This window comes from Phyllostomus hastatus, unplaced genomic scaffold, assembly GCF_019186645.2.
Source record: "Phyllostomus hastatus isolate PE091 unplaced genomic scaffold, TTU_PhHast_1.1 phas_scaffold_182, whole genome shotgun sequence".
Taxonomy (NCBI): domain Eukaryota; kingdom Metazoa; phylum Chordata; class Mammalia; order Chiroptera; family Phyllostomidae; genus Phyllostomus; species Phyllostomus hastatus.
In genome coordinates this window covers 6,266,632-6,536,578 of record NW_025334013.1, presented here as the reverse complement: position 1 = coordinate 6,536,578, position 269,947 = coordinate 6,266,632, and the positions used below count along the sequence as shown (strand labels likewise).

The 269,947-nt window shown below is 55.2% G+C and overlaps 4 protein-coding genes across 5 annotated transcripts; 2 read left to right on the top strand and 2 right to left on the bottom strand.

Annotated features, from left to right (window-relative positions):
* Nucleotides 1–124,115: 124,115 nt before the first annotated feature.
* On the bottom strand, nt 124,116–132,779 carry UBIAD1 (UbiA prenyltransferase domain containing 1). 2 transcript variants are annotated; one of them, XM_045859840.1, is made up of 4 exons: nt 132,534–132,779; nt 132,247–132,446; nt 131,910–132,111; nt 124,116–125,455 (listed from the first exon to the last, which is right to left on the bottom strand). In XM_045859840.1, exons 2-4 carry the CDS (start codon nt 132,430–132,432, stop codon nt 124,968–124,970), a joined length of 876 nt encoding a protein of 291 aa, XP_045715796.1. In that variant the 5' UTR covers nt 132,433–132,446; nt 132,534–132,779; the 3' UTR covers nt 124,116–124,967. The 2 variants fall into 2 exon arrangements, with proteins under 2 accessions (XP_045715796.1, XP_045715795.1); XM_045859839.1 differs by having other exon boundaries at nt 131,910–132,446.
* Nucleotides 132,780–135,872: 3,093 nt separating this feature from the next.
* Nucleotides 135,873–246,364, top strand: MTOR (mechanistic target of rapamycin kinase). Its single transcript, XM_045858452.1, has 58 exons — nt 135,873–135,982; nt 137,918–138,093; nt 138,713–138,821; nt 139,503–139,735; nt 141,001–141,201; nt 141,924–142,058; nt 145,437–145,709; nt 145,794–145,902; nt 148,753–148,939; nt 149,889–150,017; nt 150,692–150,936; nt 151,974–152,189; nt 152,519–152,724; nt 155,136–155,258; nt 155,889–155,978; nt 156,101–156,193; nt 156,882–157,016; nt 157,256–157,385; nt 159,192–159,442; nt 166,622–166,708; nt 169,129–169,296; nt 169,771–169,883; nt 170,186–170,348; nt 171,419–171,511; nt 172,166–172,312; nt 176,166–176,308; nt 178,874–179,036; nt 179,170–179,315; nt 204,671–204,746; nt 207,777–207,916; nt 214,251–214,351; nt 216,114–216,229; nt 217,356–217,433; nt 217,616–217,723; nt 220,240–220,365; nt 220,467–220,598; nt 224,564–224,679; nt 225,516–225,633; nt 227,311–227,559; nt 228,144–228,244; nt 228,942–229,038; nt 229,285–229,383; nt 229,666–229,788; nt 229,971–230,153; nt 230,486–230,620; nt 230,842–231,016; nt 232,797–232,932; nt 233,454–233,601; nt 234,225–234,347; nt 235,766–235,848; nt 236,942–237,014; nt 237,537–237,611; nt 238,021–238,156; nt 239,303–239,368; nt 241,440–241,520; nt 241,796–241,876; nt 243,814–243,919; nt 245,429–246,364. The coding sequence occupies exons 2-58, from the start codon at nt 137,932–137,934 to the stop codon at nt 245,442–245,444; spliced, it is 7,647 nt and encodes a 2,548-aa protein (XP_045714408.1). The 5' UTR covers nt 135,873–135,982; nt 137,918–137,931; the 3' UTR covers nt 245,445–246,364.
* ANGPTL7 (angiopoietin like 7) lies at nt 183,638–188,789 on the bottom strand. The gene is made up of 5 exons (XM_045858453.1): nt 188,169–188,789; nt 185,707–185,807; nt 184,942–185,136; nt 184,115–184,313; nt 183,638–183,855 (listed from the first exon to the last, which is right to left on the bottom strand). Exons 1-5 carry the CDS (start codon nt 188,536–188,538, stop codon nt 183,686–183,688), a joined length of 1,035 nt encoding a protein of 344 aa, XP_045714409.1. The 5' UTR covers nt 188,539–188,789; the 3' UTR covers nt 183,638–183,685.
* Nucleotides 246,365–248,509: 2,145 nt separating the features above from the next.
* Nucleotides 248,510–269,327, top strand: EXOSC10 (exosome component 10). The gene is made up of 25 exons (XM_045859760.1): nt 248,510–248,644; nt 250,615–250,751; nt 251,419–251,542; nt 252,971–253,075; nt 253,356–253,521; nt 253,665–253,779; nt 254,958–255,033; nt 255,201–255,311; nt 255,544–255,687; nt 256,180–256,370; nt 257,599–257,755; nt 257,904–258,052; nt 258,233–258,283; nt 258,890–259,001; nt 260,301–260,351; nt 260,480–260,558; nt 260,648–260,760; nt 263,738–263,833; nt 264,101–264,175; nt 265,311–265,398; nt 266,316–266,389; nt 266,875–267,046; nt 268,003–268,064; nt 268,481–268,557; nt 269,186–269,327. Exons 1-25 carry the CDS (start codon nt 248,534–248,536, stop codon nt 269,214–269,216), a joined length of 2,667 nt encoding a protein of 888 aa, XP_045715716.1. The 5' UTR covers nt 248,510–248,533; the 3' UTR covers nt 269,217–269,327.
* The last annotated feature ends 620 nt before the right edge of the window (nt 269,328–269,947 follow it).

The following is a 269,947-nucleotide window of genomic DNA, read 5'->3' as shown; positions in this document are numbered from 1 at the left end:
TCTGGGGGTGGGGCCCAGATGCTGAGCTTCTCCAGGTGATTCTGCCGCCCACTCATGCTTGAGGGTCAGGGTCGCTGGTATAATGGAAACAGCCCTGGGCTCTTGAGAGCGGAGCGCTGGCATCTCTCCTCGGCTCTGTGTGTCCTTGGGCTTCAGCTTCCACTTGTGTAAACAGAGGGGACCGGGCCAGATCAGGGCTGCCCCCTCCCACGGTGTTCCCCTGGCAGACGCTGCTAATCCATTGAAGCGCCGCACCTGGGTTCGCCCGAGAGCTTTTCTCAGCACACCTCCCTTGGCAGCCCTCCCAGGTGCCGGATGACCTCTGAGAACCCCTCCAACCCTATGCTAGTGGCAGAGGTAGGCCTCGGACCTTGGAACCACGCTTGCTCTCTCCTCCTCTTCCTCCTGCTCGAAGAAATGGAGACGCTGGTGCACCCACATAGACCAGAAAGACATGGCAAGGGAGCAGGTGACTGAGTCCCCACCTTCATACCTGTTATACCTCCACACTTTGCATAGTCTGTTCCCACTACCTGAAGGACACTTTGCCTCCCATGGACTAATTGCATGCAGCTACCAAGGCCCAACTCAAATGTCACCTTTTCACTGAGGCCTCCCCGCTTCTCCCACCACAATGCCTCCAGGTAGGGACAACCGAGCTTCCTGGGAGACAGGAGTACTTCCTGTCTGTGTCGTGCATCTCCATGATAATTGGCCTCCCCCTGGGGACTGTGACTCCTGGAGATCAGGGACCATCAGGACCCCTGGCACTGAGCCCTGGGCTTGGCAGGGACCAATGCTCAGGACAGTGTGACTGAATGAGGCACCCGGATCCCCAGTGTCGGGGCATGGTGTCGTGGGCCCCAGGGCCCTCCTGGTCCTGGCTCCTTCTGTGCCTCCTCCTAACGGCACAGCGACCGACTTCCCACTTGCCAGTCTTCTGTCACTCAGAGTCCAGCACTGGCCCTGGCATGGTGCTGAGAGGTGCCCTGCACAGTTGGCGTGGTCTGGCTCCTTCCCAGAAGAGTGGGAGGAAGGGAAAGAGGGAGGCAGACCAGCGGTAGCAGCCCGTCCACCGTCCCCAGCAAGGAGTCAGCGGGCAGGTTAGCGAGACAGCAGCTGCAGTCACGTTACTGACCCCAGAGAGCTGGGCGAGTGGGCACCGGCACGGTCATCACGCTGGCACACCAAGTCGAGTTCCAAGGACCCGGAGGAGCTGCCCTCTCTCAGCTCGCCCGCCTGCCCCCTCGCCATGCCCTGCCTGCTGGGAGGGAGGCGGGCGAGAGCCGCTCCGTCCCCATTTGCGGAGGACTCACTGTGCATGCAGGCCCGGGCGAGAGGTGGTGTGGCGACAAGAAGACACAGCCCCTGCTGCTGCAGAGGGTGCCAGGGAGAGAGAGAGACACTGGCAGCGTGGGACATGGCTGCATGCCACGTCTCGTGTGAGGGCAGCGTGCACTGAGGCAGTGAGCACCCACCACGAACCAAGCCCGTGGGAGGAAGCCCACACACGTGTAAGCCGCACGCAGTCCTTGCGGGGGCCTCCGGGACCTGCGCTTTCTCACCTGGGCCTCCCTCGCCTCCTCATCCAGACCCTGCTCCCGTCTCCCGGGGGAAGCGAAGGGCATGCAGCTCCCATGGGGAGACTCCCCTGACCTGTCGGACAGGGCTCGTGGCTCTTCTCTGTCTGCCCTCAGCCGCGTGTCATGCCCGTGGTTACTGAGCACCAGGCTGCCGGGCGTGCGCTTGGCCCTTCCCGTGTGCCAGGCGTGGAGCTGAGTGCCGCCGTGTGGTCTCTCTTAGGCCTTGCCACCCGGCTGCTAGGTCAGTACTCCTGTCATGCATTTCACAGCTGAGCAGACCGAGGTCCTGAGAGGCCAAGGGACTTGCTGTAGCCACGTGGCCAGCAAGTGACAGAGGCATATGGCCGTCCCCAGAAGACATCCCCTGGCCATTTTAACAGCAGCAAACTGAGGCCTTGACCCTATTTTGGCCGCCCCTCCGCCCACTCCGCATTAGCACCTGCACACAGAGAACCCCTCCCCCACCCCTCCCCCCCCCCGAGGTCACCGAGACTCGGGATGTTGTAGTCCCAGACTGGGACGCGTGCTGACATTTCTGGGGAGAAGAGACCAATCTGGAGGGGCTGGGCTTTCACCCCCACCCCGGGGGGGGGGGTTTGCATGCCCGCCCTCCCTCCCACTTCGCAAACAATTGCTGAACAGATTGAGGCGCAAAGAGAATTCCTGGCTTATGGAGTCATGATTCTAAATGGCTGTTTATCTGTGTTTTGCTTCATTTCTTGAAAAGAATTGTTAAAATTTAAGTCAGTCAGTTAAATGCAAATGAAACAGGAGCGGCATCCATCACCCCTCGGAGAGTAGCGTTGAGCTCGTGGGAGGGAGGCCCCGGGGAGGCATCATGGCCGCCATCAAAGGCCTGCTGGCTTTCCGGAACTGCTCCCTGCTTGTCTGTCACCGCTTTCTCCTCGTTGTCTCCCCCCGTCCAGGTGTGGAAACGAGAGCCCAGACACCTCAGGGGCTCGGGCCAGGGTCACCCTGCTGATAAGCGGCAGGGCTGAGATTGAAGGAGCAGTCCCCATCTGACCCTGAAGCCAAGCTTTCCTCTTCCCGCCGCCGCTCCCCGAGGAGCCCCACTGAACGGCGGCTCTGGAGAGATGGCAAAGGATGCCGAGCGCCCCGCTGGTTAGGACTCACACCCGGAGAGGCCAGGCTCTGCCCTCTGTGGGCGGGGCTCAGCCAGAGCTGGGTGGGGAGGTGCAGGGGGACTCCCAATCCTGTCTGCCCCCAGGTCGCTGGCTCACGGTCTGGTGATAAGAGGAAGGGGCCCCAGCTCCGTGGTCTGCAAGAATAGCACCTCCTCAGACCGGGGACACATCTCTGGGCTTGGCCTCTCACAGCACAGACGCTCTGGGCCTCCCTGGGGACCCTGGAGTCCAGCTCCCTCTGCTGCTCGGCTGCATGGCCCTTCAAGGCAGGGGCAGGGTCCTCGTTCACGCTGCCAGACTCAGATCTCTACCTCTGCAGTTCGATTGTCAGGCCTTGGACCCGTTGCTTGACCATGCCGAGCTCAGTTTGCCCATCTGTGAAAGGGGATAACAGTGCCCACTTGGTGGTGGATTAAATGAGTGAATATAAGCAAAGGGCTTAGGACAGTGCCCGGCATTAGGACCTAGTAAGTGCTCAATAAATGCTGCATTCTTCATTCGATAATTCATTTCCTGGGCACCTTGGGCTAGGGGTGCACAGGTGAGACACAGAGCCTGCCCACTGGGAGCCTATAAGTTCAAGGCCTGAGGGGGGATGGCAAGTGGGTAAAGACCACCCCGTGGGCCAGGAGCGGTGGCACAGGTATGTACCGGGCATCCAGGGAGCCTGGAGGCAGAGGGCCAGGGAGGGCTTCCAGGGGAGGTGACAGCTAACCTTAATCTTGATGGATGAGGAGGAGGCCTCCACGGACTGGACAGTCACGGGGTGTGCGGCCGATGAACGGTCAGACGTGAGTCCGGTGTGGCCCGGGCCGGCGGGACATCAGTGGCATGAGGGACAGTGAGTGACAGGAGACGAATTCAGAGAGGGAAGCAGGGGCCTGACTTCTGGGAGCCCTGGGAGCTGCTCTGCCTTGAATCGCGTCCCTCCAAAACCTGTGCTGAGGCCCAAACTCCCAGCACCGCGGTGACTGTGACCTTGTTGGGAAACACAATCGTTGCAAATGTGATTCATTAAGATGAAGTCATACTGGGGTAGGGTGGCCCCTAATCTAATACCACCGGTGTCCTTGTAAGAAGGGGAGAGGGACACAGGGAGGGGGACCATGTGAAGGCAGACACGTGAGGGGAAGAGGCCGCGTGACGTCAGAGGCCGACGGGAGGGGCGTGGCCTAGGAACGCGGAGGGTTGCTGTCCTCCGCCTGAAGCTGGAAGAGACCGGGCCGGATCCTTCCCTTGAGCCTTCCGAGGGAGTGTGGCCCCGCTCACTTCTTGATACTGAACTTCCTGTGTCCAGAACTGTGACACCATAAACCTCTGCTGTTTTCAGGCCCCCCAGCTCGGGACACATTGCCAGGGCAGCCCTAGGAAGCTAACTCAGGCACGAGACAGTACGGTACTTAGAGCTCTCGGGGTGGAGGGGTTAATCCGAGAGCGCCTGGCCAGCACCCCTTCTTGGAGTCCTTCCTCGGTGCCTTCGGCTCAGCGGCGCCCCCTAGAGACCTGGTGCTCTGCTACCTGCCCGGAGCTCCCGCGTCAGCTGTCAGCTCTGCCTCCGCTCACGGGGGCACCTGCAGCGGGGCCCTGGCTGCCTGTGACCGAGGCCGGCCCCGCAGCCCCGGAGGCTCATCACTGAGATATACGGCCGGCCTTGGGCGGGGTGACAGAGCCCGGCCGGGCTGGCATGAATCACGTTTATCGCAAACAGGAAACAAAGGGAAGAAGGGAACAAAGCCTTGGCAGAAGGGGGAGACGGGCCGGCGGAGTGAGGCAGCCAGCTCGGAGCGGGGGCCGGCGAGAGGCGCTGCCCCCGGAAAGACCCATTAATCTGCTGGTGTTCGCTCCGGGACTGAGCGGCCCAGCGCTCCGCCGAGGTTTATCTGCGCGCCTCAGCTGGGAAGCGTGCTGTGTGCCAGCTTTTTGGGCGCTTCAGAGATTTGCTGGGCCCGGGAGGGGGCGGGAGGCACCCATAGTAGCTTCCGGCCCATCCATTACCCCAGCAAAGGCCCGGCTTTCAGCGCTGTCCATGGGTGAAATTGCACCGCGTTCTGCCCGGTAATGAGGTGTCACAGGCCTTTGCATGGGGCCGGGAATTGCTCTGGTCACCTGCCTGCGCAGTGAGGGCGGGGGCTGGGGTGGCCTGAGTCACCTCCGCCCAGGCTGGCCTGGCCCGAGGAGCCAGGGAGGAGGTGCCGGAGGCCGAGGCTCAGCACCAGGCACGGCAGAGACAGCCGGAGCTGACTGAGCCCCGCTGTGTTCAGAGGGCCTGTGTTTAGAGCGTTGGCAGCATCCTAATAACAGTGCGTTGGTTTCCTGTGGCTACGGCACCGGATTAACACAAACTGGGTGGCTCGAGACAAGAGAAATCGATTCTCCTACAGTGTTGGAGACCAGAAGTCCAAGATCAAACCGTGGGTTCCTTCCTGGGGCTCCGAGGGGGAATCTGGTCTGTGCCCCTCTCCTGGCTTCTGGCGTTGGCCCGGCCGCCCTGGCGTCCCCGGACCTGTGGATGCCTCCCTGCACTCTCTCTCTGCTTCCTTCCCATGTGGCTCTCCTTGTGTGTGTGTCTGTCCAAGTGTCCCTCTTCTTGCAAAGACCCCTGTCACTGGGTCCGGCCCACCGTAATCCAGTATGACTGCGTTTTGACTTGATTATATCTGCAAAGGTCCTAGCTCCCTATGGGTCCCACTCACTTCAACGTATCTTTTGGGGGAAACAGTTCCACCTTCAAGAAACAGTTAACGTATATTGATAGTGTATTTGATGGCCAGCCCTCTGCTGTTCATGAGCCCTCTGGTCCCGTGGTGAATCTTCACCACGGAAAGGGGAGGTAGGTACTGTTAGTATCCCCGCTTAAAAAAAAATGATCACTGATGAGAAAATGGAGGCTCAGAGGCATGCAGCTAAAATGTGACAGGTCCCCACTCCACATCCAGACCCAGGGACATATTGCAAAGAGCAAGGCCACAGGAGGAATGTCACAGCCGTCACGTGGGGAGCTGCGGGAGCCCCGCCATCAACAACCTACCCCCTCCTGGCAGCCTCAGTGGGGTAGGGGGCAGACCTGAAAGTCTGGGGGGCAGGTGCCTGGATGGCCATGGGGAGATGGGGTTCTCCCCAGGGGAAGGGGCAGCAGCATCCTAGCCATTGTCCCCACCCCAAATCACTGCGCCCTCACCCATGGGGCAGGCTCTCCATCTTCTGGGCCCCTGATATTCAAGGAAATTAAAGTCAGCTCTGGCTGCTAAATATTTGTCTAAGCTGGGTAGAAAATGGTGCCAGAGGAGAAGGCCTTCAATTTTATGAGCAAATAAATCATATAAGGGAGAGTGGGCCAGAGAGAGGGGGGCGGAGCAGGACATGCAATGATTCAGAGCAGAAAGCGTCTCCCAAAGTCTGGGGTGGTTGTCCACACCCCCCCCCCTTTTTTTTAAAAGGAGTGGCCTCCGTACCTGGCTGTGTGGGTCCGGGCAAGGGCAGGTCTCTTGCAGGGTCTTGCCCACGTGACCTAGATTCACAGCAAGTGATTCCAGGCTACCCACCCCGCCCCGCCCCCAAGGTGACTGCACATCTGAGACCCCCAGTGTGGCAGAGCAGGGGAGAGTTTGGCCTCTGGGCTCAAGTAGACCCGAGTCTGAATTCCAGCTCCACCCACGACCCGCTGTGTGACTTACTGAGTAAGCCCCGATCTCCCGAGACTCGGTTTTCTCATCTGCACAATGGGGCAAACTAGTAGTGCTGACGTCAAGTGTTAAGTATATGAGGGAGGACCCCCAAAGACCTGAAATTTATTTATTAAAAATTGCATACTCATTCTTACATGTTTAAACTTCAAGCACCTTCAAAGCACTCTCCGTTGGATGCAATATGCCTATCAAGACATTTTTTTCCGCTGCTCAAACCAGTTTTTGATCTCATCGATTTGGATGCCTTTTAATGCTTCTGCCATTTTTTTTTTTTTTTGCTTCACCTCTTTCACATCGGCCAAACGTCTCCCTCTGAGGACTTTCTCCATCTGGGAAAACAAAACACGTCGCTCAGGGTGAGATTGGGTGAATAGGGAGGGTGGGGCATGGGGATCATGTTGTTTTGGGTCAAAAACTGCTGAACACGCAGCACGGTGTGGGCAGGTGTGCTCACAAATCACCCATCATGAAACGGGCAAACACATTGCGTCTTCAAAAAAAATTCACTGAAGCCAAGCACAGCCTCTCACAACAACGCCAGCTGGTCCACTGATACAGTGTGTTCCCAGGACACTCACCTAGCAGGGGAAGCCTGCACTACAAGGGGCCTGCCCTGCAGCAGAGAATTCCAGTTTTTTGGGTCCCCCCCCATAAAGTGAGGTACTGCTCTGCTGATCGGCCTGTGGTCAGGAGAACAATGACCTCAAAGATGTCCGGGTTCTAATCCCCAGAACACGCGAATAAGGGGGACCAAGGGTGCCGACGACATTAAGGGGGGCTGACCAGCTGGCTTGGAGGAAGGGGGGATTAACTTGGATTATCCATGCAGGCCCAAGGTGATCACAAGGGACCTTAGAAATGCGAGAGGGAGGCGGCAGAGTCCACATTAAGGGAAGTGACGCGAGAAAGACTCGACCGGCCGGCGGGCCACTGCTGGCTTTGAACACGGAGCGAGACCACAAGCCGAGGGAGGAGTGTGGGCAGGCGGCCTCTGGGAGCTGGGAAGGTGTGGAGTTGGGTTCTCCCCTAACTTGCCAGGACGGAACACACCCCGCTGGCACCTTCATTCCGGCCTAAAGACACCCATTCTGGACATCTGACCTCCGGAACTATAAGCTAATACATTCGTGTTGTTTTGAGTCACTAAGCTCATGGCAATTTGTCACAGCAGTAATAGGCACCCAAACTACGCCCGAGGAGTCATCAATACTATCACCACTTAGCAGTCATGCAAGAAAAATGTGTTGATTAAATGACTAAAAAGACCCCCGGCCTACGCATCAGGAGTCTCTGGTTCTAGCTCCGGCCCTGCCCCTACCTGGCTGTGCTCTGCGGGGAGTTACCCATCAGCTGGAGGGTTTGGATTACAGATGATCCTTAGGTGCCTGCCTCCCAACCCTAAACATTAGTTGTCCGCTGCCTGAAAGGTCCTTGTGCCCCACCCCTCACCCCTCCTGTCCTCCTGTAGTCTGCTCCCTGCTCCCGGGCAGGGCCCACGCTGGGACCCCGGAGGAGATAGTTAATAAGGGCAGGAGGAAGCGAATCGATGTGGGCTGGCATCCCTATGACAGATTGGCAAGAGCGACAGATTTAATATCCTGCCGTTTTCCTTCCCCAGCCTGGGGGCCAGAATTGATTAAATAAATTAAAGCTCCACAGCCTGGGGTGCTCTGGGTAAGGTCGTCTGGTCCTCCCGCTGTCACCGTCCTGCTGCAGAGCTCGCCCCACCTAGGGGTGCGCACAGCCTGAGCGTCTGGCCGAGGTCGGAGTCCAGCAAAGCGTGGACCCCTTGTCCTCTGTTCTGACCACATGGGGAGGTGGGTGGACCCAGGGTCAGGCAGGAAACGGGGATGGGACGGGGAGGTGGGGGAGGAGAGGGAAAAGACAAGAAACAAAGAGAGGCCGGGACCCTAGCAAGAGCAGGCGCAGGGGATGCGGCAGTGAGCTAGCCGGCCGCAGGGCCTGCTGTGGGCAAACTGGAGCCGAGCCCCCACCCCACGCACCCCGTCTGCACGGGCTCACCTCCCCAGCCCTCTCCTTTTCCAGTGTTCCCGTGACCTCTCCGGAAAGGCAGGCTCATCCCAACAGCCTCCGGAGCCTGGAGGGTGGGGGTCACTCAGTAGGTGTTCATGATGACAGAGCAATGCGCCCTAAGGCTCAGCCAGAACGCTGGGCTGTCTGAGTGCTGGCTCCCGTCCCTGGTGTGGGGTAAGTGCTCCCTGAGGGCCACAGAGCGTTGTGCGTGTGTGTGTGTGTGGGGGGGGGTTTCTCCTCCTCGGCCCCCTCCCACACCCCTGCTTTGGGTCTCTCGGCCCTTTACAAGAGGTGGAGGCGTCTTTTGGTCACTCCCAGTGCTCAGTTTTACCCACCCAGCTGAGGGAACGGCACATCCCCACTCCGCGGATGAGCAAGCTAGGGCCTGGAAAAGGACGTGGCTTAACCATAATCATGGCTGCAGCCAGGCCCGGAGCCTGGGAGCCCGGCTGTGCCCTCTGTCAGGGCTCGTCCCGCATTGGCAGACACACGGAAGGGAAGACCGACCAGGGCGGGGTGACGGCGGGGCCAGGCGGTCTGGGGATATGGCAGTGCCTTTGGCTTCGGACTCGAGAGCATGACCTGTGGAATGGGGTACGGGGACCCCGCCCTCCTTCTGTGCTCTGCCAGGGGCCACCAGCGTTTCTCAGCCCCCGTGGACCCAGCAGCATGTCGGCAAACAGAACAGGCCCAGGCCTCCGGTCAGCCGGGGTTCGAGTTCCAGCTTTTGCGCTGACCGTGGGCCTCTAGTTTCCCTGTCGGTAAAATGCTGATGAGGAGGGCACCAACTCTAAGAGAAGGAAACCAAGAGTTCACAGCTTAGCCCTTCCCTTTTTCTGGAGGAATTTGGTCAGCAACCCCCCAAAAACACCGTCCCTGACCACTGAGACCTCGGAGCTTCAGAGAAATGACAGGGGGTGCTCCCGGCTGACAGTTCGGGGCACCCGCCCGGGGCGCGCTTTTGCCTTCCTTCACCCCTGGGTCAGCCGCTTTGCTCCCAGGGTTAGGCTGGCCTCGCTTCCCTCCCTCCACCTGGAGCCAGTCCTCGGTCCTCTCTCTCTCTCTTGCTTATGGAGGTGGGATGCGCAGACGTGCAAGGTGGTCAGACGCTCAGAGAGTCCCAAGAAAATGTCCCCACTTAGCCGTCAGCCTGTCTGCTGGTCCTGGTCCAGCCCATGTGGAAACACTCTCTCTCTCTCTCTCTCTCTCTCTCTCTCTCGGTTCTTGTTTCCATCTACTGGCAAACTCTTCCAGGGGAACAGTGAGCAGGGGCCCTGAGTGAAGGGATCCCGGGACAAGGGGAAACCGGAGCATGGTCCTGGGAGCCCCAGCGCTGCTTTCTCATTGTAATGCAAGCACCTGACTCGAGCTTTGATGATGAGGCACGCGCCAGCCTCACCACTAAAGAGCCAGGCCACCTCCCCGCACGGAGACTCCTTTGGTTTAGAGACCCCCGTTGATTTCAATAACTGATCTTTTGGGCTGCTTGTTTGCTTTCTCATCTCATGCTTCCCCCCCACCCCCCAATTATTCTCATTTGAGGACACTTTTTAGAGAGAGAGGGAAGGAGAGAGGAAGGAAGAGGGAGAAGCTTCTCTGGGTTGCCTCCGCACGCACCCAGCCCAGGAGCCAAACCCGCAACCCCTAGGTTATGGGATGACGCTCCAGCCAATGGAGCCACACGGGCCAGGGCTCCTCTCACGCTTTAAATCTCCAGTCACGTGTTAGAAATTCACCAATAGAGAGTGAGCCTGCGAAACCTCAGGCCCCACCCTCCGCCTCAATACAAGCCGAACCCCAGGCCCGTGCACCCTCCCCCTCTCTCTACCTGCCACCTTCACGTGCCGGCCCAGGTGTGCTGTGTGATTTCCAGGACCTGTGGGCAATAACCCTGTTTCTTTCCCACGTGCCCTGATGGTGATTGCTGAAGGGCTGGTCCAGCCACCACACAGGTTTTTGATAGGCTGAGACCCACACAAAAAACACTTGCGGGGAGCTCGGCAGGAGGCTCGGCGGGAGGCTGGGGAGGCCAGAGGGAACCGGAGGGGGTGTGTCCCGTTTCTCAGATCCTGCTCTCAAATCCCCAGCCAAATTCCTCATCCTCCTGTCTGCTGCCCTTGCCCTGCCATCACCCTGGTCCCCTCCCAGCCCCTACCCGGCTTTTCCCTTCTCTGCTTCCTTTTCCTCTAAATACACCTCCAGAAAATAGACGGTGGGCTGTTACGTCTCCCGTGACAACAGTAGTAACAACAGTAATAATAGCTTCTGCTCCCGAGCCCCCACCACGAGGAGCCGGCCAGGTGCTCCGTGGTCTGCCCCATCATCTGGTGTAACTCTCACAGTCCCCGAAGCAAAGAGGTGGGTGTGAGTTGGCTGCCAGTTTACAGAGGACGAAATGGAGGCTCAGAGAGGAGCAGTGACTTTGATTCGGAGCTGGGGATTCGCACCCCCGGCCCCCCTGGCTCCCAGGCTGGCCCCTCACCACCTTGGTGGGTGCTTCTCCTTCCATCTTCCTTCCCCTGCCGCCCCCTCCCCCTTCTCGCTTCCCACCCCAGCCCGGGCCCTGGGCCTCCCCGCTCTCCCCACCCAGCCACTGCTCTGCAAAAAGTCTTATTCTGCTAGAGGAGGGGCCTCCCTGGGCCCCAGTAGCCCCATCAATGCAGACGGGGAAACTCTCGCCGCAGCAGCACCTGGCCCGAGGAAAGAGTGTGTTTCTGTCTCACTCAGAAATGCCGTGTGTGCCTTTGGTGGCCTTGCCCAGTGCCCAGGAGCCTCTTGTTTAAAACACGGAGGGGATTACAGCAGATGGCTTGTCCCTTCTGTCTCATTGCAGCACCCGCCTGAGGGCCGCCGCCAGCCCCGGCATGGAAGGGCAGCTCTCCAGCCCTTCCCCGGGTGGCTCTGCCCGGCCCGGCTGCCGTCTGTCTGTCCCTGTCCTGCTCAGCCAGGAGGCCGCCAGCCCGGGGTCGCAGCCAGAGAGGGTAGGAGAGATGGAGCCCCTCTCTGCACAGATGGGGACGCCGACTGAAGCCCAGAGAGGCCCAGAGACCGGCCACCCCCGGCCCACACAGCCAGCGTCGCAGGAGCCGGGGTGGCAGCCCCGGGCCAAACCCGCCGCTGGGGCGCTGCGCTCTACCAGTGCGGGCACAAGAGGGACCTCCGTGGCATAGCTGTGTTTTTTTGTAGTAAGATCCTGTGTGACATTTTAAAAATGCGAGCAGTCTGAAAGAACATAGACAGGGGAGAGTAAGCATCCCTTCGACCTACTTCGGCTTCCCTCCCTTGTTTTAAAAACATGTGAAACTATATTAACAGAAAATTGACCACGTCGTCCACGTTTAAGTGTGCATTTCAGTGGCATTACATACACTTGCACTTGGGCAGCATCCGTCTCCAGAACTTCTTCGTCTTCCCAAACTAGACCTCTGTCCCCACGGAACAGGACCTCCTGCCCCCCACCCTGGCCGCCACCACCCTGCTCTGTCTCGGGGGGTTTGATTCCTCCAGGGATGTCAGGAAAGCAGATCATCCGGGACATGTCCTGCTGTGACTCTGTCTCGCTCCTCAGGGCCCCCACTCCCCCCAGCCCCCTGGGTACCTCCCGTCCCTCAGCAGATCTCGGCCATAAGTCCCCAGTCACGTGTGGGAGCTGCCTTGCTCCTTCTTGAACTTCATTTGAATGCTGCATGGCTGAGCTGCTGTTTATCTAACCACCCCCCACCCCCCCACCCCCACTCGTGGGTGCGGTGTGGTTTCCAGTCCCTCTGGCACGCAGGGTGGGTCTCTGTGGAGAGTGGATTTCTTACCATGGGACTGCGGGGTCAAAGGGTTCGTGCTTTTTAACCCTGGAGATGCCTCTAATTCCCCCCCGAAGAGGGGGCTTTGCTCACGGCGGTGGATGCTCAGAGGGCACCCTTCACGGAGGGGGAGGGGAGTGGGACTAAGGGACTGAGTCAGACTCAGTTTCCCCTAGGTCTCCCGTAGCCTCTCCCTGGCTTTGAGGGGAGCAGGCGGGTGACTTCCCATCTACTGTCCTCCTTCCTGACACGAATATCCCTAGCAGCCCTGACTTTCGTCCCCAAGCCAGAGCAGGGGAGGCTCAGGCCCTCCTCCAGTTAGCGCCCTAGGTTTCTCAGCCTCCACCGCCCCGGGCCTGCAGCCCAGGCCTGCAGCCCAGGCCTCCTCCATCTGCCAGGGGGATCCGGCTGAGTTACAGCCTCGTGCGTTTCTCCAGCGCGTTTGTCCGAGAGAATTTACGCCCGACCTTTCTCTTCCCGAGATAAACTGAGAACGCTCACAGGCTGCCGGTCCGCTGGGCAAGCCGGGAGCGGGAGGCCTGCAGAGACCGCCGGGGCATTGTGGGAGGCAGCCGTGGGGTCAGGTATGGGTGGGGGCTCATGTGCTGTGAGGGGGGCACGGGGGCCGGCAGGGGAAGAGTCCTGATCCACTTGCTCTGTTCCCAGGAAAGCATCCTCAGCTGCTACTGGGCTGGGCGGGGACTCAAGAGTGGGCCAAGTTTAGTTTCAGGCAACAGTTAATGAGCCTAGTAGCTAATGCACGTGGAAGGCTGTTGTTTTGGGAGCTGCACGCACGCACGGCCTCCCTCACTGCAGGAGGCCACGGCGACCCACCCTCTGTGCTCGGGAAGAGCCCCCCCATCAGTCAGGGTGCCATCCGAGCCACTGCGTTCCAGGGAGAGACAGCCCACCGCCTCCCAGGACCCAGATAAAGCAAACTGCCCAGGACACAGGGCATACACAGGACCCGGATAAAGACAACCCCTGGCCAGCGGACGAAAGGATGTGAGAGAAACTTCCCCTGCAGCTGTTATCTGATTAACCCCTTCCCTGAGTTCCAAATCCCTTGCCCACACTCCTTCCCCTTGAATTCCAACCCCCCTAGCTACACTTTTTCTTCTCTTGATAACAAAAGGTCGGGCTAAAATGGAATTTAAGCCTGTCTGTCGGGGTACGAACCCACTGTCTTCTCAGACCACCGTCCGTCCGAGCGAAGCGTCCGTCAAGACTGTCCCCCTGTCTCTGCGTACGGGTTTCGGGGGCAGGACCACGGAAAGCCGGCTTTTTTGGTTTCACTGCTGCTCAAGCCTCTCTATTTATATTTGTGTTTCTTAACTTTGTCAAACACTAAAACACCCTCCCCTCCCCGCAATGATCCCATTTTCCAGAGGCCTCCTGGCTCTCACACTCAGCCCGAAGCCCCACTCACCCAGAGAGAACACCAGCTTTCTCTGGGAGGAAGCCTGGGTCTTGCCCATGGGGCCGTCCAGCTCCGCCTTCTCCCCGCCCAGAGCTCCTTCTCGAGGCCCACCTGGCTGCAGACGGGGGTGGGGAGTCTGTGGCTATTTCTGCACAGGCCTCCTGGCTCATCACAGCCACTCAGCTGTGCCAGTGGGGTGGCCGGCCACCCTCATAGTGACAGTGCAGACACCTCACCGGTCCAGTGTGATCCATGGATCCAGTGATGGAGACTTCTGGAAACCAGTCTCCTCTTTACACCACACGCCTGCCCCAGCCCTGTGCCCCCACACCTCACAGCGCTACACAAACCCATTTCCCTCTCTCCAGACAAGCCCAGAAAGCATAACACCCCAATTTCCCCCTTGAAGTCTCCCCCAAATGATTTAGGGGATCTCCCATGAGGTTGAGCCAAAGGGTCAAAGGTCAGAGATTCTTTGATTTTATTTATTTATTTTGAGAGGGGAAGGGAGGGAGAAAGAAACATCAATGTGTGGTTGCCTTTCGTGTGGCCCCCACCGGGGACCCAGCCTGCAACCCAGGCACGTGCCCTGACTGGGAATCGAACCTGAGGCCTTTTGGTTTGCAGCCCGTGCTCAATCCACTGAGCTACGCCAGCCAGGGCAAAGGTCAGAGATTCTTGTGACCTTCCCCCAGTGTAAGGGGCTTGCCCCAGCCCTGGTGAGGGAATATTAGGGGCAAGGCCCGTGATGATGGGGATGGTTGGGAGGACACGCAAAGCCATTTGCCTCTCAGACGGCCCTCGGGCCACCCACCCCCCGCCGCCCCAGCCTGGAAGCCGCAGGCCCTGGGGATCGGCCTCTCTCCCCCTCCCTGGCCCTAAGCCTGCTGTCCCACAGAATTCACTGCTGACAATAATTGGTCTCACAAGAATAAGACTTAAACAAGTCTGAAGCCTTTGGGGATGGTATTAGCTTACTAACTCTGTTTGTGGTTTAAATATTAATGTCAGAGTGTAATTACTCCCCCTCCTGTCGAAGGCATCCGTGCGGAAACAGTCTCAGCCCAGCAAGTGGGAGGCGTTCGGCCTAGACGGCGGCGGTGTGCACGGGGAGAGTCCGGAGCACTTCAAACAGCGGTTATAAACGGACAGCCGAGGGCCCGGGGCGGCCCGCGCACCTGTTTTACAATGTGCGCCTGAACCACGACTGAACAAAAAGGACAACCCGGATTTTAACTTCTTTCAAAAGGTGGAGAAACGTGGCTGGGCCGGGCCACAGTCCCATGCAGTAGCCACGGGCTGGACTGAGGGCGGGCTGTTCCCTGGAGACAGTCGCTCATCTCCAGTTTGCCGCAGTCCCCACCACTCCCTGCAGTGCCACGCCCGGCCCACTTTGCCCATTTGCTTCACCTGCCCGAGCCCTTCGGCCATCTGAGTTTAGGCTTCTGGCTGAGAATTTGGGGAGCTTGGAGATGAAGAGGGTGAGAATCGCACAGCCAAGAACTAGGAGCCGGAAGTGCAGAAGGGGACTGGCTCTGGGTATGGGAGAAGGGGCACAGCTGGGTACGGGGCAGCTCCAACCCGCTCCTGTCCTGCCCACCTGGAGACCTCTGTGGTGGGCCAGACCCAGCCCTCTGTGCACTAGGTGACGCCACAAGCACGCATTCCAGAAATTACGCCTCTTGGCCAGAGGCCTCCATGAGAGGGCCAGGGCAGGATTTGGGGTTTGCTGGGCATTTTATGGGTGACTTGGTTCCTGACTCCATCAGACCCTCCTCCCCCGCAGCCTGGAGTGGGGAGCCAGGAGCTGTGGCCCCAGGATGGGGCTGCTGCTGGGTGACTCTGGTCCCGTGTCCTGAACGTCTGCCCGTCTGGACAAATGCACCAGCTCGACTCTGCACCCCCCCAGCTGCGGTGGCTGCTGAACGGTCACTCAGATGGGGTGGTCACCCAATGCTCTCCTAAGAAGGGGACCCTGTGGTGTCCCACACGGTGCATGCCTACAGCAGAGGCCGAATTTGAGTGCAACAGAAAAAAGCTCTGGCGTCAGGGTGAGAAAACACAACAAATCTCGCTTCCCCTCCTACCAGCCTCACGAGCACTGGCAAGTTACTTAACCCCTCGGAACAAGTTTTCCTCTTCCGTAAACGAGAGAAAGGGGCCGACCTCACGGGGTGTGGCCGGGCTCAATTAAGCCCCAGGCCCAGGACTCTGCCCTGCCCAGGCGCTCAGTAAATGCCGAGCAGGATCTGTTGAAATGAATTTAGAGTAATTAAGGTGTTGCCTGAACCGGAGAGCCCCCGTGTAGTAGGGCACAGGCTGCTGTAGGGGGTTAGAGGGGGGAGGGGTAAGAGGAGGGACAGTAGAGGGGGCAGCAGGACAGAAGGACAGCACCTGAGGGGCCTGGCTGGGGGTGGGGGGGCTGTGCTGTGTTCACTGTACAGACCCAAAGGAGTCAAGCTCACATCCAGACGCCTACTCATGCTGGCCTGTGGAGAAAGGGGATTTATTATTCAGTCTTAAAGGCACCTCATGGCCCCGAAGGCCAGGAAGAATGGGGTGGGGGTGGGGGGCTGAGCAGCAAAATGGTCGGATTCCAGGGGCTGCTCCTGTGTCTCTCCCTGCGGACGGATCCACCTGTCTCTTTGTCCCTCTCACTGTCCCTCATCGCTGTCTTTCTGTCTCTGTGTGTGTCTCTGTTCCTCTTCCCCTCTGTGTCTCACTTTCTGTGCTTTCTTTCCCTGCCTCTCTCCCCTGGTGTCACTGTGTCTGTTTCTGTCTCTCTGCCCTTCTGTCCCTGTCTCTCTCTGCCTCTCGCTCCCCTGGCCGGCTCTCACCAGCAGTCCACTCGGCTCGTCTCCCTGCCCACCCGCTCTCCCTGTGTTCCGTGCGGAGGGCCAGGCGTGGCCACTAAAACCTCAGCTTCCCCCACATTCAGTTCAAGCGCCCGGCCGTTGGAGCCAGCAGAGTCACAGAGCCTGACTCCAAACCTCCGCAAGGTCGCTGCCCGAGGCCCGGATTGGCCAGGCACCCACACCCTGGTCTGGCTCACCCAGGTGGCTGGGCGGAGCACGACACGGCACTTAGCTCCGAGAAGACAGCTGGCATTTCTCAGAGAAGAGGGGCTGGGCTGGGCCAACCCTGGGACAATATCTATTGCAAACCTTGTTGAGGGTATTGGGGGTCAGAATCAGTCCCCAAGGAAAGGTTAGCACTGTGAGACCCTGACATTTCAGGGGTTCCCTAGGGCTGGTTGTTCAGCCATAACCCCTGAGCTGAAGTAGGGATGCGGTACTCAGAGATGCAGAGTGTACCCCTTCTGCAGGTGACTTTAGCAGAGTAAGTGGGGCTTCGGGGCTAGGGTTCCTGGAGACATCAACACCGCCACTGGCCAGGTACCTCACTGCGCAGGCAGGATGGCAGAGAGGAGAGGAGGCTGGGAGCCAGGCGAAGACACGGGGCAGTGTCTGGTATGCAGCCGGTGCTCAATGCATGCGTGCTGCATGGGTGCACGGAGGAGTGGGTGAGAGCAGGACAGAGCCGCAGGTTGTATGTAAGAGCAGGGAGAGAGGGAGCACGGAGCAGGAGGCAGCGCCTAAGACGGCGTGAGTGAGCGGACGGCAAAAACAGGGCAGGGAGATGCGGGGAGGCCAGGGGCTTGCTGGGGAATACCAAGGAGGCAGGGGGAGGCAAGGAGGGAGGGGCCTGCGGGGGAGGGCAGACACTTTAATTCATTTCACTTCATCTCTGTTCATTTTGGACAAATAGAGCAGAAACTGCAGACCAAGAAGGAGGAAACAGGGCATGAAATTGCACTGTGCTTTGTAATGGCTGTCAGAGGTGGCCAGAGCCTGGTAACCCACGGGGTCAGCCGGACCGCCTGGGGGGTTGCGGGCTGGGCCCCCCACCCCCCCCCCGCCCCGAGCCGCCCCCTGGTGTGAGCCAGAGGTGCCCCACGCCAGCCAGTGCCGCAGCTCTGCCTCCTGCCTGGGAAGCTTCTCTCAAGCGAGTGCACCCGCCTCCCATGCCCCGAGTGGTCACAGGGCGCTTCAAGGAGCCAGGGAAGGGACCTCCATTAGACTTCAGAGAGAATCCTGCAAGTTAAAGGGATTTGGTGAATTAATACAACCTGGATTTAGATGATCAAAAGCATTTCCGGAGGCGGCCACATGGAAGCAGCTGGAAGTTCCTGGCTGGATGTGGGCTTTGGGGAGCCCTTTTTCCCTCCGCAGGACCTTGGTGGGCTGGAGCGGGGAAGAGGGATTGGACCGACTGGGGCCTCCAGGGGGCAAGGAGATCTACAGATATCCAGCCCGTTCCTGCCCCCCCTGCCCCGCCCTGCCCAGGCCAGCTTGCTGTTCCCATCAGCAAGAGGTTCCCATACAAGGGTTGAGAACAGGAAGGAGCTCCCTGCTAAGACACTCTGTTCCTGTCCAGGTTCCTGAGAGGGTCCTCCTCTGAGGCAGGGTGGGTGAGTAGGGGGAGGGGGGGGCGCCCAAGCTTCTATCTTCTCCCCACAAGTCTTGCTTCTGGACAAAGGGCCTCCTAGGCACCCAGCTCCACGTCTGACCCCGATCCCACCTGTGTCTCCCTGCAGGTTAACCTTTCTCCGGGTCCTCCCAGCCCCAGTGCCCTCCCGCATACCGGCTTTGGCATAGATCATATCAACGTAAATACCAAGCGTCATCATATACTGAGCACTTACTGCATCCCAGAAACCGGACCACGCCCTTGTCCTTGACGTGCGTTAGCCCAGGTGCCATTGACTCCTCACAACAGCCCCCACTCCCCCCGTGATCATCACCCTCATTAAAGGACCTGGCCGTCTGCTCCGGGGTTAATGACCCTCACCTGGGCTGGCGCGTCAGTCCATGGCTGTGAGGCGGACGGCTGGGTTGAACAATGAGTTGGGGGGCTGGGTGATGAGTTGACGGATTTGGGGTTAGAAAGGTTGGTAGCATGCATGGGTGCGTTGGTTTGGTGGGGTGGGTGGTGTGGGGAAAGGTGGTCGGTGACGGGCTGGGTGTAGGTTTGGTGGGCTGGATGGGTGGGCGAGGGCTGGACTCTCTTGCCCAGCGGGAGAGGATGGATGGCGGATATGCCGACCCTAGAGCACAGGGTGCGTTTTCCAGTCTCTGAATCCTGACTCTGCCACCCTTTCCACTGACAACGCCCCTCTCCCTTCGTCTTACCCCTCCTTCAACGCTCAGCCGGAACTCTGCGCCGGCTCATGCCGCTGCCGCAAAAAGCAAGTTCGTGTCTGCAAACAGCTGACGATGCTCCTGCGGGCAGCACTCACCTTGGACCTCACCGTGTGCTCTCTGCCGCAGTTACTGCTACCTGACCACGGGGACTGGAAGCTCTCTGAGGGCAGGGGCAGTGCCACGTCCAGTCCCCCCGTGAGTGACGGTGCCTCTGGCCACCAGACGCAGGACGTAAATATCTCTCCAGGAAACTCTGGGGGCTCCCCTCCAGTGACTCCGAGCCTTCTGTCCTGGACTCTTCAGAAGTCAATCCCCTAGTGTCGCAGGTTCGATTCCCAGTCAGGGCACATGCCTGGGTTGCAGGCCATGACCCCCAGCAACCGCACATTGATGTTTCTCTCTCTTTCTCCCTCCCTTCCCTCTCTAAAAATAAATAAATAAAATATTTTTAAAAAGTCACTCCCCAAAACACAGCAGCACTGGCACCTGGGGCCACCTGTCCCGTTGCAGATCCCTCCTCTGTGAGGTAGCCTCAGCTCCACAGCTCCTAGTCGAAGAAAATGAAATGTGACAGCGTGAGGATGCCCAGGCTGCAAAGGAGGCACAGGGCAGCCCATGGCCGGCACATACCTGGGTCTGGTCCCAAGGAGCTTCTAGCAGCCTCAGGGGCAGCAGAGAGGGCAGAGCCCGCGGCAGGGGAGGTGTAGGCCAGAGCTTCTGGCAGCCCTTCACAAGCTCAGCGGTGACCCCTGTGTGTTCCACGCTCCTCTGCCTGTGACTGTCAAGCACAGTCCCCCCCTTGATGCCACTGTGCCTCAGGCCCCTCACACCTGTGTACCCACTTTCAGAGACAGTGGGGAGGCACTGGCAGGAGAGCCAGACTCCCCCTATCTAGGCAAATACTTTCCCTGCTAATTGATATTTGCATGGCTAATCCTGGGTAAAGAAGGGATCATTTGCATTTTCTAGGGGTAATGATATTTGATGCTGTCAACTTAGTACAACCTTAATCACCACTCAATTTCCTGCTTTCCAAGTTCCCAATCACACTGCCACCTAAAATAACTACCTCCTTGAGATTTCTGGCAGAGCCCTTTTGGGAGGGAGCCACGTGGGGATTCCCCAGCGGAGGGGGCTGCGTGACTTTTGGAAGCTCCGCCTCCCTCCTCCTGCCTCTGCCCTCCTCCCCTTCCCTGTGCCCTTCCCCCTCCCCCTCCTCCTCCCCCTCCTCGTCTTCCTTCTGCGCTTCCACCCTCTTTGTCCTTTTCTTCTTCTTCTTCTTCCTTCTTTCCGCCCCGCCCTGCCCCAGTGCTGTCCGGGCAGGGAGCCCTCGCTGTACCGAATCCACAGCTCTCTGTAGGAAGCAAAGGGCAAAGGAGCAGACCTTCCATGGCAAGGACAGGAAAAGAAGCTCTCGGGGCCAGCATCTCACTGGAATGTGACTTTCCAGAGCGAGAGAGGAGCTTTTCTCCAAGGCTGCAGCAGGACCTCACTTGACCCCATTACAAAAAGAAAAGATAGTCACTTAAAAGGAATAATAAAAAATAACTAATTTTTAGCAGGTGCTACCTGTGTCAGGCACTGCACCAGCCTCACCTGGATTTCTCCCCGCCCCCATTTACGGGGTAAGTACTGTCACTGTCTTTACAGACAAGGAAACTGAGGCAGAAGGGGCTTCAGTGTCTTGCCCAGGGCCACACAGGCATGAGGCAGCAGGCCCAGGGCCTGAACCCAATCTTCCTGACCGGAGCCGGGCTCTTACACAGCCCAGCGCTGCCCGAGAACAACGGTCCCGACCTGTTTGGCTGGAGCTGACCCAAAGTGGCCCCACCAGTCCTAATGTAGCCGTCCTGTTAGCGGTGTGGGCATGGGGACAGACGGACCTCCTGCAAATCCCAACTTTCTATCCAATGCTGAGGGCCTCTGAGCAGTTACATACTCTCAGCCTGCCTCAGTTTACTCATCCACGAAATGACACCCACTCCTGAGCTACGTGAGAATTCAGCGAGTGAATGTTCCCACGGTGCCAAAATGTTCAGTGAGTGGTGTTTCCTCTGAGTGCCATTTCTAAGATGTCAGTGAACATTTCCCAGTGTTTCCAGGGCGGTGGGCCCCCTGCTGGGCTGTCTGCGGGGGGGGAGATTGCTCAGCAAGGGGCTGGGTCCAATGCAGGCAGCCGAGAGGCCTGGCTGCGGACCACAGGCCAGCCTGGCCAATTCAGAGGGTGCCTACCCCGGGGTTGAGAGGCCCCGGTGTGCCCCTGTCCTTGGTGGGGGTGCGCCCAGGCAGGCCGCCCCGGACACTCGCAAGTTTCCAAGTTGGCGCAGCATTTGCTTTCGTGACAAATTTGGTTGACATGATGTCACCACGTTCTGTTGGGTGTCCCCGGGTGGGAAAGAAAGGAATTGGGCGTGACCTTGAGGTACACCCAGGGCGCTCAAGTTGGGGACAAAGGAGAGAAGGGCTGCATCAAGCCACACACATCTCTCGCCTCTGCAAAGCCAACAGGCAGGAGGTAAAGGGGCTCGCTGCCCCCAGTCTTGAGATGGTTTGCATATACATCCAACCACCACATTCAACCTGGATCTTCCCTGAAAATCGGGGTGGTGGCCCATCTTTGGGGAATGGGGACAGCAGGCAGGCTGGAAGCTCCCGCCTAAGTTGGTCCCCTGAGGCCTGTAGGAGAGGAGCCTGCAGTCACACCGTAGGTGACATGGACCTTCTAATTTTATTTATTTTTAATTTTTTTTATAGAGAGGGGAAGGGAAGGAGAGAGGGAGAGAAACATCAATGTGTGGCTGTGTCTCACACGCCCCCTACTGGGGACCTGGCCCATAACCCCGGCATGTGCCCTGACTGGGAATCGAACCAGCAACCTTTTGATTTGCAGGCCTGCACTCAATCCACTGAGCTACAGCCAGGGCTGGCATGGACCTTCTGTTCTCACTGACCACAGCTGCTAAGAGGATGGGGGCGTGTCCCCCGGGGGCTGCCTCCCCAGGTTCCCTCCTAGACACAGCCTCCTGCCCGCAGCGCCCCGCCCCACCCCCAGGCAAGCAAGGCCTCCGATCAGCCCCACTGGGTCATCAGTGCCCTCGTTTTTTTGCCTCTAAATGGCCTCGGAAGACGATCATTAAACAGTCATGTAGTAATTCGACAAATTGTGGCCTTTTATACCGTCTCCAGTTGGAGGACCTGGGCTTGCACCCAGCCTCACTCCTTCCTAATAGATTTCTCGAGCTGAATAACGAATCGCCTTCACCCAGCGGAGGGAGAAGTGCGTGGCGGGCAAGGCGGCTGGGGCTGGGCCGTGGCAGCCCGGGGAGAGGCAGGGAAGCAGGCGCCGCCGAGTTGGGAGGGTTTTCCGGGAAAGCACTTTGAAGGACGGACTTCCTGAGGGGAACTGGGGGACCGGCTCTGAACCGATGAATTAAACATCCACGGAGCTCTTTCAAAGCAGCTGCTACCAGAGAGGGGAAATGCTTTAATTAATCAAGCACAGCCAGGGAGAAGGAGCAGCCTTCTGATGCCGTCCCCAGGGACCCCGAGAGCAAGAGAAAGCAGAAGCCTGTGCCGGGGAGATGGCTCGGGTGTCCATGTGGCCCCTAGGGAGGGAGGAAGAGCCTTTTCTGGCCTTGAGGCCCCACCCAGAGCTGAGGCCACCTGACCCAGGGGAGACTCCGGAGATGTGGCAGAAACAGCACGAACGTGGGGGGTCCCAGATGGTCCTCCCCCCGGCTTTTAGTTTTAAGTTGCTGTGTGACCTTGGGTGAGTCACTTCCCCTCTCCCAGCCTTGGTTTCCTCGCCCATGGTCTCAGACTCTGGGTTCTGGGGAGCCACTAGGTTCCTCCAAGGTGTCTCAGGGCTGCCTCTGGAGGTGGGGGTGCAGGCAGGTGGGGCTCTGGGCCCCAATGCAGCTTCAGCCAGAGCAGCTTTGCTTTTGTCGGCTGATATATGCCAGCATCTAAGAGGTCCTTTGAAGAAGGAACTCTGCAGGGTGAGAGAAGATGGAAAACCGGTGGCTTAGATGTTTCTTCCTGTCTCGTCGGCAGCCTGAGCCTCAAAGCTGAACAATGCACAGCTGGATGGACAGCTGGCATTAGTCATAACCCAGCACCTCGCCGGTGCCAAAGCTGAGGGCTGCCGAGGAGAATAGGAAGTCCCTGTTCAAGGGGCTTCTAGTCTAACCCAGGTTGGTCCCACCTTTATGCCCATGGCAGACATGACTAATCAATCACAGTCCTCTCTACGACAGAGGCCAAATGTGACCTCAACTCCTTTCTCAACCCAGGCAGCCACTGCCGATCCACTGACCCTGATACATGACACAAAACCTCTCCCTGCCGCTGCTGGTCAGTTCTCAGCAGAAGCTTCCCATGATGCAATGGGCTGCTTCACTGGGGAGTGAGAATCCTACCCCTGTGTGGTCATTCGATCAACAGCAACAGGTACTTACTGAGCACCTACTATACGCCAGGCACTGTTCTAGGGAGATAGCTGTTCTAGCGGCTCTTCCAGTAGGAAGTGAGCTGGGTGTTGAAAATGTGAGCAAACTGAAAAGCGAGATTATGGCAAGCAGTGAGACGTGAGGCAGCTGTTGAAAGCAGAGTGATACTGTAGAACGGGACTGGCTGAGACGCCAGTCATGGGAAGGGGGCGGTCGCGTGCGCGTTTAGGGGCGGGGAACACACACCTCGGAGAAAGGAGCCCGTGCAAAGGCCTGGAGGCAGGACAGGGACTGGCGTGCTGGAGGAGCAGCAAGGAAGCCCCCCTGGGCCTGGGGTCTGCGGGGGGAGAAAGAGGAAAGGAATGAGGGGAAGAGGATCTCGTGGGTTCCTATGGGCATCGTGTGGAATTTGAGCCTGAGTGTGATCACAGCCATCGCAGGCAGGGCGGTGACAGTGTCTGATTTGTGTTTTAGGAAGATCCTTCCGTGGCAGCCGGACAGCTCCCTGCTGGGCTGCGATAGAGGGGATTTATTTGGGAAAGTGTTGACACTGGCGAGCCCCGCATCACAACTCTGTGTTCTTGCTGGTCCCTGGCCAAATATCAAAGAAGGCTGGATGTCGGTGTCTTTTCACCTCTGTTTCTGGCAGTTTCCACCCGGGAAGCCTCCTCCTTGCACTTAGGAGCTCTCCCCCACCCCCCTCTCTGATCCCACTGTAGTCCCCCGCCCCAGCCCACCCTCCCAGGTGCTCTGGGCCCTGCACCCTGTCTGGCTCTCTCACCCATCACAACTTTCCCGAGTTCCATCTCCTCGCTCTCCAGCCAACTAATTTAAGCATCTCGTCTAAGTGGGTGGATTTCAAGGGATTCATGGGTAACCGCCCCAGGTCATTCCTAGGGTAGGGAGGGTGGGGGGCTGGGGGAGGAGTCCCGAGACCCACCCTCACCTAAGGAAGTGACTGTAAACCTGGAAGCACATACAACACATCCCAAAGCACATTTCCAGTGACTCAGTGGACAGACATGTGGGGCCCTCGGCAGGTCCAAACCCAGCCCTCTCTGAACCCCAACACACACCACTGGGCATGCTCGCTGCCCCCCCCCACCCCGCCAAACCCAAGGCAGCCATGGACCCCAAGGGGCCACCAGTCCCTCCAGGGGCCCACACACATCACAGGTCACCTGCAGGTTACTAAGTACTGCTCGCCCATCCACGTGAGACCACTTCCGAGGGCGTGAAGAGGCTGTCGTGCCTTGCAAATTCACGCACGCCTGTTGGGTTCTCGGTCACCTGTCGTCACACTGGGTGTCCTCGATGAGTGGGAAAGCACCGCTAACGCCGGGGGGACCCCACGGACCGGGTGGACGTGGAATGAAGAGGCTTCGCAGAACCCGCTCCTGTCGTCCTATCAGGTGGTGGGAACGGCCGCTCCCGGAGGCGCTGTGAGAGCCGCCGTTGTAAACACTCGAGGAGGGAGGACCGGAAAGCCGCAGCGTCCAACAGAGAGCGAAGGGATTTACGGGCTAATTCCAGTGTTCTCTCCGTGTGCATCTGTTCTCGGTGTTCTACCAGGGCTGCGTGTCGCTTAAACCAAATGATATAAAAGCAGAGGGGCCCTCGACATGGCCAAGAGACCACCGGGCGCCGGCAGAGGGTTCCCTCCTGGCCCTCGTGTCCTGCTGGGGGGGCAGCAGACATGGGGTCCCGGGGCCTGCCTGGCTCGCACCCCTGGGTGGCCACAGCCTGGGCAGCTGAGGGACAGGAGGCTCTGGGCCACAGGGTCACTCTGAGGGGGCTCTCCGAGGCGGCCCAAGGAGGCGGGAAACCCTCGGCCACCACGGGGGGGGGGGACCTTGGGCAGCCCCCGGCCTGCTTCACCGTCCGTCTCTCTCTCTTGCACCCGAACCGGCCTTCTCGGGGCAAACAGGCTCTGGCGCAGATGAATAAAAACCCCCTAACCCTGTGTTCTCACTCCCATCTAGGGAAATGAAAGTCTGCCTGAAACAGCTTCTTATCGGCGGCTCCAACTCTTTATACCTTCAAGGCTCTTTCTTTCCCTCTGCTGGCAAATTCCGCCCGACAATTACTGCCTTTGACGCGCCCGCCAGGCTGCAGTGGGCGTGCGGGCAGCTTGTCCTTCATGTCCTGTCTGTGGGGGACACAGAGCCAGCCCCCCTTGGAGGGCGGGACAGACGATGGGCGACGGGGGTGGGGAGGCTGCGCCCGCTGCCCGGGCCCCTGCGGCCAAGGTGCCAGATGGCGACCGGGACTTTATTCGTGAGACAGACTCCCAGCCTGAGGGGTCTGGGAGGAACGTGTAGCCAGATTGGATCCCCTGCCCAGTGGCTCCCGGGGGCGGGAGCGGCTCCGGCTCTGGGCCTCCGGGAGAACGGGCTGTCTCAGGATGCAGGGGGCCTGGGAGGCGATGGAGGGAGCGGCCTCCATGGGCAGCCGCAGGCCCCAGCCACCTGCTCCCTGCTCCCTGGGGAGAACGAAACAGGCTCCCACACCTGCCTCATGAGCCGCCGGAGAAGGTCTCTGGGGAGCGGCTGCGGCGGCAGCAGGGCCAAGTTGGAAGCGCAGGTGGCAGAGGGGATGACAGATGACACTCGGATGTGCATGTTCCCGGGTAAGAGGCTGGGCCCTTAATGGGTGACGTGCCCTTCATTCAGTCTGCTGCTCCTGGCCCGGGGGGCTGGCAGTCATTACTGGAGCACCGCCCTGCGCGGTGACTTCCAAGGCCACGCTGGGCCTCCTGGCAGGGGCGGGCACACGGCCAGCAGCCAGTGCGATGTGGAGGCCCACCCTCACGGTGGCCCGGGCGGCTGGCCCAGGGCTCAGCGAAGCCTGAAGGTCCGGGACAGTCAGTGGCCAGCCCCGCCCCCCAGTGGGGACTTCAGCTGGTTGTCAGGGGGGGTTGGCTGCTGAGATACATCAACTAAGTCCCTGTACGCATCTCATGCTCCATCCTGTGCCCGCCGTGGGGCACTTGCCCTGGACCCCGGACGCCATGCCCCGGGCACACTGGCTGGTGTTACAGACCAAGAACTTCCATTCTTGGCTAGTACTCACCCCTCCTCTTGATCGGCCATATTGTGTTGTCTCAGGTTCAGGGCAGAAACGAGCCATTCACACATTTGACCAAACCTTGCCAAGTTCCTGTGGTGTGCGGGGCACTAGGGACACAATGTAAGCGTGACAGGCAGGGCAGCCACCGTCCTGGGACGGGTCTCATTGGCCTCTGAAGACCCCGTGCCAGCTGTGGTGCCCGGCGATTGGAGGAACTCGCGACACTCTCGCTGAACAAGATGAACCCAGCTCCGCGCCCTGGGCCGGCGCATCGTCTTGTCCGGGGAAGGGGAGAAGGAGGCAGGCGTGCGTGGAGGGGCCGCCCCGTCCGTCCCAGATGAGCCCCACCCAAGGGCTCATTCTGCCCCCTGATGTCCCCGGCCCAGCACAGCCCCTGCTCATTCATTCATTCATTCATTCATTCCACACGTGGTCTTTGAGCACCTACTGTGTGCTAGGCGGTATTTTACACACTGGGGGTGCCTCGACGAACCAAACAAAGGTGGTTCTCCTGGGAGAAAGAAACAATAAACAAATAAACAAGTAAAATGACGCATGTTAAAGGCAATGAAGCCGTGGAGAAAAGTAAAGCAAGGAAGAGAGGAGGAGTCGCCACAGGGCTGACGTGGGATGGCCAGGAATGGCCAGGAAAGTTCTCAAAGAAAGGGTCACATGCAAGCAAAGACTCCACAGAAATGAGGGTGTGAGCTTGGGGGGGGATGCCCGGAGGCAGAGGGCACCCTGAGGTGGGCAAGTTTAAGGCACAGCACGCAGGCCAGTGTGGCCGGTGAGCAGAGGAGGGGGCGGGGGTGCAGGGGAAGGAGGGAGGAATCTCTGTTTGGCTGCAGTTGGCTCGGTGAGGACCCCCTGAAACACGGGGGCACATCTCTGTCCCCAGAACCTGAGACTGTGAACTCATCCGGGGAGAGGACCTTTGTGTGACCACATGAAGCATCTTGAGATGAGGAGGTCATCCTGGATTATCTGGTGGGCCCTCACTTCAATGACAAATGTCCTTATAAGGGAGACAGACACGACACAGACACACAGGAGAAGCCAGGGGAAGACACAGGGAGGCGTGGCCCTAAGCCGAGAAGCTCGACAGCCACCAGGGCCTGGCAGAGGCAAGGACGGATTTGCCCCAACGGAGACAGCGTGGCCCTGGCTGGATTTCGAACCTCTAACCTGCAGAACTGTGAGAGGGTAAATTCCTACAGTTCACTGCAGCTGTGGGAAGCTGTTCTGGAAGCCCCGGGCAAGGACTGCAGCATTCACTGTGCACTGGGGACCGTGGGGGGTTGGAACGGAGGGCTGGTGGGGGCCGATGTCTGCTCTCCCGAGTGCAGATGCTGAGAGGAAGGCTGGGGAGCAGAGAAGGGCAGGGGCCACACAGTGGTCACGGCAGGCACCGGATACCCATGCATGAGTGCTGGGGGGTAGGCCCTCGTGGGGGCCACAGAGTGCCCCAGGCCCTGGCCCCTGCCCTCTCAGCACTCAGTGCCCGGGACACAGCACGGACCGGGAAGCACAGGGTCGAGGCTGTGTGTGTGGGCGTGTCTCACAGCGACCAAGCCTCGGCTGTAGCATAGCGCGTCTGTCTGATGTTTATGGAATGCTCCCCATGAGCCCGGCGCCTTGCCGAGCACGTTTCATGCGTTTTCTCCTTTCATCCTCATAAGAACCTTCTATCCTTAGAGAAGGTAGGGACTGTTACTGCCATTTGGCAGGTGAGGAAACTGAGGCTTGCTCAGAATCGCAGAGCTGGTGAGGGGCAGAGCTCGAATGTGAACGTGCTCTGTCTGAGGCTGAAGCTGAGGTCCTCTTGCGTCTGCATTAGCAGCAGCAGCAGCAGCAGCAGCAGCAGAGGGAGGGTGGTGGGAAAGGAGGGAAACAGTTCCGCCAAGGTCACCCAGGCAATAGGAGGCAGAGGCAGGATTCGAACCTGCGACCTCCATGGTTCACAAAGCACATGCCACTTGTGTGTGACGTCCTGTAACAATAGACACCTGCCAGAGCAGTAGTTCAGAAGCAGGGGACTGGCCGAGGGTGGGTGGAAGGCATTTTCTGAGACTGCGTGGGACTCAGCTCTTGGGTAGCAAGAGAGCACTGGGCATGTGGACCCAGGTGAAAGAGGTGAGTCCTCCAGTCCAGCCCCCCTGCCAACTGACCACCAGGATCCTTGGATGTTGCCAAGCCACCTCTGCCTCCACCAGGCCTGCGACCCAGGCCCTGGGGAATCCGGGGCCCTCGATCAAGACCAGCAGCCAAGCCAGGAGCCGCCTGGGCCTTGACGACTTTCCGGGCCCCGCCTTACCATCTCCTCCCCGTCTCCGGGATTAATATTATCATCGTGGCCTGAGCAAAGTCAGCCACATGCCGGCAGCTTATTTTTAACTGCTTCCCAATACGCATCCTAATTGTTATGCAGTTCTAAATAGAAAGTGATGGCAGGAGCCAGAGTTTGTTTCGGGGACACGAGGAATGAGGGATTACACATTGGCAGCAGCTGCCTGGGGGACCCTAGCCCCCCGCCCTTCTCGCCTGGTGTTTTGTCTCCTCTTGTAGCTGTTCCTGATAACTACATCAGGCCAGAGAGTGGCGCGGGGAGCTGACACCTTCCATAAAACAACCGTGGGGATCGGGCCCCGGGGAGGCCTGCCTGATGGGCGGAAGAGAAATGGAACATGGCGTGGAAGTGGGCAGCGAGTCCAGCCTGCTGTGTGCGGAAGCCCACGTGTGTGCCGGGCGGGCCCCGTGATGCCCACGGCTGCAGACATGCAGGGACTGTCAGGAGACAGCACAGGAAACCGGACAGAACAGGAGCCTACCCCAAACCTCCATCCCCCAATTCCATTCCTCCAACCCCGCCCACACACACACCCCTCCTTACCTCACTAAGCTCAGCTCCACCCAATCCAATTAATGTCACATAGGCCAGTGACCTTTAGTTGGGGGCACGGGGGGGGGGAGGGGCGGAGGTTAGACCCTTTTGAGAATCTGATAAACACTATTGATCCTGTCCTCTGAAAAACGCACACGCGTGCAGTTCCGGCGGTGGGGTCACAGCCCCCGAAGTCTGTGCCGCCCCCTGATGAGCGCTGCGTCACTGATACGATGCGGCGGTGAGGAACACGGATTTGGGGGTGAGTCACCTGGACCGCAACGCTGACTCCATCATTCACGGACTGTGAAGAGCCTTAAGGCCAGTCCTGGAGCTTGTCCAGGCTCCCACTGCATGTGTAAGTGGGGAGGGGACTGTGACATTGATACCTCCCTCCCTTGAAGAGCTGTTGACAGGCTAGATGACCTCCTAAGTCTTGAGTGCCTAGAACAGTTCTGGATGCATCAAAAGGTGCCCCATAAATGTTGGGTGCGAGGGGTACAACCTCGGGCAAGCCACCCCCCCTCTCAGAGCCTGGCTTCTCCCATCTCTAAAGTGGAGATAGGTCGTTATCAGGACTAGAGACTGAGGCCTGGTCCATAGTAGCTGTTATTCTTGCCTCTCCGGTGGGGAGTGTGGGTCAGTGAGCCATTTACTCTAGATCCCACTGGATGGGAAGGGGCGGGGAGGGGAGTGGGAGACGGGGAAAATTTTCATTACTAAAGCCTCACACTGGAAGGCCGGGCCACAGGGTTGTATTAGGGCCCCAGCAGGGCAAGCCTCTTAATGGAGTCCTCTCTCAATTATCTTGGGCTACACAGTACTATCGAGGGAATACACATCGGCCTCAGTCAGAGCCAGCTAAGGCCCTTACGGCGTGCCCTGGTGGGCCAGCTATAAAAAGCAGGAAGGGAAATTAGCCCAGATGTGTTCACCGTTCCTGGGTGTGTGGCCTCGGAATTACGGGACGTGGCTGTGAACCAGACCTTTTTGGGTATGGTGGCCGATATGGGCCGCTCTTCCTGGAACTGAGCATCCCGGGCAAGCTGGACAGCAGACCTCTGGCCCTGTGGTGGTGAATGGGAGACGCAGTCTGTGGGTGAGTGGGAAAAACCAAAACCTTCCTTATTTTGAAGTGAACAGGCAGGCCCCCGTCGCCTGCTCTGAAATTTCCAGGGACAGCAACGCTCAAGGACTCAAAAGGTGCCAAATCTCAGACATGCCGGATGGAAGCCACATGTGTGTTCTGAAGACACCAGGACACAGCGCCCTGGCCACAGCCCAGGCCCCATGGGGGCATCCCGGGGGAGCGGCTTCGTGAAATAATGCCATGAAACGCACTGAACAGAAAAATCCATGGGTCTAAATCAGTGCACCTTATTTTAGATGTGCGCCTTTAGACATGTAATTCAACTAATCAATATTGTAAGTAGATATTTAACCACTTTTTCCAGTGGCATAGGAACATATAAATTCAAGTTGACCCAACAAACTTTTACCATGTTCTCACTGAGAAAGCGAAGAGTCCCTTTATATTCAGAGCCTATTCTTTGCCTTGGGCATACTTTTCAGTGACCCCCCAGCCACCCACCCTGGGGTGACACGGGTGCTGTGGACGAATGGATCTATTCATGCTGGACAAGGGAGGGGACTCATTCACTCATTCATTAAACAAATAGTATTGGGTACGTGTGCCAGAGGCTTCGGGGACAGTGGTTTCTTAAAAAGCAAAAAAGTTCCTGCTCTCGTGGAGCTGATGTTCCAGGGAGAGATGGCGATAAAAAACTCACAAATAGACTTCCGGCCAAGATGGAGGCGTAGGTAGACACACTGTGCCTCCTCGCACAACCAAGACAGGGACAACAACAATTTTGAAACAAAGTACCAACCAGAACTGACAGAGAAATGAATTGTATGGAAGTCGGACAACCAAGGAGTTAACAATAGACACGTTGGTCCAGACCGGTAGGAGGGGCGGAGTTGGGCAGTTGAGCAGAGAGGGGTCGAGGCACAAAGAGCAGTGGGATGGGGTGCGTAAGGCATCCTGGGCGCAAGACTGCAGTGGGTGGACCCTGGGTACTCAAGCGATGGCTGGCAGACCCTGGCCAAGGGTTGGCAACCGGCAGACCCAGGAAGGCGGCAATTATGAAGCGAGGCAGCGACTGTGAATCAAGGCACTGCGTGCAACCCAGGGTCCCAGGGCTGGGAAATAGAGCCTTGGGGCACTGATTGAAAACACCTGTGGGAGTTGAGGCTCAGGGAGAGACTCCCAGCCTCACAGGAGAGTTTGTTGGAGAGACCTACAGGGTCCTAGAGCATACACAAGCTCACCCACATGGGAATCAGCACCAGAAGGGCCCAGTTTGTTTGGGGGAAGTGGTGGAAGGAACTGAAATCTGACAGAGAGCAGAGCAAGCACCATTGTTCCCTCTTGGACCCTGCCCCCACATACAGCATCATAATCCAGCCACTGGGTTGCCCCGCCCTGGTGAATACCTAAGGCTCCACCCCTTGTTATATAATAGGCTCGACAAGACCAAAAAAAATGGCTCAAACAGAAGAACAGATCAAAGCTCCACAGCAAATACACTAAGTGACTAAGAGCTAGCTAACCCATCAGATGCACAGTTCAAAGCACTGATGATCAGGATGCTCACAGAACTGGTTGAATTTGGTTGCAAATTAGATGAAAAAATGAAGCTATGCTAAGTGAAATGAAGGAAAATGCACAGGGAACCAATAGTGATGGGAAAAAAACTGGGACTCAAATCAATGGAGTGGACCAGAAGGAAGAAAGAAACAACCAAACAAAAAAGAATGAAGAAATAAGAATTCAGAAAAATGAGGAGAGGTTTAGGAACCTCCAGGACATTTTGAAATGTTCCAACATCTGAATTACAGGGGTACCAGAAGGGGAAGAGGAAGAGCAACAAGTGGAAAAGTTATTTGAACAAATAATAAAGGAGAGCTTCCCCAATCTGGCAAAGGAAATAGACTTCCAGGAAGTCCAGGAAGCTCAGAGAGTCCCAAGGAAGTTGGACCCAAGGGGGAACACACCAAGGCACATCATAATTACATTAGCCAAGGTAAAAATGAAGGAGAGAATCTTAGAAGCAGCAAGAGATAAGGAGACAGTAACCTACAAAGGAGTTCCCATCAGACTGTCAGCTGATTTCTTGAAAGAGACATTGCATGCAAGAAGGGGCTGGAAAGAAGTATTCCAAGTCATGAAAGGCAAGGACCTACATCCAAGATTGCTCTATCCAGCAAAGCTTTCATTTAGGATGGAAGGGCAGATAAAGTGCTTCTCAGATGAAGTCAAGTTAAAGGAGTTCATCATCACCAAGCCCTTATTTTATGAAATGTTAAAGGGACTTATCTAAGAAAAAGAAGATAAAAAACATGTACAGTAAAATGACAGCAAACTCACAATTATTAACAACCACACCTAAAACAAAAGCAAACTAAACAAACAACTAGAACAGGAACAGAACCACAGAAATGGAGATCACATGGAGGGTTATCAACAGGGGAGTGGGAGGAGGAGAGAGGGGGAAAAGATACGGAGAATAAGTAGCATAGATGGTAGGTAGAAAATAGACAGGGGAGGGCAAGAATAGTATGGAAAATGTAGAAGCCAAAGAACTTATGACACATGGACAGGAACTAAAGCCTGTTACAGCATAATCAATAAAATATATTTTTAAAAAACAACTCACGAATAAACAAAATGTATATTCTGTTAGTGATGAGGGCTAAGGAGCTAAAATGGAACATGGAAGGAAGATGGGAGTGATGGTGGGGATAGACATTTTAGAAGGAGGCCAGGCGAGGTTTCACAGAAGGAAGGGCGGGAACGAGCCGTGTGGATTTCTGGGAAGGAGAAGAGCAGGCAGCTGGGGCAGCAAGTGCAAAGGCCCTGGGGTAGGAGCATGCCTAGAGTGCAGGAGGAACAGGAAGGAGGCAGGTGTGGAGCAAACAGGCATCAAACCAGAGAGGAAAGGCCGGCCTCACTGGTTGTAATATCACTCTGGCTTTTACTCAGAGTGAGATGAGAAGCCACGTGAGGGGTTTTAGGAGAAGCCGTGTGATTTGATTCATGTTTTAACGGGATCCCTCTGGCTCTTGGGCCAAGAATATACTGAAGGGGGCAAGGGCAGAAGCAAAGAGGCCAGTCAGGGAGCTATTGCAGTAAACTAAGAAAAGAATGATGGGTACTCAGGGGGTTGTAACCTTGGAGACAGTAAGAAGTGATGAATCCCGGATCTATTTTAAAAGTACAGCAGACAGGATTTGCTGATGGATTGGGTCCAGAGGGCGAGAGAAACAGGGGAGGCAAGAATGACTCCAAAACTTTTGGCAACTGAGAGGACGCGGTTAACGTTGCCTGGAATGGAGGATTCTGGGGGGAGGACCAGAACCTCACTTGCATGGGTGCTACACTGGCGATGTCTTTTTGTCTTCTGAGTGAAGACGGTGTGTGGGCAGCTGGCTGTGTGAGGCTGGAGTTCAGGGGACATAGCAGGGGCTGAAAGGAGACATTTGGGGAACATCAGCATTTCCACGGTGTTTGAAGCTAGGAGCTCGGCCGAGAACATCTAGGGAGCGGGTGCAGAGAAGCGACGTCTGAGCACTGAGGGGGGCTGGGCTGGGCTGGGCTGGGCTGGGCAGGGTGGTGAGGAGGGCCCAGCAAGGCAGGCAGAGACGGAACAGCCAGAAACATGACAGCAAGAGCCAGGAGACGAGGGCTCCCGGGAGCCCGGAGAACGGGCTCAAGGAGCGGGCACGGCTGGGGTCAAAGGCAGCAGATAGGACAAGCACAAGGAGAACCAGGAACGGACCAGCGAGTGTAGCAATGAGGAGGTCATGGTGACCTTGACAAGAACAGTTTTGACAGCGCGAGGGAGGCAAGAGCCAATGGGGTGGATTCAAGAGGCTCAGGGACGGGAATCGGAGACAGGAAGGGGACACATTCAAAGAGTCAGGCTGTAAAGAAAAGGAGAGGAGGGAGGCAGGGAAGAGGGAAGCATGGCGCAGAGGAGATTCTTTTCTGAAGACGGGAAAAATCATCCCGTGTGGCGTGGTGTCGGGAGCTACATGACAGAGCAGGGAGACAGATGCGGCAGGGGAGCGAGCGAGCGGAGACTGGCCGGAGCGCTGTCCTTCAGCGGGGAGAGAGGGCGGGACACCAGGGCACAGGGGGACAGTGTGACGTTTCCCTGGGGGATGCAGGGTCCCCGGGGCCTCTGGGCCTGGCCCTCTTGGTCTGTCCTCTGACGTTCCCGAGCACCCGGCACAGGGCCTGGCTCCCAGCTCGTGGGTGAGTGAGGGGCTCCGAGGGGGCTCAACGTGCATCTTGCAGGAATTTTCAAAAGCGAGCTCTGGACCCAATGCACGCAGGTCCCCTTCCCTCCTCCGCCGCCCAGCAGCTGTGTGCCCTTGAGCGGGTTCGTCGGCTTCTCCGAGCTTCGGTCCTCCTCTCTGGAATGATGAGGCTCCTAGAAGCTACTTCACAGGCTTGTGGGAGGATTAATAAGAGAGTGGTGCCCACAGAGCGCCGATCGTAGGATCTGGGACGTGGGAAAGTGCTCCAGGGGGGTTAACTATCCTCATTATAAGCAGTTCGATAATTCCCCCATCTGAGCTCATCCGGAGTTTAATAAAATCCAGCATGTGGAAGGAAATGGATATAGCTATAAAGCTGCAATGCACACGCCCCATGATTGCTCACAATCGCCCTGGCTGTTTATGACCCTCGGGCTGCCGCGGTGAGGAGACAGCCCCGGGGTCACGCTGCTGCCAGACACAGTAGTGCTCCCTCCCCGGTCCCCGCAAGGAAGCACGTGGGATGAGTGACAGTGACCTTATTAGAGAGATACCATTACATTTACTCTATTTGATCTTTTTTTTTTCCTAAAGCAAATTACTCACAGGAATTGGTACTTCAGTGTTTATTAGTGACACGTCGCTTGAGTGTACTCGCAGCTGAACGGCATGCCCGGGTGATAAGCCGACTGTGGGGCTACATAGGGAAAACAAAGCAAACCCAAAGTCGGACACGTGTTTGGGCAGTCAAGGAGGGCTTCCTGTAGGAGGCAACCCCCACTCGGATGAGCCTTGAAGACAGAAGAGCTTAGGCCAGGTAGAGAGGAAGAATCCTGTGAATTTGTTTGTTTCTTAGCAAGAAACTAAGGAAATGGATTTGGTGGCATTTGTTCTGTTGATCACACACTAAACCAGCCAGAGCCTCTTTCTTTCATCCCAGGGACCCAGCCCAGGTCGGGGACCCACACTGCCAAAGGTTTCAGGGAGTCCTGACCTTTACCGTCTCCCCCGAGAAATCACTCGACTCTGTCACTGACCCTTGCCCAGAGGAAGGGACCATGCAGCAGAGAGAGAATTCAATCAATCCACAGCTACCATTCTGGAAATACTTAGTAATTCAGCTCCAGCAACAGCCCAAAGCTGTCTCCAGTTAGCCCACGGGCTACTCTCTAGGAGGGCACAGGAGAGGTAGTAGTGGCAACAACAACAGCTCCATTTAGGGAGTCCTGCCCGTGAGCAGGCTCCGGGCTGTTTCTTTGGGGGGCACTTTGTGTTACGTGATCTCATTTAACCCTCACAACAGCGATGTCCAGGAAGGTACTATGATTGTCATTTCACAAATGAGAATAGTGAGGTCCGAGAGGTCAGGTGACTTGTCTGACGTCACACAGTGAAAGAGAGACAGAGCCAGCCAGGGTTGAACTCTGGCTGCATCACACTTTATAGTCAAGTCCAAGAACTGGGGACGAGGGGAGGCGCAGGGACAGCCAAGGAGCCAGGAGGGAACGGAGACCGGTTGCTCCTCTGCACACGGTGAACCAGAAGCAAGGCTCCACCTCCTTCTAGCGCACGTCCCTGAACTGTAGAAGCCACAAAACCAAAACCGTTTCTCAGACTCCCTTGCAGCTAGGGTTCTGGGTGTAAATTAGGTTCTACCAATCGGATGACTGCTCTTCAGACCATGTGACCCACCAATAACCCATAGGCTGCCCTCGTGGGGCCAGCCCACTAGACTCCAGAAGCTGGGGGTGTGGGGCAGGCTCACACCTTTCACAGGGGTCAGATAGAGAGTTTCAGCCTGGCGGGTCTCAAGAAGGAAAGTGGAAAGCAGGGGTATTTAGGGAGGGCCAGGGGGAGAAGGCATGGTCAGAGACAGCGTAGCCTAGGGAAGATCACAGGCACAGACGGTGCAGACAGACAATCTGGGCTTTAATTCCGGCTCCACCACCTCCTAGCTGTGTGACCCGGAGTAAACGTTTTCATCTCTTTGTACCTCCATCTTCTCATCTGTGACATGGGATGCTAGTACCTACTTTACAGTGTCATTGTAAGGACGGAATGAAATAACGGATGCAAAACAGAGTAAGGCCTGGTACGTGTAACCACTTACGTGGGACACATCACCATCAGCACAGCGCAACACCTGTTTGTTAAGTGCCAGCTCCGAACAGGACATCCTGGGCACATCACATGTCATTCTGAGAACCTCCCTGCAAGGTGGGTGGTGTCACTTCCATTGTACCAACTGAGACTCCGAGGGTGGCGAGTGGTTCAGAGCAAGGAGATGAGCCCAGACTCCATGGTCCCACGTGGCCCCTCCGTGAGGCACACGGGGTCTTAGTGAGCCTGTGCAGAAGGGAGGGCTCCCAGGGCATCGGGGGTCCCCTGGCCCCACCTCTGCCCAAGCCAGCAGCACACAGGGGCCCCTGATCTCATTGCCTTCCAACCCCCAAAATTGACAACTTGGAGTTGGGGCCCTGCCCCCACCACTGGGTGATCACGGTGGATTATTTCACTTTTCCCAGCCCCCAGCCAGCACCCCCCCTCCCCCTGCAGTGCAGGGGCAGGCCCAACAGGCTTGAGTATCCCGAAGTCTGGGGAAGGGGGACCAACCCCTCCTGGGAGGGGAGCCTGAGCCTGGCAGGGCCCTGCCCGCCAGGCCTAAGGAAACCAATTACATTTGCATTTCATTTGGAGTTGAGACAACTACTGCCGTGGGCTAATGATGCGCCAATTGATTACCAGAAACATATGTGTGGAAGAGGAATCATTCATTAGCAGGAGCTGCGGCTCCCGTTCATCTAACTCCGATATCTAAGCAGCTGTTGGCAGTTCCAGGCCCGTTGGAGTTTGGAAAGCTGCCAGGATGTCTTGTCTTGGGAAAACGAGCCTCCAGGATGGGGCCGTGTCCGGGTCTCGCTCCCTTCTCAACCTCACTTTCCTCCTCTGTCAGTGGGGATAATAGAACACGCCTCCCAGGGCCAGCTGAGGTCACAGTCAGTCAGTCAGTCAACAAACACTCAGCGAGCACCCACTCTGGGCAAGTCGCTGCATCTGCAGGTACGGAAAGGAATAAGACACAGTCTGCAGTCTCAGGGTACTCTGCAGGCCTTGGGGAGAGCTACAAGGGCAGTGGGCCAAGGGAGCCATGGGAACTCAGAGGAGGGGCTCCTGCTGGAAACCGGATGCAAGGAAGGAGATCCGAGAAGGCTTCCAGGAAGAGGTGACATTTGAATGGCGTTCTAAAGAGTGAGGAGGAGATGGCCGGGAAATGAAGAGCATCCCCAGTAACAAGACCAGCACGGGCAAAGGCTTACAGGTGAAAAAGAACAAAAGGCCTGGGATACTTGAGACATTGAATGACTCTTCTGGGGTCCAGTGAGGGGGGCTTGTGAGTTGCTGCAGCTGCAGGGTCAGCAGGGGTCAGGCCATAACGGGTGCTATGGACCAAGGTGTGGAGCTGGAGCTGTGTTCCACAACAAGGCAGACTCTTCGGAGATGCACCTGCAAGGCAGTGAGGACAGTGACAGTGGACAGAGGAGAAGCTGGTGTGTGATGAGAAGTTGTAGCTGAGACCTGTGAGCTGACCCTGTGAGGAGTTCAGGACTTGGTCTGGTCCCTTAGAGTGGTCCCAAATGCAGGAAAAATGACAGGCTTTTGTGTGTCCACACCAGAGAGTCACTGGCAGGGAAGGGGGTGGGGGTAAGGGGGAACCTTGATGGAAGCGGTTCCCCATGGCCAAAGGCGGGGCCCTGTCTGGTGGGTACCTGCTCCGGAAGAGGGAGTCGGGATAGGTACTGCAGTTCCCATGACAGCCGCGTCCCCGTGGAGAAGTCCCCTCTCCTGTCTGGATTTCGGGGTCCCCATCTGAAAAATGAAAGTTTGAGACCTGAGACAGGCAGCATGATGGCCACCCCCTTCCCCCAAAAGATATCCATGCCCTAATGCCTGGGCCCTGTGAATCATGTCATTCTATACGGACAAAAGGTCTTTGCGCGTGGGATTAAGTGTGGACCTTGACCACGACAGGTTATCCTGGATTATCAGGCTGGGCCCAATGCGATCACACGGACCCTTAAGGAGGGAGACCGGGTCCCAGCTGTAGGACTTGGGCGAGACATGGTGTTTCTGGACCGAGGAAGGGGCCACAAGCCAGCATTCGCAGGCAGCCCTGGAAGCTGGAAAAGGCAAGAAATCAGATCCGTCCCCTGCCCCCACCACCCCCACAAGCCCCGGGGCCTCCAGAAAGGCACACAGCTGTGCCGTCACCTTGGTGTTGGCCCAGTGAGACCAATGTCAAACTTCCGACCTCCAGAACCCTAAGATAAGAAATGTGTGAGGTTTGAAGCCACTAAGTTTGTGGCATTTTTTTTACAGCAGCCACCAGAACATAACACAGGGCCAAAGCCGGCACAGTGGGGGAGGGGGTGTTTATAAACCACCCAGTCCAGCGGCGGCAGCGTCTGTTGTTTGACGGGTGCTGGGGTGCACGAGGCCGAGCCCGAGCCCTGTGCTGTCTGTCCTGCAGGCGTTTGTGCGGTGACGGAAGTGTCCACCACGTGCGGTAGCTGAGCCCCTGCGACGTGGCTAAGGCCGCTGAGGACCAGAACCGGTCATCGTCTTTGATTTCAGTTCACTGAAACTTAAGTACCCACCTGTGACCGGTGGCGACTGCGTTGGGCAGTGCGGGCCACTTCCGTCGCTGCAGAAAGTTCTGCCGGACGGGGGCGCTGCTCAGAGCCTTCAAACAAAAGCCTGGGGTGGGGGGGAAGCCCTCCGCAGGGGCACCCGGGGTCCTCATCCTCTCCCACTTTGAAGAGCCCTGGCTGCGCACAAAGGCTCCCCTTTGCTCCCTCCGTTGGTCTGGGTGACTGGGTGAGGACTTCCCCGTGTCCCTGCATTCCCACCCCCCCCAGCCTCACCCCCACCCCCCACCACCATGAAAACCCTGGGAGAGCCCTGCTCCCCTCCTCCGCTGTGCAGACGCGGGCAGCTCGCCACCTTCAAAGGCAAGACCAAGCCTTAGCTGCAGAGAGGCTGCGCCATCGGAGGAGTCTGACCACCGCTGTCCCCAGACAACCCGAGACTCCAGGAGAGCGGCCCCAGACCAGGGCTCTCTGTGGTCCGGGAAAGTTCAGCTTCTAGCTTCTCTGGGGACTCAGACGGCCCCCAGCTCTCAGTGGAGCCGGCTTGACTTCTCAGAGATGGAGGAACGTCCCAGGTTACTCAGCAGCAGCCCGGTCATTTCTGAGTAATCTGGGACTCCGGCGGGGCCTGAGTCCCTGGGGGCAGAATCTGGGGGCCTGGCACCCCTTGCCTGTCAGCAAGGTGATCTGAGTGCCTTTTCCAGGGCGTGTCAACAGCTTTCTTCAGATTTTCACAAGGATCTGTGACTCCTCCCTGCCCCCCTCTGAAACGTTAAAAAAAAATATGCTTTCTTGCAGCCTTAAGAGACCTCCCCTCCCCTCCCCTCCTTTCCTTTCTCCTCCCCTCTCCCAGCTCTCCCTGCCTCTTATAAATATCTGCCCAGCCCGCACCCCCCTGGGACCATCTTTCCCTCTCTCTCCTCCCCCTCCTCCACCTGCACCTTGCTCCCCCAGCCCCCACGGGCTCATCAATTCGGGAGGAAAAAGCCAGGCATCCAATGTACTTCTTGGCGGGGAGAAAGCTGGGTGAGAAGGAGGAGTGCGTGTACAAACAGACTGATCTCCAGAAGAGAAGAATTACTCGAATTACAATTGATTTTCCACCGTTAATGAAGCATGCACCCGTGTGATTGCATCTTGAAAAGATTTATAATTATTCTTCGAATCTCAGAAGATAATTAAACTTCATTAAACGCAGACATGACAAGCCTTCAGAGCAAGTCAAGACCTCCGTGCGGGGTTCCAGATCAGAGCAGGCCATGCGGGGGGGGGGGGAGGGGGGGGCTGGGACCCTGTTGGGGTCGGGGGTGGGGAAGCTGATGAGGAGGAGGAAAAAGAAAGGGCAGGGAGGAGACCTCAGGGAGGCGGCTCCCCTAGAAAAGGCAGATGCTCTTGGGTCTTTAGATTCCCCTCCCTACCCTTTGGGCACCCCCTTCCTGGGGATCCCTAGCCTCCCCTCCCTCCCCCTTCCTCTCGTCAGAGGAGAAATTCTGAGAATGGGGGCAGCCTCTGCCATCCCGCCAAGTCCTGGCCTCAGAGGGGCTTGGGGGCAGCAGGACCTAGCAACAGGGGGAGGCGGAGCATGAGGGTTCTCCCAGACCTATGGGGCCAGAGCAAAAGTGGGCGTGGAGAGGACCCTGGTGTCCTGTGTGTGCATGTGTCTCTGGAAGGCCCTGTGGCAGGAGACGCCAAATTGCTATCAGTGGTCACCTTTGTGAGGGGGTAAGAAGGGAGTGGAACAAAGGAAGGAATTTCTCTTTTGCTCCACAATGGGCTTGTTTAGTGCTTCAATTGCTCAAGGAGCATCCATTGAGCTATAACACATGCAATTATTTTTTTTTTAATTTAATACATATAGCCAGGATCTGTTCTGTAGGTATTTATAGCTGAGAGCCAGGCTCTCAGATGAGTGTGCCGGGGACAGAGATGACTCAGACCCTCGGGTCCTTCAGCGGGAGCACACAGCTGTGGGCGCCTGGTGGGGCTGGCTGCGAAAGACACCCCCCACCCCACAGGCCCAAAGGAGGCGATCCCAGCTGGGAGGTGGCCCCTGGTACTGACCTCCTGCTGGTAGCAACCCCGTTCCCCCACCCTCCATCTCTTCCAGGCCACCCGTTCCCGTCCTTTGGGGGCCCCCACCTGAGGACCCCTTGTATCTGTTCACCCAGCCTGACCCCTCAGCTAGGCCAAATGCACCCTCATGGACGATGCTGCAAGACCCCTCCTCTCGCCGGAGGCCATACGCTCCTCCCCCATCTCTGCCAAAGTGACAGAAGGAAAGACAATGAATGAGGCTGCCTCACCCTGTTCTGTTTCTAGAGCTGCTTCTTGGCAGGGAAGAGGTCTTTCTAAGGACAGGCTGGGAGGGAGTCAGGCGCCTGCATGCATCTGGCCCCGATCCCATGATGGGCCAGGTGGTGGAGGGAGGAGGTAAGGACTATGGAGAAGGGTGTCTGAAAGGCAGGAGGGTGGGAAGGTGGAGGACCTTCCCTCAGCACAGAGGCCGAGATCCCAGTTCCTAAGCCGGACAGCCTGGTTTCCAATGAATGGCTCTATTCTCTTGCAACTATGTGACCTCAGGCCAGTTACTCAGCCTCTCTGAGCCTCGGTTTCCCCATCAGTGAGTTGATACCTCCGCCTCCCATCTTGGTTGTCAAGAGAGGCCGATGAAATGATCCGTGTGGACCGCCTGGCACACCGCCTGGTGCTGTGAAGGAGGCTCAGTAAACAACAGCCGTCGCTATTTGTAGAATTTGAATTATTTCTTCAAATACCATTTGGTCACTTTGTAAGGGCCTTTATGCCGGGGTGAGCTCCCTAGAGCAGGAGCTGTGTCTCACTGATTGCTGGGTCCCTTTTGTCTAACCCAGGACTTGGCCCCTGGCAGGTGCTCAAGGAAATGTATGCTGCGTTAGTGGACAAGTGAAGAATAAAAACTGGACCACACTGCTAACTTCTAATCTCAAGTTATCCTCCCAATGCAGGACCCTCAGAACGGCTGGCTGGACTGTTGAAAATATTTTGTTTAACGTGTGGATAGCCTTGTGGGAAGAAAATCTTCAGAGGTTGGAAGGAATGGAAAAATGATTCCAGAGAAGCAAATGAGCTGGCACTGTAGCCAGCATTTCCCTGGGGCCATCTGGTCAACCCAAAGCCTGGACTCGGACATACTGTGTTATGGGGGACAGGAGATAAAGTCTGAGCCTGAGCAAAGTAAGGGATCACATTTGCCATCTCTGCATAAAGTGGGGTCCTCCCAACATGGACTAGGAAAATTCTGCCCCAGCTCTGGCAAAACCAGGGGGCAACCCCCCCACCCCCATGGGAACTCCTGACTGCAGGCTCACCTTCGTTTGGGCTTTGGGCCTGAGTTTATTCTACTCATGTGATTTGAAAAAACACAGGCATAAGATTGGCCCCCCATGGGCGGGGCACCTGATAGAAGATTGACACAGATCTTTTCTGAAGAAACATCCTCGAAAGCCAGGCCTCAGAGAGTTCCTGCAGAAAATAAGTTCTAAGAAATGTGGGAGCCCAATAAAAAGAAAAAGCCAAAACACAGAAGGAGACAAGTTTCCATGAGCGAGAGTGAGCAGAAGCAGCTGCCCGTCTGACCTCCAAAGACTGCAGACATCGCACTGACCGGATATGGCATATAAATGAAATGTGCACGCATGTTTCAGATGAAAAAGGGGCACCAAAGCATGACAAAGGAGAGTGAGATTATGAACAGTGGCAAGGCTGGTTTGAAAAAGAATTAAGTAAAATATCTAGAAATGAGAAGTGTAATAATAAAACTCTGAAACTTAAGCCATGGGTAAACCAGAAGATGAAATCCAGCCGAGAAGAGAGTTGGTAAACTGGACCAAAAAAGACAAGAAGGCCTTGCCCAGAATGCAGCAGAGAGAGAGAAAGGAAAAGGAAAGGAGAGGAGATGAAGAAACACAGGGGATAAAATGAGAAGATCTGACATGTGTCCAATCAGAGTTCCAGAAGGAGACATGGGAGAAAATAATAGAGTCAAGTTCAAAGAGAAACTAGCTAAGTTTCCCAGAACCGTAAACCGATCCAGTCCTCAGATCCACAAAGCTCAGCGAATCCCATGCAGAATACATAGAGACTCCACCTAAATGTGCCATAGGAAAACTACAGAATATGACAAAGAGAACATCTTAAGACCAGCCACGTGTAAATGAGAGATTACCTGCCACGAGTCACCGAACGGACTGATGGGGGGCTTCTCAAAGAAACCCTGGACACCAGAAGGCAGGAGAGTAGCACCTTCAGAAAGGCAGAGAAGATGACAGAGACACTGTCACCTGAGAATTCTGTAACCTCTGAAGCTATTTTTCCAGAATGAGAACCAAATAAAGACGTTTTCAGGTAAACAAAAACGGTCCAAGTTTATGACCAAGGCCTCCACACAAGGAAGTTCTAAAAAATAAACTTCAAGAATGAAGGGAAAACAAGCCCAGCAGGAAGGTCTGAGATGCCAGGAAAAAAAAAAAAAAACAGGAAAAAAATAAAGGTAAACGTGGGTAAATTTGAACAAATATCGACCATTTAAAATTCTTAATTGGTGGGGTTAAAAGGAACAAACAAGAGAGAATAAAAAAAAAAGAGGGCAAACAGAGAGAAAGCTTTTAAGGTCCTGGAACTGTGTGGGAGGAGGGTGAAGACAGAAATCACAAATGCCAATTATAACCTCACTGTGTGTTAAAGTTTGCAGGCTAATTATAAGAGGCTAGAAATAGCACGTGTGATGGCTTCCAAATTAGTGGGGGCGAATGGAGTGATGGGGGAAAACCTTCAATCAATAGAATTGAGAGAAGGACGGGTCTAGGGAAGAAGGGAGGGAAGGAGCCAGAGACAGTGAGGGCCTTGCTCATCGTCCCTCAGACACAAAGCACGGCTGTGAGCGCCATGACTTACCACAGAGCCCCCCCCCCCCCACGCTGCGTGTCATTCACTGCACGCTCACACAGCCCTGGGAGTGGGTGGCAGCGACACTCTCATCCGCAGATGCCCAGGAATGGGATGTCATGTTCCAAGGTCACCCAGCTGGGAAGTGACAATGCAGACAATGTGGCTGTCCTGCCTGGGTCCTCACGGTGGACACTGGGCTGGGTCCTGCCAATGTCCGTGTCCAGGGACAGGATTTGGAAGTGGGCTGTGTAAGAAAATGATCTGCATCAGATCCAGGGTCTAAAATGATAAACGGGATGGCTGTAAGGGGTCGATGGGGGTGACCAGAGAAATTTGAATAGGGACTCGATATTGGGTGATATTATTATAACAATGTGCAGTGTCTCAGTGTGAGCATGGCAGTATAGTCACGTGGGAGGGTGGCCTTGATCTGAGAAGCCAGACGCTAAAGGATGCAGCAGGAAGTGTCAGGACGTCAGTCACTTTCAAATGTTTCAGGGAAAAAAGCCTCCAAAGAGCAATAAAGCCAACATGGCAAAAGGCTGAGAATAGGTCAATCCAGGTCAAGGTTAAGTAAGTGTTTGCTCTTGTATCGGGTGTTCGTGTTAACAAGCCATCCCCAAACTTAGAACGATAGCTGTTGTTTTCCGGCAAGCTCACAGGTCATTGACTGTGTGTGTTCACGAGTCTGTCATCAGCTGGGAGGCTGGTCCTGGGTGACCGCAGCCTGCACGGCTCAGCTCCCCTCCAGGAGTCTCTCACACGCCACAGGCGGGCTGGCCTGCGAGCACCCTGGTGGCAGGGACAGGGGTCCCAGAGGGAAACAGGAAAATGACATGCTCTTTCAAGCTGCAGCTCACGTCAGCCGTACTGCTGTCCCACTGGTCAGAGCAGGGCACATGGCCAGGCCTAGACAAGTCCAAGGAGGGTGACAGTGACACAAGAGACATCGTTATTATCGTAGTCAATTTACGACCATTGTATTACTATCTCTACTTTCCAATAAACTGAAAGCGTTCAAAATTAAAAGTTGGAGGAATGTTCGTGTTCTCCAGAGAAACATATCCAATGGGGTATATGAATATATGTCTAGGGAGAGATTTATTATAAGGAGTTGGATCACATGATTATAGAGGCTGAGAAGTCCCAAGAGCTGCAGGTTGGAAGTCAGAGACCCAGGAGAGCCAATGGTGTAGTGTCAGTCCAAAGGCCAATAGGCTTGAGACGCAAGGAAGAGCCAAAGTTTTGGTTCAGATCCAAAGGCAGGAAACGACCAATGTCCCAACTCAAGGCGGTCAGGTCGGAGGAGCTCCCCCTTCCTCCCAGGAGGGTGAGTGCTTCGGGTTCTATTCAGGCCTTCACCTGATTGGAAGAGGCCCACCACATGGGGAGGGCAATCTGCTTCGCTCAGTTTGCTGATTCAAATGTTAATCACAGAAACAATATCTCACAGACGCACCCAGAATAATGTGTGACCAAATATCTGGGCAACCCATGGCCTAGTCACGTTGATGCATAAAATTAACTATCACAAAGGACAAAAGAAAAATATAAGGCCAATTGAATCATGTCGCTCCTGTACTGGAAAGGCACGTTAAAGAATGTTCACTGTGGGACTGACGGCTGCCAGAAGGGAGGGGGCATTAAGGGGCAGCGTGAGAAAGGTGAAGGGTTAAAATTATGAACTGGTAGTTACAGAATTGTCCTGGGAATAGGAAGCACAGCACAGGGGATATGCTCCGTAATATTGTAATAACCATATGCGGTGTCAGGCGGGTACTTGAAATATAGGGAGGATCACTTTGTAAACTATGTGATTGCCTAACCACTATGCTGTCCACTTGAAACTGATACAAAATAATAGTACATGTAAACCCTGAGAAAGAAAATTAAGAGAAAAAAGAACGTTTACTATAGCTCTACTAGTCAAAGCCCCAAACTTCAAACAACCACGAAGTCCTATCAACAGCAACATAGATAAATAAATTGTGATCTGTTCCTAAAATGGGATAATAAACAGCGATGGGAAAGAATGAACGGCTGCACACAACAGCACTGGTGAACCCCACTGAGTGCGAGAAGCAAAAGTCCAAAGGCACGCACACTGTGTCTCTCATTACGTGACATTCAAGAAGAGAGAAAATGCATCTGCAGTGGTCGCCTTGGGGAACACTTATTAGGAAGGGGGGTAACTTCTTGGAGTGCTATAAATGTCCTATATCTTGACTGGAGTGGTAGTTACACAGACATGTACCTGCAAAAAAAAAAAAATGTATTAAATTAGACACTTAAGACTTGAGCACTTTATAAGTTATATCTCAAAAAATCTAAACACACATTTTTAAATCATTTTTATTTTCCCATTATAGTTGCTGTTCTGATTGGGTGTTTTTTTGTTTCCCTACATTCCAAATTGCTAATTTGATTCTTGACTTCATGCACTCTACTGTTGATTCTCTGTGAATTATTTATTTTTAAAAATATTTTATTTATTTATTTTTAGAGAGGGAAGGGAGGGAGAAAGAGAGAGAGAAACATCAATGTGCGATTGCTAGGGACCTTGGCCTGCAACCCAGGCATGTGCCCTGACTGGGAATCAAACCTGCGATGCTTTGGTTTGCAGCCCACGCTCAATCCACTGAGCTACACCAGACAGGGCATCTCTGTGAATTATTCTTCATTTCATTTAGTGTAGCCTTCCTTTCTGACTTGTCTTTTTTTATACTGCTGAGGTCCTCACTAAGTTCACTGAGTATCCTTACAAACAGCATTTTGAACTCTGCATCTAGTAGGTTGCTTGTGTCAATTCTGTTTAGTTATTTTCCTGGAGTTTTATTCTGTTCTTTCATTTGGGCCATGTTTCTTTGCCTCCTCATTTTTTGCAGCCTCCCTGTGTTTGCTTCTATGTATTAGGTAGAGCTGCTCTGACTCCCAGACTTGGAAGAGTGGCCCAATGTAGTATGTGTCCTATAGGGCGTCCCCAATCACCCAAGCCAGTGCACCCCCTCCCCCAGTGTAGCCTGTGTACACTCTCCTCTTCTGGTTGAGTCTTAATTGCTATTGGCATGTCAGCGGGAGGGATTTACCCCCAGGCAGATGGGCTGTAAGCACTGGCTGCAACCACTGACCACTGACCTTCTCCCACCATGGAGGATCAGCTGTGCAGGGGCCCACCCCACAGAGTGGGTCTTACTTTAGCAGGGCTCTGGTGCCCACCGTGTCCACCCCTGGAGTGTGTCGCTCGTGGAGGTGGTTGGGTGGTAGTGCTCTGACATGGTCTGAAGCTGTCCACTGGGTGCGCTGGCTCTGGGGTCTCCTGGGAGGGGCAGACCAAGGTCAGCTGCTGCTTGTGTTCTGCCCGGGGCCACCCGGCATGAGCTACAAAGTGACCTGCAGATGGCTGCTATTTGTGTTGGGCTTGGAGGTGCCCAGGTGAGACCGAGCTGTGAACCAAGGCCAGCTGCTGCGAGCGCCAGGCTTGGGGCCGCTTAGCGAGAGGCACGGGGCATGTGGGGGCCAGATGCTGCTTGTTTGAGAGATTTTAGGAAACTCTGAAGCGTGAGCCAAGATGGGCCACTCATATAAAAAAGCCACTGGAAACAGCTTGAGTGGGCCTGAAGGTTGGATGTGGGGGGCCCCTCCGGGAATCCCCCAGACAGGGCGAAGAGTGAGCCAGGTTGATGGAGTTAGACATAGCCTGGCTTGCCGGCTCTGCGAGGGTAGCATTCACCAAGGGCACAATAGCCTCTGTCAGCCCTTCTGTCTGGGAGGATGCGGCCCCTCCACGTAGTCCTTGCGCTGAAGACAGACAATTCAGTTCCTCCCCGTATGTCTCTGGTGCCTTTCAAGCTTTTGCTCCAGTGCTGGAGGTCGGAGGGAGTGAGTTGGAGTAAGGCCACGTGGGGGCCCTTTAAGCGGAGCTATCTGGGACCCCAGAAGCCCTCTGTCTCCCTCAGCCTCAACCACCAGTGGTTTTTACAGCCGGGGGTAATGGGGACTTCTCTTCCTGGCGCTGGAACCCTGGGCTGGGGGGCCTAGTGTGGGGTTGGGACCCCTCACTCCTCAGGGGGTACATCTGCAGCTGAGATATCCTTCCCAATTTTTATCTGCTACACCTGGGTGTGGGACCAGCCCAATGTGCGTCTCTGTCCCTCCTACCAGCCTCCAAGTGGCTTCGTTAATTGCCTAGTTGTAGGACTGCCATTCAGCCAGATTTCAGGCGATTCCGAATGGTGGTTGTTCTGCAGCTCCGTTGTATGGGGTTGCAGCAGGAGGTGAGTACTGCGTTTACCAATGCCGCCATCTTGACGGGAAGTCCTAAGATATGGACCTAAACACGTAGACTCTTAAAACTGGGTCTCTGGTGCCCCCTGGATAGGATCCAAACTCCGTAACACTCAGTTCAATTCGACATAACTGAACACTCATTCATTCTTCTCTCTCCAAAGTACCAGGTGCAGCAGGCAGGGGCACCTTCTTATCTTTGCCCCGAGTAGGTGCTGATAAATGTAGGTGGAGTTCATGTGGGGACCTCCAGGGGACCCAGGCATTACAGGGGCTGTGGGTGGCATCCCTGGTCCCCTGGGCTCCTTCCGGGCCCACTCGGGGACTACACAATTGCTCCATCTTACGGAGGTCCCCACCTTCCTCCTCCCCAACGCCGGCCCCCGCAGCCCAGCCCACCCCTCCCTGCTGCACACTTTACAGCCATTGTCAAACATAATGATTCTTACCCTGGAGAAAAATTGGATTCCATTTTATATTTTATTGCCTCAGAGCGGACATTTTTTAATTTCCCACAGTCTGCAGCCAGCAGGAACAAGGCGGTAAATCAGCAAGGAGACCACTGTGTTCCAGGCGGGGAGAATAAACAAGGAGTTCTTCCTGCTTCGCCACCCCACCCGGCGTCCTGCCCCCAACACCATCTGGCGGCCTCGGGGCTCAACACGGAACGGGGCAGGGACTGTGGCTCCAGACCCCAAAGAAGAGCCACGTGGGACCAAGAAAGGCCTGAGCATTTGAATTCGCTTCTCCTCCAGCCTTTGCATCTGGGCCCGAGAGAGAAAACGTGGGTGGCCCGCCAGCCGCGCGCTGGATCGCGTTCCGTTTCCAGCAGCCCCGTGCTGTGGATGAGTGGGCAGTATCCCATTTCACAGACGAGGGCCTGAGGGGCGCAGGGGTTAGGCATGCTGTTGGTAACCGGCGCTCTGGGATTTGAACAGAGGTCTTTGGGGAACGCAATGAACTCTCCTGACCGTGGCTTCCCCTTCGTCCCACAGGGGCTGGGCCAGGAGGCCAGGGAGGCTGTAAAGCAGATGGCCCCAGGGCCTCTGCCGGGACAGTCTCCTAGGCTGAAGGCTGGCCCCCAGAGCTGTCCTGTGGGATCACAGGCGGGTGGCCCCTGGGGTCACTTGCCCTCTGTCACTGTGTGACTTGGGCAGACCTGCCAGTGTCCCCAGAGAAGCTGCTGTCTTGCACAGGGTCACACACTTGGTTAAAGGCAGAATCCAGACTAGAACTCAAACCCCAAGACTCCTGGCCCAGGATCTTGCCTACGGTTCCCCTCACGTTTTTAATGATGGTGAAATGCACCCCAATGGCAGGGATGGGGCAAGCAGAGGCAGGTGATAATAACTAAATAAAATATAATTAGGGAGGAAATTAGATGGGACGTAGAAAAAAAAAGAAATGAAACCAGAGTCGAGTTAGGGGCTGGAAGCAGGGTGACGAGCAGATGTCACTGTAAATCGTGAGGGCGGAGGAGGCCTCTTTGAGAAGGTGACTGTGTCGCCGCTGATCGGGGCCGGGCAGATCCACTCTCGCCTCCAACAGACGGAAGGAAACGCGCAGAGCCGGGGGGATGCTTGACGCGCCTTTGTTCACGGGTGGGCGAGCCACACATGCCACAAGCCGCGTGTCTCTCTGCGTGTCTCATGCCGTGGCCCCTGCTCCCCAGCGTGGCCCCCAGCGTGGCCCCCGTCCCCTTGCGTGTCCCCCATCATTACCACCCCCAGCAGGGAGTCCCCACCTGTCTGAGTACCAGAGGGGAACAAAGCTGGCAAGCTGCCAGAGGTTGTGTCATGTACCATGACTCCGCACACGCGAGCCCACTTCCTGTTACGGGGACAGTTTTTTGGACCCAGTGTCCAGGCTGTGAGAGCACTGGTTATCAGGCCCCTCCCAGGCTATGGGAACACGGCTCCCCTCAGCTACCCAGACGCCTGGGTGAGGAACCAGGCTGCCTCCATGTACCCCACAGTGACATCCGAACAAAGATTTCAAGGACGTGAGGGAGGCGACTCCCGGGCCCAAGGATGGCCCTGAACTCCGCCTCCTCACCTCCTTCCTCTCTCCCTTCCCTGCCCGTCCCTGGGGAGCCCCATTTCCTCTTCCTCTGTCTTTTCCTGTACCCTATTCCCCATCCTTTCTCCGTCCTTCCCTCCCTCCAGCTTCCTCCTTTGTCTTTACCCTCTTGTCTCTTCTCTTTGCAGAGGCCAGGTCTCAGCAATGCTGGAGGGACAGGGAGAGGGGAGAGAGAGGGAGGATGGTGGAGGCAAGCTCCCCTTCTGAAACACCCCTCAACCTGGGAAAGGGGCCCTCAGTGCTTCCCAGAGGAGGGAAGGGGCAGGAGCAGCGGTGGGGTCCCTGGGGGCGGGGGGACCACGGGAGCAGTGAGGCTCTTCAGAGAGGCAGAAATATGGTGAGGAAGGGGAGACGTGGCTACCCCCCCTACAGCCCTGTCCCCTGACTGCAGGGATTTTTACCCAGTGCGCCACAGGAGTCTTTAGAACAGGCAACGCCTGACTATTTAGTCAGGGCACTGACCTTTCTGTCCTTAGACTGTCAAATTAAAAAAATGACAACAGCTGACACAACAATAGCCATCTGGTGTGACTGAGTCAACATCACACCTACCGTTTTGTCAAGGGGAGGGGCTGAAGGCAAGTCCAATGAGTCAGACCCCTTAGTGGGTGGGGCCCACCTGTGGACTGGTGCCCGGGCCTGGGCAGAAGCCAGGGGCAGGCCCAGGAGGCCCGGAAGAGAGGGCGCCGAGGGGCCTCGGAGCCCAGAGCAGCTGCTGAGGCTGCTGTCTCTTTGGGGGTTTCCACCACCTGCACGTGCTGAGCTGCAGCGGGAGGACTTCCTGCAGGCGGTGCCCAGGGAAACAGAGGTCCGGGAGCCAGAGGGGTCCTGGTAGGTGGGCTGCATCCTCAGGGAGCTGGACTAAGGACAGTCATTGCTGTGGCAACAGCATTCTTCCTTTTGGACCGAAGAGGTCTGGGTGAGGGACCTTTGTCCCTCTGCCCCCTCCTGAGCGAGAGCACTGGGGAGGGCGGAGCTACAGGTGACCTGCAGCAGGGGAGCATGTGCCACGGGGGACACATGCAGAGAGGAAGGACAGGGCCCTCCCCTGGAAAGTGTCGGCAGTCAGAGGGGGATGATAGCGCCTGCGTCCTAGGGTTGCACTAAGGAGGGAATAAACTGCTTCATTTGTGTGAACTTCTTAGGACTGCGGAGAGGGAAGACGCCATTGGCGCACTGGCCAGATCAGGCCTGCAGGCTCTGCCCACCTGTCTGTCCCTCCTGACTCTCCGCACCTTCCCCAGGGCAGCCGGACCCAGGCACCTGCAGCACCGTGGACACTCCAGGCTCGGGAGCACGTCCCCTTCCCCTCCCCTGCTGTCCCCCTCCCTGCCTCGCCCCTCCACCAGCTCCCACTCATCCTCAGGTCTCAGCTTGAAAAACCGTTTTTTCGAAGTTGGAAGCTTTCCAAGAGCCTCCTCGCCCCCAGCTGGGGCAGGCGCCCCTCCTGCGTTCCCAGGACTCCTGACTTCTCCGGCTCCCGTGCAACCTCGTGTTGTAATTGCCTGTGTACCTGTGGGCTCCTTGAGAAAAGGAACCATCTCCTGTTTACTTCTCTATCTCCGATGCCTGGCAGAGTGCCTGGAACATGAAGGCCTAAATAAATGTTGGCTCAGGGAATGGCTGGGTTTGGGGTGGACAGGCGGACGGGCGGACGGGCGGACGGGCGGGTGGGTGGGTGGGTGGAAAAGCGCTGAGTATTTGCAACGTGGAAAGGACGCTCTCGGTTTACGACGATGGCGTCTACTCACGGCCGTTATAAAAAATCCCCGACGTGACCTTACTGAGTTCTGATGCTGAATTCCTCTTCCCCACACTCACCAGAGAAAGCTAGAGTGAAAAAAAGTGGAGGGAAGGGTGGGCACTTTGGAGCTGGGAATTTGCAAGTCAGAGCTCCGTGCCTCGAGCTCCAGGGAGAGGCAGGCGGAGTAGAACAGGGAGCCGTGCGCTGCAGCCTAAACCAGCCGGGCTTGCAGGCTCCAGAAGGGAGCTGCCTACCCTGCCCCCCACCATCTGCGGACCTTGGGCTTCTAAGGCCAGGACATGGCACCCTTCAAAGCCAGCAGAATAACATCTAATGACTGAGAACAGGCAGGTGCGCCATCTTCAAAGGGGGTGGGTCAGTGCTGCGGGAGAAAGGAGGCCACCCTCCAAAGTGCCCACCCTTCCCTCTGCTTTTTTCACTCTAGCTTTCTCTGGTGCGTGTGGGGAAGAGGAATTCAGTGTCAGAACTTGGTAAGGTCACATCGGGGATTTTTTATAACGACCAAACGGAGGGCAGAGCAGCTCTCGGGGACCTCTGAATGTTCGTTCCTCTGTGGGGTTGGAGCTGAGTGTACCAGCCGTGCTGTTATGTGCCTGTTACACGAGGAGAGTGCTTCTCCTGCGCTGTGCTGCAGAGGAGGAGGAACGCTGAGTCGGACGCTGTGACAGAGAGGTGGGGCCTGCTGTGGGCAGGGGGTGTCCTTCAGGCTTGTCCCTGCCCAGAACCAGACACCGCCCAGGGTGTGACTCCGCCATTTGCACACTCAGCCACCGCCTGTGGGGGAATACTCAGTCCAGGTGCCCTAGATGGTGCGTGAGTAGGAGTCAGGGTTACTGGAAGGGCCTTTTCTCTGTAAAGAGATCACCTGGTGTATTGTGTAGGATTAACATTCAGCTGCAAGGAGCAGATCGCTCTGAACTAGTGGCTCACACACACAAGGGTTCACACTCTCGTGCACAGAGATCCAGGTAGAGACAGGACAGGGCTGGCAGTGTCTTTCCATGAAGTCACCGGAGACCCAGAGGATCTTTCTGTTTCTTCTAGGTCACCTCTTAGTCCAAGATGGCTGCTGGTGCTCCGTCCATCACAAGTACATTCTGGCAGCAGGAAGGAAGAAGGGAGAAAAGAGGCAAAAGAAACAGCCCCTCTCTGTTAAAGAGACTTCTTAGAAGTACAATATATCCCTTCTGCTTATTTTGCATCAGCCAGAACTTAGTCACATGGACACACCCATCTCTGGGGACTTTGGTGGGTGTGAGTTCACTCGAAAGCCTTGGGTGGACTGAGAATGTGGAGCATCTGAACTTGCAAGTCTGCCGGCAGATGCCGGGCTCCAGGGAGTCCTGGCCTCAGCCATCAGTTGGCCCCATCTTTGCCAAAACCGCCCAGCTAGTTAGTGAAATAGTCGAGATTTGGATCCAGCACCACCTGTCCTTACAGATCATGCACTTAGTTACCATGCCACACCGCTTCCTTGAGTTCCGGTTCCAGCCTCGCCCCTGCACTAGCCATGTGACCGCGAGCCAGTCCCTGAGCCTCGATTCCTACACCTGTAAAACAGGAATCATAATAATACCACCACCTCAGATGGCTGACTTGTCGAGCGAGGCAGATAACGTACGTAAACGGAAGATCAAGGTCATGTGTGAAGCAAATCAAGAAGTCAAGGATCTGAATCTGTTTAATGCTTGCATTGATTTCACAACAAAGGTGCTGCCGCCTGGACCCTGCTGCCACCTGCATGTTGTCGCAGACCTTAGTAAATCTGTTCTGCAGTGAGTGGGGGGAGGGTACCAGGGACCATCGTCGCACAGTGAGGAAAGCAGTTGCCCAAAGTTCTCATCTCCAAGAAACCCGCGGAGGGGCTGTGCTTCTCTTCTCCAAGATGTGAATAGAGGGCCCGATGGAGCCCCCTCCCATCCTCTGTCTCTGGCCCGAAGCCCTTGGCCCCATGACTGTCAGCTGGTCCAGAGAGAGGCAGACTTCCGAAGGAGGTTGCCCATTGCCATGGAAACCAAGGCCAGAGCCCAGCACCGTGCAGCTCCCAGGGACGTAGCGCATGTGCTACTTCTGGGCTCCAAGTCCTCTGGCCCTCCTCCCACCCAGCACACATGCGCATGCGCACACATGTGTGCACACACACACTCTCCCAGCAACCAACAGCCCAACCAGTTGACCAGCAGCCATTCAACTGGGTTGTCCCAGGGGACAGTTTCTCCTCCAGCTGGTGGAAGGGGAGTTCTCTGGCAAGGAGCAGCCAGTTCCTGTGGTCAAGAACAGCCAAAGCATGGCCAATAAAAAGGGGCTGAGACAGACCACTGAGGACAATCCTTGGTTGCCGCATGCACGAAGCCACCCTCCTGGGCGGGTGCATGCAGGGAGCTCACAGGGCCATACACAGAAGCCAAGGCCAGCAGAAGCTCTGGTCCTTCCAGAGGCAAATGAGGCCTGCAGCTCCGTGTTGGCACCGACCCAGCCAAGATCAGCAGTGGGTACAGTTCAGCAGCCTGTTCACGGTGTCGTGATGGCTCCCGGGTGACGGACACAACACCGGAGGGAGAAGACACCTTTCCGGGGGAAAGGTCTGCCAGGGGCCACCTTCACCAAGAGATCAAACGTAGCAGCACCAGAAAGTGGGACGCACTGGCATGATGTGCCTCTTCGGAAGATGTCACAGTGAGCCCACGCCTTCTCCTACGCAGGGCTCTCGCCAAAGATGTTCGAACTGAATCAGATCAGGAGGAAGCAAGCAGATGTGTTCAGATGGTGAGACACCCTACAAGACATCTGATAGGAACTCTTCAAAAATGTCAATTGCAGGAAAGACCCGAAGGCTAGACGGGAGGAGACATGACCATGAAAGGCGATGCACAATTCTCAGTGGTTCCCAAATGAGGGGAGATCAGCTACACCAGGCGCGTTTTAGAATGACTGGGAAATCTCAATATGAAGAGTTCATTAGATAAAATTACTGGACCAGTGCCCATGTCCTTGGTGTGACAACTGTGTCATTCCCGTGGTGTGGCGGCAGGTCCTCGCCCACAGCAGGCGTGCGCTGGTGTGTTTCGGGGTGAAGGGTTGTGGGGGCTGTGACTTGCTTTCCACTGATCAGGAGGGAAAGAGGAGGCAGAAGCGGCCAGTGTGAAGAGCCGGAGGACACACAGACAAGCCATGACTGCTCTCCCAGCTTTTCTGTAGGCTGGAAGCTTTCAGAATTTACAAAGAAACGCAAGGAGAAGACTCTTTGAAAAGGAGTCCAATGATTCCTTAGCCTTGCGTATTTTTTCTGGACGCTTCTGTGGCGGGAGTGGGGAGCGGTGTGGAGGCCTCTTCTGTCTTGTTCTAGTCACCGTGGCCCCCCCACCCTGTCTTCACCCAGATTAGCTCACTGGCTGGACCACCTTGTCCCCGCCCCCCGTGGTTTCACTGTTGTGTACTGGACCCCTCTCCTGCATTTCTCCAGGGGGAAGGGAGACAGTCCAGGGCGCTTTGTGGCCACAGCTGTGTTGAGGTCTGGGGTAGGGGAGGCAGACGTGGCAGGAAGGTTAGTGCGCGGCACCCTCTTCTCACAGCCTGTCCAGGCCCCAGCGCTCCCTCACCCCGCAGCTCGACCTTCCCCTTCTCCCCTGCTCTCCTCTCTTCCCTCTTCCCAGCCCTTGCTTCCATCGCTATCTCTTTGACATCTCTCCCTAGCCTGTGTTCTCAGGACCAACCCAAACAGGGTAAACAGAAGTCTCCTTTGAAACCAGATACCTGAATTCCTCTGGGTGAATCCATGTGTGGCCTTCCATACAAACTCAACTCTTTCAGAAAACTCAGGCTCCCCCCTCTGATACCAGTCATTATACCAGCTACCAGGCTTTGAGCTCTGGCCCAGGGCCACCCTTGCACCGCAGGGAGCTCAGGGCGGGGTGAGGGAGGCTGCGGGCTGGGCTGGGCTGGTCCAGCCTTACGCTGCAAGAAGCGTTTGCAGGCACCAGACTTGAGTAGAACGAGCAGATGAAGCTGGGAAAGGAACTATAGGGACTGGAATGGTAGTGGGTGGGCAGAAATTGGAGAAAGAAGGTCCGTGACAATGAGCCATCTCTGTGCGCCATCTAGAATGTGAACACTGGGCATCAGGAAGGTACTGGGGTGACTCCCCCAAGGAGGGATGGCCCCTGTCCCCTGTCCCCACACTCCCCCATCGTCTCCCCACTCTCCAGCCATCCATCCACAGACATTCAGCCACGCCTGCTTCCTTCTGACCACCCCTTCCTTCTTCCTCAAGAGAGGGGAAATAACTTGAAAAAGAGACTGAAAATTTAATCAAAAGGAACGACAATGAACTGTGCTCTAGCAACAGGAAGGGGAGGAGTTGCGGGGGATTATGGAGGGCTGAGGGCTGAGGTCTGGGATGCAGGGGTAGAGCGGGAGAGCAGGGAAGGGCAGAGCGAAGGGGAGGGGGAGGAGAGAGGTGGGGAGAGGCCAGCTGAGCCCCAAGCCACGGAGAGGGGGGCAGGCTGCCTACGGAATGACCTGAGGCTGCCCTCCCGGGAAACTGCAAAGATATTAGATTGAGACCTAAAGCCTGGCATTTCTTCTGAAATGTAAATGAAGTTCACTTCAGTCTGGGAACATCTGAAGAGTGCATACGGAGAACCCAGGAACCAAGATATATATAGAAAGACAGACAGACGGGGAAGAACCGACATTTTTCGTAACAGTCTCTTCTGTGTCACGGTAATCTCCAGAAGACACTGTTATGCCCATTTTGCAGGCGAGAACATTAAGCTCAAAGAGGTTTTCTGCCCAAAGCACACAGTGAAACAGCCACTGGCTCCAACCCCCTGGGCTAGGACGACACGGGCGTTCACTGTGAACCTGGCATTAGAGTGGGATCCCTTGGAGCGCTCTTGGCATCAAGTCAAGGTCAGGGAAGTGGGAGGCAGGGGACTTCCTGAGGCCACGCCCTGAGCCCAATAGCCAGATGTGAGCAAGTGTGAGTGCAGGGGCCGGGAGGCAGGTAGACCCGGAGAGAGGGCGGCAGGAATGGGGGTACGGGGGCAAGGGAGGTGGGGGACTAGGGCCCTGTCTATTTTGTGGCCCCTTCACTGGCCCCACAGACAGGACTTGGGCAGGACCAGCACATGCCCAGAAGAGGATGGGAAATGGGTACATCGGCAAGGGGAGCTCAGAAAGACCACACCCTCCTGGGAGGGGGTCCCCAAAACAGCAGGGCTCCCCGTCTCCTTACCTTGTACCTTCTGTAGGTCACAGCAGACTGGGGTTTGACACTGCCGTTTAGTGGGTGTTTGTGGTTGGTCACTTAACCTCTCTGAGCCTCAGTTTCCCCTTGTATAAGATGGAGATTACAGCCCTGGCTGGTGTAGCTCAGTGGAGCTCACCACTCAGTTGAGCTCGGGCTGGGAACTGAAGTGTCCCAGGTTCGATTCCCAGTCAGGGCACATGCCTGGGTTGCAGGCCACAGCCCCCAGCAACCGCACATTGATGTTTCTCTCCCTCTTTCTCCCTCCCTTCCCTCTCTAAAAATAAATAAATAAATCTTTTTAAAAAAAGATGGAGATTACGATGGTTCCATCCTCATACGGTTTTTGTGCGCCTTCTTCAAGAGAGTGGTGGCTGTTACCCATACCCTCTATAAACCTGCCCCTATTCTTCTATTACAGATTCAAAGATATATTCAATGAGCTAGAAGGATCTCCTATAAATGAGTCCTGGGGTGACTCCTTTTATAAACCAAACGAACTTCCCTGACATACCTGCTCTGGGAGCCGGGGTGCCCATCGCTGGGGTGTAAGTCTATGTGCTACTCAAAAGTCACCCCCAAACGTCCCACCTGCCCATTTCTACTGCACCTTTGCATCTGTGGCTCTTGCACCTCCTCCCCGCCCCGCAGAACCCCGCCCCATCCCTCCAGGATTCCGTGCTCATTTCTAAATCCACGGAGGGAATGCAGGAGGCGAGACCCTCTGAGCTGCCTACTGACCTCTGTGGGGCCTCTCTGGGGCTGGTATGCGGAGGGGGGAGCCCGTGACTTAACTCTGCCCTGGGTGGCTGTCATTATGCTGAACCGCTGGGCTTGGAGCAAACACAACCCCGGTCCCTCCCCATCGACAACGGTCAGCTTCCCCAGGAAACAAGCCCTGAGGCGGAGATTTGCGTGCAGGAAGTTTGCTGGGGAGCATGAGCCCCATTAAACTTCACTCATTAACAGCGACTTTGAGGGGTGGGGGAAGCTTAAACAGGCAGAGGGAGCCCGTGAAGCGAGAGGCAGCCGCCACACAGGCAGACCTGGAGCTGCGGCGGCCTCTGAAGCTGCCCCACATCAAAGCAGGGGGGTGGAAGTTTGGCCATTGGATCGGGGCTGCCCTGGAGAGGGGGCAGCATCTCGGGTCAGGCAGCTCCCTCTGGCAGAGGGAAATTCTGAAGGAGGGACCACCGGCAGCCAACATGGCCAGTGCTGGGGAATGGGTGCCTTGGTCCACCATGGGAGGTCTCTGTGGGTGGCCACAGTGTCGCTACGGCCCACCCCTTGTTCCCCCGGGGCCCACTTGCTCCCTCTACTAAGCCTTCCCGTCTAGGGGCAGTTCCTCCAGGACTCTGGTTGGTCTCTTTCCCTATAAAAACGTAAAAGCTGGCCAGTGGGTTGACCTATAGTTTCTCTGCCACCACAGCTGGACCTGAGGCCACAACTGATACCCATCGTCCCCCACCTCCACTGCCCACTTTAGAGCCCCCTCCGTTCAGCGGGCACTTCTGCCGGGCCAGGCAGTTCACCCAGTGGGATGGCCCAGACCTACCTCTCGCGGGTCTGCGCCCCCGGCCACCCCGCCCTTCCCAGTCCATGCCGGCCGCACCTGCGCATTCACCGTAAAGATGGACAAGGGGACTCCATGAGACACCCTGCTGGATCCCTTGGTGCCAAACTGACCTTCTCCGTGCCCTCCTTGGTTAAAAGCAATCCTACCTTCTCTTGCCAGCTGGTCAGGGCCAATTACTGCGGCCAATCTGGTGGCTCTTTTCCTTGCTTGCTGGTCTTTTGGCGCGAGGCACCTGAAACGACCCGGTGGCAGAGGTAGGCTGAAGTTTCATGAAGTACCCTGCTGGGAGGGCTCCCCATTTGGGAATCAGAACACAGCTTTAGACACAGAGAGCTTAACGCTGCAGGGACAGGAAACGTAAGTTCCTAAGGGAGTCACTGAGCGCGACACCGAGCGAGGCCACTCCTGCTGGCATCCCTTGGATTCCAGACTCTCCCGTTCTGCTTGTTGAGGACAAGCACCCTATAAGGGTCATTGGCTTGGGAGGTGTTCTGTGCTCCGGAGGATGGCTCTCCATCCTCACGGGGTGTCACCTCTAAGCTGTCTCTCCCAGGCTGATGAGGCTCCTGGCTCCACCAAGACGAAAGCTGTTTTCCGAGCGGTGTATAATTTTCCACTGCAGATGGCGTGGCCTTGTTCCAGAACTCTGGGGATCTGCGTTGCTCCTCTGCCATGGGGGCTGGCCATACATTCCTCCTAGTGTCTCTTCCCACCCCGGAGACAGCTGGTATCGACGTCTGCGGGGTCCCAGGGCCCGAGTAGCCCCCAGCTGCTGCAGCCCCTTCCCCGCCTCGGACCCCTCCCAACCCTGGCAGCCTTCCAGGTCCCCTGGTGAAATGGGTTGGAGGGATATCTGTCAAGGGTGGAATTTGCTGCTTAAGGAACCTGTAAAGGTCTGGCAGATGTTGTGTTTCCTCCTGATGCAATCATCTGCCCTTTCCCTGGAGGGGTTGTTCTGGCGTGCCCCAAACCACCGTACTCCTAACAAACTTCGCTGTATACAATCCCCGCCTTCTGAAGCACAGACGGTCTCTTATTGAGGCCTCCAGCATCCTCGCCACTTCCTTCTTGTCCACACTGACTGGCCTGACGTCAGTGATACGACGGACAGTGCGGTATTCCATGGGGCCATGGGGCGGCCCGGACCCCTTTCCTCCAGGCCTCCTCAACCGCAGCACCGTTCACATCTTGGACTAGCTGATTCTTTGTCATGGAGCTGCCCCTACCCTAACAGGAGATCGTGATGACACTTTGGGTCCCTACGTTTCAATGTCTTCTTCAACTCTGTGTTCAACAGTCTTCGAGATGTCTGGTTACCCTTCCCCCGGGATGCAGTTGCCCAAGTAAATGGCCACAGGCCCCCTTGCAGAAGGACCGGGGCAATCGTTACCACATACATGCATCGTGGTGCGGCAGGCTCCTCCTCCTTGGGGGTCCAGCCTCTCCTTCCCTGAGTGGGTTCTGGACCTGAACACTGACTTCAGGCCTGGGAACTGAGTGGGGCTTGTGACCTTTGACTGGGGCAGCTGCTTCGGCCTTCTGGTCAACCGCCCTTGAACTCTTTGGGCTGGGTAAATTCCCTACCACCTTTTCGGCTGCCCGCCCATCTTGCCCCTGGGACACCGTGTCCCATTATTAGTCGTATGGACAGCTCTCTGCAGGCCAGGTTTCCCACTTACCACGCTGACCTACTCGTTCGCTGCACTAATTTTGCCCACCTCACGATGTTCAAGTTCCACCGCTGGGCCTCCGTTATTTCAGGATCTCGTCATTCCTCTCGCCATCAGAGGGTCAGTTCTGCCCCCGAATCTCCTACCCTCAGCCTTGGCTGATGGTGAACAGCCACCCCTGAGCTTTCCAACCATGCCGTGTCTCCTCTCACCAGTCCTCTGGGTCCATTTCTACTGGAAACGCAATCCGCTAGTGCTTTTTCTGGCTTTGCATAGTGTGTCCACTTCTCTGAGCCTTTCCATGTCTTCCTTCAGCTTCTGCCACAGCAGTTCTGGCATTTCTAGTTCACTGGGTGCGAGCCCTTGCTTTTTCCAAGCTTCCAGGAGCCGTCCTAATAACGCGCTAGCATCATCATCTAGGGTTCTTGCCAGGCTGACCAGTCCCGTGTCCTGGGAAGGTGTTCCCGTACTGATGAAGTCTCGCTCTCCAGCCCCGTGTTCCATTGCCTCTGATCCGGGCATCCTTGTGGTCTAATCCTGCAGACGCTCTTCCGGTTCTTGCCAGGGCGTGTTGGCTGCATCCCGCAGCCTCTCTGGCACACAGTTCCCTTCTACCCCTGGCGTAACTGTGTTATATTGTACCTTGACTCTAATTACTAAGGTGCAGTGGCCAGAATGGGAGCGGAGTGGGGGGGACAGGAGGACATACTGCTTTGCAAGCCAGAGGCTTCAAGCAAGCGGAAGAAGCTGCCTTGGACGAGGAGGAGTGGACCACTTCTGCAGGCCTAGAGGGTTTAGAAGGATTCAGGGATTCGAGATTTTCAAATGCATCAACCCAGATGCCCCTATCCATATGTCACAGAGCAGCATCCCCCGCCTCCAGTCAGGGCTCTGACCTTGGGGTGACAGACGCGTCAGAATTGAGAATTCCACCATCTCTGTAACTCCACTTATAATTAAGTGGGTCCGATCCCCAGCTTTTGCCGTCCTTGAGCTGCAGGATGTGAGTCTCTTGATATATGTTGCCAAGGAGGCTCTCCAGATTTCACACTTGGTGAAAATTTGTGATTAATCACCCTCAGTCTTTCCTAGTCTCCATCCAACTCGTGGGTAGCCGCCAGCAATAGTTCCCTGACTCCACAGTCCTTATAATGATGACTTCCTCCAAAGTCGCAAATGCCCCAGATAGCGTATCTGCCAAAGCATTCCCTTCCACGGACTCTCCACGCCAGGTCCCCGCCAGTGACAGTTTTAGCGACTGCGCTGCTGCGGCACAACAGGCCCCATGGGTACCCCACCTCCCGCCAGCGAGGGGTTCTCAACACCAGGCAACCTGCTAGCAATGCGACACGAAAACCCCATTTAAAAGACCGCGTCCTTCAACCTCTTCCAATACTGTCGTCAGTCAGAATGCAGAGGGAGGGATTTCTGTGAAGGAGACAGAACTGGACCTCAGGAGGACTTGACGGTGATGCAGTGACTTAGAGGCCCCGGCCACACGACAGGAGCTCTGGGGCTCCGGGGACCCTCTGGGGTTGTCGCACAGACCCTCCCACAGCCCTACGAGAAAGGCGCTGTCGTTATCCCCTGTTTACAGATGAGGAAACTGAGCTTGGGGAGGCAAGTGGCTTGCCCAAGATCAAGGTCACACAGCTTTAAATGGCCGAGTTGGGATTTCCACCCAGATCTCTCTGACTCTAAGGGCTCCTTCTGGCTGGTTCTCCCCCATCTCCTGGGGCCTTGGACTTCCCTGTTGGAGCCTCTGCATCGTGCCAGCAGAAGAGAAGAGAAGAGAGCGAGAAAGGAATAACAGGGCCAGGCCTGGCCTGGCCCGGCAGTCATCAAGTCTACACACTTTCCATTGGCCTGTCCAGTCATGTGATCCAGATGCAAGGGAGGCTGGGAAGTGTAGTCTAGCTGTGTGCCAGGAGCAAAGGAGAAATGGTTTAGGCCATTTGGGCCACAGTTAGGAAGCCTGGTCCCTGCTCTCAGAATAAGGAACAGTGCCGAGAGGCTGCTGCCTGCAGAGCCCACCTGTCTCATTAAGTCCTGTTCATTCTCGGGAGTGCGTTGAGAGGTGTCTGAGGGATCCGAAGGTCCTTCCAGCCCTGCCCCTGGGCATCTGAGGATCTGCTACCTCAGTGGAAGCCAGGCCTGGAGTCCAAGTGTACCAGTGGACACGGGGACCTGGAAGGTACAGGCTGCTGTTGCCAGAGTGGGAAGTGAAGCCAGGGGTGTGGGCCAGCAGATGCACCTGCACCCAGGTGAGCCGGAGAGCCCAAAATAGTCCAGGAAAGGGGCGGCTTAGCACCGACTGGGGCCAGCCTGCCCTGTCCCAGGGGGTTCCTGTGACAGCTGAGCGCTGGGCCTCAGCGCTCCCCACTAGGGGCTGCATCCAGACGGGAGACAGAGGCTTGGAGAGCAAGCCGCCCATGCTCCCTGGGGGGCCGAGTCCTGCCCCCCACGCTGGAATGGGGGTGAGGGGCTGAGCCTCTTCCTGCCAGAGTGTCCAGGGTCCTGGGCCCTGGCCACTCCCCAGCCTTCCACCCATGAAGAGATATAATCCGGTTGGCTAACGGTCCCGAAAAGGCCTGCCGACTAGAAACTGTTCTCCCTTAGTCTAACCAGCACCCCCCAGCCTCATTTCAGAACTGGAAAATGCTGTGACAGTAAAAGAAAGAAAAAGTGGATGTAAGCCCAAATGCCAGTGTGACTACTCACATGCCAGTCTGAGCCTCCAGGAAATGGAGACCACAAGAGAAACTTCTTAGCACTGGAGACCCGCTTAAGGACCACACAGGACGATGCGTGTGTGTGCGCGTGCCTGCCACCTGGCCGGGGATGAAGAGAATGTAACTCCTCTGCCTCCTCCCCCAGGCTCCTTGTCCCCAGGGAGACCCCAACTCACATCCACGTGATGCCCCTAGGACTTTGCTAGCTGCCACCTTCCCTGGCTCACGAGGTTCAACCTGAAAGGTCAAAGGGTCTTCTTTAAGAAGGAGAAGAAAAAGATAGAAAATATGAGCAATAAAATGGCAACAAACACACATCTATCAGCAAATGAATCAAAGCCCCCTAAAATGAACAAAGAAGCAGAACAGAAACAGACTCAGGGACACAGAGAACGTTTTGACAGTTGCGGGATGGGAGGGGTTGAGGGGTGGGTGAGAAAGGTGAAGGGGTTAAGAGGTGCACACTGGTTGTTACAGAGCAGTCCTGGGGGTGGTAAGTACAGCTCAGGGAATACAGTCAGTAATATTCAAATAACTGTGCATGGGGTCAGATGGGCACAGCACACTGGGATGGTCACTTAGGAAGTTAAACAGCGTCCGATCGCTGGAGTGCACACCTGAAACGGATATAATTCGTATGTCAACCATAACTGAAAAATAAAAAGTGATTTACATTTTTCAAAAGAGAGAGTGAGAGAGAGTGAGAAGTTCAAAGCTGGCAGCAGCAGGACCGACCCAGAGCCCAGCCTGGAGGCTGGGGCTGCCCTCCTCCCTCGTTATCCAGCAGCCGGAGGCACAGCTGTCACTCAGTCCCCAGCCCCGAGCCCCGTTAACCTGCTCCCACTCTGACCTCTCCCCCACCCCGGGGGGTGCAGGCGGGGAGCCTGATTTCCGTCGGCTCCTCTGGCTCGGGGCCCTGATTCTGGTGCCGTGGAAGATGGCTGCTGACAGTTTGATTACCGGTGACCTTCAGGGAAGCCTCGGTTGGAAATATGATTTATAATCAAACTACAGGGAAGCCAATGGCGGAAAGCCTGTAGTAGGGCTGCAGCCGCCAACTTCCAAGGCCGTTCCCCGCCGCACCCCCCAGCGGGGAAATGAGAGCGAGGAGGGAAGCGGAAGAGTCCAGACCCCTAGGACTAAAGCTGAGCCCCGGCTCCTACTGGCTGTGTGACCTATGGCGAGGGACCTAACCCCTCTGGGCTCAGCTTTCCCATCTGTAAAATGGGAACAACCATAATAGTCCCAACCCCAAAGGGCTGTGCAGGGATCAGTGAAATAGTGCAGATCAACGCTGTGACATCTGTGTCACACATGGGAGGCACTGCTACTAGTGAGAGAAGCAGAGACCATGGAGAGTCCCGTGGCCCCGACGCCAGAGTTCCCTGGGCTCAGGCCTGTCCCCTCCTCGTCCTTCTGGAGATGAGTTTTGATGGGTCTCTGGGTGGGGGGGGGGGCAGGTTCAGGAAAGCTTGGCTATTTATCAAGCATGGACTCCCTAGGGAGTGGTTGGCGCCTGGCCAAGTTGCTTGTGGATTCTTCTGAATACTAGCCTTGTCCTGCCCCTGGGGGACAGTGAGACTGGCAGACTCTGCAGTTAGGTCTGGCTGCCTAGGGGTAGGTCTCCCCGGCCTTGCACAGAGGGAGACTTGCACCCATCACCCTGGGCATTTCTGAAGTTCAAGCTTTTGTCCCGGACTGAAACAGAACATACCTGGGTAGATGCTGAAATGGGTGGGGTCACTGTGACCCCAATAAACTCTCTTTCCCAGGGGGGAAAGGTCTTCCTGGGTAAGGACGGCCCCAGGAGCTGAACAGGAAGGTGACCGCACCTGGCCCTGTCTCCCCGTCCGGTGCTCCTCCGGTCCCTGCCCCCTGCACGGACCTGTGGAGCCGGCTCCAGCAGAGGAGAGACCGGGTCTCGGGGCAGAGCCCAGGGGCCCTCGGTCCATGCCCAGCACTCAGGCAGCCTTGCCTCCCGCATTATTTGAGATGTTCAAGCGAGGGAAGGGGCCGGAAAGACCCGGATTCCGAAGCACAGGGTTCTGAGCCTGCACTTCAGCACCAGGCTGGCTGAGTTCAAAGCCACTTCTGCTCTTCCTCTAGTGTGCTGACGCTGCTCCTTCCAACCCTCAGTTTCCCCATCTGGAAAATGGGCCATCAGTGAAATGCTTACCTCAAAAGTGTAACCAACACCTTTCAGGTTGGTGTGAAGATTCATTGAGCTGATATGGACTCAGTTGCCACTCAATAAATAATCGTTATTATGAAACATGAATAAAAGGGGCTTATCACACCCTACCTACTTACGATCTTTCCCCAGATCCCCCAAAATTCAGTGTTCTGATACCAAAATCTGTCCTCCTTCAATGTTGTATGGAACCAGGTAGGGCAGTATAAATAGAGTACTTTGATTTCCCTGGACAATGCAATTACCATAGTTTACTACGAGTTCAGCAATGAAAGGCTGACTTAGCAGTCCTTTTATTTCTCCAACGTGACCCCGGTACCCCCAGCAGTGGTTCCAGCCTCCTCTCCGAGCCCCCGCCTGCCCTCAGCGGCAGCCCGTGACCCCCGCGCCCGACTCCTGCCCGACAGAGGATGAGCCCTCTGGCGCCGGCCCAGGGTTTTATGCTGAGCCCCAGCCGTGTCTCATCGAGTCAAATTAGCGCCTCGCTCGGAGCACTCCTCTGGGGCAGGCTATTGCTTCCCTCCACTCCCTTCCTCCCGTCCTCCCTCCTGAGCCCGGAGCAGGCGTTCTTCTCCCGCCACCCACAGGTCTCCTCTGTTTGCTTTGCTAGCTGCTCGCAGCCCCTGAGCCTCCCTGCACCTGCAGGATTCCCAGCAAGCCTCCCCCTCGGCCCGATCCACACACCTGCCTTTTTTTATCTTCCAGCGGGTCACCTGTCCGCCTGGCTTTGTAAGCCGAGCGAAATCAAAAGAAACCTACCTTTTAAAGATGTGAGGAAAGAAATATTCCCAAAGAGTGAAAGGGACTTACCCAAAATGACACAGAAAATTGGTGGCAAAACATCGTTACCCAGCGATTCCTCTTCAAGGCGTACACCAAAAGAATTCAAAACAGTGACTCAGACTCTTGTAAGTGGATGTTCATGAAAGCATTCATTCACAATAGCCGAGAGGGAAAAACAACCAAGCATCCTCAACAGATGAGTGGATCAACCAACGGCAGTGTCACTGCGCAGTGGAATATTACTCGGCCATGAAAAGGAACGGAGTTGTGGTAGGCACTACGACATGGACACACCTTGGAAACATTATGCCAAGTGAAATAAGCCAGTCATCTAGACACAGAAGGACAAATATTATGTGGTTCCACTTATTTGAAATATCTAGAATAGCCAAATCCATAGAGACAGAAAGCAGAATAGCCGTTTCCAGGGACCTCAGTGAGGACAGAATGGGCAGCTACTCTTGAATGGGTACAGAGTTTGTGAAAATGAGAAGTTCCGGAAGAGCAGATTGGTGATGTTTGCCTCACAATATGAATGTACCCAATGCCACGGATTGCACATTTCAGAACAGTTGAATGCCCAACTTTATGCTTTGTGTATTTCACCACAATAAAAACAAAAAACAAAACCAGACAACCTGCATGAAGTTACTGCTCCGCCATTGGTTAGATCAAAGGTCACCTGCTCCCTGACCCAAACTCTGAAGCGCAGAACTGCCAGCCTCCCACCCCTCTCCCCTCCGGCAACCATCCCTCTGATCTCTGTATCTGTGAGTCTTGTTTCTGTTTTGTTTATTCACTTATATTGTTCTTAAGATTCTACCTGAGACTAATACAAAATATTATGGAATGTGAACTGTAATTGAAAAATTTCAGAAAATAAATATATTTTTAATCGAGGGGGAAAAAAAGAACTGTCGGTCACTCACTGTTGATTCCCGAATCCTCATGTCCCGACCTCAGCAGCTACATTTTTCCCGTACATCACCCACAGCCCCAGCGATAGCAACCACCTACGGAGCTCCTCCCAGGCTCGGTGCACAGTGGGGTAAGCTCCGCCCCTGGCCCACACTCGCACAGCCTCTGCCTGAGTCCCTCCTTCATGCAGCCTTCTGCTTCCTTCGTAGGCTCGAGTCTTTTTTCTTTTAAATGCCTGCCTGCCCACCCTGGCTCATTTCACTTCTGCCACAGCCACCCAGCTGCTTCTCCAACCGGTCTGCTGCTTGCTCTGGGCAGCCTGGTCAGACCAGTCAGCCGGTGTCCGAGTTAGATGGAATCTCGGCCTTTATCTCCTTCTGACGCACAAACACTCTCTACACCAGCGGTACCCAACCTCTTGGCATCTCTGGGCCACACTGGAAGAAGAAGAGCGGTCTTGGGCCACACGTTCAATACACTGTGACACGTAATTATGAGTCTACATGTTGTAACCAGAGTGCCGGTAGTGTCGGCTCTAACACCTCCAGGATCACGCAACTGATGGCTCCCCACGGCCCATACCAAGTGGCATGCAAGCTCCCCAGCGTGGCATCTGGGCTCAGACCCCTGCCCACTCCTCCTGTGAGCCAGCAGGCAGCCCCCTGCACACCTGCGGTTCCAGCCAGTTGGCAGCGCACACCCTGCATTTAACCCTCCATGCCTTTCCTCGGATGTTCTCTCTGCTGGGGGCTGCCTTCTCTCATGCATCAGAGATTCTCCCTGCTCATCCTTCGAGCCCCAGTGACTTACCTGCTCAGGGAAATGTCCTGTGCCTCCCGCATCCTCCAGCTCCCTGCACTCACTCTTGGCGTCTCCCTCATGGGACTAGGAGCTCTCTGAGGGCAGGTAACACGCCTTATGTCTATGTTCCCAAGACGTAGCCAAGGCTGGCGCTGAACAGTGAACCCAGTTTTAGTTAACGAGCAGTGATTGACCATTATTGATGGGTGTCCGGTAGGAACAAAAAAGATACAGTGCCTGCCCTCATAGAGCTTCAAGTCTAGCAGGAGGGACAGACCAACCAGCACAGAAATAGACATGAATCAATGACAAATAGTGACAACTGCCAAGAAGAAGAAGACATGGATGTGATGTAATGGAGGCAGCTCTGTGTGAGTGTTGATGACTTAACAGGTCAAAGAATGAATTAATTAAAATGCTCGGTCAAAGGTCGGCAAAGAACTCTGATCGTATAAAGCCTACTGACTTCCAGCCAAGATGGAGGCATAGGTAGACACACTGTGCCTCCTTGCACAACCAAAAGAAGGACAACAATACATTTAAAAACAAAAAACAATCAGAACTCACAGAAAATCAAATTGTATGGAAGTCCGACAACCAAGCAGTTAAAGAAGAAACACTCACACAGACCGGTAGGAGGGGCGGAGATGGGCAACTGGGTGGAGAGGACTCCTGGCAAGGTGGCAGCTGGCGGACTGGGCAGTCCCACATTCGTGCACAGATAAACTGGAAGGAACAACTGGGGAGCGAGACAGACCACACAAACCAGGGCTCCAGTGTGGGGAAATAAAGCCCCAAACCTCTGATTGAAAATACCTGTGGGGGATGAGACAGTGAGAGAAACACCCAGCCTCACAGGACAGTTTGTTGGAGAGACCCACAGGGCCGTAGAATGTACACAAGCCCACCCAGCTGGGAATCAGCACCAGAAGGGCCCAATTTGCTTGTGGGTAGTGGAAGAAGTGACTGAAAACCAGCAGAGAGCAGAGCAAGTGGTACTGTTCCCTTTCTGAACCCTCCCCCACCTACAGCGTCACAACACAGTGATGTAGGTTGCCCTAACCTGGTGAACACCTAAGGCTCCGCCCCTTACTATATAACAGGTGTGCTAAGACAAAAAAAAAAAAATGGCCCAAATGAAAGAATAGATCAAAGCTCCAGAAAAAATACAACTAAGTGATGAAGAGATAGCCAACCTATCAGATGCAGAGTTCAAAACAGGATGCTCACAGAAATGGTTGAATATGGTCACAAATTAGAGGAAAAAATGAAGGCTATGAAAATTGAAATAAAGGAAAATGAACAGGGAACCAACAGTGATGGAAAGGAAACTGGGACACAAATCAATGGTGTGGACCAGAAGAAAGAAAGAAATATTCAACGAGAACAGAATGAAGAAACAAGAATTTAAAAAATGAGGAGAGGCTTAGGAACCTCCAGGACTTCTTTAAATATTCCAACATCCAAATCATAGGGGTTCCAGAAAGAGAAGAGGAAGAGCAAGACATTGAAAAGTTATTTGAACAAATAATAAAGGAGAACTTCCCCATTGTGGCAAAGGAAATAGACTTCCAGGAAGTCCAGGAAGCTCAGAGCCCCAAAGAAGTTGGACCCAAGGAGGAACACACCAAGGCACATCATAATTACATTAGCCAAGATTAGAATGAAGGAGAGAATCCTAGAAGCAGCAAGAGAAAAGGAGACAGTTCCCTACAAAGGAGTTCCCATAAGACTCAGCTGATTTCTCAAAAGAAACCTTGTAGGCAAGAAGGGGCTGGAAAGAAGTATTCAAAGTCATGAAAGGCAAGGACCTACATCCAAGATTACTCTATCCAGCAAAGCTATCATTTAGAATGGAAGGGCAGATAAAGTGCTTCTCAGATAAGGTCAAGTTAAAGGAGTTCATCATCACCAAGCCCTTATTATATGAAATGTTAAAGGGACTTATCTAAGAAAAAGAAGATAAAAATATGAATAGTAAAATGACGACAAACTCACAAGTTATTAACAACCGAACCTAAAACAAAAACAAACTAAGCAAACAACTAGAACAGGAACAGAACCACAGAAATGGAGATCACATGGAGGGTTATCAGCAGGGAGTGGGGGAGGGAGAAGAATAGGGGAAAAGGTACAGGGAATAAGTAGCATAAATGGTAGGTAGAAAATGTATAGGGGGGGCAGTTAAGAATAGTATAGGAAATGGAGAAGCCAAAGAACTTATATGTATGACCCATGGACATGACCTAAAAAAGGGAGGGAATGCGGATAGGAGGGGATGTACAGGGCAGAGGGGAATACAGGGGGGAAGTGGAACAACTGTAATAGCATGATCAATAAAATGTATTCAGTAAAAAAAGACTACTGTCATAGACACAGACAATAGTATGGTGATCCCCAGAGGGGAAGGGGGTGGGGGAGGTAAAAAAAAGGGTAAAGGGGGATTAATGGTGATGGAAGGAGACTTGACTCAGGGTGGTGAACATACACTACAATATACAGATGGTGTTTTATAAAATTGTATACTTGAAACCCTTATAATTTTATTAACCACTGTTACCCCAGTACATTTTTTAAGAGGATATTATAATAGAGTAGTTACGAGAAGGGTCACTGGAGCCAGGCTGGCTGGATTCATGTTCTAGATATGTCACACACTAGCTGTGTGACCTTGGGCAAGTTACTTAACCTCTCTGGGCCTCACTTCCCTCACTGATAAGATGTGGGATAACAGTAGTATCTCAGCTCACTGATTAGTAGTCAGTTTGGGCTGCCCGACAAACAGTCTTAAAGTTTCAGGGGCTTACAACCTCTGCATTCATGTACTTTGTGGGTCAGCTGAGGTTCTGCTGGATTTCACTGGAATCCGCTGACCTTGGCGTCCAGCCAGGGGTTGGGATCAGTCCTGTCTGTTTCCTCCTTCTCTGTGGACCAGCGACTTTGAGTGTGTCTCTCACAGAGAATCACAGGAACGTCCGAGGGCAAGCCCAATGCACCAAGCACACTATGGCCACACTCAAGTGGCACCTCGCTAACATCGCGGCCCCAGCCAAGCCCAGCATCAGTAGGGTGGCGTATTAGTGTGCTGAGGCTGCCATAGCAGAGCATGGCAGACTGGGCGGCTTCAGCAACAGGAAGTTACTTTCTCGCAGTCCTGGAGGCTGGAAGTCCAAGATCAAGGTGCCAGCAGGGTCAGTTTCTGGTAGATCTGCAGTCAGCCACCCTCGAGGTGTCCTTCCCTGCCTTTCCTCCGCACACAGGCACCCCTGGTATCTCTTCCTCTTCTTATAAGGACAGCAATAGTCTTGGATTAGAACGCCACTCCCTTATGACCTCATTTGATCTTAACTGCCTCCTTAAAGCCCTATCACCAAATAGGGTCTTTTTTAAAAAATTATTTTGTCATTGCATTTTTTAAAAGATTTTATTTATTTATTTTTAGAGAGGGAAGGGAAGGAGAAAGAGAGAAACATCAATGTGCAGTTGCTGGGGGCCGCGGCCTGCAACCCAGGCATGTGCCCTGACTGGGAATCAAACCTGTGACACTTGGGTTCGCAGCCCGCGCTCAATCCACTGAGCTACGCCAGCCAGGGCCAAACAGGGTCTTTAAGGACTTCCACATATGGATTCGCTGGGGGACGGGGCATAGTTTAGTGCATAACAGGTAGGAAAACACACTCCCGTCCCTCTAGAGGGCTCTCCTGCCAAGCCACCTGGCAAGGTGCAGGGGCCCAGTGCAGTTCCAGGACCGAGGACATGGCAGCAGAACTCGGGTCTGCCACAGGCTGTCATGAGGGCTGTGTCCACTCACCGGAAGTGTTTAAGACAGTTTTGGCATCTAACAAACTCTAAAGAAGTTGGCTTTTTGTTACTCTATGGTTTAGCTAAAACACCCACCATGTGATGATTTTACTCTTTGTAAACAGGTCAGACTTATCAAAATGTTTATTTTATGCATGCACAACTCACTGTACGTCCACTATACTGCAATGAAGCTGTTCTATAAACAGATAGCTGGTAGGTAGGTAGGTAGGTAGATAGGCAGATGTATTTATTTATTAAAAATCAAGGCTCCTAAATGCACCGTGGCACCCTGGATTTGGTCCTGAATCAGAAGAAGAACACTAGTAGGAACACTGATGAAGTCCCAACAAAGTCTGAAGTTTAGTGAGCAGGTTGCATGAATGCTAATGTCTTAGTTCTGATGGGTGCGCTATAATTATGTAACATGTTACCATTAGACAGAACTGGGTGTACCCTATACAGGAACTCTGTACCATCTTTGTAGTTTTTTTTCTGTAAATTTAAAATTATCCCCCGCCCAAGTTAAAAACAAACAAACACTCCCCCCCCTCTTCCCCCACGGCTCCCTTCTGCCTACTCGAGGGTGCGGAGCTTCTGGCTCGGGAGCCTTGCTCCCGTTTTCTCTGGTCTGCGGGCTAACCTCCAGGATTCGGCCCCAGATCCGAACTAGCAAACCCATGATAGCATTTTAGTGCAAAGAGAGGCTGAGCGGAAATGAAAAGGCCAAAATCACCTAAGCCTTTGCAGGTGACAGGTGGCTTTCCTGCACCAGGTGGTGACTTACAGTCGCACTGTCCGCACGGGGGCTACCAGCCACAGGTGGCTGCTGAGCACTTAAAATGTGGCTGGTCCAAACTGCATGTCTGGCTGCTAAAAAAATTTCCAATTGTCTGTGTGGCTGGCATTACATTACTACTGGAGGGCGCTGGTCTAGAGGGAGGGAGGTGCGGCAGGGGCCAGAGGAGGCTGGAGAGCAGGGTGGGGGTCGGCGCAGGTCCAAAGGAATAGAGGAATCCGAGTTCCGACCACGCCTTGAAGTGTGACGTCAGAGGCGAGCGACGGCACCAGGAAAGCAATGGGATTTACACAGCCCAATTCATGCAAATCTGCGAAATCTTTGCATCAAACCTGCGAAGCAGCCAGACCTGGTTCGTGACGGCCAGGCTGCCTGCATCAGAACAGGCAGCCGATCACAAGGGCATATTGAAAAGGCCAGAAGGCCCCGAGGCAGCCACCGGCAGCCTGGGCAGGAGGCTGCCCAGTGGGGTCTCCCCACAGGAGGACAGGGCCCCAGCCTGGGTCCATCCAGGCCCGGCCAGCCACCAGACTCGCGGGGCTGTCCACCAGGAGCTTGTGCCCTTTTTACCCTCTGTCTGGGTGGCCTCCTCGCCTGGGAATCATCCTCCCAGTCCAAAGGCCACAGGGAAGGAGAAGGCTTTCTCTAAATGTTCACATGTACAGTCCCAGGGAAGGATTTTGATTGGCTCAGCTTGAGTCATGTGCCCATTCCTGGACCAGTCACTGTGGCTTTGTTTGGGCCGCAGGGTCATAGGATAATGTGATTGGCAGCTTCTCCAGAAGCACATGGAGTGAGGAAGGAGAGGGAAAAGAGTAATTCTCCGAAGGGAGGAGGGAGGGGGAATTACCAAATAAGGGCAGATGCAGGACAGAAAACAAAAATTGCCGACAACCCCTCCACCCTCCCCAGGGCTCCTGGGCTCTTACACCCCAGTGGCCAGTGTAAGTTGCTTTTCCCTTCTCATCAGGGCAAGCCGAGCATTTGTCCTTTGAGAGAGCCACAGCCAGAGATGGAACCCAGGAGCTAAACTCAAAGCGGCTTTTTGGCAGGGGGTCCCTGTGTTTGCCCCACACAGGCAGGCAGGAGGGAGACCACTGTAGAGTCAGGGAGCTATACACAACCCAGCCCCTGTCCCACCCCAAATTTGGTTTTCTCCAGGACATGTATTTCCTGAGCCCCATGTTGGGCTCTGGGAAGGACACTGGGGACTCAGAAAGCAGAAGGCACACTCCTTGTTTTCAGGAGTCCCTGACCTGCAGGAGTGGAGTGGGGGCTGGGGGTGGAAAGATGTTAGGGACACCAGCATCAGTCCAGAGAGAGCTGGGCCCCAGTCCCTCAAGACAGCCTTGCTCCCAGCACCACCCGATGAGTGGGGCATGCATGGTGCCTGGTATGGCACGTGCCTCCTGTGCCCAGTGCCACATCCCGGAGCCCACTCGGATGGCAGCTGCAGCTGCAAAGGACAGTTCCGTGGGGACTCAGAGAACTGGGGCTGGCAGCCTCCTGCCTGGATGCACCACAAGCCACAGACCTTTTTAAGCAAATGCCACCGAGCAGTTAGGGGACGAGAAACCCCCAGGGCGACCCCCAGCCTGGGGGAAGGCACCCGTGGATAGCGGTCAGACTTCCCAGCCCTCAGGCAGGCATTCTGGAAGACATTCAGTCTCGGGAGGACTGCACCTGTAGCCACAACAGCAACCTCCACATGACAACACCCTTATGTGGCTTGTCCTCCCTCCCTGATTCTCTCTCTCTGCCCCCTTACGCTGTTTCCCAGTTTAACTACCTGCACTCAAGTCCCTCTTTCAGGCTCTGCTTCAGGTGAAGGCGGCCCCCAGCGAAGACACTCAGGTGCTCACTAGCAATGGCAGTGTTCCCGCTCTTGACCCCACAGAGTGTCACAACCTGCCAAGGGTCCTGCAACACAGGGCAGCCCTCCCCAATGTACCCCCGGCCCTCTGTCCCCTGGGCCTGCACCCCCAGCCTGGAGTGACTCCCTGGCCTGGGCTCCCCCGGCCTGGCCTGGACCACAGCCCCACTGGAGCCCTGGGGACTGGAGGCAGCTTAGCTGCCAAAGACACGCACACAAAGTAATTTCCCTTTCTCCGCTAATTGCTTTCCACAGCCTGGCCTGTCCCTCCTGCTGCTCCTCCTTCTCCTCCTCCCCTTCTCCTTCTCAGCCTCCCAAGGACAAGGACACAGAGATACAGCCCCCCTGGGCCCAGCTTGTCTCTCACAAAACGAGTTTGTGAAATGTAACACCAGCGGTGACAGGTGGATGCGGCTGGCACAGCCCCCAGGGGAGGGGTGGCTCTGTGCTGTCGCCGGGGGCTTTGGGACTCCGGCCTGGCCTGCAAGGGCTCCTGGCCTGGGAAACGGGCGCACACACCCTTCGCTCTCTGTGTTCCCCCTCTCCTCACCTCCCTCGCTCCCTCCTTCACTTGCCCGCCCAGGCACTGGGGCAGGGATGTTCGTTCGGTCCACCTTCTCTCGCCCATCCAGGTGCTTTGCATTCAGGAAGGGCCATGGCACTTCTGACCAAAAGACTATAATGAAAGTAACCATGACTCCTTTCAAGGCTAAAACATTTAAGAGCCTTCCCGTCTTGCATCCCCTGCGGTGGCAACCACGGGGACCTCAGTTCCCGATGTGGCAGCCCCACGATGGTGGAGCCTCCATTAGCCTGGGTCCTCGAGTGACTGTGCTGGGCAGAGCATCCCCCATCTCCTCTAAGCCACACTGGACATATCCTATGAGAAACAAACTTTTTCTGTGTTAAGCCTTAGGTGTGTGTTTGGGGGGGGGGGGGTTGATTTGTTGTGCAGCATAACCTGTACTGTGCTGACTAATACACTTGTGTACTTACTCACCCATCCTCTTCCCAGGATATCATTGGCAGCCGAGGAGAAAAAACAGGGCCAGCTATTGCAGATGAGCTGACATCTCGCGGAAATGGAGGGGGGCCACTACAGAGGGTCCCACCGCAAAGAGCCTCAGAAGTCACCAGGTGCCCCACCCACGTTGCACAGATGAGAACACTTTGGCCTAGGAGGTGAGGCAGGCTAGGGAGGGCCGTGGACTTGCTGAAGCTCCCATGACCAGGCCCCAGGGCCCAGATTCCCACAAGGACACCTGCCTCCTGGGGGGGGTGGTCCCCAGGACATTTTTGAGAAGCACGAATACCAAAGGCAAACTTCCTGGAAACTCAGCTAGAAACTTGTATCACTACAAAGGCTGTCATTTATTAAGTGCTACCAATGTGCAGAGCCTGAAGAAGCTGTTTTAATAAAAATATAAGAAATAGAAGGCTGAGACCCTGCTCAGGGAGCTAACCAGCCAACTGAAGATAAGTAACCCCAAATAAGAGACAGAGATAAAATAGCAACATTTTGTCATAAGAGGCATAAAGGGCCAACTGTGGCATGGCACGTGGTGTTTCCTTTCCTTCCCCCTTCGCAGGCTCGTCCCCTCCTTGCTGAAGCCCAAGGAGGTCGGCCCCGCCCCCATGATGCTCCTCAGAGCTCAGAGCTCTCCCGATTCGCCACCCACTCCGTCCCCACTCCACTTCCACTGGCTCTTGGAATCAAGTTTCCAAGACACTCGCACCCAGGGCCGGCAGCCAAGAAAGCCACGCTGGACATTGTACTGCACCTTTCCCCGGGCCTCACCTTCTACGGAAATGAGCCCTTCCTCCACCCCATCTTGTCTGCTAAGCAAGCTCCTACTCAAGCTTCAACACCCAGCTGAGGGGTCGCCTCCTCCAGGAAGCCTGCCCTGCCCTCCCCTCTCCTCAAGGCTGACCCTCAACAAGGTTTGGTGGTCCTCCACAATACCCCAGCACTCCCTGCAGGTGATGCCTCCCTCGGACCTTGCAGTGTTTTGTTTGCCTGTTTGAGACAGGCATCAGTTTTGTGATGGTGAGCAGGGACAAAGGTTTCTTCATCTCAGGTCCTCAGTGCCTAGCCCGGAGCCTGGACCTTGGGAGCAGCTCATAGACGTTCGCCGAAGAGGATCATGCGTGCGTGGTGGTTTGAAAACAGGGATAAGGGGTGGACAAAGGAATAAGCCTCTGATGGCGTGATTCCAGGCAAAGTGGGGAACGAGGCGCGTGTGTGTGTGCATTGTTGTTGCCGCAGCCGAAAGCCCATGTCGCTCAGTCCCTTCAACCGCGCCGCACAGGTGCAGCCCTCCACCGGCAAGCTGACAATGTTTACGCCAATCCTGATAGTCTGCCCTATTGCCAAATCACGAAGCGGACCATGTATTCTGGCAGGGGGTTCATATACTCCAATCCCTGCGCTTGCCGATAACGAGCCTGCCCAGGGCAGTGGACCAGAGCACGCAAAGCGTTGCGGCAGCCAGGATATAATGGAGGAGGTGCAGAGAAGAAGAGGGCATTCTTGGGGGCACCCCCAACCCCTTCTCACCAATCTTGACCTGAGAAGACATCAGGAGGCATCTGTGCTTACGGCATGCCCGCAGATGCCAAGGAGAGGCCACTCCGCACTGCAGACCATGCAAGGGGAAATGAGCTGCTTGCATAATTAACAAGCGGCCTCCATTATCCCAGGGGTTTCTTGGAACAGGTGCAGTAAGGAGGCCAAGGAGGTGAGACATGCTTGCAGATGACGGGGCTTCCCAGCTCAGCCCTCCCCTTCCGAGGCCAGCTCTCTAGCCTCCGACCCTCCCGTGTAAGTAGAATTGGCCGTCCCCTCCTGGGGTGTGCCCCACCCCTTGCAGGCTCTGTTCAAACCTCTGTCACAGTCCTCACATATTTGATTACGTGTCTGTCACCCTCACTAGCTTGCAAAGCCCCTTGTTGCAGGAACTGTTTCTTAATCACTCGTGGGCCGGGTGTTTGGCAATCAAAGTTGGATGGATGAATGGATGGATGGATGGATGGATGGGTGGGTGGATGGGTGGATGGAGGCATGAAATGATACCTGCCCAGGAGACACGGTGCAAAGCGCCACGCTAAGTCCTCTTGACATGCATTCTCCTCCTTGAATTCTTACTGCCGCCTCGTGAGTTAGGTCATCATAATGTGCCCATTTCTGATGAGAAGACAAGACTGAGGCTGATGTCGCAGCCGGGAAGTATCAAGGCAGAAATTCAAAGCTAAGCAGGGTGAGTGACTACGGATTGCAGACTCTTAGCCGCTCCGGCTCACACGGTGCTTTTTCTCTGAGCCTTGGTTCACGCACCCGTTCAATGGGGAGGAGGGCGCCCACCTGGTAGTTGGTACACGCAAGGGTCGAGCTGGGGTCATCGTAGCTGCCAGCTTCCCAGAGAGCATGTCTTCCGGGTTCTCTGGCTTATGCCCATTTCGTTTCCTTTGGCTGTGGGGGGCCACCCGCCCTCCTCACTGGGATGAAGGTTCCCTGTGTTTGCAGGGAACCCGTCCAACTGTGCATGCCGAGGCCTGCTCACTGGCCACCAGGCTTGCCAAGGACAAGTCAGGGGTCCCTTTTAGTACCCCTCCCCAACGGCCTGCTCTCTCCTCTCTGCCTGTCTCCCTTTGATTCAGTGGCCATAACGTGGACTATAACGATCTCACGCATCTCTAAGCGGCAGGAGACCTTCTCGCCCATTGTGGGAAAGGCCTGATGGCCCCGCCTACCCACGGGAGCCCTCCTGGTGGCCTCGGGGCCATGAGAGTCTGTAAGAGATCCAGGCTCAAAGCAGACCCCCAAGCCACCAGCACTAGAGCCAGAATTGCACATTTCTGACCCTTTAGGGGCGACGGGAAGATTCTTCCAGCTTTTCCGGATAACAAGGGTCAGAAACGGGGCTTCCTGGGAGCTTGATGGAACCCTGGGCGATCATTCTCAGCTGGCCTCGCCCATTTCTATTGGGGCGGGCTCCTAGGAAGAGGAGGGATTCACACCAACACTGGAATGCGGGTGGGGACAGTGGGGAGGTCTGGCTGGGGGAGAAGTGGGGAAGTGAGGTGTACTAATGGAAGTGGGGGGGTTAGGCAAGGAGGAGCGGAGGCGTGGTGGGCTGGCCGAGGAGGGGGGGTGCTGTGGAGACGCAGCGGGAATCGAAGCGGACGTGGCAGGGGGGCACGGGGCAGGGGTGAGGAGAGGGGACCTCCCAGGCCAGCTGGCAGTGGACGGCGGCCCAGCCCAGTGCCCAGAGAAGGAGGCTCTCCAAAGACACACAGCCCAGACTCTAGGAATGAATGGCCTTGCTAATTGGCCATTTTGTTTTTAATGTATTTTCATTAGCAAGATAAAAATAACAGCTCATCACGTAACTGTCTGCACGGCTGGGATATACATGCCCATTAACCACCTGAGTGTTCTCCGCTGCTGAGTGAGAAGCGGTCCTGGGGCCAGGGCTCTGCAGGCCACCAGGGTCCGCGGGTGGGAAGTCTCCTGACCTCACACCACAGACGCTGCTCCTCTGAGCCCAGAACTTCACCCCAGCAGAGGGTGGCTGAAAGGGGTGGTCATTCAGCACCTTCCCCGGGGTGGGGGGTGGGTAGGGGAGGGTTGGGCTGGGAGCCAGGCCAGCCCCTCCGTCAGACCCCCAAACAGCCCCGAGGGCCACTCTTGAAGAACCGCGATGTGAGCGGCCACCGCATGTCCACCTTCTTCCTTTGCCAGAAGGGTCTCCACTGCGGTAAGTAGACCCTCGTCTCCAACTGGACGAGGATCTCACCCAGAGATCGCCTCCCAACAGCCATCTGGAGGCAGGGGCCCTGGAAAGGGGGCAGCGAGAGGCACGCGGGTCTCCATGGTGACCCCATCCATGCGCCCTCCCCTTTACTAATTGGTGGAGAAGTGGGGCAAGGGAGCCTGGTTACCCAGGCAACTCCCTGGAGGTCCCAGCCAAGGCCTCTGCTGGCACAGGTGGGGGCTGGTGTTGTCATGGAGACTCCCTGGCAGCACCACCGCAGCAGGAGGCCTGGTTCCCCTCCCAGCCAGGGGGCACTGGGCATAGGAGGCGAAGGGATCAGGAGCCTCCTAGAATAATGTGGATGTCAGAGTGGCAGCTTGCCAGGGAAGAAAGTTCTAGCAAACAGTGTGCAGCCTTTGCTTCCCCCCACCCACCCCCCAACACACACACACACACACACAAACACAGTCCCTGAACTTGACCTGCCTCTAGAGACCTGCTGGTGCCCGGCTCTCAACCTGGGCCGCGTGGTCCTGACTTTGTATCTCTGGGCCCCTCATTCTCAGGGCTGCTGATCGGTTCAGGCAGAGAGCCTAACCAAGGGTTGCCATGACAACTAACCAAGCCTCCGGTCTCCATGGCGACAAGCCCTCACAGTTATTTTTATTTATTTGTTAGGAATTTCAAAGGATTTTCCACTCCCTCGGCCAGGCCTGGCATTTGGGACATGGGTAGAACGCTCACTCTTGCCCAGACCTGGAGAAGGAGAGTAAGGTGGAGGAAGTCTGGGATGGATAACCCAAGTGTGGCTGACAGGGGACCAACAAGTATGTCCTCGAAGCTGTGCAGAAGAGGCCTTTCTGGGTTCTTTCTCAGTCTGCTGGACGTCCAGGGGGGTTCCCGAGAGTCACTCAGCAGCCACCATGCTCAAGGAGGTCCCGCCTGCAGCTTCGGGGGGTGGGTGTAGGGTGAAGATGGGAGTTTCGCCCTAAGAACAACTGATCAGGTTGACAGGGGCTACAGAGACCCGACAGACGAGAACAAATGGGTGAGGGGCTTGCAGCCGAGGGGAAGGAAGACCACGCCAGGCTAGGGGGACACAAACGTGCGTATTTGAAGAGAGAACAATTTTTGAAGAGTACGTGAGAAGAACCACAGATCCACCTCTGAGCTGCCTGACGGCCATGGCAAAGAAGGAAACCAGACATATAGAGTCCATAAAAGCCAAAGCAAAAAAAAAAAAAAAAAAAAGACGGTTCGGGACAAGTATTGGACGTAGCGGGTAACTGCAGCAGCTGCACGCCCCTGTCCTGGGCAGCAGGACAGATAACTTCCATGGGAGAAGCTGAACTTCTCCAGCTCAGCCGAAGCCCTCCCCTCTAACACCCAACTCGGTGCCTTCACCTTTTCTGCTTCTTGGCCCTTTATCTTGTTCATTTTCTCTTCTTCCAATAAAGCCTAGTTCTTAGTCCATGCCGTGTGACGTTGTGTGGTTTTTCCCGAAGCCGGTGCAGGACAGACGCCCGGAGGGCCCTCCCCTACAGGACACGTGGGTCTCCGGACGGGACCCGCCTTTGGGGCAGCTTGTCGCTGGCCACACTGTATCCATTGGAACGATTCTGGTGGCAAGTCACGGCAGACCTGACTGAAAACGGCTTCACCAAATACAGCGGGTATCGTCTCACAGAACAAGACGTGCTGAGGTCGGGAGAGTTCCAGGCTTTGGAACTGGCATTGTCCAGAACGCTGGTGTCCTTCACCTTGGAGCTGTTCACCCTCAGTGTGGCAGCCAGGGTTCTGGCCGTCACGTGCAGTTCTTAGAAGGAACCGATAGGGGACCTGGGCGGCAGGACAGAGAACTTCCATGGGAGAGCTCTGGAGCAGAAATTACACCCCAGGGGTTGTCCCAGCTCAAGGCAAGGAGGCGGGCTTTCCTTCTCCGACACTCGTCAGCCATTGGCTAATGGCCTCCAGCGGGGAAACGTAAACCCCAGGGTGCTTCTGGTTCTCTGCACACGTGGGCACGCCAGCTCAGGGGGCCCCGGGCAGACCTCTGAAGACTGTTGCAGGGGCGGGCTGGCTGTCAGAAGCAAAGCACACAGAAACTGTGGGGGCACCTGCAAACATGCTAACGGGGCTCCCAGGGGTATCTGGTCAACCAACAGCGTCCACCTTGAAAGTGACCTGTCCTCCTGCTGGAATGCAGGCACCAGGAAAACACAGAGCAGGTCCGTCCTGCCTGTTTCCTCAGCCCCAGAGTGATTCCTGCGCATGCGGGCACTCAGTAGATCTGCGTTAAATAAATGAGAGCCCAGCAGGGTCTGGGGCGTAGAGGGAGCCGCGGCTGGGCCCGGGGCCTCACAAGCAGATGAGCCTACCAGCTGAGCTCCGTGCTCACTGTCCTCGTGCTGCTTTCCAGCATGGAGCCCCTCCTGCCAAGGGGCACCCCCACCCCCAGCCCAGCTAGAGTTTCCTGGGGTAATGGCGCTATCTTCATGGGTCTGGGGGCAGCCCCTCGCACAGCTCCCAGCCAGCCAGGCCCACCAGGTTGAGTCTCGATTCAGAGGCGCAGAGGGCAGGGGCCCCACTCAGGAACTGAATGTACCCACAGGAAAAAACTCAGCGTTGTTATTCTAAAAAAAAACAAGGTGCAAATGAATTCATAGCGAACGGCGCTGATGCCTCACCTTCCAGAGGCTCCTGCAGACATCACCACATGCTTTTCTCACAGCCCCCCTGTGTGCGGGGTGGGACTGTGTCACCATCATCGCCCCCAGGGGAAGAAAGATCTGCCCCGGTGAGGTCTGGGGAGACCTCTTCCATGGGGCTGAGCCCCCAGGATCATCATGGACTGTGCACCTGTCTTGCACTAGACCATGAATGTGTCAAGAGAAAAGGCTGTGTCCCTTCCGCTGTCGTCTTCCAGGCCTGGCAGTGCCTGTGAGATGGTCATCAGGGGGGTCCACTAATATTCTTTTCCTCTCCCCTCCAGGGCACGTAGGGAAGTGACACTTTCTTACCCATGTGAGGTTAGATACAGCTGTGTGACTTGCTTTGGCCTATACAGTGGGAGCAAAGGTGACATGTGTCATTTCTGAGTGGAAGCTTTAGGAGGTGGTACGTGTGACAGCCACATTCAAGATGGTGGCTGCTCCAGCAGCCTGCTTCCCGAAGTGAGGATGACACGGAGCAGAACCACAGGATGACCTGTGATGACAAGGAACTTGAGTGAGAAATATACCTTGGAATCTTATGCCATCAAAATTGCGGGGCGGGGGGGGGTGTTTGTTACTGCACCATAACCTACCATAGCCTGACTAACACAGCATATGCATATTAGTAGAGACCTAATAAATGTTTTTTTTAAAGATTTTATGTATTCATTTTTAAAGAGGGAAAGGGAGGGAGAAGGAGGGAGAGAGAAACATCAATGTGTGGTTTCCTCTCACGTGGCCCCCACTGGGGACCTGGCCTGCAACCCAGGCATGTGCCCTGACTGAGAATTGAACTGGCCACCCCTCGGTTTGCAGCCCTTGTCAATCCACTGAGCCATGCCAGCTGGGGCTCTAATAAATGTTTATTAAAGGAAATAAAAAAGGGAAAGAGGGAGGAAGGGAGGAAAGGGAGAGGGATATGAAGAGAACAGACAGATTCTTCCAGACCCCAGCAGTATCCCCCAGAAGCAATTAGGTAAGTGGGTTCCCAAAGGTCAGATACCTTCCCCCGCCCCCACCAACCGTCCCGGACTCTGAGGTCCAGAGTTTGCCCAGGGGACCCTGGATCTCCCAGGCCTAGGATTCCCCCTCTAGCTTTGGAGAATGCAACTCAAAGCCAGAGCCTAGCAAGGCTATTTCCCCCCTCCAGCGGAAGACTTCTCCAGCCAAATGAATAATTCATTGTAAATGACTTTGAGATGAGTCGAGTCTCCATGTTGCCACCTGATTACATGTACCATAAAAAGCAACGACAGTAATTTATCTCCTCTCTCCCGAGGGGTGGGCCACGGGGATGGCGAGGAAATGCTCGGTGCCTGGCACGGGGTTATGAATCATTCCTCTTAGCAGTTAAGCTGCAAGCTACTGACACTTTTACAGATTTGGCATGAAATAATTCCAGCCTTGGTCTTGCAGCAGGGAGAGGGTGTGACTTCCCTTCCCGAGGTAGGGAGGTAGCACCGGGGGAAGTGAGGGTGGGGCAAGGGACCGTCATGCGAGGTGGCAAGAGGGGAGGCGTAGAGGGAGGAGGTGGTGTGCAATTTGGTCTCATTAGTGTGCCCTGAAGTTGTCTTTTCTCTGAGATACAGGGACGCAGGCTGGGGCCTGAGCTGCAGGTGACGAGCTCACGTCAGGGTAGATTCAGCAGCTCCTTGGGCTACAGAGGGCCCCAGGCGGTGGGGACCAGGGGCTGCTGGGATGCCCAGCCTTTCCCACTTGGAGGTGGCTAAAACCCGGCCGCTCGTCACCCTCTTTCAGAGAAACCCTGGTCACTGCGCTGGAGGAGTCCCGAGAATTTCCTAGCCACAATTGTTCTTTCCTGTCTGGGTAACTGCAGGAGCGAAACGGCCTTCTCAGCTCACAGATGCGGAGGCTGAGGCCCAGAGGGAGTCGATAATGAGACAAAGGGGACACTAGGAGAGAGAGAGAGTGGCGAGACACACGTCCCCCGAAATCCAGACCAGAACCTACTCCTCGAGCCCCATTGCCTATTCTATTCACGTACGAAGAAGATAAAAGTAATTCCCGAAGACACCTGAAGCCGCCCATACAGTGTGTCTATCTTTCTTTCGACAAAAATACATTTGTTTTACACTGTAGAGGCATGGCGAGGACCCTATGAAAACCAAATCTGTCCCCAAAAGGACACATTCCCGGCCCACCCTGGTCAGTGCCTGCACAATCCAGTTTACACAGTCCCACCCTGAACCCCCTCTCGGTTGAGTCAGAACCACCGAGGGGAGGGGTCAGGTCAGCTGAAAGTGTAAAAAGTTCCCTTAACAGCAGCTTTATTTGTCAAGGCCTCAAAGTGGAAACCACCCCCGGCTGAAAGGCGCAACAAAGCGTGGGACAGCCACGCCCAGCGACAGAAGGGGAGCGAGCCCATGAGTCGTCAGACACTCGTGCTGAAGGAAGGTGCCAGCTCCGAAAGGTCACACTCTGTGTGAGTCCACTGATAGTACCGTCTCCAAAGGACAAAATTATCGAGGTGGAGAGCAGAGCAGCGGTTGCCGGGGTCAGGGTGGGGTCGGGAGGGTGAGGTCCTAGAAGGGCAGCGCGGGATCCTGGTGCCGATGGAACTGTTCTGTGTCTTGACTGGCGGTGGATACAAAAACCCTACACATGTGGCCCTGGCTGGTGTGGCTCCGTGGATTGAGCGCCGGCCTGTGAACTGAAAGGTTGATGGTTCGATTCCTGGTCAGGACACATGCCTGGGTTGTGGGCCAGGTCCCCGGTTGGGGGCGTGTGAGAGGCAACCGATCGATGTTTCTCTCCTTCTCTTTCTTCCTCCTTTTTCCCTCTCTAAAAACAAATAAATAAAATATATTTTTTTAAACCTACACATATGATAAATTACATAAACACACACACACACACAAATTAGTACATGTAAAGCCAAAGAAATCGGAGTGAGATCGGTGGATTACACTTACGTCAATCTGATATTGCAGTACAGGCGTGAAATACGTTAACACCGGGAGAAACTGGGGGAGGGCGCATAGTTTCCAACTGCATGTGAACCTGCAATTATGTCAAAGTAAATTTTAATTTTAAAAAATGTTAAAGCTCCCCTAGTGATTCTTTTCAACCAGGAATGAGAACTCCTGTTATGTTGAGCTATAAAATAAAAAATCGGTGCCCCCCTCAATATAACCTGCCCACGTCCCCCTTTTCTGTGGCTGAGGACACAATGTGCGCCCCTTCAGGATGCGGACGTCCGAGTCTGGCCCAGGGCTCCCCGGACGACAGACCGTTCCCCTGTAGCCCTGGAGCGAGGACAGGGGAGCTCCAGACAGGCCCGGCCTCTCCTGCGCACCAGCTCCGCAACTTTGGGCCAAGTATTCAAGTCCACTCCACGACTCTGCAAAGTGGCGCGTTAATGACACCTGCGTTCAAAGGTGGCTGTAGGTTGGAGACGTGAAGGTGAGTTGCCCGGAAAATGGAAAGTTCTCCGTGCTAGAAGCCGCTGTCCCGTGTGCCATGGATGAGTGGTGAGGCACTGGGTGTGTGTCCGTCTTCGCTTCGATCCTGGGCCTCGCTCCAGCTGGGCCTCCGCCTCCCTGGACCCCAGACCTGCTCTCTGAAGACTCGGACAGCAGGGTGCGGAGTCCGGGGTTCAGGGGCCAAGGCTGGTGGGAGGATTTCTCCATCTCCGTAAGAGCTGCTGTGGACCTCAAGGGCTCACACAGGGAAGAACTGCATAAGGGGGGCTCCCCTCCTGACTCGGATGCTGGTCGACTCCAAGCCAGCGGCCCCGGAGGTGAGGGTGGAACTGAATTCCACGAGATGCATCTGAGGTTTCCCCAGCTCACGTTTAATATCCTGCAAGGCTTTTCTCTCTGTTACTTGGAGCCATCCTATAGCAGGGGTGTCCAACCATTTGGTGTCTCTGGGCCACCCTGGAAGACAAAGAGTTGTCTTGGACCACACATTAAATACGTTTCGACACGTAATCACGAAAATATCTTATCATGTTCTAAGAGAATTTACGACTTTGTGTTGGGCCGCATGCATAGCCCTCCTGAGCCGCATGCGGCGCGCGGGCCGCAGGTTGGACCTCCCTGCTAGAGCCTGAAGTGTAGCCAGCCCCAGCTGCCCCCCACCCCCGTGTGTGCAGGCCCCTCCCTGGACATGCAAGTGAGTACACTTGTGCACACACACACACTCCTACTCCACACACAGCTCCTCCCTAGGAGGGACTTGGATTCTGGCGTGAGAAGGGGAGTTTTGGAACACCAAGGCCTTGCAGAGCCGGTCCCCTCACCTGGGCCAGGCGGAGGGACCCGGAAGACGCAGCTGGGACCCAGGCCCTTTCATTATTTATGATCCTTTCGTTGTGTCGAGTATGAATAATCGATGACTGCAAAGTGTGGCGGCCCCGGAATATGCATGAGCCGTGTGTGTACGAATTCCGGCTGCTGCCTGGGCCCCAGGTGTGCTTGCGCGCACATGCCCCCAGATACAAGCCATCATCAGAAAGATTTCGTCAGTCAGCCCGGGGCCTCGTCTCCGGGAGAGAGGCAGCCTGTGCACCCTCAGCTCTCTGAGTCTGCACCCGCCCGCCCACCGGGGAATGGCCAGAGCCAGGCACCCAGCTGGCTGGGGAGGGAGGAGGCGGCCGGCAAGGAGGGAGTCGTGACATGCCCGGGTCTGGTCCCCCTCTCCGCCCTGCCTCACTGCCCACCCGGCCCTCAAAGGGGCTGGCGCTACAGACTCAGATCCCTGTCCCTGAGTTTCCTCTGCGCCAGGACCACAGCGTGGGGGAGGTCTGACCTCCTCCCTGGTGGGGTTCCACAGGGGGAGGGGGAGGGGAGCCAGAGGGAAACAGATTCACCCCCCCAGCCCTGCGAGGCTGCCCTTCCTGACCCCTCGGCCCCCACCGGGCTTTGCTTTCCAGCTGCAGCTCCTGTCTCTTCTCCCACGTTTAACGCTCTCTCTCCTCCAGGCCTTTGCACCTGTTGTTTATGCTGTTCCCTTTGCTTCAAGTTCTTTTTTTAAATTTTATTTATTTATTTTTAGAGAGAGGGGAAGGGAGGGAGAAAGAGAGGGAGAGAAACATCAGTGTGTGTCTGTCCCTCATGTGCCCCCAACTGGGGACCTGGCCTGCAACCCAACATGTGCCCTGACCGGGAATTGAACCGGCGACCCTTCTGGTTCTTACGCTGGCGCTCGATCCACTGAGCCACACCAGCCAGGGCTCTTTGCTTGAAGTTCCTTCCCCTTCCCCGCCAACGCCTGGCTAGGGCCCACTCACGCCTCAGGTCTCCAATAGCTGCGGCCTCCTCTGGGTCATCTTCTCCAGTCTCCTAGACTGGGCAACGCCCCTCCTCTGGGCCTCGGGACCTGGACTCCCCTGTTTTGGAACTTACTTCATCGCTCTGTGATGGTCTGTTGTTCATGTCCCCTCCCCCGTGCACACACACAGGATTTCGAACTACGTGCCCATAGCAGGCGTTGGCACCCGGCAGACCTCAGTCTGAGTCCACGCTTTGCTTGCTAGCTGTGTGTCCTCAGCCAAGTTACTGAACCTCTCTGAGCCTGGATTTCGTCCTGGAATAATAAACGTGGAGCCAGACTCAGAGGGCTGTCCGAGGATTTAATACATCAATCCAGCAAAAGTGCTTGGCCCGGCGCCTGCACAGAGCTCAGGCGGAGGGCAGCCCCTCACCCATCCTCCACACTTCCAACAGCCCCAAAGCTGTGAAAACCAAAAAGGCTTATTAAAACTTAACGGGCAGCAAAACCTGAGCCGAAATGACCGTGGAGCTCCTGGTGGTCTTTATTTATCCCATTTGCTGAAACTATTCCTGTGTATTTTGCTACAGAAATATGGATTTGTTGGTGTGTTCCATAATATATAAACATTACCTTTCTAAAACCTGGAAAAAAATTCAGAAACTGAAATGCACGTGGCCCCAAAGGTCCCCGTGAGGAACTGTGGACTGAGCGCATTCTCACGGTTTGTGTTGTGGATCGTGGAGTAGCGTGTACGTGCCTGAGGTCGGCACCGTGCCTGGCGCAGAGCCCTCTGGAAGTCCTGGGCATGGGTGCCGGTTGGCATAGTGGCCAGAGCTGGCCCTGCTTCTCCGCCCTTCTGGGACACTGTGTCCTCAGAGCCCCGAGCCCCAGGCCCAGGTCGCAGACGTCCCCGATGTCACCTGTTGCTGTTGGTGGCAGAAGCAGGGTGAGATTCAGACCTGTCTTCTGGCCTGACTGCACAGAGACTGACTTACTCTCCCGAATCAGAGGCGGGAAGCCAGGAGCCGCCCAGAAAACCACTGCCCCCTCTCTGCTCTAGTGAGGGGCTCCATCTTGTGGGAAGGCAGTGCGGGGGGGGCGGGGGGGGGGCTCCCCACAGGGGCCCTGGAGGCAGAGACTGGAAGGGAAGGAACCCATCAAATGAACTGAGACATCCTAAGGTGTACGGATGGTGTGGGCGAGAGAGATAGACGTGGGCATGGAGGGTAGAGATATGGACAGATATAGATATAGATTAGATAGAGACAGAGATGGAGGTAGGGATATAGATAGAGATCTCTGTAGAATAGACCACCACATTTTCCATCCTCACATCAAGCTCATGGGGTGAGCACTGTACAGGTTTAATGAGTCCTGATAAAGATGCCCCTCACTTCCCTACCCGAATTCAGATCCAGTTGAGACAGAGACCTTGGAACCCCACGGTTCCAGGTCAGATGCCAGGTTTAGAACTTGCCAAAAGCACCGTTGCAGAAAGTGGCAAGGCGGGAAAGGCTGGGAATGCCACAACCCTTCCCTCCTTGCGAAAATATGAAGCCCATTTTGCAGATGAGGAGCCTGAGCCCGGTGAGCGCAGGAAAAGGGTTTGAAGCAGGTCTTCTGTCTCCACTCCGTTATTCCACCTTGCTGGTTGCCCTCGACAGGCCCCAGAGACAAGGGCTCGGGATCCCCTGGAGCCTGCAACAGAGCCTGGAGTCTGGCCAAAGGCTGGTCCCCGGTTTCCCTCTCCTCCCTTCCCCTGCACCCCCTCCCCACGCCCCTCTCCTCCCTTCCCCTGCGCCCCCTCCCCACGCCCCTCTCCTCCCTTCCCCTGCGCCCCTCCCCCACGCCCCTCTCCTCCCTTCCCCTGCGCCCCTCCCCCACGCCCCTCTCCTCCCTTCCCCTGCGCCCCCTCCCCCACGCCCCTCTCCTCCCTTCCCCTGCGCCCCCTCCCCACGCCCCTCTCCTCCCTTCCCCTGCGCCCCCCTCCCCACGCCCCCTCTCCTCCCTTCCCCTGCATCCCCCTCCCCACGCCCCTCCCCTCGCATCCTTGCTCTTCTCCGTCAGATCACCCTCGCTCATCTCCCTCTGGCATTGTGCCTGACGCGGCAGCTCTCCGGGTTCCCTCTCTGATCTGCACACCTGAGCCGGGGAGGATGTGCTTTCAGGAGCCACTTCTGCCTCCGGCTCATTAAACAGCAGGTCCCCTTGTCTGGCTTCACCAGTCACAAGCCCGCTGCACGCCTGGAGGCCGGAACAAATCCCAGGAGAAATTCAAACAGCCCCAGTCGCTTGGAACACCCGCAGGGAGGGCAGGGGCCCAGGGGCTGGAAAGCCGGATCTCAGGGCAGCACCGTCGGAGGCTGCCCTGCCTCTGTCCCGTGCACTGCCGTTGCAGTCAGTTTATAAAATCCAGCTGAGAAAACTGCCGCAAGTTCAAGGAAAGGGGTCCTGTGTCCAGAGATCAGGCCAGTGCTGCTCCCTATGCCCCCCGCCCCGAGGACAGACAGCCTGCCCCTGCCGCAGAAAGGGCCAATGTTTCCTTTTATGAACCAACCCCCTGCGGGCTTTCCAGAATTCGGAGGCTGCCTCTGAGCTCAGCATGCAGGCGCTCTGTGATTGATTAGAGATGTCTGCCATGGCCACAGCCTGGGGCCGGTGGGGCTCCGGCCATGTGTTCACTCTCTCAGATTTGATGATACTTTTGGCGATGGATGGCCTTGAGGGCAAGGACCCTGTCTGTCATTGTGTCACTCTGGGCCCGGGAGTTCTGTGTGTGTGTGTGTGTGTGCATGCATGCGATTTTGAAGGATACACGTTTACAAAGCTGCTCGTAAATCAGTGGCCAACGAAATCCCATACTTCCAGGCCAGATGGCCCGTGTGACCGCCGGCGAGCACAGGACCTTCCGGGGCCTCCCTGCCACGTCTACACAACGACGATGAAGCTGTCAGTCGGGACAAGGTTGGATGCATTCAAACCCTCCCTCCACTTAATGGCAAGACAGGATTTGGGTTTTTCTTTTTTTATTGTCATTAAAAAGCCACACATTCTACATAGAGAAGCAGACAGTGGGAAGCAGGGGGCAGGGCGTCAAACGTGCTGGTCTCAGGTCCTGTGCAGACGGGAGCAGCAGCGAGTGCGGCTCCTCCAGGATGCGAGAGCCCAAGGGCCTCTGGTGCAGGTGAACCCCACTGCCGACACTCTGCAGGAGCCTCGAGTGTGTCCCCAGGGCAGCAGGTCAAGTCCTTACAACTGTCCATGGTTCCTCATCAGTGGCCTCTCCTGCTCCTCTCCCTGCCCTCTGCTCCACTCCTCACTCACTCACCTCCTTGTTGTTCCTCAGACGCACCAGGCACACTCTGGCCCCAGGACCTTTGCACTTGCTCTTCCTGCTGCCTGCATGCTCCTCTCTCAGAGAGCTTTGCGGCTCACTCTCCCCCTTCCTGCAGGTCTCTGTTTCAAATGTTACCTAATCAGAGTGGCCCGTCCTGACCGACCTCCTTATATGAAGTAGTCTCTCCCACCCCATCATGCTGTTATTCTTATTTTGTCTCAATTTTCTCATAGTACATATTTTTGTCTCTTGTCCATCACCCCTGTTCCCAACAACAACGCTAGCTCCATGAGGTAGGACTCCACCCCCCCCCCCGCCCCACTATACAGAGGACCAGCCAGGTTGAGGGATTTGCTCAAGAGCACATGGCACATCTGAAGGAAGCTCGGGTCTGATGCCAGGCTGCACATCTCCTAAGACCCCACTAATAGCTTCTTGGCCCCAGGGGCCCCCCCAGGCCTGGAATCAAGGTCCTCTGACTCTCATTTCCTCTCAAACAAAGCAAAGCCTTCTGTGTTGAGCGGATCACGGAGTCCAACCCCTATCTCTAGGCAGACTATGCCTAAATCACCCAACAGAATCTATCCAAATTTGATAAACTCCTTGCCAAAGGATTTCACCATTTCCCAAGTACTTCCTTTCCAATGATAGTCCTCACCACAGTAAGTTCTTCTTTTAGTCTAACCTAAATCCCTCTTGCTTTCTAGTAGACCTATTTCTTTTGGCCCCACCTGCCATGGAGCTGGGCAAGGCCGGCTCTGGAACTTCCAACACAGGTACTGTAACCAAGATGCTTCATTGCACTGGGAAGGGAGAGAAGCCACCGGCTCCGTGACCCAGCCGTGCTCATGAACCTGAGAACCCCAACTCCCGGGGCCAGTGCTGCCTCAGCAGTCTGCCCCTCACTCCTTCCCCAGCCTGCTTCGCCAGGGTGATTTATGGGCCCTGTCAGTCTGTAGGCTGAGCCTTGGAGACAGCTGGGGGAAGCGGGGATCAGGAGCAGCCATGCGTCAGGCCGAGCCAGGGGCAGGGTGGGAGTGGGGGAGGGGGACCAGAGAAGGGCTGGGGTTCATCAAAATCATGGAGGTGGGGCTGGGGGCCCGGGTGGGGAGTGGAGAGCCAAGAGAAACCCAGACACTCCAGGTGATAGTTGGTCCCAGATCTGGATGGAGATCCCCCTTGTGGTTTACAGAACCCGCCGCCCGAGGCCAGGCTCAGCGGCTGGGGGACAAAGACCCAGAGCGGGGAAGAATGAGGACAGAGGGCAGGAGGGCGGGGGACAGCCGGAACGCCAGCCGGGTAGAAATGCACCTCAGGAGCTTCTGATTCTCTCTATTCTGAAGACAGGAGCAAGAATGAAACTGGCAGACAGTGGGAGACTTAGAGAGGGTTTGTTTTCCTGCAGAACCCGTGGAAATCGCGGGTTTGCACCTCTCCCCACAAGCTCCCCCGTGCCAGAAGCCCTGGCCGGGGTCTCAGTGGCCTGCCCCACCAGACCCCCGGCGGGGGCCACTCTGTCCTCCCACCGTCTCTCCCGCCCTGGCCCCTGTCTCTTTCCCTGAAGCTTCACACCTGCCCCACTCCCGCTTATTCCTGGCCTCCCTCGCCGTGGGTTCTCCTTCCTGGATAATCTGTGGCCTTTGCCTTCCTCTGGGTGCTCTTACTCCCCGGGAGACGCTCTGGGTCAGCCTCTCCGCCCCTCTGTCCCACCCGTCTCACTGTCCCCATCACTGTCTACCCCTTCAGGATGTCTCTCCCTACTTGCCTCCCCCCTGGTGTGTCTCTCTGGGCCCTGCCCTTCAGTGCTCCTTGGTCTGAGTCCCCATTGTCCACTCATCACAGGGCCCCTGACCCAGCCCTGGGCAGTGGGTCCAGCTCGCCTGCTGAATGGCAGAGGGGGGTCTCCGGGCCAGGAGTCACCGCAAGGAGAGGGAGCCCCACAACCCTGTTAGCGGGAGCAGCTTGGCACACAGGCCGGGCGGCGCCGTAGTGAGGGCAGCCGGGAGCTCCCTTCTATCTGGAGTGGACCTGATGTTCCAGACCAGGCCAGGCTGCACACTCAGGCACTGGCACACACATGCACACACGTGCACCCATGTATACATGCGGGACACGGAGCACAGCAGACGTGAACTGAGCAGCCTCAGATGGCCTCAGAAACAGACTTCCACATTCACATCACTCCACCAGGGTCCTGGAACCAGGGACGCCCTCCTCCAACCCCACACCTTCCCCCACCACAGAGATGCCCCGGGTGCCCCAGTGCACCGGGGACCCTGCGGTGGGAAGGCGTGCCTACTGGCCCCAGGGGAGAAGGACAAGGGCCCCAGACTTAACCCCCCTCCCTTCCCGCACCGTGGAGGCGCCAGCCTGTCCCCGCCACGGTGGAGGCAGCAGGAGGAAGGCTTCCCGGGCCAGGTTCTGCATTTGGGGAAGGAACACGCTCCTCCCCGGTCGGCACACCGCGCCGCCAGCCCGGAAACGCGCCTCTTCTCTCCTCCGCCAGGAGCTCGCGGCGCGCGAACCCATCTGCTCCCAGCGATCTCTTTGTTCCCCGCTTTGTTGGTGTCCCCTTGATTTGTGAGACTAGGGGAGACGCTCTCTCCTCATTTAACTCACTTTGAAGCTGGTTCAAATGGTTCCAGTAGCAAATTAGTCTAAATGAAAAGCAAAGTTTCCACCTGCTCGTGCGAGCGGAGTCTGCCTGCTCCCCAGACGGTCCTGGCAGGGAGGGTGCTGCTCCCCCTAGGGACCGGTATGGAGATGGCAGCGCCTGTCCCTGGAGACCAGGCCGGTGGAGCGTCACTGCTGAGCATTATACATACACTAATCACGTCCTAGATGCACGACATACACGCTATGCACAGTGCACACGCACTACATGTGCACTACGCACACACTGTATGTATTCTTTGTGCTATAGACCGAATGTGTGCCCTCCTCCCCCAATTCACATGTTGAACCTACTTCCCACCTGACGGTACAGGAGGTGGGTGGGGCCTCTGGGAGGCGCTCAGGTGACAAGGGAGGAGGTCGCAGTGTCTGACCCCACAGACTACTCTGGACCTAGTTTCTCTACCTGCACCCGTTCCCTGGGCTCTGCCCCCTGGGAATGCCCACACGGGCTCCCCAACCAGACCTGGGGCAACCTGAGCCCCAGGGACACGGGCAGGAGCCCCCCTGGACCTGCACCCCAATCACTGCTCCGCCAGTGTGCGGCTGCCTGTGTGACCTCAGGCGAGTGGCTTCACATCTCCGAACTTCCACTTCCCAGGCTGACAGTGGGGTAGGGGCAGTGCCCACCTAGTGAGGTCATTCATGGGCATGGGGCTGAGTGAAGGAGCTCAGAGAAGAAATTGCAAATGATGGGAGGGATCTGAGAGCTAAAAAGGACGCTTCGGGCCGTGTGAGGACACCCCCAGACACATGCACCCCAACCCAGAAGAGGGAGGCGACCGAGAGGGGGGGCCTGGAAGGAACCCGAGGGCCGAGACATTTCACAAGGACATGCGGGGCTCTCGGGCGCCCCATCCGGAGTGAGATGTAGCAAGCGTGATGTTTCTCTGGCACAGCGCAAGCTGCCCTGGCAGCAGGGGAACTATGGCCTAGTTAGGGACCTGCTAATGACATTCTATGTCAGCTCCCGAGCGAATGAGCAAGTCTCCTGCCTTCCCTGCCAACTGCGGGCTGTGCCGGGAGGGGGAGGTCAAGGTGCTTGGGGGCCTGCCTGCCTGGGTCTCTGAGACGGGCCGCCCGCCGGTGTGGTCGGAGTGGGTGTGCCCGGAGGCTGTGTGCGCGGGGCCTGGGGCTTCTGGGGGGCCCCTAAAGGAGTTTCAAAGACCCGTAGTCATGGAAGCACCCGTGTGCAGGGGCATGGGGCTCAGGATGGGGGAGCGGGGAGCAGGGCTCAGAGAGGGGACAGACCTGGTGGCAGCAGGCCCAGTCAGAGCCAAGGGCTGAGCGTGAAGATGGAAACCAAACTGGGTCCTGGCTCAGTGAGGAGGGGCCTGGTGGGGAAGAGAGGCAGGGAGAGGGCTCGGGGCAGGCCCTGGAGAGAGAGGGGAACCAAGACAGCCCCAGAGCTGGGGCCCCGAGGGGTCACGTGGAAGCAGCTGGGTCAGGGGGAGAGGGGAGAGGCCAGAGCCTCCGGGTGGAGGGGGTGCTGCCTGCAGCACCCCCACGTGGCAGCCACCGATAGCTACTATCTGCTGGGGACAGAAGATGTCTCAGGAAGTGACAGGGCGCTGCATTTTCTCTAAAAATAACAGTGACAGGGGTTCTTTTCTTGTCAGAGAGACAATGGCTCAACTTCGCTTTTGTCGGCAGCTCCGCCAGCTCCCCGAAGCCCCCTCCCCACCCCGCCACCGCTGCTCACTGCAGGGTTGGGGCTCAGCCACGTGTCCTTCCCGCCCCAACCCCGGCGGCCACCAAGCAGTCCACACACTTCTCCCCCTCCCTCCCCTTCCCCTCCCTCCCATGCTCAGCATCATTTCTGCCCCCTACCCCCACCCCCAGGGGCAGAAGTCAGGAGGAGCGTGTGCGAAGTTCACTCTCCCCCATCCCAGGGCCTGAATGTCCCCTCTCGGCTGTGACCTCTGTGGCGGCTGGGCCAGCCAAGGTCGGAGATGGGAAGGGGACATCCCTCTGCCTCCCCTTGGCTTAGGGGGTCCCCTGAGCTGGAGCAGAACTCTCCTAGGGGGACCCGTCCACAGGGAAGGCCCAGGTTCAGCCACGGACCCATGTATAAGCCAGGTGGGACAAAAAAAAGTGACATTTCTGTCTTCTTGGAAAATATGGCCCAGCTTGGTGGAAAGGGACATTATTTGGTCTCCGTTGCAGCCACCTCCCTGCCACCACCCCCTGGCGACTGCTAGTGCCATAATGAACAGGAAGCTGCTTCCCAAGGGCAGCCACCCACTGCAGGGGCACCCATCTCACTCCCTGGGGACTGCACTCGGGGCTGGGAACTCCGGTCCCGCCCCCAGTCCCTCCCTGCCTCCTCCCACACTGGCCTATCAAGGCCTCAGGGAAGCAGAGAGCTGAGCGCGCCAGCAGGGATGCCACAGGGTGCCTCCCTCCACAGGCCACGGCTTCGTGCATTCATTCGGCAAATGTCTGTTGAGCACCTACTATGGGGTGCTTGCTGGTCTGACCATGGGGCCTAGACAAGGCCCCTGCCCTCGGACCTGGAAGGAACAAGCCACAAGTCAATGAGGGAACCTTAGAGTTTGGCCTCGCTGTGTGTGACGCAGCGGTGAGACAGGAAAAGGCGGCGAGGGCCTGCCCGGGGCTGCTTTGCACAGCGGGGTCTGGAGACAGCTCTCCAGGAGGTGACGTCTGTGCTGAGAGCTGCCCGGCGAGAAGCAGAGAGAAGGCAGGGTCAGAGGTGGGGGTGGGGGGGCAGAGCCCTGAGCCCCGGCTGTGCCAAGGCAGGAGCACCCACCCGCCTGTGTGGCATGTGGCAGGGTGGGGGAGGAGGACTCACAGGACAGCCAGTGGGAGAAAGAAGGAGCGGCTAGGTCAGGTGCAGGGCGCCAAGAGCCCTTGATTTTTTGTAATGAGTAGAATCAAAGCTATTGACAATTTTAAGGAGGTTTATTCTTTTGAAATCACCCTGGCTGCTGGGTGGAGAGCAGCCTGCAGGGTCAGGTGGGAGGAGGGAGCTACGGGGGTTTACAGGGGCGAGGCGCTGGGGAACTGAACTGGGGGGTGGGATGAGGGGGCATCGGCTCAGGAAATAGTTTGCAGGCCCAGCCCGCAGCACTGGCAGGTGTACCTGGCCTCCCCTGCTTCCTCCGGCAGGAGTGAGGCCTGGGGCCTTCGCTGCCACAGTGCCCGTATGGGGGAGCTGTGTCTCTCTCTATCTCTCTGCCTCCCCAGCTTGAAGCTTGCTCTCACTCCCAGCTGGGCCATGACACCAGGTCTTCCACTGCCTGGGGACAAGAGGACACAAACCCCGGACCAGACAGGGTGCCCGGCGGCCAGGCCCCGGCTCAGGGGAGAATCTGACTCCACTCCCGGCCCCACCGAGAAGCTCAGCCCATTTTGCAGAGGGGAGTGTGAAGGCACCAGGTTTCAGGTTACCCTCGGCTTCCACGCTGGGCCTGGGACTCGGGCTCCTCCCAGCGGCATGAGGGAGCAAGCAGGAAGGAGCAGGTGGGAGCCCAGACCAGACCATCTGCAACCCAGGTGTGAACTCCAGCTCCACCCTGAGAAAATGACTTACCAGCTGAGCCCTGATTAAGCCCTGCGTTTATTCAATGAATATTTATTGAGCACCTACTAGGTGCCAAGACTTACAGTGGCTGCTGGGGATGCTGCAGTGACAAGAGGAATTTATAGTCTTCGGGGAAAGACAGGCAAGGAGTCAGCAATTCATATCATGACCTGTGATGAGTGCTCGGAGCGGGGGCTGGGGTGCAATGGAAGACACTTAGGAGGAGTGGTTGTGAGGATTATACAAGGTCACACACAGCCTCAACGCAGAGCCTGGCACGTGGTAAGTGCCCGTGTCCAAGAGCCACTATTGCTAGGGACACAGGGGGAATGGGTGAGGGCGTCGGAAGCGGCTTTCCTCTCCAAGCCCAGCGCTGGCCAAAAGGGAAGCCCGCCTTTGCCCCTGGCACAGGCCAGAGTTCAGGCCGGCTCCTCTCATGGGGAATCAGGAACAGCCCAGCTCCCGACACCGGGTCCGGTGCTCTCTCCACTCCCGAGCAGGACTCCCAGGCCTCTCCTCCGATGGCCCACCCACCAGGTCCCCCTCCCACAGCTGCCGGTGGGGGCCCATCTTTCTAGGGTCCAGATAGAATCTGCAAAACCTCTGCTGCACCTGGTCCCCTGGGGCTGGAAACTCCTCTGAGAGGCTCCCTGGGACCGTGGGAAGAAGACGCAGGCCCCCCCAAAGCGGGAGTCAGCCCTGCCTCCGAGGCCACCCTTTGCCGCAGTCATAAAGATGGTTTATACCCTCCGGGCAGGGAGGGAGTCTCCCAGGCCCTGCCCAGCTAGACGGATTGGATGAAAATGTTGCAGAGAGGAGCACCCCAACCATTCCTGATCTCCAGGATGCCCAGCGGCCTCCTCCTCCGAGGACCCCAGCCAGGTAAGTGGCGGTGCTGGGACTGCGCAGGACAGAACGCAGAGGAGATGCCGGCTTTCCTCGGGTCCCTCTGACTTCTCGTAAGAAGTTAATAAAATCGCAGGCAAGGATGACCCAGAGGATATGATTTACTCAGGCTGGGGAAAAGCTTTCAATAAGGTCCCTCCATAAAAGGCCATTAAGGGAGTGGAATAACCACAGGCTAAGGGGCAAGTGTTACGGATTCCAGAGTGGTTTAAGCAGAGGAATTAAAGAGGCATGCGGAGCCTGGAGACGCTATTAATAACCACGCCGGGCACTTGCAAGGGCTGTTCACCCCAGCCAGCTCCGCAGGCGCTCACTCCTCGGCGCTCCGGTCTCTGGCGGAGACGGAGGAACGAGCGAGCTGGGGGGGGTGGCCTCACCCCACTTTTAAGCTGGACAAGTGGGCGAAATGGGCTGGGGGTCTTGGAGCTCAGGGTCCCTGGAAGATTCTGGGCGACACACTGTCTCTCGTGCTGCAGGTGAGACTGTGGAAGGGAGGGCCAGCTCTCTGGGGGAGCTCAGGGGAGGGGCCGAGTACCAAGTCCCCCTCCAGTCTTACTGTCGGCTGACATTGGCCACCTAGGGGAGCAGAGCAGCCACACGTCCCGCCCAGAGGCTCCAGGTGCGGGAGAGTGGCCTCCTCCCAGCTCGCTCACCTGGAATGTGCCCCCACCCCATCCCACCTGCATCTCCTGAATGAAAAGTCCAGCCTTCATAAGGCCCAACCCCCTTCTCCTAACTCATCTTTCAAGGCTCAATTCAAGCAACACCTCCTCCAGGAAGCCTTCCCAGTTCTCTCCTGCACCTTGCCCCTCTGACCTGCGTTCTCCTCCACTCCCCACTCTCCATAATGCAGACCCCCACAAAGGCCCCCAGAGAACCTCCCCATGGGGCTGCCTTCCGAGCTGGGCTGCCTGGCACCCCCACCCTGGCCCCACCCTGGCTCAATCTTCTTTGTAAATTCTCCTTCTCAGGATTTATATCTCCCGCTGAAATTAGCATTCCTTTTAACTGTTTTCACATTCTCCAGTCATTCCCCAAATGTGCATATTAACTGGGAAAATGACTTGCCTTAGCTACTTCCCCCAGCCTCGCATTAATCTCCGCGCAACCCCATTACACCAGAGCCGCCTGGACTTCTCTGCTCAGCCTCATAAACTCAGGGCCACTCCCGGACTGTCCCCAGCGCCCAAGGCTCACGGCAGGGGAGGGCCAGATGCCACCTGCAAGGCCAGAGGAGGGAGCCCTGACCTGCTGGGCTTGCCGTCCACGCCCACGGGCCCGGCCGAGACCCCAGAGGACGCTGCCTGCCTGGCCAGCCCCCTCGCTGAGTTAGTCGCAGTCCAGGGCTTCCTGGGCGAGTGGCTTCCTCATTGAATGAGAGCGGAAGCTGGGAGTGAGAAGTCCAGTCGCTTACTTACCCAAGCTGAAGCTAAGATTTGAACCCTGGGCATGCTGGGCTCCAAAGCCCAAGCCCTTGGCTGCCACACTGCCCCTGCCCCCCACAAGAAACAGTTTGAGGAAAGAAGGTGCTGGGCAGGAGCTGGTCCTGGGCTGGGGCTTGGCCACCTGTTGACTGTGTGACCTTTGGCAAGGACAGTCAGGACCGAGATCCGATTTGTATTTCTAGCTCTTTGTGTATAATCATCACCTAAATCCTCATCGCACTGCTGTGAGGTAGACACTATCATCACCACTCTAAAAAGAAGAAAGTCGGTGCACAGAGAGGTTAAGTGACTTGCCCAAGGACAAACAGCTAATGCAGAGCAGAGCCAGGACTCAGAGCCCAGGAGTCTGTCCTCTCAAGCTCCATGTTACATTGCTCCCCCCACCCCCCGACAAGGACAGAGGAAGCCCATCATGTCGCCACTCTCCCAGGTGGCCTCCCCATCAGGAACACCTAGAAACTTCTGGTCCTGAGTCTGATGTAACTTGTAGCTCAGAGTGTGTCTTGCGAGGCCCATTGGGCCCCAGCGAAGCCGGCCGAGAGAAGGCACCCGGCCCAGCCAACCACTACTCGGTGACAGTCCCACGGGGCGATGGTCGTCTGGTGCCTGAGCCTGTGTGTCTTCCTCCTGCTTTCTCCTCCGTGGAATTCTGTGGGGTTCGCCCCAGGATCGGGACTCTTCGCTGGCAAGCAGGCACACCGTCTCTGAATCAACCTGTCTGGGAGGCAGGTCAGGGTGGTGGCCAGGGGTCCAGGCCCTGGTGCTGCCGTTCCTACCTGGAAGGTGGCGGCAACAGGCTGGGTGACCCAGAAACCCCCTCCCCCCAGGCCTCTCCCCTGCTGGGCTGTATGAGTGCCCCAGGCAGAGATCTCTGTCTGCCAGAATCTGCCCCTCAGCAGGGGCCTCAGGCCAGTTTGGGATCAAACAGACGTCCCATTCCCGAGTCTGCTGCAGCCTGGACAGGCAGGCGGGAGGCGGGCGGGAGGTGGGCGAGAGGCAGGCTGGGCAGTGCGTGGCCAAGCCAGGGACAGAGTCCTCACGCCCTTGCTAGGACACAGCAGTCCTGGGGTCTCCCCGATGCGATTTACCAGACAATGACAACCTTTAGTGTCCGCTCTGCTATAATCCCTTTATCTTAATACAATCTTTTCTCGTTGAACTCTCCAGAGCCCCAACTGCTATTTTCAATGGAGGGATTTTTTTTTTTATTATGACTTGATACTATGATTACTGTCAAACCCTCAGTCTTTGTGGAGGGGAAATTAATAAGTTTTTCTTAAGCACTCTGCACAGCCACCGCATGCTGACGAGGCCGGCTCCCTGCAGTGGGGGGTCAACCATCAGCCTGGCCTCTTCCCGCCGGGGTCCGGCGGCTCACACAGCCACAGGAAGCTGGTCATTAGGCGTCGGCACCTCTGGGGAACACTGGGCACCCCACGAGGGGCCAGTAGCCCACCCCGCTCCCCATTCCTGGCTGTGTCTTGGGGCAGGGACCAGATGTGGAATCCCAGAACTAAAACAGACCTTCGTTTTCGGTTCATTCGGTTGGAGAAACTGAGGCCAGGCAAGATGGGACGTGCCTCAGCCGCAGACAGCGGGGGCCAGGCGGGGCTGTCGCACCTGGGGCGGTGGCATCCCAGCCCTCTGGCTCACTCGCCTTCCAGGACCACGTGTTTCCTCTTCCCTCCTAGTCTGGCTGCCACCCCTCACGCTGCCTGCTGCCTTTGTCCTGTTCTGACAGGGCTGGAGGTGGACAGGGGAGGACTCTTACCCCCGCAGGGAGAATAAATAGAGACACAGCCGAATCTCCACCCACCCCTGCTCTCCTAGCTCCAGCCACGCTCGACCTGGCAGAGGGAAGGGCTCCCTTGGGCAGGCTGCCAGCCAGCCAGCCAGCCAGCCGGCCGGCCGCCTACTCGGGCAAGCATGGCCACGAATGGACAAATCAAATACCACCTGCTTCCCCCCCGACTGTGACCATTCATTCGGCAAGCCTGTCTCGGCCACCTTGGGGAGACAGGGGGAGTGGAGGGACTGGACTGAGGCCATGATCCAAGACTAGGGTGCGCTTGGGCAGCAAGGCAGCCCCCGTGCCAGAGGGGACCGGGGGACCCAGAGGCGGTCTCGGGCTTGGCCTGGAAAGTGGGAGAAAGCTCCTCGGTTGTGCCTGAGAAGCCAGCCCCAGCCCAGTCCCCAGCGAATACGCGGAGAGCAGCACCGGCTGCAGGGGGCGGGAGTCAGGTCAGACAGCAGGAGGGGACCGCCCCTGGGGCCACCAGAACAGCGGAAGTCAAAGGAAGGTCAAGCTGAAGCCTGAGTCATCCCCTAGAAGTGGAGACCTGGGCTCCTCGGGCTGCGTGGGGGCAGCGCGCTCTGGGCTTGGCGTCCTCACCCCCGCAGACCGCAGGTTCAGAAGATCGTGCCTGACCCCTGTTCTCTCTCTGTGCTGCATGGCCTTGCATTCTCAGGTGACGGAGGGGCAACACGGGGCTCCCTGTCACCCGCACACCTCACCCGGGAGGAGAGCTGAGCAGGCAGGCTCACGGGGTTTGGAAAAGCCCCAGATCCAGAGTCACCCCATTACGAGGAAGGAGGCACTCAGGTGGGGGAGTGAGGCTCCCGTCTGTTCATTCATTTATTGGACAAACGAAGCACCTGACCACGTCCGTGTCATCACAGGTGCTCACGCTCCGGGGAGCAGGGAGACGGTCCTGAAACGGGGAACCACATACAATGGTGTCGGCGCTGCATGGGATGAGACAGAGAGAGGTGGGGGAGGAGGGGACAACCAGAGACCAGGGAGGGGGCTCTCTCTGCCGTGTGCAGAGGTGACTTGGTGGGGTGGGACAGTCCACCTCCCCGACTAGCTGTGGCCTCGCAGCTCTGTACCGTGGGGGGATAGGAACGTTCCTCCCCTCGGCACCGAGGAGGGGGCGACAGACAGGCCCCAAGCAGCCATGGCGACGGGCGGGCAGGCCCCTGGGCTCAAGAGAGGCTGGGCCGCCCGTGGGGAGGCTGCAAGAGTTCGGGTGGACACCTGTGGGGGCTGAGGACGGGGAGTGGACACTGGGGCTCACTCTGACAACAGAATGACAGCACATTACTCTTACTAAGTAAATTAAACCCATTAATCATTATAATTAGCACAACTGCTCGGCAGGCCTTTGGATGGGCTATTCATACAGCGGCAGAGGCTCCCACCATGGACCGGGTGACCCCCGCACAGCTGACCGGTGCAGGAAGGCTTCGGGGTTGGTTGCCGGGCCCCGCAGAGAAAGGATGGAGAATGGGGCCTGGGGTCCTCTGAGCAGAGGACAGGCCACTGTCCCTTCCACATGTCTCCTTCTGGCCCCAAGATTTCATCGAATTACTTAAATGGCCCTGTCCTACTAGCATGTAAGTGCCACGGGGTAGGGACACGGTTTGCCTGGCCCACTGCTATAGCCAACCCCAGCACCTAGAAGAGTGCCTGCTACACAGTAGGTGCTGGGGAAGTGTTTGGTGGAAGAATGGATGAGTGAATGAATGAATGAATGAATGCTCTCTTGCTTCTGGACATTTACACAAACTGATCACTCTGCTTAGAACACTTTTCGCTTTGCCTAGGTAATTCCTCAGATCCTTCAGGTCTCAGCTTAGATGTCATCTCTCTCCAGAGGTCGTCCTGTCCTGCAGGTGAAGGTTGTGCACATCCTTTCTGCACCTGGAGTCTCCTAGGCTCACGCCTGTTGTAGAACTTGGCACACAACATTGTAATTGCTTGCTGAGACGTCTCTCAGTCCCCTACAAGACTAAGTGCTCTGTGACAGCAGGGACTGCCTGGGCTGCCATGATGTCTCCACGGCTTAGCCCAGTGCTCAGTGCACGGGAGGTCTCAGTGCACAGGGGGTCTCAGTGCACGGGAGGGCTCAGTGCACAGGAGGTCTCAGTGCACGGGAGGGCTCAGTGCACAGGAGGTCTCAGTGCATGGGAGGTCTTAGTGCACAACAGGTCTCAGTGCACAGGTCTCAGTGCACGGGAGGTCTCAGTGCACGGGAGGGCTCAGTGCACGGGAGGTCTCCGTGCACGGGAGGTCTCAGTGCATGGGAGAGCTCAGTGCACAGTAGGTGCTCAATAAATATGTGTTGAATGAATGCGTCGGTGAGTCAATGCACAAGGAATGGGAAACCAGGTGCTGGGCTGCTCTGAGCCTCACCTGCTCCTCCTGACCCTGATAGGCCTGAGCAGCAGGTGTGGGCTGGGGAGGGAAGGCGGAGCCTGAGCCCTGGGTGCTGGACTCATTTGCATCTCCCAGGACCTGTGCTTTAGTAACAAGGTGCCAGTCTCCCAGGACAGGGCCTCTCGGTCTCCAGGGAGCATCGTCCTGACAGGACATCCCTGCCTCCAGAAGTCTCTTCTCGAAGCATTCCCAGGGCTGGTCCCTCCTCCCAGACCCCACCCCTCAGCACCCAGAAAAGCACAGGTCACACTGGGAGCTCCCCTAGTGGCAGACAGGCCCTGAGGCTCAGCTTGGGCTTGATCTTATAGCTAAAGGGAGCAGTCAAGTGTCCCAGGAAAGATGAGATGCCTTCAGGGACCAGACGACGTTCACCCTTGGACAGTGAGAACATGTGAACACAGGAACACGCTCAGGAAACTGAGAGATGCCACCCAGGAGCGGGTGGGGGCCGGGGAGATGGTGTAAGCTGCGGCTGTGGGAGGGTTCGCTGGGTCTCTGGGATAGGTGGGCTGGAGGAGGGGAGGCCAGGAATCAGCCGAGGAAATCAGGTCCACGAGAAACCCCTCCCTGGGCGTGTGAGAGGTGGCTGGGGGCGGGCACTCTCTGACTGGCACATGCCCCCGTGGCCCCAGGGCTCTGTGAGCCCCGTGCATGGCCTTGAGACTCAGCACCCCTGCGTGAGCACATTTCTGTTACACCTAACCTCTGTGAGCCTCAGTTTCTTCACCAACAAAATGGAATGACAACACCTGGCAGGTGTGGGGTCTGAAATGAGACCGAGCAGGTGAAGCTCCTGGTGTTCGGCAAGTACTAGATGTTTGCCTTACTCAGCGGGCCCCCACCCCCACCCCCACCCACCCACCGGCCATGCACCCTCTAGGCCAACGCTGCCTCCTGCCGGGGCGCAGAGCTCAGCACACAAAGCGTTGGGTGTATTTCAGTTCCCACTCAGCCCTTTAACCCAAGCCTTTGAACTGTCAACCTATACAGCCCCCACCCTCCCTCCCTGTCCCGAGGACAGGCAGAGCTGCTGGTGAGTGAGGCCTGAGACGGAGCCCTGGGGGCCTCGTTTGATCCCTAGATCCACCCTGGGCTCCCCTGTCATGGGAACCAAAAAATAACCCCCTTTTTTTGCATAAGCTATTGAAGCACGGTTTCCATGGCTTCGCTCTCGCCTTTCTAAGGAACCTCCAAGCCGGGAGGCTGCAAACCTAGTTGTATTGCACACCACTCCTGCCAGCCACGGAGAGCTCAGGAAAACGGCTTTCTGGAAGGTGTGTCTGTGAAGCAACTGCAGCAGCAGCAGCAGCAGCAGCAGCAGCACACACAGGAGATTTCAAGTCTAGCTCCGACCGGCAAGAAGAAAACAAGTGGGGGAGCCTTTGTTTTCGACAGAGAATAGCAGGATGAGCAAGCAGCACGTAGTGCGGTGCCTTCCACGGACGCAGTTCAGTGCGTATCAGCTGTTGTTGTGAACATTCTGTCGTGTGCCTCGTGGTTTACTGGTGATTGATTACCATCACCCTCCCATTTTGCAGGGAAGGAAACCGAGGCCCAGACTGGCCTGAGATCGCACAGCTAGAAGTGGCTCTCGGACCTCCTCGTCCTGGGGTGGCTGCTCTCGGGCTGGACTCTGACCGAGTCGTCTCCTTCCCCTCTATCAGTCTCGGCTTCTTCGTCTCTAAAACACAGAACCGACTACAGTCTCCTGCCCCCAGAAGTGCTGTGGGAGGTGAGCCAGCTGGGGAGCACACCGCGGGGGGGGCCTCTTGGAGAAGATAAACATTGCCCAGAGGCTGGGAGAGCTGGTCATGTCAGGGTGCCGTGCGCACCTTTGATTGCACGGTGTCTTCACCATGCATGTCTCGGCCGACTCGGCTCATGTTATTTCCATTTTACAGGATGAGGAAACCCAGCCCTGCCCTCTCCCTGTGCCCCTGGTTTCGGGCACACAGCTAGGGAATGGTCCAGGCAGGCTGGAAAATGGGTCCTGGGTCATACCGTGGTGTCAGTGGCCAGCAGGCAGCTGAGCTGGCCCAGACGAGCTCTCTGACCGCAGAGCCTGGGTCCCTGCTGCTCCCTCCCTCCCGCAGCCCCAGCCTCCTCTCCCAGGGTGCCCTAAACGCTCAGACAGGCTAATTACCAGGAACAGCGGAGGCGGATTGGGCCTCGGGATTCAGCGGTGTTCACCTGCCGGCAGGCTCCCCACAAATCAAAGACTTCCAATTTCCTTCCCTCTCCCCTTCTCTTGCCCCCGGAGGACAAGCCAGTGAGGGAGCGAGCTGAGAGGTGAGCGGCCGCCGTCTCTGCTGCATGCTGGCTGTGCAACACGAAGGCTCCCAGCAAGAAGCGTCCCTGGAGAACTTTTACTCGGGAATACTATGCATGAGGATTTATTTCCTCGTGGCAGGGCTTCCGGCTGAGGTCCAGGCCGGTTTCCGCTTCTCTATGGCAGCAGAACTCAGCTCAAAGGTTTCAGCAGAGCCACCAAAGATTCAAGGCCAACTAGCATCTCCGGAGCGCCTACTGCGTGTGAAGCCCAGTGCTCACAGCTTCCCACGTCACCTTCACAACAACCTCTGAGTGTGGGATTCGTGTTCCCATTGCACAGACGGGCAGGGTGGCTTCTTGGGGAGTCCACAGCTGGGAATAACTCAACCAGCTGATGCCACCCCATTTGCTATGTGTGCCATGTGCCCGGGAGACTCAATGAGGTCTAACCATGTTAACCCACTTAATTCTCCCAACAATCCTATGAAGTAGAAGCTGCTATTATTCCCATAGTGCAGATAAGGAAACTGAGGCCCGGTGAGGTTAAGGAACAGTCTCAGGTTACAGGGCCTTGTGAGTCGTGCAACCGGGACCCAAACCCAGGCCAGCCAGCACCGGGGACTGTGGCAGAGCTGGAAATTGAGTCCAGCTCTGCGGTTCGTGCCCAGGTACTAAAAACCGGTTATTCTTGGCCCGACACCCTTCATGCCCACGGGAGGGGTGGGTTTGGGGGATCATGTGCATGAACCCAAGGATCTCAGAAAATGCAAGGCAGAGACTTGGCTGGACATTTCAGCCGCAAACTATAGAAACCCAACCTAAGTAGCTTAAGAAAAAAAAAGAGGGGATCGTTATTGGCTCCCATGACAGGGGAGCCCAGGGGTCGGTCTAGGAATCTCCTGAGGTCCCGAGGGCTCCGTCTCAGGCCTCACTCGCCAGCAGCTCTGCCCGTCCTCAGGGCTCGGAGGCTGGGCGGGGGCTGCGTGGGCTGGCAGTTCATGCACTGCTCCAGGGCTCCAGCTGAGGGGCTGAGTGGGAGCTGGAGAACACCCAGCGGGCTGCGTGCCGAGCTCCGTGCCCTGGCGGGAGGCAGCGCTGACCCAGAGGGGCACTTGCTTCTGCCGGGAGGACTCACCGATTCCTAATACATGTCAGATGCTCTCTAGGCCGGTGGTGACCCTCCTCCGGGTGCCCGAGGGCAGCCTCACGCCACCACCCCTATCCCCACGCGTGGTGACTCCATCAGATCCATGCATCCAGCAAATATTATGGTACCGCTACCACAGGCCAGGTACTGAGTAGCAGGGCAAATTCCCCCGCCCTCCTGCAGCTTACATTCTGGTAAGGGATCCAGCTGGCTTTGCTTGGGTTGCAGCTGCACTTGGACCGATCACGGTTGCCCAAGGGCATGACTGGGCCGTTGGCCGTATACTGGGACTGGCCCAGTGGGGCCAGCCGCCCACCTCTTTGGGGAGGCACTTGACTGACAGCCCCACCAGGACCACTGGAATGCGGGTGGTGTCTCAGAGGAAGTGGGACGAGGCTGCAGAAATAACTGACATCCACTGAACTGTGGGATCCCAGGAAAACAGCACCTTCTCTTCCTTGGCCCCCAACTCCCCCATTGCATTGTGGGATGCCTGGGCCTCAGCACGCTGAGGGGAGTGGGGTCAGGGGGTCCCTGGAGGGCTCAGCCATTGGGGGAAAGTCACCCTGGCCCCGCTCAGAGAGGAAGGGCAGGGATCAGAACTGTTTACCCGACATCAGGGCAGCCTTGACTTTCAGTGTGGGGAAGAAGGAAACGCTGGGGCCGAGGGGAGGGCGGGGCCGGGAGAGCACCTCGGGGAGCAGGGACTGAGTGGGCCCCTGGCGCGCTAATAGACCCACTGGCAGCGCGTTGTGCAGGAGAGCTCCGTGGAGCCGGGGAGCCCTGTAGATTTCAATCCTCTCCCTCTTTAATCTTGCTTGCGCCTCCTTTGGCTCACAGGTTTCCTCGCACTGCAGAGTTTCAGCAGATAAGCCCCGCAACCAGAGATGACAAACCACTCTCCTCTGCCCCCAATAGCCGCAGAAGTCAGCCAGGCAGGAGACCGGGGAATTCTTGATTGGCTTCCGGGAGCTGGAGGGGCCTGGGGGTGTCAGGGGCCCAGGGAGCTCTGCCCCAGGCTGTCACTGCCTACGGCCACGGGGACTCCGTCCCGCCAAAACCCCACAAGACCCCCTGGACGGGCTTGGCGCTGGGAGCCTGCTTTACCGATGGGATGGCTGAGCCAGGCGGAGGGCAGGGCGCCCAGGGAGTCGAGAGCAGAGGCCTCTGAAGTCAGGGAAGCTGGGGGCAAACCTCGGCTCTGCCGCTTTCTGCCGGGAGACCTCAGGCATCTGACTCGCTTGTCTGGGACTTGATGTGGTGAGGCGCGCAGTGAACAGGTGTGGTCAGCGGTGGGACTTGAGCCCGCAGGTGACCCCTCCCTGTCCGCGGCCCTCCTCTCAGCGGACAAGGAACAAGAGCAGGACAGCAGCACCGCAGCCTCTGAGCACGGGCCCGGCTGGGACGCTGTGCCGTATGAAGATATTAAGCCATCCTTCAGGCTGGAGAACCCTCAGAACAAATTGATGCTGTGCCACGAAGCAGTTGGCCGCAGCCCTGCTCAGGGCGTTGGAGATCCGAATTGCTGCCTCGGCACTTCAGAGACAGAGGAAGGAGAGATGCGCTCAGGGTCTCTGGGAAAAGACCTCTAAACCCGCTTTAGAAATCGTCTTTGTCTGGCTGCCGTTCTTCTGCCCTCCAGGCTTGGAGGAAGGAGGGGAACTCGGGAGGGCTGCCTGTCAGGCAGAAGAAAGAGTGGGTAGCGCCCTGGCTGGCGTAGCTCAGTGGATTGAGCGCAGGCTGCGAACCAAAGTGTCACAGGTTCGATTCCCAGTCAAGGAATATGTTTGGGTTGCAGGCCATGACCCCCAGCAACCGCACATTGATGTTTATCTCTCTCTCTCTCTCTCTTTCTCCCTCCATTCCCTCTCTAAAAATAAATAAATAAATAAAATCTTAAAGAAAAAAAAAGAAAGAAAGAGTGGGTAGCCCTGGCTGGTGTGGCTCAGTGGATTGAGTGCCGGCTGAGAGCCGAAGGGTCGCCGGTTCGATTCCTAGTCAGGGCACATGCCTGGGTTGGGGTGTGTGTGAGAGGCAACAGATGGACGTATCTCTCGCACATTGCTGCTTCTCTCCCTCTCTTTCTCCCTCCCTTCCCCTCTCTCTGAATGTAAATACATGTAACATTAAAAATAAAAACAAGAAACCGTGGATAAAAAGAGCAGGATTCTGAAAGGGGGTGTGGCGAGGACACACAAACCTCTTCCCCCTGACCCAGGGATGCTCTGGGGACAGCAGGAGACAGCCCCCCCCCCCCACACTGGGCTCAGGATAAGCAGAACTGAAACTCACAGACACAGACCAGTAAGGAGCTCCAGCTCCCTCCACTCTCCCCCCTCCCCCCTCTGCAGGCTTCAGATGGATGCTCTTCCCCCAGGCTGCCTCTGACGCCTCGTCGTCTACTTACTCATTCAGCACCCTCACATCGGGCATCCTCTGGGTGCCAGGGAAGCGGGGAGAGGGCAGAGTTGGTCGGTGAACTTCAGGTTCGAAACTACAGAGCGGATGGAGCCAGTGGTCGCAGCCCACCCTCAGGCGTCCATTAAGAAACTGGGCGTCCGGGGGAGGGGGCCAAAGAAGGTGGCCAACGCTGCCCGCGTCTAGGAAGGCCTGCTCGGAGGAGGGCCCCGGGCTGGGCCCCGCAGGCTGAGCAGGAGTTCACTGCAGGTGACAGAGGGGCCCGAGAAGGCCGAAGAGGAGGAGCAGGAAGGGTGTCCCCGGCAGAGGCGGCAGCGGTGTACTGAAAGCACAGAGGTGGGAAGGGCGGGGCGTGTGTGGGAAGCAGATGTCACCTGAATTACGTGCAGGAGGTACAGGGGGTGGGGCGGGGCGTGTCTCCCGTCAGCTCCACACCTGTGTGAGTTATCCATCACTGCGTAACAAATCGCCCTGCTTAAACAATAAGAAACACCGACAACCATTATTTCCCAGTTTCTGCGGGTCAGGAGCCCAGGAGCAAGCTCACTTGGGGTCTCTCGGTGCTGTGGTCATCTGAAGGTTCGACCGGGGTGGGGGGGACCTGCTTCCCGGGTGGTTCGCAGCCATGGTGCTGGGCGTTGGCAGGAGGCCTCAGTTCTTCCCACACGGCGGGGTCGGGGCGGGGTGGCTCCTCCAGAGTGAGTGGCACGAGGGAGAAGCAGGCTCGCAGAAGCCGCCATGGTCTTGATGAGCTGGCCTCAGAAGTCACACCCAGTAGCTTCTGCAATAGCTTCCTGGACCCTCGGGTCAGCCCTACTCAGTATGATGGCAGACCACACAAGGGGAGACTACCAAAAGCTGGCGGTCCTTGGGGGCCCCTCCATGGGTGGCTGTGGCGGGGGGCAAAAGACCTAGTCTGCGGAGTTTCTGGGAAGCGAACACTCAGACTCCAAAGCAGACTCTTTCCTCAGGCCCCGTGAGGCTTTTTGGGGGGGTGGGTGGGTGCAGCGTGGACAGGGCTGGGGGGCGCATGTCTCTCTTCCGTGCACGCCAACCAGAGGCTGAGCCCAACCATTCCTGGCTGTTGTCCAACTGCCCACATGGCTTCCGGTGTGGCTGCCCTCCAGCAAATCCCTGAGACAGGCCGGTTGGACAGGCCGCACTTGCTAGGGATCCACCGTGCCATCGAGATCCTTGCAGGGGCCTGGGCCCCACTCGGGGGTTAATGTGGTTGCTGGGGGAACCCAGGGAGTCTCCCAGCACCCAGCCTGGGTCAGGGCCGCACCCACCCGCCCCTCAGGCTGTGCAGGCCTTATATCATTGGAATGCCAGGCAGCGCCTACAGACAATTTTATCACACTCTGTATAATGTGTAAATACCATTAAGTTAGACAGATTTTCTCATTAATTCTCGGTCCCGGTGACAGACCAGGAATTAACACAATTGATTTTCCAGTCCCTCCTCATTATCAATCATCCCCCAGAACTTAGTCACATTTCATCTGTTCCACCTGGGCCCCGGCATCTATCTGGAGGCCTCGGCGTACATTAAACTAATGAAGAGCAATGGGCACAGCCCGGGCGCCTGGTGGGGATGGTCGAAGAAACAAATCTCGGGCCAAAAGCTGGAAAAAGAGCCTGTGAGAGCACAGCCCTGGCTCCGAGGATGTTGGCCCTGGCCAGTGGGTGCCCCCTCGAGGGGCTGCGTCACGGTATCGGTCACGCATCGCCGTGGGACAAACCCCCCAAGCTCACTGGCTTAGAGCAATGGTTGATCTGCTCACGATTCTGCGGGTGGACAACTGGGGCGGGTCCCTCCCGGGCTCACTTGTGTGCAGTGAGCTGCTGGCTGGGATGGCTGGGGGGCGTGTCTCATACTGGCCCCATGCACATGTCTGGTGGTCAGTGCAGGCTGTCGGCTGGGTGGGCTGGGGACCTCGGCTGGGGCAGCTCACCTGCGCTTCCCGCGGCTGCTGGCCTTCGGGGCACTGAACCTCACTCCTTCACCCAGCAGCCTTGGGGTGGTCCCAAGTGGAGGGAGCAAAAGCTGCAAGGCCTGTTGCATCGGAGGCTGGGAAGCCGTACAGTGTCCCTTGCGCTGTGTGCTACTGGTCACAGTCAGTCAAAGGCCGACGCAGGTTCAAGGGGATGAGAAAGACTCTGCCTCTTGATGGGATGAGTGGCGTGGCGGCTTGTTGCAAAGGGGTGTGCCGGAGGGAGGGGCCCGTGCCAACAGGGCACCACAGTCACCAATCCGGGACCAGGCTCTCAGGCCTCCTCCAGGGTGGGGGGGGCAGTTTCTTTCTGATTGTTCACACCGAGAGGAGGTGGCTCGTGTTGAAAACTCTGCTCCCTTACCCATCAATCCCAGAGAGAATCATGTATCCCAACGACCCGAGCAGTGACCGTATCCCCCACTGAGCGAAGGGACAGGAGGCGGAGGGAGGAGAGGACCCACGTCTACTTCTTGACCCTCCCTCCGTCCGACCTCCCTGCCACTCGGAGGGCTCCCGGACCATCTCACCCCCAAGACCAAGCCGTACGTATTCAGAAATTGCCAGTTAATGTTCATATTAGCAAGAGCACGCACTCTTACACTGGCGAATCTTTTGCAGACAAAGTGTGCGTCGTGTGCGTCGTGTGTAATGTGCCGAGTCCAAGTGGAAACGAGGGTGGATCATCCACTCTTTTTTTTTTTTATAGTTTAAACAACTTTTTTTAAAGATTGTATTTATTTATTTTTAGAGAGGGAAGGAAGGGAGAAAGAGAGAGAGAGAGAAACATCAATGTGCGGTTGCTGGGGGCCATGGCCTGCAACCCAGGCATGTGCCCTGACTGGGAATTGAACCTGCAATGCTTTGGTTCACAGCCCGAGCTCAATCCACTGAGCTACGCCAGCCAGGGCTATGGATCATCCACTCTTTCTGCTCTCTGTGCCCGCCCCCCCCCCCCCGGGAAAAGGCGATTTCACTTCAATGGCGTCACGAAGGAAGTAGGAACCATCTCTGCCTGACAAAGGGCTCGGGGGATGCATCCCACGGAGGTGTGATGCACATTCGGGAGAGGACACAGTTTTAAGTGTGTAGGGTTAAGTAAATGCACCTGTTTGATCTCCGTGATGAACTCCCTGCCCCCCACCCCCCACTCCATCTGATCCCTGCCAACACCGTAGATTAGTTTTGCAAGGTTGTACAGCGTGGGACAAAAGTAGGTTTGCAGTTGTTCATGTGGAAAATAATGCCATAATTAATAAATAATAATACAAGAACAGACTGTTTTACGCACTCGTGACGGTAACCCTGCTTGTGCCCCACCCTGTGCGTTTGTGGGGAACCGGCTTTAACGAGGCTCACCTGCCCTGCCCCGGTCCCAGCCCTGGGAGATGAAAAAGGTATTTTCGCTACCTTCGGGGCTACGGGGTCAGGAGTCCCTGCTTGGGGGCAAGGGGATGGCTTTCCAGCTTCTCAGGCTCCTCTCCACCCTGAGTCCTTGGGGGTCATCCCTCGGGCAAAGCCCTTAGCTCCTGTGAGCACCCCTCTTTGCCACACCTGAGTGGCAGAACTGAGCCGGGGTGGGGGGTCGGGGAGGAAGAAGGAGGCTAAGCCAGAGCTTGGGGGTGCCATCCGCGTTCCTTCCGTTTTCTCGGGGACAGAGTTCCCCATCCAATCCCTGTCACTCGGGAGTGCGGGGCAGGCCGTGGGGCAGTGTGTTGATGCTGGTGTGGAAGTCCGGAGAGCTGGCAGGGATGCAGTGGCGGGGTGGGGGTGGGGGCAGCCGGCATTAGGGAACATTGGACGGAGCTTCCCGAGTGCTTCCTGGAGCAGAACAAAGAGGGCGGGCCACGGGGGCGGGGCAAGCCCTCCCTCAGCTCCAGTACAAAGCCCGAGCTCACCTAGAATCATCGCTGGACAATAATAATCATCTTTATAGAAACTGCTTCGGATGAATTCTAATGTGCTTTATGTGACTTTTTTTTAGACGTTCTGCTACAGGAGGTGAAATAGGTTCTGAATATTAAGCAGGAAGAGGTTACGAAGGGCACCTCTGCCTGGTGGGCACCTCCCCCAATTAATAAGGTCCCCAGTATCCATCAGGTAAAGGGGAGATGGCAGAGTAGAGGTCCCCAGGCTCTCTATTCTTTCATCAATTCTGTCCGGGTGGACCAGGACACTCTCTGCCGCTGGGAAGCTGCTGGCTGGGAGCTGAGCTCACCTGCAATCAGCCCTCTGCCCCAGCTGGGGGAGGCGACAGGCCCAGAGCCGGGCGTGACAAAGGTGAGGCGGCAGGAGCATGGAAGATGGCAGAGACTCTGGCACTTCCGTCCCCACCCCACCAAGATGTGGAGGAGGCCCCTGTGTGGACAGAGGTGGCCCCACCTCTGAGCTTCCAGGGCCTGAGGGTCAGCAGAGCATGAAAGTCCCCCCCCGCCCCCATTCCAGCCAGGGCAGAAAGTTCTGTGGCCTTGCACTGCCAGTCTCCAAGCAGAGTGCGGCAACCAGTGATGTGTGGACCTGGGTCCTTCTCCGAACTGCTTCCCCTCCCTTAAATGCCTCATTCTCCCATACAGCCCCCCAGGCCCCTCTCCCAGGGCAGTAGTCCACAGGCTGGACATTTCTCTTCTCACCTGTGTGGCACCAAAACCTACCCATCTTGAGTCGCATTCACTGAGTTCCCCATCCTCTGGGAAGCTGCTGGCTGGAAACCTTCTCCATGGTGACAGCAGATACTTCCCCCGCACCGCGAGCCCTCCTCAGTTACGGGCTTGTACATTAGCGAGGGCCTTCGGGAATGTAATGCTTTCATTCGAAGGACTGGCTGAGGGTGGACGCGGAGGCACCGGGGCAGGTCGCCGCAGAGCTATTTCGGTGCAGGAGGGCCTCTGAGTGCCCATGAAACCATAACCACAGCCACCCGACGGAAGAGCACACGCTGCGCCCCGCAGAAGTTTGCACCTGCAAACCGGCGTGCTGCTGCCAGGGGCAGGGCTGAGCCTTTCAGGATGGGACCAGCAGCAGATTGCTGAGTGAATGCTTGAATGAGTGACCATGAATGAATGGATCCCGGACAAAAACGGAACTCATGACCTTGATCTCATCAGCCCGGGACCTCCTCCAACCTTCCAAATTCTGAATGTTAAGGCAGAAGGCCCAGGTCCCCATCCATCCCCTCCTCTGACACCAGCTTAGGAGCCCCAGGTGGTGAAAAGGGGAACAAAGGCACCTCCTCCCAGAACCAGTCCTCAGGGCCCCGGGGCCTGTGAAAGGGGCCCATAGGGCAGCGCCGCCCCAGGCCGGCTCAGGGCAGGTGGAAGCGGTCCTCCCCCCGCACCCGCTTTATTCCAAACCCCAAGTCCCGCAGAAGTGCCAGTTTCCGGAAAGAGCCTGAAATAGACACACGTCTGGGTTTCTCTAATCCCCCTCCTGTGCTTAAGTGCCTATTAGGGACAAAGGGACGGGAAGAGAGGACAATAACATCTGTTTTTCCAACAAGCCCGTGACAGTGCAGATCTGGGGGCGGAGCTCACGTCAGCGGGGCCCAGCTGCAGCCCCGCATCTGCGGAAGCAACTGGCGCACTGTCACTTCTCAGAGAGGTTGTCTCCCGATCAGGGGCCGCTTGGCTTGCTTGCTTTATCCTTACCCGGGGGGCCTGCACTGCTCCCGCAGGATCAGGCGCCCCCATCTGCTTGCTTTTTATGTGGGATGTAGCCACCCTCCCCATACCCCCCCACCACCCCACCCCCCGTTTTCTGGGAGGGACCCAGAAGTCACAGTCCTCCAAACTCCGTCCTCCCTTCTCGAGGCTGGGACCGAGGTCAGGACGCTGGCCCACGCACACAGCGTGGTGGGAAGCCCTCTGGGTGAGGAGGCCAAGGGCCTGGCTTCTAATTCCCATTTGGCCCCTGGATCCCCCGGGCAGCTGTATCCATCCGCCTGCGGACATTCGGGGCAAGGTGTTGGGTCTTGCCGCAGGAACCTGCGTCTTCATCCATCAGACGGGAACCCCCGGAACCCCGCCAGGGAACTGCGGAGTCTCAGAGGTGGAAACACAGGCACGTGGGCCCGAGGCAGGTCGGACAGCAGAGCTGGGAACCGGGGCCACGAGGCCGCACCGTCGTTTCCGTGGGCGCTTCCGCGGGACGCTGCTCAGGCCCGAAGGGGGTGTTGACCGAACCTGAGCAGCCGGGCATCTGTTCTGGATCAGAGGGATGGCTGGGCTGGCCTCCTGGGTCAGACCGCACAAAGCCCAGGGTCACCCACCCCCTTCTCAACGGGGGGGGACCACGAGACCCTGTTTCAGGGGGCCCCTCCCTCTTCTCCCTCTCCTCCAGCACCCAGACACCCCCCGTGTACGGGAAGCCGAGAGAAGGGTTAGGGGAGGGAGGTGACAGGGGAGGCAGGGAAGGGAATGCGAGAGGAAGACAATGACAAGAAAGGCAGCTGTGCTTCTTTCAACATTTTAAAAAAGAGATTTAAATTGAAATGAGATTTATGAAAAAAAAAAAAAATAACCCATCATGCTTTTCCCACTTCTAAAGACAGGACAAGTGCTGAAAAAGGAAACGATTTTTAACCAAGGGAGTGCTGCACTCGGAGCCGGAGGGGAGATGACTCGGGTCGAGGAGCAGCCCCTCCGTAGCCGTGTGACCTTGAGCAAGTCACGGACCCACTCAGCCCGGGAGACGCGGGAGCACGCAGCTCTTTCGGGGCTGTGGGAGGCGGGGCTGAGGGGCTGTGCGGGAGGGCGGGGTGAGCCCCCTGCGGCCGGACCCAGCGATGCACTCTCCCGGTGATCAGGGCTGGGCGGTGCGGCCGGGCTGCCGTCTCTGCCATTGTTCCTTCAACTTCTCATCTGAGGGCAGGTCCCAGGGAGCGCCCGAGGGCCACCTCTAAGACTGCCACCCAGGACACACCCCTGACCCACTGGAAAGGGACTAGAGAACAGTATCAAGGATCACCCGGGGCAGCGGTGGGGCCTCTCCCAGGGGGCAGGGAGCCTCCTGGGGCAGCAGGTCTTCCCCCAGCCTCCGGGCCGAAGCAGAGCAGCCGCAGTGGCAGGACGACCCCAGGCGGCCTGCCCCGGCTTACACAGCACCGGTCCCCACCTGACTGATGCGGTTATCTCCGCTCTCCGCCAGCCCCGCGCTGCCCGTTCTCGGAAGAGGAATGGCTCTTCTCCGCCGAGCCGCCCGCCCCGGGCCCAACCTCTGCTCTGAGCTGGCAGGATAAGGAACGGCTGCGTCTCCCTGCTCTGCCTGAGCGGCTCAGGGCTATCATTTGCTCACAGTCCCTGCGGCTTCCTTTTATCCTCTCCGGAATTGCACGGAGATTGGTTATCTGGTAATTGAGATTGTTTTACAAGGTGTCGCTCATTGCACCGGCCTCCATCATTCTCGGCTCTTCCTGATACCCAGACTAATAACAGCCCTGCTGCTGACGGGGCAGGGGTGGGGGAGGCAGGCGTCTCTGTATGTACACAGTGCACACACACGTATGTGCACATAGGCACGCGGGGGTTTGTTTTGATATGACAGCCCTGGGGAAACAGACTTTAGCCATTTTCCGGACGCCCGCCCTTCCCTTACTGGCCTTGGACAGGAACCCGAGGGAGTGACAATGTTACCTCTCCCCATGGCACACGTCGGGACTCGGACCCTCTCAAAATTCCCTTAGCCTTTTTTAAAGATTTTATTTTATTTTTTTAAATTTATTTTTAGAGAGGGAAGGGAGGGAGAGAGAGAGAGAGAGAGAGAAACATCAATGTGCGGTTGCTGGGGGTCATGGCCTGCAACCCAGACATGTACCCTGGCTGGGAATTGAACCTGCGACACTTTGGTTCCCAGCCCGCGCTCAATCCACTGAGCTACGCCAACCAGGGCTAGCCTGGAGATTCTCGAAGCCCTTCTGAACGACAGGCCGCTCACAACCACGCGGAAGACCTTCCGCCTCTCCCTTCAGCACTCCCTCGGCACCTGCTCCAGGTCAGGCTCCCGGGCTGGGCCGTGGGCCGTTCAGACGGGAAGCTTGCTTGGCAGTCTCTGTCCCCGAGGCCAGGCCCTCCGGGGTACTGGGCTACGGTCAGGAGACGGGCGAGTGTCCCCCAGTCACCCCACCGGGATGCTCGTCTCACACAACCAGGTCTGGCTGTCCCTGAGAGAAAGGCTCCAAACGGGCCGTCTCTCGGCCTCCTCGCGGAACCCTGGGTGGGCGCCAGAGCAGAGAGCCCAGGAATTCCCCAGACGGACCTCCACACACGGTTTCCCAAGGAGAGTTCTCTTTCTCGTCTGCCCCCCTTATGAGCTCCACACAGGCAGGAACCTGGTCTCCTATGTCTTCTACTTTTAGTTTTTAACCCAGTGACTGGCACTCGTCAGGTCCTCGGTCGGTGTTTGTTGAATGAATAAATGAACAGCGCGGGCACCGTGAAGAACACCAACCAAGCCAGCCGTGGTCCTCTGCCCTTTAGTGGGGAAGTCTGAGCTCACACAGAAGCAGCCACACCCTCCACGGTCACCAATAAGAGGGGAAGGGAACTCACTCTGTGAAGCGCCTGCCGTAGACCAGGCACCGTGCCCGGGACTCTGTGAGCAGCGTTTCGCTGAAACTCGAAGCTGCCCCACGAGGCACACACTATCACCCTCTTTCGCAAAGGGAGCGCCGAGGCTCCATAGCCTGGCCGAGCGCATCCAGGGGGCGAGTGACGCGGAAGGTGCTTGGACCCAGTGCCATCAGACTTGTGTTTCACCAGACCTGCTCCGTGAGTGACACAAGGCCCGTTTGGGTCCTCCCTCTGAGACGGTGAGATTCCTGAGGAGGGGGCCAGGTCTAATTCACCATCGTACCAGGTTGCCTGGCCCAGTGCTGTCACGTAATACTTGCTCAATTAATTGTGAATGGCGGAGGGGCCTGGAGAGCACCAGCGGCCGGAAGAGGAGGTGAAAGAGGCTCTGGTCATAAGCCGTGGCTGGATCGGGGTCTGGACCAAGGCGGAGTGGAGAAACTGATCTCTGCCACCATCACTCTTCCCTGTCCTGGAGCCTCCACCATGACACTGGGGTGGCACCAGAGTGATTCACATGCGTGGGGTCTCCCCACCAGCTCGCTATGACCCCTTCAGAGGCAGGGTGTGCCTCGTGCTTCTCGAGTCCTAGGACAGAGCTGGCCCAGCGCAAGCTCTCAGGAGGCCAGGGACCTCGGCCAGGGCAAGTGTCAGCTGAAAGGCCCTCACTGCTGACAGTGGGTGACAGAAGTGACCTCTGATCACCTCGGCAGCTTCCCCGAATCTGGATCCCCCTTTACCTGTGTTCCTTGGCCTCGGGGCGGCCCAGGGCCTGAGAGGCAGTCTTCCCACCCGCTACCTAGCCAATACTTCCCCGGGGCCTCGGAGCCATTCATCCTGATTAGGTATTGGCAGCCTCCGCTGATTGAATGCCCCACCGTCCCTCCTGTTTGCTTCTCGGCAGTACGGAGGTGTCAGGCGTCCTCACGCTTCAGGCTTTGACCTTGCCGGCAGTCTGATGGGCCTTCGCCCACCTGCCTCAGTGCTGCCGTTTGTCGTGGGGCCGCTGCACGGCCAGAGGGGCCGATTAAGAAAAATGTCCACGTTCTCAGGTTGGGGGAGTTGGGGGCCGCTGTCCATCAGCACCTCCGCTTCGGAAAAAGCGATCAGCCTCACAGGCATCTCTTCCCAGAAGCCTTGACCGCGGCTCATCATCACCTCTTCCTGGAAGCCTTCCATCCGGCACCCAGCCTCTAACCTCCACTGCGCTTGTCATTTTTTATCCCACAGTCGACGTGTCAGCCTCCCCTCACCGCACCCAAAGAGTGAGTCTTCTGGGGCCCAGACACGCGTCACCACCGCCCCTGCTGCTGCTCCCCCCAAACGTGCGGAGGGGGCTCTTTCCGTCTGGGGCCAGAACATTCTCAGGAAGCAGAGTCAGCCACCCTCTGAGTCAGTGGCCTGGCAGGCGAGGACTACAAGAGACAGAAAATCGCCCTGGCTGGCATAGCTCAGTGGATTGAGCACGGACTGCGAACCAGGCATTGCAGGTTCGATTCCCAGTTGGGGCATATGCCTGGGTTGCAGGCCACGGCCCCCAGCAACCACACATTGATGTCTCTCTCTCTGTCTCTCTCTCTCTCTGTCTCTCTCTCCCTTCCCTCTCTAAAAATAAATAAATTATATATATATAAAGAAAATAAACACAGGTAGATGGGGGACCAGGAACAGAAATTTAACCTGAGAACAGGCCTTCCTGTGTCCTCACCGGAAGGGAATATGGGTGAACAACTCTCCCTTATCCAGGACTGGGCAGGCTCTGACCGGAAACTCTAGCCCTGCAGGTCAGCCCACAGGCTACACAAGCGGGCTTACTGACCCCTGTGGAGCTGGCCTCCTGGGGAGCTGGAGGGCAGAGGGCAGAGGGCCTGAGGGGGCCTCCCCTTGAAGACCAGAGGGCAGCCCCTGGCAGGGCCCTCTTCTCCCCCCAGCTGCTCGTCTGCCCTGCCAGGCCTCAGGCTTGGGGTGCCCCAAGAGTCACACCCCACGAGGGGCTGCCTCTATGGACCAGTTAGTGTCATGGGAGGGCCCCAGAGCAACTTCCCTCCCCGCTGAGACGCGGATGAGAGCGCGTGATCTACACCCTCACTGTCCCTCCCCAAACCCTCCCAGACCGCCTGCATTCTTGAGGAGTGGCTAGGGCATCGAAGGGGTCTGTGCCGTCCAGTTACAGTCCCCCCGCCACCCTCGCCAATCCCCAGGAAACTGCCCGAAGGCCATCCTGAGGGCCCGGCCCCAGCCCTTGCCACCTCTTCAGGCAGGGGGCCCGACTTGCCTCGCACCGCTATTTGGCGTCCTGGCGCAGTCACTCGCAGTGAGAGGGCTGTCCCAGTTTGAAGAAGGGCAAATCGCAAATGTCAACTGGCTGAGACCCAAGTGCCAGGTTCTCGCCAGAGGCGCCACTTTGACATCAGCCTGCACAGTCTGGAGCCCGTAATGGAAAAAGCTGACAGTCCATTAGCAGCGGAGTGGTCCTCGGGGCCCAGGGGAAGGGGCTGTCATCCGCCTCACTTCAAAGGCTTTGGAGGGCGAAACCAACCGTGTGCGTGTGCACACGGGGGTGTGCGTGTGTGTGTGTGTAATCTTAAAAGAAAAAAGGAATCTCAGTCACAGCTGGGCCTGTTAAAGTGGGCCGACAGAGGACAGTCTGCCCTCACGAAGAGGAAATGGCCACGTGTTTCTTGCACCTGCCCTCCTGACCCCTGCGGCGGTGCCGACACAGTCCCTCGGCAACAGAACAACTGTCGCAGGATCGGAAGGCCCCGGAGGTCTTCTCACACGCTCCTTCTCCGCTCCAACTCTCCGCTCCAGTGTTCCCGACAAGGACTCATCCTTCCGCTTGAATGCCTCCAGTCACAGGGAACTCACCACCCACTGGGACGTGTCAAACATTTCACTTGCAATTCCTCTAAGCTAGAAAGTTCTTCCTGACCTAAGAGCTTAAACTTGGGGCCATGTGACTTCCACCAATCAGTCTAGTTTTGCCTTTGAAGTCTCTCACACACACACACACACACTCATAAGGCAGCCCAGCCTTTTTTCCCCAAGACTGCCTTCTGGTGAGTCTCCCTTCCACACTGACATGGTGGTAAGTGCCCTCACCGGTCTGCCTAGTGCTTTCTGGACAAGATCCAGTTTGTTAATAACATCTTCAGAACGGGGTTCCCACGGCAAGAGGTACAACCTCTGCTGCAGCCGTTTCCAGCGTGAGAACACGTGTATCCACATAGAAATAAAGCTCCCCATTCCACGTTTCGTATCACGTTGTCCAAGGCCTTGCTGAAATCCCAGTGCACTGTAGGCATGGCACGCTCCTGATCGACCACTGTATTTGCTCTATCGAGAAAAAAAGGAACTAGGGAAGGAAAGGTGCCCAGGAACGGACCCAGCTCCCCACCTGCGGCCCAGCGACACAGGGATGGGCAGGACCTGCACCTTCACCGTCTGGACACTAATCTGTTCATTCCACCTTGGATCACATTGACTTGCATGGAGGTCAGACCTCATTGACTCAAACTGAGCTTTGGGCTCAGTCCCAGGCTCCGAGTTTTGCTTGTTTTAGTTAGGCAGTAACAGAAGAGTTAGTAAGATAATAAACTATGTATTGGCACCTTCTTCCTCACCCCACTCGAGGCCACCAGCACTGACTTCCGAAGGCGCCCAGGTGGGGTGTTGTGCCAAGGTCCTGCCAGGGGTCGGGGGAGGAGAGAGAGGCTTTGAGGAGGGGAGGTGGGCGAGGTGGGTCACGGAGGGAACGGGTGCTCCCCTGAGACTTGGCAGAAGTGGGGGTGGGGTGGCAGGCACTAGGGCCCTGCAGGGTACTGGTCAGCAGAGAGGGCTGCCGCCAGGGGCACCCCGAGCCCTTCCAGAGCAGGGTGCCCGAGGAATGAGGTGAGATCCCAGGGCTGAACCTCGGCCCGAAGCAGGAGCAGAGAAGCGACCTTAGAGAGAGCCAGCCAGTGGAACAAGGGCCCAGGGAACGTCCCTGACCTCTGCCCCCCCGGGAGGCCCAGGAGTCCTGGGTGACGCTGCAGGGAGGGGACCAGCCTGCGCCGAGACGGGGGTTAAATTGCTGGCCACCTCGCGGGGCGGGAGGGGGCAGAATAAATCTGACTCCCAGAAATAAAGGCACGTGGCATCGTATCCTGGAGTCATCACTAGAAGTCACACCCACCACGGCGACTGCCGCCACTCCGGGGGGTCTTCCCCCTGGAGGTTGGATGGTGGATTTGGGGGTCCCAGGTATATCTCCTCACGTTTACTCGTGCCAAGCTTTTCCTCTGACCCACCCAAGCAGCCTCCTGATTTGATACAAGCTCTCCCTCCAAGATTCAAAAAACCTGCGATGTGGGCGGCCTCCATCCCATTGGTTGTTACAGGTGCTGAACCCGGCCAGCAGGGGGCAGACGCACGCTCGCTTCCGGAGGCCCCCTCGCCAGTCGATGCCGACAGGCTGATCCTGGGCCCCCTCCCACAGCCTGTCCAGGCTCCCGGGGACTCATCGAACCCGACCAGCGACTTCCCCCCTCCGATGTGCCTCAGGACTTTTTAATAAAAACGGGCAATACCTGACTATATCGTCAGGGGCACTGACCCCCTTTCCCTGTGAATTGTCAAATGAAAAAGGACAGTAGTTAACACGATGGCCGTCCCGTGTGAATGAATCAAAATGATATGTTTTCTTTGGTCAGATTGGCCAAAAATACGTTTTCGGTGTGCCGCAGAATGTCAGTGATTAGGTTGTGTGTGCCACGAGACGGGCAGGCCAGGCCAGCAGCCGCTGAGCCAGGCTGTCATCCATCCCCCCCACCCCCCGCACCCCGGCTCCGCTCAGGAGGATGTATTATTGTCAGACGCCCGGCTGAGAGCCAGACGCCTCTGCCCACTGCATGTTCTCAATCTATCAGCGCAGCGGCGCTATCACGGGGAAAGAGACACGAAGGTGGGAAAGAACAAGGAGACAAGGTTAATTTGGCCTGGCTGGCTCTCGGCAAATCCGTACCGGCTCTGAGTGGTCCCTGCTGTCTTCTCTAAGGGCTCAACAAGTCGGGTCAAATCCTACTCGAATTCATTGCTAAAGATCGTGTGCCCCACCCCCACCCATGCCCCAACATTCCTGTGCTGGTCTCCTGAGGTTTAAGAATCAGAGTTCACAGTCAGACAATAAGAAGTAGGAGGAAAGCAAAGAAAAACTGGAAACTGATAAATGTTTTTTATTAACAAGTCTAAAGAAAACTGTCATTGAATCAGGGGTTGTGATACAAATTACGGTGACCTGCGTATAAAACCTGGCGCCAAGTGTGGCGTTTTAGAAACATTTGTGTATAAGAATATGCATTAAAATCTGCACCAGGACGCAACGCAGAGGCTGACACCCCGACAGGAGTGCTCCCAAAGGTGAGCTGGCTTGCAGACAGCTCTTGGTCGTACCGCCACGGGGCGCGCCCTGTGGGAAGAGCTGGTCTCTGAGGGCAGGACCCCGTGAGCACCAACACGCCACGAGCCTGGCGAGAACAGACGTGGTGCTGGGAGAAAGGCAGGAGGGAAGGGCCGTTTCCCTTGTGACGGGGCCCCGACCACTATTCGAGGACTCCGATCTCTGCAGACAGGCGACCCACAGGAACTCCTGCAGTTCCCAGGTAGGTTCTGTCCAAGTAAGCTGACTAACTCCAACTCAAGGAGCCAAATCATATAACTCGCTGACCTGAAGGATGAAGAACGAACTTGATGTCATTTTCTGCAGGTCAAGCCCCTGAAACAGCCATCAGAATGGTTATCATCGCAACAGGAAAACATAACAATGGCCTCGATGTGTTTCAGTCTTAGACCAAACGCAGCCCAGAAACTATACTTCGGAGGCAATGAAATGAAAAGCAACTCTGATCAGCGTTGGAACTCCCCCACCCTGGGTGCAACCCACCTTCCCACGGGCACCTGAAGCCTCTGGGAGACGCGGGCCAGAGCAGCAGCTCTGCCGTCATGGCAAAAGACACAGGCCCTCCCCGGCAGGGCCCGCCGTGTGTCTGAACGGGGCCAGGACTGGCTGTCTGCTGGCTTGTTCCTTCACGGAGGAGCTGCCGGCCCAGGTCTGCTCATCCTGTGCTGTGCGCGGTGCAAGGTGGCAGCTGTCCCTGGCTCAGGTGCTGAACTGCTGCCCCAGAGGTCAGGCTCCAGGGACGGGAGACACAGGAACAGGCATGGGGGGGTGGGGGGCGCTGGGGGAGGCGGCGGGGGCGGGGCACCAAGACACCTTGTGGGCTGAACGCAGCTGGCGGGGAGGGCAGCGTCTCCACAACTCCAGGGCTCCCCGTGGTTACTGAGAGGGCTGGGAGTCCTCCCGCGACCCCAGCGGGCTCTACAAGGGGGAACGCCCGACTTCTATCCCGGAGCATGATTTTCTCAGCTGCCCCAGGGGTGGGTTTTTTTTTTTTTCCTTGCCAGTCACTAGCTTGATTGTATGGCTGCAGGGTGATCTGACATTCTTCCTTGACTGTGGCAGGAAGAGAAAGCGGAAATGAAGGACAAAAGTCCCTGCATCACAATTTGGGCAAATAGCCGGCAGCCAAGTTCGGCTGTTAATGAGGGACCCTCTCAGGCAGTGGCTCAGAGCAAGAGACAGGTGCTCTCGGGATCACGGGGCCTGACACCAGTCATTACCATACCCTTCAGGACCAAGATAACAGGGGGACATGTGGCCAGGTTACTGCTGCCCTTTGGAGACTGCAGGCCAGCTCAGGTGGCTCCTCCCCAGTCTCAGGGCCCTCTAGTCCACTTTAAAGTGACCCGACAGCACCCTCTAGTGGAAAGCATCAATAAAACAAGGGCCAAGCAGCCAGCTCACCAGCTGACACCAGAGTGGCTTTAAGATTCACCGTGAAACAGAACAAAACAAAAACAAAAACGTTATCTTTAAGAACTTAATAATTTAAAAAAGGTGGGCGTTCACAAGCCACCCTTAGGCCCCTCATTCTCAAATCGCCTTCTCCCCTGAGACGCTCGGCCTGCCCAGGAGACACGCACGCCCAGGGGCGCAGGGCGACGGAGCAGCTCCTCGGTCCCCTCAGAGGCGGGGCAGACTGCCCGCCGGTGCCAGAATGATGCCGAAGACATAGAACAGCCCCAGCAGGAGGTTGAGCTTGGCGGTCCGCTGGGGCAGTTTGTTGAAAGTCTGGCTCCGGAACTGTCTCTCCAGCGAAAAGGCCATGGGGATGGTGAGCAGCGGCAGGGCCAGGCTGATGCTGCAGTGCGTGGCCAGGATGCTGAAGACCAGGTAGGGCAGGAAGAGCAGCGTGTTGTAGAGCACGTAGGAGAGGGTGGGCCCGATGAGGATGGCCAGCGTGACGATGCCCGCCTGGCGGTCGGACTCCATGTCCCTGGTGTTGTTGGAGTGCAGGATGGCCTCGGTGCTGAGGGCAAGCGGGACGGCGTAGACCAGTGGGAAGACCGCCAGGGACCCCACCTGGACGGCGTAGGCGAACACCACGGCCAGCGGGCCGAAGGTGATGAGGATGACCAGGTCTCCCAGGGCCACGTACTTGAATCCAATGCCTACGGCCAGAAAACCCAGAGCGCGGGGGTGAGGTCGAGGGCGGGACGGAGGGCCTGTCCCTCGGACTCAGACGGGGAGGGGGGCGGCCACAGGGGCCCCTTCCCCTGCTGGGCCCCAGCCGGAGGTGCAGGGAACACGAATCTCTGGGCGTGCGGCCGGGGTTCAGGGTCACACCCAGTCTTTCCTTCCTACCGCCCCCGACAGAAATGGAACAGAGAGCAGCAGGTGCCCACGACACACACACACACACACACACACACACACACACACACACGAGGGCCCACCGAGGATCGGAAAGGTCTCACCACCCAGTTTTCCGGTTTCTGTCACCCTTCCCTCCCATCGGTAGCACCGGAGGTACCCTCTGGTTTGGAAAGCCCCCAGTGCAAGTCAGTGGAAGTTCAGGATCCCCGACCTCCACATAAAGCAACCTTCAGCCACGTGGGGAGTGAAACAGCGAAGACCAGGAGGTCTCAGTGCTGCTTCCCCCCTTCTGGTTCCCATCACGTCAGACCTGAGTCCTCTCTAACTCCTCCCCCAGCACCGCCAATCGACTTCGGGTCCTGTGTAGTCTACTTCTTCAAAACCTGCCCAGGTCCCTCCCACCCCGACGGCACGCTCCGGCCGCCTCACTCCATTCCCAAACCCAAGTCATGGTCCCCTTCCGTCTGGAATACGCCAACACCCCCCAAATCGCTCCCTCGGCTTCTGTTCTTATCACAACCTCCCCTCCCTTCCCTAACCTAACCTAACCTAACCTCAGCACGGAGTGACGCTTCAAAACACTCACCTGACCGTGCCCCAGCCCAGCGCACACCTGGAAACCCTCATCCACAGTCATCCTCAGAATAAAGCCAGCCTCTCACCTGCTCACCTTCTGCCCGTGCCGTCCCGGCCCCCCCCTGCCTCTCCCCTGCTCCGACCCCCACCACCCACCCCCACCCCCGCTCTCCGCCCAGCTCTCCACTGCTCCCCTCAGACCGCTTGCTCTCAGGTCCTTGGGCCCTGAGAACCATCCCGCCTGCTGTGCCTGGCGAACTCCGACCCACCCTCCCAGGCCGTGAAGGCCGTCCCCCAGGGCAGCGCCCTCACCCCACACCACGTCCAGTCGGTCCCCTTGCAACAGGCTCCACGGCCCCCTGAATGCCTTCCCCTCCCCCCCCATCGCATCACGCTCCCCGTTCTCCAATCTCTGTCGCCCCCAACAAACGCTCCTTTTCAGAGGGGCAGGGCCTTGGGTCTGGCTTGCTCACAGCGCGCCCCCCAGCGCCTGGCACGGGGGCCGAACTGGACACAGAGCTACAGTGACACGCACCTGCACTCCGGGACCACGGCCGGAAAGAACACCCCCTCTGAGCGGAGCAGGAGAAACGGGCGAGAGTCCCCCCCACCCCCCACGCGAGCCGCCACAGAAGCCCGGGGAGCCTCCAGCAAGACCGAGCTGCCGAGGCGTGGCCCCCGCCACAAGAAACCCACGGGTGGCCGACGGCGTGTCGAGCAGCCTCAAGTGAGAAAGAAGGGCCGGAGGTCTGCAGAGGGTCAGAGCCCGGCGGCTGAGGAACAAGACGCAGCCCAGGCTGACCCCCATGCCAGAAGCCGGGCTCCTGACGTTTGGGTGTTCCCTCAGCTCGACTGCGAATAACTAACACACAGCAAACATTGTGTGAGTTTAAGGTGCACAGCGTGTGGACTCCACACACCCGTACATCACACAACGGTTCCCACCGCTGCGCAAGCGAACACCTCCATCTGGCGGGGACCTCTGGGGCTAAAGGCCCGCAGTTCTTGAGAATGAAGCGTCCCCAGGGAAGTGCACCACACGCGTGGCCCTTACACCCACTGACACGCTGCGAGCTCACTCTGCATGACCCAAGCAGTGTTTTGATAAATAATTTACCCGCCTGAGGACGTGCCTTCCAGGGAGGGGGCAGTTCGCTCAAGCAGAACATCAGCTCAGCCTTAAACTAGCAAACCGATGCCTCTGCAATGTCTCACATGTTCAGGGGACTACAGACGTCCCCCCATCCTCATCCAAGGCCCCCAGCGGATGCCTGCAACCGGAGAGTGCCGAAGCCCATACGTACTGTTTTTTATACACACACTGTATGTACCTCCTCACTTAAAGGGAACATTTACGCCTTCTCTTTGGCACATCCAAATTGCCAGCATCACTACTCTCGCACCTCAGGGCCATTATTAAGTTAAAAGGAAGGTCACTTGAACTCAGGCACTGAGATATCTCAACAGGCAATGTGATAAGCAAGGCGGCTACTAACTGGCTAGTGGGCGGGCAGCGCACACAGCGTGGACATGCTGGACAAAGGAGGGGTGACTCATGTCCAGGGTGGGACGCAGCAGGCCGCGCAAGGTTTCAGAAAACGGAAACTGCAGCAAGTGAAACCGGGGGGAAGGCGGGGCTGCGGCGCCCCCACCCGAGGAAGACGCCCAAGGAAGACGCCCGGCAGGGGCGCTCCCACTCCCAGCCCAGACCTGGCGAGTGTCTCCCCCGGGCCCTACTTCTCTTCAGCTCATGTTCCCAGCCCCACGCAGACCCGAGGGCTCTGGCTGCGGGCGGAAGACACTGGCTCTAAAGCCTCGACTCTGCCCAGGCTACCCAAGAGCACCTCCCGAGGTCACCTGGCAGAAATGCGATATGAGCGGGACGAGCAGAAACACACGCCTGGGTAAGCCCCGCCCCCAACATGCCCAGGAACACCAGCAGCACGCCCCCTCGAGGGGTGAGGAGGGTCCGAAACCCTCCTGGAGGTCGCCTGACACCAGCAAGTGCTGGAGCCCCCAGGGAAGGCCCGGTGTCCTGAGCGTCCGACATGCGGCTCGCCTGCCCACCGACTCAGAGGTGGGCCCACCCGGGAGTTTCCTCTGCGGCATTGCCGCCCCTCCGACACCATTCTCCAAGTGAACCAGCACAGTGAACTATCGGGCTAGTTCTCCGCACGGCAGCGGAAATGAACTTGCTAAAATATGAATCAAAATGCTGACCAGAACGCCGGGCACCTGGAACGCCCACACGCTGCCGACCACATGGGGAGACACTCTGGCAGCTTCTCGAGAAGTCGACCATCATCTACCCCGTCACTCAACAGCGCCATTCCAAGGCACTCGCCCAAGGAAAGCGAAAACAACTATCCACAAAAAGACTCAAACATGAACGTTCGGGCACGATAGCCGTAATCTGGAAACAAGCCACACACCGATGCCCAGGCGGCCGAAGACACCAGTCCTGGTAGGTCTGTAAGACGGGCACCAGACGGCGATACAAAGGGGCCGCTGACGCCCATCGCAGCAGGACGAATCCCAACAGCCTCGGGCCGAGCAGCAGCCAGGCCCAAGGGTCCACACCGAATAGTTCCACTTACAGGACGTTCTAGAGCAGGAAAAACAAATCTACACACAAGAAACCAGAACACTGGTCGCCTCTGGACAGGGGCAGGGAGCATGGTGACTGATGGGAAGGAAGCAGAAGGAAGCTTCCGAGCGTGATGGGAATGCTCTGGCGTGACGGGGTGTGGGTCACACACACAGCGGTGTGCACCTGCCGAGGTCAGCACACCGGGACGCCAAGGACCTGCGCACTTCACAGTACGACGTTGATGTGTAATCGGCAATGTTACGGAAAACCTGTAAAACCAGACTCTGTCATTACTGGTTTTATGCCCCTGTTTGTTCATTCAATAACGAAGCACTGACCACATGCAAGGCACACGGGTTTGGCAGAGAACAGAGTCTGAAATCCCTAACCCCAGGCCACTTACAGTGTAAGGCGGACGCTAATGAACGAAGTCAGTACTTGTTTGTGTTAAAAGGCAGTGCTCGCTGTCATGAAAAAGCAGAGAGGAGCATTAGGGAAAGCTGGAGCGGGGGGCAGGGGGCATGGGAATCAGGGTGCACATGTTTGTGTGTAACTGTATTTATTCTCTCAAAGCTGCTGCAAAAAGCTTTGCTTTGTAATTTTGTTGTAAATAGGATACTCACTAAACAGCTGACAAATGGGTGGAGGAGGTCAGAAAGGGCATCACACAGATAGAACGGGGAAGAGCATTCCGAGTCCAGGAAACAGACTCCTCAAAGGGTCTGTGAGGCGGGCGCATTTCTGGCCAGTCCGGGGGACGGAAGACAGAGGGCAGATCGGAGCTGGGTGGACTGGAGAAGGTGGGCAGGTGACGGTCCTGGGATCACTGGAAAGACCTTGGCCTTTACTCTGAACAAGATGGGAGCCCTTGGAGCATTCTGAGCAGGGGACTGACATAACTGCCTTATGTGTGTGTGTGCACAGGGTCACTCTGGCTGCTGCCCTGGGAGCACCCGACAGGGACGGGGTGGGTGCCGGGGTCCGTGAAGAGCCTGCCGTGAAACTCGAGAGAGGAGAGCGGCAGTGGCAGAACGTGGTGAGCAACGGTCAGATCCCAGACACATTTAAAAGCAGAGTCATCGGGATCTGCTGACAGACAGGATGCAAATGAGGAAGAAGAGTCAGCACGACACCCATGATTCCCAGGGTGACATTGCCATCGACTACGCGGGGGAAAGCTGAGGGAGAGCAGGTTTCTTTGGGGAGAAGGTCAGAATTTGATTTCGGACGTGTTTAGCTGGAGACGTCTGGAGATCTCTAAGAGGAGTCCCTGAGGAAGCAGCTGGATGTGAGTCTGGAGTTCAGCGGAGAGGTCTGGGCCAGAGGTATAAACCTGTGGGTCACCAGCTTAACAGACAGCATCTGAAGCCATGCGACTGGCCCAAATCCTGAGAGGGGGAAACGGGGCACAGGAAAGCGGTCCAAGGGTAAGCCTGCAGGTTGGGAACGAGCAGGAACCAGCACAGGAGGCCGAGGCCCTGCAAGGCCAGCATGACTTAGCCCCCTCTACCTCTCCAGTTCTATCTCCATTCTCCCTCCCGAACAGATTGGCCTTCTGGAACACCCTAGAAGATGCCACGCTCTCCTGCATTCCTATGCATTTACATTTGCTGCTCCTTCAATCTTGAAGGATTCGGCACCTGAATCAGACCCCAATTCTGTCCCACAGCTGGCTCCTTATCCATCAAGTCCGAGTTTAAGCGTCACCTTCGCAGAGCGGGCCTCTCCCCCCACTACTTCCTTAGACATTCTGTCACAGCAGCCACTGAATTCCTTTACTGAACTTTCTACAAACAGCTGCCAGGACATCAGTCTCTTGGCATTCTTTCTCCTCCAGATGCTCCGCCACAGCTCCCTTCGCCCAGTCTTTCTCTTCCCTTAATGTCCGAGTGCCCAGGGCTGTCCTGGTGCCGCTCACACCTCTGTCAACACTCCCTCCACTGGTGGTCTCACCCTGTCATGCAACTTTATCTCTGTGCCACGGATTCCCAAGTATCTGCATCTCCCACTCAGACCTCTCGCCTGAACTCAGACTCTTGTATCCAACTGATGTCATCAGGATACCAACCCACCCTGACTTACCAGGGACTTTAGTGGTTTCGGCATCCAAAGTCCTACATCCTGGAAACCCAGCTTTCACAAGAGCAAGGGTCTGTGACTGCTGTGTTCACAGATAACAAACAGTGCTGGCACATAATAAGCGCTCAATAAACAGGGCTGAGCCACCTGGCCATCACGACCTTAGTCAGCTTGCTACAGTGAGTCACCTAGCAAACTAGCTGAAGAAAGCACAATTTTGAGCTCTTCAAAGTGACTTTCACTTAAATTTGAAACTGGCATTACAGATATGACCAACAAAAAGAAACTAAAACCAATATATATGGAAATGACTCATATATATATACATACACACACATATATATGAGTCGTATGACTCATGGAAGGTAAAAATGCAACTAAAACTCGAAAAAACCGACATGTGCAGTGTATGGGTCCGGTCATCACTCTTCGTGTAGTCGACGCCCTTGGGAAAGTCACACGAAGTGTTGGTTATATACATGAATATATATACATAGTATGTGTGTGTTTGCATGTATATATCTATGGATATATATGCGCATATATATATATATATATATATATATATGTATGTATATACGTCTAACATCCATAAGCCAAGTCAGGATCTTCTTAATCTACTACTCTTGAAAATAACCCACATTGCTCTGACCAGTGTGGCTCAACTGGTTGGAGCATGGCCCCCCAAAGAAAAGGTCACTGGTTCGATGCCTGGTCAGGGCACATACCTGGGTTGCAAGTTCAGTTCCCAGTCAGGGCACATACGAGAGGTAACAGGTCGATGTTTTCCTCCCTCTCATTCTCCCTCCCTTCCCCTTTCTCTACAAATAAATAAAACCGAATCTTTCAAAGTAATCGACATGACCCACACACCGTCGATTTCACACAGTGGCCTGAGAAAAGAGCTTTTGACATCAGTCCTCTACTTCTAACTTCTACACAAAGCAGTAGTTTCTAGGACATGCAACTAAGGCTTCCAGCACAGGTATCAGGGCAATTCTTACCTCCTGTGTAGAGAAAGGAGCCAGACAGGCCTCCAAAGTAGATGAGAGCCAAATGCTCCAGCTTCAGAGGGGACAGGTAGTAGAGGCAAGCGGCACAGACACAGCCCAAAGTGTAGAGGAAGACTCCAAACCGGACAACATCCTGGGGTTCCAAGATCCGGTCCACTAGGGTCCTGTCATCACTCTTTTTGTGGTCAATGCCCTTGGAAAAGTCATAGTAAGTGTTGACCAAATTGCCAGCCCCGTGCACAGCCAGAACTGCCACGGCACAACCCACCAACAGCCTGGGATCCAGGTAGCCCTGGGATCTATAGGCCAAGGCACTGCCCAGGGCTACCGGGGTGAGTGAGGCACTGAAGCTCCAGGGCCGCAGGGCCAGCACATAGGACGCGCACTTCTGCCTCCAGGAGCGCGGGAGGGGCCTGTCGCATTCCAGACAGTCGTTCCCCTGCAGCTCCCCGTCCCCGGCCGTCTCTCCTGCCTGGATGCTAATCTTCTCCCCCTGGACCTGCGAGGCCGCCATGAAGGTGCACGTGGCTGAAATCAAAGTTAACAGTGAGCCACCCACAAAAGAGCGACTGCGAGTGACGTGGGGAGGGACGGGGCGGGGCGGCGGGGTCTGACCTTCCACCAGTTCCGCCCCGGGGCAGGGCCGGGGAGGCAGAGGGCCCCGGGGCAGCACCAAGCAGGCCTGGCACCCCACGAGGCGCAGTAGCACCGTTCGAGCTTCCTGCCACTTGAGCGAAGCCTGTTTCCGGACTCCAGCCCGGAACTAGAGCCCAAGGTTGACAAGTGGCCGCCTCCCCGGGGTTTCTGGGGCTCCTGGGGCTCCTGGGGCCGCCATCTTGTGCGCCCGCCTCTGGAGGCCGGCCGGGAAACAAGGGCTGACCCAGCGGGCCGAGCCGAGAGGGGCGGGGCCGGGGCTGGGGGCGGGGCCGGGGCTGGGGGCGGGGCGGGACGTCAACGCGGAGGTCCAGCGTTTTCCACGGCGCAGGTTTGCACCGGGCAGCTGGGGGACAGACTTGGCGGATACAGCCTCGTTTAAGAGTCACAGGATCCACCACCAATAAGTGTGGCTTTCCGACTTATCAAGAGCTTCATTCACCGAAATAGGACGCATTCAATTTTTTTCATGCGGTATGCATGCAACAGGTATAAATACTCCTACTATGGCAGATTTCGAGCTACCACAGGATGTCTGTCACTCAAAAGCCAGGAAGAGATGAGCAGCAGCACGTTGTCAGATAGTATTCCCACTTCCCACAATGCAATTACAACAAATGCGGACAGCCCGAAGAGCATAAATGATAAAATGTAGCAATTAGGAGGTAATAAGCTTTGAGTATTTGTTACTTTTGTTTTTAATATAATTTATCTAATTGTACGTTTTGTGTAGTTTAACTTTGAATAATGGCTGTTCTTAATGACTGGCTCACAAAATTCCTAGAAATTTGACTGCCTCTCTCCAGTCAGAAGGAGCTCTTCCTGGCTTTTGAGTGACATTCATTGGTAGGTCGAAATCTGCCACAGTAGGAGTATTTATGCCACGCAAATCAGCAGATGCTTGATAATTGTTTTGCTGGTCATCTAGACTTAAGAAAGTGACTGAAAACAGTTTATCATGCAGTTTAAACTTAAAAGTGTGTTCACTCAGTAGCCGGTAGGTTGTGAATAACAGCAACAAAATTTGAGGAAATGTTCCAGTATTGGAAAATTATTATTTGATTTGGCAAAGAAGCCTTCATATCATTCACAAACTGGTGAAATTTCAAGATCTCTCTTGATTGTTTCACTTCTCCTTATTCATTAATGTAAGAGAAACTATCAACCAATATTCCTGTTGGAACTATACTCATTGATCAATTGCAACCATAGGGAGGCTGCGCAATATCCAAACATAAAAGCATACTGCTAGAATCAATTGACTATGTGAAATTTACAATAAAAAGTATTGTGTAGTTTATTCTGTGTAAGTGTATGCTGCACATCCTTTATATCAGCGAAAATTATAAATCAAATATTTATATACACACACAGACTGACTACATAATTTTGGTACCCAGTGCAAAATAAAAATGTAGGGCCCCTTATGCAAAACTCATTAAGAATTTCAGGACAGAGCATAATGACCTCACACGTCACAACCACCAGGAAGCCAGCTCTACACAGACATACTTCCCTACCAGCAGCTGGTTGTTAATTTACAACTTTAGCATCCAGCACATATCTGCAATGCTGGCCAAACGCAGGTATCCTATGCTACCAAATGGGACAAGAGGAAGCATGTATTTTTAACTCCTCACTTACCAGCTCTATGACTTACTCCCCCTGTATGCCTGCCAGTGTACTAATGGATAAAGTATAAAATGGGAACAATACGACCTACTTTGTAGAAACATTCATAAATAACAATAACAGCATTTATTGACTGTATGTGTCATGTAGTGTTTTATGTAGTTTACATGCATTATTAGCATTTAACCCCCACAACAGTGCCTACCACGGAAAAGTGGACCCTGAGAAAAGAAGATACCTACAAGAAGGGCTCCTGGTGGTTCCTAAAAAGATACAAACAACAACAGAAAAAACAGAGCCTAACAGCCGGCCATTTCTAAACTGGGGCCACTCATGTAAACTACACTTCAGTGAGAAGCTGCCTGCCTCCACCGAACTGCCTGCCTGCAGTGTGCTCCTGCCACGTGAGCCAACCTTTATGATGGATATTCGGGTATCCTATTTCCATCACTAGCACTGAGATTGTCTTTCAACCAGAGCTGGGCAACTATATCCCCATCAACATCTTCACTGGCCAATCAGAACAGCTCCATTTTGGCCAATCAGGAAAATGCCTTTTGGACCAATCACACTGTGAGGATTTGGAATCCTTATCTGCATAAGGACAGACCAATCAGGGACCAGGGGCTGGGATTTCTGCCTATATAAGAACTTCGCTGAAACTCTAGACGCATACTTTCCCTTAGAGGCTGTGTTTGGAGAAACGAAAACCCAAAGTCCCAACGCGTGTATTTAGTACACAAGTAATTGACGGTAATGTATAAAGAAAAACAAAAGTATGCTTTCTGAAGTTCCAGTACATCTTAGTTATACATTTTACCCATGGTAACAAACACGTAAGAAATATGTAAATTTTTTTAAGGATTGTATTATACTTATATTGTCATGCAACGTAGTTTTTAACAAATTGTGAACCCTTTTCCTTCTTAGCAAATACTCATTTACAATACTATTAATTGCAACATGTTTCCCTTAATATAAGCGAATCATATTTTAATCAGACTCCTATTGTGAAATGTGTAGGAATTTTCGATATTATAATAAACACTGATTTTCAATCGAAATGTAGTTAATTGCTTTTTGGAAAAGTTTTTTAAGTGATGTTTTGAAATTAAGAGATCATTTAGTTAAAATTTGGCTATGGTTTCTCCTGAATGATGTTGTGAGCTAGATACTTTTGGAAAGGTGGGTAATCTAGGTAAAAAAAAAACTTTTCAAACGCATATTACATTTAACAGAAGAGAAATCACGGTCCCAAACTCCGAAAAGTAATTTCAGGACGCTGGCACAGCTCACATGTCCTTTCATAAGTATTCTGGGAAGGGTCGCGAGCCTCCGCCTACCGGCGCTTAGTACCATCTCAGATACCCTACCGCGGACTAGGCACGGTTGCACGCCCCCGACACAGAGGGGAATTATAGTAGCGCTGCACCGGATGTGTGCGTGGAAGTGACTGAAGTCAACTCACGGCGGATTGGTTCTCCCGAGTGCATCGAAGCCTCTTTTCGCCTGCCACTGGCCGCGTGGTTTGTCTATTTGAATAGTCCCCGCCCCCTGGGGAAGCCGGTCCGAAGATTCGCTTCTCCTTCATTCCTATTGGTCGCTATTCCAGTCCATCGTCTTCTTACGCCTGTCGATTGGTCCTTAGGCCTGCGAAACTGCCCTCCTTCCCGCCCGGCTTGGAGGACAGCGGGGAAGGCGGGTGGTAGGGCCGGGGGGCCTGAAGCGGCGTTACCGGCGTTGGCGGCGGCAGCTGAGGCCTTGGCCGAAGCCGCGGGGTGAGTCAGGAGCCTGGCACCGACCCTTCCAAGGCGACGGCATGTCCAGACCTACAAGCCAGCCTGGTCCGTGGGGTGGGCCTTGGGGAAGCCGCCCGTCTGGGACGTGGGGTCCTTTGAGAGGCGGCCTTACGGACTTGGGGCCGGAGCCCTTGACTCTCACCCTGTGAGGCAACGCCCACCTCCTCCCGGACCCCCAGGAGACTCCCGGTCCCTTGAGCCTGCCTTGCGTGTCTGGCGCCGCGAGGGCCGGCCCATCTGCCCCAGTACTACCGGGACGCCTGTGCGTCTCCGTGCCCGTCCGTCACCACCTACAAATTGTCCTCAGAGGGGACCAACGTCGGTGTAAGCCTCTTGCACTCCAACCTGGAGACTTCTGTAGGACCCGTTCCGGGAACCTAAGCTCGGTTGCATCCGTGGGTTTCACCCTCTCTGCCTCCCCAGCCCCCATTCCTAGTTTCACCCAACTTGAACTTCTGTAAGCCCTAGCCGAGAGACCCTTAGGATATTTGACTTCCAGTATTTTGATTGGGTTCTGCGTAGAGCAGATGGCCTATGGGCCTTAGACTTATAAAGATAGGCTGGTTCTTTCCGGAGAATGGAAATTCCTTGCCAGCCTCCCTCCCTCTCATCACAGACGCAGTCACACACTCTGGAGGAGTTTTCGCTCATCAGGGACCTCGGGTTTCCTCTCCCTGGAAGTGGGACACTGCCTATTGCAGTCATTTTCTTGGCATTGGAGTCTGTAAAGGCTTTTCAAAACCAGTTATTCCTTTTTTTTTCCTTTTTGATATTGCACAGATTCTTTGGAAAGAAAAATTTGAAAAAATTGATTTTCTAGTATAATGTGGACATACCTAGGATAGGTATGTATGTTGCTCACCTAGCTGTCTGGGCTGAGCCGTCGTGTGGCCACTTTATTGTGGTTGCCTCATCATTTGTATTTCCCCCCCAGATGTAAATTCATTGAGGGAAGGGACAGTACATAATTCGGGAATGAATGAATGGTCTCTGGAACTAATCTGTCTCTTTCAGTTCACACTTCAAGTACTAGTATTCTGTAGAACTGCACTGTCCGATGCAGTAACCACCAGCCCCATGTGGCTCAGAGCTCTTGAAATGGGACTAGTCCAAACTGAGATTGTCATAAGTGTAAGGTGTACACTAGATTTTGGAGACTCGGTACAAAAGAAATGAGACGTATATCCATTTTTTATATTAATAATATATTGAAATGACATTTGGGATATATTGGGTTAAATAAAGTATTCATTTCACCTGTTTCTTTTTACCTTTTTTTGATACGGCTACTAGGAAATGTCAAACCACGTCTGTGGTTTGTGTTTTATTTCTGTCGGACAGTGCTGCTATAGAATAATTGCGCCCTTTACATTGCACTCTTTGAGGAAGGAGGCAGTCGTAGGCATGTTTCATTCGCTCGCTGCCCCCCCCCCCCCCTTTTCGTGCCTGGTCCTGCACCATGTGCGTAGTAGCCGTAGTGACAGTCATGGCTAACAATGGCTAAGCACTCACGGTGTGCCCAGCCCTGTTGTAAGTGCTCTTTAACGTGTGCTAACTCATTCATCCTCACGTTCGCCTGAGGAGTTAGGTGTTATTATCCCCCTATGGCAGTTGAGGAGACAGACATTTTAAGTATCTTCTCTTGGTATAAAATTTGGGGCTGGACTCGGACTTAGGTAGTCTGGCTCCACGGCCCACAACTTGACCCTCTGACTCTGCTACCTCTGTTAAACACGAGTCCTCATTGAACACATGGAGGCCTTCTACAGGTTCTTCGGTGAGGCCTCCCCGCCTTGCTCGGGTCCCCTGCCTGATGTGGACAAGGTGGAGATGTGTGTTGAGGAACTGGAGTCAGAAATAAATTTATCACCGTAGCTTGTTATCCAGAATGTTAACGGAAGCTTCTCTCCAAAGAACCTCAGGGCAAGATGCTGGGGACCGGGCCTGCCGCCGCCACCACGGCTGCCACGACGTCCAGCAACGTGAGCGTTCTGCAGCAGTTCGCCAGTGGCCTGAAGAGCCGCAATGAGGAGACCAGGGCCAAAGCCGCCAAGGAGCTGCAGCACTACGTCACCATGGAGCTTCGAGAGGTCAGGGCTTCCCCGGCCGGGGCCGCTCGTCATGGAGGGTTTGGGCTACGTGCGCCTTGCGGGTTGAGATTTGACAGCTAAGTAGGATTCTGTTTTAGAAAAGCACGCAGGTATTCCCGTCCATAGGATGTGCCAGTTCCTTTGCAGCAGTCACACGGTCCTGTGGCCTTTCCTGTGTGGTGGTGACACTTCAGGAGTCAGTGTAAAGCCAGCTGTTGTTAATTTTTTTTCCTTTTCTCACCACATTCCAGACCTTTGATTCTTTCTGCCTGATAACACAGTGGTTGGGGTGGGTTTGGGGAGCTTAGGATTTTTTAAATAGAGACCAGACTGGAGATCAGGTACAGTGTTTTATTCGTTCTTACACCCCTAGTACTAGGCAGAACCTAGGACACGGTGTGGCCTGCCTTGGAGCGTTCTCAATAGTGTTTGTTAAATAAATAGATGAATTGCAAGTTCGGTTGCTCTGCAGTTTCAAACTAGAGAATGGGCAGCGCCTTTGTCGTGTTCAGTTTGAACCGCACCTGATGGCTACCGCTCGGGTCCTCACCTTGGGGAACCACCCAGCACAGCATCAGGGGGGCATCAGACACTGCTCTGAGCACACCTTCCTTTGCAGATGAGTCAGGAGGAGTCCACTCGCTTCTACGATCAGCTGAACCATCACATCTTTGAACTGGTTTCCAGCTCCGATGCCAATGAGAGGAAAGGTGGCATCTTGGCCATAGGTAAGGACAGAGTCTGGTGACCATAACAGCTGTGCCCACTGCACCCCACGTGTGGTCTGCTGCTTACTAGACGATTAGTTCCTGTTTGTTTACTGAATTTTAAGGAGTCTTGTGGCTTTCAGCGTACTTATTCAGGTATTCTAGCGGCAGTCCCGGCATAGAAGCGAAGCAGGCGTGTTCAGATACGGAGCCTCAGAACCATTCAGTGACTTTTCTAGGGCCGGACAGAAAGCCAGAGCTGAGACTGGAAGCCAGCGTTCTTTCCACCACTCGTAGTTTTTTGCAGGTTTGGGGTTTTCCATAGAGTGACATTTGAATAGTCAGGCTCATGAATGGAAAAGCAGAGTTGGGGCGATGACTGAAAAGGCAGGTAAATTTCCAGTCTCCGGGTGGTGATCTAGCCTGTGATTTATTATTCAGCCCCAGTTCCTTTTCCTTTTCTTCTTGGGAAAACAAATTATACATATGAAAATGAGGGCACCTTGCTTTATACACACAGTCCTTGTATAAATATCAAACCTGTTGGTTGAAGTGGAAGTTGTCTGCATTCCTTGCCATCTGGAAAGGGCAGCGTGCGCTGGAGGTGAAGGGGAGAAGTCGCTCTCCGGCCTTCCTCTCCAGGCAGCGCACCTTCCCGGCCGGCGGGCGTCCGGCCCCACCTCTTGCCTTTCTCTCTTCCAGCCAGCCTCATAGGAGTGGAAGGTGGGAATGCCACCCGAATCGGCCGATTCGCTAATTATCTTCGGAACCTCCTCCCCTCTAATGACCCAGTTGTCATGGAGATGGCATCCAAAGCCATCGGTCGCCTTGCCATGGCCGGGGACACTTTCACTGCGGAGTACGTGGAGTTCGAAGTGAAGCGAGCCCTGGAGTGGCTGGGTGCTGACCGCAACGAGGGCCGGAGACACGCAGCTGTGAGTGCCTGCGGGAGGGGCGCGGCCTGGCTCGGCCTGGAGGGCGGTGGCTCTGTGTCGGGCTCCTTCACACAGTGTGCTTAGGTCCACGAGGGACAGAGAAGGAGAGGGGACACTGCGGGCAAAGACTCTGTGCTTCTCGGTGGCCTTAGGTTCTGTCCTGCATCCTTTGTCTTCTCCCTGAGCTTTGCACCTGAAGAGGATGCTTTGAAGTTCTCTTTTGTTCTTGGAGAGGGAGCCCTGAGTGCAGTGTTGGTCCTGACCTCTGATTTTCTAGCATCAAATTGCTCCTAAGTAGTAGGCACCCCTCTGCTGCTACCAGCAAGAGAAGCCGCAGCCAAAAGGTGTACAAAGCCCCAGCACCTGTACTGTCTGCATGATCCCTTCCGCCTCTTGCCAGGGTCTCTGCTCGCACGGTGGGAATGTGGAAGACTGGGATTAAGAGAGGAGCAGGGGGAGGAGGTGCCTTCGCTACCCCTGGTGGGGAATTCGGTCTGCTCTGTTTATTTTTTAGGCATTGGCTCATTGGTTCGTACTTAGCCCAAACTTCCTCTTTTCCCATTGGCTGTTCTGCATTTTGGGAAGTGGTGGCCTCTTATCCTCTTCTTCTGGGGACACATCATCACTGCTTTTTGACACCAGTCCCCGGAAAAAGGGCTGCTCTGATGGGCTAGCGCTCCGGGCTGTGAGATGGCGGAGAGTCTGTCTTTAAGAGAGGATTTGGGCGTGAGTTGGGGGTCCCAGGCATCGCTCGGTCCTCTCCAGCCAGCTCCTTCTGTAGGAGGCAGCACCACATGGAGGGAGCATGGTGCAGGGGAAGGACACACCTTGGGATCCTGGTTCGAGTCTTCGCTTTGCCACTTCCTAACTGCAACTTGGGGCAACCTCCGACCTTTCGTTTTTTCCCCTGTCAAATGAAAATAATATCAAGACTAGGTATTAAACAGGACTTTTCATTCATTCAATAAATGTTTACTGAACACTTGCTGTGTTCTAGGCACGGTTCCAGGCTGTCAGTATAGCGGTAGACAAAACAAAGCACGTCTGCCCTCCCAGGGCATCTGTTCTGACATTACAGACAGGCCGTGTAGCCACCCAAGGTGATGACCACCGGGGTGTGTGAGCAGTTTCCCTTGCCTTCCTCCAGCCCCAGAGTTTCCAAGCCGGCGGAGTGGGCCGATCTGCTCGTTCCTAACGTGCGTAGGCTCCAGGAAGCTGGAGGCTGCGTCCCTGATGAGCGCTCTGAGCGTGCCTTCTTCTCCCAGGTCCTGGTTCTCCGTGAGCTGGCCATCAGCGTCCCCACCTTCTTCTTCCAGCAAGTGCAGCCCTTCTTCGACAACATTTTCGTGGCGGTGTGGGACCCCAAGCAGGCCATCCGTGAGGGAGCCGTGGCCGCCCTTCGCGCCTGTCTGATTCTCACCACCCAGCGGGAGCCGAAGGAGATGCAGAAGCCCCAGTGGTACCGGGTGAGGCGCTGGTTCTTTCCCGCCGCCGGCTCGCGTGTTTATGCGGAGTGTCGTCGCCGGGCCCGCAGCAGCAGCAGGCCCCTTGCCCCACAGCAGGCGTCTGTTTGTTCTGGTCTCGAACCTAAGCTCAGTGTAAATCAGCTGTCGTTGTATTTCAGTAAAGCAGAGACCCGCTGACAGCCATACCATTCTTTTATGTACCGCTAAGGGTGAAAGGAAGACACCAGGTACACTGATACTCAGTGCCTTCTTGTCAGCACTGACAAGGTACCTCTTTTCAGAGATGTTAACATACGGAAAGATGGGCATCTCAGAATTGAAAACATACTTGGTATTCATTTAGAAAGTGCTGGTCCTCTCTCCTCTGGAGTCTTGAGTCCCGCGCTGATTGCTGTTGACGACAGAACTCACTGAGGAACTGCGCACAACAAAAAGAGCCCTGAGCGTGGGGTTGGAGACCTGAGTTCTGGTCTTGGCCGTGCTCTGTGACCTGGGACAGGTCACGGGATTTCTTTGGGCCTTTGTTTTTTGTCTGCTAAAATAGGATGTAGTGGTGTCTTCCTCGGGGTTCGTGAGAGCCTGGTGAGTGGGGGTTGGAGATACCGGCACAGGGCACTGAGCAGGCCTGCTCACATCTTGGAGCCCCCGTGGGGATAGGGTTTGCCTGCGTGCTGTCTAACTGTGGACATCGGGGAACTGAGGCATTCTCCGTCTCTACATAGCACACGTTTGAAGAAGCAGAGAAAGGGTTCGATGAGACCTTGGCCAAGGAGAAGGGCATGAATCGGGACGACCGGATCCACGGAGCTCTGCTGATCCTCAACGAGCTGGTCCGAATCAGCAGCATGGAGGGGGAGGTGAGACGCCGTGGCGGGGGCGCCCGCGCTCCTCCCGTGCCGCTCTGCGGGCAAGACGGGGCGAGGTCCCTGTCCTCATGGAGCTGACGTTCTCTAGGGGAAGCGGGCAATACAGAAATAACAAGGTAGTTTAGATAGCAACAGGTTCTGGGAAGACGTGGGAGGAAGGGTAACGTGGGTGGGGGTGTATGGCTGGGGGCTCAGGGAAGGTCTGTCCTGAGGCGGTGACGTTTGAGCTGAGACCTGTAGGACATGGAGGAGCTAGCCTCGCCGGAGATTATGTTCCCGGCAGAGAGGCTTTGACAGGGAGAGAGTTTGACGAGCTCAAGGAACCTGAAGAAGGGAAGCGTGGCTGGCGCACCCTCAGCAAGGGAGGAGGAGGGAGAGGCCAGATTGGTAGACTCGTCGTTCTTGGAAAACACCGGCTCTTATTCTGATCTTGGGGGCAAACACTGGAGATGTGTGTGTTGGGGGGAGGGGGAATGTCATCCATTTTTAACGATGCAGGAGCTCCTTGTGGGAAAAGCTTGTGGAGAGGCAGGAATGAAAGCAGGGAGGTCAGTTAGGAGGTGGGTTAGCTCGAAAAGCAGCTGCAGAAGTGGGTTTAGGTACAGGACTTTATTAGGGGAATGCCTGCGAGAGCAGATGGGGAGCGAGCTGGAGAAACCCAGACCTCAGCGCACCGCTGACCCTGAGTGGAGGGGGAGGGGAAGGAGAGCTGGGTGGAGGTGTCTTCATCCGCGCCGCAGAACCGCCTCGGGAGGCCGCCTCAGCGGTCCTGCGGTGCGTGCTCACAGGCAGGGGGCAGCCCGTGGGGCGTGTGGCCTTGGCTCAAGCATGGTGGTGGATTTCAGAGTGCAGCCGGGACCCTTGCCGTTGGAGGTCCCAGTCTGCGGCTGCCACAGGGGGCTGTTACGGCGATCTAGGCGAGCCTCGGCGGTGGCCTCAGCGAGCACGCAGACACGGGGAAGTGGTTGGGCTCGGGGTGGAGGCAGAGCTTCCCCCTGACTCCGGGCGGCAAGCTGGTTGGTGTGAAATTTCACCCCAGGGCTCCTTGCTCCCCCAGACTCAGTGGCTGTGCCCCAGATGTGGGGCATCGGGGGCAGCACGTGCTGCCCTGTGAGGGGCAACAGGAGGGTCTGGCTTTGAATCCCAGCTCCTCCCTATACCGTATGACGTGGGGAAACCACTTCACCTTCGTTCGTCTCGTTTTCCTCACTTTTGACGGGGATCTCACCCCATCTATCTCATCGAGTTCCAGGGAGGTTTCTAGGTACATGTGCAGTGCCCAGCACAATACCCGCTACTTCGTGGGAGTTCCTTAAGCAGTAGCCCTCAGAGATTTGCCCACCCAAGTATAACGTGGTGCTCTCCATGGTAGCCCAGACGGCTCTGGGATCCTTGTTTCCTCCCAGTAAAGCGAGGCAGTATTGCCTGACTCATAGACTGAAATGAGTGCCTTTGTGATGGTACTTTGTGAATTACCGAGAACTATCCAAGTATGAGGTATTGTAATTCCTAATACTGTGGGCAAGCTACATCCTGTATTAAGAGCTAGAATAACGCAGCATGAATAAAACATTACGTTCTAGCAGGGGGAGACAGACAATGCGTGGATAAGTATAACTAAATAGTGTATCATGTGCTGACGAATGCTGTGGAGAAAAGCAGGGCAGGGAGTAGGGGTGCTAGCATGGAGTAAGAGTTGCATTTTAAACTATGGTGACGTTTGAGCACAGTCATGGGAGGTGAGGAAAAGCCACATGAGGACCTGGGGGAGAGCAGTGGAGCCCATTGGTTCTGTGGGTGCAAAGGCCCCAAGGCGGGAGCACGCTGCTTTATTTGGGGGCAGCAGGGTCCACGCTGTGGCTGAGCGGACTGGGAGGAGGAGGGGGTGGTGGGAGAGGGCGTCAGAGCAGTACCTGGCGCAGGGAGGTGGCACGTCATACGGGGTCTCAGAAGCCACTCTGGAGACTTTGCATGGGAAGTGGGGAGCTACTAAAGGGTTTTAAGCAGCGGAGTGACATTTGACTCGTTTCAGAAGGCTCGCTGTGGCCACCGTGTTGAAAATGGATCGTCGGAGGGTCAAGGGCTGAAGCAAGGAGTCTAGTTCAGAGAGAACCGCAGCAGCGTTAGCAGGGGACCTTTGTGGCCCTGGACCGCAGTGGGAGCTTAGAGGTGCCAGGAGTGGCTGGATTCGGAATTTGGGGTTTGTTTGGAGGTCAGTGGGAGAGAAAGTAGAGCGGAGGTGTTTGACCTGAGCAGTGGGGAGGGCGGAGTTGCCGTTTCCTGAGACAGAGAGGTTGAGATGGGAGGAGCAGGTTTGGACCGGCTCAGGGTAGAGGGGCAGGGGTTTGCTCTGAGCCCCTTAGGCATCAGGTGCCTGTTGGGAGTCCGAGTGGAGGCGCCGAGTAGTTCCGGGAAGAGGTAACGGGCGAAAGACGTAGATCTGGGGGGTCGGTGGCACACAGGTGTTATTGCAGGTCACGGGGTGGGGCGACCACAGGGAACTAGTGGAGCCGGAGAAGAGAGGGGGTCTGACCGCGGGGAGTCGGGAGATGAGGTGCGGCCAGGGTGGGGGTGGGGCCGGAAGGTGCAGGCCCAGGGAGCAAGTGGAGACAGAGTTCCTTTCAGGGAGGAGGAAGTAGTAGCACGTTGGGTCAGGGGCTGCAGACAAGTCAAGTAAGACGAGGGCTGAGACTTGATGATCGGATTTTAGCAGCATAAGAGTCACTGGTGACCTGGACAAGAATAGTAGACAAGATTTTTCAGGGGGGAAAAGTCTGTATTGAGAAAAGTTTGGAAATTCAGAAAACTGTTTTACATGCTTTTTATTTCGGCCTGTTGGAGGGTGACTTGCTAGGCAGCCCTTTGAATGCAGAGTAGGTGTGAGTTCTGGGCCAGTCAGGTTTTGCACACGGCCTGTGGAATTCCTAGGATTCAAAGAAAATTATTTGCCCGAGTTGTTTCTACGAGGGTTTGTGGCAAGAGGGAGGAAAGCAGACCGTCCGTAGCCAGATGCGGGCGTGGGGCTGCCCCTCGGTGCAGCAGGATCCTCGCGGTGATGCTGGGTATGCAGACCCCACAGTGTGCGAGCCAGCTTCCCCGAACCAGCCTGGGGTGGCAGGGCGAGTCCTTAGGAGCCAGCCCCCTACTGCTCCTTTATTGCGTAGCTGGTGGTGCTCTTTTGCCTAAATCAGAACAAAGCCAGGCCGCCTGCAGGGTTCTGGGGAAGCGGCAATCCTGTAGCTGAAGAGTGGCCCCCTCCACTCTGGAGATGGTTCCCTTTCTGGGTCGGGTGGGTGTGTTGCTCTGTAGACTCACGGTGCCTGGGCAAGTGCACTCGTGGGTGAAGGTGGTTTCCCCCCACGTGTATAGCGCCTGAGAGAAGAAATGGAGGAAATCACGCAGCAGCAGTTGGTCCACGACAAGTACTGCAGGGATCTCGGCTTCGGCACGAAACCTCGTCACATCACCCCCTTCACCAGCTTCCAGGCTGTGCAGCCCCAGCACTCCAACGCCTTGGTGGGACTCCTGGGGTACAGCTCTCACCAAGGCCTCATGGGGTTTGGGGCGTCCCCCAGCCCTGCCAAGTCCACCCTGGTGGAGAGTCGGTGTTGCAGAGACTTGATGGAGGAGAAGTTCGATCAGGTGGGTGGCAAGAGGCCCGCTTCCTCTCCTCCCAGGCTCCACACCTCCCTCCCCTTTGCCAACCCTGTGCCCTTCCTCTCTCAGGTGTGCCAGTGGGTGCTGAAATGCAGGAACAGCAAGAACTCGCTGATCCAAATGACAATCCTTAACCTGCTGCCCCGCTTGGCTGCGTTCCGACCTTCTGCCTTCACAGGTGAGGGTGTCTGTGGGAGATGTCACCCACTCCGGGGTAACTGAACGGACAGGTCATTCCAAAACGTGCAGTGGACAGGCCTGCTTCCCATCTGAAGCAGGGCCAGCCAGGAGCTAGTCTCCGGTTTCTTTGCCTCCTGTCCCATTTCCGTGGTACCAGTTCTCGTTCTCTGCAGGTGGCTGAGGCGGCAGGTGTAGGGGCAGCCAGAACGCGTAGGCAGAGAGGCAGTTCTAGAGCCAAGCAGGTTCTCGTGTTCGGAATCCGCACGTTCATCAGTGGACAGAAGGGAGGGCAGTTTCGTCGTAGATGCTGCAGCAGCCTCTCGGGACGGGGGATTTGATGGCCGTCCTGCGTCCCCTCGGCGGTGGTCACTGAGATGGCTCACCACTCCCCGAAGGGGGCGCTGCGTGTCCCAGGGGCAGGTGTCATGGACAGTAGGAACTGTGGGCTCCCATACTCCTGCCCTGTGGTCACTGGGCAGTGAATTCCTGGCTCCCGGAGGTGGCCCAGCTCGGACACTGGCTTCCTTGAGGCCTTCCTGGGTTATCCCGGCTGGAAGTATCCTTTCCTCTTCTGTGATAGCCCCCCGCTGTGCAGATGCGTGGCTGTCAGACCCGGGGTGACCCCTTGCCTCTGTCCGTAACCTCGAGCTTGTGGACGGGATACTTGACCTTCCCTGGCTGTGGCGTTAAAACAGTCCCTTTGGCCCAGGATGAACTGCACTAATGCCTGAGCACCTGCTCTAAGTGCCTGGCACAGAATAAGCCCTCAACATGGACATCGTCATCATCATCATTATTGCCTCTTCTGGCTCCTTCAGTCCACTTTAGAAATTAGGTAAAGGTGAGCATTGTACTATTACTGCGGTGGCCTGTTCATATTGGTGTCCTGCTGCACCTCCGTATTTGCCCCCATCCGGACGCGTCTTCACTTCACTGCGGGGCACGTCGCCTGTGCTTACTAAGCCCTCAGGACGAAGTGAGAGCCGGGAGCGGAAGGCCAGCCTGACCCCCGGCAGGTGCCACTCCCTGGCACAGACGGAACAGCAGGAGAGACCCGTAGCTGTGGGGCCGTTAGGTGCGCTGTGTGCGAGGGCAGGGCATGTTGAGTCAGGACTAGACGATTAGCCGCATAAAACCACTGAACCAGGGAGAAGTGACTCTATGAAAATCGCCCCTATTTTCCAGCTTTCCCTTCTTTTTTAATGCCCCTGTTCAGTAGAGCCGTAAAGGATCTCGGGTCGAAAGTCTGTGGTTCAGAAGAAACCAGTAACTAGGCCAAATCTGATCAAAGTCGCGTGCGTTGTGCAGGCCAGCAAGTTCAAAAGGCTGCCTGGCAGCGGGGTACAAAGGCTCCAAGGGCCCCCTTTGATGTGGGTTTTTGTTGTCTTACTAAATAATGCACTAAAAGATACCATTGAAATTCGGCCCGGGCAGCCTCCACAGTGTGTGCCTCATCAGAAAAATGCCGCTTGTTTAAAGCTTGCCGTTTGGAAGCCGTTGCTTGAATTTCCTGACCATGTCAGCTTCGGTAACATCAAAAACACCCTAAGATCGGGCTCGAATCTCTAACGGAGTCAGATCCCTAGTGCCTGCGGGTGCTAGGTCCGGAACAGGAAATTCTCTGGAGTTAAGCTGCTTCCTGCTGAAAGGCATTTCCCCTTTGCAGAGGTCTAGTTCTCCTTGATGCTCTGTGATGTTAGGGTTGTGTCTCCTTGGTCTCCTGACCGTTTTCAAGCCCCAGTGTGCTCTAATGCCGTATGACCGCAGGGGCCGTGGGAGAGGACGTTTCTCATTAGAGTAAGCGCAGTGACGTGCGCGTGCTGTTGGCCAGTCTAGTTCACTGTGCCCTGACTGCGCTTCAGTCGCCCTCGACACCCCGGACTCCCTAACAGACACGTGGCCTCTCCCTCTCTGCCGTTACGTGCTTCTGGGGCACGGACTCGGGGCCAGTGAGATGGAACAGAAGAAATCTAAGAAGAGGCAAGGATCAAGAAATTCCAGCCTTCAGAGGAGTAATAACACTTGAGCTTTAATTGCCCGAGAATTGCCTGCCCATGCACATTGGCTTGTGTAAACTTAATGAAAATGCACGCACGGCTTTCCAAATTGCAGACTAAATCTTGTTCTGTTAAATATAACTACAGCAGAGATCTCCAGGTAATAGCAGTGGTTTCTAGGCCTAAGCCAAATGGAATGGCCTGTGTATTGCTAATAGTATTTAATGTTACTTTGAATTGCAATATAATACAAAATAGTTTAGGTGGTCCTCTCTTTGTCTTTAAACAAGACAACGTATATTTCTTAAATAGGAGGATGTAATCTCTTCCTCAAAATATAACAGTGGAGACAATTATGTGATATTATTGTTTTTGGAGACCCTGTAAGTTATTTTTTTTATTGAAAGAAAAAATCTTATAATTTTAATATTTTCAAAAGATGTATTTGAGAAGTGATTAAGCATAAGTCTTTGCTTAGTACATCCTCCGAATTCTTAACATCTTTCCAACAGGCTTAATTTCTTCTTTTTCTTTAAAGGTTTTATTTATTGATTTTTAGACAGAGGAGAAGGGAGGACGAGAAACATCAATGCATAAGAGATGCATTGATTGGTTGTCTCCCACACGCCCCGAGCCGGGGACACTGCAACATGCCTGCAACCCAGGCATGTGGCCTGATGGGGAATTGTTCTGGTGACCCTTCGGTTTGCAGGCCCGCACTCAATCCACTGATTGAGCACCAGCCAGGGCCTTAATTTATTCCTAAACCTAAGTGTTTTATAGGAATCTGACCTTCGTTTTATAGACCGACCCTGACCTTGAGCCATACACTTTGTCTTTTCTGTGCTCAGATACCCAGTACCTCCAGGATACCATGAACCATGTCCTAAGCTGCGTCAAGAAGGAGAAGGAGCGGACAGCAGCCTTCCAGGCCCTGGGGCTGCTCTCTGTGGCTGTGCGGTCTGAGTTCAAGGTCTACTTACCTCGCGTGCTGGACATCATCCGAGCAGCCCTGCCCCCCAAGGACTTCGCCCATAAGTAAGCGTCGCTAGTGTGATTCCCCTGTCCACCCCATTTGGTTGGAGAGGAAGGATGCTCCATCCGTTTCCACGGACCTCAAGCCCGTTCTCTGCTTCGTTAACTTCCACGGTCTAGTGAATCATGTAAAGGACAGCGCTTCCCTGGCTGAGCTCCAGCCTTTTCCGAGTGAAATGACAGTGATGTCAGTATTTGGGTTGGTCGAATACCCTGTGCGCGTGTTAGGTGTCAGTGCTGTTTTCAGTAGTATTCCCTGGGAGTCACCTAGCTGTGCTCTTTTCTGTGGCTTTCTGAGGCCTTAATTTGATACAAGACCTAAAGAGAGGACTCCTAGATTAGAACTTAGGGGACTTCATAGTCACCTTTTTTCTTATCGCTGAAGTTGGCTATGTTACTCCCCCTCTTCCCAGTGAATAAAGCACGAAAACAACCTTTGGCACCTGCAAGATGGAGAGGCCAGGTGTCCTCTAAGTCTAGGGGGTCAGTGTTCATTAGAATTGTGTCTTTATAGCTTCCTGTTTTAGTAGCAAGGGCTATTCTGGTGAATGAGGAAGACTCACCCATTCTGAAGCCCAGCATTCCCCTCATAGGGAGAAAAATTCCTTTCCATAGGATGGCCGTGCCCTGCACTCTGGTCCCCACTGTACAACATTGTTGGGTTTGCTTCCTAAGTAGGTACCATGGCCAGCACCACACTAACCCTTATGGTTCCTGTGGAGTGAATTGGGGCAATTCCTGAAGACACTTTACTGCCATCTGCTGGATTGTTGTTTTAAATACTGTTACGCAGATCTACAGTGGTTCTGATGTGATGGGACCCCTAGACTTTGCAGTAGGTCACCAAGTGGTGACCTTACCTGGGTGACCCTCCTTGCTCCAAGGCAGTTTTGAGGTGGGGCATCACAGAAGGTCATTATGTCTAAACTAGCCCCTCTCTGGTTCCCTGCAGGAGACAGAAGGCCATGCAGGTGGATGCCACAGTGTTCACCTGCATCAGCATGCTGGCTCGCGCCATGGGGCCAGGCATCCAGCAGGATATCAAGGAGCTGCTGGAGCCCATGCTGGCAGTGGGGCTGAGGTGGGTGTCAGAGACCTCGGCTCCCCCGACTCCGGCAGTCTGAGGCCTGAGCCCAAGTTCTGGGACTGTGCCGAGAGAGGGAGGCCCAGTTGTTCGCACACTGAATCCGATAGGCAGGGTGGCTCTCGCTCAGCACATAGGCTAGTTTCGAATCCTGGTTTCCTCACTAGCTATGTGATCGTGACTAAGTTACTTTACTCTGAGCCTCGGTTTTCTCACGTGAAAAGGGCGTACAATACTAATTCCTACTGGTTGGGGTTGTAGGGATTAAGTGAGTTTATGAAACAGCCGCTGTTAGCACAGTGCCTTGCATATAAGAAGTGCTCAGTTAATGTTTGCAGCTCTTGTTTATAGGCCCGTGGGCAGATTGCTTAAGCTCTCTACACTTGAATTCTTTTCATCTGTAAAATAAGGAGGGTGCTCTCACTGGCCTCCCAGGTGGTTTATCGAGCAAGTTCTCCCATGGCACAACCAGAAACTCGTTGTCTGGAAATCTGTGACGAGGCCAAGAGAGTTCAGGACATTTACCCTATTTGATAGTATCCTCTCTGCTTTAAAGACCAAGCAGTGATGGGGCCCGATCCCCTTGCTGGACAAGGAGGATAGTTTAGTCTCGAGAACGGACTGAATGCCGTGTGTGCAGCCCCATGTGTAACTGGTGTCCTCCCCCTCAGCCCCGCCCTCACGGCTGTGCTCTATGACCTGAGCCGTCAGATCCCACAGCTGAAGAAGGACATCCAGGATGGGCTCCTGAAGATGCTGTCCCTGGTCCTGATGCACAAGCCCCTCCGGCACCCAGGCATGCCCAAGGGCCTGGCCCACCAGCTGGCTTCCCCTGGCCTCACAACCCTCCCTGAGGCCAGTGACGTGGGCAGCATTACTCTTGCCCTCCGGACTCTTGGCACCTTTGAATTTGAAGGTAAGAGACTGCAGTGGCTCGTGCAAAGATAGCGAGTGATGCTGGGACCTGTGAGAGTGGAATGAGGGTGCCTAGGGTTCCTGGACCCTGCTAGGGGCCTCGGAGACAGGGCAGCTGACTCCGCAGCAGCTCGTCCTTCCTAGATGCTCTCCATGTATTGCTAACTCCTACTGCCTGTTTGTTCCCCGTAGGAGTGTGGGGCAGGTGGTGTTTGGGAGAAGTGTGTGTTAGTCCAAGAAAATAATGCTTCAGAGATGGCAGAGTCAGAGATGGGTCCCCCTTACCTCCCCACAGTGCTTTCAAACGTATGAGCAGGGGCTTTTGGGTGTTTGGAATCCTGTGGCTATATGATTTCTAAGAGTGCTATACTATGTAGTTCAGTTTGGAATTCCAAACCGCAGATCAGCCCCCATTAATTCCCTAGAGAGATACAATTCCAGAAAGAAAAGTGGTTACTTTTTTGAAATTTAAGATCGTGTAGGTGGTGTTAGTCAAGTCTCCGGGGAAACAAGCCAACACAAAAAGCCTGAACGTGCCATCCGACTGGGACAGCCATCTGTGTTTTCCCTCTGTAGTTAGTTCCTCCACTCGCCGTGATTAACACCCAGGACAGTTCACTTGTAATGAGTAGAAAGTAGCTGTGCTTAAACCCAGCCTACATCAGCCTCTCTTTTTGGTGTTTAAATCAGGAACTAAAATAGACAAGGTAAATTTGATCAAGAGTTGGTTTACTCTCCGGAAATATAAAGGGTCTGGTCAGAATAAAACAAAATGATTTACCCTTTGAAGGGAGTAAAGGAAGGACTAGAGTGGGGGGATGCTCTCCTTCTTGTCCCCCAGCTCCACCGCCCCCCTCCTGCCTTTCTCACGGCTGAAGGCTCGTCTGCTAGGAGGAGTATTGAGTCAACATCTTGCTGATCGATATCTTGTTGAAAATTGAATTAGGAGCCATAACATGAAAAGTGCAGCTAGCAAGCTGCAGATCTGCTGTCCGAAGCAGCAGTGATTGTTCCGTTTTCTCTCCGTTTTGCGCCCAGGACACTCTCTGACCCAGTTCGTCCGCCACTGCGCGGACCATTTCCTGAACAGCGAGCACAAGGAGATCCGCATGGAGGCCGCCCGCACCTGCTCCCGCCTGCTCACGCCCTCTGTGCACCTCATCAGCGGCCACGCCCACGTGGTCAGCCAGACTGCAGTGCAGGTGGTGGCAGACGTGCTCAGCAAGCTGCTCGTGGTCGGGATAACGGACCCCGGTAAAGCTTACTAGATGGAAGCAGTCTGGGGGGGTTCAGGGGCTGGGGGCAGGTTCATTGCACGGCCTCTCTGGAGACCTCCAGCCTCAGCACGTTGGTGTGCAGCTCTTTCCCTGCTGAGGTGTCGGGCTTGGCTGCTCCAGCCTGCTGCTGTAAGATGATCTGCCCTTTATTATCTTCGCCCCGGGAGCAGAGAAACGGATGACAGAGGAGAGGGGAGAAGGGCACCTAGAGCCTCTCACTAGGCTGACGGCAGTGGGGAGACACCGGGGAGGGCCCGGAGGGCTGAGGGTGCCGAAGAGGCGTTCACGGCGCGGTTGTTCTTGCAGACCCTGACATTCGCTTCTGCGTCCTGGCGTCCCTGGACGAGCGCTTCGATGCGCACCTGGCCCAGGCGGAGAATCTGCAGGCCCTGTTCGTGGCCCTGAATGACCAGGTGTTCGAGATCCGGGAGCTGGCCATCTGCACCGTGGGCCGGCTCAGCAGCATGAACCCCGCCTTCGTCATGCCTTTCCTGCGCAAGATGCTCATCCAGGTAATGACGAGCCCGTCGAATGTAGAGGCGGCAGGGAGAGGACTTCCGTCAGTGCAGAGGTTCAGGGAAAAAGAGTTGGAGACAAGGTGGAGGGGGAGATCGAGATACCTGGTGAAAGCCACATTTACCTCCAAGAGTCTACATGTTTTCCAGGCTTTGTAATTACAGTTCTCGTGTCTGTCACCTCATAAGCCACTTATCAGCATGACTCCACAATGCCTCTTAGCCTCAGGCTAACCCGTCCTGCAGCTCTTTCTTTTTCCCGACGAGTCGCCCACGACTCCCTTTCTCGGTGCTCTTTGCTGCAGGTGGTCCTCCCAGCACCCCTCTACCCTTCCACGCTCCTGCTTTTCTTGCTGCTGCCAGGTCAAGCACAGAGGCCTAGGGTGGGGTTTCGGCACTGGGTCTCATGGTCATCGCCCGTGGTCTGTGGCCCCGGGCTTTCGTTACTATATAACGTGAGGTGCCAAACCGAGCTGCTTGGACCGGAGCCTGAGGCAGACTGGCGTTGCTGGCCGGTCCAGCAGGGTTTTCACTGCCTGCCGACACCTGTCTTTACCCCCCCGAGTAAGTTCTGTGGCCCCCTCGTGAGCGGTGCGGGGACCAGTCCTTCCTGCCTCACGTTACTTCCTCCCGCCTTTGCTGGGGCTCACTGGGGCTCACCAGTCATCTCCTGTCTCCCCACTTCCTCCCATCCCACCCCACTCTGTGCTTCCTACCCTCCTCCCTGGTTTCTTTTGAACTAGACGCTTCCCCTAACACAGAGAGAACTTAAACACAGGAACTCATTCGTATATGCAGTTTTCACTCTGGAGAAATGGCATTTATTCCCAATCTGTCACGATTAAAGTGACCATAAGTTCGATCCCTCAGTAAATTAGAAGGTTATACTCACGGTGGCTCTTCTGTTTTTAGCCTAATAGTTTATTTCTTTAACTGCTGGTCTGTGCTAGAAACGCCTATTGTTTGGTCTTTTTAAAACACCCAAGGTTTGGGGAAGAAGTCACTGTTGAGCCTGTCAATCCAAATCATGCTCAACAAGCCTGACGTAGAAATACCTCCCAGCGAGTCTGTCGGGGCGTTAATTCAGTTCCCGAACCTTCCGAGCGTGTACTGCGTTCCCGGGGTGCCGGGCGCCAGAAGCGCGTCGTCAGGGGCCAGGCCGAGGGGCCAGTGTTCGCTGGAAGCTCACCGACAGCTGCCAGGCCTCCGCGCCGCCCTGCCGCGGCAGGGGCTGGAGCGCCACCGAGTGAGCACGCCGCGGCCGGAACCGAGCCTCTGAGACTCCGAGGTTTAAAGTGACTTGTCTTTTTTATAAACATTGATGCGAATTTTCTCACATTGAAGTGCTCATTTTCATGCCTTGATAAGGGCCATTACCTGAATGTGCTTTGTTCTTTTCTACTGTGTTGATCGTTGAGGTGGGCCCGGGGTGTTGTTGTTGGGTGCAGTGCTGCTCTCTGGCTCTGGAGATGTGTGAGCGCGGGTGCTTCGGCTGGGCCCGGCGCCGCCCCGCTCAGAGAGCTGCGCGCTCCTCGCTGGCGCCGGTCTGTTCTTAGGGCCCCACCCCGTCCTCTCTCTCGCTGCTGTCTGCGGTGGCAGGAAAAGCGCCCGCTAAGCGGGCCCGGAAAACCAGGGTATTGCAGCCCGTGGCCCAAGACAAAATACAGTAGTAAGTTTCAGACTCCTCCTCCGGGCAGCAGAGTTAACAGGAGCTTTGGTGTGTTTTTTTTGGGCGGGGGCTGGGGGTTCACTTTTGTCACTAATCAGAGGTTCCCTCTGGCAACTTCGGCCCCTCAGGAATCTTCACGTCTGTGTCACCAGGAGCACGGTGTGTGATTGGCTGCTGCTTTAAGGGTGTGAGAGCAAACGTGCTGTCTCTGATAGTTAAATCCGAGGGGTTTCTACTGACGTGATCCCCAGCTGCTTGGGTTTGCCCAGGTGTGCCTGGGGCCGCTACCGAATATCAGTATTTCTTGCAACGTCGAGGCTGATCTGACTGTTCTTTGATTCCGCCGGCAGTATTTAAGGCGCCCTTGGTGATCTGCTGTCTGGACAAAGCCTTTCATGGCAGAGAGCCCTTCCTGCGTTCCTCATTCTGCAAAGTGCTGCTCAGTCCTGTGGGTTTCCTCAGCCTTCTGAGACTGCTGCACTGCTAAAAGCTGTGCTTTAGAAAGGACTCTGGGGCCTTGGGGTGCAGTCACGGGGGGGAAGGTTCTACACAGTGTGCCTTCTGGCCGCTGCTGTGTCTGAGACTCTGAGCCGCAGAGATGCCCTTTGCTTGTGGAGGACCAGGTAGCTGCCCGACCCACAGTGGAGCTCTGGTTCCTCCTCGTATTTCCTGCCCACGCTTTGACACGCAGTTCCCCTCTAGAATTCCCTCTGCCATGCTGCGCCTTTCCTCCCTGCAGATTCTGACAGAGCTGGAGCACAGTGGTATTGGAAGGATCAAGGAGCAGAGCGCCCGCATGCTGGGCCACCTGGTCTCCAATGCCCCCCGGCTCATCCGCCCCTACATGGAGCCCATTCTGAAGGTAACTCATAGCAGGCAGAGACACTGGCACGCGCTCTAGTGTGTCTTACGCCAGCTCATCTGGGGCGATGGGAGTGTGTCACTGCTCACTGGTACACCGAACAAAGTAGACAGTTCCTTTGGCTGCAGGGACAAAGGCTACATCAAGAGCCTCCGTTAAAGAATGTCAGGAATCTCACTGATGGCAGCAAAGGGCCCTTAGAAGCGATAAGATGTGATGCTTCAAGCACATCATCAGATGTGTGCTTGGAAAGAAGTAGGTGGGTTGTGGCATAAAACAGCTCCCGCAAAGGGCAGAAAAGTGGGCTGTGAAATCTGAAGCGGCCTTCAAGTTCGAATGTGTCAGAGTCACGGGAAGTCTGTCACAACTCACGTGAGCCTCAGCAAGTGATCGGTCACACCAGTGTCGCTCAGAGAAGGCCTGGGGAAGTGTTGTTGAGTCCTGGCCCTTCCCAGCTCGCGCGTCTGAGGGCAGTGTGAGAGCCCACGTTCCGGAGAAACCGGGTTCATAAAACCTGGAGGTAGCTGGCCGATGAATGAGGTGGTCTCTCGGGTGATTTTTGCTTTCGTGAAAGAAAGGTTTCTCATGGACTCTGACCTGCACTCGTTTTCTCACACCTTCTGTCCACAGGCTTTAATTCTGAAGCTGAAAGACCCAGACCCTGATCCAAACCCAGGCGTAATCAATAATGTCCTGGCCACAATCGGAGAGTTGGCTCAGGTAAGGAGGCAACTGCTTTTTTCATAGGGCGGGAAGGATACTGCTAACCTTTGAATAAGTCAAAATACTTCTTAATGCCATAATTTCTAGTCTTATCTACCACGTTTTTTGTCATTTGGTAGGTTAGTGGCCTGGAAATGAGGAAATGGGTTGATGAGCTTTTTATCATCATCATGGACATGCTCCAGGATTCCTCTCTGTTGGCCAAAAGGCAGGTGAGTACCGCTGCTTCCTGGCTGTGCAGCACGGGCTCCATGAGGCCAGGGACCTGGCCTCTCTCAGTCTCCTCTGTCCCCAGCCAGCACCTGGCACATAGCAAGCCTCAGGAGTACTTGCTGAGTGAGCGAAAGGAAGAAAGCCTGAGAACCAGAATTAGCTGTCATCCCGACCAGGAGTCACTTCCAGGAAGCGTCAGGGCTGGCCAGTGCCATTTCCTCTGGACGAAGGCAAATGCCGATCCTCTGTCAGGGCCTGGCCCCCGAAGGGAAAAGAAGGCCTTGACCTCCGGCTCTGGAGGTCAGCAGAGCTTCCGCCCCGCTCCCCAGGCGTGGCTGCACCCTAGTCGTTGAGGTCTTTGGGTGACTGGGCTGAAATTAAGAGCAGTTTTAATTTCCTTTCGCCTCGGACTCCTCCTGTCCATCGGTGAGGATATGGGAGGACTGTGCATTTCCTTGGAGACGGCCGGGGCTGTTCTTCACTGTTCGGCTCCATGGTGGGTGTGCTGGTTCCTGGCCTTGTTTCTACGTCCCCGCTCTCAGGGCTGCTGTTTGTGCCTCGTGTCTCGACGGAAATTCTTTTGTTGTAAGAGCCTCCGACACTTCATTGCAGCCGTTTAACCAAGAGTACAAACTTTTCTTTCTCTCTTACTGGCTCAGCTCGCCATGTGGTCTTTTGTCTGTCCAGGTGGCCCTGTGGACCCTGGGACAGTTGGTGGCCAGCACCGGCTATGTGGTGGAGCCCTACAGAAAGTACCCCACTTTGCTTGAGGTGCTGCTGAATTTCCTGAAGACTGAGCAGAACCAGGGCACACGGAGAGAGGTAGGGAAGGTGGCCCGCGTGGTCTTTAAAGACTCGGCTGGGAGAGTGGAGAGAGAGACACACAAACGTATGTGTAATTAACATTCTCTCATCAGACTTCCTGTCCGTTTTGTTCCTGTAGCTCCAGCTGGTCGTTGGGTACGGACTGGGGGGTCAGGGGACGTCAGAAGAATCTCCCTGGACACTGTTGCAGCCAGATGTTCTGATGACTGTTTTCTTTTTCCTCCCCGCCCCGCCAGGCCATCCGTGTGCTAGGGCTCCTGGGGGCCTTGGACCCCTACAAGCACAAGGTGAACATTGGCATGATCGACCAGTCCCGGGATGCCTCCGCGGTCAGCCTGTCGGAATCCAAGTCAAGTCAGGACTCCTGTAAGTTGAGGGGCCCGTGAGAGACTGGCTGACTGTCCGCCTCCCCGAGCCCTCGCCGGCCATGTCTAGAAAGTCTTAGGCTGGGTAACTATAAAATTACAGCACACTGGCTCGCTTTGCAGCTTTGAATGAAAAGTCGTGATTTCCTCTGGAATCATAGCCGGGACGCTGCTTCCCAGTGTGTCCAGAGTGCTTGCTCACATCTGCCCAGGGTCTTTGTCAAGGGGCAGCAGGCTCAGTCTGTACTCACTTTTGGGGGGGTCAATGACAGATGAGAGTTATCACCCCGTCACTTCTGTTCACCTCTCACTCTTTGTTAGTGCTTCTCCGTTCTGTCCCACGGCACCCAAGGAGGAAGGGGGTAGGATTTGATTGACAGGGAAATCTGGGGCAAGGCTCGGGGCCTGGAAATGCTATGGCAGTGCGGTTCCCAGGTCTTCTGCCCACCGAGCGGTCTGCTCCCCGGGCCCCGTTGCCTTCGGGCACACTGCCTGGGAGATTGGGTCGGGTGTGTGATGTGGGAGGATTTTTAAACATAACCCCTTGTCCATCAGGGCAGGTTTATTTCCCAAGGTGTGAAAATTCAACAACTGCTCTCCAGCTACTCCAACAAAATGTTATTTTTCCGAAATAAAATAATTTGTCCCTAAATTCTATGGATGGGATCATATTCCTTCTAGTTTGTTCTTCTGTACATTTTAAACAATCTTTTTTTAAAGATTTTATTTCTTTATTTTTATTTTAAAAATTTTTTTGTTTTTAGAGAGAGGTGAAGGGAGGGAAAAAGAGAGGGAGGGAAACATCAGTGTGTGTTTGCCTCTCACGTGGCCCCTACTGGGGACCTGGCCCGCACCCTAGGCATGTGCCCTGACTGGGAATCAAACTGGTGACTCTTTGATTCACAGCCCGTGCTCAGTCCACTGAGCCACACCAGCCGGGGCTGCTCTTCTGTATGTTAAGAAGTGTGCCTGTGATGTTATCCTGTCAAGAGCAGAGCCCGAGCCATGTCCCTCCAGGGGTCGCCCCTCCTCAGCAGTGTCAGCCATCCAGGCTTGCCCTCCTCCGCACTGACCAGTAACCACCCGCCCCGAGTCCTCGAGAGCCGCACTGTCCAGGTCAGGTAGCACTTGCCACCCGCTTGTCTCAGTTGCTTAGGAGAACCAAGCAGGTGCTGAACAGATGTTTGCCTAATTTAATTCCCCTTTCTTTCATTTGGGAAAGTAATTATTTTTATAGATGGTTTCGGCTACAGAGTTGTGAACTGTAATAGTGAGAGGCTAAGTTAAACATGGCTGTTTTACGAAAACCCATCATGTCCTGTTTTAGGCTTTGGTGGTTTAGGTAATAGGAAAGCCAAAAACCGTTTAGTCCTTGATGCCAAAAGCCTATTGGTTGGTTCCTAACACATCCTGTGTGTCCAATGGCGTTGAAAAACAGCTGGGAGAACTGTGTGAGTGCTAATGGCTGTCAGGAGGGTCCTTTCCCCCCTCACTTGAGGACATGCTTATTGATTTTTAGAGAAAGGGGAGGGGAGGGAAAGAGAGAGGGAGGGAGACATTGATGTGAGAGAGAAACATCAATCAGTCGCCTCTCTCCTGCGCTCTGCCCAGTGCTGGACCCACAACCCAGGCATGGCCCTGACCAGGAATAGAACCTGTGGCCTCTGCTTGCTGGATGGCGCTCAACCAAGCCGAACCAGCCGGGGCGGGAGGTTTTCTTTTGTTGTTGTTGAGCAGACCATGCTCTGCCCAAAGTCAGAGTCGTGGCATGTACATACAGCTCACAGTTCTCGTCCTTCTGCCCCAGCTGACTACAGCACCAGCGAGATGCTGGTCAACATGGGGAACCTGCCTCTGGACGAGTTCTACCCCGCCGTGTCCATGGTGGCCCTGATGCGCATCTTCCGGGACCAGTCCCTCTCCCACCACCACACCATGGTCGTCCAGGCCATCACCTTCATCTTCAAGTCCCTGGGGCTCAAGTGTGTGCAGTTCCTGCCCCAGGTCATGCCCACATTCCTCAACGTCATCCGGGTCTGCGACGGGGCCATCCGGGAGGTGAGTAGCTAAGACCCAACCCTCGCTCCCCTCGGCCCTGAGCCACACGTGCACGAAAGGTCTGTCTGCGCTTCAGCTTCCTAATCCCCCTGCTGGCTGTTGGACCCGATGCCTCTCCTCTCCCTTGACGCCTGAGGGGGCAGGTTCAATCAGGCAGCCCAGTTCCCCAAGTTTCCCCTGGAAACAGCCACAAGGTGAGTGCCTGGGGGGAGGACAGCGTTGTCATTCTCAGCCATCCAGAGTCCCTATGGCACAGACAGCCGCCTGGTGGGACACCCGCGTGTGGGTGTCCGGCTGCTGCTTTGCGGTCAGATTTAAGTCCAGCATCTTCGGTGAAAATGCCGCAGAGGTGAAGTTGCCCGCTTCTTACTGTATCTCATGGTGGTCTGTCCCGTTGTCGTTGGCCCTAAACTTGAGCACGTGGTTAGTTGGTGTCTGTCAGATCTCCCCGCCGTGTGGTTACCTTTTTTCCTTAGTTGGTAAGTGATCCGTGGGGGGACTCTTGGAGACCGTGTGCCTATCCTATTCCCCATCTGCCCTTTGCCCAACCAGTGTAGCACCCACGGACGGCCCTTGCCTCAATCAGTTATCACGCTGGTTGCAAAACTAGGAATTTCCAGTTCTGTTGTTTTTTTCTACTTTTAAAGCTGGTGTTTTTCTATAAAGAGGAATTTTCCCCTTTCTTTCCCTCTTTTTCTCTCTCGCTCTGTTTTTCCCTAAGCCACAGAACTTGCAAAGTGATTCTCTGATTGCTATACCTATACCACTGCCGACAGCAAACTTACTTTGTCAAGTTCAAGGTGGCTCCACAGTTCCTGCTGTTCTCAGAGTGTCTTGCACAGGAGTGAACGGAGTGGTGTGCTGCAAAGACACCTGAGCTAACCGTTTTTCCTTCTGTGAAGATGCTCAGGTTTGACATGCACGTAGAGGAGGTGTAGTATCTTTTTAGAAGGTCCGTTTTCTAACTTAGTGCCTGGAGTATAAAAGTCCATTTTATTTTTATGGAATCGACTTCTCTGAAGTCTGAGTAATCCTAAAGTTTGTCTGTAAATTTCCTCAGGTTTTCACTCTAGATAATCATGTAATCTGCAAAGAGAAGAAGATAGTTTCGGGGTTTTTGTTTTAATCTGTGAACCAGTTAATTTTCTTACTGCATTTCGAGGACCTTCACTGTTGATTAGGTTTGGTGACAGTGGAAATTTTTCATCTTGATCCTGATTTTACTGGGACTACTATTAAGATTTCACCACTAGGTATAGTGTTTGCTGTAGATTTTTGGCAGATAGCTTTTAAAGTTTATGAACATTCTCTCACGGTCTTGATTTGCTGAAGAGCTTTTATCATGAATGAGTATTGGAGTTATCAAATGCCTTTTATTTATCTGTTATAATGATTATATGAGTTTTCTCTTTCAGTGTGTTAATATGTTGAATTACATAGATATATGTTCTCATAGTGAAACATTTTTGAACTCTTGTGTTAAAACTATCTTGGTTACGATTTTCTAATACATTGATTTTATATCTACTATTTACAATTTTTACATCTATGTTGCCTAGTGGAATTGATCTGTTATTTTTTCTAAGATTTTATTTATTTATTTTTAGAGAAGAAGAGGGAGGGAAACATTGATGTGAGAAACATTGATCAGTTGCCTCCCACACGCCCCCAGCCAGGGACCTGGCCTGCAGCCCGGGCACGTGCCCTGGCCGGGGATGAACCGGGCTCCTTCCGGTTCTCAGGCGGCACTCGGTCCTTTTTTTAACTATAAGTTCAAAACTCTGTTGAATTTTTCAGTTTCTTTTTGAGACAGTTTTGGTCACATTATTCTAAGAAATTATTTATTTTATCTAAACAATAAAATCTGTTAGCATGAATTTGTTCACAGTTCTTTTATATTTTAATTTCTTGTTAGATTTCTTAATTATAATTTCTTAATTATAATTTTCCTCCTATTTTCTTTTTTTGGCTTTAAAAATTTTTTTATGTTGTCAGCCTTTCTAAAGCTGTAAATTTTACTAAGTATTATTTAGCGGCATTCAAAACTTTTTAAAACTTTATTGAAATGAAATGTACATACCATAAAAATCTTAAGTGTAAATTGAGTAATTAATAGTGTATTTACAGAGTTCTGTAATCATCACTACAATCTAATTTTAGAGAATTTCCGTCACCCCTGAAAGAAACCTCCCGCCCATCCACAGTCATTTCCACTCCCCTCCAGCCCTGGGTGACCGTTTCCCCACTTTCTGTCTCTGGAGACCTGCCTCCTCTTGGGGCATTTCGCAGGATCGGAATCCTGTGTGTGTGTGTGTGTGTGTGTGTGTGTGTGTGTGTGTGCGCGCGCGCGCCCCCAGCTTCTTTCACCTAACGTAATACTTTTGAGGCTCCTTCATATTGTATTATGTATCCGTAGTTCTTTCTTTTTTTTACTGCTGAATAATAATGGGGCATTTTCATTACCCTTCAGAAATAAATATTTTCTAATGTTTGTTACGGTTTCTTCTTTCACCATGGAAAGAGTGGGTATTTTAATTTGCAGACTTGCAGAATTTTTCATTTCTTTTGTGGTGTTTCTTGATCTTAATTGCACTGGGTTTATGGTTCCTTGATGTTCCCTGAAACCGCCTTAACAGTCTGATGATGCTCAGCCGGTTTCGAGCAGTGCTTCCTCGGTGCCTGGGAGCCGTGCGGGCTCGCGCGGATGTCATGCACAAGATTCTCCACGTGTCACTAGATTGTCACTCACTGTGTTCGGTCTTTTGTCTCCCTACTTTCTGTTTGCCGAATCGACCAGTTTCTGAGAGGAGCAAAGTAAAAATCTCCCTTTACAATAGTGGATTTATTAGTTTCTCGTATTTTGTCAATTCTCTCTTACATATTTTGAATTATATCATTAGGTGCGTAAAAACCTTAAGTCATCGTCTGTTCCTGGCAAATTCCATCTTTTATCATTCTGCAGTGACCCTTTTTATCTTTGATAACATCTTATTTTGCCTAGTACTAATATAGCTGCACCAGCCCCTTTTTTGGAAGGTATATGTCTTTTCTTATCCTTATATTTTCCACCATCTTGTGACTTTTGTTTCAGAGTGCTCTATAATGTACATAATAATAAAGCTAGATTATCGTTTTAATCCGTTTGAAAACCTGTGTGTTTTGATCAGCGCATGCAGTCTGGTTACGTTTACTGTGGTGGCCGGTACACTCGCGTTTGGCTTTGCAGCCACCGTCCGCCTAGCGCTGTGCTCTCGTCCCGCTTCACTCGTTTCTTTTCTGTGCTGTCCTTTCTTGGCTTGAGCTTTCATTCTCTTACCTTTTGCCTTCGACTTACTGGCTACTTTTAATTTTATTAAACATTTTGTAATGGAATATTTCAGTCACAATAGCAGACTTATATTAAGCCCTCATACTCATCAGTAGTTACTAGCATTTTATCAGCTTGGTTTCATGTAATTCTCACAGCCCCTTCACAAATACACACACACTCTTTTTTCTGGTGTATTTTAAAGAAAACTTCAGGTATTATATTATTTCACCAATAAATACTTTTCCCCCGTATACCTACAAAATGACACCTATAAAATTAACATAATTCTTTAATATCATTTAAAATCAATCCTTCAGATGTCCTTGTTCATCTTAAAAATTTATTTTTATATTTTATTTATTCAAATCAATTCAGATAGTGTCTACATGGCATTTGGTTTACCTTGTAAATGTCCAGTTCTCTCTCTCTTTTTTTCCTCATTTTCCTCCACTTTTTCGTGTCATGTATTTGTGGAAGAAACCAGGTCATTTGTCCTATAGATTTTTCCATTCTAGATTTGGCTGATTGTATCTTCAGGTTGTCTTTTAACTTCTTGTAAACTGGTTAGATTTACAGGCTTGACCAGATTCAGGCTCCAGTCCATATTTTTCATCTTTGTCTATCCGAGATCCATCCCATACATTTATTTTGTGTTCATTAATTCTTCAGCTCTGTTTTTTATTAACTGTCATTGAATTTTTAAGGTTTTTTAAAATATTGATTATGCTAATACAGTTGTCCCAATTGTTTCCCTCTTTGCCCCTCCTCCACCCAGCACCCCCCACTCCCTCAGGCCACCCCCACCTTTGTTCCCGTCCTTGCGTCATGTGTATATAAATACTTCAGCTGCTCCATTCCCTGTGCTGTGCTTTTACATCCCCAGGGCTACTCTGTAAGGACCTGTTTGTGCTTCTTAATGCCCCCCCCTCAGCTGTTTCCCCACACCCTCCTCCCGCCTGCCAACCATCAAAATACTCTCTGTATCTATGATTCTGTCTCTGTTATGATTTGCTTAGTTTGTTTTTTAGATTCAGTTATTGACAGATATGTATTTATTGCTGTTTTATTGTTCATAGTTTTGATCTTCTTTTTCTTAAATAAGTCCCTTTAACATTTCATATAATAATGGTTTGGCGATGAATGAACTCCTTTAGTTTTTTTCTTGTCTGGGAAGCTCTTTATCTGCCCTTCAATTGTAAATGATAGCTTTGCTGGGTAGAGCAATCTTGGCTGTAGGTGCCTGCTTTTCATGACTTTGAATACTTCTTGTCAGTCCTTTCTGGCCTGCAAAGTTTCTTTTGAGAAATCAGCTGACAGTCTTATGGGAATGCCGCTGTAGGTAACTAAGTGCTTTTCTCTTGCTGCTTTTAAGATTCTCTCTTCATGTTTAACCTTTGGCATTTTCATTATGATGCGTCTTGGAGCGGAGCTCTTTGCACCCGTCTTGTTTGGGACTCTCTGTGTTTCTTGGACTCGCCTGTCTGTTTCCTTCACCAAAGCAGGTCTGCCTTCTGTTCGGTAACCCTTCAGCTACGTTTTTTTGACCTGCCATTGAACTTTTAGTTTTAACTACATTTTTTTAAAAATTTCTAAAGTTATCCTATGTTCTTTGAAATATGCCTAGTATCTTTTGGTGGTATCCTATTTCTTATTCACTGTTTTTATTCTCACTTATTTCTTTAAGCATTTTTAAACAGGTTTGTTTATTTTCTATCCAGTGATTCTAATATATAGAAAACCCTTGATGGACTTAGTTCCGCTGTCCATTACTTGTGCTGAGTCGCACAGGTCTGTCCCGAGTGTTGTGTAGTTCTGGGTGCATGTGTCGTATTCGGCTGGACGTCCCTTGGACAGTACTGGGAAATCCGCTCTGGGTTTTCACGTGCTTCTGCCAGGTGACCCAGGAGGAGTGGAAGTTAATTTCTTGATTTAGAGTTTCTCAGGCCACACAGATGGTTAAAAGAACCCCTAAACCCCACATGAAAGTGGCCTGAAACCACAAACTTATAGGGAAGACATTTTTTTTTAACCTGGGCCTCACATCAAAACTGACACATTTCCTTGTTTCCTCTGCCACTGGACCGACTGAGTGGGGCACGGCGGGGCGGAAGCAGGGGATCGCCATCTCTCTTCACGGGTGGCCCTTGGAGGCCTGGGTTCATGTGACAAGTTTCAGTTCCAATAATCTAGTAACGACGCTGGTTATCTTTGATGCATTACTTTTAGCTTTTTCATAGCAGGGGGATTTGGCAGGAGATCTAACCCACCGTATTTTAGGAAGAAAACAACCTGTGGGGAGCCTGAGGGAGCGGAGAGGAGGTGGCTGGGGCTCCTCGCCTGCGGGTGGGGCGCCTGCCCGTCTGCACTTATCTGTGTTGCCACCGCCCCACTGGCACCTTACAGCAAATGACAGCAAGGGTCAGGAGGCTGTGGCCTTCCGTCTCACGGCTGTCCCTGCCCTCCCTGCCACCCCACTGCCCTCTTTTTCCTCCAGCGTAGACTGTCCACCTCATTTCAGGTTTTGCACAACAAAAATATAACCGAAGAATCGTCATAGAGTCTCATGTCCCTTGGTTTCTGCAGCGCACTTTTATAGGGAGCACTTTACAAAAACCGTCTGCAGCGAGTCTGGAGGAGGGGCCAGGGGATAGGCAGGGGCGGCTCCGTGTGCCAAGCCCACCCCGTGCCCTGCAGGGCCCAGGTCCCGGCCCCCTCGGAAGGCGCTGGCTCCCGCCCATCCTGAGAGTCAGCCCGAGCCCGCTGCGAGCCCGGCCCTGCGGGGCTGCCGGCCGCACTGCTTCCGGCGGCGCGCTCTGTTCCTCACTGTTCAAGACACTTTTTATTTGTTCCAAATTAGCCAGGTTCCACACTGTGAGTAAGAGTGACAATAAGCATGTTCATCACTAAATTATTCTTGTTAAAGGGGGGAAGTGAGGCACAGAGAGCATGAAAATCTTGTGGGGAGGACATTTAGAATGTGGTCTGCTCCTTACTGCATGCAGCACTCTCTGAAGGTCATGACCAAGTAAATACTGCGCCCCGAAGACCTCTTCAGCCTGGAAAGCCCTTGGGGTCTCCCTTCCCCAAGCCCTCCTTAGCCCCACTTGATTTAGTGGGTGGCCTCTTTCCTCACAGCCGCAAGGTGCCACCCTGAGTACAATTCCCTTATCCCATCCCTTCGCCAGTTTGCTTGCTGTATTGATTCATAATTTCTTAGAGACAGTTAAGTGATTAGTTAAGACCTCATTAATTAATTACTGGAAATGAACTCCAGTGCCCATAATTGTGAGCTGTATTTGTTTTAGAAAGTGAGCGGTAGTGGATTAGGGCTGAATAAACAAAAGGTGCATTTACAGCTGATTAAAATTTCATGTTCCGTCTCCAGTCAGGTGGCTGCCGAAATCCTTCACTGGTGGCTGATGTTCACGGAGCACTTAGCAGTGTCCGTATCCCTGTTCTAGTGCTTTCCAGGGGTCGTCCCATTTAACTCTTGCAACAAGCCTGTGAGACGCACCCTGTTACCTCCGTGTCCGCAGTGAAGAGGCTGGGTGCGGAGAGGGGAAAGGAAGCTCCCAGAGCCGGGAGGTGCCGGGGTGGCTCCCAGCGGCCGTCTGGTGCCGCAGCCCCTGCCGTGCAGTGACCGGCTTGCCTGGCGCGTGGAGCCATCGGCAGTTGTTTCTGGCCGCACCCCCATCACCACCAAAGGCCTTGAGTCCGGTTCTTGGAAACGCACCCCCCGTAGGAGGACTGGTGCAGAAATGGACCCCGCGGTTGTCCTCACTCACTCGCGTGGGTGAGGGTGAGCCTGGGGGCTCTGAGTCCTGCCCGGGGGACCCGGGGCCCACTCGCCGACCTCTTCCCCCTTTCAGTTTCTGTTCCAGCAGCTGGGAATGCTGGTGTCCTTCGTGAAGAGCCACATCAGACCGTACATGGACGAAATAGTCACCCTCATGAGAGTGAGTAGAAGCTAATGCTTTGGTCTGTCCCTCACTGTCTGGGTCGAGGAATGTCAGGAGCAGGCTTGGACAACATGGGTGTTTTCCCGTGGGTCACGGCGGAGCTCTCGCAGCCCGAGGAAAAAGTGGAGGAAGGTGTCCCTCTGGGTTATGAAAGGGGGCGCGGTGGCAGGGGCTGTTGGCTGCGGGCCCCCAGGTACAAGAGAACGGGTGTGAAGTCTGAGGAGGAACCCGAGGTAGGTGTTCTGCCAGAAAGAGGCTCCTGAGTTCTTTGCCTCACGCACACACAACAAAGCCATTTCTCTTTAATATCCCACGGTGCTTCACTGTTCCCACGAAAGCCCAGGAAACCGGGGCCTTGAGAGCCCTGGGCTGGGGTCTCCCAACGCCCTCGGATCCGCTGGACTCCCGCCAGACACCGAGGCGGCGGGCGGTGCTCTCCCTGCCCCCTTCGAAAGCGTGGGTGCTGGCTCGCAGCACGGTGGCACGGGAGGAAGGAAAGGCTCCCGTCCCAGGTTGACAACACGCCGTAAGCGGGTGGGTGCCCCATGGACGGCAGTGGCGATCCTCTGTCTGGGGGGGAGACCTGCATCCTGCTGTCCTGTGTAATTTAAATGTCTCTGTCGGGAAGGCCACTCTGCAGAGACGGCTGTGTCCTCACAGACCTGGAAGACAGTTCTTCCAGTGATTTGTGCTCTTCCCCGCCAGACCTTTGTAGTTAGCAGCTTGGGAGAAGCAGCAGGACTAAAATCAAAGCGGCCTGTCTCGGAGCTGAACAACTCCTGCACGTATGAATAATGCAGGCCGCTCCGTTCCCTGCCTCTGCCGCAGAGGCCTCAGGCAGAATGCGGAGGGGCTTGGTGCGGGGGGCCGGGCGGGGGGAGCGCCGTGCTTGCGGTTTGAAGCTGAAGCGATCCGTGACTTACTCCCCAAAAAAGACTAACGACCAAAACGTCGGGGTGCGAGGCAGGGAGCCTCACACCTGCAGAACGCAGCTTTCGTTTCTTCCAAGGCAGAGGAGGTGCAGCGGGCCCCTCCTCCGGCTGTCGGTCCTGGCGCTTAATGAGCTCCCCCGGGCCCGGGAGGAGAGCAGCCTTTGTGAGCGCTGCTCCGGCGGGCCCCCGGGCAGGCTGCCGGCCTCTTTGAGGTGGGGGGGCTCCCCCTAAAGAAGGCAGAGTGCAGTTCGAGTGCGTGAACATCAGAAGCACTGCGGAGGCCGTGAAATCTGTGGTGTTCCTTTGACAAAAATTCTTTATCTAGAGAAAAATAGCTTTTTCGGAAAGAAAGGTTGTACCAGCATCTTTGGTGTGGTTTTCACTTTCTGAACTAGTATGCTTAAAAAAATGTTAAAATGAAAATCCTTATGCTTCTTTAACACTTTTATCCTGAGGAGTCATCCTTTGTTTCATTGGTTTCCACTCTGAGTTATCTGGGGGGCCCTCCCCCAAAGGTATTAATAGGCATGCGCTGCCCTCATTGCAGCTTCTGTTGCCAGTAAATCTTCTGCTGCGGAGGTTCTAAAGAAGGCGGGAGGCAACTGTCTTTTCTAGTTGACTTGAAATGACAGCTTTTCCTGGAGTGAGAGACTTGGACCAGTTTGCCTTGCAGTGAGTGCTGAGGCAGAGCTTGTGGCCAAACAGCCGAGTTTTTATTTTAGTAACTTGTGTAGAATGTGATTATACGAGTATAGAAAAGTGCTCATTCTGTGGCACTACCCAGGCCTGCAAATGATGCGGGACACTTGTCAGATGATAACTAGCGAAGTCTGAACTAGGAAGGCAGCGCACCTTGCTCCCAGCAGAGTCGCCCTCTGGGAGAGGCCAGCTGACACCCAGAGTGAGGAGTCTGCCCTGCATGGCTTCCGCGCCCCAGGTGGCGCAGACTTAGTCATCGGTTCTTTCTGTAAAGGCGGGTTGCGTGGCTGAATGTGCCAGGTGCTCTGCTGGATTCTGGGGAGGCAGAGATGGATCCAAGGGCTTCTTGCCCTTAACTCGCTTACAGTCTAGTAAAGGGAGGGTTGCAGGGAAACTTCGGTATCGTGGGTGCTAGAAAAGAGGAGGCAGGGGGACCCAAAGTGGATCACGAGAGGACAGCAGGAAGGCCCTCGGAGAGGAAGTGAGGTTGGAGCCCGGTCTAGCGAGGTAGGGCTTAGCTGAGCAGGAGGCGGGATTCTAGGCAAGGAGCAGCAGGAACAAAACACAGCAGCGGAGCGGCCTTGTGCATTCAGAGAAAGGCCGTTTTCGTTTGTCCACTGTCGCTGTGACAGGATCCAGGGGGGCCCAGGGAGAGGAGGGCAGGGAAGGAGCTTGGGGACAGACGGCGCTCACTCCGTTTTTGCTCCTTTTGGCCATCTCGGTTCCTTGGTTCATATTTCAGCAGAGGGGAACCTGGCTTTGCTCCTGTCTCTTCCCTCTTTACAGGAATTCTGGGTCATGAACACCTCAATCCAGAGCACGATCATTCTTCTCATTGAGCAAATTGTGGTAGCTCTCGGGGGTGAATTTAAGCTCTACCTGCCCCAGCTGATCCCGCACATGCTACGGGTCTTCATGCACGACAACAGCCCAGGCCGCATCGTCTCCATCAAGGTCAGTAGCCAGGGCATCTTCTAGAGAGATTCCCAGCATCCCTCAAGGTCAGCTAAGACACGAGACTCTGTTCTGAGTGACGGGCTGGTGCTTAATCCACAAGACTGAACCCCAAGAGCGTAGCACCTGCTGCACACAGCTCACAGTGCGCAGAGCGTTGGCGGTCCTCCCGGCTGTCCTTTTGTTTTGGTGTGTGTTCTTGGTAATTGTTTCATCCCAGACCAGGTTTCTCTATTGTCCAGCAACGGATTCCTTAACAGCTGAAATAAGCTCACAGAAAGCAAAGTATATGTAAGCGCAATAAATGAAGGGGGAAGATGCTACCAAAAGAAGGTAGTTCAAAGCCACTTAATAAAGGCTTTTCGGAGTCCCCCCAGAAGTTCAGTGAGTTATAAGCCAGAGCACCGCCCCCACGTACTTGGGTACTGACGCCGCCACACTTGTCTGTGGCTGCTTTCTTGCTCCCTCCTGCAGTTGCTGGCTGCGATCCAGCTCTTTGGCGCCAACCTGGACGACTACCTGCATTTGTTGTTGCCCCCCATCGTGAAGCTGTTCGATGCCCCCGAAGTTCCACTGCCATCTCGAAAGTAAGGACCTGCCCTTTGGGATGAACAATCGAGCTTTTAATGGTTTGTTGAAAACGTCCTTTTGTGCAGGTTCCCAGGCCATCTCTCTGTTGTGATTCCAGTGCCCATTATCTAGTGTAGAAACGTCCTGGGTTTATGGGAACCTTAACCGTCCCTACCCCTCTGGAGTGCATGTTGGACCCTTGTCACCCAAAGTACCTCAGAAGCTTCCCGTTTGGTGCTGATGGCGAAGGGGGCCCTCAGCCATTCCCCGCCTCTGGGGCTGCGTGTCAGCAGTTGCTGTACGTTACCGATTGTCGTAGGGCGGCCCTGGAGACGGTCGACCGCCTGACGGAGTCCCTGGATTTCACGGACTACGCCTCCCGGATCATCCACCCGATCGTTCGAACCCTGGACCAGAGCCCAGAGCTGCGCCCCACGGCCATGGACACGCTGTCTTCCCTGGTCTTCCAGCTGGGGAAGAAGGTGAGGCGGCCCGGACGGGCGCGCTCGTGTGAACGGACCGTGTGAACGTCTCCGTCCGCTAGCCTGTGGGCCTCACGCCCCTCTCAGAAAACTAGGCACTGTTGGCCCTTTTTCCTGCATTTGTTGTACTTAGCAAGTATTTATTGAGCCACCTATGTGGGTTGAGTGCTGCTGTACGAATAATATAGCAAACGGAGCGACGTCCTTGTTCTCACGGAGCCCACGTTCCGATGAAGCAGAGCTCATAGACATGGTGCGTCCCATCAGAGTGACGGTGGGAGTGGGAGAGATGCTCTTTGTTCAGAGAGACAGGGAAGACCTCTGATAAGTTGTCCTGGGAGCAGAGACTTGAATAGAGGCCCAATCCCAGAGAGCTGGATGCAGGCAGAAGGGCCAGCGAATGCAAGGGTGTGAGGCGGCAGCGTGCTTGGAGGGCCCAAGGGACAGCCGGAGGGCAGCGCGCCTTCGGGGGGGGGGTGGGGGTGGGGAGTGCTCGGCGAGGGTCGGAGCCAAGGCGGGGTGTGGCGGGGTGTGGAAACTGGGTGTTGCAGGCCTGGTTCTCAAAGTGCCGTCCCAGATGAGCAGTGTCCTGGTCTGCATCGCTGGGGGCACGTTAGAAATGCACATTCCCGGCCTCAGCCCAGACCACCTCCCCTCCCCACCCCCATCCCCCCTGGTGACTCTGATGCTATTCGTACATCACTGTTGTAGCCATTGTGAGTGCTTTGGCTTTTGCTCTGGGCCAAGACCGGAATGTTTGGAAGATTCTGAGCACAGGATGACTGTGATATGACCTGGTATTTTTACGTGATTCCTCTCAGTGTCATGTGGAAGAGTGCACTGGACCACGAGTAGAGGCAGAGGGGCTGCTAAGAGGCTGTTGCGGTAACCCAGGTGGAAGACGATGGGGATAGGCTTGTGGCAGGAGGGGTCAAAAGTGGTTGTTCTGAACACCACAGAGCTAGCCCCGAGCCCAGAAGAAATGGCTGTAGGCAGTGTTGGTTGTGTTCTTGTCTCTACTCCCCGCTCTCCGGAGTAATGGCTTCTCCTCCCCTCCCTCGCCTCCACAGTACCAGATTTTCATCCCCATGGTGAACAAGGTCCTGGTGCGACACCGCATCAACCACCAGCGCTACGACGTCCTCATCTGCAGGATCGTCAAGGTGAGCTGCCCTCTGCTTCTGGGTCCGAGCCTCCCGTTGTCCTTCCTCTCAGTGCTCTGGTCCCCTGAGCTGTGGGGGTGCGTTTGCCTGGTCACTTCTCAGCCGGGGGTTGGCAGACCTTTTCTATCAGGACAGTGCATTTTTTCCTGTCGCACCCACTCAGCCCTGCCCCTGCGGCCCGAGAGCAGCCAGCCACATGCGCACGTGACGAGTGAGCCGGGTGGCGCAGCAGTGACACTGTATTTGTGGACACCAAAGTAGGGTGCTCGGATGATTTTCATGTGTTACAAAATACTACTCTTATCTTGATTTTTTGAAAACCATTCAAAAATGTCACCACCTTCTTGGTTCTCGGGCCACACAAGCACAGCCGTGGGCCCTTGGCTGCCTCCGCCCTCGTCACTTCATCATTGCTCGCAGTTGCTTCCTCTCTGCCAGCGCATGCTCTCCTCTTGTCAGTGCTTGTCAGTGACCCGGAGTGACCGACAGAGACGGGTCTGCAGGATACAGCCCCACTTTGTCCGTGCCTGGAGCCATGCCTACCTAAGTCCTGGCTCTTCTGGGAGGTGTGACCCTCCCAGGGCTTGAGGATGTTTTCAAAACTGGGAATACCTCGTGGAGCTGCAGGTTTTGTCTACAAATCTCTGGTTGCAGGGCTACACCCTGGCTGATGAAGAAGAGGACCCTTTGATTTACCAGCATCGAATGCTGAGGAGCGGCCAAGGGGATGCACTGGCTAGTGGACCCGTGGAGACGGGACCCATGAAGAAGCTGCACGTCAGCACCATCAACCTCCAAAAGGCAGGTCCACTGTTTCCTGGGGGACTTGGAAAGGAGAGAGAGCCCTGCTCTCCTCTCCTGGTCAGAACTTTCAGCTCCTGTAGACTTTTGTTTGAAAGAACCAAAACCCAGCCCAAAAATTTTTCTGAAAATCTAGATACTGTAAACTTAGGTCATTTTGTCTTTCTCAGGAATGTCTAAATTATAAGTTTCTTTTATTAGAGGGAAAATAAAGAACAAAGTGTCCTTTTGTGCTCCCTTGGCACTTTAATAATAGAACACTTTGTTGCAAATAATGTGTTTATATGAATGGAACACAACCAGTGAGCCCCTAGTTAGCGCTGAGACTGATGCTGGCTCTTTAAAGCAGAGCTGCTCAGACTTAAGCTCCCCAACTGGCGGGGAGCTTGTTAAAATGCTTGTTCTGATTCAGGGCGGTCAGGCGCCCAGGTGACGCCCATGCTACCGGTTCATGGACGACACTTCAAGCAGCGAGGTGTTCGATCTTTGCAGATAAAATACTGAATTCTCTAGGCTGACCAGAGCCTAGGATGTAGCCAGCTCCTCACCACGTATGCCATTAGTCATGCACTTGAAAACAGGCAGTTTCAGAACCTCTGTAATAGATCTGAGAGAACAATCATAGTCGCCACCCTGATTTTTAAATCAGTGCACCAGGTTGCTTGTTTTTCCCATTTTGCATTAGTCCTGAGTGCTTCTGGGGATCGTCAGCAGCTCGTGGTATGGATTTAAACACAGTATTCCTCATCCGTTACTAGCAGCTGACCCAAGGCAGCTGCACCTCACGCACAGCAGCAGATCGAGGTGCAAAACTGGGCAGGGCTGGTCCCTGCTGTCCTGGGCCGAGCCTGTGCACGTGTGCTCACGCACAGCCTGGAGCAGTTGGGCTTTATCGCTGACCGCAGTGTCAATGTGACCCACCCAGATAGCTTGCAAGTGAGCGCTGCGGAGAGAGACACAGTTTCCGGTGCCATGGTGGGTGATCCCTGGGTCAGGAGCAACTCGGTGATCCCGCTGTGGGCCTTGTGACAGCCAGCCCCAGGCTCCGGGAGGAAGAGGAAGGTCATCGGCCACCTGGCATCCCCAGGCAGTTTTGCAGCCTCCCTGCTGACACCTCACATCTGAGGGCAGGGCCGGGCAAGGAGGCCGTTTCCGCCAGACATGCTCACTCTGCCCAGGTTCATGCTGTCCTTCCAGCCAGGCAGCAGCCCGCCCTGCTTCAGAGCCTTGGCCTCTATTTTAGGAAATTCCCCAGTAGTCTAGCTTGCTTCCAGGAAGTTTTGCTTTCTGCCCAGCACTTGGAAAAACAAGCATACCCATTGCCAAAGAGAAAAAAGAATGGAGTCTCTAGTTTATCTCACCTGAGAGAAGAGCTCAAGCTCAGAAACCCTCAGCAAAATCCTCCACAGCTGCCTCTCAGCTCCGTTTCATCGAAAAGTAAATTGTGCTTCTGCGTATTTACGTGAGGATGATTAAGGATGGTTATATTTACCAGTTTTAACCAGCTTTCAGAATAACAATTTGCCACCTCGGTCACATTTCTATTGGCTGCACTAATAGAGGATTACATGGTGCAGAAAAACCTGTCTGTATATACCTGCCCAATGCTTTCCAGGATGGTCAGCAGCGTTTACTGCCTTGTGACCATGCGTTGGGCTCCCCTCCCGTGTGAGTGAGCCGACCGTCCCCAGCCCGCGCCAGCATCACCACACGAGGCAGTCAGCGCGTGGCGGGTGGGTGGCAGGAGAAGACGGACCTGAAGCTGGTGTTTAATCAACAGTTAGCCACAGAACCCGGAGAACTGAGAGTTGATTATGGTTTCCCTTGAAGAACAGCATGGAAAGGCCCAAGTCAGGGGCTCAGCCTGGTCGATAGATTGTGTAGCTGTCCATCAAGCTGACGTTTTTAAAGGCCTTTTCCGCCACTTACCAGGTGGTAGCAACAACGATGGCAGTAACAGCTGCCGACACTGGAGTGCCTTCCGTGTGACAGGCCCTGCTGTGAGCACTCCACGCACTGTATTGGTTCACTTAGTCCTCACGATAACACGATGAATTAGGTACTGTCATCACTGGTCCCCACTTCACAGGTGTGGACACTGTAAGGTCAACAGGTTGAGGCACGGAAAGGTTAAGCCATTTGCCCAATGTCAGCTAGTAAGTGGTGGAGTCAGGACTTGATGTGTTGACAGTGTGGCTCCAGAGCCCAGTCTCTTAGCCACTGTGCTGAATTCCCTCTCCCTGACGCAGCCTCAGCCTCGCCTCATCCAAGGGCAGAGACCTTAGTAGTGCTTTCTTGTGTATGTCCAGCTTTTAAACCGCTGTGCACTGCAGTTCAGCCGTGCAGAGACCCAGTGTGGAGGGAGGAGGCCAGAGGTCCGTGGGTGGGAAGGGACTGATGGACCCATTTCATTCAGCAGAACAGGGTCTAAAAGGCAAGTCTTTGGTACCTAGTTTACTCCTCCCTCTAGTTCAGAGTTCTCGTTGAGTGCTCAGTGAGAATCCTTCATGCAGTTTTTCAGTTTGCTGCCTCTGGTATCTCTGCTTCAGTTTCCAACATAAAATACTAGTTTGTGTAATGCCACTCATTGGTAACTTACGGAAAACAGCAGCAAATCTCCAGTTTACCCCAGGGAGGTGATGGGTGAGGTCATCGATGGTTAGGTGCTGTAGCACGTCGGAGGTCTTTCACTCCCTGGACCACTTCGCCGGAGAGCTTCTCTAACTTATGTGATTTCTCTAGTTCAGGAAGGATCAGCGTGTCTCTACATGAGAAATCTTCTAAGAATGTATTTTTAAAGTTTGGGATTTAATAGTTAGGGCCAGGCCAATTCACAGAGATGTCATTTTGATAATAATTGCAACCATTTTTTTGCTCATCTTCTCCAGCTAGGCCGTTAAGATAGCATTCTCCCCAGATGAGGGAGGCTGAGGCTCAGGTGCAGCAGACAGGTACTTTGCCCGTGGCGCCACGGCTGCCGAGTGGCAGAAGCAGGGTTCCAACCAGGGCTCCCTACCTCAGGGTAACCGGCACTCCCTGTGCTGAGCACAGCTACACCTGCTTTTGCACATGTACACTTAGTCCTTAAAGCACCCCGTGAGGCAGGAGTATTATCCGTACTTTACAGAGGAGTTAGGTAACTTGCCCACAGGCAGACAGCCAGACTTTCCCTCAAGCCGCTGAGCTCCAGAGCGCGGGTGTCGGCCACTGCACTGCACTGCACTGCCCCTCTCCAGTGCCTGAGTCTTTCCATCCACCTCTCGAAGCTGCCCCTGGAGCAACTCTGGGTTCCTGGAGGGCTCAGAGTGTTGAGGACAGTTGGAGGGCACGTGCTGGGAAGTAAAAATTAAACCTGCTCTACCCCTTTGGTCTCATCCCACCATGGTGCTGTGTGCCTGGGGCTCACTGCTCACCTGATTGCAACAGGACTCCTGTGCTGTCAGCCTGAGCATGTCCCCTCCCCCCGTGTGACTCCACTGTCAGAAGAGCCACTGTCCTAATGCAGAGCGTGCCCGGGGCCTCCCTGCTGGAGGCCACTCGTGGAATGTACTCTGAGTGTGACAGTCCCATCCACGCCGGGTCTGTGGACCTCTGCTTTGCTGGTGGAATCCAGCACAAATGAGTTGTGAAAGAGTTGCTTTTTCTGTACCGTGGTATACTCTAGAGGTTGCTGTTTTTGCTTTATGGCTCTTGACTAAATGGTGCTCTTTTGTATTTGTGCTCTGGGAGAATTTTGTCATGAGGTGTTTAATTTTATAAGTCAAAGGTGCAGAATAATCATGAAGTAGGTGAGGGCTCTTTACAACTGACCCTGGAAGCTGATGGTTTTCCGTTGTCGCCTGTGGGATGGCAGGCCTGGGGAGCTGCCAGAAGGGTCTCCAAAGACGACTGGCTGGAGTGGCTGAGGCGGCTGAGCCTGGAGCTGCTGAAGGACTCCTCGTCGCCCTCGCTGCGCTCCTGCTGGGCCCTGGCGCAGGCCTACAACCCGATGGCCAGGTACGACGGGTCGGGGCTCCTGCTCCCCGGCTTCTGGTGCGGGTCCGGAGGATCCGCACACAGAGAACGGTGTGTAGGAGTTAGCAGCGATAGGCAGTGGTGAAAGGCTAGTGTTTTTAACTCTGCTAACTCCTGGGGGCGGGGAGTAAAGAGAAAAGGACGTTGAGAAAGCTCATATTTCAGGAGAAGCATCTGTCTTAACCTTGCTATTAGACCTTTCTTTAGTATATTTAGACCCACAATTTTAATTACAAAGTTGCACAGTCATTTGCAGTTTTGAAAACAACTATGTAATCGTTTAATATAACCTGTTTCTAATAAAATGTATTCTCATTATTTATTGCTGCATTACAAATACCCCAAAACTTAGTGGCCTGAAACAACAGTCCTTTTATTTTTGCTCAGGAGCCACGATTTGGGCAGGACTTGTGGGGACAGTTGTCTCTGCTCCACACAGAGTCAGTGGGGGTCTCCGTCTGGGGGCTAGAAGAGTGACTTTCAGAATGGCTTACCACGTGTCTGCCAAGCTGGGGCTGAGTAGTGACAGGAAATCCGCCCCGGCCGGGGGCCTGGGTTCCTCTCCGCACAAAGCGCTGGGCAGATTGCTCTGGGCGGATTGCTCGGGGGGGCCTCCTCGGGGAGTGCCGGCTGCGTTCGAGAGGGAGTGCCCCTGAGGAAGTGCATGTGTCTTTATGACGTTCCCTTGGAAGCCACAGAGTGTCCCTTCTGCCCTACTCTGTGGTTCAGGGCAGTCACAAAGGCCCATTCACATTCAAGGGGAGGAGGTGCAGGCACCCCCTTCCGAGAGGGCTGCGGCACAGTCCTGGTGGAGCACTCGCAACAGGAGACCGTGCGGCCCTCCATCTTTGGAAGAGAGCATTTGCCATAAAACACACTGTTTTAACATATGTAAAAGATTTATAGTGTAACCTAGGTGAACAAAATGGAATACAAAATGGTATAAATGTGTGATTTCAACTGTTAAAAGTATATGTACGTAGGGAAAAGGTTAGTAATACAGTTATCTCTAAGTAGGAAGGTTTGAGTGATTATTTTCTCTTCATTTTTTTTTTCCTGTTTTCCAAACTTTCCTACAGTGCACAATTGTTATTTACAACGAGGCATTAAATGCTGCTTTAATTAGCAGAAAGCAGGGCGTTTGTTTCGCTTCACTGTCCCCGCGGCTGGTTTGCTGGTGGAGTGGACTCTGCAGGCGGTGGTGGTGTAGCAGTGTATTTAGTGATGGGCGCCGGGACTGTAGCTTGGACTCTCTGATTTGGTTCATCTCATTTCTTTCACATGTTTCCATAATGCCGTAAAAGTAGCTCCTGGGACTGGAGTTTCCTCAGTGTGCAGCTTTCGTGTCTGGCCGGCGCGGCAAACTCTCTTCTGCTCCAGGTCACTTTTGAGCGTGATGTTGTCCACAAGAGACTTGTGATAGTGCACACACGTGTGTCCGCCCCCCAGTGCCACACATTTTCACTGGGGACCCAGCTCGGCCTGGGACCCAAGTCAGAAAGCTCATTTCTTAATTTGCACAGGACTTCTTTCTGTCTTCCTGTTATCCTTTGAATTTCAAATATTTTTTTCTATCCCATTCTAAAATTACATACATTGCTCTGATTTAATCTCCTAATGTAACCAAAAGTGGATGCAGAGCTATCAGATGCTAAACTGCACATCGTAGGCATACTCTGTAGTTTCCAGCTCCCCTAAACAAGAGGGTAAGATTCAAGGTCCGATGCCAGGGGTAGCAAACATGTCCACCCACGTGATGCTGTCGTGATCTGAAATGGTTTTAGTGATGTCAGAAACGGCACCTCTGGTCCCGGGCCCTCGTAAGACCCCCACTGTGAGAGACTGGCTTAGGGAATCTTTTAAGGCTCACACACGGCCTTGGATTCTGTTCTCTGATGCTCCTGGTTTCTCAGGTTCGGTTGTCATTTTGTTTGTGACCGCCTGCCCCAAAACGGTTCGGGGTGTATTTTAAACAACAGTCTCAGGTGCCGCCTTTGCCAGGCCCGATTTCTGGAATGTGGGCATTGCCTGAGGAACACCCCGAGAACCATGTGAAGATTATTTCAGAATCTGTCAGCGCTGGCTTCTATGTTAGCAGCCCCCTTTCTGTTGATCACGCCCCTCCCTGCAGCGAGGAGAAGTGACGCAAAAACTGCTGAGAAACGTGCGTCTTACTTTGCTCTGCTCTCCTTCCTCCGCGCCCCCCCACCCCCCTCCTTTCCGGGGTATCGCAGTGTCTCTACCCACGCTGCAGAGTCTAATGGTCACTAGCCACAGGGGTTATTTTCAGTTAATAAAAATTAAATAGGACCTAGAATTCAGTTTCTCGGTCACACTTACCAATCCACGCATGTCCTTGGTGACCGATGGCTACTACATCGGACGGGGAAGATACAGACCATTTCCAGCAAGTTCTGTTAGGCAGCGCTGGTCTGTGTAGCTGACGTCAGGGGCGCCGGGAGCAGACTGAGGTACACAGCTCAGCACCAGGCAGAGGCGTGACAGGCGTCTTCAACCTCCTCCTCCTCCGCTCCTCTCTGCCCTCAGGGATCTCTTCAACGCCGCCTTTGTGTCCTGCTGGTCCGAGCTGAACGAAGACCAGCAGGACGAACTCATCCGAAGCATTGAGTTGGCCCTCACCTCCCAGGACATTGCTGAAGTCACACAGACCCTGTTAAACTTGGCTGAGTTCATGGAACACAGTGACAAGGTGAGAGGTTTGCCCGTTGTCCGGGGGGAGCCGGGGAACCGGCCGGTGGGAGGGGGGAAGCACCCCCAGAGCCCACTGGTGCTCGTGCCCCGCCTGCCACTCTCCTATGCCGTGGGGCTCTGCTCTCCTCCAGGGCCCCCTGCCGCTGAGAGACGACAACGGCATTGTCTTGCTGGGTGAGAGGGCTGCCAAGTGCCGAGCATACGCCAAAGCGCTGCACTACAAGGAGCTGGAGTTCCAGAAGGGCCCCACCCCCGCCATCCTCGAGTCTCTCATCAGGTAGGCCGCACGCCCTCCCTCGGGATTGCTGCCTTCGCCTCGAATGACCTCTCTTCTCCGCTGTGTGTCGCCAGTTCACTGCAGTCACCTGGGGACTTCCGCTCTGTGAAGTCCGCCCTCAGGTCTGGGCGACACATTTGAATGAGATGCAGCTGCAGGTGGCTCTCCCGCCGTTTTCCAGCCACAGTTGTCACTTCTGTTGAACACCTGGGCTCCTGTTGTTTTCCCACCTGCGCTTGTTTGTCCCCGTGAAGTCAGCGTGAGCCACTCCGTTTCCATAGCAGCCTGGGAAACGTGGAGTTTCTGTTCGGGTTAGATAGTGCTGTCTGGGGCAGGAGGGGGAGTGCTGGACCCTGGGCCCCAGGGCAGGGCGGGCTTTCATCGACTCTCTGCGTTGGTGCCGGGCACCCTCCTCTGGAGCCCGGAGAGTGCAGAAGGCAGAGCAAAGCCTGCGATTCCGTGGTCTTTCCCCTGCTGTGGTTGTGTTCTGTCCTGTCCTAAGTGGGTTCTGAGTCTCCTGGGTATGGAAAAAATAGGTTGTTGAGTACACTTTCTGCTGTTAGGAAATTACAAACAGCTTGAGATGTTAGCTCTGGCTCCTGGAGAACTGCTCACTTCTCCTAATGATTATCAGAGAATATTAACTCTGGGATCTAATTATCTTCATGCAGATGCCAACACGGTTGATTATTTCACTACAGATAATTTAGGACAACCCAGCTGGTTAGCAAGCGCCTCCGCCGCAGCGGAGACGGGCAGGGGTGTGCGGTGCTCCCATACTTGAGAGGACGAGCAAATGGCCGGGCTCTCTGCTCACTCACTCTGCTTTCAGCAGGTAGTAAAAAGTGTTCCTTCAGATGCTTTAAAAAGTGACCAAAAAGATAGAAACAGAGTTGTGGTTTTGCCCAGCTAATTGGACTTGGAGAGAAGGTTGACTTCTGAAATACCGCGTGGCATTGTAACGACACGTCATCCTGCGGGGCAGCCTCAGTTTCAGACCGGGCTGCGGGTGAGAATCCCGCACTTCTTCCTCCCGCCCCCGGCGCAGGTCGCGCAGTCTTGTTTGGTGGCTAATGAAACACCTGGGAACTGGACACCATGAACATCAAAGAAGTAGTTTCGCTCATGAACTCCCTTGCTAACCTTTTTCTGTCTGGTGCCTCTCTGAACCGTCTCTCATCCTACCCAGATTTCTCCCCAAATCGGAGAAATCAGGAGCGTTAGTGTGCATGCAGGTGTATAGTAGAGAGATACAGTCGGGACTGGAGAAGGATTCGAGCTCATTTAACTTATTAGCCAGATAATTGAAAACCAGTCTCAGGGTTCCCTGCAGACTGACGTCGGCTTCGAGGAAACGGGCAGACACCCAGCTCCGTTTCCAAGTGCAGCCAGAACTCGACGCCCTGGGGTGCGCCCCTGGTCCTGCTGGGCTCGGCCTGCCTCCCTCCAGTTGGTCTCCAGACCAGAGGGTCCACCCTTCTTTGTTTCCATTTGTAGCTTTTCTTTCCAGTTTTCTAAACCTGCTTTTCCTAAGCACCGTTGCGATGTTCTGCCATCGTTTTCACTGAAGAAAGTTTTAAGGAACAGCCTTCAGTGAAGCTGCCCTTAAGGAAGTGGCTCGCAGCACTTCCCCAGCCCCCCGTGGGCCCGGCGGGAACTGCCCGCTGTCGTCGTCGGAAGGCGGTGTGGCTGTGCGTCCCTCAGCCACTTCTCGGGTCTGGTCCTGGTGGCTTTGCTCTGCGGTAATCGATGGGATCCCCTTCCCCACAGGGGCTCCTCGCAGCCTGGTGACCGCCCCGCCTCAGACAGAGCACAGACGTCTTACCTGCTTTGTGCACTGCCCTCCCCGCCTCCCCCTTCAGTTTTCTGTCTCTTACTTTCTCTTCACCATTTGTGCACTTTTCAAAAGCTCATTCAAGTACATAACGTTTGAGTCGACTGCCTTAAATTCTTTTTGAAACAGTCAGGTTTGTTGTACACAAAACCATCTGTGCGCAGCTGATTCTGAGTTTTTGGTTTTGTTTTAAAAAGCTGTGCTCTGGCGACAATATAGTTGTCCTGCTGCTGGATGGATCTGCCGGTGCTCCTCCCCGCTGACACGTTCCCCGTGCGCTCCAGGACAGGTTAGGGCCGCGTGCGATCCCCAGAGCGGGGCCGGTGAGGGCAGGGTAAACGGTGTGCCTCTGCGCAGAGCTCGCCTGCGTCGGTGAGCGAGGTTGCTTCTCGGGGGGACAGAGGGCTAATGGGCGTCCGATTGCTTGGAAGCACAAACACACACGCAGCTCTTACTGGGTTAGCCCGCAGTATCAGGGTGAGGTCTGGTGGTCTCTTGACCTTGTCCGCTCAGGCTGCTGTGAACACCATAGACGGGGGGCTTAAATAATAAACATTTGTGTCCCGCTGTACTGGAAACTGGGAAGTCCAAGATCAGGGTGCCAGCTTGGTCGGGTTCTGGTGAGACCCTCCTCCAGGTTGCAGATGTTTGTCTGAGTGGTGGAAAGCTCTGTGGGGTCCCTTTTGTGAGGACACTAATCCCATTCATGACACTAATCCACCCTCATGGCCTAAACATCTCCCAAAGGCCCCTCCCCCAACTGCCACCACATTGGGGTTAGGCTTCAGCGTAGAATGGCAAGTGGGGCACAGTCAGTCCGTAGCACCTGCTTTTCTTTCCCTCCCCACCTGTTTATGTTAGCTTTTGTTGCCCAGAGCCTCCGTTTTGCTCTAGTTGTGGGGCATGTAGGAAGTGAGAGAGAATCAGTCATTAGATACTTCTGCCGTGGGCATCTCAGGCTCTTCCTCCTCTTTATCTCCTTCCAGCCCCCGATCTTTTTATCCTCTCTTTCCGGAAGTATTTTGCTGGCTTCTAAGCGTCTCAGACTGCCCCTCCGCCTGCCCCAGGAAGGTTCTGTGTAAATGCCTATCCCATGAGAAGCCCTGCTCCAGTGTACTTCGTCTCTGCTCGGTTTATTTCTCTGAAGATCCCGAAGGTTCTGTTTTTAGGGTTAGGTGGATTCCCAACAATCAAAGCACTATAGATACAATTTAAAAATACAGAGTAAGCATCATGGCTTACCTCACACTGAGTGGCTCAAGGGAATGGTTCTTTCTGGCAAAGAGAAAGGACTTCCTGAAAATCCAGATCATTCGCCGTCTGTTAAGGCTAAAGATCTTCACTCGGGTGCAGAGTAGTTGCAGAGTGTGTTGGAGCCAGGCAGTGGCATTGGCCTGCGTGGGGTCAGGTGGGTCGGCCAGACCTGACCTCGGCCAGTGCCCGCTGCCCTTCGAGAAGCCCCTCGCCCATTGGCTCCTGGCCCCCCGCTCCTCTCTGGGTTTTCCCGAGGCCGCAGCAAACCCAGCCTGGTCCTCCTGTTCCCCACGCTCTGGTTTTTCGCTGAAACTTTTCACCCAAACTTTTCACCGTGCTCTGTGTGTGACGGTGATGATTTGGAAGTGAACAAGTGTTAGAAGTTTATTGTAGAAAGAAAAGGAAACTTGGAACATTTAGAACAACCTGTATTTTATTTTTACAAAGCGAAACGCTTATGAACAGCATGAGTTATTAACCATAGTGCCATCTACCTTCTCTTTCCAGCCAGTTTTTGTAGACAGAGGAGGAGGCTCTTCAAGCTCTTTCCTTTCAGAGTAAATAAAAATAGATAAGTCTGTAAACTGTGACTAGTTTCAGGCAGGTTTCTGCAAGCATCCTGGAGGGAACTCACCCCACCTCCCGCGGGAGCCCCTGGCCACCCCTGCCCCGCTGCCTGCTTCCGGCGCCGTGCCCGGGGCGAGGCTGGGCTGGGGAGGCGCCCGGCCCCGCAGTGCCCTCCAGTCGCGGCCATCCTGGGTCAGCTCACCTCCAGCAGAACAGTTTTTGTCTCTCTGTTTGTAAATGTGCAGACTGAAGGTGATTTCGTTGTATTTAAAAACAGAAACCTCTCTTCCACTACACCCCTTCACTGCTCTCTCGAACGCCTGGGGCCTCTCCTTGAGAATCAAAGTACACGGTGCTGTCCAGCAGAGGGACTTGTTTTCTGCCCTCACCTAACCTAGGCCTAATAGAAAGTGGATAAAGTCGTCTCACAACTAGTTTTTTCATAGAAAAATTATGTGGAAAAGAGAGAAGCTGTGCTGTGTCAGGGGTCCAGGCAGAGAGCTAGCCCCTGAGAATTCCGTGTCAGGACCCATTGTCCCCGGTCCTTCATCCCGTCTACTGGGACATCCTGGCTGCGTATACGTGTCTCCTGCTCCTCAGAGACTCCCTCTCCCACTGGGGACAATGGGCGCTTTTTCCTCCACTCCCTTCCCACCCCCCCGCCCAGCCTCCGTTGTCTCCGCGTCTCCCGCCCCGCTCCGCCGCGGGCAGCCCTTCAGGGCTGGAAGTCCTCCGGGCGGATCTTCATCTCCACCCGCTTGAGCGAGTAGGCGGAGCCGTGCCAGCCGTACCAGGTGATGCCGTCCAGGTGCTTGTTGTGCTCCCCAAGGCGGTAGAAGACGCCGTTGAGGTTGGAGTCCGTGCAGCAGTTGTACCAGTACCCACCTGGTGGGAGAAGCGGAGGGGCGCCAGTGAGCTGGGCGTGTCCCCCGCGCGGGAGTGGCTGCCAGGCTAGACGGCAGGGGTCTGTCTGTCTGGTGGTGGTGTGAGTGGCAGCTAAGCAGTCGGGGCCGATAGACAAAGGACATACCGAAGCCCGGATATCAGCCGCGAAGTTATGATTCACACCTCTTCACGTGGGTCTGAGCTTCAACCTGAACTTCCCCCTACACCCCCCACCCCACCCACCCCACCCCCGTCTCACCTTTGCGGAGCTGCGCACACTTGTCTAGGCAGTTGTCGTTGTCCTTGTCCCTGGTGCTGAAGGCCGTGTTGTTGTGGTAGACGAGGGCGTCGTTCCCCACGCTGCCACTGTAGTTCCCCAGGAAGAGGCGGTAGCTGTTCCGCTCGTTGCCCAGAACAAAGTGGCTGTACTCGGCGTAGCGCGAGTTGCCCTCCCAGTCCTGCGGGAGGGGCCGAGGCTGAGAAACACGCCAGCGGGGCCGCTTCACCCCGCCCGGCCCCTGCTCCCTCCAGCCACAGCCGTGCGGCTTTCCACTGCAGGGCATCTAGTCAGCTTCAGTACCTGAAACCTTGCAACCTGGGAGTGGGCAAACAAGGGTCCTAGACCAGGCTTCTCCCCTGAGTCCCCATGTGGCCTTGGTGAGTGAGCATCTCTTTCTGTGTCCCCTCACTCCCCTGTTGGTGAGGTGTAGATCTGTGTCTTTATGGCACCCACTTACAGGTGTCACAAGAGCAATTCGAGAGTGTAGTGACGCTTCAAGGCCTCTGATGAGAGTCACCAACCAGTATCAGTAAGGGTTATACACAGAGGACCTTATGCCCCAGGCCGCTGGCCGCTGGATCACTGTGCTCTGGCCTGAGGGTGGCCTCCTCCCGGGCCCTGCAGCCTCACTTTTCTGAAAAACAGGGACGAGCCTATTCTTTCTCAGCTGCACTGCGGCCTCAGGGAAACCCGTCACTGTGAACACACAGGCCTGAAGTGAGTAGGGGCAGGAACGGCGCCCCCAGAGTTCGCACGGCTGCGGGTGGCGGCCTGGTCCGGTCCTGGGACCCAGGCCCTGCGCTCACCTCCATCTCCACGCGCAGCCGGGTTGGCCGCCGGGACAGCCGGTGGATGTGCTCGTTCCCCAGCCAGAAGTCCCCGCGGATGCTGCCGAAGCCCTGCTTGTACTGCCGCCAGTCCTGGTAGAAGGAGACGAGGCCGCTCTTCCGTCTCTGAATGACGGTCCAGCCACCGCCTACCGTCTCCATGTCACAGAACACCTGAGGCAGAGAGGCGGAGAGGATGCTCTGGTCAGGGACCCACAGAGGCGGGAGTGTGGGTGGGCCGCACCTACCTTCTCCTGCCCCTGCAGAGCCAGGGACGGGAGCACAGGCCCACTGTGGCACGAGCCTGCCGTGGTGCGGGCGAGCTGGGGCGGGGGGCTCGCTGAGGGAGAGTTAGCAACCTCGAGGATGGGGACAAGGGGGTGCTCGTCGGGTCTGAGGGGGAAACTCCAGGTACTTCTGATTGGCTCCCTCCATGGTCTCTCTTCCCCCTCCCCAAAGACTAGCTACTCCAGGACACGCAGGAGCTTCCAGCTAGTGAGGGCGTGGTTCTAGAGTCAGCTAACACGTCAGAACGTTGCTGTTTAACTGATAGTGATTCGAAGAGGCAAAACAGATGCCTGGATTTCCCCCTGTAAATGCAGCGTTTGGATGGCTCCCTGGGATTTGCTGTGTTCGTTTCTATCTTGAGTTTCTGCTCCGTTAGGCTCTGACTGGCCCTGTTGTCCCTTTGAGGGCGTGGAGGACAGAGGACAGGACATGGGCAGTGGGTGGCGGCGGCCTCACCTCCAGCTCAGGGCTGCCCAGGAAGTCGTCGGGAGGAAGCTTGTACACCCCAGAGATGCGGTAGTTCTTCTGGTAGAGTGACGAGCAGTCGTAGATGGCATCTGCGGGAGGGACAGGCCACAGCGGTGAGCGCGCCCGCCCAGGCTCCCTGGCGGGCGGCCCTCCTGCTACACAGGACTGGGAAGTTTAAGCTCATGGTGGAGGTGGACTTCCTCTCCACCACGCACATCGCGTGAGTGCTCAGCTCTAGACGGTGTCTGGGTGTGGGGGACCGGGAGCTGGAGCATTTGGCTTCGCTGGCCCTGGGACTGAGGGATGGGGAAGCCCTTCACCCAGAGAGCATCCATAGGACAAGCAAACAGGTGACTTTAGGCTTACTCTGAAATAAATCGTCCTGCAGTAGCTCTAGGCCACGAACCCTGGAATTACGACAGCGTATGAGGCCACATAATGGGCTCTAATAAGGCCAACTTCCGGGCCGGCCAGCCTCCATTACCAGGTAATCGTGACTGCCTCATGGGGTCTGGTTTTGCTGCTGTTCCAGGTTTGGGTGGGTGGGTGGTTGCTTTTGTTGTTTCTCAGAGGCAAGGGCTACTGGGGTCCTAATTAAGGGAGATGGAGTTATAATCCTGCCTGCCCCCCCACCTTCATCGCACACAGCTAGATGAATGCGGATGCACTCTGAGGGACCCTGGAGGGTCCTCCCAGCTCAGTCACTGGAACAAGGACCTGAGAGCCTTGGGCAGGCTGGTTTCACTCAGGGGCTGATTGACACGTGTCCCCGGCACCCTGGGGACTGCCGCCTCGCGGCAGATTGTTTCCTCGTTCTAAACATGGTTGAAGACTTTGCGGGAGGGACGGCCTTCCCTGCTGGGATTCAGCGAGCAGGAGCTTCGCCGACCAGAGACACTTCTGCCCTCTGTGTCCCGGGAGCTTCTCTTGGTGACCGGCGCCCTGGGCCTGTGAGAAGAGTGCACGGGTGGCAGAGGGCAACGCTTCTGCCAGGGGACTTGTCTGAGGAGAGAGTGATGGGGAGGGAAGGCTGGCCCTTGCCAGCAGAGTCCTTCACTTTCTGTTACTGATGGGAGCACGAGTGACTGCCTTCTCCAGGGGCTGCCTGTTCACGGAGTGGAAAGGTGACCCAGCCCTGGTGACAGAGAGGAAAAGTGAGGAATGTTGTCCCGGACAAGAAGAGGAAGGGTCCCAGCAGCAGAGCTGCGTTTGACCCCAAGGAACTCCCCGCTGGGGGGTGGGGAGAGCCCCGGTCTGGGGAAGCAGGAAGCGGCACGCTCAGATGCCCCTCGGTCTGGCCTGCTCCTCCGCATGTGTGGTCTCGTCTCCCAGACCGGGCAGGGCTCGCTGGTGTGGGACGGGGCCGGAGACCGCCTCCTAGTCCCGAACTGGGGGTCGGGAAGCACACGCTTAGAGAGTGACTTACAGACCTAGGTTCAGGTGACAGAAGTTTTAAGCTTAATTCCATGTTAAAACTTTTTCATTTGAACTAAGGGTAACCAGTGACTTACTGTTCTTTATTCTTGACTTAGTGCGACCAAAAAGTTTCAGTAAGAAAATGACATATCTATAGGATGTGCCCTTTCCAACTAGTAATTCCCTGATAGTTTCAGAAAACCAGATCTCTCTCTGACAGATTCACCTTGACCCATCTGAGCCAAGCTAACCAGAAACTGGAAGTTATTTTGCAAAAGAAAACATTAACTGTCTTATTTTTAGCCTCCTAAAAAATCCAAATTTCAGCATTGCATTTTCTTATTTCCTGTACTATTGGGGAGAGTTTTATGTGAGATCAGGGGGAAAACAGCAGTATCAGAACCGAGGAAACCCAAGGACCCCCCCGTCCTTCCTGAACACAGAGGAATTCTTCGGAAGGCCCCGGGCAGGGCCCGTGCGTTTCCTTCTGAGCCGATGGGAAGAGCCGGTTTGCAGGGAGAGGACACGGAATTCCACTGAGGCCCATTCCACTAAACGCTAGAGACAGAAAAGATCTGTTTTTTGCAAAACTTTGCTCCCGGAGCAACAGATGTTTTGGTTTTGGTGTTCACTCCTGCTTCCTTAGGACTGAGGGTATAACCCATCAGCTCTGGGTAAGGAAGGGGACCAATCAGGAAACTTGAACCCTCTTTCTAAGTCTTGCTGTGTGACTTTGGGCAAACCACATAATCTCTCTGTGCTCCACGGTGGTAGTTCATACCTTTAGTGTGCTGAGATGTTGTGTGAATAAGACCTGTGAAGGTACTGGGTAATTTACAGAACATTGGAAAGCAAAAGAAATACTCTGTAAACCTTTAGTAAAGAGAAAATAGCATGTACCCAAGAAAGTATATCCCCAAAGAACCCCCAGTCATTGTTCTGACAGCAGGTTACCTAGAAGCGATGCCACAGATGGGAGACCCTGGGCTGTCTGAGGGCAAGGTGGTGAGAACCCGCAGACCCGTGCTCCTTACCTGCCGAGGTCTGCGTGAGCGTCTGTGCAGCTTGCAGCTGCATGATGTCGATCTGGTTGTTCATTTCGGAGTACTTGCCCTCGGCCTCGGCGAGCCGCGCCTCCATGCGCTTGGAGCTGCTCTCCAGCTGCATCACCTGCATGACCACGCTGACCCAGTCCTTCTCCTGCTTCTGGCTCAGCTCGCTCAGCAGGCTGCTGAGGTTGGCAACCTGGGCCTTGAGCTCCTTCACCTCCTCACAGCAGGCGGCCCCTTTGAGCTGTGCAGGTGTCTTGCGCTTAGTGGGCTTCTGTGGCCACACTGGGTGACTAACAAAGGCCAAGATGAAAATGCAAAGCCAGGGCACAGCTGAAAGGGTCTTTGTCAGCATCTTTCGTGGGCCTGGTGAGGAGGCTCTTCCTGGAGAGGAATCTGGATGTGCCCAGCTGAGCTGCAGAGCTGTAATAATTACAACCTTGTACCCTCACTGTCGATGGGCTCACCACTCTGTTTTCTCTTTCCTTCTTCTTTCTTAGCCTTTGTCAAAGCTTGAGTTTCTGAAAACGTGGCTTAATTGGGCATCCTATAGCTTTCCTTCCCAAGCCTGAAGGCTCTACAACTCAGCATCTTAAATACCGTTCGCTGCCTGCACCTCCACCCCGTGTGGATGACGCCTTAGCCCCTCCCAGTTCATCTAGGAGGGTCAGGTGCCTGTTGGGTGAAGTCAGCGTGAACTTAGGCCAGAGAAGGGGAGGAGGGAGACAGGGCGAGTCTGTCTTTCCTTGCCTGCATGCACAGTCCCTGGGCCGAGACAAAAGGACTGTGAATTGGTGTTTCCAGTTTTGCCTATTAGAGTGTGCCCCTGCCAGCCACTGGCTCAGCACTATCAGCGAGCAGGGCAGGGTCAGAAGAGTTTCCAAATTCCATTCTAGAGGTTATATAACCATGGGGTGAGCGTAAGGTAGGCAGCGCGAGTTGGGAAGAGGATTCCACTCACCCGTGGAGGCCTGCTAATGTAATCCATGCTGTTTGTAGGAGGAGCTGGTGTGTTCTGGCACCCTGCTGAACGGGCTTTAACAAGGCTGCTTATGCCTTCCTCTGATCATCATTCAGTGTTTTACAAAACACCCATTCGACCTGGGTCTAACACAGTCTCCCATTTGAACGTTTACAACTTAGAAAAGCTCTAGAAAGAGGAGGATGCAATAAATCTCTTAGGAAGCAGAAAAGACTTTGTAGATTGTATCCACAGGATTTGCTCAGTTATCTTCCTTTTTACATACTTTCTCTTTCAACAGTGAGCAGGCTTCTCACACTTGACTTTAGGCGGGGAGGGGTCAGAGGTGATGGCAGAGACAAGAGCTCAGGAGAAAGGGACGTGGGTCTGGGTTGGTCACCCGCATGCGCACTGGTCTGCAGACAGGACGGAGAGCCCTTGGCCCATGGTTCAATCATAGAGAAAAGAGTCCCCGTCACCAAATAAGCCCATAGTTAGAGTCTGATCTTCCTCTTCCTGTGCAATATAGTTTGCAGATCTGAATTATTCTCTACTCGTATATGATATTCCTGAGAATGGAGATAACTTTTCCATTGAAAACTGATGAGAAAAGCCTTTAAAGTTCAGCAAACTTTAAATCCTTAAAATGAGCTTTTCACGAAGAATGTAGGCGAACGTCCCTTTGTCCTCCAGCAGGAGCCCCGTCTTTGTAACTCGCTCCTGTGCTTCCCGTGTCACGGAGCCACTCGGCCAGGTCCTGTCCTGTTGTTGTTTGGTGTGGGTCCTTCACACGCGAGCCACACCGGCCCCCCGGCAACTTGCCTTCCCTGCCGTGATCCCCCGGAGTCCTTTCCAGCCAGGGCTTCCAGCCTCTCAGCGGGTCATTTCTGCCCAGGCAGCCAGAGCTACCGAACAATTTCTTTTTTCCTATAAGTCGCAAAGCAGCCCTGGATCGTGTGGGTCAGGGTTTCTTTGCCCACATTGCCTCCTGCGCCTGCTGAGGCGTGAGGGAGGATGCTGCCGGCACTCTGTAGTAACTTGTCGCGCTGCTCGAAAGAGGCCACTCGCAGCAGGCCCTGCTGGCCCGCCCTGCTCTCTTTGTGCATGTGTCCCGTGCAGCTGGGCCCTGCAGCCTCGGCTCCGTGCGGTTCATTCCACTCACGCGAACCTGGCCCCAGCTGTCTGCGTCGCACAGGGTCTGCTAGGCTCCCTGAGAACCTTCAGTGTCTCCCAGCCATCAGATGACGCTGAGCTCAAACCGTGTGCCCCGGAAATGCTGTGTGCCAGTCACCTGTAACGTCGCCTGTGACCCTGCTGGCTTGGAGCCCCCAGTGGCAGCGCAGTAAGGAAAGCGGCGGGGAGCAGTGGGGTCGCGTGGGTTCCCGGTCAGTGCCTGGCTTGTTCTCTCCAGTGGCCGCTGTCCCTGCCTAAGCAGGAGAGTGGTGTGACTAGGTCTTCGTATCTGGACAGAGGGTGGATCCGTCGTTCCTATTTACTGCCCACGTGGCGGTCCTTTCCGGGAAGATGGGAGGGGCCAGGTCACAAGCCCCAGGTCTGAGCACAAGCCCTGCTCGCCGACGTTTCTTTTCCGGAGACTTGCTGCTGACTCCAGACGTGAGTGGGAGGCGGGCTTTTCTGATTTGAAGATTTTCTGGAATCGCCTTAGCTGCCCCAATGTCAACAACCCCTGTCCCCAGATGTTTGAGTAAAATAGCTAGTTCAGGGCACTCCCCAGGCCAGGAGGTGATCCGGCCTCCAGAACATCCACAGCCCTCGACGTGCTCCGTCCTGAGTTTCTGCAAGAAGGAAGTTAGTCCTCGGTCTGAGCACAGCGGAGGCCATGGGGGGCGCCAGGAAGAGTGTGGGAGCACAGTGGCTTTCCCTTCTCTGCGAGGCTTTCTGTCCCCTCCCCAGACACGGGGGTTAGCTGGGAAGTTCCAGAGAACCTGGGGTCGCCGCCTTAGAGTTTTCCCTTTTCTCCATTTTGCTGGTGGTGAAAGGGGGTCAGCTTGGTGCTCCTGGAAAGATGCTTTTGAAAATAAAGCTTAGGTTCTTAACAAGAAAAGCCAGTGAGCTTTTACCGAGCCTGGAAGTTCTTGAAGACCGCCCACTGTCTGACTGCAGGGCACCGAGGGGCACTCGGGCCGCTTGCGGCCGCAGAGCTGGCAAAGGCCTACGGGCCATCTCCCCTTCGCTAACGTCCTCCTGCCTCTGCCCCTGCCTCCTCTTCACCTGCTCCTTTCAAAACTGGGGGGGCAGAGACGCAGCTGCTCTCGAAACCAGGCCCCCGGTTCATGGAATGGATGTAGTTTAGAAGAACCTGCCTTGTTGTAGGTTAATTGTGTACTTCATGGGAATACTTTACTTCTGTAAAGTCTTTTAACAAGTCACAGCTTGTCTTACTGTACGTAGTCGTTTACACCTGACCCTTCTGTCATGCAGTCCTGTCTCTGTCTCAGCTGAGAGCCCAAGTCCATCATGGACGCTATTTCCATCGCTTCCCCAAGCCTCCCAGTTCGCCACTCCTACCAGAGAGCGCACGCACCCTGGGCGTACTAGAAGTCACTGCTCTGAGGCCTCCTCCTAGCCGCTTCTTTAGTTATACGCCTAGCAGGAGAGTCGGCCTGACATCTCGGGACTGGTGGCGAATGCCCGTTCTGGCAGCAGAGCCCAGCCCCGAGTGCCCCGCAGTCTAGTCTGAGAGGCAGATAGACTCAAGGACAGTGGGACATGCTAGGATAGGGGACACCGAGGAGGAGGAGTGCCTGGCCCAGGCGAGGCTCTGGAAGGCCTCCCAAAGGAAGCGCTCCCCGGGTTTAAAGGAAAAGGGGGCAGTAGCTGGGAGTGGGCAGGGCACTCTGGGCAGAGAGAGGTGCAGCCACGGGGAAGACCTCCGTTCACCGGGAGAGTGCTGGGGGCAGTGGAGCCTGGCAGAAGTAGCCAGAAGGCATCTGGGAAGGGAGCCAGGCCTGAGGGGCCGTGGAAGTCCACGTGAGGAGAGTTATTCTGGAGACAAAGGGCTGTGGAAGAGATCCAAGATGCTTTTACCTCTTGTTGCTTTGTTTTCCTGAGTTGTACCAGGAAAGTGGCTTTTGTAGCTGCCAAACAAGATTTTTAACTGGAAATGGGTGACTTAGAACATTAGAATTTCTTAAAATTGTACTGCATTCCTATTAAATACCCTGCAGGAGTCATCTGGTTTAAGGATTAAGGAAGTGGTGTGTAACAAGCTTTAAATGCTTGGGCCTAGAAGCAAACAAATCTGCGCTCCAGTCTCAGATATAATTTGACAGTTCTATCTAATCCCAGATACAATTTGATAGTTATATGACCCTGGGCAAATTAAATTAGCGTCTACCAGTCAGTGAAATGAAGAGAAAAACCACAACTACTTCACTTCAGAGAATTTTTATGAGGATTACCATATTTTGCCGCATACAGCGCGTACTTTTTTGCCCAAATTTTTGAGGGAAAAACAAGGGTGCGCCTTACACACGGGCAGTGCTAAGCTGCGGGTGCGCATTACACCTGGCGAGTTGTGGTGGCTTCAGCAGAGAATTAAAGCTAATGGACAGAGCATAGATGTTTTCCTGGTATAAAGAAAAGTGGGACCCCAATGTGTTTTAAGTGATTTGCTTTGGGAAATGGGATTAGAAGCAAACACTCTTAACTTGATTTTTTTTTTAAGGGAAATTCTTTAAAAGCTGATGCAAAACATTTTAACAGATGACACGTTGCTCACATCCAAACAACTGCCTGCCGTGGTCCCTTGACAACATGGAGGCGGCCGCGGCTGACGCCCTGTTCGGTCTGTCAAGGAGAATAGCTACGCTTTCAAGACAGATCTGAACAGAAAGTGAATGTTTTGCACCTTTGATACTCTTAGGTACAAATAGCTTTTTGGCAAATGGTGTCTTTTTTTATGCGGTTTTTGTTTTGTATTGTGAACAGGCACTAAAGTTGATGTTTTTTTGTTTTAAGAATATTACCAACTGGAAAGAGAAATGAACTATTTTAATGTGTGATAAGATAAAAGTAAAGAATAGCCAAGGCATTTTTGAATAAGAAAGGTAAATGTAGAGTAGTTGCCCTGCCCGTGATCAGACCTATCCCGGAGCCGCAGGGAGTCATCCAGGCAGCGCGGTGCAGGCACAGGGACGGACCAGCCGGGGGACGGAGCGGAAGCGGACATCCAGAAACAGACCCGCGCGTGCATGGACACTTGACTCACGACAAGGCGGCACCACAGCACGGGGAGGAAGGGCTGGGCTTTTCAGTGAGCTCAGCCGGGTCAGCCGGACAGCCTGCTGGGGCCAGGGGAGTGCGGAAGGCTCTGGACCCGCACCTCACACCACACACACAACTTCAAGTCCAGAGGAGGTTTAACTTCTCAATGTGAAAGGTAAATCTAAAGCTTCTAGAAGATAACGAAGGAGAGTATCTTCAGCATCTTGGGATAAGGAAAGTTTTCTTCAACAAGATATGAGAAACACTAACCGTAAATGAACACACGCAATACAAGTAGCCATGTCTGTGCACGGAAGACGCCGTGAAGAGAGTGGGCAGGCGGGAAGAGACCTGCTCTGCGCACCTCTGTGCATCTTGCGTTCGGAGCACACGTCGAACTCATCGACTTCTTCAAGGGTGGCCGATCGAAGGAAGGGCGGAGGTGTGCACAGGCGCCTGCCCCGCAGACCAGGAGGCCCGAAAGGCCAATAAACACAGGGAAAGCTGGGCAGGCCCTGCAGTCACTACGGAAGTTCAGATTCAAACTGGGAAGTGCCACCGCGTACCAGTCAGCATGGCTGAAGTGAAAGCCACTGAAAATACCAAGTGCTGAGGTTTTCGCACACCTCGGGTGGAGATGGAGATCGGTGACACCACTTTGGAGAGCAGCTTGTCGGCATCTCCTGACGCTGGACAGACCCCGCAGCCCGGCGGCTCTTCTGGGGACGTCCCCAACAGAAGCACGAGTGCTCGTGCGCCAAAGACACGGGCAGGAGCGTGCGGACTGACACTGCACACACCAGCCAGACACTGAAAACGCCAAGGGGGCGTTTTCACACCCCCCCCCCCGCCGTGGCACGCAGCAACGTGGCCGTGTCTCACAGCCGCGATGTTAGGTGTTCACGGACGTTCGAGGCCTGGGAGCCCTCACCCCTCGTGTTGAAAGTCAGACAGCGCTTACCTCGGGGACGAGGCGGGAGCCGTGGTGACCGGGAGGAGGCCCGGGGCTTCTGGGATGCTGCCGGCGCACAGCGTTTGTCTCGTGGTCTGGGCGGGACTTTCAAGGCTGTCTTCCCTTTGTGAGGACTCATCACGCTGTGCACTGCATGTGCTTTCATGGGCGTGAGTGTGTCGCACTTCAGCTGGGAAGTTTCTCTTAGAATAGATAGTGCACAGAAAACACTTAGAGTGGTGTCTGCCACACAGTCGATGTCCAGCAAGTAGTAGGTTTACCGTTTAGGTCTGCAGTGGTCATCTCAGCAGAAAAGCCTTCCCTGCCCGCCCCGATCCAGAACAAGTTTTTCCCACATTGCTCTCTCCCCGAGCACTCTGTTTTCTTCATGCCGCCTGCCCCCACGGCACCCCTCCCCCCCCAGGCAGCGTGGTTGGTTTCGGTGCCTCTGCCTCCTTGCCTGTGAGCTCGGTGAGAGCAAAGGCCTGGTCCGTCTCGTCCACCACGGCGGCCCTAGCACCTAGCACTTAGCTCAAAGCCCAGGGCAAAGGAGACACTTCATTGGAAGTTATCGAATGAAAGACTGAATTCCCAACAGCAGGTTCTGTTCCCCTAAATAAACATCTGTTAGGGAGAATCAGCGTCTTTCTCCAAGGTCATTGCCAGTACTTTACCACGGTGAGGTCTTCCTTGTAGGGCACTGCATTCCCTCCTGCTTCGAGCCCATTTTTCTTCCACGGGCCATAGCTACAGAATCAGAGAAAGTAGGGGCTGGAGAGTTGAGATCATGTGGTTCAACCTTCCTTGTTTAACCAGTAACTCGAGGTAGCACCCTTGCCGTGTAATCCCTCTGTATCCCCGGAAGCCATTGGTTTGTGCCCCACCCCTCGTGCTTTGCCTGTGAAGAAGGGCGGTGAGAGGGCCACAGAGCAGGGGTTGGTTCTGGAGGCCTGTGACGTAACCGGTTCTTCAGCCCGAGTGGCCCTAGCAGTTAGCTGCCATCGCAGCCCAAGGGGCCGCACGCAGCTGCCCATGTGCAAGACGGAACAAAGAAAGTAACGTGTCCCCATAAAGACAGCCATGTCGCTGGGTAGCTAAGTCCCCATAACGTGTCCAGGAACCTAACAGATGTGGGCATCAAATGTCCATTACATTGTAATTGTAAAAAGTCACTGTCAGCCAGAGATGGGACCCTGTCAGGGGTGGGGGTGCAGAACCAGGGGACAAGTCCGTGCCCAGCCAACCTGGGCCCGCAGAGCTTCCCTTCGGGCCGCACCTCTGCCGCCCTGGCTCGGGCAGCACCACCGGGAAGGTGGGCCTGTGGTTCTTGAAGAACGCTGGGGACTTGGAGCTGGGTGTGCCTGCGCATCCAGTTCACGGCAAGGGCGACTGGGCCTTACCGCCCGCAGGACAGGGGCTAGATGGCTGGACAGAACCCGCTCTGTCTGGGTCCCGGACACGTGTTCCCAAGGTGTCTGTTGTGTTGCTTGGAAGTATGAGTCCTGCTTTTACAGTTGTTTCCTGGCTTCCAGAAAAGGTACACAGTCTTGTTTTTTCCTCTTCGTGTCTGCTGGAAGAAGAAACAGTCCGTCCAGAAGGCTAAGGATTTGCTCAGTTGTCCTCACGTCTCAGTAAAAACACATTCCAGACCTCTGGGCTCATGCTGCCAGTGTGCCTCTAGGAATCTGTACCCCCGTAGCAAAGCTCCAGGCAGCAGAGTGGGCATGTGGAGGAAGCCCCGACGGAGCCGGTGCACACGCTCAGATTGTATCTGTCTAGCCCCTCTTTTTCTGTAATGCCCTTTCACAGCCAGCCACACCCAACCCAAGGGGTCGGGTCTCCCGCCCATCACCGGGGAGCGTTCTGAAGGCACCCTGCAGAACCACTGAACAATAGCTGCCTTGATAGAGCGTCTTGCAAACCCCAAGGAGAGCTGCTGTTCCGTGCGGGAAGCTGGTCTTCCGTGAGGAGCTGTACAAGGGGAGCGGTCCCAGGTTTCTCGTAAAGTTGACCACAAGGACGGGCCGTCTTTTGTTGCAGCCCCAGATCATTCCGAAGGGTGAGGCTTGCTGTAGTTCAGCAATGAACCTCTGCTCTGCCACTGCCTCTAGCCCGTCCTCAGGAGTGCCTTGAGGCTTAATGGGACCGCTCCTGGTGAGTTAGAGAAGCTGCGGCTGCTTTTTGTGTGCCGCTACGGGGGTGGGGAGGGCTCACTGCTGGCAATTAAATTGTGTCGCAGTGCTCTGAAACCTAGAGTTGTGCACTGTGTCTCCATGTCAGAGACGTTAAAGTGTGGGAAAAGTGCGTCTTGGAACTGCTGAAATACAGTGGGTGCTCGGTTCTGCCCCACGGCCCCCTCTGACGCTCTGTCCCGGTGACAATGGGATGTGTCAGTGCCACCATACGGGTCTCCCCAGACTCCTGTGGATGTCTCACTGTCTCAGAATGTTGGTGACCCAGCCCTAGTGTGTCCTGGTCCTCCTCTGTCAGCTTTTCCTTACCAAGGGGGTGGGCACACTTTTTCTTTTCCCTCTCCCCAAAATGGGCATCTGTGCTTCTGCAGTGCAGCCTCACTCCCTAACGGAGTAAAAAGGCCAGCTCACATCTGCTCGTAGAGTTAAGTGGGGATGTTCGGAGCGGCCAGCTCGCTGCATGCCAGCTCACCGACTCCATCCCCATAGCAGACCGAGTCAGAGCTCTTGGACACCGAGAAGCCGAGGAGTCGGGATTTTACCCCAAGTATCGGCTCTGCTGCGAGTCCCGGCCACTGGGAATCAGCTCCGGACCCCGCCTGCCAGCCCTCTCTGCTTTTCGTTCCTTTCCGCCCTCCTTTTCCTGGCAGCCTCTCTCTCCTTGTCGCTCACGGGGCTCTTCGTTTTGCTCTGGGTGTGAAGAAGCGCAGGGAGGAGAGACCTCCGGGCATCACCAGGAAAGGAGCAGCGCTCATTGTTGTAGAATAAAAAGATAATGGCCAATTTGTCAAGCAGTGTTGACAAGAAAGATAAAGTTGGAAGTAATTAACTGGCTGACATGCTGGGAGTGATGTGCCTGCCAATAGCTCCCTAAATCAGCCGGAGCCTTGGAGACGTGACAGCCATTCGTCATTTTTACAGCACACCTCTGACAGGCCCCCGGCTGGAAACCCGGCCAGCGCGACCGTGTGCTTCGACACTCTCGGCGCAAGGGGCCCGCGTTGTGCTGGGGCGTCCAGCCGGGTGGTGCCTGGGGGCGAAGTGCAAAATGGGAGGGCTCGTCTGGCGTGTCGTGGAGCACTGTGCCCGTCCTCCGGGAACGGGCACTGTGAGGCCCTGAGCCGACCTCGCAGACTTCTCCAGGACACATGCTGACAGGCACAGAGCGAGCACAGACGTGCTGACCCGGAGGGAGCGCTGCTGGCAGCCTGGTCATCTAACAAGTGCTGCTCCCAGCCGGCCAAGAGGGGGCGCCCGCGAGACCAGTCACAGGTTGCGGATGCGGGATCCCAGCAGGACGCAGTTGGTTTGCAGCCCTTCCGAGTCCTTGTGCAGGCCCTGGGTGACGTGTAAAGTGCCCGTGTCCTGGGAAACCACAGAGCACACAATTACAGGAATGCTTTGGTTACCACGGTGTACAAAATAAGGATTTAAAAAGACTGTGCGTTAGTAAAAATAGTATTTTGGAAAGGTGATTGTATTGTGGTGGACTTCCCTCCCTCAAATTCTTCTTAATTAAAAAAAAAAAAGGTATGCTTGCCTCACTGGTCTTGAAAAAACAGGATTTCTTGTCTCCCTTTTCCCTAATCTGGGCAGCTGTTGGCATTCTATCTTTCCTAGTGTTAAGGCCCCCACTTTCTCACATACTGATTCAGCATGTCCTCTAGGTATCGGGACAGGCCTCCCATTTAAACTGTGACTGGGCGCAGGAGGGGGTGAGGACAGCCGCCAGAGCTCTTTTCCTGTAGGCCACCGCGCAGAGATGGCGGGAGCCTGTTTGGGTTGTCCGAGGCCAGCCGCCTCTCTTGCACCAAGTCTTTTCTGTCTTGGTGCCTGAGGTCCCTGAGGGCTCCAGGGACACTGGACGTCTTAGCTTTGAAACCTTGTAGCAAGGCCAGCCTTGTCTTTCTCAGTGTGTAGAAAAGGATTAAAGTTCCTTTTCCGAAGTTCCGGAAGTGAGAAAGGAAAGCTGGACCGTGGCGGACGTGGTGGTGCCGTTTCGTCCCCTGCCTCCGGGGATCAGTGGGTAGCTGCGGCCTGCCAGCCTCTCTCCCCTTCCCCTATGCCTGCACTTCAGTCGCCCCCGCGGCCTTTCTCCGTGTCCTGTTTCAGATGTCTGCACGTTGCCTCTGTCTTCACTGCTGTCCTTTTGCTCTTAAGTGACCCTGTCCAAAAGGAGACGATCCCAGGCTGGAGTTCTGCAGTCCGTTCTGCTGGCACTTGAGTCCCAGGGGAACTGCCTGACAAAGACACCAGGGCCCAGCCAACCCCAAAACCGCCCGGCCCTGTACGGGAGCTCAGCTGCTCTGTCTCTGGCTGGATGTTGGGCGCAGAGCTACATTCTGGTGCCGGCAGAACTGACGGGATGATCCAAAGCAGTCATCGCCCTATATGGGCATGAGGACCCGAGGCAGTGTCCAGCTTGGCCTCATCCTGGCTGGATGGGAGCACCTCATTCAGGCCACCAAGGTCCCATGTGTCACCAGCCTGGCACCAAGGGAATTCAGAGAATTCTTACTTGACAGAGGACCACATAAAATGCAGGCTTTGGTCTGCCCTAGAAATAGGAGAAGGCCCATGGCCACTGGGAAGCAAGTGCCTGGCATCCTCGTAAATGCCCGAGGGAGCACTGGGAGGGCCTGAGTAGTTCCCCAGACGGACTGCGGATGCTCCCGTCTGACCGGCTTTCCGCTCGGTGTTCGATGACCCTGCCATCGGTCTGCTCTGAATAGCTGAAGGTCGCCAAGGCGCCATGGCTGGGAGAGGAGGTCAATAAATAACCAAATGAACCACTCGAGAAGGGGTTCCCCGGCCGAGCTACTTTGGCTTGGACACCAGTCCAGAAACTTGGGGGCAGGGACTCAGGAGACCCTTCAGGTGGCAGGAGTGGCAGCATGGAGACCTGGGGCAGTTAAAGACGGACCCTGCCTGCTGGCCCCGCCCTCGGTGCGGCTGGTCGCCACCCACCCGTGGGAAGCCCCAAGGAAGAACTCAAAAGGGAAGGTCACAGAGAAGTGAATGGCCCCGGTCCCAGCCCCAGCTTCTCAGCTTCACTCTCGATGGGGAACCTGCCTGTCAGCCTGTCAAGAAGAAGTTCAAGTTGGAGTCCCTCAGCTTACACACTGTCCCCGCTTCTGGAAACGGGTTTCTGGGAAGTAGGGAGAAGAGGTGCTTGGTGGGATCTGTTTAGTACGGAAGGCGCTGAGACAGTTTCCTATCTGTGTTTGTTAATTCAGCTCAACTCTGAGAAGCCTTTTCTCAGTTGTCAAGAATTTTCTTTTCCGAGGTCTTAAATTCAGCTTCCTTTAATAGAATTTAACCCTCGAGGTGGAGAGTAAGTGAGACTGCAAATGTCTGTATAATTGCCTCTTTCCCGTCTCGCTGCCTGAATTCACTGCCCTCTCCTGCCCCTCCTCATTGTCCTCCTAACACCAGGTTCATGTGCGGGCCCTGGGTTTGAGCATGCGGACAGGCAGTTTCCATTCGCCTTGCAGATTCACAGACTACGTAAGATCTCACTGGATGTTCTCCCTGGAATCTGGGGTAGAATGTATATCCCTTCGGCCCTGTTAGGACAGCGGTGGGAATCGGTATCCAGCTGTCTAGGAAGTGCTTGCGACGCAGCCCCCTTTTCCTTGTGGCCTCAGTGGACGGCGAAAGGAGCTGGGAAATCTGGTCAACCTGCCGGTTCAGCCCCTATTGCTGTGGGCACGTTGCTGCCCAGGCCTCCGTCCCGCTGAGCTCGTCTGTTGTCAGGTCCGTTTGCCTGGACTGTGGTCAGCGGGGCCTGGTTTGTGTCACCTGTGCTGTCGGGCCGGGGCGTGAACAGTTTGCCCTTTACCGGCCTCCAGCACTAACAGGGAAGGACTGAGGGGCACACAAGGGAGCATTTATGGAACGGGCTGTAGAAAACTCCCAGCTGCCCCATAAAATGAGACTTCCTCATTAAGGGGGCTTTTGAGCAAAGGTGATTTTTTCCCCATGAGTCAAACATCATCCGTCTCTCCCTCCAGTCTCATAAAACCACATCTGAGTTTAAAAGGGGAATATTTCAAAGGACAGGCTCATGTCACCCAAGCAGGCAGGAGACTGAGGACTTGGTAGCTAGAACTACCGAGTTTCCATGGGCGCTGAGTTATCCCACACTCGCCAGACTGGGCTGTCCGTAAACCTGGTGGCCTTGAACCAGCTGCCCTGGGAAAGCCTGCTGCGGCGGCCTGGCCGCGTGTTGTCTTAGGAGGCTTTAAGGTATGCTAGCAGCTTCCTAAAGGAAATTTAAAAAATAGGGGTTGGGCGCTTAGGGGTCAGAGTGGAGGGTTAGCCACAGTATCAGTGAGGAAGGCACAGTAGGTAGGGTTCCTTTCTCCCGAATGGCCGACTAGAGAGAGAATCAGTGAATCCAAACATCCCACCCAGTGCTTTCTTCTTCCCTTTGTCTTACAGTTGTTTACTCCGTGCCTGCTGACGCCGAGGGTAGGAAACTGAGACACGTCCCTCCCGTTGTGAGCTCACACTGTACTCTTAGCTGTTATTTAAGGGCCTTCCAAATGGTATAATTTTTAACAGAAAGGATAATATCCAATAGCCTGCAACCTATTGGGCCAGTTTCTTCATATGAAAATGGACTATAAACCATAGTGTGTGCTTCCTAGGGTGGAGATGCACATATAAGCATTTGGTACCGTGAGCTCTCAATAAACTTAGGTATCTTTGTTGTTACAATAGACCGTGTCCCACGGCAGAGTGCCGGAAGTCACGGAGGAAGGGAAACAAGTTAAGGTCCTACACAGGGTGGCAGGCTCTCTGAGCACCAAGAGTTCTGTTCACTTCCCTTGCCAGTGCCTCCACCCCCATGTTGGCCTCCCTCGGCAGCCTGTCGGCATGACTGGGGACTCGGAAGGAAGGAATGGAGAGATGCGGCTTAGGGAGAAACTCCTGCAGGGAAGTAAAATACAGGTAGGGAGGAGGAAAAGTCAAATGGGTACCAGCAGCTGGTTAACTTAAAATCTCTACTCTGAGCAAGCGGAAGAGTGTGTACTGTACAATCTCCTTTCTTTTTTTCACTCGGGTCTCCATATGAGGGTCCAAGAACAGGATTTGAAAAGGACTCTCAGACCGATCCCCCTCATTTTCCCTGGGCGTGTTTCCGTCCATTTAGTCAGCGGGGTAATTTGTCAGGGGTCGTCCTGACTGTTGGCCACGAGCGTATCGTCGATCGCAAGGCATACCCCCCATTTTCACGGCAGCTGTGAAAGGCCGCATCGGTAGTCCCTCCCGTGAGCCCAGCCCCTCTCCCCCCCCCCGCCCCCACCCCTAGGGCTCTCTCTGCCTCCTCACCTGCCTCCGCACACACTCAGGTGGGAAGTGTTAGGCAGGTGACTTGTCTGGGCTTTCCCTTAAAGAAGTTGGGGCCATGTGATGAGCTCCCCTTTTTCATTTGTAAAGCTGTGTTGGAGGCCTGTCAAAGCCACAGCAGCGGGACGGTAAGACTTGTTCCCCCCGGCGGTGTCCAGTCTCTGCTCCCCGGTCCGGTCGGTGTTTGGACGGCTCTTTCCGACTGGGAGAGTGGAGCGGGAAGGGGCTTTGGTTTCGTGTTGCTCAGTCCCTAGTGGGGCAAGCTTGGGTGATGTTTATCATTTGCTCTTGAAAACAGAACATGTCCTAGAACATAAGGTTGGAACACAGTTGTTAGGGCACCTAGATTTTGATGTCTGACTCATAGAGTTAACTTCTTTTGGTCCAGGCAAGGAGCCCCTTATCTTCCTCATCAAAACACCAGCGCCATTCCAATAGTCCATGTTAGGATTATAAATTATATATGTTTATATATGGTATGTTACATATTTGGTAATAGTATAATAGATAAAGTGGCTTTTTTCCCATCATCTTTGCTTCCAAAGTCTTTCTTTGGGTTCAAGAAACGCAGTCATCACACATCCACACCCAGTAATAGTACTTACCAGTACAGTTCACGCACCCCCACGGGAGTGAGCAGCGAGGTGAAGCCCCCGACTCCGGGGCCGGGGGGGGGGGGAGGGGGAGACGGCCTCACGGTGAACATGCAGTGGGGCTCGTCCCTGTGGACTTGGCTTTTCGTTCTCAGCTCGGAAAACCGCCAGCGGGCTTCCGAAAGGAAACCGAGACGTTAAAACATGTCTGAATCCCGTAGCAGGAAACTTACGGAGAATGTTCTGCCTCACGGCTGTGCTCGGGACCTGCGCAGAAGCACCAGCGGGCCTGCCAGTGGGTGCCACATGAGGCTGCCTGTCCACTCCTAGAAAGAGAAGAGGGGACAGCTATACTGTCACTTCCACCTCCAGTTACAGAGCCTGGTGCCCAGAGCTTGGACCCCCGATCTGAGTAGCCCTGCTCAGGATGAGTTTGGAACTCGGCGATGCGCTGGTGCTGGCTCAGGCGTCAACCTTACATGTGTGCTTTTTCTGTACACAAACATATAACTGTTCAGCAACTTCCATTCTTGGACAAAAACAGATGAAGGAAGAAGCATTTGTAAAGACCTGCTTAGCAAGTTCATGTCCATTATTTCATTTAAATCCCTGAACCCTGTGAAGGAGTTAGTATTAGCCCCATTTTATAGATGTGCAATTTGAAACTCAAAACTGGTTATGGTCGTGCAGCTTATAAGTCACAGAATTGGACCTCCAGGAGTGTAAATGCACGTCTTCTGACTCCAGATCCAAAGCTCCTTCACTGCCCCACCCCCATCCCCCTCCTCGTCTTAATAGAGAAGCAGCACCATATTGCTTTGGTCATATGGGGACTGTCCCCGGTCACTGTGGGCCTTGGGGAAAATCACTGCCTTAGTCTCCTCTGGAGTGAAACAGGACTGAAAGTACGTTTCTCTTCCAGGGTGTGTGAGGTCAAGGGAGTGGCGGATCGGAAAGATTATTTGAAATGTGCTTTATAAATATGAGGCATTAGATTATTGCTTTCACAAATGTCAACTGCTCTAGTTCATCAGATTTCTGGGCAGTTCCCTCTTGGTTTTACTGGAAGAAATGTGATGGCACTCAAATTTTTAAAAATAATATTTATAACAGCAGTCTCTTGCCATGTTACCACATTGAACCGAAAACCTGGAATTTCCTAAAGCCACTTAAAAATTCATTCTAGTCAATACTTGGTACTCAGGGCAATAAACTGCATTCTTCTTGTTAAACCAGTCTAGACTTCCAACTTGATCCGTCACATTTTGCACCCTGCCTTTGGGTAGACATAATCGTGTTGTCTTTTGACCTCCTCAGGCCTGTGCCCTCCCTCCTAACAACCTTCCGCAAGCGGAGTTCGGTTTAGTGTTGGGTTAGTTGCTGTTCACCCTCTTACACAGGCTCCTACTGGAACAAGCTGGCACCGCCCTGCTGTCAGGACCATTTCAGCCTCTCCGATGCACGGACTCCAGGCCTCCCTGCGTTCCTGCTTAGGTGCCCCAGTGTAGTTATGACCCTCTAGTCCCAACTGTCCACGTGCCGCCCGCCAATGACATCAGCAGAGTAGAATGTCGTTGGCGAAAGGCATCTCCTCCGGACACCGGGCAGGAAACGCTGGGTGTGGTCTCCCCGCGCCTGCTGCAGAGGTCGGCAGTGGGACTGAGGAGGCATCCGAACCCCAAGGAGATGAGCTCTGTCAGGGGAGCAGGCAAGGCGGCTGCATGGCCACAGTCCCTGGGGTTCACTGTCATTGACGTGAATGACCCAGCCTCACTGCCATTTCTGTGTTGCCCACAGAGCTCACTGATTTTTATTTACCTTGATGATTCTTGGCATTGAAGGCAACTGGGGAAAGGAAGTGAGAGGTAAAAGTTCAAAGGTGCTTCATTTGGTTCTGCTGTACAGCAGGGACAGTTTTGGGTCAAAAGACAGACACGTGCTTCCTGACCTGTAACACCCGAGAGGAAACCAGCCCCAGAACAGGCGAGGCTTCCTGCCCACCAGGTGTGCCCCTCAAAGCGAGGAGCCTGGGGTCCAGATGAAACCCCTCAGGCTGAGCTTTCTGCATGGCACTAGCTCACTGATTCTCTCTCTGCATCTGCAAGACATTGCCCCACCGTGCTGGCGAGCCATCTGCCCACAACGGACCCCACGCCTCCCAGGCTCCCAGTGTCGAGTGTGACCACCTCTTCCTTTTGTCTTCCCAGCATCAACAATAAGCTGCAGCAGCCGGAGGCAGCGGCCGGGGTGCTGGAATACGCTATGAAACACTTCGGAGAGCTGGTGAGTGCTTCGTTCCCCTTAGAAAAGCAAGAGGCAGCAACCTAGCTAAGGAGGCACTTGGCCACAAGCTAAAAAGTTACTTCCTTTTCTTTTCTTTTTTTTTTTTTTTCCCCTGACTGGTAACAGTCTGATGCAACTTACCTTCATCCTAAGGATGAAGGAGACAATTAAATTTAATTTTTTTAAATTAAAAAAATAATAAAATAATCTAATTTGCTTGGAAACACAACAAAGTGAACACAGCCCCTAAAGACAGAGTCTGTAAACAGTAACAGTTGGTGGTCATCAGACTCGTGGCGTGTGCCCAGCCCGTTGCTGAGAGCTTTATGTCCTTCATCCGATTCCGTCCTCGCAACAGGCTGGTGAGTGGGTCCTGCCGTTACCCCACTTTATGGGTGAGGAGGCTGTGGCCCCAACAGGGTAACAGCCTCGCCTGAGCTGAGAGAGGGCATGAGTGGCAGAACCAGGACTTGAACATGGGCAGTCTGGCATCAGAGCCCAGGTGTTGAGCCCCAGCCTGAGTTATCTTTGTGTCATCTGTGGTAGCTGGCACGGTCACTGACGCACAGTTAACACTCAGTACATAATTCAGATGAAACCATGGCCAATTCTCCAGAAAAAATACACTCTTCATTTATACCTACTGTTGAGTGATGGTTCCATTTCATTATTACTGACGTAGCTTCTCTCCTGCCGTCTTTGCCCTACCAATATTAAAATGTCCCCATTATTCTCTGCGGTACTGGGAGGGTGCTTTGGGAACTTCCTAATCGTATATAAGGCATCAGCTTAATCAACTTAGCATTGACTTCCTGGAAGGTCAGGAAGTTCCGGGCCCATATGTTCGATAAGGAACCTTTCATTAGTTGTGTCGGTCACTTGCTCTGGTTTACCTTAATCAAGAGTCCAGCATGGTGGCGTGAAGAAAAATTGTGACTGCTTCCCAGGCTTTTGCCTCACACAAGGACTGGAACCGTTACGAGAATCGTTTGCCTCTCGAGCACAGACCTGGAACTGGACTAGGAAAGCATCTCTCCAGAAGATGAGACAGAAGGGACAACGTCTCTTCCGTCTGTGCCACAGTCCTTGTCTGCACAGGGAAGCAAGTCAGGGGAGAGGGGCCGCCCAGGCAGAGCTGGCCTGCCCTTGGGTAGCCTCAGGCTCTCCGCCGCAGTGAGAGCCGACCGAGACCAGGTTTCCATGACCGTCCCCAGATGGGGATGGTTCGGGTGATCTCCCAACAGACCGCTTTTACCCGGGGGCTCGGAGTGCCAGCCCCCGGCTCCAGGTTCTGAAGGGGCCGTTAGCTTCAGGGCGATTGCTAAACCTGTGGTGGGTGTTCTGTTATATTTAGGTAGCTGAATCATATTAGACTTGACAATGGCTTGCTTTTCCTTGGCAGAGCCTGCGCTTTCTCAGCACAATTTATGTAACAGCAATCTCATTAGAATTTTGTGTGATTCATTGCTTAAGCCTTATAGTTCCTGCGGTCTATTGCAATTCAAAGTATCCTGCCCCCTGCCTGACCCGCTGCCTGTGCCGCTCCCTCCGCTTCCTGCTTGTCCGTGCTGTGCGCCACCCATTAGTCATTAGCCCCCTCTGTTCCTCCCCCCCAGGACAGAAGTTCGAAATGGGAGTTTTCCAGTGTTACCTTTTAATTTAAGAGTGGTTAATTTTACACTCTATTTGCAGTCACTCTCGCTCTCTAAGTTTCCTCTTTCCTGTCGAGGCATTATTCTCGACAGGCTTGGAAGATGAAGCTTAGGGAGTTGTGCCTTCCACGGAGCCAGAAATGCTCATTTCGGGAAACCCCACCACCCACCGGCACGGGAGAAAAGGCTGCGGCGGCAGCGGGATCAGTGCAGGGGCCGCAGGGGGGACTGGCTCCGCTGGAAACCAACAAGGGGAGGTAGTGCAGGCGAGTGCCCTGAAATAGAAATGACCTCCTGACAGAGGTTCAAGAAGAAAGATCCCTTCCAGTGAGCTTAACAGAGTTGCTGTTAGTGCATATGGCCCTCAAATGTCAGTTTCATTGAGAAAGGAGAGGAGGGTAATGGGGGAAAGTAATGCGGGCCCTGCATTATAGCATACAAATTTCACTGCAGAATCGCATGGTTGTTAAGGAAACCCCTGGAGAGCCATGCCCCGGTCCGGTAGAGAAATAGTCATTTACTAAGCCGGTGATGAAGCCCAGCAGGCGAAGTGAGGTGGAGGGCAGACAGATACATAAAACAGTCCCCTGGCCATTAAGTGAGCCGCGGTCTGCACCTTCTAGACCGCAGCGCCTCTTCCTCACGTGGCCAACACGGAATTTCAGCGTGGCCCGCCGTCTGCCCGGTGAAGGAATCCGCCCTCTGGCCCTGGCACTGCTGAAGCTGCCCAGCGCTGAGCAGGAGGGAACACTGGATGGGGGACTCTAGGAGAAGGGGGGGGCGGGGTTTCCAAAGAATTTTAAATGGTAGTATTATATTTTAAATTACTATTTCCTGGAGGTTTAAAAATGTATGAGGAGATGAAGAGAATCAGAAGCTTTTTAAGACTGAGTTGTTTTCCTCCAGCAAATACACAGATGCGGCCTGCCCCTCTGGCCCCGTCAGGCAAGCCGCTGCCCTCCCGCCCGCGTGGCCCCCGGCAGCACTCCCACGGGTCAAGGCCTTGGCATCCGCGCAGGAGGTCTCCGCAGGCTCCCTGCCATCCCAGTGGTTTCTCCTGTCCTCACATCCCTGTAGCTCCGGTGACCTCTGTGTCTGGGCAGGGAGTGATGGGGGGAGGAGCACGACCTGACATCTACTCTCGGATTGTCCCGGGATCGTGGCATCAGCGTGCCAAGGGACCGACACCCCCACCGTCACCAAACACACCTGCAGACATGCTGAAGTCCTTTTCGCTCAAAGCCGAGACGCGCTTTGATGGGCGAAGTGCCAGCCGCACAGCGCCGCGCCTTAGGGAAGGGCGTGTGGGTCAAAAACCGTGCCCTCCTCGTTCCCCGAGCCTTCCTCACCATGGTCTCCCTTCTTCTCCACTGGGCAGGAGATCCAGGCCACCTGGTACGAGAAACTGCACGAGTGGGAGGACGCCCTGGTGGCCTACGATAAGAAAATGGACACCAACAAGGACGACCCGGAGCTGATGCTGGGCCGCATGCGCTGCCTCGAGGCCTTGGGAGAATGGTGAGCTGCAGCAGGCTGGTGGCTGAGTGGCTGCTGGAGGCGTCGCATCCTTGACCTTGGGGTTTGGAAGGCTTCCCCTAAACGGAGTTCTCTCCTGAGACTCTCATTTCTGTTTGACTTGGTATTTTCCAGGAGTCATCTATCACTTTGGCGTTTTTCTCTCCCTGTTCTGTCTCAGTGCTAAATAGAAAGGGTCTTTAAAAATAAAAATTAAACTTTTTATCATGCTCTGGACTGGGACAGGTTTGGTTCCGCTCTGGGATCTGCACCTGCTCCTCTTATCCAGCCTCCCGACCTCGACTCACTGGCGAAGACCTCCTAGTCTTTTTGTCGTTGTTAGCACCTGCCAGCGAGCTCAGGAAGGGGCAAGTGGCTGCCGTCTTCAGGTGCGTCTGCGTTCTTGAATGCCTGCTCTGTGCCCAGCCCTGTGCCAGGCTCTAGGTGTAAAAAGGACAGACGGCTGTTCCTCCGTTATGAGGTGGGCGAGACGAGCACCAGGCAGAGGAACTAAAGCCTGAGCGAATGGTGACCCCAGGATGAGCACGTGGCTTCGGAAGCCAGAGGAGGGAGCGGGCTGATCCTGCCGTGCTCCCTGCGGGGGGACCCCGGTGCGGTGCCAGGCAGGCGAAGGAGAGTGGGGAGAGGAGGAGGGTGTTCCAGGTAAAAGCAACAGGGATGCTTGAGAACAGTTGGCTGCGTCTTGGCTTGGGGAGTCCAGGAGGGATGGCAGCATCAAGTGCAGTTTTTTGTTTTTGTTTTTGTTTTTAATCTTTTATTTATTTATTCTTAGGGAAGGGAGGGAGGGGGAGAGAGAGAGAAACATCAATGTGCGGTTGCTGGGGGTTGTAGCCTGCAACCCAGGCATGTACCCTGGCTGGGAATCGAACCTGCGACACTTTGGTTTGCAGCCCGCACTCAATCCACTGAGCTACGCCAGCCAAGGCTAAGTGCAGTTTTTTTAAATAGTTAAAACAAGAGGCCATACTACAATCATTCCATTGTTTAACTACGGTTTTAAGTAGTTAAAATGCCATACACCCTTCCAAGAGTAGAGTATCTGACTTTCTGTTGGACATGGATGCCCCATTCACCCGTTCAGCCAGTGATTATTGAGCACTTACTCACTGCCAGTGTCCGACAGGCCCCTGTCAGGACACACACATTACCAAGACGGACGCAGCCCCTGCCTTCCCCAAGCCCACGGAGCAGACGACTAGGCCATCGGAATACAGAGGAATGTAGTTACACAGGGAAGCCCAGGGAGCTGTGGGAAATAAGGGCCCTGATGCAGGCTCCCAAGGCTCCAGAAGGCTTCCCGTGGGGAGTGGTACCTAGCTTGGGCCTGTACGGTGAGGAGGAGCAAGCCCAGTACGTTCAAGGTTCTGAAAGTTCTGTATGGCTGGAGCGTTGGGGTGATGTAGCAAAAGAAGTAAAAGGTGACGCAGGAGACGCAGGCAGGGACCATAGCATGTGGGGCTAATAGCCCAGATTAGGAGTTTGACCTTGAACCTAATGGCTATGGGGCAGCCATCCAAATATTTCGAGAGCCATGACTGACGGGTTTATTTTATAAAAACCCTTTAGGAGCACACTGGAGAGTGGGTGGAAGGAGTGCCAAGGAGGAGATGGCAAGACCAGTTCCGAGGCCATCCGAGGGGCGAGGGGGTGGTGGCAGAGAGGGAAGGCCGCGGGCAGTGGGGGTGGAGGCGGCCGGGTCCAGAGATGCTCAGGAGGTGCCGCTGGCTGGGGCAGAGGGGTTCTGTGGGCCTGCGCCGCGGCGTGTGGGCCTGCACGTGGACCTTCCGTCTCTGCAGACCCTTCCTTCCTTCCTCTGTTTATTTTTTGGGGAATATCAGAAGCATTCCTTTTAATTTTTTTAATTTACTTTTTTTATTCTCACCCAAAGACATTTTTTATCACTGATTCTGGAAGGGAGAGAGAGGAGAGAAACATCAGTGGGTTGCCTCCTGTATGTGCCCCGACTGAGGACCAAGCCTGCAGCCCTTCTATATACGGGACGACGCTCCAGCCCGCTGGGAGCCTCTCGGCCGGGGCTGGGGGCTTTTTTTTTTCCCCAGCTACACTTTTAATTCATTTTTTAAAAGCATTATTATTTGAAAAGGTAACACACACACAGCACAAAATTCGGGAGTACACAACAGCGACAGCCCTGTGAAAACCAAGTCTTGTCCTTGTCCCTCAGACTTGCCCGCACAGCTCGCGCAGACTCGCAGGGAAGGCGCGGGCACGTGTGAGCACCTTCAGCCGCTGTGCTCGGCACCCTGCGCTCGCCCGGCGCCCACTGAGCAGCGCGAGACCGCTGGTTCAGTCGGTACCAGGGTGCTGCCTCCTCCTTTTGATGACCGCATAATACTCCGTTGCAGCAGTAAACCCCGGTCTCCTTAATACAGGCAAATTTTGATTTGTTTAAAAGTTTTATATCTCTGGAAGTTTAAAAAAATGTTATTAAAAAATCAAAGACTTCTAAAAAGAATGGTCTCTCGCTACACCTAATTATAGATACCCTTTGGTAAACGATTGCTATTTTTATTTCTTAATATAAAGTTGTGTTTCCCAAGTAAAAGATATTGTGACGTAGTGCTTGAAAACTTGACGTCAGCGAATTTAGCCTCAGGCCTTGGGTCGCACGTATGTACAGGTCATCGAAAGTTGTTTGACATTGGTGTGTCTGGCTTAGCCACGATGAGGGAGATTCGTGTGTTACTGCTTATCTTCATAATTAGCGTTCCATACCCACGTACCTCGGGAGATTGAGCAAGCGTGCTCTATCAGATCTGCTCCATCAGTTTGTGCAACTGAAGCTGGGTTTTTTTGTCCAGCAGGCATCTAAGCTGTACTGCCTGATATGGCGGCCACGAGCCAGATGCGGCTCCTTTAAATTAATAAAATTGAACATCCGGTCACACCAGCCACATCCCAGGTGCTCAGTAGCCAGTGCGGCTCACGGCCGCCGCGTTGAACCCGGCAGGCACGGGGCGTGCCCATCACTGTGGACTCTTCTGCTGAAAGGAATGCTAGCAAGAACTAGCCACATTACTTCAAAAACAGTTTTCTTTAACTTTCAAATTGGTTATCATACAACCATATGTTGTTAAGAGGAAGAGTAAAAAAGCAATGTAAACATTCTTAAAATTCAACTCTGTTCAGTTCCTCAAGTGCTCTGGGACAAATGTCGCAGCCGCATCAGAACCCCCGTTGCAACCTCAGCGCGCTTCTCCGCCATCTCTCGGCGCCTCCGCCTCGGAATCTGCGCTCTGGCCGGAATTCTTTTTCTCTGCATTCACCCACTCAGTTTCCTGAATTGCCCACCTTTTCTTCTGCTCATTTGTCTTATTTGCTAAATCTTCCCCGTATTTCTAGGCCTGCCTGAACTGCCTCTCCCTCATTTGAAACCTTTCCCACTCTCTTCCCCCGCCTGCCGTTTCTGAATGAAAGACAGCCACTTCCCTTAGACAGGCTAAGCAGGGACAGCCCCGTGTATTAGAAGAGACTGCGGATGCAGGTTTGTCTGGTCTGCCCGTGTGACCGTTGGGAAGCTGAGTCACAGGAAAGCTGACACAGCCGTCTGTCCGGAGGTCCCCCGAGAGCACAGCGATGCAGGTGCCCTGACGCTGCAGGACTTGGTCCTGTTTAGAACTGGTCTCCTGGGTCCGTCCCTGCTTTACAATCACTTGTAAAGCGTAAGTGGCCGGTGACGCTGACCAGGGGATTTAAGGGTGCAGCAGACCTAAAGAGATTTTTAAAAAGAGATGAAAGAAGCAAAAGTGTTTTCCGGATTATATGTAGGCTTCTTACGTGGTTCATTCAGTCAGTTATATGCAGAGTGCAGTGTCTCAGTCGCTGCTGCTCTCGGAGCATATCCTGGAGATGCCTGAGGCAGGTGTTCGCCAGAGGTGGCATCGGGAATGATCTAGGGCTGCCACTGTCCCCACACTTGTCTGCCTCCAGGGAGCTAACTGCAAGGGCCAGCCCCCCAGCCCCATTATGCACACAGCCACACCTGCAGCTGGAGCGAAGCGAACCTCGGTGAACTCCCGCCCCCCACTGTCCCTCACATGGCCTCTGGGTCCTTGAGAGCAGACTGTTTGGGCGTCAGCCAACCACTTAGGGGTTCCAAATGAAAGAACACTTGCTGAGCTGTTTGCTGCGGCCCCGGGTGGGAAAGTCCAAGTCTGGGGGGGTGGGGCTCTTCCCTGGTCTTCCCTGGTGGGCAGTGAGAGGGGTTTGCCCGCCCCCCCGCCCCCAGTCTCATGTTTTTTATTTGTTTGGTTTTGTTCTGCCCCCACTGCCTTTGAGAGTTAGACTCAGTATGTTCTGCATTCTTCCTTGTAGCAAATGTTTGGTTCCTGCAAAAGAGGAACCCCGCCTCCCCGGCAGAGCTCTGACAGCGGTGACACGCGGCACGGCTGCGGCTTGAAGGCGCTGCCTGTGTTCACTGTCGGGGCCGCCTCTCCGGGACGCCGCCCCGGCACTGCTCCTGCCTCGCCTCTCGGGGTGGCAGTCCCTGCTGTCTCATGCTGAGCTTGCCCCCTGCCTCTGAAAGAAAAGCGAAGCTACACCCTTGGCCCCGTGGCACAGAAAGGGGGGTCCCGGCAAAGGACTAGAGGGATGCCGGACCGCTTGCGGCAGCGAGCTGTACAAATCTGAGTTCTGCTGTCCCCTCCTCTTCCCTCGGGGTGCGCGCCCTTGCTCCGCCGGCCCTTCTCTTTCGGTGCTGGGACTCGTCTCCCGAGCCCACGCAGCCCGGCTGGCTCGCTTTTCCTACCTCTGTGGCTTTCTAAATGAACTTTCACTTGTATTTGGGAAAAAAAATTGAACTCTAGGGTTGGAAGAACCATTCGGAAGCTGTGGAGCTTTCTTTTCTACCTCCAGGCCAGACCCCAGCAAAGACACACTGCCCGGAGGGGCTCCCCCTGTGCCCCGAGCCAGTGGTTCCCACACTGTGGCCCCTGTGCCACCGCAGCGTCCAGAAACTCGTTAGAAATGTGCGTCCTGGGCCCCGTGCAGACCTCCTGAATCAGGGGCTCCGGACAGGGCACCAAGCAGTGCCGTTGAAGAAGCCCCACTGGGTTCCAACGCACACGACGACGGGAGCACCGCTGCTGTAGGAGCAGCCCCGGGGGGGCCGAGTAGCCATGCGGGCTTCTAGGCACATCCTGCTTCTGTCCCTGAGCTGCCTTGGGGAGTGCATGGGCGGGGGCTGCCCAGTTCCTCTTCCTTCCTGGTCTTGGCTGTGTGTCGAGTCCAAAGGCTTGCGCCCCTGCCTCTCTCGATCACATGCCAGAGAGAGGTGAAGCTAGTGACTGCCGTGCCCTGATCCTGGGTAATGGGCCTGAACCGTCGTCCTAGATGTAGTCACCGGTCAGCGTGTTTATCTCTACCCGACCCGTGCCACCCTGTAATGCAGTGCAGCCCATGGCCCATGGGCTTCTGAGCTGGGTGTCTTGGGACTCGCCCTCACTCCCAGTGCCAAGCTAAAACACCCTCAGCATCTCTTTCAGAAGGCAGGGGAGACCGTGGGGTCTCCGAGCCGAGTCTTGGAGCTCACGTGAAAGCGGGGCTGGTATCTGCTCAGGAGCAGAGTTTCGTTTCCTTCCATTCGGAGGCATGCGTGGGGAGGTACCTGTTGCCACCGCCACGAGGACGTCTCCGTTCTTGGAAGAGCTTCCACTCTCCCTGGCTGCTGGCGCCTGCTGAGCACCATTCACAGTCTCAGTATCCCATGGTCTGTTGCCACACCTGTGGTAATTGCGCAAAATTCTGAGAACAAGCAGCGTCTGGATTTCGGGGAGAGGCGGCCATTGAAGAGCTTCTTCCTTCTGTGCAGACTGATGGCGGCTCAGCCTGCAGCCATTTGTGTAGTGCTTCAAGGGCCAGTTCTCCCTGCAGCCTCGCGCCCAAGACGCGTGTCCGGCGTGTCTCTCCTCGGAGTGCTTGCTCTGTGGGCCTGCCAAAGGGACAGGTGGGACTCGCTGGCGTGCGAGGGGGCTACTTAATAGCTACGAAGGGGGCCAGATGGTGAGGACATCTCACATCACACCGAGTGGGACACGGTCCCTGTCTCCGATAAACTCGCTCTCAGACAAACTGTGAGCACCAGGCCGTGGGAACAGCAAACAGCAAACAGCAGTCACTTCTCTGTCGGGGGACCCAGTTGAAAGTGCCTTTTCTGTAAAAGCTCCCGGTTCAAGGCAGGCCCCTGCCATCCAGTTCCTCTGTGGCCTCCTAGCAAACCCTAGAGGGCAGTTCTATAACCTGAACAGGTTATAGAGGTGATTTTAGTGAACTCAACTGTCTAATTCCTTCCGCTCAGGGGGCAGCTCCACCAGCAGTGCTGTGAGAAGTGGACCCTGGTCAATGATGAGACCCAAGCCAAGATGGCCCGGATGGCTGCTGCCGCTGCCTGGGGTTTAGGTAAGGCTGCCTCCTAGGCACCCCGGTCAGCGTGGGCAGGGTGAGGCTGGGTGCTCACATCCGAACGTAAGGTGCTGTGGCCGCAGGCAGGATGTCAGGTCTGCAGACGTGTCTGACAGTCTGTACTCACTCCCGTCTCTTCTGGCTGTCTCTCCCTGAGGATTTTGACTAGCTTGTTAGACGGGAGGAATGCAGTGAGTGAGCGTCACAGTTAAGCTATGTAGTGAGGTGTGTTTGGGGTTCTCGTCTGAACCAGGTTACCGGTTTATTTTCTCTCTCCTGAATGGAATCTCGAGGTAGGAATTCCCAGACTAGTATTCTGACTCGACCGTCATTAGTCTTTTTCCATATTTCTGCCTTGTTTGGGGTCTGTCCGCCCAAGCCTACCTCATGACCCAGTGTGGTTGCTAGAGCTCCACTCGTCACGTCTTTAGCCCAAGCAAGAATAGAGAAGATAGCTGTCTACTTTTATTTCTTACCTTTCCCAACACATGAAACTGAATAAAACAATGTAATGAACCCCATAAAATTGAATGAAATAGTGTGATGAACCCATATGCCTTTCACTGTCTCTTTCAATTATAAACACTTTGACAGCTTTGTTTTCTCTCATCTCCTCCTCGCTGCCCGACACTCGCCCACCCTCCCCCACCCCCCAGGTCTTTAAAAGCGATGGTTCCCTTCCAGTCCTCACAGGCTGTAGGTGTCTGACACCAGGCCCCACCACCTGTGTGGGGTGTTCTTAGTAAGAGGGGGAAGGGCCCATAGGATGTCTCAGGAGAAAGGCTTTCAGCCGTCGGGTCCAGAGGAAGGTTACGTAACCTGCTGCCTACACGCTATCCCTCCTGAGTCACAGAGCTTATATCCTTTCCTTTCACAAGCTCTGGGCTGGATCCAAAACATTTCTCAAAAATGAATTGCTTCCTGAAGAGTCATTGTTTGCTGTTTTGCTTTTGCCCGGAGGCACTGAGAATGGACAAGCTGCTGGACTGGCGTGAACGGCGGGCAAATGCCTTACAAAATTGGCCGCCCTGCAGTTCGCTGCTGGTGAAGCCGATATCTTTTCTGCATGTGGTCTTGGAAGTCCTGGCGCTCGATACACGCTCACCCCACCTGGGGAAGCTGCTCCACTGCACTCCTGGCTGCGGCTGTCCTCCCCGTTGGCCAGGACACAGAGACCACTGTGCCGTGACCTAGCCGGTCTTTCTGTTAGAGCAGAGCCCCTTAAAGTATTTATCTCCTCCTTTCTGAGGCAAAGGTACTGCTACAGTGAAACAGGCAAACTGTTTGTCTGATCCTGTCCCGTGTCTGGGTAATGGCCATTTTCAGTTGTTAAGGGGAAAAGGTGATTTCCAACGCACCACTGAACTCTGAGATGCCTCACTAGTAGGGAAGAAAGCCATCCCGTCTCAGCCGGAGAAAGCCAAGAGAGTTCTCCAGGCTAACGAGCTACTGCATCAGACCCTCTTGACACGCCTCCTGCTGCTTCTCCCATCTTTTACGGAGCGCCCTGGGACAGCAGTGGAGGCCCGTGTTTCTGACACAGACGTGGCTTTGTGTGCGAGATTGGCTTGCTCGGCCCCACAGAGTGGGGGTCTCGGCGGGGTTTTGGTCCGTCAGGCTCGGGTTTGTCTGGTTTGAGCCCCAAGCTAAGTGCAGAAACAGTGATAAGGCCGCTGGAGGTGCTGCCTTTAGCCCAGCAGGTCGACTGCCCTAATAATGCTCTTCTCTTCTCTTCTCTTCTCTTCCCCTCTCCGTGTAGGTCAGTGGGACAGCATGGAGGAGTACACCTGTATGATCCCTCGGGACACCCACGATGGGGCGTTTTACAGAGCCGTGCTGGCACTACACCAGGACCTCTTCTCCCTGGCACAGCAGGTGAGCACCACACGTGCCCAGACCACCCAGCGGGGAGGAGGTGACTGTGCGTGGCCTGCAGCTCTGGAGTTCGGCTCCGTGAACGCACTAGGGCGGTTTTGGAGCGCAGTGCTCCGTGAGGAGAAGACACGTGTTCTGGGAGTGACCACTTAGACTGCTTGTGGAGTTAGCCTCTCGGGTCCCCGTGGCATCCTAGTCGCCGCCTTGCCTCAGCCTTCCTGGTGGCGGAGAGAGACGGCCGTTTCCTCGGGCGCCCTCCGCAGCAGCAGGAGGCGGCCGCGGCTTCTCCCGGCTCTTGGGGCGTGTCGCACGGTGGTGACCTGGGGAAGTCAAGCCCTGCACTGACTTGCCAAGTGGAATAACGGAGTGATCCCATCCACCCTGTCAGGGCACCAGGCTGTCGCGAATGGGGAGCTTGGGTGAATGACCCGAGCGCTTAAGGGATGGGGACACGGTAATTAACCCCCAACGTCCAAGCCAGGAAGGGCTCGGCGGGGCGGGTGTTAGCGGATGAAGCACAGAGAACCGCAGCTGTGGTCCCAGTGCCACCCCTGGGGCTCTGCTCCGCACAACAAGGAGACAAGGACTGAGACCTGGGCCGTGCACGGCGCCGGCCCAAGAGCTCCCATCTTCCCACGGGGGCTGGGGGGCGGGGCATCCCTCTGCCAGTGTCAGAGGCACCGTCCCGTGAGGACGAGGTGCCTTCAAGTCAGAGCGGACCCCCTGGCGCCGTTGCTTACACGCAACGGCATGTTCACACACGTGCCCGGCCAGGACAGGCTGGCAGCGGGTAGACCCCTAAGTCGTCCTCCTGAGCTGCAAGAACGCAGTGGTTCTAAGCACCCCTCCCCCTCCCCCGTTACCCAGGATTGGGGGTGTTATCGTATACGTGGGGCTTCTGGCCGCCCTACATTTCTGCCCTTTCCGAGGAATCAGATAGTGCGCCTCTCCAGCGGCTCAGACCCGGGGAGAGGTTCCTCCCCTTCTCTGGTGAACTGCTCTCTTCATCGTTGGCGTTTAAGCGAGACAGGCAGCGCCACGGCTCGCTGAGAAGCCTGGAGTGGCAGCACTGCCCTCGGCTCCCAAGTCCGGAGCTCAGCTCCGGGGTTTCCTGTTTCCCTCCTAGTGCATCGACAAGGCCAGGGACCTGCTGGACGCCGAGCTAACCGCGATGGCCGGCGAGAGCTACAGTCGGGCGTACGGGGTGAGTGTCGGGTATTCCGCAGCGGTCGTTTCTGAGGCTCTTCCCAGCGCTTTTCCCAGCGCGGGCTGCCGAGGGCCCCCAGGCTGCCGGGCAGCAGCCTGCGCCAGAGGAAAGGGCTGCGGTGGGTCCTGGCTTTGGATGGCTCACACACGCTAAGTCGGAGTGCGGTTTGCTCTCGTCAGGCCATGGTTTCTTGCCACATGCTGTCCGAGCTGGAGGAGGTGATCCAGTACAAACTCGTCCCTGAGCGACGGGAGATCATCCGCCAGATCTGGTGGGAGAGACTGCAGGTGAGCCTGGCGGGAAGCCCAGGTAGCGGCCCCCTCCCTCCCCTGTTTCACTCGGGGTAGGCTTCCCGCCGCCTCACCGGCCGGTTTGCTTCAAAGCCAAACGCCCCAGGCAGGGTGTCCAGCCTGCAGCGCACGGGCCGCATGCGGCTCAGTGTGGCTGTGAATATGTCCCAACACAAAACCCTAAATTTACCTAAAACATTATGTGATTTTTTTGTGTGATTACATGTCGCAGTGTATTTAATGTGTGGCCCAAGACAACTCCTCTTTGCAGAAATGCCAAATAGCTGGGCACCCCCGCTCCAAGACTTTTCAGCTGAGCCCGTAGCTGTGAGGGTGGCCAGTTTCCCAGTCTCCTTTTATCCTTCTCTAGGAATAAAAAAATGTCTTTGATAAGCAACACAGGCAGCCAGTTGAGAATCTTAACCTCAAAATCAGTGGCTCTCGATTTCAGCTGCACAGTAGCATGACCTGGAGGGCTTCTAAGAATTCAGATACCCAGGCCACTGCCCAGACCAAATAAATCGAAACTCCTGGGGACAGGCCAGCATCAGTAGCTTTTGAGCCTCCCCAGGTGATTCCATACGCGGCCAGCCCCGAGCACCTCGGCTCGGAAGCCAGTCGCTGGCCACCTGCGTCCCGCTCTTCCGGTGGGCTTGTCTGATGCCCACTGACCACGGCCTGCCACGTGCAGTTCCTCGGGTCACGGTCATCCCTTGATCTCCATGCAGACGTTTTTCCACTGAAGTTTCCCGTCCTGGAGAAACTTGTGCAAGTCTCCCGTCAGTGTTTTCATTGTACATTCTGATCATTTTCTCCTGAGGAGCTGTCGAGTCCGGACCCAGGAGTCGGCAGTCTTAAGTGTTCTTGGAAAGGACAGTCCTCCCGGCCGCTGAGCGGGCAGGCGGGCGGGCGGGCGGGCGGTTCACAGCAGGAGAAAGCCCTCACCACTTCCGGAGCCTCTTGTCCCCCTCCTTGTCGTAAGCAGCCTTCTCAACTTGAAGCTGCTTCCCCTGGTCTTAGTCCACACCTCACTCCAGATTCTGTCCTCAGACCATCAGGGTTTGCGTGCCCAGGCTTTTCAGCGGGCTGCGACAAAGCCTGCCCGTGTCCCGGCCGCATGCCACCGGCAAGGAAAGCCCAGGGGCAGACGGTCGTGGCGAATCCAGCAGTCGTTTGCGCTCTGCAGCGGGCACTTGCAGTCCCCTCCCATGTCCCATTAGCGGTTATGAAATACCCACCGAATGTTTTGATGGAAAATTGTCTGCTGGACACCGGAGCGAGCACTGCCCACTTGACTTGTGCACACCCTGGTTTTTTAAGTGCCTGTAACAGTGAGCAGTTTCCAAACCAGAGTTCTGGTGAATTTTCTGCCATCAGAACAAGTGGAACTTAATCCAATGAGAGACTTGGAGGGAGAGTGGTCCCGAGTCTCCGGGAGGGGAGACCCATGTCCAACTTTCCTGTGTCCAAGGCACTGTCATCATTTCAAGCCTTCGTGACTTTCCTGTCTCCAGATAAGATGTTTTTCTTGCCTGGCGGGCCACATTATTTCAGCATCCGGGAGAAACTAGCAGATGGTGAGGAGTCATCAAAACACTCACTCAATATACTTTTTTTCTTTTTTTCTAACTTTCCAACTCACTGTCATTGCACTTAATGGGATGGAAAGATATAGCCCAAGGCCTGAAAATAAAGCATTAAGTTTGGGGTAGGAATTTGGCTCTCACCGACGGCTCGCTGTCAGAACACTCCCCGAACTGCCAGGCGGGAAGACCGCCCCTCTGTGGACAGGTCAACTGGACTGAAACCCCCAGCCAGTGTCCCCAGCCACGGGCAGCCTGAGAGGTCAGCCTCACTGGCACTGCATCTCCTCTTGGGGGCTTTGTTCAGGCCCAGTCTGTGTCCTGTCGCGGAGAAAAGCCTCCCGCCATTGCTCCCAGACGTGCGGGCTGACTTCCACAGAGGACAGCTTGTTTGGTGCCGTGGAACTCACCACGGCAGATCTCAAACCCGTCTCTCCTGGGGGCGTGTTTGAGTCTGGCTACTCACTAGTGAAGGTGGGCAGGGAGAGGCTCACCTTCCCCTCAGAAGTCTTTTGATATAAAATTAGCCCCTTTGTAATGATTAAGTCACTCTTTTTTAATTAAAAAGAATCGATGCATGATTTTTAATTCAGAAGAGAAGCTTACATAATTTAATCCCTTCAGCCCTCACCGCAGCCCTGTGAAGTGGGTGCTGTTTTTGTCCCATTTCGCAGATCAGGCACAGAGAAGCTGGCCGCCCTGCCCGAGGTCACGTAGGTAGTACGTGGCAGAGCCCCGGAGTCCCTGTTCCGCTGCTTCTCGAATTCTGAGAAGCCCCACATGGGAGTTTCGGTCACAGGAACCTTCCCTTGAGAAAGCTGAGATTATAAAAATGGGTCTCTGGTTTTGTTCCTTGGCGGTCTCCCTGTCGCTCTCGGGGGGTTAAAACACGGCCGAGGCCCCGTGTGACCCCACCTGTGCACGCTCCAGGGCTGCCAGCGCATCGTGGAGGACTGGCAGAAGATCCTCATGGTGCGGTCCCTTGTGGTCAGCCCCCACGAGGACATGAGGACCTGGCTCAAGTACGCGAGCCTGTGCGGCAAGAGCGGCAGGCTGGTGAGTGCCCGCCCCCACCCCGGGGGTGGCGGGGGAGGCCTGGGGGGGCGTGTGCTCCCCAGTCCGGCCCTGTTTATACCCCGACCGCTCTTGTTTTGAAGGCTCTCGCTCATAAAACCTTGGTGTTGCTCCTGGGAGTTGACCCGTCTCGGCAGCTTGACCATCCCCTGCCAACAGGACACCCTCAGGTGACCTACGCCTACATGAAAAACATGTGGAAGAGTGCTCGCAAGGTCTGTATCTGCACGCTCTGGACAGCGGGCCAAGTTTCTGCCTCTCACTGCCTCACGGCCCGAGGGCACCCAAACCGCTGTGTCGGGCGGGGGGAGGGGGCGTTGCTCCTGTTAGGAAACTGGTTGGCCTGGTTTCAGAAAGGGAATGGTATTCAGGGAGATGCCCGTACACCGCTGATCAAACCACTGAGCATAGTCGCGGTGGTCACATCAGCGGCCAGAATGTGCTGCTGCACAGGAACAGCCCAGTCCCTGCCCCCCGGGGAAGACGGGCTGGTCGGCACACCTGTGAAAACACGGCCTGGAGCTCCCACAAGGCCTGCGTGGCTTCTCAGACTTCTCGTCTCCCTCCCTGTCATCGACCTGGGACTCACAAAGCAACAACCCCCCGAGGGGAATGCCGAAACCAGCGGGAAAGGGAAAGTCGTCTCGCAGCCAGTGTAGAATTCCTCTTTATTTACAGGCGGTCCTCGGGGAAAGAGGCGTGGCCCGGGTGGGGGTTTTAGTGTTACTGAGCAGTCTTCCCGCATGCTGGGGAGGACGGGCAGGCAGTGGGCCCCGGGGGCAGCGTGAGCACCTGTGTTGGCTCCTGCATCCTTCTCCTAACGCGACAGAGGGGGAGTCCCCACAGGGGCCTGTGGGGAGAGAGGAATGCGAGGCAGCCGCAGGGGCCGCCGACAGAGGTGACACAGTCACCGTGGTGTCTCTGCCGTGGGGAAGGCGAAGGCATACTCCTCGGCCTGGGCTCTGCAGACTGGCTCCTGTTGTGAGTGGTCGACCCTGTGGCCCTGATCGCCGCCAGGAGTGGGAGGGACAGTCCCCGCACCCAGGCACTGTGTCTTCAGGGTTTACTCCAGTAGTAATGGCCCAAGCTCCCTTCTCCAAATGTGTATTTGGGGGGCTGTTGTGTTTTGCTTTGTGTTTTTTTAGTTTCTGTAAGCCCTCCAAGCCAAAGCATTTCTGACTCAAAGCCCAACCTTCCTGCAGGCAAATGAGAAAAGCAGAAGGTGCTGGATCTGAATGCAGTCTGGTTTCCTCCCTCCCGTAGCCTCCAAGTCTTTGAATGTCTTGCCGAGGGCAGGCAGAGAGAGCCCTTGGCTAATATCTCAACCAGGGAGTGGCTTCTCTAACTGACCACAGATTAAGGCCTTTTCTTAGGAGCCCAAATTCTGGTGGGAGGCATAAAACCCCATGGATATAAATGGAGAAACCTATTTAAAGCTAGGTGCTTGAACTTCAGGCCCAGGGCTAGATACGTCACATCGTTGTAAGCATTCAGGAGCTGCCCGGAGAAAACTGACCACTTGGGAATAATTGTGCGAGTGAACCAGTCACTTTACTTCACTGTGAATAAGCGTTCTCTCTGCCTCACCTGAGGCGGATGAAATGTCTGGGGAGAGCAGACCCTGTTCCCCAGGAAGGCGGACGCAACAGGTAGGTGTACAGTGTTTCCCCAAACAGAACGCCTCACAGAATGTAGCGGCAGCCTGGCCCTTCTGTGAAATTTGACCAAGCCTGGATCGCCGCCTTGCCCATAAACCGCCCGGGCGGTCAGAGCTCGGGAGCACTGTGCCCGGCTGGAAGGCTGGGGCGGGGGGAAGCCTCTTCCCCTGAGTGGCCAGTTCTGCGTCCGTAGGGAGAGAGAGTCATTTTCCCCCTCTCACTTCCTGGGAACGGAAAAAGGAAAGAATTTTTAATAGATCATTTTTAATTCCTTGAAAATGAATTGCCTCCATGCCACAAAGCAGAGAAATATTAGATTCTTCCATGCCGGATAAACTCCCTAAACTTAATATTGGGCGTCAGATCCAAACTAATACCCAGCCTCCCTAGTTTGGGCGATCTATTTTTTGTTCAGTGCCTTGGCGGGTCTCCCAGAGTTTTAACTCTGCGTCTTGACTGAGGTGACTCGGCCCATGCGCTCTGAAAGCTCCCGGCCTCAGAGTTCCCGGTTCGGTTCTCACCTGCCCCGTGCGCACACCAATCACAGGCGGCTCACTCTCACCTGTCCAGTGGGTGATCGCTTCGGTACTGCCTCCCAGTTCTTTCTCTTTCTTTCTAATCAGATTTCGGTCTGGTCAGTGTAGTTCTCATAGAAGAAAAACTGAAGGCACATCCGTCACTCCCCAGGTGTGGGGCGCTGACGCGGTCCATTTTTCAAAGCAGTGTGAGTGGCCGCTCTGCGAAGGCCAGTGTCGAGGTGGGCAGGTGTCTGGTTCACTGGGGGAGCATCTGTGTCCGCCCTGCCCTTGCGCGTGGATTAGCTACCTGATGAGTCGTTCATCACACCACTCTGGCTCTGGGTTAGCCCTGGTTCTTCTTTTCTTTTTTAATTTTGGAATCTCTGCAGTCAGCTCTCAAGTCTTCTTACTGGAAGAGTTATTAAGCAAGTTTAGGTCAAGTCCCTGACGCACGGCCCATCACACACCTTGATCAGTGGTCCCGGTTCCTGCGGGCTCGGAACCGAAGGTCAGGGGCCAGTGCAAAGCTCCGTAATCAGGAGTTAAGGTTGGTTCCATTGTTCCAGAGTACCAGATGGCTCCTCTTGTTACCGGATCACTTCCACGCCAGGCGCTGGCCCTGCCCGGGACCTTTCTCCTGTCAGGTGACCTCCAGGTTCTTGAGTGGCCCAGGAAAGATCTCAAGGGCGAATCAGAGTGGGAGCAAAGCAAGTTTTATTCAGGTGGAGAAAATGAAGGTGGCCAGGGTGCGGCGCCACTGTGAAAGAGACAAAGAGCACACGTCCGAGTGGACGAGGGCCGACTCGCAAGGCGTTGCTCCAGCCGTGGCCCTTGATGCCAGTTACTTCTGTATTGAAAAGTATCTGAGACTCGTCCGGACCGCCAAGCCTGGGAGTGCCATTTTCCTTCGAGGCCATCATCTCTGACATGTTTCTATTTATATAAAAAAAATGATTCGTATGATTTAGTATTAGTATAAGATTCTTCTGACCTTGTTTATTGAAAATTTGATTTTCCCTCCTCCTCTGTGGCAAAGCACGTGTGGCCTCTTATTTACACCCTCTCACATCCAGTGTCTCCCCCCACCTGCCCGGCGTTGGTGGATTTAAATTTCACTGTTTTTTCCATTCGAGCTTTTGATATTTGTGTGCTCTGTCTCCACCCTGGAGGACCTTTAAAAATGTATAGACCCCACGTATCAAGATGCTGGTGTGTCTGGATGTGGCAGGCTTATACCAATAGTTTGTAACTTCCTCCCAGACCTCCGACCACCTCTGCTCTTCCCTAGCCTGGCTATTTTCTGATCTGTTTTCCTGCTTACCAGGAATTTCTGTTCCTAACTCAAATGCCTTCTGCTCGCTTGGTATGAAATCCCATAGTGTGAAAAGACGGCGTCACTGCTTGAGGATGCCCTGAAGATTTTGCTGCTAGGCCGCCAGGTTCAGCGGGATGTCTGCTAAGCTAGTGACCCCTCCTTTCCCCGTGGGTGCATGGGGTGTTCGCCCCATCTCTGTGCTCTCATTTGGGTGCTGGGGGGTCCACCCAATTTGTTTCTAACTGCAGTTTCTGCTCTGCTGCAGTGTCCAGGGTACCAGAGTGTTTTAAACAAATACTGAAGTTGTTCTAGCTTGAACTAATTCCCCATAAGCCTAATTTCCCCCAGGGCAGTATGTTGATAGTGAAGTAAGCAGTTGCTTCAGATTACTTCCTGTGAATCGTTATTTTGGATAGCCAGGCAAGTAGCTTTTCCAAGGCTTATTAAACCAGCAATTACAGTTGGCAGAGGAGAGCTAAGACTTGAGTTGAAAAAAATGAATCTTCTCGAAAAGCCCGGCCATCTCCCAGCACCATGCCCTGTGCTGTCCTGCAGGGTTCTGACCCTGTGCTCCGGGGCACGCTCTCTGGAGAGGGGTCGGCTCCCACGCCTGTTACGTGAACAGTAGTTCATTTCCCGTGAGGTTGGACCCCGTGCCAAGTGGCTCCGTATGCTCTTGTCCTGTGCAGATCGACGCCTTCCAGCACATGCAGCACTTCGTGCAGACCATGCAGCAGCAGGCCCAGCACGCCATCGCCCCCGAGGACCAGCAGCACAAGCAGGAGCTGCACAAGCTCATGGCCCGGTGAGGTCCCCACTGGCCAAGGCCGGTCGCACCCCAGCCGCCAGGCCGGCAGCCTCCGCAGCACAGGAACGCCCGTGGGAATGTCGCTGGGCAGCCAGCTGCTTACCTCCCACGCCTTCTTGCGGGGACCCCAGGCGGCCACCAAGTCGTGCTGCTCCCAAGCCCCTGCTACGTATTCGTACAGGGTTCAGCAGCCCGGGAGCACCCAAGTGCCGTTCCTCTCCCGGTCTCCGGCTCCCAAGTTAGACTCCTTGTGTTCAGTGCCGGATGTGCTGCTGCCAGCTTGATGGGTGACTTCAGGGAAGTTACTTGACCTCTGTGTGCCTCCAGCTGGTCGCCGTGTAAACCGGGGAGAGGGAGAGCGCCCCTCTCCTGGGTGGTGTGGCGTACAAGCGGTGCGAGCATGGATGGCGAGAACACCTTGCCGTGCACGGAGAGCAGTGCCCGGAGCAGAGCAGCGGTCCCTGCGTGCTGGCTGCTAGTGTTGCCACTGGGAAGAACGGGGCAGGGGCAGCAAAGCGGAAACCGTAGAGCAGTGCGAGAAGTTACTCTCAACTGCTGTCACCACAGAAGTTGGGTTTGGGAAAGATAGGGCCACACAGACCTACCTGTGCCTGGTGCCTGAAAGACCTCTCTGTCAAGAAGAAGAGATAATACCATAGAAACGTGTCCCAGACGCCCACCTTTCTCCTTCTGCGTGGTTTGCAGTTCTGCCGGCTCCACCCCGTTGCCGCCCGAGAGCCAGTGACCCCCCCAGAAAGGCGGCAGTGCCCCCGGCATAACTCATTCTCCTTGGAGGGGGGTGCAGCACAGGGCAGCTCGTTTCTCTGTTCCAGGTGTTTCCTGAAGCTTGGGGAGTGGCAGCTGAACCTCCAGGGCATCAACGAGAGCACGATCCCCAAAGTCCTGCAGTACTACAGCGCCGCCACGGAGCACGACCGCAACTGGTACAAGGTGACTGGACACAGGGCCCCCGGCGCTAGACAGCCCTGCGCTGCGCCCCTGCGCGCCCCTGCTTGTTAGCTGATCTGATGCCGTGACTCTGCTGCTCCGAGTGCCAGGAGACCCCCTGTCTGTCAGAGGCCCCTTGCAGGGAAGATTTAGTACGCCTTTGTCACGCACGTGGCTGCAGACCCTTAGCTGCCGGTTTTCCTGGGAGCGTCTGGACACGTGGTTCATCTCTGGAACTTGACCTCCCCGTGGGTCATAGGCTCCTTCCCAGCTTCTTCCTGTTTCCATTCCTGTTTGCTCTTCATCCAGGAACTTGACTTCCTCTGTTTTTCTTGGAAAGCTCTGGGTAACATCCTGTTATGTCGTAGGGGCTTTTCAAGAAAGTCAAGAGAACTAGGAAATGTGCAAAACGTATGACCGGCTGAGAGGGGAGTGATTCTTGGACGTGCACAGTGAGGGGCCTCCTGCTAAGAGCTGCTTGGTGCAATAGCAGACGTCACCGCTTCCTCCCTCTGCCTCCCTGGGCTGCTGATATTTTGTGAAGTAGTCCCTATGGGCCCCAGACTGGTGTCTGAAAACCACAGAAGTGTCCGCAACAGAAATCTTATCTTTGCCACAGCGTTGGAGGTCTAGTGGTCGGCATAGCTGCCTTCCAAAAACCTGATCTTTATTAAACGTGCTCCATTCTGATCTGAAAAATGCCCATTTTGTGATGTCAGCAGTAATTACCCTCCAGGACAGACAGCTTCAGTCCTAGGCTGGAGACTAAGCACAGGAAACCCTTGGTTAGCCGGAACCTAACTAATTAGAGCTGTCTCCTAACCAGATTACTTTTCTTCATTCAACTTTTAGGAAAAAAACAAACTACAAGGGAAAATCTACTTGTAGGAATTCTAGCTTTAGTTTTTCCTACCTAGTGTAGGTCCTTTTGGGTTTACACTGTCACCCGTCATCAGTGGTGTCATCCTTTGTGTGTGCGGGGACTGTTCTCTCATCACCACGTCCACCAGCTCAGTGTCTGGCCCGTAGCAGGTACACCAGGGGTACTTGCTGAGTAAATGAGGGTGTGGACAAACTGAACCTGGGCCACTGTAGGATTCCTACTCGTCAAATAAACATCAGTTGCCCTGGCGGGTGTGGCTCAGTGGACTGAGCACAGGCTGCAAACCAAAGGGTCACCAGTTCGATTCCCAGTCAGGGCACATGCCTGGGTTGCGGGCCAGGTCCCCAGTAGGGGCCACGTGAGAGGCAACCACACATTGATGCCTCTCTCCCTCTCCTCTGGTCCCTCTCCTCTGTGAAGCTTTCCCGCTGTCCATCTCTTGCTGCCCTGTTGCCTTCTGCCTTGTTCAGGTTTGGGCGTGAGCCCCCTACTAGACTAGAAGGTCCCTGATCGAGGACCAGAGCTTGCTCCGCTTGGGCGCCCCGCCCCCACAGCACTCAGCACAGCCCCTGACCCGGCAGGTGTGCCCCCACGTGAGCACACTGCGTCGGAGGGACTGAAACACTCTAGCCCTAGGGGTTCTCGCAAGTGAAGTCTGCTCTGCTGGCCGCTGAGCAGAGGGCAGTCACTGCGCTCCTCCTCAGCTCTGCCCTCGGGCTCCCCTAGCCCCTGCTGCCTGCGCCTCCCTCCGCTGCTGTTGGTCACAGCCCCGTTGTCTGTCCTCACTCTGCCCCCAGGCCTGGCACGCGTGGGCAGTCATGAACTTCGAGGCTGTGCTCCACTACAAGCATCAGAACCAAGCCCGCGACGAGAAGAAGAAGCTGCGTCACACCAGCGGGGCCAACATCACCAACGCGACCACTGCCACCAGCACAGCAGCTGCCACCACCACCGCCACCAGCACCGAGGGCAGCAACAGCGAGAGCGACGCTGAGAGCAGCGAGAACAGCCCCACGCCCTCGCCTCTGCAGAAGAAGGTCACTGAGGTACCGGCCCTTCCTCCCCCGTGGGCCGACCCAGGCACCAGGCGCTCCAGGCGTGGGGCTTACAGGAACTTGAGGCTTCACTCTGAAGTGCCGGGGGTGGGGGCTAGAAAACACTGCTTAGTTGCTATGTAGCGTCGTTGGAGACAGAGCTTTTGTGCACGCACTTGTGTCTGGGGAGCTGACGTAGCTGCAAGCTGAAGAATGAGCTCCTTGTCCTGCTTCCCTATGCGCGAGTTCATCCTCCCAAGGCCCCACACCTGTGCCCGTGGGTGGCCGTGCACATCTGCGGGTCCACTCTAAGGACCGGGCCTCTTTCCTCCCCTGGGGCTGTGAGCTCAGAGATGCAGCCCCGCCTCCCCGCTACCCTGCTCAGGGAGCCACTGTTAGCTGAGTAACAGTTACGACACCAGTGCCGTTTGTCGAGTGCTCATTATGTGTCAGGGACCAGCCTGAAGGCTTTCGTGCATTACCTGATGTAACCCTCATTACCGCCCTTGGAGCGGGCACTGTTAGGGTGCTGCTGTGCCCAGGTTGCAGGTGAGAAAGCCAAGGCAAGAGCGTCACTAGCACGTGTGTTCCCACAGGATCTCTCCAAAACCCTCTTGATGTACACCGTCCCCGCCGTCCAGGGCTTCTTCCGCTCTATCTCCTTGTCACGTGGCAACAACCTCCAGGACACGCTCAGGTATCAGGGACCGGAAGGGGAAACCCTGGGAGGCCATGGAAATGGCAGAATGTAGAAGCTAGGCATCAAGGCCTCTTCCCCTTCCCCACCCGGGTCAGTGCATCCGAGAGTAACAGCTGACCGAGCCCCACCCTCGTGGGTGAAACCTGCAGAGATTAAGGAGAAGTGGCCTGAGAAGTCTCCGTGTGTGTTTGGTTATGTAGGGAAGGAGAAGTTCCCCTGTTCGTTGCAATATTGCTGGAGTCCCCTCCGCTTTTAGAGCCAGCCCTGAGAGGCTAGATGTTTGGCATGGACCAGCCAGTCCAGAGGCTGCAAGTGACGAGGGCGACCTCCCTTGCGGATCTCTCGCTGGCTGAGCGTCGGGTTTCTGAACTGCCACTGCTGTATGGGTGACTCTGTGCACAGGGGATCCCTGGGTTGTCCGTGGGCTCGTCTGTTAGGTTTCTGAGCTCACACCAGGCTGCTGCCTCTGCATTATCTGGAGTGGAATGATGATCCCCTCGGGATGATCCTCCTGGTGCTCAGTCGAGCGTTGTGGCCACCCCCACCCACCTACTCCCAAGTGGTCCCAGGCCGATACCTTGCAGAGCCACGGATGTGAGCCCCTACCAGTTCTCAAGAACCTTCACGGTGAGAAACACATGGACAAAAGCTGGGAAACTAGATTTCCTGTGACTTTCTCCTCTTTCTCTTCCAGGGTCCTCACCTTGTGGTTTGATTACGGTCACTGGCCGGATGTCAACGAAGCCTTAGTGGAGGGGGTGAAAGCCATCCAGATTGACACGTGGTTACAGGTGAGGCTGCTTGGTTGTAGGTGAGGGTGAGCCCGCTCTCAGAGTCATGCAGTGAGGAAGTAGGGACAGGCCCCAAGGTCAAGACTCCATATTTTCTTTAGTCTCGTTAGAGACCTGAAGGGAATGAACCGTTTCACTGCCCAGCAGAACCGACCAAAACAAGTAACAAGAGCTGGCCTTTGCCCTGAGTGACTGGAGTTGTTTTCGCGTCTCATACGCTGCATAACTGTGCCTTTTGAGTAACAGGTCATTCCTCAGCTCATTGCGAGAATTGACACGCCCCGGGCCTTGGTGGGACGCCTCATTCACCAGCTGCTCACAGACATCGGTCGGTACCACCCCCAGGTATGTGGACACCGTTGGCTGTGGTTCTCGGCCTCCCCTAAAGCTACTCCAGAGACGCAAGTGCGGGGAGTGGGAGCCAAGCCTCCCGTCCTGCCCCTGGGGCCCCCCCGCGGGCACCCCCAGGGGCCTTTATGAACAACTGGCAGCCCTGCCCGGTGACAGCCCTGCCCGGCAGACTCAAGCACCAGCGTCACACTCCCGTTTCTTTGCCACCCTCCCTGAGTTAGCGTCGGGCCCCCTCACTCCCGCGTGCGAGTGCTCCTCTGTGTGTGTCCGCCTCAGGCCCTCATCTACCCCCTGACGGTGGCTTCCAAGTCCACGACCACAGCCCGCCACAACGCCGCCAACAAGATCCTGAAGAACATGTGCGAGCACAGCAACACCCTGGTCCAGCAGGCCATGATGGTGAGTCGGGAGCCGGTGCGGGTCTCGCTGGCCCTGTCGCCTGGCCGGGGGTCCTGAGTGATGGAGTTTCTTCCTCGCAGCGGTGCTGCAGGCTCCCCCTGGCCGCCAGAAAGGGTGCCTGCCTCTGCTCCAAGGCAGTCTGAGTGTGGCTTGCCCTTCCCTCCTCCCCCTCCGTGGCCCAGGTGAGCGAGGAGCTGATCCGCGTGGCCATCCTCTGGCACGAGATGTGGCACGAAGGCCTGGAAGAAGCTTCCCGTCTGTACTTCGGGGAGAGGAACGTGAAGGGCATGTTCGAGGTGCTGGAGCCCCTGCACGCGATGATGGAGCGGGGACCCCAGACCCTGAAGGAGACGTCCTTTAACCAGGTACAGGGGGCGGGGCCTGAGAGGCACGGCCCGGAGGCTCCACCAGACCCCTTCCCTGCGGCCTTCCTGCTGGCCTGAGTAAAATGACAGAGGTCACGTTACGGGATGTAAAACACCAGAAACCTAACTGTCATTGAGTTGCAAAACCCTCCCCAAATTTTAACTGGAAAACCACAGCCACCCTGAGACTGGGGGCTCCGGGTGGGGGGAGCTGCAGAGCCTCCTCCCAGCCGGTGTGCCCCCAGGGGTCCCGCTGTCCATCTGCTTGGGGGTCGGCCGGGCTCAGTCACCGCCTGGGACCACTCGCACGTGTCCCCCGCATTCCCTCCCAGGCGTACGGCCGAGACTTAATGGAGGCCCAGGAGTGGTGCAGGAAGTACATGAAATCAGGGAACGTCAAGGACCTCACCCAGGCCTGGGACCTCTACTATCACGTGTTCAGACGAATCTCAAAGCAGCTGCCTCAGGTAGGACCTGCTACCTGAGGGTTCTCGCAGGACCAGCTGTCATTACAGTCCTTTCTGTGCTACTGCCTGTCATGTTCTAGCACTAATTCTGAAGCTCCCGGTTTCACTTTGCAGACTTGGGGACAAGTCATTGCTATTAGCAGTTCGTTGAAAAATACTTAAATTGCACTTGAATTCCTCCCTGGAGGCAGAAAACCAATCCCTGTGGTGATTATTCGCAGCTCACGTCCTTGGAGCTGCAGTACGTCTCCCCCAAACTTCTGATGTGCCGGGACCTCGAGCTGGCTGTGCCGGGAACGTACGACCCCAACCAGCCGATCATCCGCATCCAGTCCATAGCACCGTCCCTGCAGGTCATCACATCCAAGCAGAGGCCCCGGAAGCTGACGCTGATGGGTAAGGACCGCCGTGCGCGTCTCTCCCTGCATCTCCCTCCCACCCTGGCCGGCCACCCCCCACCCCCCACCCCCCACCCCCCCCACCCCCCCGCCGTGGCAAACACTGCTCGCTGTTCACGCTGCCTGTCTCACACACTTCACCCCTCCTCCGTGTTTCCTGTGAGGGGAACAGAGGACACCCGGACTTCTCCCCGTTGCACCCCCTCGAGACTCCCGGCCCGATCACCCCCTCGAGACTCCTGTGCTTGTGTGAGTGACCGTGGCCGTCCTGCGCGAGGCCAGGCGGAAGGGCGTTGTAAAGCACGCAGCGCGAGCACGGGTTGTGGAGGGCAGCGGGGGGACCGCTGATGAGGCCAGCAGAGAGGCATCCGGATGCGCGCGTGGACGGGACAGGCTGCGCCGCAGGAGGGGCGTCTGGGCTCTGGAGTGTTCTCTTTACCATCAGAGTCCCTCTTTGTGGGGCAGGACTGTGTAAAACCCAAGCGAGGAGGGATGAACCTCACAGTGAGGTTTGTTCCCTGTCAGGCACAGTTTCGGGAGGCCTAAGGACTCTGCTGGCACTTTGAGGTCTCGTGCCATTAGTAAACCATGCCCGTGTTTTGTGTGTGCAGTGATGCTTCGCCAGCACCAGTTCTTTGGGGCCCACGGGTGACGAGAGTCTCTCCGGGGCGGGCGTCTGCTAGTTCTAAAGCGTGGGGGGTCAGTCAGCTTCTCAGCCACGTTCGAGTAAAAAGACCTGGCGGAGGAACTGATTCCATCAGTGTAAGCAGAGTTTAGGGAACCGACCGTGAGAGGCTGTTACCCTCACCTTCCAGACCTGAAAGGCAAGGAGCCCACCGAGGGCTCGTACCACCTGTCATGCAGTGAGCTGAGGTTCGCGAACACCTCAGCCTACTGCTTGCCGACCCCACAGAAGTCACCCGGGGCGGGTGGGGGGCCGGCTGTGGAAGACACGGGTTCGTCAGTTTTCTGCCGCACGGGCCGCCCCAGTGCAGAGCTGTGCAGAGCACGGGGAACAAACAAAGCCGACAGCCTGTGCTGGGGGAGGGCGGGGGGAGGGCGCTCGCACACGAGCTCTGAGAGATCTGAACGTTGGCCGTGTCTCGCACTTGCTCACAGTCCAGGCTGACATGTAGATGCAGTTCCTCTTTGGCCGTTTCCTGACCGGGGAGCTGGCCGGGCTTGCAAGCTCTCACAGCCCCTTACACAGGGCCTTCGTCACATTCCCTCAGGGTGCGAGGGGGGTGGGAGCAAGGGAAGGGGCCTGTGTCCTCCACGCCACACACCGCCAGGAGCCGTAGCCCAGGTGCAGGAACAGAGCTGCTTCTAGAACTGCGGCAGGCTGGTTGTCGGGGGCAAGTACTCTGACCTCTCCCCTTCCCGCCTTCCGACCTCCTGCCTGTGCACCCATGGGCAAGCCCAGCGGGAGCCCAGGCGGCCCCGTCCGGAGAGGTCAGGCTTCTCAGGTCGGAGCAGGACAGAGTAGGGCAGGGTGGGCTGGGGAGGGGAACGTTCAGAATGGCCGTTTCTATGCAGAGTCAGCCCTGGTCCTCAAAGACAGACCTTTTTCAATGCATTTGTCTTTAATTTGAGCTACATCGCACTGGGGGACCATCGAAAGCAGGCCATTTTTGTTGTTCTTCAGTTCTAGAGAGCTTTTTGCTGCTGGTAGGGTGAAGTATGTGAAGTCTGCAGGGCCCTCTGAGGACAGTAGCGGCTCGCCCCGCCAGGTTCAGGGCCCTCTCGATCCGCACTAACGGCCCCACCGTTCCTTACAGGCAGCAACGGGCATGAGTTTGTTTTCCTCCTGAAGGGCCATGAGGACCTGCGGCAGGACGAGCGGGTGATGCAGCTCTTCGGTCTGGTCAACACCCTGCTGGCCAACGACCCGACGTCCCTGCGCAAGAACCTCAGGTGCGCGGGACGGCTGGCCCTTTCCTGCAGCTCCGCCTTGCAGTCATGTGCCGCCACAAGATGGGTTACGAGAAAAACCCTCCGTGTTTTTAGAGTGTTCTCATACACAATGCCTGTAACAACTCCAAAGGTCCAGCGTGGAGCACTCTGCGGCCCTGGACTGGAGATTCTGCACATTTGACGTGTTTCCAGCCCAACCAGACCTTCCCTTCCCCCAGTCCTGCCTTCCCCTCCTCTATTAGGAACATGGATGTTAAGCTGGGAGGTTATTTTAACCTTAGAAATGATCACTGGATCTCCCCCAGAGCATCAAGTTAGTTAGCGGGTGGAGAGACCCACGTGCCTTTCACACCGTCAGTGCACTGTTACGAGATGCCCTATCCTTTGCACAAGGCCCTCGTCACACGCCTCACGACAGCCCTGTGCAGGGGGTTTGTTGAAACTAGTGTGCACGTGTCGTGAGCGGGTCAGAGGTGTGTTCTGTTTACCGTGCAATAACCTCGCTTTCCTGTGGACGCCAGCATCCAGAGATACGCAGTCATTCCTTTATCGACCAACTCGGGCCTCATCGGCTGGGTGCCCCACTGTGACACGCTGCACGCCCTCATCCGGGACTACCGGGAGAAGAAGAAGATCCTCCTCAACATTGAGCACCGCATCATGCTGCGGGTATGTGCGTCTGCCGCCGGACCCCGCCCCTCAGCGTCCCGGGACCAGAGCGCACCAGGCAGGGGGGCCGTGCACCCCCGCTTCTCCTGTGCTCCGACGTGTGTCCGTCACTAAAAGTTGATTTGAGAGGCGTAGCCACTGGAGAAGCTTTAAGGGTGTGAGGTCTCAAGAAGATAGCCCCCTCTGAGAAACGGAAGGAGCCTGAAGCCCAGGATTTAAGGTTTTGTGAGACCGAACGGTATTATTTATCAAGTGCGTAATGCACGCAGGGCACTGGCCCTGTGGAGAGAGAAAGCTTAGGAGATGAGTAAGTGATAAGAAAGAGTCCTTTGCTGCCCGGAACCCCAGCCCCCCAGGGCGCTCTCTCACACCGGTAGGCTGTACCGGCAGTGGGCTGTGCTGCGGTGAGGCCTGAGGGTTCACCCGCAGGCCCTGGCGCTCCTGTGGTCACAGGTGAGGGTGGCCACATCGTGTTTCCTTTTGCAACGTTCTCACTTTGCTTCTCCTGTTGGCCGCGGTGGTGACATTAGAACCCAGCTCTGACTGCCCCCGAGCCTCACCCCTCCCTGGGTGTGAGCTGCTGGCCCCGGGCGCGCTCTCACAGCGGTTGTGCCCCGATGCAGATGGCGCCGGACTACGACCACCTGACTCTGATGCAGAAGGTGGAGGTGTTCGAGCACGCCGTCAACAACACGGCCGGGGACGACCTGGCCAAGCTGCTCTGGCTGAAAAGCCCCAGCTCTGAGGTACGGCCTCTGGGCTTCGTGCCCACGCTGCTGCGGGCGCCCCCACTCCTGGCAGGGTGGCTTTGCCGTCTGCTCAGGCGCACCCGCGGGCCCCTCTCTGTCGCGGTCAGCCAAGGTCAGCTGAGGACTATGTGCGGTTGTCCGCGGCAAAGATGAGACGGGTGGCCGGCCGGCCAGCAGACGCAGATGCAGTGCTTCGGTCTCCCCCGTTTCCCCCAGCAGGGCTTGAGCCCTCGCACAGTGGGGCAGTCAGGTCCTTTTCCTGTATGTTACAAATTTCCCGTTGACTTCACGTTTGAATTTTGTTAATGGTATGTTTCTCGGTTTTGAATTTCTGTTTTGTTTTTGATATACAGACATTTTTTAAGTTATGAGTTAACAGATTTTTAATTATTTAACATTTGTGCCTTTGGCTTTATATTTAGAAAGATCCTTTTCACCTCAAGATTATGTATCTTTTTACATATATTGTATTAATTATCAGATTTGGTTTTACATTTAAATCCTTAACTAAATTTGGAATCTAGTATTAGGATATAAATTTTATTTTCTTAAGATGCCTAGCCAACACCACAGTATTTACCAAATAATTCATCGTTTCCCTATTTAAAAGATTCCACTTTTATTATACACTAAATTTGGATTTCTTTGTAGAGCTTCTGTTCTGTTTCATTGATCTTTCTGCCTGTTTCTCTTCAAGTTCCATACTATCATACACATTTCTTCTCATTGGCTATTTTCGTACTTTTTTTTCCAGATAAAGTTTGTGATCATTTTGTTAAGGTCTCAAAACAAAAAAGCCACTGAATAGTCATTGGAATTACATTAAATGTATCAAATAAGTGGAGAGGATATTGCATCTTGGCAATCTTAAGTGGGTATTCTTAAATACGTATTTTCATTTACTCAAGTCTTTGTATTTCTAAGCCAAGTTTAACTTACTTGTTTATCTAAGTTCTGCACATTTCTAGTTTATTTCAAGCATAGTTTATTACTTATTTAATTGTGAGTGGGATTTTTTTTAATATTTTCACTGTATTTTTTCCAGTGTTCTCCTTTCATTCATTTATTCTTATTTATTTATTTTTAGAGAGGGAAGGGAGGGAGACAGAGAGAGAGAGAGAGAGAGAGAGAGAGAGAGAGAGAGAGAGAAACATCAATGTGTGGTTGCTGGGTGCCGTGGCCTGTAACCCAGGCATGTGCCCTGACTGGGAATCGAACCTGCAATGCTTTGGTTCGCAGCCTGCGCTCAATCCACTGAGCTACGCCAGCCAGGCGTGAGTGGGATCTTTGCTCCATTATACGCCCTCCCTAACTGGTTATAATGGAACGTAAGCAAACCACTGGTCGGGGCATCATTACATGAGAACCATTTAAAGTTCCCGGAGCCTGGGTTCACTCGGGCTTCTGCGTTCCAGGTGTGGTTTGACCGAAGAACCAACTACACCCGCTCTTTAGCCGTCATGTCCATGGTCGGGTATATTCTGGGCCTGGGAGACAGGTGAGTGAGTTCAGCTTGTTGCTTTTAGTCTTTTTTCTCCGTGAAAGTGCTCTTGAATGGTTTCATCTTGTTGTCCAGTGGAACTGACGACCATTTGGTAAACATTTGTATTCTGTACTTCAGGCACGTTTTGCGGCATCAGCCTTAGTCCTCTGTTTATTATCCGCGTCCACAGGACGCCACATCAGACTAAAGAGAAGCAAAGCCATAGTTCAAGGGTACTGCCTTCTGCATAGGTTGGTTTGACGTATTAAAAAACCGTATTAAATCCAGCTGATTTTGTTGATTCAATAAACACTTATGAATCACCATTATGCTAAGATAAATAATTCTATTTCTGTAATTGAAACCAACCAAAGTAGATCCTTCTGACGTTTCTTGGTAATACATTTTATCCAAATGTACTGACTGGAAGAGTCGTTTAGGAATGTTCAGAAATGGACTCAGTAGGCTGTTTTTTTAAAAAACAGTTTTCTGTTTTTCTCCTGAGATCATGTCTCATGCACTTATTTGAGAGTAAAAGTAATTTTGTCCCACAAAAATAATAAATACTTATTTTAAAAAAGAAAAGGCAGAATGCCTGTTGACAAAACTCAGGCGGCCCTGCCTGTGGGCTCCTGGGCTCAGGGCGGCAAGGCCCTGGGTGGGCAGGAAGCAGTGGCGGCTGAGCCGCGCTGCTCTGAGACGCCAGCACTGCCAGGACCATCTATCTCGGGACCGACCGACGCACCATGGTGCCGTGGGTGACTTGTGATATGCACAGACAAATCCTCGTTTCGGGCCTAGACCTGGGGTTGGGGAACTTCTTCTATAAAGAGTCAGATAGTAAATATTTTTGGCTTCATTGGCTATACAATCTCTTGTTACAACTACTTGTATCTGCCATTGTAGCACAAAAGCGGGCTGAAACAGCACTTAAACAAGTGAGCATGACAGTGTTTCAATAAAACTTTATTTACAAAAGCAGCTGGGGGTCTGGATTTGGCCTGAGAGCTGTGCTTTGCCAACCTGTGGCCTGGAGTATCACATGCTTGTTGATTTGTTTGCCAGTGCTGCTTTCCTGACCTGCCCTGGTCTCTGTTGGTTCTCAAAGGCACCCATCCAACCTGATGCTGGACCGGCTGAGTGGGAAGATTCTGCACATCGACTTCGGGGACTGCTTCGAGGTGAACACACGTTCCGGAGCACCGCATAGAGCTCCCCTTCTGATGACCAGTTCTCGCCCTCCTCTGACCATTCGGCACGCTTAAGCCCACACGCAATGCATTGTCTCACCTCCCTCTCCTACCAAGGTGATAGGAGGTCGACCTAAAACATGATATCCATTTGTGTAACACTTGGCGCAGTTGGCCTCAAACGCCCCTTGGGGCGAGGGCCACTTGCTCACTGTGCACCCCGCTTTGGGTGCAGGACTTCCCTCTCCACCGGGCCTGCTGGCCCAAGGCCTGGCACGATGCACTCTTCCGCTTTGTGTTCCCTCTTTCCCCTCCTCATTCTTCTTTCCCTGTGTTTCCTTTCAAATTCCTGCGATAAGTCCGCTCACTAAACGCAAGCTGCTCCATTCCTGTGCGCTGCCTGAACTCAGTGCTGGCGATGCAGAGAGGACAGCCAGCTGCCTTCACCTGGCGCTAGCCAGCGAAGACAGTCTGACCGGTGCCCTTGGTTCTTTTCCCTTTCCTACCCTGTAGGTTGCTATGACCAGAGAGAAATTCCCGGAGAAGATCCCGTTCAGACTGACGAGAATGTTGACCAACGCGATGGAGGTGAGTAGACACGGGTAAGAGGCCACTTTGGAACAGGGTCAATGCAGTTCCAGCCTCCAGCCCTCCCTGAAGACAGACCCACTTGTGAGGGCCCATCAGTTCCCCGGAATGCCCGGAACCTGTCTGTCGTCTCTTCCTGGCACTTTCCATCCTGTTAGAAATGACGAGGCTTTGAAAGTATTAACATTCTTTATGGCTCATGAGTCATGATGTCACGTGAGTCACAGTCGAGGCCTGACTGGCCCCTTGGTCTGAAGACATTCCCCACCTGACACGTCAGTAATGGCCTGTGTCTGCTCCCTCAGTGGGGGCGACCATCCCCCGCCCCCCCGACAGCCTGGCTTTGGTCATGGGGCCCTGGGGGCCAGTGTCAGTGCCTCCGTGGTGAGTGGCTGTGGCCCCGCTGCAGGTCACTGGCCTGGACGGCAACTACCGAATCACGTGTCACACGGTGATGGAGGTGCTCCGGGAACACAAGGACAGTGTCATGGCCGTGCTGGAAGCCTTCGTCTACGACCCCTTGCTCAACTGGAGGCTGATGGACAGTGAGTATCAGCAAGGGCTCGGGAGCCCAAGTCGCCGCCCTGGCAGGCCAGGAGCGTCGGACGCAACACGCTTCACTGACCCCGGGCCCGTCCAGCCTGGAGCCCGATACACGTCACTGAGCCGTTGCATTACGTTTCACAAAGTAGCTCAGGTGTCTGGAAGTGGATTTCAAGTGTTTGTTTGTTTGTTTTGGGGTTTTTTTGTTGTTTTAAAGATTTTATTTATTTTTAGAGAGGGAAGGGGGGGAGGGAGGGAGAGAGAGAGAGAGAGAGAGAGAGAGAGAGAGAGAGAGAGAAAGAGAAAGAGAGAAACATCAATGTGCAGTTGCTGGGGGCCGTGGCCTGCAACCCAGGCATGTGCCCTGACTGGGAATCGAACCCGTGATGCTTTGGTTCACAGCCCGAGCTCAATCCACTGAGCTACGCCAGCTAGGGCTCAAGTGTTTTTATTAAAACAGAAAACTCAGCCCTGAGTGACAGCTCGTGTGGCTCAGTAGATTGAGCGTCAGCCTGCAAACTGAAATGTCGCTGGTTCAATTCCCGGTCAGAGAAGGTGCGTGGGTTGTGGGCTGGGTCCCTGGTTGGGGACATGTAAGAGGCAACCAATCAGTGTTTCTCCCACACATCGATGTTTAAATAAAGAAAACCTTTAAAAATAAATAAATAGGACAGAAAACTCCAATCATCAATTTGGACGTTAATTAAAATGTTTCCAATATAAATTAAGCACCCTAGCGAACTTCGTTTGTTTGGGTTTCATGTGGAGCGGCCGGCTGGAATTTTGGTAGCGGGTGTCCACGGTTGTGATTCGAGTCCAGGCACCGCTGTCTGCCCTTCGTTCCTACCACCTTGGAAGTTACTGACCAGGGGGGCCTGACCACCACCATTAAGTCCTGCTCTTGCCTTCGGGGGTCTGGGTCACGCCATCTGAGTCCAGCCAGAGGACACAGACGTCCCTCGGGATCAGAGTCCCGTGCCGTGCCGGCATCTCCGTGTGCTCCTGAAGAACACGTCTGGGGTTCCCCTGCGGGAGTGGAGCGTTGGGGAACATTACACTTTTATGGTTGTGAGAAAATGTCAGATCCAGAAGTTCCTTTCCGTCGGAGTCTGGAGCCCTTTTTAACCGCCCCTTCGTTTCTCCCCCAGCAAACACCAAGGGCAACAAGCGGTCGCGAACAAGGACGGACTCCTACTCCGCCGGCCAGTCCGTAGGTGGGTGCCCCCGAGGGGGACGGCGGGGGCTGCGTTTCTGCCGTCACGGGGTGGGACTGAAAGCAGCGCCGATGCCGCCTGGCGGGGGAGTGAACACACGGGAGAGATGCAGTCGCTGCTGAAGTGTCACCCAAGGGGCATTTCTCTAACTTCAGGAACTTGGTCTGGGAATATTTACTGAGCGCCAGCACCGAGTACATGCTTTGGTTTACTGCCCCTCAGGATGGAGTGGGTACCTAAAGCTCAGAAGTTTTGATCAAAGTGTCCAATCATAATGTAGCTCTAAAAGTACAGTTAAAAGTATTATTGACTGACTATTACTGAGTATTACTGACTATTAGTGTTTAGCATGCCCTTTAGGGGTGTGTGGGTTGGGATGATTTTTAGCTGCGTTACCTTGGTCCTAAAGCGTTGTTCATGGCTCAGAAGTGGGAAGATGGAAGCAGCAGAAATGCACACGCGCTGCTGCCCGAGCAGCCAGGACACCCGGGAACCGTCCCCAAGGGTGTGGTGCGCGGACTGGAGTCCCGGGCAGGTGCCCCCGCCGGGGGCCGGAGCGGGCCCGTGTGCTGAGCCCTCGTCAGAGGGCTGGCAGTGCAGTGTTCAACCCCGTCCGGCCGTCCTCTCGCCCTCTCGCCCCTCAGCCACCGCCTGTCCCTTTCACCCTCACAGCGTCCCGCAGTGCCTGCACGGTGCACAGTTCGGGAAAGACTGCTGAGGGCGCGCGGAAAGTAAATGTTCTCTGCAGTCATGTATGGAACATTTGCAGCTAGTTACTTAGCTAGGCCAAACCATCTTTAAGGGTGCAAAAAGATGTCACTTAGAGACTACTGTAAAGAAGCACAGGATCACATTATAAAATTGACCAAAATGTTTATGAAATAATAAGGGAGCACCACAGTCCACTGTGTAAGCAAGCACCACAGGATCTGCTGTGGGGAAGAAGGGCAGAGGGGCTAAGCGGAGTCACCGTCCCGAACCGCAGGGAGCGAGGGAGCTCTTGGGTTGGCGGCATTTGAGCTGAGACTGACTAGACGGGTGGAACCCGCAGGCAGAAGGGAGAAGGGTGTTCTGGGCAGGAAAATGCAGTCCTGGGTTACAGTGGCATCTCTGCGCATGCATGGACTCTGCCCCAGACACCATGCTAGGTCTGCAGCTGCCTAAACCCCCCCGCCATGTCTGGGGTGCCTTGTGCAAGTGACTGGTCTCATCCGAAATATGCGAGACTCACTGCCGAGCTCTCAGCATCATCGGGTAACTTCCCCACGCTGCCCGCGGCTGCAGAGGGGAGTTAGGACGGCCAGCTCTGGCTCTGATGCCACCAGGGTGGGGCGGACCCGGTTATTTGTGTGTGTCTTAAAAATTAAGTTCCAGGGGGTCATTAAGAAATTATTATCATCAGTAGCTTCATTGTGAAGGTCTGGGGTGTGCAAGGGCAGCAGTGTGTAAATGACGTCATCATTCTGACTCTGGACTCTTCCCCCTGAAGGCCACGGCCAGTGGAGGGTGACCCTAAAGCCTGAGGACTTTTTCTCCCCAGAATTGATATGTCAGTTCCTCCAAAGAAGAACACTTAAGTCAATGTGTGTGACCCATGGAAAACTCGTTTTCTCCATATTATTATTAGGGGGTTTTATTATTTTTTTGTTATTAATTGGTGGGGGAGACATTGATTTGTTGTCCCACCTACTTACGCATCCATTAGCTGTTTCTTGGATGTCCCGTAACCGAGGACTGAACCTGCAGCCCCAGCACATGGGGACAGTGCTTTAACCAACGGAGCTACCGGGCCAGGGCTTACCAGTTTTTGTTGAACCAAATAAGTTTTGCCACCAGGTCTTTGATTCATGCTCCTATTCTCTATGTCACAACATTTTATTAATGCTGTTTGCTTGAAAACTCACACTTGTACATGCACACAGACTAACACCACACTTCCTGTCTCCTCTCCCCTTTGGGGGGGTCAGGGCGAGTGTCAGAGGGAACACAGTGTGTGAGAGACTAGATTAGAGTTCATACCTTGGAACAAAGGCTTTTTGACTTTTCAGCTAATTGATTTTCTTCCTCCTAGAAATTCTGGATGGCGTGGAACTTGGGGAGCCAGCCCACAAGAAAACCGGGACCACAGTGCCAGAGTCTATTCATTCTTTCAGTAAGTCCATCCTCTGGGGACTTGCGCCAGTAACTAGCTCATTAAGAAAATAGCAGCTGCGTTTCACCACGGGAGGCTGGACGGGACGAGGCAACAGAACCGCCTTTGAGCAGAAGAGGGTCCGTGAACTCCTCACTGTGTCCTGGGGACAAAGGCAGGCACAGAGGAGGGGTCGCTCCACACCCACGAGAGGGGATGTTCAAGCGGAGCAGGGACGGCCACCGGACCTGTCCTGACGTCTGGTCTCACTGCTGTTTCCGCTTTGTCTGTTCCAGTCGGAGACGGTCTGGTCAAACCAGAGGCCCTGAATAAGAAAGCCATTCAGATCATTAACAGAGTCCGAGATAAGCTCACCGGTGAGTGTGCGTGTGTGTGTGTGTGTGTGTGTGTTTGCTTAAAAGAACACGGACTCCGAGCACCTTTTCTCCCCTTGATGGGGCGGCCACCCCATTCCTGAGGGTGCTGGTGCCCACGCCTGGCCTGCGCTGCCTGGAGTGGTGTCACTGGGGCCATCAGTTAGAGCCCTTCCCTGGTGCTCTTTCTGAGGAGCTCACGGTGGGTGATGTCGTCACTCTCATTGTAACAGCGGTTAGGAGTCTTGTTGGGTTCAAAGTCAGCCAAGTTCAGGAAATGTCTTTATCATCGGGACTTGATGTTAGAGCAAACCTGACCGTTCTGATCGTGGCCAGTCTGTGCTGTGGTGGCTGCTGCGGAGTGGGGGCTCTGGAGGGGAGAAATGCAAGCTTTTGAAAAGGAGACGTGTCACGTGGCCAGGTGGTGTGACGTGGAGGGCAGGGAGTCGAGGAAACGAAAGACCCCAGCTCCACCGCTTTCCGTGTGACCCCTGAGCGCCCCTCTCTCTGCGGGGCCTGGCACGCAGGTTTTGTCGTGGAGGCGTGTGTGTTTGTTGAGTGCCTGCGAGCGCCGGGGGCTGAAGAAACAGCTGGTGGACACGGACGGACCCCTGCCTCTGCAGGGGCACCGGGCTGAAGGGGACACCGTTTGAGTAGGAGAGAGGGACAGGGGGCTCTGGCGTCGTGCATGGGAATTTAATCCACTTTCCGGAGCTCAGGGAATGCTTCCCCCAGCAAACCAGCCCTGGAGCTAGAATCTGACAGAGGAGTTAATTAGGGACAGACAGTTCTAGGGACAAGGAACTCGTGCCCTGTGGTGCAGTGGGGGGAGTACGGCGAGAAAAGAGGTCCGGACTGACTGCCCCAGAGAAAAGCTTAGTGCAAGAAGTTTGGACTCTGAGTAACCCAGGGCCAGATCTTAAGGACCTGACATGTTTATCCTCTGGCTCAGGGCGAGGGGAGGCAGGGAAGGTTTGTAAGTGGGTGTGGGGGTGGGGAGGACCTGGGGGCTGGCAGACTGCGGGGCCTGTGAGTGGGTCAGAGGGCGAAGCCGTCCTCCCGGCCAGACGGTTGGGAAGGGAGATGGGTTCGTGAGATCTTCAGGAGGTAAAACCAAAAGGACTGACGATGCGGAGGGCCCTTTGGTGCCTTCTAAGAGCTGGGATAAGCCTGACAGCCAGGCCGAAGCACTGGAATGTGAAGTGGGACTGGGCAACGAAGCAGGGAGACAAGTTTCTAAGCTCGTGAGAAGCTCGGCTGTGCAGGGATGAGAGGGGACGCGGAGCTGGAGGAGTCGTCGGCTGAGGAGCATGCTTACCAACATGGATGGGCCGCTGGGGGGACAGTTGGAGGGCATGAGTGAGGGGAAGGGTAATTCACAGGATACGGCTCCTAGAGCAGGAGGCGACGGGACCCAAAGTGCAAGGGGAACTCAGCCTTGAATGGTAGGGGGACAGCTCTCCAGCGTCAGGAGAACAAAGAAGAGGAAGCTCCTGGTGAACAAATCCCACACCGCGACACAGCCTGGCACGCCAGGGACCAAAAACCGCGTGTTCGGTGACTGCACTCACCAAGGGGGTGAGGGCACCTGCCGAGGGGGAGCCACCAGGGAGGTGTGGGCATCTGGGGAGAGCAGAGGGCTCGAAACAGTCCTCGTGGAAACGGACAGGTGTGCTGCCCAAGAAGCAGCATGAGCTGGCCGGGCAGCGCCAAGTGCGGGTTTGAGGTTCGAGTTTACGAATTTATAATGGGAGCAACCGCCCCGTGGGAGGAAAGGCTCAAGTCACGTGGAGGTGATTTCGGGTCCAACTGCCACATGGCCTTCCCCCTCACGTTCGAGGGCGAACTGGCGTGGGCTGCACGGAGAGCTAAGACAGGCAGGGCCGAGGAGGGAGTTGAAAACCAGGCGCAAATTAAACGCTTCGTTTGTCTTGTCCCAGGTCGGGACTTCTCTCACGATGAAACTTTGGATGTCCCCACACAAGTCGAGCTGCTCATCAAACAAGCAACGTCCCACGAAAACCTCTGCCAGTGCTACATCGGCTGGTGAGCGGGCGTCCCCGGGCTCCTGCGTTGTTTACATGAGCCGTCAGGGCCCCTTCTGTGTCCAGGTCGCCGAAAAGGACTTACCCAAGTGCAGTCACAGTTTCACGTCTCCCTGTTTGTCTTCTTAACTGATCGGGGAGAGAGAGGAAGGGAGAAGAAGAGAGAGACAGAAACACCCATTAACTCTTCCACTCGTTTATTATGCGTTCATTGGTTGGTTCCTGTGTGGGCCCTGACCAGGGATCAGACCTGCAGCCTCGGCGTCCTGCGGTGATGCTCTGACCAGCTGAGCTACCCGGCCAGGGCCACTCGGATCTCTTCAGACGTTTGTGTTTACTGTGTGTGCTCATTGCTCTAAAAAAGGAGTAAATCGAGGCCCTGGCCATGTAGCTCAGTTGGTTAGAGAATCATCCCGATAGCCAAGGTTGCAGGTTTGATCCCTGGTCAGGGCACATACAAGAATCAATGAATGCCTGAATTAAGTAGAACAGCAATTCAATGTTTCTCTCTCTTAAAAAAAAATTAGTTTTTTTAAAAAAGGAGAAAATTGCCCTGGCTGGTGTAGCTCAGTGGATTGAGTGTGGGCTGCGAACCAAAGCATCGCAGGTTCGATTCCCAGTCAGGGCACATGCCTGGGTTGCAGGCCACAGCCCCCAGTAACCGCACATTGATGTTTCTCTCTCTTTCTTTCTCCCTCCCTTCCCTCTCTAAAAATAAATAAATAAAATATTTTTTAAAAATCTTAAAAAAAAAAAAAGGAGAAAATTGGCCTTGGCTGGTGTAGCTCAGTGGATTGAGCGCAGGCCTGCAAACCAAAGCATCGCTGGTTTGATTCCAGGTCAGGGTACATGCCTAACTTGCAGGCCATATCCCCAGTATGGGGTGTGCTAGAGGCAACCGTACATTGAGGTTTCACTTCCTCTCTCCCTCCCTTCCTCATCTCTCTAAAATAAATAAATAAAATCTTTAAAATAAACTTATCAAAATTGGTGAATTTAAAAAAAGGAGAAATTGAAAAATATAGATGCATACTTGGAAGGCAAACACCAAAATAAGTTAAAATTCATTAAAAATGGTTTACAAGAGTGAGACCTCCTTGTTTTGGGGCGGGGGCTGGGGAGGGGTCTTTCTGGATTTTTGCTGTCAATTCTGAGATGCAGGAAGAACAGAGAAAAAAGAAGCCAGAGCAGTGACAGAGAGAAGGAGATGCAAGGACAGATTTATGCTCTGGGATTGCAACACCGAGGACCGCTCGGGGGCGGCTTTGATGAATGGCCTCAGGCGTGCTGGAAGGGGGACCCGAGGGAAGGGGCGCCGGGGAGCACCCTTCCGGGCCACAGCCGCAGCCTGGGAGCAGAGAGGAGTGTGTCCTGCACGATCAGCGGGGGGAGCCCTCAGCGCGGGTCCTCGGGGTTGTCAGACCCTGGTCTTCCCATTCTCAGTGTGTCTGCATCAGGCTTTGAAGAAGCTCAGATTATTAACATACTCCTTTTCTTCCTGTCTTCCTAGGTGCCCTTTCTGGTGACAGGAGGCCCCGATGTGCCCGCAGCGTTTTTCTGGAGCCATTTGTCCTCGGGCGTGTGCTTCCGTTCAACTGAAGCAGTGGTCGGAAGGCTCAGTTTGTTCACTATTTCAAAATGTAAATGAAGAGAACTACTGTATATCGAGTTGGTCTGAACCAACTCCCTAGCTGCTGTTGAAGAATATTGTTGTCAGAAACACAGGGCTCGGTCCGGTCCCCAGGACAGTGAACACAGCGACCCTCCGTAAATCAAGCCATCGATCGTGGGGAACAGAAGATCTACAACTTGAGAAATACGGGTTTTGACTTAACTCACAACTCATTCTAAGCGTTCGCTGACAGCAGAGTGGCCTCGCCGGCCCTCTCAGCGCGAGCACGGCGAACTCAGCGCAGTCGAGAAGCCTCAGGTCGTGGAGGACGCCCTTAGGGTCCTGGGCTGCACGGAGGTGGGTGAGGCCGACTTCATCGCTCTCGCCCATCCCATTACCTCACTGGTCCGGCAACGACATTTGCAAGATGGGCCCAAATGGGTGGGGAAAGGCCCGGCTTCTGCCTCACCTGTGATGCTGCGATGAACACACTTCAGTCCGAGACCCAGGCCACGAGGAGGGGAGTTTTTCAGAATGCTGGGCGGGCGAGGCAGAGCAGATGCACAGGGCGGGTCACGGTGCAGCGGAGTGGCCCACACGGTTCTGGTGTGTTTTTAGGGAGGTCTGGATGCTCTGCGTTCAGAGCAGGGGCTCGGAAAACAGAAGCGCTGTCTCGGAGGCGCTGAACACAGGGAAAGCTTCGTACATGTTGGGAATGATGAGCAAAGGAAACATTAAACTAAGTGCACAAAGTATAAAATGTAGCCATGTCTAGACACCACGTTGTATCTGAATAATTTTTGTGCCAATAAATGACATCAGAATTTTAAAAAACATGTATGGATGGCTTTTTATTCATAATTATTCATAAAGGAAGCAGTTATTCCTTCCACCTTCATTAAGCACTTAGCCCTAGGGACTGGGACGGACCCTGGCTCTATATGACCTAGTCCATCTCTTCAAGGGGTTTACGGGCCTGAAATCAGGCGTCACGCGGGAGAGGACTGTGACTCCGCCGTGCCAAGTGGCAGGGAGCCACGCAGAGGGTATGAGCCACGGTGCGGCTCTGAAGGGCCGATTCCACTGCGCGGTGAGCCCGCAGAGTCTCCCGGGAAGAGGGACATTTGCCAAGGGGCTTGAAGGACGAGCACAAGCTGTCAGATGAAGCGAGTGAGTTCGTTCTCAGAGAAGAGGGGTAAAAAGCACCATGTGGTGCAGAAATGGCAAATGTCACCTTGCACCATACTAGATTGCAGGTATTCAGCCATTTTTCTTATATAAAATGGCAATGTCACACAGTGGGACCACAGTTCAGTATGACTGCCTTAGTGGTCAGTGGGGAGTAAGAAGACCAACAGGAATAATAGGAACCAAACAGGAGGCCAGAAAGTAGCGTGGGGGCAGACTGGCCTGCGTCACACTTCAACAGCAAGGAGCTGATGCTGCGGACAACAGGGAACCGTGTGAGGTTTTAAAACAGAATCTAACCTTGTTTCCTCCTCCGGAAGTGGGTAATGGTCTGATCCGCCCCATAAGGTTGTTTTCAGGATGAGATGATCTCTGTGACGCAGCGGTCCCCAACCTTTTTGGCACCAGGGACCGGTTCGCCAACTCACCTGCTGCTCACCTCCTGTCGTGCGGCCGGGTTCCTAACAGGCCACGGACCCCTACTGGCACTCGGCCCAGGGGTTGGGGGTCCCTGCTGGAAAGCATGCAACACAGCTTGACATGGCATTAGGCTGAACCATATGAAATAAATGCTCAAAAATACTGTTAAAATGAACTAGACTAGGCCTTTGTTCTGCCAGTGCACAAAAACCGTGAAAAACGTATCCTGTTCATAGGATATTCTGAATAACAATTACAGCTAACGTTGAACACTTACTAAGCCAAATGAGTTATATTAAGAGTGTGGCACCCCTGACCTTGGAGAGAGGATATACCCACCCAGCTTCTCAAACCCATCTCCTGAGCTGCTTAATGGTGCCTCTCAACGAGAGTGCTTCCAGGCATTCAGTGGGCCGATGTTCGGAGTCCCCAGTAGGTACCCCAAGGAGAGGCTCCGCCTGTAGGTGGGGAGGAACACATGACCAGAGGAGTCAGGGGGCCTCGGGGTAAGTACAGCGGAGCATATGAAATGAGTGCTGCTTGTCAGTACCGGATCCAGTACAAAGAGACAAGGATTGAATCTTGACGGCGCTTTATTCAGACGCCTGCAATCTGAGAAGATGGCAGGTGACGTACTCTGGAAGACTGTCCTAACCTCTCATCTCAAGCTGACCTTTTGATAAGGAGAAGAAAGCATAGGTACATAGAACAAGAGGTGCTGTCCCGGGTCAGTGTTCCTAGTGCTTCTTTATCTGTAGATCAACAATTCAGGGACCATCTTCCTGGGCACAGAGGTTGACTTGCTCCCGGACCTCCTGGAGGCAAATGGTCATGCATTCCAGCTCCCAGAATAACAGCTTTCCCCGTGCATTAATCACTCAAGCCTATCAACCGAAGCTAACATCTTTAACGCCTGAGTTCCCCTCACATCTGGATGCTTTTTTCCAATGATTTGCCTACAAGGGGAAAGAAAAATGCGATGGTGGCTGGAAGGAGAGGTGGGGCGGAGGGTTGTTTTTTGTCTTTTTCGCTGGGAGAGACGCCTGCAGGTGAGGACGCTGTTAGGAATGAACCTGTAGCCGGGGGAAAAAGCGGATGATGCAGAGAGCCAAAATCAAGAGGGCGAAGGGGCCACAAACCAGGGCTTGGGAAGAGCTGCCTTTAAATAGGATAACAGGGTCCTCCGGGTCGCACCCTAAATCACAGGGTTGTTGGGATGACAAAGTATGAGGTTAAAGGAAAATGTAAAGTTCCCTGGGGAGCAAGCAACTCAGGAGTCACAGCTCAAATCCTCCAAGATCTTCCCCTAAGAACACGGCCTTCGCACATGCGTGGTGCGCTCAAGTCGCGTCCGACCGAGGCACTCTCGCGAGAAGACCCTTGCAGGCGGAAAAAATGGCGCCTCCCAGTCCCCGGGAATCTAAGGCCCCATCCGCCACGAATGAGGCCAAGTCGGATGAGGAGATGGTGCTACCGGGATTTCCGGACGCAGACAGCTTCGTGAAGGTGAGTTCCCGGTGTCTGGGGGCTCCGGGAGCCGCCCGCGGTAGGACGGAAGCAGCCCCGGGCCCTCTCCGCGGCCGCCCTCCGGGCCGCGCGCGCACCTCAGCAGAGCCCCGGGCGCCGGGCTTGATCTCTCCCTTCGCCCTCCGCGGACGGGGTCTCTCGCAGACTCAGAGGGTCGCCCCGCGTCCCAGGGCCCTTGTCCTCCCAGGTGAACCCATGCACCCCGATTGTGGAGAGCCCTCTCCACAGGAGTAAGGGCTTCCTTGTCACCCCGATGTTCCAGCCCTCGCGACCTCGCCCCTGCCCCGGGCTGAGCCACCCAGCCAACTCTCCGGAGGGGCCTGGGCAGCTTTCTGTTTCCCATGCCTGCCTCTGCATCCTCTCCTCCCGAGCTCCATCCCTACATCATCCGCAAACCTGGGCGTAACGTCACCTGTTCAGGTTGCCGCCGAACCTTCCTGCTCTGGGTACCGTAGCCCAGTTACCAACGCCTCCTCGAAGGAACGCAGAGAGGGTTCATTTAAACCACTTGTGTAACGCTGCTCCAGTAGGAACAAGCATAAAACTAGGTTTCAACAGCTCGTGCGTAGCTCTTCCCAAACCATGAAACGAAAATAATTTGTAAATTAGCACGACAGATTCCCCCAAACTCCACTCGCATCCTATCTGATTTCCGAATAGCAGATGCTACTATGAATTCATGGACTTGGCTTTGCAAACAGTTCCGGGACCACTAGCCATGGTCCTGACTCCGAGCGCTCGTGCTTAGGGGCCACAGTGTGTCCCACCCGCAATCAAGTTCCCGCTTCCTCTCTCTCTTCTTTCAGGGAAACCATTTATTACACAACTCGGCGGTGAAGTCATTTGCCCTTCACATGACCAACCATCTTTTATCTGCGACAGCCACGTCAGGGTTTTTCCCCATTACCACACAATTAAAATAGAGGACGACTTGGCACTCACTGAACCATAAGCCCAAGTCCAGTCGTGGGCAGTAGCAGTTACCAATTGGTCATCCAAAGGATCTAGACCAGGGGCGGCCAACCTTTTGGTGTCGCTGGGCCACACTGGAAGAAGAAGAGTTGTCTTGGCCCACACATTAAATACACAAACACTAATGAAAACAAACAAAAAAAAATCTCATGTTGTTTTAAGTAAATTTACAATTTTGTGTTGGGCCTCATTCACAGCCATCCCAGGCTGCATGCGGCCCACCAGCCACAGGTTGGATGCCCCTGATCTAGCCTATGCTCCTGTTGTTTTTGCATTTTTTTTAAATCTTCACCCAAGGATATGTTTATTTATTTTAGAGACAGACAGACAGACGCTGATTGGTTGCCTCCCTCATGTGCCCCAACCAGCGATCGATCCCACAGCCTTCTGGTGTACAGGACGACGCCCCAACCAACTGAGCCACCTGGCCAGGGCTTTGTGTTGTTTGTAGATGCTTGCCCAAATGAAAACACAAAAATAAATTCCTGTAGGAAACTCACGGGTCTGAATTTGAGTAGTGATAGTAATGGTAGCACTTACATGGCAGGTACTGTCTTACATGATTTTATTAGTTCATTTACTCCTCTCACTTCTATGGGGTAGGCATTTTCATCACGCCTGTTTTTCAGAGGAGGAAACGAAGATCCAAAACAATAAAAGAACATCCCCGAGATCACAATTAATAGGTAGCAGAGTCAAGATTCAAGCCCATGCCATTTTGAATGTTAGTCGTATTATGTATGTATTTGTTCTTTCTCCCCCCACTCTCCCAAGAATGTAAGCTCCAGAACTTGGTTGCATGTTCAACCTTGTATCCTCGGGGCTTGGGGTAAAATCCGCACTAAATGAATATGTAGGATGGCGTATCTTCATCGTCTAGCACAGAGTGTCATATATAGTAGATGTTGAAAACAGCGCGTCTCTGGAGCAATGGGGATACATGTTTAAAACATGGTTGTTTTTCTGGTTTTTGGCAGTTTGCTCTTGGGTCAGTAGTGGCAGTCACCAAGGCATCTGGGGGCCTACCGCAGTGCGGCGATGAGTACGATTTTTACCGAAGTTTTCCGGGCTTCCAGGCATTTTGTGAAACGCAGGGAGATAGGTTGCTTCAGTGGTAAGTACTAAATGCTGGGGGAGGTGGGGTTTCATGTTGAAAGTAATGAATATAATTTCAGGAAATTTGTTTTTTTTTTTTTACCATAATATTTTGTGCTATAAAGAGCTAGGAAATATAAAAATGAAAATAATGTATTTTGGTTAAGGAACCATTACTTGGTAAATTTTGAGTTTAACTTTTAAAATGTATGGACTTTCACACCTATAGACAATGAATCTCTTTTGATTAATATAGGACTTGAAAACCTAGAACCAAGATTCTCTCATACAACTCACGGAGTAACAAGTTTTAGCTTTCTAAAACTTGTTTTACAATAGACAATACACAAACAAGAATTTTTGTCTAGCTGTTGCATGACATATTTAGAGAATGTTTTAGAGTTCATGCTAAAACAGTGACTGCGGAGTATGTTATTTGCATAGTATTACGTATATTTTAGAATGTAAAGGCAGCTTTGAGGCCACTTCTTCCGCCCCTTCAGTTGGCAGGTGAGTTTTTAGTGAGATTTAGTGAGCTGCCCAAAGCCACACAGTGTTTTCAGTAAAAGTGCAAGTTTGATCATAAAATACTGGGAATGGTCCAAGCTGAGCCTTTCGAGCGCTCTCCCAGGTTGTAGACGGATTGGTAGAAGTGCACCAACGACCCTTGGCTCTCTTGTCCGCAGCATGAGCAGGGTCATGCAGTACCACGGGTGCCGGAGCAACATCAAGGATCGAAGTAAAGTGACTGAGTTGGAGGACAAGTTTGATTTACTAGTGGATACTAATGATGTTATTCTGGAAAGAGTGGTGAGTATTGCACCTGACTCTTAAGATGACTAACACGTGAAGAGCTTATGTATTATCAAAATATGAAAAGAAACCCAGGCACCTTAGGAAATGGAAAGGAAGTTTAGCATTTCTTGCCAATAACATTTCTTTCCTCTGATAATTGGCTTTTTCCCACCAAAATAACACAATTGTCTTCAAGTATGTCATTTAAAATATCACTGCCCAGCAGAAGCCTATTTCTTTAAGGGTTTTTTTTTAATGTAATTTTTAAAAGATTTTTTATTTATTCACTTTTAGAGAGGGAAGGGAAAGAGAGAGAGAGAGAGAGAGGGACATCAATGTGCGGTTGCTGGGGGTCATGGCCTGCAACCCAAGCGTGTACACACTGGCTGGGAATCGAACCTGTGACACTTTGGTTCACAGCCCGCGCTCAATCCACTGAGCTACGCCAGCCAGGACCTCTTTAAGGTTTTTATTGCTATGTAGAAAGAGGGGAAGGGAGGAAGCAAGAGAGGGAGAGAAACATCGATGTGCAAGAGATACATCAGTCTGTTGCCTCTCGCACGCCCCCAGCTGGGGACCTGGCCTGCAGCCCAGGCATGTGCCCTGACTGGGAGTCAAACCAGCAACCTCTCTGTTTGCAGGACAATGCCCAACCCGCTGAGCCACACCAGTCAGGGCAAGGAAGCCTATTTTTAGTATGCCTTATTATAAATCTACCTTCCAGATCTGCAAATCCTGTCTGTATGGCAAGAAAAGAGGCCCCTGGATGCAGAGCCCAACCAAAATTTAGTCTGTTTTTACTGTTATTCACAGTCTGCTACACACCCTGACTCACATGAGTGGAAGGGTATGTGGATCCTTTGGTCTAACTCACTGCCCCTAGTTCTACAGGAGAACGTTATTTACAGAAATGCACAGAGGTTGTTGAAAACAAACCCAGCCCTCTGCAGGTCCCGCAGATACTGTGTCCTGCTCTCCTGGCCCCTGCAGTCATCTCTTCCGTAGTGCGAATGCCCACAGACGTCCCCAGGGGCTCTCGTGTTTGGGAGCGCACGTCCTGCCGTGCTCCCCCCTTCGTCACCAGGGGGCACCTCTGTGTCAGTGGGGCCCCACCCGATTCTCCACGCCTGCTCCCACAGCGCAGAGCGGCTCCGTCCAGCCTCGCTCTCGCTGTGAATGCCAGCCTTCTGTGTCGGATGTGTGCCGTCCAGAATATTTCAGATAATCTTAAATCAGATTTGGGGTTTTGGCCCATTCAGAACTGGAGACAAGGGTTGGGAGTGGCTGCTTTCTCCCACCTTTGAGTAGATAATGCTTTAATTATCTGCCCTAAGTGTATATATTCTCACATATAATTCTCTAAATATGTCTCAAATCTTTTAGGTAGTTAACTCTATTAACCCTGAAAAGAAGGTACTAAGCTAATATCCCTTCCACTCGTAGGGCATTTTGCTGGATGAAGCGTCGGGTGTGAATAAGAATCAGCAGCCTGTTCTCCCCGCAGGATTGCAGGTCCCCAAAACAATCGTGTCCAGCTGGAACCGCAAGGTGAGGGCTGCTTTTCAGACTCACGAGAGCATCTGACGTCCGCTCTTGCCCGCCCTGGTCTGCATTCTCTTCTGCTCTGCGGGACGCAGAGCAGGCCGCCCTGTACTCCTCCTCACACACAGATGCACCCTCGTCACACCCCTGCACCCCAGTTTCCCACACACTCTCTCTCACGGACGGCTCTCGGGATGCTCTTCTCCCCCTGGAAGGCATGAGTTGGAATTTATCTTTTAATTCGCCAAGTTGCTATGATATAAAATGTCGTGTTTGTTGATTATAGGCAGGAGAATACAGCAAAAAGACAAAGTCTGAAACTTTCCGGCTCCTTCATGCAAAAAACATCATCCGACCCCAGCTCAGGTTCCGAGAGAAGATCGACAATTCCAACACTCCGTTCCGCCCTAAAATCTTCGTCAAACCCAACGCCCAGAAGCCCCTCCCTCAGGGTGAGTTATGCAGCTCTGCCTGGCGGAACAAGTAGGGGGAAGGGCTCCCTCCCACCTTTCCTCCTTCAAGGGGGAAACTAGCCCACCGGTGAGCGCATCCGCCTCCCGTGTGATGCTGTGTCTGTCGCTCCTTGGGCCCGCAGCGCTCTCCAGAGAAAGGCGGGAGCGCCCGCAGGACCGGCCCGAGGACCTGGACGTGCCCCCGGCCCTGGCGGACTTCATCCACCAGCAGAGGACCCAGCAGGTGGAGCAGGACATGTGAGTGCTCGCCCGGCTGCACTTCCCTGGGGCCGCACTGGGTCACGCTGGTCTTCGCGCCCCAGCTTCCGCTCTGCTTTACCTTTGTGAGTCGTGTCCATGAGCACCAAGAATAGGGAGTTTGTCAGCCGTGACCCCGGTGCTGCTGCTGCCCTCCCCGCCCCTCCCGCTGCTCAGACGCACACCAGAGTGAGAGGTGCTGACGCCCCCCAGACCCAGAACCGGGGCCCACATTCCCTCACCCTGGTTCCCCTTCTGCCCCTCTCCACCTTGCCCGCTAGGTGGGCACTCAAACAGTAAGCTTGGGCTCACTAATTAACTCGATAAGGAAAAGGCGTTTTTCACTGGCAGTACACGCATTTTGGAAAAACTGCTTAAAACAGACGAGAGGACTTTGCCCTCAGAATAAGGAGAAACAGGGATGAATGACAGCAGTGTTAGTGTTGGCCTGTCCCTCGCGCTCAGCGCGGCAGAGCACTCCTTCTGCCCCGGCTCCGCACCGCGAGGCCGTGGGCTGTGCAGAAGTAACGTTGACGAGGGGCAGCCCTGCCGGGGGGCCCAGAAACTCGGGGTTTGTCCGGGTGGATGCTGGAAGAGCAGGAAAAAGACTTTGTGTGACGCACAACCGCATCTGCCGCGCCCTCTCTCATCTCACACACAGTGTTACCCCAGACCACGAGGAACCTGATGTTTCACACTTTCGTTTCATCCACAACACCCCCCACACACAGTGTTTTGCAAAGAAGTGCTTAAATCCTTATAAGTGAAAGAGGTTTTTAATTATCCTACTTTAAGGGCAAGCAAGTATCAACTGATTTTTTTTTAAGATTTTATTTATTTATGTTTAGAGAGGGAAGGGAGGGAGATAGAGAGAGAGAGAAACATCAATGTGCAGTTGCTGGGGGCCGCGACCTGCAACCCAGGCATGTACCCTGACTGGGAATCGAACCTGCGACACTTTGGTTCGAAGCCCGCACTCAATCCACTGAGCTACGCCAGCCAGGGCTCAACTGATTTTTTTTTGACGCTCTTGAATTATCATTGAAATAATGATGCCTTTTATGTAGAGAAAATATTACCACAGTGGTCTTTTCTGATTGGTTTTTCCAAGGTGGGTAATGCAGTTTTCCCCTGAACCATGGAATTAATCAAAAGGGTTTTTCCTTTCATTCATTCAGATTTGCACACCCCTACCAGTACGAACTAGACCACTTCACGCCGCCGGACTCAGTCCTGCAGAAGCCACAGCCCCAGGTCGGTGCCTGGCCCGGTTTGCGGGCGGGATCGGAGGAGCGCGGGGAGGGTCCAGTAACTAGATTGTTGACGTGACTTTGGCTCTCCTTACACATCTTTAAAATAGTAGGCTATAACTCTAGGTCGTTCCTTGAACTCTTAATTCATTCCGTACCTTTGTGCTCCAGCTGTACAGGCCCGTGGGCGAGACGCCCTGCCACTTCGTGTCCTCCCTGGACGAGCTGGTGGAACTCAACGAAAAGCTCCTGAATTGTCAGGAATTTGCCGTGGACCTGGAGGTAACTCGTCAGTAAATGACTTGTCATGAAATGTTTACATTTTCTGTCAGTTCACCTACTAGAGAAGTAGAAAACTAATACTGATTTAAATCTGCTGGGGTTTTGTGGGGGGAGGGGTTGGCAAAAAGCGGTAACCCTAACAGTCTGCCTCGTAGCCGACTTCTCCAAGGCAGTGGAGGAGCAGCCGGCAAACCCGCTCTGCCCCCCCCTCCCCCCACCCCCCGTGTTTCAGCACCACTCGTACCGGAGCTTCCTCGGGCTGACCTGCCTCATGCAGATCTCCACCCGGACGGAAGACTTCGTCATCGACACCCTGGAGCTGCGGAGTGACATGTACATTCTCAACGAGAGCCTCACGGACCCAGCCATTGTCAAGGTCGGCCAGCCTTTCTCAGCTCTTGCCTGTGAATGCAAGACGCAAGTGCTTTTCATTTCACTCCTTCAACACAGACCCGGCAAAATTAAGAGAAATCCTTGTGATTTCCTGCACTAGGGTGCCACATGCTGAACTGCTCTTCTTCCTAAAGCTCCATCAGAACAGCGAGGTCTTAGCTCATCACCGCCCAGAGAAACGTGCGGTCACTTTGACGATTGTGGTGGCAAGCCCCTGCCATCAGGGTGGCGCGCGCTTAACGCCCGCCCTGGAGGCAAGCAGAGCCGTTTTCCCAGAATCCTTGGCTGTCAGCAGAGCGCACAATTAGGAGTGCGGAAGGCTGGGCCCAGAGGAAAAGCAGCAGTTAGAACTCAGCCCATCTTAATCTCCCTCCTGGCTTCTCAGTCAGTGTTCTGATAGCCTAGGGGCCGGGTTCGCGGCAGAGCGCGAGCGGCCCCTCTCTCGGCGACAGCGGGGCCCTGGTTCTGTGCGCAGGTCTTCCACGGCGCCGACTCGGACATAGAGTGGCTGCAGAAGGACTTCGGGCTGTACGTGGTGAACATGTTCGACACCCACCAGGCCGCGCGCCTGCTCAACCTGGGCAGGCACTCGCTCGACCACCTGCTGAAGCTCTACTGCGGCGTGGACTCCAACAAGCAGTACCAGCTGGCCGACTGGAGGATGCGGTCAGTGCGCTCTCTGCCGGGGGGGGGGGGGGGGGCGAGGTGCTGGGGGAGGTGCAGAGGGAGGTGCGGGCGCTCCTCGGCTCACCCGGGGCCTGTGCTCCGCCTGCGGCACCGGTCGGGTCTCGAGTTGAGCTGTTGTCATTGGTCCGAGTGACACTGGGCGTTTCAGTGCCGCGCCGCTGGGGGCCGTGCCAGGCTCTGTTACACTGTGCTTCCTGGCATGGTGGTCGCAAGGGGCGTGCCACGTCAGTGTTCGTCCATGCCGGTCTCGTGGGAAACTCACGCCTCCCGAGCAAGGGTGGGGGGGTGTGTGTGTGTGTCAGAGGACCTCCCGCAGGGGCGAGGGAGCTCTGGGGCCTGTGGCCGGTGCAGCCTGTAGTGAGTGTTTGTGACGGGGCTGGGGCCCGGATATACTCGCGGGCTCCCTGCTCAGCTGGATCCTTTTGCCCCTAAGGGTGCAGAGCTGTTGTACAAAGACCCCACTGAACTCTTCTCCAGTTCTGCATGCCAGCATTCCTAAATAGAACCTAAAGTCCAGACAGAAGAGGAAAACTGACAAAATCTAAAAGCCACGCCCTGTTAATTAACCCTCACCATGTGCCACACACTGTGCTGGGAACTTTCGGACACCGTCCTCTGTAATCCCACAGTAACCGGTGGGGGCCTTTCCGTTCTATAGGCGAGGAGAGCGAGCTCAGACTCAGAGCTGAGGTGGCTTGTCCGAGGTCAGGTGTCTGGAGCTGAGATGCGAGCTCAGATGACAGCTCTTCTTTTCTTTTTAAGACGTTATTTACTTACTTTCAGAGAGAGGTGAAGGGAGGCAGAGAGAGAAGGAGAGAAACAGCGAAAGATCTGTCGATCAGTTGCCTCTCGCACGCCCCCTACTGGGGACCTGGCCCAAAACCCAGGCATGTGCCCTGACTGGGAATCAAACCGGCAAGCGACCCTTTGGTTCACCAGCCGGCACTCAGTCCACTGAGCCACAGCAGCCAGGGTGACGGAGCCCTTATTTTCAACCACATCATCACCCTGCCCCCCTTTCTCCTCGGCTGCCAAGCCCAGGCTTGTCGTGTTGAGGTGCCAGGAAGGTTGATGGAACTATTGTGTTGGCCGTGAGGGAATCCTTCACAGCAAAAGGGGCCAAGCGAGTCCAAGCACCCTCAGCGTAGACAGATTGCCTTGCTGCTCCTGGGGAAATGAGTGGGAGTTTCCTCTCTCTCGATTCTAGACCTCTGCCCGAGGAGATGCTCAACTACGCCCGAGACGACACCCATTACCTGCTTTACGTCTACGACAAGATGAGGCTGGAGCTGTGGGAGCGGGGCAACGGCCAGCCCGTGCAGCTGCAGGTGGTGTGGCAGCGGAGCAGGGACCTCTGCCTCAAGGTAAAGCCCTGCGGCCGCGCACTCCCGGGCGCGCCCCTCCTCCTGGCGAGGCCCCCCACCGTCTCTCCTCGGCCGTTTGAAGGGCCCAGGGCACGGTGTTGGTTCGCATTGATCTCGAATGTGAGTGTTTTCACCTGACGTTTTGCAGAAATTCATCAAGCCCATCTTCACAGACGAGTCTTACCTTGAGCTCTACAGGAAGCAGAAGAAGCACCTCAACACGCAGCAGCTGACAGCCTTCAAGCTGCTGTTCGCCTGGAGAGACAAAACGGCGCGGCGGGAAGACGAGAGCTACGGGTAGGGGTGGGGGCCCCCCCGCCGTCTCTCTCGCACTGAGCCGGTCTGGTGACGAGGAAGGGACGTGCTTTTCCTCCGTCGGCCCCGAAAGCCGGTTCCCTGCTCCCCCGGGGTTACTGCGTGTAGTGGCACCTGCTGGCCGAGCGTGATGCAGTTTGCCCTTTGTGTGCTCTGTTCCAGGTACGTGCTGCCGAACCACATGATGCTGAAGATCGCCGAGGAGCTGCCCAAGTGAGTCTGAGGGCTGAGGGACAGGTTCCGACTGGCGGCAGAGACGCTCTGCCTCCAGGCTGACTCAGAGGAGATTAGCGTTCCGGGGAAGCGGCCAGTCCCCGGGGATTCGCTCTCTGCCCTTGGGCTGCCCTCCGTTAGGAAGTGCAGCTTCCAACCCAAGTGCCAGAGGCTGTGCCTTATGCCGAGTCCAGTGCCCGCCTCTGAGCCTGTGGCGTCAGCATCCACTTTCAGGGGCTCTGTCCTCTGTACTTCCTTCCAGACTAAGGCGCCCTGTGACTTGAAGTGTTTCAGGATGTTAACTGAAGTACAGAGTCTTGAGTTCACCCCGCTGCAGAGCTGCAGAGCTGCAGAGCTGCAGACCAGCAGAGCTGTGGCGCTCCTCTCCAGCTTCCCCATGAGCGGGGGGTGGGCTGTGAGGGGGGCCTGCTCACAGCCTGGGGCAGCCGAGCGCGTGTGGCAGTGGCCGGCCCAGGCCGCTGTGGCATGACCGTGGTGCCTTTGCCTTCCCCTTTGCCGTGGCGCTCTGGTCCTGCCTGGTCATTGTCCTTGTCCGGGAGCCTCTGAGGTCTTTCTGAGTGGCCATTTGCATGTTCTTGTCTTCAGGGAACCTCAGGGCATCATAGCTTGCTGCAACCCTGTACCCCCTCTCGTGCGGCAGCAGATCAACGAAATGCACCTTTTGATCCAGCAGGCCCGGGACATGCCCCTGCTCAAGGTGAGAAGACTTTCTGTAAAGGCTCTCAGCAGGCCGTTCTGTCTGCAGCCTCTCCCCCGTGTAGTCTCCCACAGACGCGATCCGGCCTCCGGTCTCTGAAAGGCCCGAGGAGATAGTAGGGGTTAGGAAACCCAGTGGGCGTGTCTTCTTTACCATGGTCACAGCTCCAGCTTATCCTGCTTAGGCCCTTATTGTTGATAATCCGACCACAAGTGGCGTCCGTCCGAGCCGGTCGCCGGTCGGAGGTAGTTAGCCGGCGGAATAGAAGGGAGCGGGGCTCTCAGGGCAGGGCGCTCGTCCGGAAGCCCGGATGCGGCCCAGGTGCGCGGGGCAGTGCCCCGGCGCGTGTGCCGGCCTCCGAGGGGGACAGGGAAGGACGGGCACGAGAGGCACCGTCCGCCGGAAGACGAGCTCGGTGGTGAAAACGGCTTCCGTTTCTCTTTGGACTCCACGCTGAGTGCTGCAGAGGTGTCCTCTGAGTGGCACGTGGACTTGGAGATGACGGGACTGGAGTCGAAGCCCGCTCGCTCCAAATATAAAGCCCAGGTAACTGGGAAGCTCTGAGAACCTTGGGTCGAAGTGGGGGATTCAGGAAAAGCTGCTTTTGTGAAGGAGGTTCTAAAGTCTAGACGAATGTAGTGAAAGCAGGAAATCCAACCCAAAAGACAGCTCCCGTCTCTGAGTGAGTGTGCGCTGCACAGGGACCGGTGCGTGTGCGTGTGTGTGCATGTGTGTGCATGTCTGCATGGGCACACGTGCACGCGCGCCGCCGTGTCGGCATTACAGTTCCAGTGGACTTGCATGTTTGGCCTGTGTTGTGCCGGGACAGTTTTACCGTGTCGCCTCGGCGGCGTCATCACTGCGTGCTAAGTCACGTTTGTAAGTTTTGGAAGACTCCTGATTCGGGAAGACTTAGAATTGGCGCCCTTGAGGAGAGAAAGAAGAGGCTCTGGGGACAAACACAGTCAGTCCTCCTGTTAGAGCTTCTTGGCTCCGCTGTCTGTCCGAGCAGAGAGAGAGAGAGACCCTGGTCACCGGGGACGACTCTCTCGGGCCCCTTGCCGTCCCCTCCTGCTTTGTGCCCGGTCGTGATGAGGGTCCTTTTCTTCCACTCTGCAAGCGGTCACTGAGCGCTCGGTGACCTCAGTGCCAGGCACCGGGAGGGACGAAGGGATGAAAGAAAGTCTCAGGCTCTTGGAACGCAGCCGGGGGAAGGCGTTTAGTCTACGCCCAGGGAAACACGTGTGCGCCGTCGGGTCAGGCCATGCGCCCCAACGTGCCCGTGTTTCTCTTCTGCAGTCGGAGGTCGCAGCCGGAGTGAAGAAGACCGGACCGCTGCCCAGCCCCGAGGTAGGGCGACGCGTCCGCGGTCTCTTCCTGGGGAGGGCCCCGCCAGCCGGCACCCCACCCCACCCTACTGGGAAGGCCCGAGCACCCACCGGTGCTTCACGGCGGCCTGTGGCTTCTGTCTGGTGCAGAGACTGGAGAACGTGCTCTTCGGACCTCACGACTGCTCCCACGCCCCTCCCGACGGCTACCGCATCCTCCCGACCAAGGGTAACGTCGCGGCCTCCGGAGCAGCAGAGAGGCGAGGCTGTTGGGTGCCGCCCCGTGGGCGCTGACCGGGCTCGCTTCCGTCCCTGCAGGGCCGGCGCCCGTGCAGAGACAGGCAGGCCTCTTCCCCGACGGGAGCGGAGAGGACGCGGCCCTCCTGGATTCCAAATGCCTCATCGCCTCCGCGGTCATCACGATATTTAACGTAAGTCTCGCGGGCACGGCAGGGGGGTGAGGCAGCTCTGCAGGGGTTTGCGGGGTCACTGCTCCTGGAGGGCCACTGCCGCCTTCTGACTAGTGCCCAAAGGAAAGCCCGGCCGCAGTGGGGTTGGCGTGGGGGCAGGTTGCAAGGTGCTTCGCAAGTGCCCCTCCGGACAAGGGCCTCCGTGAGAGGTGGATGAAGGATTCTCTCTGAGCTCGGTGTAGAGGAACCCTAAAGGAAGGATTGTAATCTTTTTTTAAAAGATTTTATTTTGAAAAGATTTCACTTACTTATTTTTTAGGGAGAGAGGAAGGGAAGGAGAAAGAGAAAGAGAAACATCAATGTGTGGTTGCCTCTGGCATGCTCCCTACTGGGGACCTGGCCTGCAACCCAGGCATGTGCCCTGACTGGGAATTGAACCAGTGACCCTTTGGTTCGTAGCCTGTGCTCAATCCACTGAGCTGCACCAGTCAGAGCTATTTGTTTACTTTTTAGATAGATGGAAAGGGAGGAAAAAAGAGAGGGAGAGAAACATTGATGTGTGAGAGATACATTGACTGGTTGCCTCTAACATGCCCTCTGCTGGCGACCTGGCTCACAACCCAGGCAGGTGCCCTGACTGGGAATCGAACCAGCGACTCTTTGGTTCACAGGCCAGTGCTCAGTCCACTGAGCCACACCAACCAGAGCAAGGATTGCAATCTTTTTTTTTTTTTTTAATTTATTGATTATGCTATTACATTTGTCCCTTTTCCCCCCTTCCCTCCCCTCCACCCTGTACCCCCTCTCCCAACCACGTTCCCCCCCTTTAGTTCACTTCCATGTGCAATTCTTATGAGTTCTTTAGCTTCTACCTTTCCCGTACTATTCTTGCCCTCCCCCTATCTATTTTCAACCTACATTCTATGCTACTTATTCTCTATACCTTTCCCCCTCCCCCTACTCCCACCCCCCTGTTGCTAGCCCTCCATGTGCCCTCCATTTCTGTGGTTCTGTTCCTGTTCTAGTTGTTTACTTAGTTTCTTTTGGTTTTGCTTTAGGTGTAGTTGTTAATAATTGTGAGTTTGCTGTCCTTTTACTATACATGTCTTTTTCTTTATCTTCTTTTCTTAGATAAGTCCCTTTAGCATTTCATAAAATAAGGGCTTGGTGATGATGAACTCCTTTAATTTGACCTTATCTGAAAAGCACTTTATCTTCCCTTCCATTCTCAATGACAGCTTTGCTGGATAGAGCAATCTGGGATGTAGGTCCTTGTCTTTCATGACTTGGAATATTTCTTTCCAGCCCCTTCTTGCCTGTAAGGTCTCTTTGGAGAAATCAGCTGACAGTCTGATGGGAACTCCTTTGTAGGTTACTGTCCCCTTATCTCTTGCTGCTTCTAGGATTCTCTCCTTCGTTTTTACCTTGGCTAATGTAATTATGATGTGCCTTGGTGTGTTTCTTCTTGGGTCCAACTTCTTTGGGGCTCTCTGAGCTTCTTGGATTTCTTGGAAGACTGTTTCCTTTGCCAGATTGGGGAAGTTCTCCTTTATTATTTGTTCAAATAAGTTTTCCACTTGTTGCTCCTCCCCTTCTGGTACCCCTATAATTCGAATGTTGGAACGTTTAAAGGTGTCTTGGATGTTCCCAAGACTCTCCTCGATTTTTTTAATTCTTATTTCATCATGCTTTCCTGCTTGGTTGATTCTATCTTCCTTCTGGTCCACTGTATTGTTGTGAGACTCAGATTCCTTCCTTTCTCTATTGGCTCTCCTCCGCGTATCTTCCTGCATCTCTTTTATGGTAACCTGCATCCTTTCATCTAAATTGCGCCCAAAATCAACCAATTCCGTGAGCTTTCTAATCACCAGCGTTTTGAACTGTGCATCTGATAGATTGGCTATTTCTTGGTCGCTCAAAAGGATGAGTCCTGGGGGACTGATCTGCTCTGTTGCAGACATGTCTTATGTCTTTCCCTGTCTCTCTTTTTTTTTTTTTTTTTGGTCTGGTCGCTCTTGTTAAGGTGGGGGGCGGAGCCTTAGGTGTTCACCGGGGCTGGGCGCCCCAGTCCCTAGATTGTGACGTTATATGTGGGGGCGGGGGCGGGGGCGGGAGGGAATCAATGGCGGCAGTTCAATTCTCCTGGGCCCAGACCTTTCCCCGGGCTCCTGGGTTGCGAGCTCTGCCCTGGTCCACAATCGCTGCCCCACTGGTTCCGGCAGCCGCAGCGTGCGTACTCAGGGTCCACCGCTGCGTTCCTGCGTCCCGATGGCTGTCGCGCCGATTCCGAGCCAAATTTCCCCCGACCTCCGTGCGCTGCCGACCCGCGCCAGCCCCGCGCCCGCTCGGCTCGTTGTCTCCTACCAGTCTGCATGTACGGGTCTACTTCAACTTCTTGGCTGTCCGACTTCCATTCAGATGAATCCCCTGTCGGTTCTGGGTGTTATGCTGACTGTATTTTATTGTTGTTGTAATCTTGGTTGTGCGAGGAGGTACGGTGCGTCCACCTATTCCTCCATCTTGCCGGAAGTCCAGGATTGCAATCTTGACTCATGGGTGAGGCACTCACGGGTGGCAGGGTGGAGGGCGTGGGCTACAGTGAAACGCAGCAGGACTATTCCCTATACATTACATCTCACATGCCTTGTGGATTGTAAGGCGCGATGCCTTTCCTTTCCACCCCTCTTCCCTCTCAGGCGTGCGTTTCCTGAGCTCGAAGGGGCCCCACGAGACTTAAAAACCAGGAGCAGTGGGCAGTGGCCGCTCACCTCGGGCCGGCCCCTGGTCCGTCTCCAGGGCCCCCGTCTCTCTGACGTGTCCGTGAGCCCCAGCGGCCCGTCCTGGTCTCACTGTCCCCCGCTTTAATGAACGTCCTCTCAACAAATGCGTCAGGTGCCCAACAGCGTGGTGTCACGGGCCACTCCAGTGCCCCACACGTCACGACGCGGTCACCGTGTGAGAGGTCACCGTGTTGAGAGGTCGTTTCTGGCTTCTGCAGGAGCCCAGTGCTGAAGAGAACAGGAGGGGCCCCTTAACGGTCGCCCAGAAGAAAGCGCAGAACATCATGGAGTCCTTTGAAAACCCATTCAGGATGGTGAGTGACGGCGCGGTAGGGGTGACAGAGGGTCTGCCGGGAAGGGTAGCCGAGGGCCCTTGGAGTGCCCACAGGGCTCGGGGGGCAGTGAGGTCTCCCGAGGCGAAGCCGGCAGGAAGGCCTCACGGAGTCCAGTCCGCCGAGGCCGCCGGGCGGGCGCCCCGAGCTGAGGCCTCCAGAGATAGAGCCGGCCAGAAACCCCTCTGGGGGCCCCGGGCCCGGGTCCCGTTGCCTCCAGCACCTCACGGGACCGTCTCCGTTCCCCAGTTTCTGCCGTCGCTGGAGCACCGCGCTCACGTGTCCCAGGCCGCAAAGTTCGACCCGTCATCAAAAATCTACGAAGTAAGTGGACTTGTCAGGCTTTCTAAGACAGACTTTGGAAGGAAGGGGGACTTCTTACTTCTGTGAACCAGTTCCTGTTGTAAACAAGCCCGTCTGTGAACCCCTGGAAATGAATGTAAAACCCTTCCTCTACAAGCGTTTCCAGAGAGAGGGGCCGGAACTCTAACCCAGTTCTCAGAAGCATTGGGGAGCCTTTGAGAAGCAGGTCCTTGGGGGCGTTTTTTTGACTTGTTTTTCGTCTTTTAAAGTTGAAGTTTAACTTACATGTAGTGAAGTACTCCGGTGTTAACTGTACAGCTTGATGCATTTTTGTATTTGAGTATTACTTTAAGGCTCTTGCAGGTGACAGCTTAAATTTTGAAACACTCTGTTTTATATTGTTTGGTTTGTTTTAACAGCATTATGAATAAGAATAAGGAAACACCTTCCCCGGATCCCCATGCGATGCTCCTGGGAGCCAGCGCGTTAATTGTTAAAAGCCTCCTTCCTCCCTGCAGGAAGTCCCGCCCCGGTCAGACGGGCGGCCTGGCTCCCTCTGGCTCACCAGCCGCGCCCGAGAGTCGGGCCTCGCCCCGCCGGGCCCCAGCCCCGCCGCTGGTGGTCAGCGCGTTGTCGTTAGAGACGGGAGTCAGGCGGAGGCTCTGCCTTCCCTCCTCCTTCCCCTGCCGGGTGTGGCGCGTCCCCCAGCCGTCCGCCCCTTACCATGCTTACGTCTGCGGCCACCTAGATGTGTGCTGACGCCACGGGGACACGTGCTGTCGCCAAGAAGCACAGCGGGCTTGCACAGGTCCCGCCTCGCGTTCCAGCCCAACCCCCCCCCCCAAGCCACGTGTGTCCCTTCGGACACGTCGTTCGGCCCTGGGAGCCGGGTGCCCAGGGTTACGGAGGGCTGGACGGGATGCTGACGTGAGCGCGCCGGCCCGGGGCCTGGGGCCGTGGTGCTGCGTCCTCCTGCACGAGTGTCGCTGATAAAGCCAGCATGGGCCTTGACTTTCCGTGTCACCAGATCTGGAATTTGTGACTCAGAATGTGTGTGGTTCTTAGGCTAGTGTGCTCTGCATCGCCTCATTAAAAAAAAATAAAGCATTCCCAGGTGGCTGAGTTTTGGAGTTTTTTTGTTTTGTTTTCATTATAGATCAGCAACCGCTGGAAGCTGGCCAGCCAGGTACAGGTACAAAAAGAATCTAAAGACACTGCCAGGAAGAAGGCAGCTGAGCACACAGGTAGCACTCACTTCCTTGTCGAGCCGGCCAGGCCGAGGTCCGTGTTAGGGAGCAGCGCCGGCTCGCCGGCCGTCGTGGGGTGCGCAAGGCGCCGGGCACCGCCACAGATGGCACTGGTGCAGCCACTGCCCCGGGCGTGCCTTCCCCTGAGGGACAGTGGGTGGTGCACCCCCAGGCGTGCGTCCGGTCGGATGGCAGGAGGCCTTACGCGGAGAGGGGGGCAGGAGGTGCCGGGTGGAGAAGCCCAGGGGGCGCAGGGGGAGGCCGGGGGTGAGGGGGGCTCCGGTGGGCACGGCAGGCAGGCGGGGCGGCCTGCGAGGGCTGTGAGCGGGGGCGTGCCGCGACCGGGCGTGCTCTCTGGGCCAGCCGCTCTGGCTGCCCGTGGAGAGCGGAACGTAGAAGGCAAGGACGGGAGCCCATAGGGGACACGGTGGTCACGGAGGTGAGGGGGTGCCAGCTGGGTGTCAGGGCAGCGAGGAGGCGGCAGCAGCTGCTGTCAGGACTGGGTGCTCCTGTGGTAGAGCCGCCCGCGTCTGGGGAGCAGTCTGGTGTGGGGGGTGAGGGCACCTGGGGGTTTGTCCTGAGCGCTAGGAGGACGGGGTCGCCGTCGAGGGGCTGAGATGCCAGAGGGGCCCGTGCCATGCCGGAGAGGCTTTGTCTCCGGTCCTCGGCGAGCTGTGGCTGGGGCTCCTGCTAAACGTCCTCGGGAGACGGCAGACAGGCCCTGGGTGGTGGCTCGGGTTCCTGGGAGCGGAGCAGGTCTGGGGGCGGCGGCGGCGGGGGATCGCCAGGTTGAGAGGGGGTGGCCGTCCGTCGGAGACCGGTGACCAGAGAGAGGGAGGTGGGACCGGCTGGGGAGGCTGAGGGGCAGGGGGCGGGTCCACCCACAGCCCCGCCCACCGTTCTCTCTCTTGCAGCTGCCCGGGACCAGGCTGTCCAAGAGTTCCAGGCGGCGGCGGAGCAGGCCGTGTCTGTCCGACGGCAGGCTGCCGTACGTGCTGGCCCTTCTGCTTTTCCTTTTGAGAAATGAGGTGCCCCTGGTCACTGTCAGGTGGTCCCCAAAGATCAGGAGGGTTCCCCATGCTTCGAGTTCAGTGCTTTTGGCTCTCCCATTCATCTTGACTTGCCAGTTAGTGCCTGCCTCGTGTCTCTGGAACAAGTTTATATTGTAACTCCTCCGAGATGGCTTCTTCCACCGGGTTTACATAAACAGACCAGGCCACTGCCGGGGAGCGGGCAGGTGTTGCGGTGCACGGCGCTCTCGGCCTCAGCAAACACCCCACCTCACTCCAGAGTGCTCTGGGGGGCTGGCCCCTGCCTTTCCTAAATGCCCGGGTGTCAGCCTCCACGCAGACTCCAGCCCGCCCCCCATTCCCGGTCACTGAGCCCACCTTCACAGCGTGGGAGGCACCTGGGCCCCTGCAGTGTGCTCACGTACTTCCGCGCTTCCTTCCCGTGCGTGTGTGCTGCCCACAGCTGGAAAATGCCGCCAGGAAGAGGGAGCTGGCAGCAAGCGACCCAAGGACCGCAGAGCAGGGACAAGAGAAGAAACGACTCAAAATCTCCAAGAAGCCGAAAGATCCAGAGGCACCAGAAAAAGAGTTTACGCCATATGACTACAGCAAGTCGGATTTCAAGGCCTTTGCTGGTGAGGCCAGACCGGGTGCCCTGGGAGGGGCGGCTGTCCGTGGTGGGTGGGGCGGCTGTCCGTGGTGGGTCGGGTAAAGAGAGAGCCCCAGAACTCGTGCAGCGAGCCCGGGAAACTGCAGGGACTGGGCAGAAGCCCCGCCCACCGCCCCAGCCTCCTGCCACCAGAGCAGTTTATAGCCAGTGAACGCCTGGGCTGAGTGGCGTCGCCCTTCCCCGTGATAGCGCGGGTCCAGAAACACTTGCTCGCTCTCTCGCACACAGCAGGGCTCTTGTTTGTTGAAGGAACCTGTCCTGACTGGGTGGCTCAGCTGGGCTTCCTCCGCAGACAGCGAAAGGTCGCTGGTCAGACCCCCTGTCGGGGCACAGTCCCCACCTGGGGCTGTGGATTCAGTCCCCAAGGCAACCTATCGATGTTTCTTCCTCACGTCACTGTGTCTCCCCCTCCTTTTTTCCCTCCCTTCCCCTCTCTCTAAAAATAAATAAGTAAAATCTTTTTTAAAAAGGGTTAGACAAAACCTGGTTCCCGTGAGATGGAGCTCGGGTTGGTCCCTCAGCGGGTGGGAGCCCACCCACTTCACATGGCGTTTCTGACCGCCGGCCTCCTTGCCGGCACGTTCCTCTGGAGACGGGCGAGGCAGGGCCGGGCGGTGGCCGCGGCCCAGGTTACCGGCGGGGGCGGGGCCTCGCGCAGAGACCAGAGCGGGTTTCCTTGGTGTGAAAGTGGCCAGCACGTTAGCGCCCGCCCTCCCTCCTGAGAGGGGGTCTGTGAGCCTGGTGGCCCGGCTGCGGGGAGAGTGACGTGTGACTGTGACGTGTGGCTGTCATCAGCCATAAGCCCCCGTCACGAGGGGCCGCACACTGACGGCCCGCACTTCCAGGGCGTGTGCGCCCAGCCCAGGAAGGGGCCCGCGGTGTGTGTGACCCCACTCACCCAGTCCCTCTCCCGCCTTTCAGGCAACAGCAAGTCCAAGCCTTCTGCCCAGTTCGACCCAAACAAGCAGGCCCAGCCTGGCAAGGTAGGAGGCGCGCTCGAGAACTCGGCGTGCACGTGGCGCGTGTTTTCTGACCTCTTCCCACCCCGGGACGTCGGTTCGCTGGGAACCTGTGCGTGTCTCTGCCCTCACCTCCCTGCTTCCCAAGCACCCACAGTGCCCACCGACTATTCCGGCAATTAAAGCACTTTTCAGAGACTGTAGAGGCGGACACGGGGTGTCGAGGGCTGTCTTCCTGTGCCGGCTCCCGTGGGAACTAGTGCTGCAGGCCAGGGCGCCCCTTCCGGCGCCAGCACAAGCCCGCATCCGCCCCGCGTGGGCGTTGGTGCCCGTCGGTGCCAGGCGGGGCCGGAGGTTTGGCATGCAGAGCGGGGGCCCAGTTGCGAGGAAAGCCGGCACTCTGGCGGTGCCAGAATCTTGCCTTCTGTGCTTCTTTTCAGAAATGTCTTGCAGCCAAGAAACTCAAACAGCCAGTGGGAAACAAAAGCATGTCCTTTCCAACCGGAAAGTCAGACAGGTACGTGGTAGGGGCTCACGTGCCTCGGCAGGAAAGATGCCGAGAGCGCCTCCCGGGACCAGATGCCCCTCTCCCTTTGACTTGGGGAGAAGGAGGTGGGCAGAGGGTCGCTGCTGTGTCCTGTGACCCACAGTCCAGTTGTTTGACCCCCTCCCCCTACTGCCAGTTTCCCAGGGCCGCCCCAGAGCAAATCAGACTGCAGCTTAGCTAGATAAGCCTGTTTCTGAGCACTGAGATAAAAGTCAGCATGCAAATAGCGTGGGTTATCTCTGTTGAATGTTTTATTTGGAAGTATGAAATCCTGCTCCTCAGAGCAGACCCTGAGGTTAGAGGGCCCAACCCCAGGGTGCGGCGTGACATGACGGGGACGGGACCTGCCTGATCTCGGTCAGCTCAGCCAGCCCGAGCTGGGCCTCGGAGCGCCTGCCCGGCCCACACTCCCTGGGGTGGGCGGCGGGTGGGGAGGGCGGGGGCTGCGTTGCTGCCCTGCTCAGTTCTCCAGGGCCCCAAACAAACCGTCCTCCCGCAGTCTGCATCATTGGGGTCTGCCACCGTTCATAAACCAGCTGAGAGCAAACACCCAGCCAAAGTGGAAGAAGCAACTTCTGTTTTCACGCTCTCTCTGCAGGGGTTTCAGGCACAGCTGGCCAAAGAGATAGTGCTGGAAGAGACCCTTGGACCCCCCCAGCGGGCTGGAAGCACCAAATGGTGGTGTTGGTTTTGTACAGACTCGTTTTTAAACCATTAAAAATAATTCTTACCGGAAGAAAGCTGGTCCCTGGCTTTTCTTTGCTGCCACCACGGCGCTGGCAGGAAAGGGCAGGCCCTGTCCCGTTCGGACTGCCCCCTCGGCCGCCCCCCTCCGCGGGTGAGTGTGCCCTGGGAGAGACCGGAAGCCCCCGAGGCACAGCGTGGGGGATCTCCCGTGACTCAGCAAAGGGCGGCGCCCACACTGCAGAGAGCACGACGCCCAACTGACTCCGGGTCGGGAGGGTCCCGGGGCCACTCTCCTTCCTGCACACGCGTCCAGACAGGGTGGCGGGAGCCCCGTGGTCCGAGTGCCATTGGGATGAGGGGCTGGTGCGGCGCTAGAACCGCACCAGCGGTTCTACTCTCCGAGGGCCCGGGCCCTCCCTGTCCTTTCTCTTCTCTTTTCCTTTCAATTCTGCTTTTCCCCGGCTATAAAATCATGGCATGTTCATTATACATATGTAGAATGTGTATGTAAGTATTTTTTAAGACTTGATTTATTTATTTTTAGAGACAGGGAAAGGTGGGGAGAGAAACATCGATGTGCATCAATCGGTTGCCTCTTGCACGCCCCCAACCGGTGACCCGGCCCACAGCTCAGGCCTGTGCCCTGACTGGGAATCGAACCAGCGATCTTTCA

Coding starts and splice junctions, on each gene's coding strand:
- MTOR (XM_045858452.1), top strand. CDS start 137,932: ATGCTGGGGACCGGGCCTGCCGCCGCCACCACGGCTGCCACGACGTCC. Junction 148,940..149,888: donor CCCAAGGACTTCGCCCATAA/GTAAGCGTCGCT, acceptor GGTTCCCTGCAG/GAGACAGAAGGCCATGCAGG. Junction 179,316..204,670: donor ATCCTCGAGTCTCTCATCAG/GTAGGCCGCACG, acceptor TTGTCTTCCCAG/CATCAACAATAAGCTGCAGC.
- EXOSC10 (XM_045859760.1), top strand. CDS start 248,534: ATGGCGCCTCCCAGTCCCCGGGAATCTAAGGCCCCATCCGCCACGAAT. Junction 260,559..260,647: donor CCGCATCCTCCCGACCAAGG/GTAACGTCGCGG, acceptor CCGTCCCTGCAG/GGCCGGCGCCCGTGCAGAGA. Junction 264,176..265,310: donor CGTCATCAAAAATCTACGAA/GTAAGTGGACTT, acceptor TTTTCATTATAG/ATCAGCAACCGCTGGAAGCT.
- UBIAD1 (XM_045859839.1), bottom strand. CDS start 132,432: ATGGCGGCCTCGCAGGTCCAGGGGGAGAAGATTAGCATCCAGGCAGGA. Junction 125,456..131,909: donor CTCCTTTCTCTACACAGGAG/GTAAGAATTGCC, acceptor TTCTGGCCGTAG/GCATTGGATTCAAGTACGTG.
- ANGPTL7 (XM_045858453.1), bottom strand. CDS start 188,538: ATGCTGACAAAGACCCTTTCAGCTGTGCCCTGGCTTTGCATTTTCATC. Junction 185,808..188,168: donor GCTCACGCAGACCTCGGCAG/GTAAGGAGCACG, acceptor TCCCTCCCGCAG/ATGCCATCTACGACTGCTCG. Junction 183,856..184,114: donor GTGTGCGCAGCTCCGCAAAG/GTGAGACGGGGG, acceptor TTCTCCCACCAG/GTGGGTACTGGTACAACTGC.